At 40.5% G+C, this 245,286-nt stretch overlaps 9 protein-coding genes across 14 annotated transcripts; 2 read left to right on the top strand and 7 right to left on the bottom strand.

The window, feature by feature from the left end:
* Positions 1–13,920: 13,920 nt before the first annotated feature.
* On the bottom strand, positions 13,921–136,903 carry cdh17 (cadherin 17, LI cadherin (liver-intestine)). 2 transcript variants are annotated; one of them, XM_072692036.1, is made up of 19 exons: positions 136,894–136,903; positions 29,381–29,444; positions 28,580–28,675; positions 28,315–28,452; positions 27,186–27,324; positions 26,901–27,059; positions 25,018–25,176; positions 23,039–23,238; positions 22,535–22,666; positions 21,638–21,788; positions 20,642–20,857; positions 19,401–19,477; positions 19,115–19,306; positions 17,343–17,587; positions 17,075–17,205; positions 16,424–16,648; positions 16,161–16,271; positions 15,743–15,859; positions 13,921–15,592 (listed from the first exon to the last, which is right to left on the bottom strand). In XM_072692036.1, exons 2-19 carry the CDS (start codon positions 29,423–29,425, stop codon positions 15,498–15,500), a joined length of 2,628 nt encoding a protein of 875 aa, XP_072548137.1. In that variant the 5' UTR covers positions 29,426–29,444; positions 136,894–136,903; the 3' UTR covers positions 13,921–15,497. The 2 variants fall into 2 exon arrangements, with proteins under 2 accessions (XP_072548137.1, XP_072548127.1); XM_072692026.1 differs by lacking the exon at positions 136,894–136,903 and adding an exon at positions 32,883–32,954 and having other exon boundaries at positions 29,381–29,440.
* Positions 41,248–47,116, bottom strand: gem (GTP binding protein overexpressed in skeletal muscle). The gene is made up of 4 exons (XM_072658914.1): positions 46,595–47,116; positions 45,445–45,521; positions 43,892–44,081; positions 41,248–43,214 (listed from the first exon to the last, which is right to left on the bottom strand). Exons 1-4 carry the CDS (start codon positions 46,890–46,892, stop codon positions 42,937–42,939), a joined length of 843 nt encoding a protein of 280 aa, XP_072515015.1. The 5' UTR covers positions 46,893–47,116; the 3' UTR covers positions 41,248–42,936.
* rad54b (RAD54 homolog B) lies at positions 57,964–84,219 on the bottom strand. Of its 3 annotated transcripts, none has more exons than XM_072691984.1 (16): positions 84,135–84,219; positions 82,675–82,794; positions 81,934–81,981; positions 80,614–80,845; positions 70,248–70,379; positions 69,199–69,486; positions 67,802–67,964; positions 66,286–66,511; positions 64,894–65,101; positions 64,148–64,287; positions 62,975–63,271; positions 62,052–62,200; positions 61,358–61,619; positions 59,671–59,737; positions 58,615–58,815; positions 57,964–58,316 (listed from the first exon to the last, which is right to left on the bottom strand). In XM_072691984.1, exons 2-16 carry the CDS (start codon positions 82,783–82,785, stop codon positions 58,069–58,071), a joined length of 2,772 nt encoding a protein of 923 aa, XP_072548085.1. In that variant the 5' UTR covers positions 82,786–82,794; positions 84,135–84,219; the 3' UTR covers positions 57,964–58,068. The 3 variants fall into 3 exon arrangements, with proteins under 3 accessions (XP_072548085.1, XP_072548095.1, XP_072548104.1); XM_072691994.1 differs by having other exon boundaries at positions 57,964–58,313; XM_072692003.1 differs by lacking the exon at positions 84,135–84,219 and having other exon boundaries at positions 81,930–81,981; positions 82,675–82,777.
* Positions 74,263–77,723, bottom strand: LOC140565845 (fibrinogen silencer-binding protein). The gene is made up of 2 exons (XM_072692015.1): positions 76,962–77,723; positions 74,263–75,099 (listed from the first exon to the last, which is right to left on the bottom strand). Exons 1-2 carry the CDS (start codon positions 77,357–77,359, stop codon positions 74,520–74,522), a joined length of 978 nt encoding a protein of 325 aa, XP_072548116.1. The 5' UTR covers positions 77,360–77,723; the 3' UTR covers positions 74,263–74,519.
* Positions 84,327–96,040, top strand: rnf41l (ring finger protein 41, like). Its single transcript, XM_072691972.1, has 7 exons — positions 84,327–84,429; positions 87,456–87,555; positions 88,701–88,907; positions 91,013–91,152; positions 92,294–92,456; positions 93,781–93,901; positions 95,403–96,040. The coding sequence occupies exons 3-7, from the start codon at positions 88,702–88,704 to the stop codon at positions 95,649–95,651; spliced, it is 879 nt and encodes a 292-aa protein (XP_072548073.1). The 5' UTR covers positions 84,327–84,429; positions 87,456–87,555; position 88,701; the 3' UTR covers positions 95,652–96,040.
* On the bottom strand, positions 96,159–117,835 carry virma (vir like m6A methyltransferase associated). Of its 2 annotated transcripts, none has more exons than XM_072691949.1 (23): positions 117,751–117,835; positions 115,940–116,052; positions 113,048–113,134; positions 112,792–112,840; positions 111,333–111,498; positions 111,030–111,149; positions 109,831–110,061; positions 108,223–109,414; positions 107,510–108,043; positions 106,466–106,620; positions 105,855–105,937; positions 104,720–104,813; positions 104,082–104,626; positions 103,713–103,948; positions 102,532–103,011; positions 102,307–102,439; positions 100,810–100,926; positions 100,314–100,474; positions 100,052–100,148; positions 99,727–99,893; positions 98,377–98,723; positions 98,129–98,272; positions 96,159–96,504 (listed from the first exon to the last, which is right to left on the bottom strand). In XM_072691949.1, exons 1-23 carry the CDS (start codon positions 117,811–117,813, stop codon positions 96,320–96,322), a joined length of 5,499 nt encoding a protein of 1,832 aa, XP_072548050.1. In that variant the 5' UTR covers positions 117,814–117,835; the 3' UTR covers positions 96,159–96,319. The 2 variants fall into 2 exon arrangements, with proteins under 2 accessions (XP_072548050.1, XP_072548060.1); XM_072691959.1 differs by having other exon boundaries at positions 109,861–110,061.
* esrp1 (epithelial splicing regulatory protein 1) lies at positions 121,026–147,029 on the top strand. Of its 2 annotated transcripts, none has more exons than XM_072692058.1 (15): positions 121,026–121,360; positions 121,635–121,763; positions 123,397–123,510; positions 123,692–123,806; positions 125,125–125,223; positions 126,014–126,068; positions 126,165–126,275; positions 126,442–126,574; positions 127,731–127,773; positions 127,881–128,182; positions 132,837–133,079; positions 134,636–134,822; positions 137,146–137,350; positions 141,651–141,822; positions 144,076–147,029. In XM_072692058.1, exons 1-15 carry the CDS (start codon positions 121,229–121,231, stop codon positions 144,199–144,201), a joined length of 2,166 nt encoding a protein of 721 aa, XP_072548159.1. In that variant the 5' UTR covers positions 121,026–121,228; the 3' UTR covers positions 144,202–147,029. The 2 variants fall into 2 exon arrangements, with proteins under 2 accessions (XP_072548159.1, XP_072548150.1); XM_072692049.1 differs by having other exon boundaries at positions 134,636–134,834.
* Positions 147,030–148,324: 1,295 nt separating this feature from the next.
* epb41l4b (erythrocyte membrane protein band 4.1 like 4B) lies at positions 148,325–192,231 on the bottom strand. The gene is made up of 23 exons (XM_072691936.1): positions 191,710–192,231; positions 182,118–182,222; positions 181,860–181,902; positions 177,984–178,062; positions 177,660–177,704; positions 174,405–174,457; positions 174,083–174,203; positions 166,472–166,559; positions 165,088–165,176; positions 164,919–164,988; positions 164,549–164,718; positions 163,140–163,249; positions 161,785–161,815; positions 161,662–161,695; positions 161,232–161,347; positions 157,276–157,415; positions 156,030–156,145; positions 153,482–153,565; positions 152,302–152,369; positions 152,101–152,196; positions 149,462–149,585; positions 149,270–149,367; positions 148,325–149,109 (listed from the first exon to the last, which is right to left on the bottom strand). The coding sequence occupies exons 1-23, from the start codon at positions 191,950–191,952 to the stop codon at positions 149,046–149,048; spliced, it is 2,187 nt and encodes a 728-aa protein (XP_072548037.1). The 5' UTR covers positions 191,953–192,231; the 3' UTR covers positions 148,325–149,045.
* Positions 192,232–195,695: 3,464 nt separating this feature from the next.
* Positions 195,696–235,275, bottom strand: ptpn3 (protein tyrosine phosphatase non-receptor type 3). Its single transcript, XM_072691922.1, has 26 exons — positions 234,867–235,275; positions 221,251–221,416; positions 219,422–219,529; positions 219,264–219,306; positions 217,854–217,932; positions 216,653–216,697; positions 216,222–216,274; positions 213,410–213,527; positions 212,027–212,114; positions 211,730–211,818; positions 211,070–211,133; positions 210,832–210,962; positions 210,622–210,747; positions 210,328–210,441; positions 209,717–209,813; positions 208,642–208,719; positions 208,432–208,488; positions 208,203–208,359; positions 205,747–205,910; positions 205,534–205,624; positions 205,070–205,134; positions 200,765–200,905; positions 200,402–200,530; positions 198,061–198,206; positions 197,410–197,545; positions 195,696–196,644 (listed from the first exon to the last, which is right to left on the bottom strand). The coding sequence occupies exons 2-26, from the start codon at positions 221,392–221,394 to the stop codon at positions 196,564–196,566; spliced, it is 2,544 nt and encodes an 847-aa protein (XP_072548023.1). The 5' UTR covers positions 221,395–221,416; positions 234,867–235,275; the 3' UTR covers positions 195,696–196,563.
* Positions 235,276–245,286: the final 10,011 nt, after the last annotated feature.

Here is a 245,286-nt window from a genome sequence, read left to right as displayed (position 1 = left end):
TATCTGTTCTGCATTATTCGTCAGCTAGCGTTACTCTTCTGACCACAGAGCGTTTTCAGTACAGCCATGGCACTGACAATTTGTGCATGGAAAAAAATATAACTGTCTACAAAGTGGGTGCTTTCTAATAAAGTGGTGTGTGTGTGTTTCTGCGTATTGTGTACACCGCAGTTCTGTGGATGTGTTCAGGGCAGGGTGGAAAGAATGCGGTCAGACTGGCTCTAAGAAGAGCATGTTTTATAGTGGAAGGCTGTAGAACTTCAGTCCGAGGTGCTGTAACTGTTAAGCCCATACAGCTCAGCTGCTGTAAACTCTCGCCAACAGCGGTCTTGGTGCTGGATGAGGGTGGACATGCCCTTTTTACTCTGACCTGCCAAGCTCTGTGCAAGTAGGGCAGCCTCTGATTAGCTTCCTCACTGAAGAGTGTTTATTTTTACAGCAGCACCTTCACGGTTAGCACCGAACCACTAACCATGTGCAGTAATACACCAATCAGCCATAACATTTGGTGAAGTGAAAAACAGTGATTATCTTCACCTATGGTGGCATCTGTCAGGAGGTGGATATATCAGACAGGAAGTGAACAGTTAGTTCTTGTAAGGTGAAGGTGTGTTAAAAGCAGGACAAATGGACAAGCATAAAAGTCTGATCCTGAACTTTGACAAGGGCCTAATTGTGAGTGCTAGATGACTTGGTCAGAGCTTCTCCAAAACATCAGGCAGATCCTTTGGGTGTTTTTCTGGGACACAGTGGCCAGTACTTACCAATAACCGCTCAAGAAAAGAACCACCTCTGAACCAGCAAGGGGGTCATGGGCACCTAAGGCTCACTGATGTGATCCATGGAGGTCCCACCTTACAACGCAGATGGTCAGATCTATTGTGGTGGCAGAAGGGGGACGTACTCAATGTTCGACAGGTGGTAGTAATGTTTTGGCTGACTGGTGTATATAAACTCACATTGACAAAGATGCTTTAAATTTGATAGTGTTCTCTGACACATGTCTGGCTTTCTCACTCTCTCTTTACACTGGCAGAGAGCAGGTTGCATGGCAGACATCTGCTAAGGAATCCAAAGCAGAACATCTTGCCAAATAATCCAGAGTCACTCCAGCCAAAATGGAACGATGGGTGTGTCTGTTGGAAGCATGTCTGCTTGTATCTAACAATGGTACCTCAGTGCTCACCAGATCAGGTATTTTTTTCCAGTTAAAAACTAGAAAACTCCCCTTTCTGATTACACAATTCAAAGGTAGACTACTGAAAGGTTGCTAAGAGGCGTTAAGATGATTCTAAGGATCTGGGACTGACAGGGGCTCTAAAATGTATTACAGTTGATTTTTTATTTCACAATTATACTATAGAATTATTGTAATTTATAGACCTTTTTCAAAAAGACCTTTTTTTGCCTTTCCTCTTGTATTTACATATCCTTGAGGGACTAATGAACTAAAATATCCAGCGGGCCTTTATGATCAATTGGAACAAATAACAGAGAAACAGAGAGAGTGATTTATACAAGATATTTAGCAAATAATTATATGTATAGAACATATCAACTGTATGTGTAGAACGGCTCTTTACAGGACCATTAAAGAATGAATTACATTGCCTGTCGCACAAAATGGATAATAAAATACTGTTTAACATTTATAGAAAGACTCTCAGATATGGAGAGCCGATGAATCCATAGCTACTTAAGGTGTACATGCAGAATGGAGGGTATGAGGGGATAAAAATGAAATATTATTGAACATTACTAAAATGTTATTTTATTTATTTTTTATTATTTTATTAAATGTTTTAATATTATTTTTATAAGTATGCTACTTATCTATGTTCTTATGTGAATGTAGATGCGTATGTATGCATGTGTATGTATGTGTATTTAGGTGTATTTGAGTATATGTATGTGTATGTAGGTGTATGTGTGTATATGTATGTGTGTTTTGCTTTGTTTTTTGAATTGTTTATTGTTATGTTTGTTATGTTTGTTGAACCCCAGGAAGAATAGCTGGTTCTGGGGATCCAAATACAACAACAATGAAAGGTTCAGCCCAAGAAAGAAAGGTAGGTATGAACTTTGAGTAGTGGAAATAAACTAGTTGGCTTAGTCCATAGCGTAATATGCTAACAGCCTAGTTATTTAATATCTTAATAGCTCATATTTAATAAATACAGACAACACGTTTAGTAGCTGTTCAAACTAAATAAGGTGCCCCTGCATTTGTGCCTTGACGGGCAGAAGCAACTTGAGGCTCAGCAGCACTGTCTATACCCATCCCCAGCTCCCAAATGAAGAAGGAGGTGAGCAGCACTGTGTTTGCATAGGTAGTATGACATGTTTGTGAAATGCACATGCTGGGCACTGTAATGAGACATTGATATAAGAAAAACATATACATGAATTATTTTAGTCTAGGAAGCCTCTTTAAAGCTGCTCTATGTAGCATTTCCAGCTTAAATAACTACTGCAATGAGCAGAGCATTCTAGGGCCAGAATTGGGGAAACACTGCTTTAGGAGTGGCTCAAAGCATGAATTAAACTTCCTAACTGTAGGGGGAGCCAAGGAGTAAGAAAATACCAATTCTTGCATTCTCTTCTAGAACAGGCAATTTTACTTACACTTTCACTTTCACTTTCAATGACTGACAGGTGGACTCAACATCAATACCGCAGTGTTAGTGTGCCTGTGTTTTCTTTGCCATCGCAATGTGCTGGCTGCCAGCTTTGCCCAGCATCGCTACCGCTGTGTTAATCACAAGCCATGTTCATGCAGTCATGAGGTCCCTTCACATCTGAAAACTTCTCAGACTGAAGGGAACACATTAAAGCTGTGTATGCACATATGCCTTAGTCAGGGTACATCATTAGGACCACTCACTCACCACTGAAAGGAGAGAATTATCATTTATTGGTCATTTTAAAGCTATTCATGGGGCATGATTTATACATGTACATTATCTGCCTGCAAGAGCATGATTAATGTAAATTACATTCACTATATGGACAAAAGTATTGAGACACCTACAGAAGCTTTTATGACATCCTATTTCATAGGCAGTAATATGGAGTTGGTTTCCCCAGATGTGTAGATCTAACAGCAGGTTAAGTCAGCAGCTATCGGCGACCCTTTGTTCTTAATCGCTTCCACTTTTCAATAATATCATTTACAGTTAGTCGTAATTTCTAGGAGGAAAGAATTTCAGCAACTAACTAGTTGCAACAGTGGCATCCTATTGCAGCTCCACACTGGAAATCAGTGAGCTCTGTAGAACCACCCATGAAATGTAGTATTGATGCAAGTCTTATTTATATACTGTAAAACTTTCATCTATAAAAAAGCAACAACTGGGTGACAGGGTTTTGGGTGTTCAAGGCCCATTGATCCATTAGAGCAACAAAGGCTATCCTGTCTGGTCTGAGCTTGTCAGAGTGCCAACACTGACCCCTACTCATAGTCAAATGCAACTACAATGGACACATAAGCGTTAGAACTGGACCATGGAGCAATGGAAAAAGGTCACTTGGACCTTTGTACAGGTTGAGTCCATGCCTTGGCGAGTTGGAGCAGTTTTGGTGGCCTGTGGCAGACCAGCAGCATATTAGGCAAATCATGTAAGCAATGTTATGGCTCAGCAATGTGCATTCCCAAGTACCCTTGCAAATGAATACTGAACATACTGCAGCTTCTTTGGCCTAAAGGCAAGAGGCAAAGAGCAGCATTGCAGCAGTTCAGTCTAGATGTAATAAAAGTATGGATAAGCATGGATTTTAGAATTATGACTGAAGTAATAGGATACTTTACAAGGACCATAAACTTTAACAGGCTGCAAACATTATTGGGAAGCTGTTCCAGCCATATATATTGTGGGCTAATATGACTGGTTAGGCAGATTATGGAGAATGGTCATTGGTTGCTGTTCACGTGCTATTTGCATGCAGGTGTAGTGCTGAGCTCATGGGCTCTCCGATTTCAGTCTGGTTCAGACACCCTCTAAGCTCCAGGAGGTAGCAGCACATTCCAAATGCCCCCTTGTACCCCCCACACACATAGCTCTGGGCCTGCCAGAGCCTCCCTGAATAACTAGACAGGCTGCTATTCAGTGACACTGCAGCACTAAGCCAGCAACCCTTCAATTCTGACACAGGAGGATAAATGCTCAAATTTAAGAGAGGGGACCTAGACTGTGGTGTGTGGAGCTGTTAGCCGACTGCCATTTGGGGACAGGCTTCTGCTTTTATAGCTTCCTTTTGATCAGCTTCAGCTTCTAATTAAAAAACTGATGGGCCGATAAATAAATGAAGGCTTGAGGCAATGGTGGATTGCAAAGGTCACTGAACAGAGAGTGGACGATTGAGCAAATTGGCTTGGGATTGATCATTGGACTGTAACTTGCACATCCAGTAATTGTCTAATGAGTTTGATTGGTCATAATACAATGACAGCACTGACAGAAAATACATCCAATTTAATTCTCTCAAAACAATTGGTAAAAGAATATTGTTAAAATATTATTAGGCATGTTACCACGTGGCTATGCACCTTCAAAGTTTTATTGCTCAAATGTTAAAAAGGAGAAATAGCACTAGACAAGAATGAGATATGAGATCTTTCTTATCTTGATTTTAAACACTTTAAACACTTGATTTTAAAATGTGATTTTATTCTTCAACCTTTTCTTTTGTTATGCAAATATCTTGCAAAGTAAAAATAATTTGGTTGTTTCTCCAGAATATCCTGTCCTCTATTTGTATCTTCAGCTTTATTAATCGCTTATTCACTTATCCTTTGCTTATATCCTTCCATCTTGTTGCTGGTCATCCTCCTCAATCTTCAGTGTTTTTATATTGGTGTTTATCATTATTACTATTATATTGGCACATTGTAGGACTCTGCACTAAAACTCAAGAGGAGACGTGAGATTACTGAGGTCTTTATCTCAGGAGACACATTTGAGCAGCAGGAGACTTAAGCTAAAGTCTCCTTTGTCTTTCCATCTGATCTCAGGAGAAACTGATGTCTTGGAGAAACTATAGAGACAGTAAAGGAGACTAATTTTCTCACTATTTTGTCTTTAATATGGGCAATATTTCTAGCTCAAATGATATGTTGATAAGATCACTCGTTATTAGTTATAGCTAATACCAGTAAATAAACAGCAGTGCTAAGTTACAATACATTAGTTACAATAGGTTACAGTTACAATACATTAGCCTCTGTATGATCCACAACTTAACTAATTAGTTTGATTTATAATACTGAAAGTTGTAGCAAATTTTTTATTATATATAATTATTTGTATTATATGTAATATAAGGTTACCTAGGTATGTTAGCTAGGTAATTGTAGTGTTTTAAAGAAATACTAGATCTTGACTTAACTGATTGCTTACATTAGCTAGGCAGCTAACTGACAGAAAATGCTCTGTGTCTGTAGCAGAAAGTGAAGTGTGATGTTTAATTTAGCTCTTGTTGTTTTTTTTTTGTGTACTTGCCTAATCCAGCCTGAGTATAATCATGACTGACGATGAGCTCAGTAATTAACTTCATTGACTATAGACCCTGGAATACATTTTAGTTGATTAAGGAGGACCTTTTTGTGTCTATGCATAAATCCCCATAATTCTCTTAAACCTTACCCAACTTAATATAGTGTTCAAGATATAGGATAAATGAAGACCATTTCAGTCATTAAAACAGCAGTCAGTTTCTGAATGTTTATTTTTGAGGTTGTCTCTTAAAAAATCCTACTCTGTGCACAAATCTACTTTATTTCACCCTAAACAAACAGTGATACTGATGGTAAGTGTATTTTAAGGTGTAACATTAACAAGCTCTGGTTCATAATGTAACAGTCTGTGTGTCTTACTTTCATCTGAAATAGTTTTATTTTGATATAAAATCATCTTTGTTCATAAGAGATCTTGGTACTTCCACTTGCACAACTCTGTATATCCACTTGAGGGAGCTGGCATTCCACATAGAGAGCTCTTTTCCCATCAGAGACTGGCATTTGAATAGAAAGCCTGTAGGCCCCGTCAGAATCTTGTGCCAGTTACTACATTACAGTGCAGTTGTGTTATACTGGCATGAATATAAGCACATTGGAAGCTGAGTGTATTCACCAATGTCTGTAGAAAACATGCAGTGGTTCCATTCTCTTCCATTCTATAGAAGGAAAGCCAACATTGTCTGCCATGTTGTCAAATTTGCAGCCTGCGCAGTAGCGACCAGAGAAGGAACCAGATACACCTACTCATTTGGACCCATCCCCTTCTCTCAGACCAAGTGTCTCAGACTGCTTTCATTGAGTTTACAGCACAGCTGTAGAAGCAGAAGCAAAGTAGATTTTCCCACTGGCTATCTAGTTTGTCCAGTAAGTCTAATGTTTCAACAGTAAAAGTGCAGCTCATGTGTTTTATTATTACAGAACCGGAGCTCAGCTCTGTTTACTGCTGAGATACACCGAAGCCACTATGATCCAGTTGAAGCCCTCCCCAGCTGCTGAGAGAAAGTCAGCAAGCAATGGTATTTGGCAAATGTGGCAAGAGTACTGACCGAATCCAGCATGTCTAACTAAATTAGCTGACTGACTAACAACTATTTAGAGTGTCTTTTAATGCGACCAACAACACAACATCACATGATCAGTAAAAATATGATTGACTAGCTAGTTACTATTTGACTGCTAGACTACAACTCAGCTACTCCATGTAATATTCAAAAAGGTCCTGCAGAGGTTCTCTTCCAGCCAAGGCTGTCAACCACTTAATTCCTAAATCTAAGCCCACCTTCTTACGATGTAGCAGAATAAGGTTGATTTCTGGGAGACAATTAAAAAGTGTCAATATTGACACTGCTGGGATTAGACACTGGAGATTGAAAGACAGTTTAGAGGAGGGGAATGAGATGGGAAATGGTGGAGCTACACATCATAATGCAGCCAGCCAGAAGTGCTAGAGGTGCCAGACCTGCAGTGGCATTACTTTTGAGACATTGTGCTGTCCATGTTTTCTGCAGTCATTGGTATACACACACACACACACACACACACACACATCTCTCCCATGTGTTGCCAGTGAGTCTGAGTGAGGAAAGTCCCAAAAATGCAAAACTGTATAGGGGTTTGCGGGTGACATCACTGCTCTCCAACTGGCCTACAGGGGTATGAACACTATGATGGCCAGCACACCACACTACTTGTACTTATGCAATATTGTGTAGCTATTTTTTAAATTGTAAATCACTTGGCATAAGGTTGTATGCTGTAAATATAAACTTATAAATATGCATAACCCAAGTTTTAGTTTCACATCTGCTGAAAATCAGCTAGACCCAAACATACTGGACGAGCCCTGCATAGCACTCAGTCTTGTAGTGCTGTAGGCGTATGGAGGATGCAGTGAGTGTGTCTGCTTGCTCATGTGGTTGTGAGAATGTGGGTGTCTGGTGGCAGATGAAGCGATCAGCTGTTACTGTCCTCTGTAAGCTCTGGCAGCTCATAGGTTAGAGCAGTGTTTCTCTCTCTCTCTCTCTCTTTCTCTCTTCTCTCTAAAATGACACACTCTTTAAATTTGACCACTTAAACACACTCCAGCAACCTTCTTTAGGTTAGTGTGTGTTGGCCTAAATTAAACCTTTTGGTAGGGTTTGTTTGTGTTAACCCAAATAACACTGGTTGTCTAGGGCTATCCTGTATGACACTGTAGTAAACTGGTTAGCCACAACTGGGTTAGTTGATATTCTGTGTGATGGAAGAGTCTGGGTTTTGCGAATGCCAGGAGAATGTTACATGCCTGACTACACTGCGCCAACTGTAAAGGCCTGTAGGCCCCTTAGTTCCTGTGGAGGGAAATCTTAATGCTTCAGCAAACCAATACATTTTGCAAATCTTGTAGAAAGCCTTCTTAGACGAATGCAAGCTGTTATAGCTGCTAAGGCAGGACACCATAATAATGCCTGTGAGAAAGGGATGTCATAAAAGCTACTGTAAGTCTAAGGTGTCGGGGTCCCAATACTTTTGTCCATACAGTGTATGTTCTAAAAAAAATGTATGAACAGACTATACACTGGTGTAATGGCCTGTAATGTGATGTGGGTTTGGAGAAAATGTAGTTTTGTTTTAAACTGCTGATGCCAGCTAGTTAAGTAGCTTTGATTTTTGCGACAAGTGACTTCATTTAGTTTTTCTGTTTAGTTTTGGGTTGTCAGAAGATACCACAGCTTAACCTATGAGATTTACAGCTCTTTTAGCTGTATCACACCAGATACCACAGGGGGACCAAAAGTCAAGATTGGACCATTTTGTTATCCAAACTGTAACAGTGGAATAAGTGTGTTACAGTAGTGCTTAATGAGTTTAAATACAGGTTTGAGGACTCTGTCAAATAAAAATCTAAAATTGACAGATGTGTACTTTTTGAAATCATCAGGCCTTCTCTGGAGGTATAGAATAACTGTGTTTACACACCTTTAAAGTAAATTAGTTGTTAGCTCAGCTGCTTGGCTAAGCTAATTGCTGGAAAAAGGCTCTTTTCACACAGCAGGGAAAAAGATTTGGCCCAAATCTCTTAAACTGACACACATGCACAAGAGCAATGATCCATTTTCTCTTTCTCTGCGCATTTATGCCGAATGTGGAGTTGAACTGACATAAAAGTCTCTTGAATTCTGATCTGGCTGTTCAGACTACGTCGCATTGCTGTGTATCGGATGAATGTCGGATATGGATTTCAATAAAAGTGCACATATTTGTCACTATGTACAGTGAAATGTGTCCTCCGCATTTTACCCATCTGTGGTAGTGAACACACACTAGTGAACTAGGGGCAGAGTGGTGAGCAGAGAGGGTAAAGGGCCTTTTGCTAAACGGCCCAACAGTGGCAGCTTGCCGAGCCCGGGTATCAAACCCACAACCCTGTTATCAATATCCCAGCACTCTAACCGCTGAGCCACCACTGCCCACAATAGCACATATATCAACATTTTGTCGTTCACACTGCCACACATATAACACGTATGTGTCACGTGTGACGAAAAAGAATGCTGTGTGAATTCAGCCATAGAAATGTTTTTGCTAATGTCCATATTTCACTTTAGTCGGTTGTAGCTTTTAATACCAGCATGATGTAACTGCTGTAGATGCTATTGTGGAATGTCTCAAAAATGTTATGAAAAATGTAGGCCTCGCTACTTTTATCCTTAAAATGATATCATGACTCCCAGGAGTGATGTAAATGTGTTTTCGCTTATTTCTTTAAGCTTCTGCCTCTATCTCCGTCATCCATCTGTCCTTGCATCTTTTTTTCTAAAGCCATGAGCAAGGTCGTTCCTCTGTCCATATGTCCATCTGTTTACCCATTCCTCTGCTAGCCTGGGGCAAGCCCGGTTAGAGGGAGAAGAGAAGGCTGTGGAGGAAATGAGGACCATCCTGCCGTTGTTTTATTTAAAGTGTCCTCTGAGCCAGTGACCCAACAAACCGCTTAGCTAAATTTTGAGTTCTGGTAATGAGTGGAGCTCATTAAGCAGGCTAAAAATGACCACAGTTTCAGCAGGAAAGGTACCCTAATGTGTTTTTCATTAACTTAAAAGGAATGGATTGTGATTTATCCACAGAGCCCCTAAAATAATACACATTTCATCATCATTATCGGTGATCATCGCCATGCTCCCGTCCCAAGATGTGAAAGCATCTGGACACATGTTTAGGAACCTCTGAGACTCAGATTCAGACTAACTGGAGTTACTGTAGATTACCCTTGAGATCTGATTCACTGTTAGGCTAAGTTCATATTGCAGGCTGAAGTGGCACTGATCTTTTTATATCAGACCTGAGGCACTTTAGCTTCCGTTCACACATGTTATATGGTTAAATCGTTGATGGTTTACATTAATGTAGGGACCCTTGGCTCAGTAGGCCCAGCGCCATAATCAGTCAACCAACCTTTATTTTTCCTTAAAAACAATTAAGATTTAATTAAGCAAGGGGAACTTTCTAATAAAAGTGAGGAGCACATGGTGTCTTTGAGTATTGTAGCTCCCCCAGCTTTGTATTCCCAATTTCTCCTGTAACACTGTGACCCACCTTGTGTTTATAGGCCGTAGCTAAACATGTAGCATCTGCAGTTGGCTAACCTATTAACTATGCAATGTAGTTGATAAAATTGTGTATTTAAAATTCAGTGGAGATTTTTAGGGCATCAGTGAAGCTCACTTTACATATTCAATGAGACTCTATTGTGGATGGCATAGTGACCATAAACTCACGAGCAGCTGCTCCATAGTGTTCTATTCTACTGATATATTTGGATATATAGTGTAACTTACAGTGTATGCTGTAATAATGCCAGTGCCAAAAGGTTGGCTTGTTGGAGTGTTGTTGGAGTGGTGTCTTAGTTTCCTTTCAGATGTTTCTCTAAAGATGTCCTTGAAGGTGCCCTCAAACTGTATTTTCCTTGGTGTAGTTGAATTTTGAGAGTTCAGTACATGGATGTAACAAACCGTGAACCTAAACACTGTTGTCTCATCATTCAGGGAAAATCTAGCAGAACCAAAACAGAGCTGGAAAATCCCAAATTTGTTCCTCAACAGTCTTGATTCAGTCGATTTAGACCCCCAAACGTTACATACATAGAGCCCACTAGCAAGCTCCTAGTCAAAGTTGGCGAAACAGTAAAACATCACTGCAACTTCAGGAGAATATGATGCTGTTGATACTGAATATGGGAATGTGGGTTGTGGGAATGTGGATTACTATGTAAACCAGGCCTTGTGACCACAGTGTCCTGTGGCATTGTCCACAGAAAGGGAAGCAAAAGCCATGGAAGCAAACAGAGATCCGTACTAACAGAGATCTGTACAAACAATCGTAAAGAAACTGGACTACCTCAGCTGAACCAAACAGGAGCGAAACACACATCTAAAGAGAAAACACTGGCTTATGACTTGAGTAAGCCAAACCTGGGAAAGCAAGTAGGGGTGAGGCTAAAAGCTAACCTGGATACAATCTCTTCAGCTTGCTAACAGCATATAGTGCTGAGAGGACACAATGAGAGGACAGCAACACAGTTCAGTGAGAATTGGGAATATTTACAGTGTATTTGTTACAGTGTTTAAAAGAAAATCATTGTGCTTCTGAGGCAAAATAACATTGTGGTAAGCATTTACCTTACATTCACATTTCCAGAGCAACTTACAAAAATGCTTCACTGTTTACTCAGAAAATACCCTTAGCTAGTTTGTATAGACTAGGATCCAAAACATACCTCTAAGCTTAGATGCTACTAAACACAAAAGCTAGTTTGGAGATCACAATACTCAGCCCTACACTTTGCCCAAGCACTCTTGGAAAAGGTGGGTCTTCAGTCTGTGTTTGAAGACAGTGAGCGACTTTGCAGTTTGGACACCTAGGGGAAGTTCATCCCACCACTTCGTGCCAGGATAGAAACCACGTTTTTGGGTTCTATTGCTGCTAAGAACCTATTTCATGATTGAAATCTAAAAAGAACAAAACAAACCCAAAACACTGACCCATTAGCCTCTCAGTTGTTGTGTTGGGTAATGAATTGATGCTTTTTCAGGGAGGGTAACCTGATTTTCTAGTCACTAATTTCAGAGGGAAAGGATCGTTGTGTACCTGCAGAGCCCCTAAAATAGCATCCATCATCATCATTGGTGTACTCTCTCACTCCTAGATGGCACAGAGTCAGTTATTTCAGCATTAGTCTTTATCCTTCATTGTAACTCAGCATCTGGGCACGTGTTTATGAATGAAGACTCCAAGATTTAGGATAACTCTAGATTACTGAGGATTATAACTATAGATTATGGCAGATTGATGCTGCAGATTACTGATGGGACAGATTATTTGTGCTTTTAGTGCTGGTCTGCTCGCAAAGCAGATGCTCTCCAGACAGAGAAGTGAGACAGCTCTGACACAGAATTCTCGCCAGTCTTAACCAGTCAAAACATATAGCAGGCTTCACAGGGCAGCAGTGTAAGTAGTCGCTTGGGTGATATTTCATAAAAAGTAATTGTTTTTAAAGCATCTTGTTTAATGTTTCTTGCATAAATTATACATTGTATGCCTTATTGTGTGTGTTTGGAGCAAGACCAAATACACACTTTTTTAAATGGCCCAGGGACATCATACAAATCATGCAAGTTCAAAAATGGTGTATTTTGCCGTTATATATTAGGAACACTAAAGTGATATTAGGTAGCCTCAATTCTTCATGAAATGACACACGACTGAACCATTATTTTTGCAAAGGTGAGAGGCTTAAATACAGCAGATCATGAATACAGCTGGTCTTCACAACCTCCCCTCATCTCCTTCATGTTCGTTATGAAGGATAGAGTAGGAAAGGAGTCAGATAACAGATGCAGAAGCGAAAGTGTCTCCACGTGAATACAAATCCTCAGTCCTTATGATTTGTTTTCTAATTTTTTAAATAATTTTCTTTTATAATAATATAGATAAACGTTTAATGACTTTACATAATACAGTATTTTCATTAGAGGTGTGTGTATAGTATGTGCTACTATATTTTAGTGCCACTTTCTCAAACACTTGGTGCCAGCATTTTGTATTTATAATCACCACCTATACCTGTTTGTCTGAGTCTGTTTTGGAACGTGTTGCTGAGAAACGAGTGAAGACATCAGTCAACGTAAACCACAGAGAAGATAGAGGGCTGGTGATAAACGTTAATGACTTATGTGGCTGTACTTTATTGCTTGGGACTCCTATTACCTTAATCAGGGGATCAAAACAGATAGCAAATGTGATGGCAGATCTTAACAGTTCAATGGGGAGTAACACTGCTGGACCATGAACCACTTTATAAACCTTTATTCTAAGCAAAGACAGACCCATGGTGTGTCATGCCTAGGGGCTTGCTTTGGGGAAACAGGGATTCTGTGTCTGGAGGGTCTAAATGTGTCACTGCTATGAGAGACAGATGAATATAAAGATTCACCATTTTTCCCCATACACATATTTCATCTTAACAGTGCAAAGCAATGGTCAACAGATTTATCAAAGGTGATCAAAAGTGGTATCATAGGCTACTAATACTATTTTAACAATTAAATATAAACCTTCCTAAAGGGTTCTAGTCTGGACGTGCACTTGGGTACACTGAGCAGCCTTAACATTACAACCACCTGCCTAATACAGAGTAGGTCCACCTCATTCCACCAAAACAGATCTGACTATTCTAGGCATGAGACCCCTGAAAGTACCCTGTGGTATCTGGAGGCAAGTAGTTAGCAGCGGATCCCTTAAAGCAGCATTATGTGAGAATTGGCATTGGTCCTGGGTTCTCCCTACAGTCAAGAAGTGTAATTCGTGCTTTAAGCCACCCCTAAAGGACACGCTTATCTGATCACTGAAAGTGAAAGAAGCATGCGGACTGAGACAGTAGAGTGTCTGTTACAAATCTTGACAAATGCCACTATAACCAGATAATCAAAGTTTTTTACTTCACATATCAGTGGTTTTATTGTTATGGCGGATCAGTATCACTCAGTGTTATTAATTAAATAAATTCCATTTGGTTGCACATGAATGTAAAGAAATTATTGTAATGGATGTTATGCATTTTGTTAGTGACATCTTTAAATGTTAATACATTGTTTTCTTTTAATGTATTTAAATAGTTATTTCTTTAATATTGTATCTTTAATTGGTATAAAATCTTATGAAAGTCTCGTTTACAAAAGAACCATCCATTACAAGATTCTTGAGGGAAGCAAAAGTGGTTCATGACTCCAAAGAACCCTTCATGGCACCTTTATTGTGCAGAGTTGCTGAGAGTTGTGAATTTCCCCACTGCGGGACTAATAAAGGAATATCTTATCTTATCTTATCTTATCTTAAATGTGATTATCCTAACATACATACCACTGGTACAGTTTATACCTTCTCACATAAATGGAATGTTTTATTAACAGAACAAAAAGGCCCTAATTACAGTCTGTATATTAGAGGAAAACCTTCCATTCTGACGCAAGCATACATGAGCTGAATAAGAGATCCACTGTTCAAACAGGCTAGTTATGCAATGTCATGATTTCAACACTGATTTTACATTATAAGAATAAATATAAGATTTCATCTAGCGTTACAGTAAAGCACTCATCACACTAACAGAGCATGCAGTAGCACAAACCTGCACTGAACACACTCACACTCAGAAAATCAACAGACACAATCATCAGCAGCTAACAGGGCAGGCTCCTCAGCTGGGGAAATACAGATAGACAGGTTATTAGATGGAGAGCAGATGGAGTGTTATTAAAGGTCATTTTTTCAAGGTCTTATTCTACCGTTTTAAAAAAAGGGGTTATACAAGGGTTCTTTAGTGAAAGCAACAGTAATATGTTGTCACTGTCATGCAAAAACCTTTTATCTCCAAAATTGCTTTCAATGGATATCAATATAAAAACACCTCAGGCCTTTTAAAGATTTTAGGCCTTTAAGAGTTTAGACCATGCCACCTCTAAGAACCATGTGAATGCGTGAAAGGGCCTTGGTCTAGTTAAATGGCTGTTATGTTCTCTGCAATGGAGAACGTCTTGTAGATGCTTCTTTAAAGACACTTTGAGATTGAAGGTAGACAGACAGATAGATACTTTATTGATCCCGAAGGAATATAAGAATATACTTTAAAAGGTGCAACAGAGGGTTTTCTGGCTTTGTTCACATTGCAGGACAAATCAGATTGGCTTCTTGAATCTGATTTGTAGCGTCAGAATGGAACCGTTTACATTCACCTTTCACACAGACAAGTGTCCATCCTGTTCAAATGAGATTTGACCTGCCATTCTGAACAAGACCTCTGAGCAATGCTGCAGAAGAACCGCTTTTGATTCCCAAAAGAAACCATGTCTGTAAAAGAGAGACCTTACACACATATGCAAAAAGGTTCCTAGAATTAAGCAGAGGTATATAACTTTTATACCTTTTATAAAATGGTTCTGTAAGGAACCCAAGTAGACAAAGGTGGTTCTTGTTTAGCATTGCTCAAAGAACCATTTGTGGTACCTTAATTTTTTAAAAAGTGTACCATAGTCAGGGTGGACATTTATCATCTAAAACGTAATGAAGGAAGGATTTGATAATTATCAAAATCAGGACATGTTTTGTCCTAAGACTCTTCAATTATTTGACAAAACCAGGCTACAGGGAGAGCTTTTTATGCCCATCAGAAATACAAATGGAAAAAACGTTAAAGCGTTTGCGTTGGAACCGTTTGTATACTTCAGGAGGGAACGTGATCGTACACTCACACAAATAAGTTACAAAGAGAACCTCCTATGTGCGTAACTACACTGTATTACCAGCCAATTCTAAAATACAAAGCCTCCCTCCAAGGTCAAAAGGCACAGTCTCTTCCATGAATTTCAGAGAGAAAGTAAATTGGAATGAAGGCAGAGCTGAATAAACCACCATGTGCGCATGTGACTAAGGGCTCGACTGAACACGGTGTCTAGAGCATGGCGTTGGTTTCCCCATCAGCCACAGCTTTGCCCTTCTTCTTGTTGCTCCTCTTGCTGCGGTAAATGACAATGATCAGGAACAGGACTGCAAAACATCAGGAATGTTCATTACACTGTGTACCTGGTAAATAACACCAGGTTTTGTAAATATTACGTGCATGTTTGTAGAAGCTTTGATAATGCACTACACCAACAGAGTACACATCATATTTACTATAAATCTACTGTGTCTTACTGATAAATCCAAACACTCCTCCCAGGATGCCGACTGTGGTGGCTACATCAAACTTCCAGGCGTGAGTCCCTGGCTCCATGTAACAGTAGCCCAACTCAGTACAGTTACACACTCGCACTGAGAGAGGCAGAGAGAGAGAGAGAGAGAGAGAGAAGTGAGAGTAGGGATAAAACACACATGAGTATATATGGAAGCCCTATATGCCAAATATTATTTTTACAAGATAAAGATATTTCTGTTCTCCTCTATTACAGTGCTATTTGACCTGTGTGTTGCTGTGTGAGCTTGATTTAGGGTGCGTCAGCAACGCCCTATCTATAATATAATAATGCTATCTCACAAAAGTGTATAATAATAGTTTTCATAATGTGTTTGAGAGAGATGATAAAAATGAAAAAGAGAAGTTAAGACTTTTTACCTTCAAACTTTTGTGTAACACCCATGCCAGCATTGTCCTTGATGTTGACAGGGATGTTGAACGTCTGGTCATTGACAGGCTTCTTCTTAAGAACCAGTTTTGCTGATGTGCCTACAAACCACAAAGACACAGTCTTCTTCAGCAATCCAGTTTGACAGCCCAGATTGGGTTCGTTTATTCTGCTCACTGTCACTGTCAACATTACACCAAGGAGGTCAGCCTTCCCATAGAGAGGCCAAAAAAAACCTCCACCGTCTACCCACCGTCCACTGGTATGATCTCCCAGTTGGGCGACTTGCGGGCCATTTGTAGCGAGAAGGAAAAGGGTTCTCCGAAGGGTGGCGCATCAGCATCCACAGCAGTCAGCACCAGTGGGGTCAGCTGTTTCACGCACATGAATCCCTGAGTCTTCTGCAGCTTAGGGATGTTATCGTTCACGTCCATCAGCTGGATGGACACTTCCTTCTCCACTTCCTGCTTCTGATCCTCTGACAGAGCACAAAGATAGTAATGTTCAAAGGAAATGTTGGCAAGCAATGTGGAGCTGCAGTCCAAAATCATGGGATACATGTTTCTGTTCTCTGATAATAGCTATTAAAAATATAGTTATAAGAAACCTCACTTTTTTCACTTTTTAACACAGTGTGAATTTGGTAGTTCTTCTTGACTGTGCTAAAACTGAATGAAAAATGGACCAATAAAAATGCTCCAAATGACATTTTACATTGACTTCCATTGGAAACACCATACATAGAAATGCACTTAAAGACACAGGTAGCGTCTTTAAGTGAACTACTTCTTGAAGAAAACTTTGATTAGTCAGGCCCACAAAAACCTTGACCTTTCATTTATTAGAAGTGCTCTTCAGTAACATGCTGTGGCCTTTTCGTTAGCTTCATTAACAGTGTTCCTACCTGTCTCATAGGCGATGATACGGACTTTTAGCTGGTCCACCACTTCTCTGTCCATCTCTGCTTTGGTCTTCAGCTCTCCAGAGTCAGGATCCACCTCTAACCAGCTGTGCTCATCACCCTCAAGCTTAAACCTGAGACACAGTACCCATAAAAACATAACTAAAGAGGTTCAAGCATCAGGTTTATAATAATAAAATACTTAAGGTCACCTAAAGGCTCTCTAATGTGTGTAGACACTAGTGAATTTTTTTTGACATTGATACATTACATGATCTTCTTTCCCTCTGGATCCTTGGCATCAGCTGTCAAGAGCACGGTCCCCACTGTGAGATTTTCTGGGACGTTGATGTTCAGGATGTCCACAGTAAACACAGGAGGCTCGTCCACGTCCACCAGTTCAATGACCACGACTGCAGTGGAGCTTTCATTGTACTGCACTCCCTTGATCAGGGGCTCGGGATTGCGAGCATCAATCTGAAGCTGATAGGTAGACTGAACCTCATAATCCAAAGGCTACAGAAGGAAAGAGAGAGGACAACAAAGATAAGTCTTAAAAGTTACAGCAGAGGTGTATGGCTATTGTTGTAGTAAAATGTTTATTATACCTTGTGTTTGTTGACAAATTATCCTTAAATAATGATTACTCAACTTAGTATTAACAACTACATAATCATTGTGTGAAACCTTGTATTTTCTATGCATCTATACAAATGATTATCCGATACTTATATCATGTAGGCTTACACACATAGCTAACAATGTATAGTTTGTTTCTAACCCACATAATACCCACTTGTAACACGTATTGGTGTGCGACATATAGAGTCACTTTGCATGGCATATTACTCACCCACTTACTAACTTACATGATATTTACTCATAAGAAGTATTATAACCTTATTACATTGTATGGCCTACTAACTCACATGACATGGCCTCCTGAGACACATTAACATGTAACATATGGAGTTCTATGGTAAAGGCGGGTGATTCACGCTTAAAGACATTTGCGTTACTAAAACTATACATCAGCATGACAAGTGAGGCCACTCCATGTGTCTGAAGTCACTGTCATGGACCATCGTGTTGGCCCCAATTGGGACTGGTGTACTTTGTTTGAACTGAAGTGATATGGAGGGGATGCTGATAGGGTCGGACGAAGCGGCCTTCTCTCTGTGTGGGTAGAGGGGATGCTGATAGGGTCGGACAAAGCGGCCTTCTCTCTGTGTGGGTAACTCCCTAACCTGCAGCTGCCTCGCACACACATAGAGAACGCTGCACTGTCCAGCTTTGAGAAAATACAGAACATAGTCAAGGTCAAGCATGATGGTGGAGTCAGACACGTGAATCTGAGTACTAACATGTGCCATCTTGCATATTCACATAGACTAATCTGTAGAAACGCCTCATCGGCAGGTTTCACGTCATTTGGGGTATAAACATGGAGTCAGATGAGAACGGGGTCAGAACTTTGCTTTGGGATGGTTGATACACTGTCTTTAATGCATTTGTTCTCCTGGATCCAGCATTCTTAAATAAATACTTTGGTTTGCTTCTAACTTCACTCCACTCGTCTGCGACTCTTTCCACAAAACGAACACGCAAGGTGTTGCGCCCCGGAAGAGGGGTGGGGTACGGGCAACACTATGTAGACATTTTTCTACACTATATATACATATATCTACTATGCTGATAAGCCAGTTGGTTAGGCTGGTTCACCGGTTTAGCGCTCACCTAGCATAGCATTTTCCTTTGATTTTGATTGGCTAGCTGGTCTATCAACATGACCAGCATTACCAAGCTGGCCAAACTGATTTGACTAGTTTGGTAAAGGCGGTTGACAAATTTGGTCAAGCTGGCCATGCTAGTGGACAAGCATTGTCAGGCTTGGTCAGCTTGATCATGATGGTCATGTTGGTACTCAACCAGCTTGGTTGGATGGCCTAGTTGGTTATTGCTCTTAGACCAGCTAAACCATCAAACCTTCAAACAGCCTAACCAGCTTGACCAGCTGTGCTTTGTGGTGCTCAGTTTCCTGACCTGTGCAATGTAGACTCTGCCCTCTCCAGTGGTGTCATCAACCTCTATGGCGAATAATTTGTCCGGATCTCCTGAAGTGATATGGTATTCCACCTTGGAGCTGCCTGTGCCTGGATCATCAGCATCTGTAGCTTTAATGGTCAGCAGAGTGGTGCCCACTTCGGCAAGCTCTGGAACACTGTATTTCCCGTACTACACCAGGGTCAACAAGCACAGCCAATCAAAACAGAGACATTTATATAATCTACAGTGAAGCAAAACCAAAGAGGAGGCCAAAGATCCTTACATCATTGTTCTCAAAGATGGGGATCTCATTGTTGATGTCGATGATTTTGATGATAACACTGCACTCGGTGCTGAAAGCTGAACAGAAGCAGGAAATACTGTAAATAAATCGTTTATTTTATTGATTTACACTGCACACACATTCAACACAAGGATTTATCATCCAATTTAGCATATACCTTTTGTTAGCTATAACACACAGGGCCAAGTGAGTTACATTGCTGCATATGTTCTATGCACTGAGGTCACTTTTATATAGTTTTATATAGTGTTCAGCCCTTGGAAGTGGATTTTTACAGCTTTTGGGCGCATAGGGAATGATGAGAGACTACCTGTGTGTGTGTGTGTGTGTCTGTGTGTGTGATGATAGCCTGGAGTCCAATGCTAAGTCCAGTTACCACAAGTGATGGACAGAAAAGTGGTTTGTGTACTTCTCTTTTGATGTGGCATGCAACAAAAGGATGAACATTTACATGATGGAGCATAGGGAAGATGTGGCCTGAAGATTAGAGACTCTGGCTTGGGACAAGAAGGTTGATGGTTCAATCCCTAACACTGGCCTCCATGCCCTTAAATAAAGCACCGGACCCCAAATGGTTTCCTGGGTGCTAAGGTGGCTGTCCACCACTCTGGATGTTTATTCTCACTGCCTGAATCACTTCTCACTGTATTCACAGGGTGGTTAGTTCGATACCTAAAATCTGCTAAGCTGTCACTGTTGGGCCCTTAAGCAAGATACCTAACCCCTCTCTGCTCTGACTCTGGCTTTCTAAGCTGTCATATGTGAAGATCTTTGTTGTGCTGTATGAGCATAATGAAAATAAAGGTACTCAGTAATACTTCAACTGTTGTATGTATAATATGTGAGGCACTCAAAAGGCACACTGTCACTCCAAATATACAATAAAGAGTTTTTTTAAAGGAAAAAAATGTATATTAATTCATTGTTATTGGACTATATAGAAGGTAAATATGTATATACTGTATGTATTCATTTTGAAGGCCTTAAAGAAAAAAAGCTGTTCTGGGAATGCTATTCAACAGAATTACAAAGCAGGTATGTAGTATCTATCGATTCTCGTCATAGCAGTATCCCATCACTGTATCGAGCATGCGTTTTATGTCCATACCATGCAGCCCTGTAGACAACCACTGTTGACGCACTGTGGAAGACTTTTAATTATATCTGTCAATTAATATTTCTGATCCCACCACATAAAGTGTATATAAGTGTGACCACACCTCCATCGGTAACTCCAATCTTGAGCTGGTACTCCGGGACGTCCTTCCTGCGGAAGTTGTGTTTGGCCACCTGGATCTTGCCACGTGTGCCGTCAATGGAGAACATTCCATCAGCAGGGTTGGTGGGGCTCTGGCTCAGAAGTTTGTAGCTCAGCAGTGAATTCAGTGTGTTCTCCTCGTCCGCATCGTGAACCAACAGATCACCAACATGGCTGCCTAAGTAATAAACAATACTAACAGTATCAATATAAATGTACAGCTAGAAGCTGCCTGAATAAAAAAAACAAACAAACAAAAAACAAATATAAAAGAAATAAAGGATCAAAGAATGCAGAACCTTTAATATCAGGATACAAAAGTTATTTTTATGGTTTGCACTTTTGTACTAGAGAAGTTGAATGGTTGCCCAGCTTAAGTAGATTCCACCTCAAGGCAGTTGCCATGGTATTTCAGGTGGTTTCCATGATGCTGCTAGCTGGTTACTATGGTGTTGCTAGGTGGTTACTATGGTCTCCCAGGTAGTTGCTATGGTGTGGCAAAGTGGTTACTAGATGGTTTCTATGGTATCCTTGGTAGTTGCTAAGAAGTTGTTATGTGGTTGCTAGGTGGTTGCTATTGCATCCCAGGTGGTTGCTATGGTGTTTCTAAGTGGTTGTATGTGGTTGCTATGGTATCTCAGGTGGTTGCTGTGTTTTTGGTAAGTGGTTGTTAAGTGGTTGTTTGGGTGTTGCTAGGTGGTTGCTGTGGTGGTTGCACTGGTGGTTGCTAGGAAGTTGTTATGTGGTTGCAAGGTGGTTCCTAAGTGGTGCTATGGTGGCTACGGTGGTTGCTAGGTGGTTGCTGTTGTATCCCAGGTGGTTGCTATGGTGTTGCTAAGTGGGTGCTATAAAATGACAAATTGATTGCTATGGTATTTTAGGCAGTTGCCATGATGTTGCTTAGTGGTTGCTAGGGTGTTGCTAGTTGGTTGCAGTTGATGCTTTCATGCCATCTTACCTACTTTCTCATTCTCCTGCACCTCAAACACACTTTCAGCCTGTGCACACACAGGGGCGTTATCGTTCTCATCCACCACCTTCACATGGATCTCCATAGGAGTCTCCAGCTCCACACCTTGCTCATCCACAGCCAAAACCACCAGTATGTACTAAAACACACACACACACACACACAAAGTTACTATGCACAGATTTGACTTTTACATTACTTGTGTTCTGAATGAATTGTTTGAAACACAGCATAATGTAAAGCAAAATAAAGTAACTTCTGTGTTGACAGTAGATAACAAAGCTAGCCAAGCACTATATCAGAAGTCTATTCTGCATCCATTCGCACTGCTATTAGCTTATTAGCCAATTTCCACCTTAATGCAGTCACAGTAAATTCTGTCTGCCAGCTAGGTGTCTCTCTGTCACACACAAGCTTTCTTAAAATCACTCTAAACCAGTCACCACATCAAACTGCCAATAACACAGAGTCAGTGGACAGCTAAACACGCTTGAAGGAGAATGTTAATTCAATACTGTTATGTTAGCTAACAGGCAGCCAAATTGGCTCACATCACAATGAATGAATGTGGGGAGGACCATAGTACCCTCACAGAAAGAGTGAGGACAATTATGTTCCCTTGAAATCTTGATTTTTCGAGTGAAACACAACATTTCAGATTGGTATTCACATAGGATGACCGTCCATGGTCCATGGTCAATGACCAGTGACAGTGATCTTAATTAGTTTAATAGGGCTGATTTAGCTGCCTCCACAGTGGTGGACCTTCATGGAAGTGTCTGTAATTTTAAAAAGTGGTTCCAACATGGAGTTCACCATAAGTGACCATTTCTACAGCCCAATAGCACTCATAGCATCAGCTCAGCCTATGCAGCTATACTTTACCATGTCTTTCTGCTCTCTGTCCAAGGGCCCAGTGACAAAGATATCTCCCTCTTCATTGATAGTGAAAGGGAAAGGGATCTCTCTCTCCTTCTGCACCAGCCTGTATAGTGCACTGGGGTCATTGGAACGCACCTATGAAAATACACACACACACATACACATTGCAAAACCACCAAATACAGAATATCATTGCTCTCATAGTACAACCAACAAAAATGGTCTGAATATATCACATATGACTGACATTAAGTTCTGAGATACAAGATTTTGCAACAGTGATAAACATGCTAATTCTGCTGACAGGTGATCAATGAAAGGACAAATGGACATAAAGTGTCTTATTAATGTATTGGGCCACCAACAGCAACAATGCACTTTGTCATATATTAGACAAGTCTCTGGACTGTACTGGAAGAATTAGCAGCATTACTCGCAACACATTTACTGCTCATTTCTGACTCAGGCTATGAGAGATAATATTTTTTTCCAAAGAACACAACTGACCGAGGTTATTATCATGGGGTATCCCTCAAGCAAATTTTCCTTGATGGGAATTTGCCCAGGGCTGACCCATAAGTTCTGAGTGATGGCGATGTTGACCCGTGTGGTGCTGCTGAGAGAGTTAGGGGCTCCACCACCTAAATCCTCCACTCGCACAATCAGTGTGTAGTCTGGATCCTCAACAGCATTAAATCTCCTGCTCTCTGTGGGCACAGAAACAAACATGTATAAACACCTTCATTTAAGAAAAAAAGGAAAGTTTGGGCACCTCAAGAGATTTGAGCTCTTAGATAACTTCTACCAAGGTCTCAGACCTTTGCTTGTTAGGGCTATGGCTTGTTTGCAGTCATCATTTGCAAAGGACAGGTGATGCAAAGCTTTAAAGCTTTATGAATACTAAATAATATCATCAGACCTCATTGTCCAAAAAATCAGCAGCCATGGGCTCCTCTAGGCAGCTGCCTAGCACTCTGAAATGTCAAGTAAATGATGCAAACAAAGCAGGAGAAGGCTTTAAGACGATAGCAAACCGAAGAAAGCCTTTCCTACATCCTCAGCACAGAATTAACTTAGTGGTAGAAGGAAGAATAGATAGAATAAAATGCCAGCAAATTTCCCAGTCAAAATGTGTGGCTCACATATGGGTAAAACGTGGGCTAGGTGGGTTCTAGGTGGGTTTTGAGTGGGATTGTACATATGTTGTTACTGGGACCCAGTTGGGCTTCCATAATGGGCCCCCTGTTACAGCCCACTCTAATTTCATGTTTCATGTGTACAACCTAGATTGGGCCTATGTTTAACCCCCGGTCCCATCATTGACCCGTGTGGGCATGTGGGGCCAATATGGAATCCATGGACAACATGTTCTGGTTCCCAGTTGGGGATAATGGATTATATTAAATACCAGTAAATTCTGGAAACAAACATCACAACATCTGTAAATGTTGTAAACGCTTTTACAGCAGGTTATGATCCTAAACACACCTCAGAATCCATAATTCTGGTCTTTGAAAGTTCCTGCTATAGCTCTATAATTGAAGAGTCTCAAAAGAGCAGTGCCTCAATGTGGTGAAAAAATCTTTCAGAACTAGAAGCCTATTGCAAAGAAAGTTGGCTCAAAAAACGTGTACAAGTACTGACCATGCAGGGTGCCCAGACTTTTTTATTTTTATTTTGTATTATAAATAAATATTTGAGCTTTAACATAATGTCTTTTGGAAATCAGGTCATCTTTAACTTTTATTTTGAACAGGGTTGCCCAAACCTTTAAATGCCACTGTATTTTGCCCAGCAATATATCCAAGCCTGGCTGATGTTGTGCTGGTATATATATATATATATATATATATATATATATATATATATATACCATCACTAAACTAGATTTTTTCTAATCATGACTACATGGCATTGTTTTTTTCTCTCGCTCAGACATGTCCAGACTGACGGGTGTGTGAAAGGAGAAAGTTTCAGGTTCTAATCTGGTTGAAGTCTGGTCTAATCTGGCAGGCTGCTGTAATCTGCCCTGATGAAAAGTCAGCTGTACCAGTCCCAACACAATGAGACAAGTGTGTCCTTAATCACAGCTCATGGCCCATACTGCACACAAGCCCTCGGATGGAAGAAAAGGAATACAGACAGCAGATGCACACAAACTAAGACGTATGTCCTTTTATGTCCAGTTTTGTATGTACAATTTATGGACAAGTATTGGGACACCAGCTAATTCATTCATTCATTCTTCTGAAGAACAAGTTCTGTTTTCCATGATAGAGGCCCTTTAATCTAACTGTCCCCCTTTTCACAGTCACATATGGTCACAGTGTTACAGTGTCACTTTCCCAATGTAACACACACAGCACTGGACTTGGACAAACTGGGAGGTCTTAAGGCCTGTTCATAAATTACTAAACACAGGGTGTGTGACGAGCATATGGTGTGTGTGTGTACTTGTGTGTGTATGAGGGAGGATGGGCTCGCACCAGCACGTTGGACACATGTGAAGAAGGGGTTATTTTCAAGAGGCACTTCATTCTTTGGGGTGCAGAATTCACCAAACTTCTTCTTCAGGACATCAGCACTGCCACGGGTCTCGCCGCGACTGTACATCACTCCAGTTCGGGCTCTTAGAAACGCTGCCCCTAAAACAACAGAAAGTGTACAAAATTATACCTCCCACACACACTCAAGCAATTACACACTAAAAACTAAGTCTTTTTTTTCTAATATATCCAGAATTCATCAAAAAAAAAATCTGTACGGCCAAAGTCGATTCTTTTTTAAAGATCTGACATGCAATATTGTCCCATAATGCTATCTAAAGTATAAAGGATGGAAACACTCTGGCAGATACTGAGCTGAGCGCTACTATGAAGTTCTTCAAAAAGAAATTATTGAATCTGTGACCAAATGTTTTAGATCTAGTAGTAGCATATAAAATAGACTACAAGGTAGTGGCATAACGATTCATTCAGTAAATACAAGGAGTTCCAGAAAATGTTTAGAAAATGCTTAATAAATGAATGCCTTATAAAATAAAATAAATGCCTAAATGTTAATACCCATATAACTTTAGTAATGCTATAAGATACATCCACACCAGTATGTTCTTGTGTATATAATATTTACCTGCAGCGAATCATTTACATTCACATTTAAGGCATTAATCAGACGCTAATCTAAAAGATACCTCAAGCTAGATGCTGCCAAACACAAAAGTCAGTATGGATACCTAGATACACAAATCAATGAACACATACAGTAAGTACAATCATCAGCCTCAATATGTGCAAGATAAATGCTGATTTGAGTACTCTTCATCATTCTTTGGCATTTTAAGACAGCAAGCAAGCGCTGTTCATGTAGTAAACTGTAGTACCTGTCTAGATTTACCTGTCTTTTATCAAGCTTGTAAAAATCCCTGTAGTATTACTATAGATCACAGTGACATAAAGTGAAATGACATCTGTTTAACAAACCCCAGTTCCTGACTGAGAGAGGTTATCAATGACCTTTATATCAATGACCTGAATGCAGGCTTATGCACAAACCGTGATCCAAGATGGCTGCACATCAAATCAACAGTACAAGCAGTAGTACTATAAAGTTTGTTAGCACTCCTATCTATTTGTGTGCACACAGTCCCATGTCTATCTGTGGATGTCTTTCCATGGTGTTCGGAAGTGCAAAATACCACTAATACATTATCAACTGGTATCGCTAACAGTGCTAACCTGGGACATATTTTGGTTATATTCACCATAAAACCCAGATAAAGGATCGTCAAACCAGTAGCTCCAAAGTCCGAAGTTAACAGTTTTTTTGGAAAGGTTTTGAAAAATTGTTCAAATATCATAATGTTTAACTGGAATACGGTCAACTAAGGTGTGACATCATTCCCAGCGTTGAGTCCGAGGTAATGTCCAAGGTAATTGGGGCGCAACATAAGGCCTGTGCTCGAGTTAGCGCTCCTATCCATGAGCCAAGGCCCATGTTTGAGCTAGTGTTCCTAACCGTGAGCTAAAACTCAATCCTAAGATAAAGCCCGTGCTCCAGCTAACACTCTTAACTGTAAACTAAGGCTTGGACTCAAGCTAATGCACCTAACTGTGAGTTAAAGCTTGTGTCCAGCAAACACTCCTACCTGTGAGCCTAAGACTGTGCCCGAGCTAGAACACTTAACTTTAAGCTAAAGCCCTAGCCATCTATTACGCTTAACTATTAATAAACTAAATTGTAAACTTTATCACTGTACACAGAACAAAAAAAGGCCCAGTCCTTTCATAACATTTCTTACCATTCTTAACATTTTGTGTAATAACCTGCAACAGTCCTCATGAAGATTAAGCTTGTACAGGTCACTTACCCTCTTCTGTCGTGGAAATTTCTCCGCTGTTTGGGTCGATTGAGAAGAAGAGTTGGCCAGAAGGGTTGGGGATCTGGCTCTCGATGCTGTAGCTCAGCTGAGCATTGGGTGTGTTTGCATCATCCTTATCAATGGCAGACACTTGCACAAATGGCAGCCCTGCATCCACATGTGAAGACAGGGATACAATCACAGAAATGTTTTGGGGGATTCCTCAAGGCTCAGCATTGGGAGCTTTTGTGTTTCACAAAATGAAAGCAGTTGAGTTTTGTGTGTCAGTCTCACCTGCAGGCAAATGTTCTCTAATATGTCCACTGTACTGGCTTTGACTGAAGACAGGAGGATTGTTGTTCACATCTAGGACTTGGAGAACGACTGAGTAAGGTCCATCAAGGGTTTCATCATTAGCCGAGAGAGCCTCTATCTGCAGTGAAGCACATTCAGTGCACGTTAATAAAGACGTGTCTTGGCTACAGTATATTGAATGAATGTAATGGGAGAATTTATAAAAACTGCTGTCCTTGTCCATGTCCTTTATTCATCTTATTCTGCAGCATATTTTCTCTTTCAGAAGATAATAGGCACAAAATCATTTTTCGCCCACTGTGGGACTAATCAAATCAAATCAAAAAGGTTTTTGACCACTTCCACCTACAACAGAGTGAAGGAAGAAATATTATCTACCCCATCAATTAGTTTAGGGCTATTTCCAACCAAACAAAATAAGCATTATAATATACCCTATATGGACAAAAGTATTGGGACACCTGCTCATTCATTGTTTCTTCCAAATTCTTCCAAAAGATTATTTATTCTGCTTTTCTAGGAGTAACTGTCTCTACTTTCCAGGGAAGACTTTCTTCTAGATTTTGGAGCATTGCTGTGAGGATTTGATGATTGCATTCAGTGACAAGAGCGTTAGTGAGGTCAGGATGTTGGACCACAACCAAAAGGTTTACATATATCTGCCCCAGAGAGTCCTATTCTATTGTCAATACTTCTCTACAGGGACTACACAAGCTGTGTGTGTATTTAAACTTTAACTCAACAAAGCTGTGTATGTTTAATATATGACTAGTGAAACAAGGTTGTGTGAAAGGAATTTCTGACTGCAAATTAGAAATATCAACAATAAAATGTAAATATTTTGTATATATAACATCTGTAGCTTATTTATGATATATTTGTGCATAAGAACTACCAAACCTCCAAACTACCAAACAAATATTCATATGTGAAATTGAGTGTTTTCCTTGACTAAATGGTCTGAATTTATATATTTATATATTATATATTGACTAATATTAAATTTAGATTTAATATCCAAAGTCAAAGTGTTCTAAATGGTAATATATTAAATATATAACCATTTTTTAAGTAAAAAAACAAGTTTTTCTATAAAATTACTAATTACAGTTAGAGCGTGTCTTTTTCCTGGACTCCATTCCAGCGGTTCTTCAAGGTACAGCCATCCATCTAAAGATATGCTGATCTTTCCCTCTGTCTCACCACTCACACGGTATGCTGTAACACCTTCTGCTGCAGAGGTAAACTGGACACACACACACATACAATCATAACATGAACCAAACACCTAGAACAATGGACTACAATGTTCAGAAACCATAATTAAAATTAAAAGGAAAGTCAACATCACATCATTTCCTAATCTTCCTTACCTGAAAAATGGCGTATGGCACTGGAGTGGCTTCAGGTACATCTAAGACTGCGTTTTTCAGTGGGCCTTTCTTGTCCTCCAGACCAGCTCCATAAACCTATGTAAGAAAAAAGCAAATCAGCCTTTTAACAAATTAATGTGATAAACTTAAGGGCCTAAATCCTACATTTTTTATGTAACACTGTATTATTAAAGTTACACTTATGATGTTTGTGTTGTTCTTGTGGTTTTAGGTATTATGAAGAGTCATTTTCAACTATTTGTCAAAAGCCTTTTTTAAAATGAATGAATAGAAGTGATGGCCTTTGTTGTGAATGGCTACCCTGTATTTTGCCTTGTTCAGAAATCAGTTAGGCCGGGGAAAAAACTAAAGGACAGTAGAAGTAAAAGGACATGCTACGCTACAGTAGGCTTAATTAGTGGAAACATGTTCAACATTTCATTCAAAATGGGCTGTTTCTGTCCATATGAATAAACAGTGAGCTTTAGAGACCTTAATGAGTAATAATATTATTCATTATGAATTATTAGAATTATGAATGTAATTACATTCTTGATTTAAAAGCTTTTACAGTGAGGTCATTTCCAGTCCATGTTGCGTCTTCTAGAAAATGTCAGTTATGATAGTTGTTAGTATCCCTGAAGGATGAGACAGTCTATAGTGGTTAAACAATAAAATGTACTTTAGTAAAGTTACTGATTTACAGAAAAACAAGCTCAGTTGAGTGAAAGTACGAGTGAACGAGCACACACACACACACACACACACACACACACACACACACACATATGCAACACTTACAGAGCAGATGAGTAGAGGCAAGAGCAGCAGATGTGCAGTTGCCATTATGATGAATAAATTCTGTTGGATATAGAACATAGTGAAAAACATGCATTTGATCTTAACTGATGTAAACATATATATATATAGTTTATAAAAATAAAGTTTACAAGTAAAGTCAAGTTCCTAAGTATTTGGACAGACACAATATTGATATACCAAAAATATCACATTAACTGGCCTTTACTGCAGCCACCTTCAGTTGCTGCTGTTTGTGGGTCTTTCTGCTTCAGTTATGTTTTCAGTAAGTGGGTTGAAGTCAGATGACTGTCATTTAAGAACACTTATTTTTTATTATTATTATTAAGAAGCTCTTGGGTTGCATTTTCCATATGTACTATGTGGGACCATTCTGTCAGTTCTGCAGCAGTTGACTGAATCTGAGCAGACAGTGTAGCTCTACACACTTTACAATCCACCCTGCTGCTTCTATCAGCAGTTACAACCTCAATTAATGCCAGTGATCCAGTTCTATTGACATGTATGCCTGTGACATAAGGTGCCTCCACCATGTTTGACAGATGATGTGGTGTGCTTCAGATCATGAGCCCTCCCTTTCCTTCTCCATCCTCAATAAAATCTCTTCTGTTTCATTTCTTCAAAGAAGAAGACCTGGTACCATGGTTTTAGTTTCATGAAGGTGAAACTTTCCTCCTCAAGAAAGACTACAATTTGTGAAAGGGATTTTTCTTCACCAAATAAAGAATGATTTAGTCATTCTGAGCATTTCTGCTCTCTCGTTTCTCTTCCTCTGATTTTTTGAGTCTACTGATGGCCTCCTTCACTTGCATCAACACCTCATATTAAGGGTTTCCATGAACAGCTACCAAATACAAATTCAACACTGTGTTGAAAACTCTTTTTAGACCTTTTATCTCTTTGATTTGTCATTAACAACGAGTGTCCAGGACCATTAATTGTCCAATTTCTGAGTCTTTGAAATTGGAGGAAATATCTAAAACCTTTCTTCGCTCCAAGGAGTAAAACCAACTTCCCAAACCCACTTCTCAAACTTTAGGCCACAGCTTCCCCACATTACTACATCACAGAAATGATCAATGCCCAAATGCCTGATATTTACATACACTGTATAATGCATACTGAGCATTTATTACATAGAGGCACATGCATATGTAATACATATGGGACATATGTATGACCCCATGTCCTGACATTCTATAAAAAAGTGTGGGTGGGTAGGTAGGTGACCTGGTGTGTGATCTTGGTTGGTAGGAGCTCTGAGGGTATTTCAGGTCCCTCTCTTCCGATATTCCCTTTGTACATTAAAGTGCCTAGGCACCAAAATAGTGGGCGAGAGACATTTGATGACTGTGTGACTCGGCTTTATTCACCATTGTCTGTGCATTTTTCTCTCTGTGTGTATGTGTGTCTGATGTGTGTGTGTGTGTGTGTGTGTGTGTGTGTGTGTGTGTGTGTGTGTGTGCGCGTGTGTGTGCGTGTGTGTGCGGGCATTATGAGTCACCGCCTGGAAAAAGGTCACGGAAAGGTTATTTGAGCATTCTTGAGCTGGTTCTAATGTCAGATAAAACTAAATCTGTGTCTGTGTGACCTTAAACACATGACTGACGTTGAGGCGCTAGTTCGGTACTAGACTGATCATTGTTCTAGCCAGGTATGATCACAAATATTTACTAATATGTAATAATAGACTATAATTAAGTGACCAGTCTTATGCAGAACTTTTGGCACTTTTTGTAATTTTGTAAGCTAATTTTAGACATAATTATGTATTTGCTGAATTTAACCATTTGAAAAATATTTAAAATGTAAAATGTGCAAAGGTTATGTCACATTTAATATGTTTTGTTCTATTTTTTCCAATCTCCTTAATTTAGTTAATAAATAGAAATGGCAAATAACATGAGAAAATACAACAAAACTGATTAAGCATGTTCTCTGTTCTCTAAGGATGTGTTTTTATTAATAGCCAATCACTGCCTTTGATAGTGAGCAACAACTCTGTATGTAATGTTTCCTTAAAGGTGCCCTAACCTTTGCTTAGGATTGTGTGTGTCCAAATATGTACAGTATATGGCCAAGCACTAAGTACTTCTGTACTTTTGTAGTGAGCAAAAAGTCATGGATCAGCTGATTTTGAACCATTTCAGTTGGTCAATTTATCAGGAATTTAACCATTCAAAAAGCTCGCTTTTAGCACCAAACCAAGTTACAGAATTTTTCAACAACCTTTATTGTATGTCCTTTATACATTACTAGGTTAAGCTAGGCTAAGCCTTGTCAAGATTATAGTAGAGATGTCAGGTGTAGGACAGATGTGTAAAACTCATTTATGAGAACCCATTTATGGTGCTAATAAACTGCACAATAACTTCTATTGTTTGTCTATGAGTGTAGATTTGATAGTAAAACCCTACCCTTCCAGTCATTCAGAGACTGCTTTGTGTTTCAAATTCCATATAAAATAAAAGGACCTGTTTTCCAAATGAACCCTGCTTACGGTAAAAGGTCCCTATGAGTCCAGTCCCATGCAGAGCACTGGACTAGTGAGTAATAGCCTAAAGGTACTGTTGAGTTTGATTTGACCGGTGGCAATGAGCTCTACTGAGAAGGTGACACGCCTCGAGAGTGTGGGAAGGTGACTTTGAGACTCTTCCGTCACCTTTCATTCCTTTCACTTCCCTTCTGCACCTCTAAATAACTTCCTCAGCCTCTATTTCTGTATTTACTGTTTTTACTTCTGCTGTGATCAGATCAGTTCTCACGTGTAGAAGTAAGATCTCTGGTAGCTTTCTGGTTTTGGCGCAGCTAAAATCGATGTTCTTTGGCAAGATTAGAGATGACAGTTGATAGCAACAAAGCAGAGTAATAATAATGAAGGACAGCAAATTGTTACCATCCATTTCTCCACAATTATCCACTGCAATTGATACATTTCATGCTTGAAGTAAACGTGCAGCCATCATTTAGATAATGGAAGATCCACAGCACAAGAGGTTAGAAAAGAAAATAAAGAAATACTACTAAACACTAAAACACTGAAGAACTCATTTCTCCACTATAAACTAATTCTGAAGCGTGTAATTGGTATTTCACTGCCGAGGCCTAGATCTTCTCAGGCCACAATCACTCTGCTTCCATGACCTCTGATTCCTCTGATGTGAATCTGACCACTGTAAAACTCCAGCTTCATTGCAAACATATTCTTACAAAAAACTAACGTTGCCCTGGCTGCCCTGCCGTCGTGTTAAATACCCTGCACATGGCAAAAGCCGACCAGCACCCTTGAGGCAAACCTCAACAAAGTCAAACCAAGAGCACCAAGAACATGTCTGCCATCTCAGAGCCTCACACACCCTCTGATATTAAGCCACTTCCTCATGTGTGTTCTCTTACGATACATTAGTCTTCTTACAGAAGCGCTATGAATTAAAAAGACACTAGAAGAAAGACCAAAGGCAGAGTTAAAGAGAGAGCTGGTTACCTGTCAGGAGACCTCCTTGACTGGCCCACGACTAACTAGAAGGAGCTCGCAAAGCCTGGTGTGCTTCCTGCTAGAGTGAAACTTTAACTCATTTTATTGAACCTAATCATTATCTAATGGTCCCAGTGCTCAGGGGAGTGGACTCTCAGCGAGAGTGTGTGTGTGTAAGAGAACATAGGTGTTTCATTTATGAACCAAGGTGACAAATGGAATATCTGAGCAAAGAACAATATGACAAAGCACTAAACTGGAAATAGGACTAGATACACACAGCCTGGACCAAAACCAAGCCAGTTTCTCCAAAAAGTGGTCTGCAGATATCTCAACCCTGTCAAAAAGTAAAAGGTCAATCACTTAACCTTCATTTAGCCATCATGAGTCCAGTCATCTGTTCTGTTTAGCCTATACATGTCTTTGAGTAAGAATATCTGAGTAAGACCTTTTACAAAGTGGCCCCACTTAGGAGATTTTAAAGACAGAGCTCAATGAATGGAATCGTAGACGACCCAAGAGTGGTTGCATGGCTGCTTTTGTCTCTGAGTGTGTGTGTGTGTGTTGGGTAATCCAGACCGAAGGCTGCAGACTTTGCTCTTTGAACTTCATTGTCTCCCAGCATCTCCCTTTTCTCCTTTCTCCTAGATTGTGCAGTTTACTGCATTGCCCAGAATTAAAGGGCAGTTGTGGTTTGGTGCTTGGTTATTGCTTGCAGGGTTGTGGGTTTGATACCCACGTCTGCTAAGCTGCTACTGTTGGCCTCTTAATCCTCCCTGCTGCATGAGTGCCACAGCATGGCTGACCTTGCACTCTGATCATGACTTACCAGGCTGGTATATATATATATATATATATATATATATATATATATATATATAGTCAGTGTATAATAACTTCCATTACCCCACACAAATTGTGTAGGTAAGGTTCCAAACATTAAAGGACAGGATCTGTTCAGAATTCAGAAGTGTTTGGACCTATGTTTAGAAATATAGAAATCAGGGCTCCTCATTTGATACCCCTGTCCACTAAGCTGCTGCTGTTGGGCCTTTGGGCAAGGCCCTTAACCCTCTCTGCTCAAGGAGTGCTGTAGCATGTCTGGCCCTGTGTTCTGACTCCAATGTTCCAAGTTGGGACATGCAAAGAGAACAACTTTGTTGTACTGTACAATTACAATGACAATTACATGTAGTTCATCTTAAAGTGGGTGACCAAAGAACTCCTCCAACCTTGAAGAAAACTGTCAGAAGAGCAACGCTTTCCAGGAATAGGTATAGCTGTGTCAAAGATCATAAAGAGAGGAGTCCCTCTGACCTATGTATAAATGACATTCTTTTGGTCCTTTAACCCTTTTATTTTTACCTTTAAAGCCTCTGGGAACTGAGTTTTCTTTCTTATTAAGTCAATCTGGCTCCTCAGGGCCCCCAGTGTAAATGTGCAAAGCATGTTATCAATATCTTCCTAAAGTCTAATAAATGTCAGCTTACTCTCAATGTGAAATGGGCGGTCCTAAAAATGGATCAGGTTTACGTCATTATACCCCGACCAATAACAATGCTAACATGGCTCCGCCCCCTCTCTTCAAGTCCAAACAACCTGAAAAGCTACAGCTAAAGCTGAAACTAAACCAGCACCCAGACTGCCTGAGAGGTCTGATGAGTGCATTTTGGCGATGCATGAGTGCATAAAGGCAGCAGTCCGATGTAAAACCATGACAACTCAAAGTCCCATATCAGAAAACTGCCCCAATACCTGCCTGATGTTTTGGAGATGTTCTGACCCAGTCGTCTAGCCATCACAAATTAGGCGTTAGCAGTTGGACAAATTCACAAAATGTCAAAATTCTCATGTCACTTATCCTTCACTGAAGGTCTGCTGCCTTCATCTTCATCTGTCTTCAAAGGCATGTTCAGGGCATTGACCTGGCCAGTCAAGAACCATTTACGTTTAGGCCTGAAAAGACCCCACGGTTGCTTTGGCAGTATGTTTGATGCAATTGTTTTGCCACACGGTTTGGGCCGTTAAGATGAGTATTGGTGTCAGTGGAATCACAGGTATGACAGTTTGCTTTGGACCATGAGCAGTTCATTGCCCTTATTGACACTTTTATTATAATACTTTCATCACTAACAGTAAATATTTTTTTAAACCTTTTTAAAAAGGACCTTAAGAGCCTTGCTTGAGGCCCCAACAGCGGCAACACTGCCCCACTTAACACTCCATGTTGAATGTGCTGGAGGACAGAGCCAAACAGTGACACATAAAATGTTGCTCTGATAACGGCCGAGCACACACTTTCAGAAATGATTCATCAACAAGGTTAAAGAAGGGTTTTAAAGAATGGCTTCATATAATCCATCCTAAGCTTTCAGTGTTCTGATGGAGAATCTAAAGCTGGTAAAAGGAACCCATGTGACAATGTGGTAAATGTGAGCGAGCGACTAAAGAACAGATGTGAACATCGTGTATTTCCTGGATTAGGTGTGTAAGAAGATCCTAATGGATGGATATGCACTATGCCAAGGTTACGGTCGAGGCTATATGGTACGTCATATCAGTAGATGGCAGGAATGGCAGGGGTGTATCGCAATAAGTGGTGGTGTTATGCAACAGCTATTCAGTTAGATTTCAACAGCTGTTGCTTTCATTTAGGTCTTTTTATTGAAGCCTGTGATTCGACCTTGTTTCTGATATATTGCTGTTACTGCACATCAAACATGCGAACAGAGAAAGTAAATATACCTGTAATTGGCCAAATTGCATATTGTCACTGTTTCATAGAAACCTTTTACCTCTAATTTTTTGGTGTTTTTACTTTTTGACATAATTTGAATCTGAAAGTTTTTGATGTGTCTGAATTTCAGGATGAATGCACCAATAGAAATGCTCCAAAATGTCTCCAAAATAAAATCTTTTAACTTTGACAGCATCCAGTGAGCACTGACGAAGAACTAGAGGATGTGCAGCAACAGATGAGCTTCTGTCTTTGACTAGACATCTACAAGGTGGACCCACAAGGTAGGGTGAGTGTTTAAAAACTCCAGCAGCACTGCTGTGTCTGATTTACTCTAACCAGGACCACTACAGGACCACCACAGAGCAGGTGTTATTTGGGTGTTGGGTTATTCTTAACACTGCAGTGACATGGAGGTGGTGTTAGTGTGTGCTGTGCTGGTTAGAGTAAATCAGACACAGCAGTGCTGCTGGAGTTTTTAAACACTCACCCTACCTAGTGGGTCCACCTTGTAGATGGGGGGGGGGGGGGGTCCTGAGCATTGAAGACCAGGGTGAAAGTAGGCCAACAAAGTAGGCAGAGAAACAGATGGACTGCAGTCTGAAATTATAGAACTACAAAGTGGTCCTGTACGGGAAGTGGAGCTGATATAATGGACAATGAGTGTAGAAACAAGGATTGAATGGTTTTAATGTTGTGGCTGATTGGTATATGATATGGCAATAAAAAAGCATCTGCAGTACTATTGTCAATGCACAGTTACTTTATATTTGAAAAATTAAATGAAGAAATAGTGGCATGTGCAAAAGTTTGGATCCCCTACTAAACACTAATTTGGCAGAGAATGCAGAAGGCTATGAGCCTTTGTATCTTCTCTGTGTGTGTTACCTTTAGCCTTGTGATTATAGTGTGGCCTGGCAACATTTTCATGTGGCCCCAGTAGATCGGTTGAAGTGACACCCCTTAATCCATTAATCCGTCTACCTGTGCAATGTTTACTGTGCCACTGGCTGCCACACAACCCCAAGGCATTATAGATCCACACCATTGCTTAAAGGGTGGTCAGGATGTTTTGTTCATGCTTCAGATGTTGGATTTTGGGATAAGGTCTTAGGTAAATTGTGTGTACGAGCAAGGCTACACTGTAGAACACCACTCCAATTTCAGCCGAACCTTTCTGCATATGGGAGTGTTGCTTTGCCTTTCTGTCCAGCATATGAGCACATTAGGTTCTCTACAGGAGTTCTAATGGTCCACAATGGTCCTCCAGATCTTGCAATGACTTCCACAGTTCCTGTTAACTGACAGTTTAATCACACTTTGAACAGTGGAAATTGAGAGCCGGGAGCATTTCAATAGCTTTTTATGGCCATCTTTTACATTATAGCATTGTTTAGATGCATTTTTCAGATCAGACAGCAGCTTTATGCAAGGTAAGCAGGGTTCACAAAGTTTTGCATACAACTGTATATCTGAAAATTTTAAAAACAGTAAGTGTGTGCTGTGGTTTGAAATGATTGCCTTGTGATTCCCGTCAAACATATTGGCAGTTTAAGCAAATAGCAATAAAGTGATTAGACACAGGCTGTCTATACCCTGCTGTCTGAGGAAACAGTGTGATTGCCTGCAGATTGCAAACCCATTACGCCGAAGCATGTAAATGGTTGAGAAATGTGTTGATTGAGAATAAATGTTCTTTGCAACATTACTGACAGGGTGGCAGCCAGAGGGGACGATACAAAAACCAGGTCAATGAAAATTAACGAATCTGTCTCTCTTTGTGTACATATATAAAAATAAAGATTCCTTGGATTGGACGTACTGTTCTAAGTAAACCGTCGTATGGTATAGAACCTCTACATTATGTGTTTTGAGTAGAGATTTCCTGATCAGGTTATTTTGCCCCCTGACCCAAGTCCCTTTATGCTGAGTATCAGCCAGTACAGATCCGATCTGATCTTTGTATACAAAAAAACAGCCACACAGTTTAGGTAAGATGTGCTGCTAATATATGTGCCAATCAGATTTTAGGAATAGTTACATTATATTTACATCGAAGCAAACACTCTTCTCCAGAATGACTTACAAAAGTGCTTCACTGTTTACTTAGAAATTATCCTTAGCTTGTTTGTACAGACTAGGATCCAAAAGACACCCCTAAGCTTAGATTCTACTAAACACAAAAGTCAGTATGGAGACCATAATACTCAGCCCTACACTTTGCCCAAGTACTCTTGGAAGAGATGGGTCTTCAGTCAGCGTTTGAAGGCAGTGAGCGACTCTGCTCGCACCGAAGTTTGTTCCACCACTTCGGTGCCAGGACAGACGCTTGTCTTCCGTGGATCTTAAAGGATGGTGGGTCAAGCCGAGCTGGAAGGGCTCTTTGTACAGATTGTACAGACTTTTGACTGCCATCCTATATGGAGGGCCTGGTCCATTCTTGGCTTTGTAGGCCAGCATCAGGGTTTCGAATCCGATGCGGGCAGATACAGGAATATGGTTTGAGAATATCCCACTGCTAGTACGGTCAAACTGTGATGCTTAACAGATGTTGGGTTAATGGCCTTTCTCTATACTGTGATCTATTTGGCACCTCAAATCCCCTGTTATTATTATTTTACCATGACTTCATTTGCATTGCAAGTGTAGATGGATGTGTTATGTCATTGTCACACTACTTAAGCATCCAAGTGACAGGGACACGAGTGCTTGTTGTCAACTGACTGGTATTCAGCTGGGACAGCAGCCATGGCTCTGACTCACTGCATTTTGCATACAAGCTGCTAAAAAGCAAACCTCCAAATGGACGAAGAGACATCTGCTCCCTGTAGTAGTGTCTTTACGTCCTACCATGCTATGCAGCCTTCTGAGTATGTCTATGACCTAAGACATAGTAGATACTAACAGCTGGACTGCTACACATTATAGTTACCTATGAATAGAGTTATAGCTATGCATATTGGATAATTATTGCCATATATTTACTATGAAATTTGGCTATGCATATTAGAAACCTAATCGGCCAATGCAGTGCACCAAAGCATGCATATACAGGTCAGCAGCTTTAGGTAATGTTCATAGCAACCATCATAATCGGCACAAATGTGATTGTTGGTGTCAGAAGAGCTGCTTTTGAGGCTTTTTGGAGCTGCTGATCTTCTGAGATTTTCAGCACAACAGTCTCTAGAGTTTCCCCAGAATGATGTAACAAAAATACATCTGATGAGCGAGAGGTCTTCAGACAGAAACCCCTTGCTTATGTGAGAGGTCAAAAGATAACGGTCAGACTGATCAGAGCAGACAGAAGGCTGGAGTAACTCAGTTGTGATGTGTGCTGGTGTGTAGTGTGTGATGGGCTACGACAGTAGAAGTAGACTGGACTGGAGGTGGTGTAATGGTGTGGGGATCTTTTCTTGGAACTGTTGGACCCATTACCATAATGCTTGAATCCCACAGCCTGTTCAAGTATAGTGGCTGACCATGTGCATCTCTTCATGCACACAATTTACCCAACTTCTAACAGCTATGTCCAGCATGATAATGCATCACGTCCCAAAGCTACAGTCTTCTCAAACTGATTTCATGAAAGCGGCAATGTGTTCATGTCATCATATCAGCATGGACCAGAATACCAAACCCAAACCATATGACAAAGAATTGGAGCTATTTTTAGAGCAATGGGAGGCCCTGCCCAGTACTAGTATAGTGTTGCTATAAGTTGGTTAGTATATGAGTGTTTATGTGTGCGCGTGCATACCTTACCAAAGGCCAGCTGACATAGTTTTTTTTTTCTTTTCAGTTAAATGCTTGGACGAGGCCCTGTTAATGTGTGATGCTTTAGACTTACAGTGTGCAGATCTCTAACATTAAACATTCTTGACAGAGCAAGAGAAAGAAAGCCAGAGAGAGAGAGTGTGCTCTTAAATTACACTGGAGGTATGGTTTTAATACACAAGTCACATAATTTATAATGCTTTACTGCAGGGATCCTCAATTCTGGCGATAAAGGGTCCAGCTCACGTACAGTTTGAAGATTTTCTTGCCCAGAAACAGGTGAAATGACCAAACTATGCCCTCCAGGCAACAGCCTGCCAGGACTGGAACTGAACAACCCTGCTTTACTGCATGGTGCTGCTGCAATATAATAAGAAGTGGATTTAATGATTCCGAGGCAAAAGACAGGAGGGATGGGATGCATACAAATATTTAAATTCATTTATTCAAATCCTCCTTATACCTTGAACTGCCAATCTGACTTTTAAACTGCTGCTTTGCATTTAGGGGCAACAAAAGTATAGATGGCAATAACTAGAACATGATGCTAAATTCTGATTTAATGCAAATTCGAAAGAAAAGAGCTTTGCCTCTTTTTTTTGGGGGGGGGGGGTACTGTTTCACTATTTCTGGCTGGAGGAAAACTGTGACAGTGACAGTGAGTGATGTTGATCAGTCATCTGTGTTTTCTTCATCAATGTCATGGTTGTCATTCTCAGGAGAAATATCATTACTATTTTATGTGTCACAGTTACAGTTGCAAGAAATCATAAGTGAAGCAATTGGATTTACCTGGCTTTTGGCATTGATTACTAATAAAATGTTGATGGTTATCTAGGTCATATAATTTTAGACAAAAACAATCTAAGTGATGTTTTAAAGTGTTCTGTGGACAGTTGACACAATATATGTTTGGATATAAAAGACGCACACCAATACCAAACTGTGAAACATGGTGGAGGGAGCATTATGATTTGGGACGGCTTTACTGCATCAGGCCCTGGATGCCTTACATTGAAGATTCAAAGATGTATCAACACATTTTACAGGAGAATATAAATGCAGCAGACCATGACCTCAAGCTGAACTGTGGATGTTCATACGGTTTTACTTAGATAATGATTAGACCACATTTTATTAGAAATCAAATCAGCAATCCTGGTAAATCCGAAGGCTTCCCTTGCATGGTATTAGTTTATTTCGATTGAGTTTGTCTGTAATTGTGACCACATTTTACTGATAGACAATTAGTAATTCGTTAGAAATCCAAATGTTAGTGGACATACCGTTTAATGAATATATTCAGCTACTTTTCAGTTGCATCCATTGCAAACACAGATCTAGTCCTTGTAGAAAAGTAGTGGCAATAGAAGCATTTCTGGAGCAGATAAACACAAACCATTTGACACCATACCTAATGCCAGGCATAGGCTAGAGGGATACAAAGCCTCCGACACTGAGCTGTGGAACAGTGGGACTGTGTTCTCTGGAATTATGGTTTTTGGATGAGTTGGTGCTGAGATATGGTGGTGATCATCCAACATCTTGACCTCACTAAAGTTCTTGTTTCTGAATGCCATCAAATCCTCACGGCAATGCTCCAAAATCTAGTAGAAATCCTTCCCTGGACAGTAGAGACAATTACTCCAACAAAAGCAGGATAGGCTCTTGATTTCAAAAGAAAGAATGAATGAGCAGGTGTCCCAATAATTTTGTCCATATAGTGCATCTTTCTGTAATCCCAAGCTACATTTATTAATATATATTAATGAATAGGCTATCCATAAACTTCTAATCAGTTTTAATTCAGTACTTCAAGTTAAATCAAGGAATGCAAGGCTTGTTATATGAAAATAGGCTTTATTTTAATATGAAATTACAAATTTGGCTCAAAAACAAACATGGAAAATATATCTTTACTCACTGAGGTACAAGAACACATGTTCAGAATACACAAACTACTGTATACTGATATATTAAGCTGTATTTATGGAAAATAAGTAAAAAAAATGACATAGTAAAGTTGCCACTAGGGAATTAAAAGGCTTATTTTGCTTGGTACGGGGACTCCTGGTGAACTCTGAGCAGCAGGAGGATGTGGGTAGCGAGTTTGATTTCGGTCCATCACAGATGGTGCTGAAAGCTTGAAACTAGCACAGTGAATACAGACTGACCGCTCATCACTATCTCCTACACACCTTGTGAAAATACATTCTCAACGATCGCACTTTCTCAGATGCTGCAAGTGCATTCACCTGCCAATGAACTCCCCCAAGACGTCTTCGACGTGGTCTCCTAATCACTGGTAGCTCTAGGGGGAAATCAGAAGCACTACAATAAGCTCTATTATAGGGAACCGAATCCGTGATCCAGGTCAAAGATTTTCTAAGCTAGCATCACACTGGCTTTAGTAATCATTTCACGGCTGTTGTCACATTCTCTTATATCCACCGATCAGCCGTAACATTAATACCATTAATGCCTAATTTTGAGTAGGTCCCCCTTGTGCCACCACAACATATATGATTGAGTCATTCGAGTCATGGACTTTGCGAGACCTCTGAAGCCGTCCCGTGGTATCTGGCACCAAGACGTTAGCAGCAGGTCCTTTAAGTCCTGTACGTTGTGACTTGGGCCCTCCATGAGCATCAATGAGTCTTAAGTGCCTGTGACCCTGTTGCTGTTCCAACGATTGCCCTTTTAAGGAGCACTTTTGGTAGGTACTGACCACTGCATACCAGAAAAGCCCCATAAGATCTGTCAGATGTTTTGGAGATGTTCTGACCGAGTCGTCAAGCTATCATATTTTGGCCTTAGTCAAGGTGTCTCATATCCCTTATGTTTACTAATTTTTCCTGCTTTTACCACCACCTTCATCACTTTCAAGAACGGACTGTTCACTTGCTGCCTAATATATCTCACCCCTTCGACAGATGCCCACTGTAGATGAAGAAAATCAATATTTTTCACTTTACCTGTCAGTGGTGCTAATGTTCTGGCTGATTGGTGTATGAATTTCAAGTCTGCTAGGGTGTATCAATTAAGATAATAGAGATGCTTCAAAAACTTCTTTGAGCGACTCAATATAAAACCTTCACTTCATATAAAAATCTTTTGCCAGTTGCCTACCAAGTTTCCTCACAAACATGATTCTTCACTGAACAAAGAGTGGTTCATCTATGCCACTGCTTAAAGAACCTTTTGACATACCTCTATTTTCAACAGCAGTACCACAACTCCTGATGTGGACATTAGGATGAATGGGGCCAGGTTTCTCTTTCTACATCTTTGAGGAATATCTCACATTTTTGTGATTTGTTGTGCATCTATAAATACATATAGAAACATAAAAAACACTCCAGTAGTTTTAGTTGAACACTATACTCTATTAATGTGAATATCAGCTATTAACAGAACTTTCAACTATGTTCTCAACTGTCAAAACTCCAAAAACAGGAGAAAAGTATTAAATAATATAAATAACATAAATATTTGGCTTGCTTGGGTCAGTTTTTGTAAATAGCTTCCACACTCCTAGGAGAGGTTAAGAGGTCACAGAACTGATAGATCATGGCAGGATTTGGACCTCAGCTTGAATGCTGCATGCTTGTTGTTTTTGGCCACCAGTTTATCAATGAAGCGCTTGGCTTTCTTGGGGACGCTTTCGGACTGCTGGAACTGAGCTCGCCATCGGCTGATGGCCTCAGCGCTGTCCCTCCGTAGACGGAGCTGGCGGACGATGCCCTCGAACAGAGGCCAGACGTTGTGCTGCATCGCTGCTGACGTTTCAATAAACTTGCAGTCAAAGACCATCGCGCACGCTCGACCCTCTGTGGGATGAAGAAACACAAAAAAGGGTTTCCAAATGAAACCACCACAAAACCTCAAACCTCTCTAAAAGTGCCCTACACTATATGTCCAAATGTTTGTGGACACACCTTCTAATGAATATGTTCAACTACTTTAAGATACACCCATTGCCTACACAGATGTGCAATACACACACACACACTGTTTGTCTAGTCCTTGTAGAGAAGAATTGCCAAAAGATGCCAGGTGTCAGTTATAGGGTGTTCTCTGGAATGACAGATGGTGCTCCATCCAATACTGGGATGAGGTAGGGTGGTGATCATCCAACATCCTGAACTCACTAATGGTCTTGTAACTGAATGCCATCAAAGCCTCACAGCAATGCTTCAAAATCTAGTAAAAAGCCTTCCCTGGACAGGAGAAGCAGTTACTTTGGTTGAAACTCTCTTTTCTAAACTCTCCCGATTTGAGAAGAAATTATGAATGAGCAGGTGTCCCAATACTTCTGTCCATACAGTGTATGTAGGGTGAACCCATTATTAGCACAGCATTGTCAGCACGGTCAGAAGATTGGCTAATCCTGGAGCAGCTCCACATAAGCCAGCTAGAGATCAGCTAGAACACAATGGAACACCTCCCACTATCTGAGGAGCTGGAGAAACGCTCCATGCCACATCACTTAGTGGTCAGAACTTACCATTGACTGACACCTCTCTCCGCCGGACCAAGTCACACTTGTTACCCACGAGGATGATGGGAGTGTGATGAGGCTCGCGTTCACGCCGCAGCTGCACACGCAGTTCAGACGCCTTCAGGAAACTCGCTCTGTCTGTAATGGAGTAGACGATGATGAACGCGTCTCCAGCCTGTGGACAGCTGCCTGCGTTCTGCAAGGGGAAAATACAACAGCAATGACATTTCTGCAGAGGAGATAGGGGTGTAAAACAATTTTCGGTACATTCAGTCTTATGCAAAAGTTTGGGAACCCCTGGTCAAATGATTATTTTGTCACATTCTCTACAGAGACACATTGTTACACATTTTGAACATATTAAAAATATATACATTATACTATATTTATTTGCATAACCTTCTGGGGTCTGCGAATGAGTCAAATTTAATGTTTCTCGATGTTTTTATTAATATCTTTGCAATGAAACGCAGAATTATGGTTCAAACATTTGAACCTGAATCTGAATCTATAGATCCTGCCCTTTCCATTAGATCTCCATTGCCAGATTGTACATGACTCATGATTTGGAGTTATGGCTACGAAGACGAGTCAAGATATAATTTAACATACTGCCAAAACACACTGAGTGTGCAAAAATAACTGCACATTAAATATGCTATTATATAGATAGAATAACAATATAAGAATATTAAATCCCAATTATATCCTGTAATACATTACCTTTTTTTACTCTCACTATAGGTGCCTATAGATGGATGGATGGATACTTTATTGATCCCAAAAGAAATTTAGCCGTTTTTTTTTCTTTTTTCTATTTTTAGGTTAAATCCTAGGAACTTTAACAGACGAGAACTATCCACCATAGTTAGGATGACGTGGCTGGGGGGTTGAAAAAGGCCTAAGTTGTAGGGCTGTGGCAGTGTGGATGTGTGAGGGTGGAAATGCCTCTCAAACCATGCAGCTACAGTTAAGATTAATGTACATAAATACATAAACACTTACTCATTTAGCAAGACCAAGAGATACAGCCTTAATAGCCTGTATGACCAAACCGTCTCCTTTCAGTTCTGCTTACAACTTAGGCCTACATGACATCCTAACTACAGTGGGTCCTGTGTCTCCCCAGTGTCCTCTTTTTTTTTTTTTTATAAAAAATGCGGTCACCCCAGCTTTTGGATCAGATGTTATTAAGCTGATGATCAGCACACATTCAACCAGGTGTGTCCAAATGTTGGATTGATATGTATCTTATATATTAAGAACAGTAAATACTTTTGTAATTCTTAATCAAAATGCATCAGTGAATGTCTACACCATTAAAAGACACTTTCTAAAATTATAATTATAAATATTACAACAAATCTACTCTGTAAAAAGATCTGAGCTAAGCTGAGTAAAACTGCTTGTCTTCATATTGTGAGTGCACTGACACTCGAACACTAATACAACAACAAAACCCTGAATTTGATGACACCTGAACACCCCTGACTTTACAAAAGGGTGAAGTTAGGGTGACAGAGTAATAAGAGTGAAATTGTAAGAGGGTTGCCTGATACCTGGGAATCCCACCGGTCCAATAACGTAACAGTGGCACTTTCCCCGTCCACCAGCATGTGCTGCTCGACTGTCTCTCCTGTAAGGAAAAGCACATTAGAAGGAGACAAAAGCCACGAAACTAAATCTCATTAACTGTTTACTAGAGCAGAAGGCCTGAGCATGTTTAAACTGGTCAGATCACTCTGACCCCATTTAACCCTGTTTTAAAACGGGCGGCTTCAGGTATTCTGGGTCATAACCTAATATGGAACAGGAGCAAGTACTGAAACTACAACACAGACTTTTTGTAAGGCAGCAAATAAAAGGCTCAATAAGCAATAAATAAAAGCCAGGGAAGTAAATGGCTTTATGATTCAGGTCCTACAGCATGAGCTAATGGCCTATAATAGGCAAATCCCTCTGCAGTTAACTAGAATAAGTCAACAGTGTAGCATCAGAAGCCAAAATAAGTTTAAAAGGGGTCAGATAGCACTGACCACTGACTGTTTCAACCAAATCTAACGCTGCAATTATTAGTTACTGCAATAAAGGATATATGTTCTGCACATTTACAATCTTTTTTTACAAGTATATTACATTGCATGTAAACAGCAATGTGTACATTTATATATTCTATAGATTATATATTCAAAACTGGTATATTTGGAACAGTGCTGTATTGTGTATATTAATGTGTGTATATAGTGCCATCCTTTGGGGTCTAGTACTGTAGTATGGATTTAGTTTTATGACACAGGTGGATTCTGGGATTCTGGCTCATTGGGTAATAGGGACAAAGATCAAATACAGTAATTACTACAGTAATTTTAGTAGGGCAGAAAATAAAAGGACTAAACGGTGGGTAAGCTTGAGTCCTATGTCCTAGGCTGATGACCTATAATACACCAATCCCTCTGTAATTAACTGGAATACCTCCACAGCAGAGCACCACAAGCCAAAAGAAGTTTAAATGGGGTGAAGGAGCACTCTGACCAGAGCCTGTTCCAGCTGTTTCTACTGCTGCATTTCTTAGTTCTTGCAAAAAAGAACAAGCGACCTTGCAAACATACACATTTACATTGCAGGCATTCATGCACGTGCACTGCTGCAGCCTTTTTCATTAACTTCCAGAAACTTTAGCGACTGTGTAGTAGGAGCAGTGGGACGTACCGCCATACGACTCGCAGTCGCACTGCATGCTGTCCGCAGCCCCGGCGAAAATGCCCGCGAGCGCGGTTTTGCCCACGCCGTCGTCCCCGAGCAGCACCACGGTGAAGGGGCCGCTGGCGCTCGGGGGCAGGATGGGTGGTTCCTCGGAGCAGCAGGAGCGAGAGCGCGGTGGTCCAGCAGCGGAGGCAGAGGGTCCGTCACTCAGAAGCTGCCCGCCCTCCGTCCCGCAGATGCTCCACCGGTGCAGGCGCTGTTGCACGCGCAGGCTGTGGCGCCGCACGCTCGCGAGGAGAGTCATCCTCCGGCGAGAAAAACGACTCCTGAACAGAAGAACCGAGCAGTGGTGAAACGCAGCGGGCTACGCGCCCCCAAACTCGGCGAAGTCGGTCAAAAGTGCCGCAGGACCGTGGAGAACAGCGAGCGGAAATTCGGAGCTGATCCAAAAACGGAGCTCCGAGTTTAGCTCGTTCAGGTCGGTCGGGACCTGAACTGACTCCTGACTCCTGACGGCTATTCCCAGGCCAAGACTTGTGCTTTTTATGTCTCTAATCTGCGGCGTAACGAGCTTTATAGCAGCGCCCGACCACTGAACTAATCGCTCGTTTCAACGACTCTTTGATTCAGTGAATCAACCGAACCGAATCGAAGCCCAAAGTGAGCAGACCTTTGTATCTCTGCGTTACACGTCTGACTGGGAGAACCTACAGAAGTCAGGTTCACTCTAATCGTTGATAAAAGAGTTTATCGTAAAATCAGGGGTTCGTTCAAACTGACAGATCAAATGAATCGGCTCCTTAAACTGATTTGAACCGAACCGGCGCGCTGTTATAATAAGCTCGGTCACACTACGGTTTCCTTGACGTCACTCCGACCTCTCAGTGAGCTGGCTAATGGGCTGAAGAGAGAGAGAGAGAGAGGGTCTCAATATAAACTTTTTTTGTCAAATAAATGGTTCCATTCATAATTCAATACTCGAGACCATATTAGGAGCTCTAGGGTTCTCTAAGGTTCTCATTCTCTATGAACTGTCATTTTTTATTTAGCATCTGTGGCAGCAAACACACACGAGTGACTTGGGGCAATGAACACAGCCCCCTTAGCATCCAGGCACCAATTGAGTGTGAGGGTTCATTCTTGAGGGCACTCCAGCCATGGGATCCATGCTCCTTCACTCCCTCCACCCCAACTTCCTGCTATTCCTCAGGGAATTGAACTGAAAGCTAATTGTACAACATGTACACTCGACCCGATTCCCTCTAAATTGCTAAAAGAAATTCTCCCAATTATAATCGGACCTCTTTTAACAATTGTAAATTCATCCCTTAGCCTTGGGCATGTACCCCAAACCCTTAAAATAGCAGTTATAAAACCTTTAATCAAAAAACCAAATCTTGATCCTAGCGTATTATCTAATTATAGACCCATCTCAAACTTAACATTCGTATCTAAGATATTAGAAAAAGCTGTGGCCCAACAACTCTGCTTATACCTGAGTAAAAATGACATGTATGAGAAATTCCAGTCTGGATTTAGACTCAATCACAGCACAGAGACAGCCCTAGTGAAGATTACGAATGATCTCCTTCTTGCCTCTGATCAAGGCTACGTATCTTTATTAGTCCTACTAGACCTTAGTGCAGCCTTTGATACAATAGATCATTCTATATTACTAGAAAGATTAGAGAAAATGGTTGGAATCACAGGGACAGCCCTATCATGGTTCCAATCATATCTAACGGGACGCTTCCAATTTGTAAAGATAAATGATTTATCTTCAAACTACACAGAAGTAAGATATGGAGTTCCGCAAGGCTCAATTTTAGGACCACTATTATTTACATTATACATGTTACCACTGGGCTCAGTTATAAGCAGACATGGCGTTAATTTCCACTTCTATGCAGATGACACACAGCTCTATATATCAGCCAAACCTGACGATAAATTTAGACTACAGAAAATGGAGGACTGTGTAAAGGATATAAAACTCTGGATGTCACATAACTTCCTTCTCCTTAACAGTGACAAAACCGAAGTTCTCCTTTTAGGTCCAAAAGACTCTAGAAATAAACTATCAGACTTAATGTTAGACTTGGCAGATTCTCCCATCATTCCTGGTTTAGCAGCTAAAAATCTTGGCGTCACATTCGACTCAGATTTATCATTTGAGCAACATATAGCTAATATTAGTAGAACAGCCTTTATGCAGCTTAGGAACATCTCCAAACTAAGAAACTCCTTATCACTACAAGACGCAGAAAAGCTAGTACATGCTTTTATTACCTCAAGGCTAGATTACTGTAATGCGTTACTGTCAGGTTGTTCCAGCAGGAACCTCAATAAACTTCAGCTGGTGCAAAATGCTGCAGCCAGGGTCCTTACTAAAACTAGAAAATTTGACCATATCAGTCCAGTTCTATCAGCACTTCATTGGCTCCCAGTTAAATTCCGTATTGAATACAAAATTCTTTTATTAACATATAAAGCCCTACATGGCCTCGCTCCTGAGTACCTGCAGGATCTTATAGTATATTACGAACCATCAAGACTACTTAGATCTCAGGGTGCTGGCCTCTTACGCGTTCCCAAAATTCTGAAAACCTCAGCAGGGGGAAGAGCCTTTTCCTATAAAGCCCCCCAGCTCTGGAATAACCTTCCAGATAATGTTCGGGACTCAGACACAGTCTCAATCTTTAAATCTAAACTGAAAACTTATATGTTTAGTTTAGCTTTTGGTAATTAATGTTTCTTAGATAAGGGCTGCAGGTCCAGGGGTTCGCGGACCCAGGGAATTGTAGTACTCTGAGATGCTGGAGCTGTCGTCTCGCTGCTTACACGCGATCACTCAGGTTTGTTGACGGTGGAGCAGATAGATGCTGGTGTTCTCAGGGTACGCCCGTGTCCGTGTTACCTTCTGGCTCTCTCCTTTTAATTATGCTGTGATAATCAGACCTGCCGGAGTCATCAGACATACCCAGATGCTGATGATCAACATTCTCTGCACTCCATAAAATTCCTCTTAGAACTAACTTCTCTCTCTTTACCTTCCCCGAGTAAATGGCCACCCAGCCCGATCTGCAGGAAGATTGCCCGCTGAGGTCCCCTCTACCTGCATCTAACCAGCTGCCACCTACCAGTCCAGCCAGCGGGTCCCCCCCAACCCGCCACCACCCATGGCTCACCCGCCAGCCGCTGCTGCCTGTTTGGTGGCCGTGCTGAAACCTAGATGGACTCGTGCCTGTCTGACACTATTAATATCACAACTATTAACTTTCTGTTGTACCTGGTTTGGTAATTTTTATCATTAATGTTTAAAACAGTCTGGCCAGAGGAGGATGGGTCCCCCTTGTGAGTCTTGGTTCCTCCCAAGGTTTCTTCCTCCAGCTCTGAGGGAGTTTTTCCTTGCCACTGTCGCCGTTGGCTTGCTCACGGGGGTCTTTGACGCTTCATGTTATTTCTTCTTTCTTCTCTGTCTCTGTTCTTTATTAAGTAATAATTATGTAAAGCTGCTTTGTGACGACAACAGTTGTAAAAAGCGCTATACAAATAAATTTGACTTGACTTGACTTGAAAACCTTCTGCTTTCAAGCCCATTTATTCAACCTTTATAACCATAATATGAATTTTAAATATGATTTAATACAATGTGACTTGCTTTTTAATGTACAGTTTGGAAAGTGTATGTTTCCTGAAATCTGAAAGTGTTACATATATGTCGTTAAGGATATCTGATGAATTTCTGAGCTTGTATGGTAAATATGGTGCAAAGCAGCGGCCAAAAAACGTTTTCTTTCAGTGGGCAGCACCATACACCTGCAAAATCACAGAGACGTGTATCCAGATGGGAAAAACATTACCAGACCAGTTTAAAACCTGTCTGTAATTTTCTCAGGGGAGCAGGGAGAAAAACACAGACATTGCCGATCTGGACAGAAATCAGGTATTGTCTCAGAACTCCATGCAAATTCAATCCTGAACAGGGATGTCATGCAAAAGTAAGTCAACTACTAAAGTTTAGCACTGTGACACAACACCACCTGATAATGCCAAAGAACCATACCAGACCTCACTGGACAAAGCTGGCTTGTTTGTTTGGATGTATTGTGTTAAGTGTGGCTGCCTTGTGATTTCAGAGCAACGTGTAGCACTGTTGTCTCACGTATTAAAATATGTATTTGAACGCATTAGTGAGCTCATAATTCAGAAGATCCAAGAAGAAAACTGAGGACAAAAACTACAGGCTGTACTAGAGGCCGTACCATATATGAATCTAGCCGAGACCCCAAGTTTCTAAAATGGTCACGACTTCTGTTCTGTATTAAATTAAATTGAAATCAGTGTAGCACTTTTATCAGACAACATCACAAAGCAGCTTTCCAGCTGTCAGGTGAGGTCAAGACCCCGTAATGTGCAAAGCCGTTCTACAAAGAGCGTGAGCTAGAACTACTGAGAGGAACTAAGGCCCAGAAGAGGAATGATGACAGTATAAATTTACAAGTGCATGAGATGACCAATGACTAATGTAAAAGTCTGGTGGACCTACCGCACTAAAAATAGACTTATAGAAGATATTTAATATGAGGTCAGGGTGTTTTCCCCTTGAGCCCCTGAACATTAGTGTCTGTGCACAGCCTACTCTACTTCTTACTTGTCTTACTGAAGAGTATTCATGAATTACAGAGTGGATTTGCTCAAGTTCATTTTAGTGTTGATCCCAATCCTGATTTTTTTGGGGATTCCACTTCCTTTTTTGACACTTCTCCTATTTGAGCACTCTTTATTTGGGCATTGGGGAGCCGGAGTCAGTTTGTTAATACCCCTGCTCTAACAGACCCACTAAACCTGGCATTTAATAGGGGAGTTGATTTAGGTGTGCTTGAGGAGGAAAAACATAAAGCTGTGCAATAAAATCCATCCCTCCAGGACCAGAATTTAGCTTTAGGGTGACAGAATCCCCCCGATAAGGGCAAAGAGTGCTTCAGCTTCAGTTCACTTCAGTTTTTTTTGCTACTTGAACTTACCATTTTGTGTTGAACACACACAGTCCCACACAGGCCTTGGCAAAGTGTTACTCCACTCACTCACACTAAATCCGTAAAGCATGCACGTGCAAACCCGCGCATGCACCCCAATCCCAAAAGCGTTCACACACCCAGACACAGATTATTCTTCATTCTGTGGATTGGCACAAGAAGCAGAAATGGCGGATTATAATCAGAGCTATTAATGTAATTGCTAGATTATGCTGATTGTGTTTCTATATACAGCACTGATAGGGATAGAGAAACAGGGATGGACGGGGGGAAATCGCTGCAGAGTGCTGGATTAGCTCGTCCCCGCTCGTTCATTCATCCCTTTCTTCCAGAGCACGTTAAAAACAAGGCCAAGCAGATAAGGCGGAGTGAGGGATAGAGTGCACATGATAGATCGAATCTGCCTAAAATAGAATTCAACAAAGATCCCAAAGCCAGCAGGTTTTGGAAAGACCCATGCACATGCACTCCAGCACACATCACACTACGGAGAACCCGGCTTTAGAACTTTGATATTATGATTACATTAACATTAGGAATGGCATTAAGAGTCACTGTTGACGAACCATGAATAGAACTACACCTTCAGTTTGGGACATGAGAAACTCATCCTGCACAGTAATGCTATCTAATGCTCGTACCCTGATTAGAATGAATAGAAATTCTAGTAGCATGTAAGTACTACGCTAAAGTTGGTGCAAATGAACAGGTTTAGCTGAGCAAGATTAAGTGCAGACATCGCATACATCTTATTTAACCGCAACTGACGTTAACAGACATACTTACCTTGTAGGTTGCAGTTTTACGGTGACTCCTTCAGTAAAGAGCCCTGGCATAGCACTGCTGCTAACTGTATTTCCGTCTCCAGTAAATGCTGTGTATATTCACAGCAGCTGATGAAATTAATATTGCTGTCCTATTAGCGAATGCATAGTTTTTCCCCAATACATCGGCTGAACAGCTAAATCCAACTGTTCTGTAGCATCGGTAGCTTTCTACCTCTAAACTGAAAGAGCCAGTCAATCAAGAGCCACGGCAGAGCCAAACCTCATTGTTCTTGACCATGTTAGACTAAACACGACTCGCTCAGTCAAATCAATAAAGTTAGTAGTAAAAGCAATTTAGTGCCAGATTTGACTGAAGATAAGCTGAAGAGTTTGACTGAATAAAACGTCTAAACCCAAATAGCACTACCCTGTACCCTGAGAGAACTTAAAATAAAGCAAAGGCCAGTCCAGACCCAAGTGGCAAGATAACAGATATTTAAACTCTTTAATGTACGTTCAAGTAACCTACATTTACACTTATTAATGGGGAAAAAACAACACAGTCCTGATGAAGAGAGCATGTCAAGTTGCTTTATGTAGCTTTCATCAGCTTTTTTAGACATATGTACGTTTGTGTAGCTTTAGAGCACCCCGAGCCTCTGAACAAAAGACACCTACTGTAAATCAAAACATGATCACTTGATTTTCCAGGTCACATCCTAATATTGTTCATAATTAACATGCACATCTTTCAGTCTTTTCAGTTCGTGATAAAGGTGTTAAATGCAGAACAAATGGTCAAGCATAAGAACCTGAGCCACTTTGACAAGATCCAAACTGTGATGGCTAGACAGGTCTTGTGGGGTTTTTCTGGTATGCAGTGGTCAGTACCTACCAAAACTGGTGTAAGAAATTACAACTGGTGAACCGGGACAGGGTCATGGGCACCTTACAACTTAAAAGGATCTGCTGCTAACGTCTTGGTGCCAGATACCACAGGGTGCATTCAGAGGGTTTGTGGAGTCCATGCCTTGAATGGTCAGATCTGGTGTGCTGGCACAAGGGGGATACATTCAATACTAATAATGTTATGGCTGATCTGTGTATTTTTAGTTTACAGAAAACCTAGAAGGCCCTGAGGATTCCCCACTGGCATTTAGAGACTGCGGCATGCTGCGTTTGTGTGTGTGCTGTATAGAGATTTAAAGCCATGGCCTGTGTGTGGGAGGGTGTTTGTTTTTGGAAAGTTGCCATGAGACTGACTGTATGCGACTGCTGTACGCAGTGCTACTCACAGTATGTACGGATGTGTTGGAGAGTGCTGTTGGGATTTACAGTCTTGATGTTTTTTTGACAGTAAGGGTTTCCTCCATGCACACCTCCCATGCAAATCTAACATGTTCAGTCTCTTTCTGATGGTAGAAGCTATACTTTGATATTAACTCTGGCAGGAGCTACCTGTAGGTCTCATGATGACATTTTAGGATTGTTTGAGACATCTTGTGCTTTGCTCTTGGGCTGAACTTGCCAGGACGGCCTGATCTAGCCATGTTGGCAGTTGTTGGATGTAGTGGACAGTGGAACAGCTGATGTCTGAATGTTCTGAGATCTCTTCATACCCGTTCCCAGACTCTCAGATCTGCTTCTACAGCCTACTGTCTGAAGCCCTAGAGAACTCTTTGGATCTGGCCATGGTGATCTTTAACCACTCACTTCAACAATCAATCAAGACCAAACCAGACTAAAAGTTTGAGGCTTAAATAAGACAGGCTCCTCCAAAATCCTCTCTAACCATGTTCTAAGCATCTGCAGCTGATGTGCTTATCCTTATCCCCCAAAATTATGACTGAAACTCCTTACTGGACAAATCAAGGGCTTATCTGAGAACAGCATGGCTGTTAATAATTTAATAATTTTTTTTACCCAGCCTTTGAACAGTTTATTGGAGGGGGAATATTGAAATACAGATTTTTTTTCTAATTATTATTATTATTGAATTCTTTGCTTTATGTTTTTTTCCTGGCAAAATGTTTGTAAAAAAAACAAACATTGGGTATTATGAACTCGAGGTAGTGAATAGCATCAGGACCTTCAGCTATACATACCACTGTATGTTGACCACTGAGCGAGAGGACAGCCTAAGCAAGACTGCCTTATAACAATACTCAAACTGGAACAAAGACAGTGGAAGACAGCTCTGTGGTTAGAAGCCTGGAATACTGATCGCAGGGTTGTGGGTTTAATATCCGTATGTGCTTAGCTGCCACTGTTGGGCTTTCCAAGCCTGAGTATTCAAAGGAAAAGTCTGTTGTACTATCATTATTGGTATATGCGTCTAATAATAATAACAAAACTGCAAGCACAGAAAAAGAATGCTTGGATCTGGAATTCTGTAAAGCAGCTTTGTAACAATGACAGTTGACAGTAAAAAAAGGGTTGAATAGTGCAGCCATCTTAGCACTGCAGGTTCAATCCCCAGCAATGCTGAGAAACCCAGAGAGCATATTTGACTGAGGTTGCCAAAGAATTGAAAAACATAAAGAAGTCATAGACTGAAAAAAAAACAGACTACAGTCTGTAATCACAAAGGTATAAAATGTGCCCTTTAGAAACTGGCAACTCAGTATATCATCACTGGCATGAAAAATCTATTTTGACACAAATTATCACTGCTTTAGACAAAATTTGAATCTGGCAGTTGTTCTTTACATTGTGTCATGATGAGTGGATGCACTCAGGCGAGCATAGTATAGTTGGTTTACATGTGTTTATTTGGTGCACAATAAATGTCCATGTGCACGTGTTCTGCAGTGCTGCTGGGGGTTAGGCGAGTATGTACACAGAAACCATGACCTGAGCAATCAGTAAAACCCTGTTGCAGTAACTGGAGCTTGACTCAGGAAGTTAAGGATGAGAGAGGGATGAGTTACTTAAAGAGCAAGCATTGTAGACAGTGGGATTAGACAGAAATAGATGGAGTGGGAGAGAGAGAAAGAGAGGGAGAGCGAGGTGGGGCACTCCATTATCTGTGGAGTGGTTAGGTCTGGCTATCCATCTTAATCTTATTTAATCTGTTAAATTAAATTTAAGCATTGGCCTCATCACCCTTTGCTCTCCCCTAGTCTCTCAGCATGATGCTAGGTATAGTGGGTGTCTTGTAACTGATGTGAGAAAAAAAATTAGCAGTTGAAATAGTGGTAGAAAAAGATGGTCGCTGATGCATTATGTGATAGCAGAAGACCCACCTAGTGGGTGGGAACTGGCAATGAAGAAAATTTAGAAGGGGAAAAAAAACATTTCCTCTTATGGGGTAAATGGACCTTTAAGTAACATTAAAATCAACAGTATGCAGCAACTTACTATTAAGTGGCAGCTTCAGAATCATGTTGATGCTCCACTCACTGTAATAGGGAGAACAGAATCCCTGTCATTGTCATGCCAGGACACTGCTACTGCACTATGTAACTTTGGTGGAGCTGCACAAGACCTCTTCCCGGAACCGTTGTGAAGCTGCATAACCCAAGTCATACCCTAAATGTCCAAATGGTTGTGGTCACCCCTTCAAATGAATGCATTCAGTTAGGTTGCACCCATTGCTGACACACACAGCTTGTCTAGTCCCTGTAGAGAAGTAACACTACTGTTGCTGAGTGCAATCAAATCCTCACAGCAATGCACCAAAAAAGCCTTCCCTGGGCAGTTACTCCAACATAAGCAGGATACAGTCTCTTGCTTTCAGAAGAAGCAATGAATGAGCAGGTGTCCCAATACTTTTGTCCATATAGTGTATTGGTGTAAAATCCTATACTATAACTCTACTGCTTTAGTCTTTTACTTCAGATACTGGTTCTGTATCTCACAGCTTGTCCACAAATGCATGTGTACAGCTGTTCATGAGGGGCCGCTCAAGACAAGCTTTGTATTTATGACAGTTGAGTAAAAGTGAATTACACCCCCTGACTGTAGGGGGAGCCCAGGAGCAAAAAACACCAATTCTCACAAAATGCTACTTGAATATAGCTGGCTAACCCAGAAGTACCCCACCCTAAAAGTTTCTCTGCAAGTTTTCCATCCAAATATGACAGAGAAAACAGTCAGACACCACCACCACCACCACCCAGCCTCGACCAGGTTGAACTGACTAACCAACACCGCTAATCACTGTCCCTGAACCTCACAACAGCGAAAGCCTGCTCAAAGACAGCCAAGCCTGAAGAGTGTGACTCAGCCTGTAAAGCACAGACATAGTTGGGGGAACTGATTATGTAAGCAGTTGCAAGTGGTAACTGATGAACATCACCTCTGTTCAGAATGAAACAGTACAGGCACCTGCGTCACTGCACAGAAACAGTTGCTAAGGGTTCACTATTATGGTCTGGATAGTTTTAAACAGTGAAGAGGCCACACATACACACCTGACACCCCCTGAAACAGTCATCCACCCCCTTTCAATTACACAGCTGCCACACACACACAAAATGACAAAGAGACTGTGAGTCACTACTGTCATATCACACTGCTGTCAGTGCATTCTCACAGCAAAGCAATGCCCCAAACAACCAGGCCTACAGACACGAGTTACATATGTGTGTTTTAGGGATGTTCTCTAAAGCCTAAAGTCCATTTTTATGGTAGAAAATAGGAAATTAAATAGCGGTGTTTTGTGATTCTGGCTATCACACTGAATATCAGTCTTATGCTCTTATGGTTGTTGCATCATACTGACCATCTGGACTGTCAGCAAGATTCTGCCATCAAAGCAGCATTCTAGTCAGTTGTAATGATATGTTTGTTATAATATCTAAAGCAATTTCAGGGCCATTACAGGACTGTAGCACTTACACACCAATGCTGGGCTCAGATCACTTTTTAAACGTCAACTTAAAACATGTTTTTATCAAGCTTTAATTAACAATATGCTTTTATTTTTGTTAATTAATTTATTTGATCATTTTTAAATTACTTTAGATTTTTGTCTTTTAAAAGTGAACTCTTGACTTTCTAATTTGCTTTATTTGCCTTTATTTCCTTTATAAATAGTTTAATTTATTTTCCCCAGGGATGGAATGGTCTTATTGTTATTTATTTATTTTATTATTGTTATCAATAATAATAATAATAATAGCAATAAAAAGCTATTATTTGCTGGCTTTTTTTATTTAAGTTTGTATTGCAAGAAACTACTTATTTGATGCATAAAGCTGATATATAAAGAAACCATTTTTATTATTATTATTATTACTTATCTGAACAGTATCTGAACATTTTCCCATGGTAATCCGTTGATGTTAGCGATCACACTGGTAATCTGCTTGTTCTTCATACTGTTCTGATTCATTCCACCAGATGGATTTCTAAATAAATCTGCCGTCTAGGCCACACATTCAAAAATACAATCGCAGTAATTAGCCACAGGCCTAAACATAGATCCATAAACGTCTGAAACGAAAGCAGACCAAACAGTTTTGTCTGGAGGTGTCGAGCACAGATGGTGCAGATCAGTGTCCACGGCCATGACATCAGAAATTTGAGATATTTTAGTGAGTGGACTGCTCAAAAAAAGGTTTATTAACAAGGCAGCACATTTGAATCATGTATTCATCACATGTGTAAATATTTACACTTACAGTAACGTACAGAATCCTCACACAGATTACTCTCATCTATCAAAGTTTTAAGTTGGTGTGAGATTTTGTTCGGCTGTATTTTGGCTTTTAGAAGTGGTGCTCTGGAAGGCATATGTAACATGCTTGTGGGCGTGGTCTAGGTAAACGTCACCATACGACTGGACGGCTCCAGAGAAATGCCTCCAGTGCATGAGCTCAGACATGCTGACCCGTTGTGGAACACTAGAACTGGAACTGTTGGCACAGCGACCCAACTGACACGCTCTACCTTCAGCCACGTCTTCAGACACACCTGCTAAACACACACACATAAAATATACAACCATTCATACAAAACAGGCAACAGCTGCACAGATGCCTCACAGCAAATAAGCAAAGAGCGAAAATGTCTGTTACTGTAAGTAGATACGACATGATGCTAACCAATACCAGTTACATTTATATATATATATATATATATATATATATTTAAAGTGTGCTTGCATGTTGTTGGCTGTCTATGTTTCCCTGTGTATAAGTATGTAAGTATATGTTCATATATACACACACACACTGTGTGTGCTAAAAACTATATATATTTGTGTGTGTACTACCTGGTGTGCTTCCATCCCCCGAGCACTGGCAGTCCAGCAGGTCATGAGTGAGGCAGGCGGTATTAGCGTCAAAGGTAAAAAGGTCACGCAGCTCCTCAGCTGAGAAGTTGATGTGCTCAGCCTTTTTCCTCAGGTCCACTACTGCCCCAGATAGGCCCTGCTTACTCACCTGCCTCTGGTACATCTTTTCTTCTATTGTACCTGAGAAAGGGAAAGTTCACACTGTAACTGAGACTTCCTACTGTTCCTTTGTTTGTAACTCAAGGTGAGAAAAACACTGATACAAAGAGCCCACATCTCTTATTAATTTGCCTGGCCTACAAACATTGCATTATCTATAATGACTTACAGTGCTTGGACCCCAACGATTGCTACTTTATTTGCATTTACATTAATAGCATTTAGCTGACACGCTTATCCAGAGCGACTTACAAGATTACCCATATCACAGAGGTGTGCCAGTGTAGAGCTCAGGGTCTTACCCAATGACTCTAAATGGCGCAGCCTAGTACAGTACTGTGGTTCTATCCACAGTACTAATTACTTGATGTAATTCCAAAACTTCAATTTAATAAGGCACAGTGGTTATTTATCTCATACAGCTTTTCTCATCCACCATTAGAAAGCAACTGAAGCATGAAATCTGAATCTTTCTTTTTACATTTTGGTAATATTACCTAGATCCTTAGCAAACATCCACCCTCCCCACCTGTTTTTGTAGTGCAACCAGCCATTCCCAGTTGAAATACCTAGTCGAAATCTATGGAAACCCTACAGATTCTCCAATTTGTTCATAGTCAAGCAAGGCTGGAGCTAGACGAGTCAAGACTGCAGACCACACTATGACTAAACAGTGACAGCTGGTAATATCTGTGGTGTTATTGGGGCTATAAAAGAGTGATTGTGGCGTTCTAGTAGAGCACAGAGGTAAAGAGTGATAATGGTGTTGCTGTTGTTTTAGAGTGATAATAGTAATCATAATAGTGGGTTGTGGTCAGCAGAGGGTGTAATGGACATTATAGAAGTGGAATTACAGGAGTAATGTCATCATCTAACCTGTAGTTAGAAACCTGTAAATATGAACCGTTTTCTTCTGTCCATCTCTCCACACTCTGGCCATGGCCTGAAACAAATGTAGCACAAAACACATCATCACATTACTCATTTTTTACACCGACGGAAATGCTTGAGCTTGATTTAAGTATATAACAGTGTAATGTTCCTGTTATTGTGTTTTAAATCTGGAAATCTGCACTATTAATGCTTTGTTAGGGAAACTGTTAGGGATAATAATAATCAGAAGAAAAAGAAGAAGAAAAATAATACAATAAACACATGCCCAAAATTTAAATGTAAAAGCTAAAATATGATATTTAAAATGACTTTAAGTTATGTGAAAATATTATTATAAGTTATTAAGTTTTTGTTTTTATAGTCTAAAGTAAGTCATACAGTGTTCTAAACCACACTGATTCATCTGTGAAAACCGATGAAGATCTGATCTCAAAAGCTGATTTGAGAGACATTATCAGATGTTTATTCACAGAGAAGACATTGGTGACAGTGTAAGTCCAGTGTTATTGCTACTTCTGTCCCAATGTGTCCGAAGTGGTTGTGTGGATTGTTATTTAAAGGTATTCAAATAATAGGTATTCATGTACTGCTATTTCCACAAAAATTAAATTAACCATTAACCATAATAAACCAGTGAAGTGGCGGCAGGGTCATGGGCACCCGGGGCTCACTAATGTGATCCACAGAGGTCCCACCTCACAACTTACAGGACTTAAGGATCTGCTTCCAATCTTGATGCAAGATACCACAGCGCCTTGTCTTGAATGGACAGATTTGTGCCGGTACAGGAGGGACCAGCTCATTATTAGGCAGGTGCTTATGTTATGGCAGATCAGTGAATATATTCTCACATAACTATCACCTAATAATTACACTGTGTTCCAACCACATTGTGGATGCATGGCTAATCATAGAAACTATAGACTATATTGGCCCACCCATCCGATGTTCTCTGCACAAGACATTTTCTCATGCATTCAGCACCCCCTAGTGGGCCATGTTAGCGGTGCATAGTGGTCAGCCAAGAGCCTGCAAACTTCAAATACACGCCCCAAAAATTTTGCTAGGATAGCCTGACCTGGCCATTGTGTCAATTTTATTCCCAGTGGAACGACTGATTTCTAAGTGTTCAGAGATCTTTTTAAATCCCTTTCCACCATCATATACATCTACAACCTTCTTTCTGAAGGCCTCAGAGAGCTTATTGGATCGGACCATGGTAATAACACTCACTTTACCAATCCAGAGCAAAACAAACTACATTTCCAAGGTTTAAGTAAGACAGACTCCTCCAAAATCCCCTTTAATGATGTTCTAATGATCTGCAGCTGATGTGCTGCGATTTATTCTAATATTTTGACATTTGATGTAGTAATAAATGTGGAGGTGTTTTAATTTTTATTAATTACATTTTATGATTTAAATTACATTATATCAATATCAATATTGTTCAAATGTCCATATGTGCTAAATAAATAAACAAACAAACAAATAAACAAACAGACAAAGGTTTTGAATGGGGTGTCCTACTTTGCTTGACAAAGTTAAATTAAATTCTATCCAGTGCTTTAAGTATGAATATTAAGTAGTGTTATGTTTTTTGCTGTGGGATGACTGTGCTTTTTATCTGTTTAGCATTACTGTTTAGCATTGTTATGTTTGGACCAACCTGGATGTCATTAGCTGGGTTCCAGTCTATATCATACAAAACAAGATGGGAGGCACCAACAAGGTTAAGGCCCACCCCTCCAGCCTTAGAGCTGAGCAGGAACAGGAAGTGTGAGGAGTATGGACTGTTGAAGGATTCTACAATTCGCTGTCGCTGGCCAACAGGTGTCTGCCCATCAAGCCGACACCAGGTGTAGCCGAGGTGAGAGCACAGGTCTTGCAGTAGATCAAGAGTCTGTGTGTAGTTGGACACCAAAACAACCCTACAAAAAAATTAGGTACAGTATTAAAAGAAATTAGACACAATATTAGATACACAATATGGATAAACGTTTTGGGACACACCTCTTAACTGTATTGAGGTGTTTCATTCAGTTCCGCTGCAACAGGTGTATAAAATCAAGCAACTGTGAGTGATATAACTGAAAAGTGGATAAATGAATCGGGCAGTCCATTGTTTGGCAAATGCCAGGATAACGTTACCTGCATGATTGCACTGCGCCAACTGTAAAGTTTGGTGGAGACAGGGGTTGTTTTCAGGGGGTGGCCAACTCTGCATTAGTACCAATGGATTAAGAATGGTAGGTCATAAAAGCTCCTGTAGGTGTAACGTCTAGGTGTCCCAATACTTTTGTCCATATGGTGTATATATTTGGTAATAGATGATAAGGAAGCATGAGGGTATATGAATGTACTTGTCTGTGCGGTTGACATGCTGTATAGCGTTCAGAAGGTCTGTGAGCACAAGTAGTTTTCCAGAGTCTGCTGTGCAAAAGCTGCCAGTGGAGTAGGCCTCAGGGAAAAGCTCTGCTGAGAGGCCCTCATATAACTCATCAGTGTTCTCCTAAACAAAGACCAGGAGAGCAGAGTAAAGAAGAGAACACCTCCAGGTAAAACATGTTTTAAATAAGACAGGGTCCTCCAAAATCCCCTCATGATTAGAACCATGTTCTAATCATCTGCTGCACTTGATTCTAATTGTGAGATTTCTTAATGATTTTTATGACATCTCTTCAGTTGTATGTGTTTAGTTGTATTATGTCTCTTAACACTGTTCAAAGGAAGATATCCTTATTATATCCATATATTTAAATATGTTAAACATGCTTTTTCACATGACTGTACGTAAGCAAGCCAATTCGAGAGTACTTTAACTCTATGCACTTTGTTTGACGGTAACTGGTGGACTATAACATTTCATTACTTCATAGATACACTATTTGTCCAATGACACCCCTTCTATTTATTACATTTAGCAGTATTAAGGTTCACCAGTTGCTGACACAAGTGCACAATGCGCGCACACACACACACACACACACAGCTTGTATAATCACTATAGACAAGCACTGCCAGTAAAACTGCATACTCTGGAGAAGCCATGCATTAGCCCAAGCTCAACATACCCAATGTCAAGCGACAGCTAGAGGGGTATGTTGGAGTGAGGTTTGTGGTCCAGAACAAATTCCTTCCTGATATGCTTGGTGGAAAAAACACTGATGGGCAGGTGTCCACAAACTTTTGCCAGTATGGTGTATATTAATTGGACACCAATTGTGTTTTGAAGTTGAGTAAACTTGAATTTTTGCCCAAATTAGTTTTCAGCATGATCAGATACCTTTACAGTGTTGTAGAGAAGTCCTGGGTGGTTACAGAGTTTCTTGAGTGCGTTGATGCAGGCGAGGTGTGGGCTGTGTGAGAGTGTGTTGTATCCAGATAGATAGGCCCTGACAGACCTTGTGGAGAGCAGTGCACTGTAGAGCTGCATCTGGAGCTCTGTTGGCCTGCAGAAGACTGTCCATTCCAGTCGCTCTGGTAAGAAGTGGTTAATAATCTCCTGCGTCCGACGTAGAGTGAACACACTAGTCAGTCTCGCAAGTTCCGCTGCTCGCTCTTCACCCATAAACCTCTCTTCCTGAAAAAGATCACACCTTTTGACTTAAGACTTTCTCGAATTATGAATTTTCCCTAATTACCTAGATTATCCTACAAGTTACATGTAGTATGTAATAATGTAATAACTGCAACAAAATAAATGTTCAATAAAAGCAAACAATAACATTCCACATCCAAAGATCTGTGTTTAATGAATGTGATGTGAAATGTAAAAATATGACATAATATGATGATTAATTGAGAAACTATTTTTTTATGTAGCAATAAAGATGGGCTTTAATGAACAATGGAACATGGATATCTTTTTACAATTTGGAATACACAAACAGTCACTGAGCACTTTATTAGAAAGACTATACTAACACTGGCCTCCTTTTACCCTCAAGACCGCCTTTCTTTCACAAGATGTGGCAAGCATTCCTTTGAGATTCTGGTCCATGTTGACATAAATTCCTGCAGGTTTTCCAGCAGCACTTTCATGCTGAAAATCTCCTGTTCTTCCACATCCCTAAGCTGCTCTGTTGGATTCAGATCTGGTGACTGGTAAGGCCACTAAAGTGTACTGAACTCATTGTCACGTTAATGAAATCAGAGACTCTTGCTTTGTGAAATGGTGTATCCTCATGCTGGAAATAGCTATTTGTGGTTGTGAAGGTATAAGCATGGTCAGCAACAATACTCTGTGGCGTTCAAACAATGACTGACTGGTATTAACAAGCCCAAAGTGTGTCAAGAAAGCATCCCCCACACCATTACACCACCTCCTCAATGTGGGTTAATAAAGTGCTCAGTAAGTGTAAATGGGTATCCATCAAACTCTTACTGCAGGACCGTCACCTTCGAATCTGTGTTTTCAAGCGGTGTCTCTGTGTGTGTATATATATGAGTGGGCTACCTCAGTGCATGTGGGCTGTCGAGATCGGATAATTGGTTCTTCATAAATCTTTCTGTAAGCTGCTGAAGTTCCCAAAATGCCCGGATTCACAAACTCTATAATGGAGTAGAACTCTTGAAGATCATTCTGGACAGGAGTGCCTGTAGATTACCAGACAAGCAAGCACACACACACACCTTAATATTAGTACTTTCATATGAGAGTCCCATTACAGGCACCCTACACCAAATAAATATGACCAAATTAAATGAATTATATAACAGATTGATTAAAGATGTGAATAACTAGAACAATACCCACTCAGGAAGCATACATTATATGGACAAAAGTTTTGGGACACCTACACATTACGCCGACGGGAGCTTTTATGACATTCCACTATAAATCTATAGGCATTAATATGGAGTTGGTCCGCCAGTTGCAGCTCTAACAGTAATTTTGGAACTCCTCAGCTCTCTGCAACCCGCTCTGTAATTTTACTTGGTCTGCCACTTCGTAGCTGAGGTTCCTAAACGCTTCCACTTCAAAAAAACTACTCACAGTTGATGGTGGAGTATCTAAGAGGGAAGAAATTTCAGATCTGCATGACTACATTCTTGATTTTATACACCTGTGGCAATGGGACAGAATGAAACACCTCAATTCAATAAATAAGAGGTGTCCCAATACATGTGTCCATATAGTGTCTCTCAGTGAGACTGCAAACGGAAGTGTGAGAAAAAGACAAGTTTACTTGCTTAACTGACCTGTAAGAATGACTTTACGTTCACAAGCCAGAGCAGCGAGAGCACTGGCAGTCTTGATGCTGCTGTTTTTGAGACGATGGCCCTCGTCACAAATGACCAAGCCGAAATCCAGCTTCTTCAGAAGATCTATAGACCGCAGCAGCATCTCATAACTAATTACCATAACTGGAGACAAGGGAGAGGACACAAAGTCCTCCACTCGGTTGTCCTATGAAGACAACCCAAGACATATACAAGACATACATTAACAGCATACATGACAAAAATGCAGACGCATCTTTTCACATACACTTACATTACAGTCTTGTGGGACACATCTTTATATGCCCTTTTTCTAAGATACATAGATATTCCTCAAAAATCCTCAGAAATTTTAACAATTTCTGTTATTTTCTTGACTTATGTCTAAAGAAAGAATCTAAGGACGAAATTAAATATATAACATATAAAATGTTTAAGAAAGCCTCGACTGCAGGAGTTCAGAGGGTAAGAACCCTCTCTAAAATGTATCATTTCAAAGAGTTGAATTATATAATATAATATATATATAATTAGTATAATAATGTACAATTTAACAGGATTACAAGTGGAGACTGTTCTTTAAATACGGTTAGTTTCTACATATGGAAAATAATGGCTTTCTGACATCACACCACAGTGTTTTTAGGAATTGTTTAATTTTGTTTTTCTGTATTGATTTAACTGAATAATGGATACATAAGTAAACAAAAGAAAAGAAAATCTTAAGAAAATAATTCAGACTTCCTCAAAAGGATATATTAGGGCTTACATGCCCCAAGAACTGCATTTAAGAGCATTTTTATGAAGATTTAGATTTTTTTTAAAGCTTTTGTGAATCCTATAATTTTTCTTCTGCCTAGTTTGTTTTTTGTTAGAGCAGTGTGAACAAAAAGTGTGTTCTAGTGTACTATTCAGATCCACAATCTAGTGAAAAGCCTTCCCTGTACAGTAGAAACAGTTACTCCAACAAAGCAGGATAAACCTTTTAACACCCTTAATTTCAGAAGAAACAATGAAGATACAATTTAAGTTCAAAAAAGTTTTTTTGTGTTTTTTGTTGTGAAACTTTTTGTGCTAAATCCTATTTTTTTTTTTTGGAGCAGTGTGAACAGAAAATTAAGATTTGAAGCACTTTTTCTGTGGCCCTAGATGTAATACATGGATATGTGGGTGTAATGAGAATGGTCAAATCAGAATTAATGTGTTTCATGAAGTTGGCTCGCATTAATGACAAATACAGATCGTGAATGTGAGCCAACAAGGCAGCAGCCAATCAAAACAAATGTATTGAGCAATAAAGCTTCTAAAATGAGCCGAGCATAAAAGACATCTAGGCACAAACTCAAAGACACCTCCCCCACACCCACACACCTGGTCAACAGTAAAAACTCTTATCCTCTCTCTGCCAAGCCACTTGTTAAACTCTGCACCCCAGTTTTTCACCAGACTCCCGGGACACACCACCAGACCCCTCTTTAACACAGGCTGGCCACCATACGGGCCCTGTCTCAGCAGAGTCCACAGCACACACACACACTGCAGCGTCTTCCCCAGGCCCATCTCATCTGCTAGAATTGCTCCACAGCGTCCAGCCAACCTGAAAACACATCCTCATCAGACACACGGCTACACAGTACAGCAAATACACTGAACCAAATAATTCATGGTTTGATGAATTGTAACAAACAAAAGAAGATGCGTTAGCGCCTCATTTAAACATACACTATATGGACAAAAGTACTGGGACACCTGCTCATTTACTGTTTCTTGTTTCTTCTGAAATCTAGGGTGTTAAAAAAGTTTATTCCTGCTTTTGTTAAAGTAACAGTCTCTACTGTGCAGGGAAGAAGGCTTTCTAATAGATTTTGGAGCACTGCATTCAGTGACAAGAGTTTTAGTGAGGTCAGGATGTTGGATGATCAGCACCCTACCTCACCTCAACTCCCCAACTCAATTCTGGGATGCCTTATACCCCTCTAGTCCACGCCTGGCATTAGGCATGGTGCCAAGAGATTCATGTCCCTCTTCCCCAAACGTTGTCAGTACTTCTCTACAGGAAGTAGACAAGATGTGTGTGTGCATTTGCACATCTGTGTCAGCAATGGGTGCAACTTAAAGTTGCTGAACACTGCACTGCACTAAGCCCAGTGGAAATATGTACATGGATCAAAAACATTTTTGTAATTCATCACAATAACAACAAACATGGTTATAGTGCACTTGAATACCAAGTTACTGTTGGCCTATCGGAGGAGACGTGATAAGTCCTTGTCCTCCAAGTATCGGGGCATTGCTAGTGCTAGGGGTCAACAATTCAATATAATTCAACAAACAACTTTAAATGAGAAAGGGAATCAAATGTAGTTTATTTAAATCAATTAAACACAGAATTACTAGCAGTGCAACAATACAGTGAAACAGTGCAAAAATGTTATAATGGATAGCTAATGCATCTGTATTGTCTGAACACAGACGTTTCATATTCATGTCATGTTTCAAATTCCTGCCTCCCAGATCTAGTTCCATTACTAAATTCTGCAATAACATGGATGCAGTGAACATTTTTGTTTATTCATATTGTTAAAATATTGTGAGAACTGTGGATCGTGTAATAAAACCCTTAGCATTTCTTGAACAACATACTTTAGAAAAATGTTACTTGTAGGTGTTCACTGTAGGTAAAGTATTTGGCATTTGGCCTGGAGGTGAAGTTATGTGCAGTTGTTACATTTCTGTGCTTAAAAAGTAAATGTAATTATTTAAAAAGGTACATGACAACTGGATACTACCTAGTCTAGTCTATATTGTTCAGTTGGGTCTTTTTCTTACTGCCACCATACACCAAACACCATATTGTACATAGCAAGCAGAAATAAGATATCCCTACCTCATCCCCATGAGGCATTCGTACAGAAAGATCACACCTTCCCTCTGATGTGGCCGCAAATGATTCGTCAGGTGGGGGTCCACAACTACATCAACCAATGGGAGTCCAGTTTTATTACAAAGCCACTGATGATTGGCAGAGGGCCGGGGCATCACAAGGGCTCCTAATTGCAGCGATTGAAAAAGTCAGTCATTATTATAAAGCTGGAGATACTAGTCAAGTCAAGTCAAGTCAAATTTATGTGTATAGCGCTTTTTACAACTGTTGTCGTCACAAAGCAGCTTTACATAATTAGTACTTAATAAAGAACAGAGACAGAGAAGAAAGAAGGAATAACATGAAGCGTCAAAGACCCCCGTGAGCAAGCCAACGGCGACAGTGGCAAGGAAAAACTCCCTCAGAGCTGGAGGAAGAAACCTTGGGAGGAACCAAGACTCACAAGGGGGACCCATCCTCCTCTGGCCAGACTGTTTTAAACATTATTGATAAAAATTACCAAAGCAGATAGAACAGAAAGTTGATAGTGGTGATATTAATAGTGTCAGACAGGCAAGAGTCCATCTAGGACATACTACACTTACTACTAAGGCATTCGTAGGGAATGTTCAATGATAGATGTTAAGAACCTATAACAAACTCACATTAAAACTAAAGAAAAGGTTATATACTGATCAGCCATCGAATTAAAACGGGTGAAGTGAATAACACTGATCCTTAGGCAGCAAGTGAACAGTCAGTATTGAAGGTGATAAATGAGAAATGGGCAAGCATAAGGATTTGAGACACTTTTGAGAAGAGCCTAATTGCGACGGCTAGACAACTGCGTCAGAACATCTCCAAAACACCAGGCAGGTCTTGGGTGTTGCTTGCATGCAATGGTTAGAACCTAAGAAAGGTGCTTAAAGGAGACACAACTGGTTGACCAGCGATAGGTCGGGATGCACAGATCCGATACTAGGATTGGATATCAGTCCCGATACTAACAAAATTAGCCTGATCCAAAGGACCAATCCGTCAATCCTGATGCCTTAAGTCTCCCCGAGATGATCAGGTATATGGTTTATTAATTCTGGGTTATGGGTGCCCCAGAATTATTGATGTGCAAAACCCGTCTGATCTGATCTCATAGAAGAGCTTCTGGTGGCATTAGAGAGACCTTTCGATAATGTTATGGCTGATCAGTAGACGTGACCTGCAGGTTATACAAGAAATCTTAATATACACAGTAATATAATAATAATTATTATTATTATTATTATTATTATTATTATTAATAATAATAATAATAATAAATTGTATTTTTATTTGACTTTTAATTATTAAAAAAAAAAATTAAAAGGGATTTTTGGATGTCTAACCCTTTGGTCTGGCTATTTGGTGTGTGTTTGTATCTCTACCTGGGGCATTCGGGTCATGTCGGGGCTTGGGGACAGGCCTCTCAGGTTCAGGACCTTTAGTGGACCCTCCCTTCAGTGCTGGTCTGGCAAAGGGTTTAGTTAGAGGTCGGCTCACAGGTGCCCTGTTAACTGTTTCCAGTGGAACGTCCACAACGGCGTCCTGAAAACAACGCCCTTTGGCATAGTCTTCATCTGATATCACCCCCATGACCTCGATCTGCTTCCCTCCCACCATCAGAGTCTGGCCCTCACACAGGCTCTCCAGCTCAGACGCTTTATAGCCTGACCCTTGAACACACAAGCACACATTCACACAAGTCAAGTTCTCAGAAATGGGTCACGAGAGAAGTAAATGGATAACTCTGCATGTTTAGCTGAGGAAGGCTTGTAGCTTAGTATATTATCTACAACAGTGGCGGACTGAAGTTCTTTAATATTACACAGATGTTCAATGATCAATCTACAACAGACCGCTCTTGGGTTCCACCTTGAGGTGAGTGTGATTCCAATGCTAGTCTTTCAAAAGTAGCTGATCTCAGTGTAGTCGTACGCTATATGGACAAAAGTATTGGGACACCTGCTCATTTATTGTTTCTTTCATAGCCCAAAAAAATTAAGCTGCTTTTGTTGGAGCAACTGTAAGTGAGGTCAGGATGTTGCATAATCACCACCCCACCTCATACCCAACTTATCCCAAAAGCATTGAATGGAGCACTATCATACCAGAGAACACAGTTTCATTGCTCCATGGCACAATGTTGGGGGGGGCTTTACACCCCTCTTGCCCACGCTTACCATTGGCATAATGTGTATGGTCCCACCAGGTTCTAGGTTCGCTATATTTGTTTATCTGCTCAAGAGAGTCCTATTCTATTGGCAATACCTCTCTACAGGAACTAGACAAGCGTGTGTGTGTGCATTTGCAGATATGTGTAAGCAATGGGTGCAACTTAAAATAGCTGAATGCATTCATTACAAATGAAGGCGCTATCCACCTAGGTGACACATTTTTAGGTGGTGTCCTGGGCCTGTGCCATATTGAGGCTCACCTCGTCCGATATCTCGTCCTTCCATGTCTTTGAGGACGACACTCCGTCCCCTGGCCACAAGTACAGCATCGCCTTCCCAGCGCTTATGCTTCCTTGACGACGCTTTGCACCACACCACGCTGTAGTACTGTGCTGAAACACCAATAGAACAATGGTCATACCTTTGAATTCATTTGAGGATGAGTGTAAACAGGCAGTATTTGAAAGGAGGTGGCCATGCCACACCCCAAATGTATGTTTTCATAGCAGCTGTTGCAACTGAATAAAGTTTTATACAATATTTTGATCCTAAAAATGTATAGAGGCACCAATGCAGGCTTGAGACAACACTGACACACTGAGAAAACCATTTCTTATTATGTACTGATAATGATAACTCAAAATCTTATAAAAAAGCAAATAATGCTAACTTATTATGATGGAAAACTGAGTCAATGGGTGTGAATCTAAGGCCTTTAGGGCTTCTGTGCAAACAGAACTGTGTGAGGATGAGTGAGAAAGTAAAACAGACAGGAAGAGAAACTGAAGAAGCTACTAGGGCAGTTCAGTTACACAAAGGAAAAGAAAGCTTGTTTAGTTGCTCATTGTTTCAGTGATGAAGCTGAGAAGGAATCTAGTATATTGAATTCATTTTCAAGCTCATAAATATTGATAGGATTAATATTAGTCATAATAATGACCAATGTGACTCTGATTATTAGTGTTGTTGTGACCATCATTTAATTAATTATTTGTGCCATGGTGGCTTGTTGGTTACCACATTTGCCTCTCAGGGCTGGGATCTCTAAGTGGATTTGCCATGTTCTTCCTCTGTCCATGTGGTTTTCCTCCCACAGTCCAAAAACATGGGGATCAGGAGAACTGGTTACTTTAAAAATTGCCCATGTATGCATAAATGAGTGTATGCCTGTATGTCCAGTTATAGACTGGCACTCTGTCCTGGGTGAACTCCCTTAATCTCAAAGTAGTTTTTTTAGTTAAAAGTATGCTGTGCACAATTGGCTGACGCTTCTTGCCAGTCTGTGTTGGCTGAGTTTTAAGGATAGTGTAGAGTGTTAACTGTAAAGCATGCTTGGGTATTAACAAGGCGCTGTATTAATGTAACTTTTATTTGGTTCATTCAATTTAAATTATTTTTGGATATCATGATACGTCATTACCATACAAACAGTAGAAAGCCCTTATATCACTCACCCCTAGTCCCCAACTATGCCACAGCTGGATCACAATTACATAATTGTAGCTTGTGATCAATTATCACATAAATACACACATTAACAATCATCTTTTTATTATTAAAGTACAAGCCTTAGGTGTCCAATATGAAGGCTTGTACCACTACGAAATAATGCAAAATTTACTATTTTCCTGTTGCTAACCTAGTGGTAAGAGAGGGAAGCCAGCAACCAGAAAGTCGCTGGTTCAAGTCTCAAGACTGACAGAGTCCTGGTAGTATTCCCAACCATTATGTGACGCATTTGACTACCATGCATTAACACATCTGGCTAAAATCTTATCAGAATACAATCCAGATAAATGCACATGAAGTGACCAGGTGTACACTGGGTCTAAGAGTGCCATTAACCACAGTCTGAACCAAAGTGACTAAATGAGGTGGGCTTGGTCTGGATCAACTAAATCATGGTTTGGTTCATTTGCAGTGTGAAATGGTTCTGATTTTCAGACCAATTACAATAAGTTAAGGCTATCGACACCCTTAAAACAATAAAAGAAGAAAAAGAACATGTGTTCTGCCGAAATCGGACTCCCCTGCGTATGTGCATCTCGCAGCAGTATGGACAACAGATTACACCCTCAAGATTCCTGTATCTATTATAAATGTAGATTAACCCTTAATCATAGGCAGAAGTACCTGTGTGCAATTAAAGGGAGTCTGATTCTGGCAGAATTAGGCACAACACCTGGAGAGGCAACTTGCCGAATTGAGAACATGCCAAAATCCGATGCAGGCCTTTCTAAAACCCAATCAATGTCAAGTATAGGGAGACGCAGCTCACATAGAGATGACAATGGGACGTGGCAAAGTTCTTTAGCGGGTTCCCTAAACTGCAGTGTGGGCAAGACTTCTAAAACTACATTCTCCAATTGTAAGTTGCTCTGGATAAGAGAGAAATACTGTAAATACTGTAAATTTAACTCAGAAAAACAAGCTGTTCAAAACCAAGTGGCTCTCGCAATTTGCGACAATCTCCTTCATACATTGTCTTCACACACATACATGTCAGAAAGTTTGTCTCTTCACACACTGAACGTCACAAATACAGTTGCTACAAAGGTTGCTACGGAACACTTATCTAGCACTTCCTGGGAGACAACTGAGCATGTTTTCACACTCAGCCGTAGTTCCCTGGAGAGTTTGCTACCAAATACCTTTGTACTTCAACATAATTAAAATCATCCATTTCAGGGCATCATTGCTGAGATTCACACCCCTCATAAGCTTGCTTCCAGCAGGCAAAAGCTACTGTATCTTGTCAGAATGCCCTGTACCTGGCACTGGATCTGCATTACTGCAGTGTACAATTCAAAGAGCACCCTTCTCTCATTTCATTTCCAGTCAAAAGAGCCATTCAGTACAAGTTATTAATTTTCAACCCTCCCATTTCTTTTAGGAAAAGTTCATAGAAAGCTTGTCATATAAATCAGTTGGGAGACTTTTCCACATCTCCAAAGTTCAGTCTTAGAAATCAGAGCATTTTCTGTAATTCATCATCCCAGTAATCTCAAGTGGTGGCTCAGAGGACAAAGCACTCTGTTATTGATCACAGACTAGTGAATTCAATCACTGTCAAACTGCAACTGTTGGGCCTTAAAGCAAGGCAAGCCTCAAACCTCTCTTTTCCAAGGGGTGCTGTAGAATGGCTGAGCCTGTGCTTTATACCTGGCTTTCCAAGCCGGTATATGTAAAAACATTAAGTTGCATTAAGTATTACTTAAACTCTGAGTTGTCCACTGGACTAAGGCACCACCACCCTGATCCATGAAGCATCGCTGTTTTGGATCCTGGGTCATGCTGCTTTACATCAGCAGCCGGAGTCCAAGAGAGCACCATTGACCTTACTCTTTCAGGGGTGGGTTGATGGAACTCCCTCCCCACATCACTCCCAGTGTGATGTTATCAGCATAGCACAGGCATCTGCGCTCTCCTCAGAGTGTGCTGACTGCCTAGCGATACTGCACCAGGGGCAGGACAAAAAGAGGCAGCAGCTGGCTTCACATGGGTCAGAGGAGACATGCTAGTCTTCCCTCTCGTAGTGTGGATTGGGTAACTGGCCTTCCAAATTGTGTTGGGAATGGCTAGTGAAAGGGAGAGTTCACACGGAAAATGTGTAGACAATGGGGTAAAATTAGAAATACACCATTCATTAAAAAACTAAAATAAAATAAACCACACACACACACACACACACACACACACACACACACACACACACACACACACACACACACACACAGCATTGAGGTCGGGGGAGGGCAATCTTTGGTTCTGAGAACTTCAGCAGTTTGCAGATTTACTTTTTTTATCGTCTTGACAGCGACATATTTTTTCCAGATCCTTTCAACAACACTGTCGTCGCACATTTTTTTTCAGATCTGAAGCAAGAATAGAGCTTGATTTCCTTTCTTTCTCTCAAAGATGCAATCTTTTAGTCCTTTTATCGCATAGGGAGAATTTTAGACGACTACAATACTAGAGTTTCCACTGTTTCCACTGTTGAGTCCTGTTTTCTCTGGATCCTTTCATAAACCTCACACAGTTTCCTCCTCCTTTATGTCAAAAGTCCCTTAGGAAACATCTTCTGAAAATGAATAGATTGTACTTAATGGCCATTCTGACAGAAATCTAAATCAATGCAGGGTGGTCTCCAACTTGTTGTTGTTAAGGGGGTACCTGACCTGCCTTTAAATATACTATGCATCTTAGAGCTGTTTGAGTCAGGTGACATGCCACATAATGAATCATCCAAAAGAAGGCAATTATGATACACAGAGATTAATAATAAACTGGCCATTTATTACAACAAGTGAAACAGAACTCAACTCTGTTCACTGTAGTATACACAGACACATAAGAACGGACTTAGTTCTGTTATAAACATATTAAGGTATTCATGTAAAAAGGGGGGGGGGGGGGGGAGTCATGAAAAACTGTACAATGACAAAAGTCTGTTCACTGGAGCAGACGACGGTCATTTGATGACACACGCCTGCAGCGTTTGTTTATTCCCTTTATGCCATGTTCTGTGTGCGTCACATTAGCGGAAGTCCGTGCCGCAGTCGAGCCGCCTTTAGTTTCTCCACTTTGACCTTCGACCTCAGGAGCTCCTCCTCTAACTGTTGCTTTCTTTTCAGGCCCTCCCTCTTCTCCTCTAGATACAGCCCGAGCTTCCTGTGATTGGCCAGGAGAAGCTCATGTTCTTCCCGCATCATCTGCAATGACTCCGCTTCCATAATCTGGTTTCTGAATGCAACCCCTGCCCTCTGGTAGAGGTTTCGCCTCGGGGCAGCTGCCGAAGGTGACAGCGGCAAGTGAACGGAGGAGGGGCAGGGTGAAAGGGAGGCTGCGTAAACGTGCGAGACCAGTTCTTCTTCTTCTTCATCCTCTTCCTCCCCAACGTCATTCTCCGTATGTCCTGTAGCGTCTTGACTGCGTGGGGTCGTTATTGTAACAGGCGAACTGTGCGACATGTGCATCTGGAGATCGGGCGGTGGTTTGACATCTTCGGACTCCACCCTGATGGCCATGGCAATCGGTGTGTAGTCCAACATGGCGGGAAGAGACGAACTGCTGCCAGGTTGCTCTATTGGAGAACTCATCTTGTACTGCAACCTAAGACACGGAACAAAGTTAATACACGTATGATATGACAGTCCTTGCAGTAAATCTTTTTTTTGTCATGCAAAAACCTTGTATCTCCAAAATATATAAAATAGCAGCAAAAGTTGATGATTTACTGGTCCTGTATGACCAACAGTGATTGAAGGTATGCAGGACTGAAGGGAGTGAAAATGAGTGTGAGAGCGAGTGTGGCATCGGTCTTCTATCCCATACCATCTAAATATTGATTTTAAAGCTGATGGAAAAATAAAACTGTCAATTGTGTGTGTGTGGGGGGGGGGAGGGGGGGGGGGGGGGGGGCTAGACATGTATGTAAACTAAACCCAACTAATTTACATATATCCACCTATTCCATATACAGCCTTGCCAATAGGGCTTCAGCCAGGACCAATCCAATCAGAACAAAAGTCCATTCCATACAATAGCATGTAAACATTTGAGGCACCTCATCTGGGCAGTAAGTGTTTATTCACTCAGTAAAACACTAATATAAGACAAATAATATTAAAAATAATGTACATTAAACCATCTCCAAAGCTTTCCTCAGGAGAGTCTTGTATCATTTCTATAGTTATCAGACAAAACCTGGTTTGGTAGATTAATTCCTAATGATGTTAAATCAAGTGAGCTGGTGATGGAATTGTACACATTACTTATAAAGTAATTATAAATAATAACAGCACATTCTGTACTCTGGGGTCTATCACTATTGTCAGCATAGTAATTAACACTGCGATATACTGTCAAGTTCCAGGTCACACACCTGTACTTAAACCCTAACATCATATAATCTCAACAGAGACCCCACATCTTGTCAACTAATTCTGTTCAATTTCAATTAAATTGCAAAAATCTAATTTCCAAATCATTCAAAAAATATGTACATAAATACTTTAATTAATTAATAAATAAATTAATTAATTAATCCTTTTCTATTCTATACGTAAGCAGTCTACTCAAAAGCAATGGCCACCAGCCTGAGCTGGAGTAACCTCGTAAGTGACGGTGGAAAGTAACACTCTCTGGCACGGAGCAGACAGCCCTGGCGTTAGCTGTGCTGCGGAAATACGGTTAACGACATCCCAATCTCATCAGTGCTGCAGCTTACTACTGGCACAGAACGAAAGGAGAGTGTGTGACTTTCTAAACCCAAACGAAGCCGGACCACGGTAATGGAAACGGATTAGTTCAGAACACACTGTGCAACAGGAGTGGATGGGACTTTGACTGTCAGACAGCTGAGCATTACAATAAATGTGTTAGACTTCAATTAGACTAAAACTGGTCACTTTGTAAAGTAGAGGCCAATTTAGTGAGAAATATCTTAGTTACGAACACACAAATTTAACAGTCCTGAAGGGAGAGCATGTTTCACTGGCTTACTCAAATCATCACTGGGAGCACCAGCATGTATTTAATTACTTAAAAGGTTGATCAGTTTTAGTGGTCCTGTATGACCAACAGTGATTGAAAGTATACAGGACTGGAAGGTGTCAAAGTCATGAGCATGAGAGCGAGTATGGCATTGGCCTTCTGAGTAAACTGGGGTGTGTGTGTGTGTGCGTGTGTTTGAGTGAAGACCAATGAGGGCAAGTCTTTCTAAGAGGTCATTATCTGAAACGGGTATATTGCCCCTGTCAAGCAAAAACCTTGCATCTCCATTTCTGATCTAATGTGAACCAACGAATGGACCAATAGAAACGCTCCAAAATCACTTTTCATTTTCCCTTCTCCAGTACGGAAAAATGTTTTTTGGAGATACAATGTTTTTGCATGATGCCAACCTGTGCATATATTTTGTATATATGCAATTACATCTGGAGTGTGTGTGTGTGTGGGTGTTCAGTTCTAACCTGTGGAGGGTGTTGTGCTCTTTGTCCGTTGCATGAAACAGATGTGGGATCATCTCCATGATGCGCTTGGTGGGCTCAGAGATGCTGCCCCGGTATTCAGGTTGGGCGTGGCTTCGCTGAACCACTTCCTGCTTGGCGCTCTCCTTGAGTCGTTTGTAGAGGGTCCGAAGCCCCTGGGCCGTCCTGGGCGGCCTCTCTCCCCCCAGGCTGTTGTAGCGCTCGGCTATGCTCTCCCAGCACCGGTTCTTGTCCACGATCACGGCGTGCTTGTTGGTGTGCTCCTCCAAAATGCGGATGTGGGGCTGGACCAGGCGTAGCAGGTCCAGCTTCTCGGACAGGGTGAAGTTTGAGGAGCGCGCCTTGCCAACCATGCTGCTCGTCATGAACAAAGCAGACATCTTGGCTCTAGTTTGGTCTTGGCTTGCTTTAGGCTCTGCTTCTGTCCCCCCCAGCCTTCTTCTTTCCCCTCTTTCTTCTGACAAACCTGGCTGTCTTTCTCTCTTGAAAACACTCACACATGTGCAAGCAGCCCTGCGCTGCACTGCTTGGTTCTGTTACACAATACACACACATACACACACACACACACTCCACTCACTCACTCACTCACTCACACACAGAGGGACGTTAAGAAAAAGAATCAGGCTTAACTAGGCCAGCCTCGATTAGGCCCACGCCTACCGGGGAGGGCTTTGCTGAAATTCCTTTCAGCTTAAGCTGACGCAGGTTCAGTAAAGCTGCTTAAGCCTGGCCTGACCTACATAACAAACCCGACTGCATTAGGCTAGAAAAAACACAGGGAGACTCTCCTACAGCTCGGAGAGCATCGATGGGCATTCATTGGGTTTGAAGGGAACGACTGAGAAGGTGCTTACACGTAAACAGCCACCCGTGTCGGCGGTTAGACTCAAAACAAGGGCTTAAAAAGGCTTCGTGGTTAAAATGGGCCACTTTAACTGGGATATTTTACTGGTTAACTTTAATATGTTTCATAATTGAACGACTATAACGACCGAAACACCAGTTGCTCTCAGTTCCAGCCGCAGACAAAAGGCGCTTCGGGCAGTCCGCGCTGCGAGCTTGAGCTCTGCTCGGGATCTGCCTAGTGGCCGCTGGCGACCGTTGCCAGGGAGAGCCTGTCGGTCATCTCGAAACACGCGTCCGGATTGGTCGATATCGCAGGGAGGGCGGGGCTAACGCCGGAGTTTAATCCGCAGCCAGACCGAAGCCAAGTTCAGCACGGCGCTCATGCTGCACTACACCCGCTCGTCTGACACTGGAGTGAATAAACCCCACTGGCTCGTCTGTTTTCTCTCTGTTTTACTGAACTTAGGGACGGTTTAACGCGACCAAACGATCGGTAAGAGGAGGACTTTGGTTTGTTTTGGATGATGGGACAGAAGCACGCTTCCTAATCATTAACAAAGGGCACCTGATCTCCACGAGTGAACGAAGGGCTGCTTTAGGTGCGAGCTACCCAGTTTAAAACCAGCCTTTCCAGCATCCCTGCTTACCATCATCACTCCGGTTGATATGCCTGATATCACCGTTTCACACTCGAGATAAGAGACAGAGCTGATCATTAACTGTAAGGTGCTGAATACAATAGCCAATACCTTGGGGGTCAGCCCCAGAACAGGCATTGTGGGGACACCACATGGAAATTTGACATATATGGACATTTCATCTTTATGTGAACAATAGTAAGGGATGGAGGTAATATAAACGAATCAATTAAACTAAAGAACAGCTTTAAAAATGCAGAAATGTAATAGCATGCCCATATTTATTACGATTTAAAGCGTCTAAAATTAGAATCAGTCTTATTTAAACCCCAGAAATGAAGTCTTGTGGTTGATGTGGATTTTTGCACAAAGCATTTGCACTAATAACTTTACTACCTCACTGGACTCAATATTTATTACACACTGCATAATTTGCACACTACCCCCACTTATTTATTATCCTCTGTCTGTACTGTGTTGTGTTGTCTGTCCGCACTTGTTTGTGTTGCACTTGTGTTCTGTATGCACTGTGTCCTGGAGGAACGTTGTTTCGTTTCACTGTGTACTCTGTATGTAGTTGAAATGACAATAAAACCCACTTGACTTGACTTGGCACAGCAGATAACACCACTACTGGCCACTGAGCTACCACACCACGTGGGAGACTGGGGTTCAATTCCCGGTCTGGGTGACTATGCAGCGCTACATTAATAAGAGTTCTTGGGCAAGACTCCTAACACTACACTGGCCCACCTCTGTAACAGAAGTAACCTTGTGAGTGGCTCTGGATAAGAGCGTCAGCTTAAAAAAACAAAACAAAAAAAACAAACAAAAAAAAACACAGTAACAAGTCTGGTTTGCTCATGCATGCGTGGCATCAATAAGATGAGATTGGAAGCGCTCTCCAAAGAGCCATCAGAAAGAAGTTTGTAGATGCATAGGAGTCTGGGGTCCCGTCCACACATATACAGCTTTTTTTAAAAACTAAGATTTCTAAATATTTCTGTAAACACAGGAGACAAAAGACAAAAACTCATGTCTCCCCATATAGGGCGATAGTACCTTATAAATTGAGAGATCACCCAGAAGGAAGAAAACCCAGAGGTGTAATTCCAAATCACACATCATTCCCTATGTAGTGTACAATGCAAGTCACAGAATGACCAATCCTAAATCTAAACAGAGCACTATATGTCCGTAACAGAATAGTATTCACATTCATCCATATGTGGAAATCTGATATCTAGTGCTAACTGCTGTAGTTCCATGACTTAAGTAGTTCACTATTTAATAGGGTGTAAGGAGGTATTGGAGATTCAGTCAGAAACATGTATGGAGTATTTTCAGTTAACAAAAAGCATGTGTGTGGATGGGAAGCACAACACAGACAAAAACACTCTCCAATGAGGAGATTTTTTAAATAAACAACTAACTAATAACTAGATTTTTGAAAACTCTGTTTTCAGGGTGGGCGGGTCCTCTGCGTTTTTGCCTCCGTGTGGACTGAAATATTTTCCAAAACCAATGAAGGGAAATCTCTATTAAAAACAATATAGATCAGGATACGTGTGGACGGAGCCTGGGAGGGGATTTAAACATCTCATAACAATTAGAAATCAGCCGTTTCACCAGCCACAAAATAATTTACAAGTGCAGATCCTTTAAAACATCCAAAACATGGCTAGGTCCGGATGTTCTAGGAAGTTCAGCCCAAGAGCAGACCACATAATGCTAAGATGTCTCAAACACTCAATGCCAAAAGTGATTTCATCTACCATCAGAAAGAAACTGCACAGGTTTGATTTTAATAGGAGGTGTGCAAGGAGGAAACCCTTACTGTCAAAAAGCACCAGCTTCTGGGTTTGGCTCAGAGAAAATAGACATTTTCCTTAAAACTTTTTTTAAATTTTTTTTTTTAATGTTCAGTTTGATTTAACGGATAAATGAACTGATCACAGAACAGAGACTTCCTCAAAAGAAACACTCAAGTTTTTTCAATACTGCCGTTTCAATACTACGACATTTAACTCATTCGATATGTCCCAAACACACACTTCGATTCTCAGCCACATACGGAACTCCTAATTCAGCACAAGCACTTTCTGGGTCTTTGCACTTAATTAAAAAATAAACATACTGCAACTTACCAGCTGGAGAGGAGATGGGCGCAGCATGCTTTCTGAGCTGATCCGGGTGGTTTGACGTGGTTGACTCCAGGTGTACTTCTGAATTCATGGGGATACTTTGTAATTCCGGGGCATTTTCTTTACTCTCGGCCGGGGTAACAGCATTCAGAACCTTTACTAAAGCTTTACATACCCCAGAGGTTTGGGGCACAGCTGGAACGTCAACAGTCTTCTCAACCAAGTTAATCCGGACCTGCAGAGAAAACACCTTTATTGTTTGTTTTGGAGAATCAACCTTTAAATCTCTTGAAATGATCTCTTGAAACAGTAAACTGACCATTGTGTCTCTATTAAATTAAATGTCTTTAATTAGAGCAAACAAGACAAAAATGTACTCCCTGTTCTTTTTTAAATCATCAATAATTTACAAGTAGTCTAGATTGGAAGAGGATGGGTTCCCCTTGTGAGTCTTGGTTCCTCCCAAGGTTTCTTCCTGTGCTTGGAGAAAGTTTTGGCTTGCTAACCGGGGTTTGTATGTTGTTCTCCTGTCCTATTACTGGATTCCTGTAAAGCTTCTTTGTGATAACATCAGATGTAAAAAGCACTATACAAATAAAATTCATTTTATTTCAGTTCTTTTGTTCTTCTAATACACCCAAGCACAGACAGCCACATGGATGCTCTATAATGGTGTATCATGTTAAGTCCTTTCACTAAGTGGCAGTTATTACTGTTAAAGTGGGCTAAAGTTAAAGAAATGAACTGCATTTCACCAACTTCTATTTGTACAGTCTTAATGACAAAGTTCAATAATATGAATGAACCCAAGTATATTTGTATTCATATATACACACATCAAAATAATTGTTCTTGAGGTTGGGATTGATGTACCTAATGTCGAATAAAATCAGTAAATTTCTCCACCTGAGGTGGTAATTATTTTATTTTGAACTGACAATCCATGTAAACAGGGTTAAGTTTTTTTTTTTATTTTAATCAATAGTACATGTTTCACTAGTGCTGCAATGACAAAAATCCCCCCCCCCCCCCAACATGTGAAATTAAGGGAAAAAATACAAGAGTATGTGTGCAGAATGTGCAGAAGCATGTTCTCTGTAGGAAAGGTGCTCAATTATTTTACTTTGAGACAAACAAAACATGTAACTTGACCAGGAGTCTCCAAACCTATGCAAACTTAGATGTGCTAAAGTGAAATTAGGCCCATTCTCAGTGCGTGAGGATGGTTAGACCATTGTTAGACCAAATGATAACAGCCATTAACAAATCTGATCAGTGTTTGTTGATTGAGATGTTAGTTTATTTAAAAACACACTCACTGACCTCAGATGAAGGCTGATGACTCTCCACTCTCTGAGACTGGTGATGATGCTGTTGAAAGCAGACATTAAAATGTTTATTATGCAATTATTATTATTAATAATAACAAACAACGTTTATACATTCTTTATTCTAAAAATATTTTTTCTCCACATTATGCTGTTTAGATTAGGCTGCATAATCCACACACTGTCCTAGCTTGCTGTATCCATTTCACTGACACGTTCACGTGACGTTCTTGTTAGTCACGTACCACCTGAGCTACATTGGTGGAAATACTAACACCTTTAGCCTACATATTAGTCCACCATGGCAAATTCCACATGCATGCAAAATGTACATGACCAGTAGTGATTCTAAGTAATTCTGTCCGTTTAAACCGGGCTAAAAAGCATAAACTTCAACTTTATATAAACGATACACTTTTCTATCACTTTCGAGGCATTATTGGATATTTCAGTTGAGAGTCCTGCCAAATCAGATGGTCAGAAAATGCTATCTAAATTTGAAGAGAAATGTGTGAATCTGTGTCTGTTGCACACATTGGGACTCAATGCAAAGTAAAAAAGTAACCTGATCTAGAATCAGCTCTCATTAGCTGCCTAACAGGATTCAGTGAAAGGCAATAACTCATCCCAGATCAGTCTTCATACTCTGAGACATTTGAGAAATGTGCGACAGTGTTGTCACGACTGGGTTCGGATCAGCTTCACCAAAATTCACTAAAATGTTCAGTTAGCTTACCTTATGAATGCCATTTCCCAGTACTCCAGTCTGCGAGGGGGCAGGGGGCACAAACTTCGGCCTCTTTGCTGCGTTGCCCTGAAGCTGACTGGGGGCTGCAGACCGACGCATTCTTCTGTGCTGAAGAACAACAAACGCACAAGAGAAAAGCCATTAGATGTATAAAACACAAACTATAAAAATAATAATGGACTAATATTTGAGGTCACACTAATTGGAGATTTAACTACCAGCATGACCAACCTGACCACGTTAGTCAACCAGTTTGCTCAAGCTGATAGACCAGCTAAACCATGGGACTCATGGCTTACCAGCATAGGGCATGTTATCTCCTGGATGACCAGCTTTAATCACCTAGAACGTCAAGAACCAGCTTGTGTTGGCTGGTGTTGAGCTGCATTTTTAAGTGTAAAGAAATATGTAGCCATTGATATACACTGATATAGCGCTTTAGAACCGGTTGAAGACATGAGGACAGAAGAAAACAGATTTTGTAAGGCTGGATTGAGCAGAGACAGAGAGTTTGACTGCTGAATCCAGCCTTACAACACATCTGTTTTCTTCTGTCCTCATGTCTTCAACCGGTTCTAAAGCGCTATATCAGTGTATATCAATGGCTACATATTTCTTTACACTGATGTAGCGCTTTAGAACCGGTTGAAGACAGAGGACAGCTTGTGTTGGCTGGTGTTGAGCTGCATTTTTAAGTGTAAAGAAATATGTAGCCATTGATATACACTGATATAGCGCTTTAGAACCGGTTGAAGACATGAGGACAGAAGAAAACAGATGTGTTGTAAGGCTGGATTGAGCAGAGACAGAGAGTTTGACTGCTGAATTTGTGATCAGACATGGCACAAGTCCCTCACTACTCTTATAGTGGTACTGATGAGAAAGATGAGGCCAGTTAGGAGCTGCACTATACTCTCTAATGTTTGTGGACACCCCTTCTAATGAATGCATTCAGCTACCCAGTGGAGGAGTACTGCCAACAGAATAGGTGACCTCTGAATTGACGGAGCTCCATCCAACACTTCTGGGTTGAGTTGGAGAAGTGGGGATTAGGCAGGATAGGGTGGGGAGTCCTTGTCGACAAAAGCAATCAACTCCTCACAGCAGTGATCTAGAAGGAAGCCTTCCCTGGACAGCAGAGACAGGACAGTTCCTCCAGCAAAAGCAGGATCAACTCGTTTTGTGTTTTTCTTTTAGCTAATTCCCTTGATTTCAGAATTAACGACGAATGAGCAGGCGTCCCAATACTTTTGTCCATATAGCGTACTTCTATACATGTCGATTAGGCGGCCTAAGCGGAACTGACGTCATGTTGTTGTCAGATAGAGCTAGGGGAGCTAATGCTAGCTAGCCTAACTAGCTAACTAACTAACTAGCTGCAGAGCGTAAACCAGCCAACCACTACAAACAGACAGCTAAAGGAGTCGTTTTTAAGGTCGGTCACTTGCCTTTTCGTGAGGTCCTCTCCCTCAAACGCTAACGTTACGTCTTTCTTCCCTAAACTCAACCACTGCCGTTGCAGAGGAAACCTCCATGGAGTTTCGCGCCGGAATTACGTAGCCGACGCTGATTGGCCGAGCGCTGACACGTCATGAGAGGGGTGGGGCGAACACGCTGCGTGTTGGTGGAGGGCGGATAAACAACGCATGTGAGTGGAGACCACAGCACTGGAGAATGGCTATGGCTCAGAGTTCAGTGGCACTGGGAGAACTGCATACTGAGGAGTACTACACTCTAGTGCTGGTAAGTGATGCCTCTTTGCCATAGCTTTGCAACATGTAGTGCTACTGAAGTAGTAGTAGTTAATGTAGTAACGTTTTGGACTGTTGCATATTATTGCATTAATATTGCAATTGAAATGGCAAAAGCCCCCAAATGCATTTATGTTATGTGGCATAATTCGTGTTTGTTATGTGCACTGACAATATAGCAGTTGCATGCATTGCCTACTATGAGTATAAGATATGTGGATAACTGTATAGGTGACAATACCATGCACTCCCTATGTTAATTTAGCCCTCCCTGCAACGCTGGACCACTTTCTGAGAGGACCCAGTTGACCTGTGCAGGTTTAGAAATGCATACATAACTCTGCTGCTGCTGCTGATGTCTGCTGCTGTGGCAATGTTGCCATTGAGATTATAATCCAATCACAGATCTGGAAGCTGTAATCCTTCGTAATCCCACCGCAGCCATGAGGAGCAGAGATCATTCAGGAGATTGCAGTGAGAGTAGTGGCACGGCCAGACACACACAAACACACACACACAAACTAATGTCCTTAATAAACATGTCCTTATCTGTTACCCTTTCAACAGCATGCCCACTGTTGTTCAGCTTTAATTAATCACAATAAATGGATGCCTACAAAGGTTGCAGGTAGTTTAGCGGTGACCTTTGAGCTGCAGGCTGACTTCGCATGAGGATGACCTGGTGGTAAGTAATGGTCACCTGAGTGGACACGTGCAGGATTAAATGTACAGCATGTATACCTTAAGATCCCACTAACGAGGAAGGGCTGTAGGAGAAGATCCATTGAGTATATTTCAGCTATATATATTTATATTTGAGCTATGAATGATTGCGCTAAGAACACAAGCTAGACAGCACCTCATCCTTCTCTCTGATGGACAAAGGCTGTTGACTGAAACCTGGGATTGGTAGGGTTTTAGTGTCTGAACGTGTGTTTGAGGTGACAGTCATCGTGGAGACAGCAGAGATCTTTACAAACTGTCTTGGTCATATTATAAAGCAAGGTTCGCAAAAGGCCAACCAATAAAAGACTTCACAGAGCAGTAGTGAACCATGCATAACATAGCATTTTAAAGGTTCTTAGAGATTTTACAGTACAAAGAAAAATATATGATGATGATATGATATTCTTTAACATATAAATTAGGCTTAGCTGAATTTAACCACCTATTTCAGGACTGCTTTTTAACAATATATACACTCACACATTATATATATTTAGTGTGTGTATGTACATACAGTATATAAGTGTGTGTGTGTGTGTGTGTGTGTGTATGTGTGTATATAAAATCTTGTATCTCCATTCTTGCAATCTGACAGACATTTTGGCTGGTACTGAAATCCCCTTGGGGTTTTCAGGGAGTTGACTCTGTCCCCTGTGTGTGTTGGTGTGTGTTTGTGTCTTCCTCCCTGTGTGCTGTGCAGGTAGTGGGTGTATGGGGTTACCAGGACTACAGGAGCTATACACTCTTACGTGGTTATATGAGGAGAGAGTTTCCCAGAGCATCTCAGTGGCGTGTCTCTGAGGATGTGTGAGCCTATTCAAATAACATTAAGTTTAAGGATATTAAACACACACATACACAAAAAAAAAACACTCACAGGATTTATACATAGATTAGATAGGCTTTGTTGTCCATTAAGAATTAGCTTTGGACATATCTCATTGCTGCTGTGATTCAGAGATCAATACACAGTCAGTTTCAGGCAAAATATACATTAGGCTGTAGTTAAATACAGTACACACACAGGGTTGTAGGTACACAATTTTACTTGCGTAAGAGAATTGGCACTGCAGCAGACTTTTAGTAAACCTGGATGTATGTCGGCAAAAATATCCATATACATAATAAATATAATACATAAAATATTATATAATACATAAAATATTCATATATATATATATATATATATATATATATATATATATATATATATATATATATATATATATATATATATGTGTGTATGTATGTAAGGCTATGTAAAAAGGAGCATTTCTATAGGTCCTGATAAAATTTGGATACTATGTAAAGAACTGCTAGATTCAAACTTTGTCAAAACAAGCTAAAATGACAAAATGGAGATACAAGGTTTTGCACATATGTATTTGTATATAAAATGTACAGATAGATGTTTTCAGCAAATTTGGTGGTGTTGTCCTGACACAAAGATAAATGAACATAATTTTATGCAGTTCATTTTTACATTAATGTAATGAATCTGGATGGATGTTTTATGAAAAATCATACATTTACATTTACACTTACAGCATTTAGCAGACACTCTTATCCAGAACGACTTACAGAGGTGCTTCTCTGTTTACTCAAGAATAACCTTAGCTAGTTTCGATTGACTAAAATTCAAAGATCTCTTTAAGCGTACATTTAAATGGAGGAAATCTTAATGGTCTAATGCTCTCCCAATGCCAGTGAAAGTGATAAGTGATTTTTAAATGGTTTTGTGCATATCATGAGATCGCTGACCACCTGTAGGAAGAGTCCTATCAGTCCTATGTAACTGAATGTTCTGCACTGCAGTGTGTGAAACTGAGCAGAATTATTGTCCTTATTGTTTTGGATTATTTCATATAGTTTTTATGTTGGACTTTGTTTATATTCTAACATCAATTTTCAGAAAAATAAAACTGATACTGTAGCTACCATGTGCTGTGACCTTAAAGTTTTTACCACACAGGAGTACAAAATGCTCGCATGGTGTTTTTCTGGTGGCGGTTTTAATGTAAAGTAAGATGCAAACACAGTTGCACAGTAAGTCAGTAAGATTTATTTGTGCAACACTGATGTGTTTGTACAGCTGGCATGTTCAGCTTAATGGAAATGATGACTCACAGATGTATGCAGGTTTCAGACACATTAGGTTTTACAGGTCAGGAATGGCCTCCTCTGAGAATATGTTGATGCATTAAAAGGTAAGCTGACCTCACTTTCTACAGGCTCCTCCTCCACTGAATTTTAACCCAGATAACCCTGTCTCCCTGCCTCTCCATTCAACAGCTGGTGGCCCTGTAGTTCCTACGGCAACCACCAAGCGCACCCTCTTTGGCCACAACTGAAGAACAGCGAGAGAGAGAAAGGCGATCAGAAATTCTGGCAGGTAGGAAGGGGTTTCTTCATCATTTAAAAAACATCTAAATAACATTTTATATAGATTTGTATTCTTACTTATATGAATTATTGTCTGTTTTTAATGCCATGTTTGCAGTGTAGCTTTTGTAGTGAAGTGGACTGAAGTCTTTGAATGATCAATTAGTATTTTTTAGTTGGGGTGCAACTGCATCAATTTTGGAGTGTAGAAATCAATTATAATAATGTTTTAGATGGGAACCTTATTTATTTGAGATTGAAATTAGGTCCAGAAAGTCAAAATCTTTTTACTAATTACAATTATTTGGCATTTTCTATTGATAATATTACTACTACTGCATAAACAGCCTCTCCACTACAATGGTTGAGTTGCATTTTAAAGCTGTTGAAGCCCTTTGACATATGTTTGATATAATCTATAGTATATGTGAACACCTGGGCACCACCAGCCCAAATTGTGTAGTTTGTTGATTTTTGCAGTAAAAACATAAGAAAAAATTGTTGTAAACAAAACATAAAATAGTAAGCATGTGAGTGGATCAGCAGCCGGAGCCTGAGGGAGCACAGCTGGCCATGCTCTCTCTGGGTGGTGCTCTTCCCTCATCACTTTGTGACACTGGCTGGCACTGATGTATCAGAGCTGGGGATCTGACACTTTCCTGGCGGTAGTTTGAAAAAAAGAGGTGACTGACTTCGTGTGTATCGGAGGAGGCATGTGCTCGCCCCCACTCTTCTAGTGTTGGTAGCATTGCCAGTGATCTGGGGAATGGGCTAATAAACTCAACTACATTGGGGAGAAAATTGGGAAAGCACATATAAAAAAATAAACGATAAAGTGGATTGAAGTGGATTTTTTTTTTTGCATAAAACTGTAAACAAATAAATAATGCACCACTGTTAAAAGTATACGCTCCGTAAGTAACTTTTGGAGGTTCTTCAATTTGAAACTTTGGATGAACCTCTTAAAATGCTTTGAGGTACCATTAAGAAAAAAAGTTTTTAAAAGAAAAAGGTTTCTCGAAGGTTCCTCAAGGCACTTCAAAAGGTTCCTTTACAACTTCCAAAAGTTCCTCAAGGATATTCTGCTTTTAACTTTATATATTTATATAACATTGATCATTTTCACATGTATTTGTCTGGGGCTGTGTCTGACAGGATGGGTTATGATGTGGAGCGCTTTGTGGGCTACGTGAATGAGGGTCTGCTATGCTGTGTGTGTCGGGACGTGTTGGAGGACCCTCTCCAGGCTCCATGTGAGCACGCTTTCTGCAGCAGTTGCATTCATGCTTGGCTCGTCCACCACCACAACTGCCCAGAGGACCGGCTGCCACTGGACATTACAAACCTCCGGCCGCTATACAGGTATTTCTATTCATGTGACAGAATTACCTGTAAAGCGTAGCTACATGTTGTTGCTGTCTTAAAAAAACAAGTATCGATAAGATTTCATCTTTTAAAGCAGAAGTTTAGCTGCAGGGTGGTACAGCAGATAGTGTGTGCTGTTGGGCCTGAGGCTGTGGTTTCGATTGGTGGATTCCTTGCTCCAGTATCTGTCTAAAAGGAGTTTGCAGAGTTCTCCCTGTGTCTGAGTGGGTTTGCTCCAGGTATTCTGGTTTCCTCCCACCTCCCAAAAGCACACATTATAGATGAATTGGCCATGCTAAACCATTGTAGGTGTGAATGAATGAGTGTGTGTTACCCTGTGACAGACTGCTGCCTTGTCAAAGGGTGTTCTTGCCTTGAGCGCAGTGATTATGACTAGGGTCCAGACGCACCATGACCATGCCCAGTGCATGAGAAGATGAATGAAGGAAAGAGTAAAAAAAAATAACGGGAAAACATTTTTTGGAGCGTTTCTACTGGCTGTCATGCTCAAGTGATGTCAAAAAAAGGGAAATAATATTTTTATGCATCAACAATTTGTTTCAGCACTGATTAAAAAGATATACAGATTCATTAGACCCCCCCCCCAAACACACACACACACACACAGGTGGGGTTAGTTCTAATGCAGTGTTACATCTAAGCCACAAGATTATTATCATAACAGAAGTTCACCCCCCCATCATAAGTTCAGAGTTCAGCAGTTAATTTATCAGCTCTTCCAGTTTGTGTTTAATACATAAATAAAAATGCTTTTGACACTAATCATTTATTGTAATGAAGATTTGTTAATATATTTATGTTAAAAAGCTTTCCTACAGTATATCGAACAAAATAGAAATATATTTAATTTGCCACTTTTATATAAACTAAATTAATAATATGCTTAATAAAGTGCTTTATTGTCAGTATACTTACACAGCACAAATAAATTTACATTTCACATATCCTAGCTTAGAAAGCAGAGGTCAGAGCACATGCTACAGCACTCCATGAGCACAACAGCAGCAGCTTTGTGCAGCTGTCTGTTGTAGTAAATGTTAATGCATATGATGGTATGTACACTATATATTATATTATATTCCTGTAAAGCTATATTGTATAAATATTATTTATTATTTATACTTTATATTTATATTTAGTCATATTTAGTTATATTTATATTTAGTAGCAGTGTCTATAATGAGACCTTCTGGACTGATTGATTTAAGTTTAGTAGAGACTTTTCTTAAAATTTTAATATCTCATAATGTGTTTAATGTGTTTAATATCTCTCAGCTCCTTTAAAACACTGCAGTCTAAGTGTAGTATTGCACACTCTGGACTGATATCTGTGTTCTGTCTTGTTTGTTGACTACTGATGTGTAACAACTGGTTTATAGTGGGCTAATGTGCTTCTGATAAAGCCACTCAGTGCTGCCGACTGGGCAACAATATCCTATACTAGACAGTGCTTTGAGGCCACCAGATGGTGCTCTGAACACCGTGGTTAAAACAAAGACTCGGAACTGAACTCGAATAAATTAGCCGATGGCCCCAATCCCGAACCCTCTTAAAACATACAAGGCTTCTACAAAGGGTTGATTGAGTGATGCCGTGCATCACTTTTCATCTTGTATAGCTTGACGCCACATTTACTATTTTTTTCTTAATTCAAGTTTTATTTTACTGTTGTTTTTATTCCTGTTTTGTTTTTTATTGTTATTATTCAGTGCCGATCAGAGGAGGATGGGTTCCCCTTTTGAGTCTTGGTTCCTCTCAAGGTTTTTCCTTGCCACTGTTGCCACTAGCTTACTGTAAAGAGGCTCGGACCCAGATCTCTGTAAAGCTGCTTTATGACAGCATTCGTTGTCAATGTCATTTTTGTAAAAGGATGTGTGTGAAAAACCTTTCAAGAATTTAAAGTAAAGTGTCTGTACCACTTTAACTGTTCGTCATGCTCACATTTCTTCTACAAAATGGGTTCGTCATGGAACCAAAATGGTCCTTCTATGGCACCACTCGAAGAACCCTTTGTAGCACCTTTATTTTAAGTGAACGTTAAGTTGGACTGTTTATTAGCTAGTATGATGTTTGTGTTACAGATACATGCGGAATGACTTGGCGAGGCTCCAGATGAGGTGTGCGTATCGCCCACAGGGTTGTGAGGTCATCTGTGCCCTGGAGTCCATGCATCGGCATGAGCAGGAGTGTGACTTTGCTCTGCTGAACTGTAGCAATGCTGGTATGTATGACTGTGAGGCCTTAATGCGGACATGTGCGTACACAGCATCAGGCAAACAAGTCTGCAACATACACTTACTGCTGCGATATTGGTATCAGGTTTCAGGTGGCAGATAATAGGTGTATATGTCTGTCACATACACAAACATACACACAATAGTGAGAGCAGCTGATCGTGTGTCAAAGTGACCGCAATGTAAAGGGTGGAACTACTGGAGTAACCTTTCTTTTAATGATTAATGAAGAGACCCCCCTTGGCCAGCAAGTGAAGCATAACATTTACCTCAGCCAATGATCTTACAAGGGCACACCAGTCCTTCAGACAGCTTTCTAAGCTTTTTTAGTTTTATGTCCAAATGTTTGTGGACACCCCCTGAAATGAATGTATTCAGTTACTTTAAGTTGCATGTATTGCTGACACAGATGTTCAAAGGCACACACACAGCTTGTCTAGTATCTGTAGAGAAGTATTGCCAATAGAATAGGACTCTCTGGAGCAGATAAACCTGAACCTATTGGCACTATGTCTAATGCCAGTCATGGGTTAGAGGGTGTAAAGCCCCCCAGCATTGAGCTTGAACGTTGGGTTTTCTAGAATGACGGTGCTCTGTCCAGTACTTATGGGATTACTTTGGGAGTTGGGGATGAGGTGGAGCGGTGATCATCCAAAATCCTAAGCTCACTAATGCTTTGTCGCTAAATGCAATCAAATCCTCCCAGCAATGCACCTCCAAAATCTAGTAGAAAGACTTTCCTGGACATTAGAGACAGTTATTCCAACAAAATATATATTTTTTAAATACTTTAGATTTCAGAAGAAACTATAAATTAGCAGGTGTCCCAATACTTTTGTCCATTAGACTGTATACGTATATGTACATACATCTAGAACAAACAACTCTAACCAAGTGAATATCTGTGTGTGTATGTGCAGGTGAGGAGTACTTGTGTTACCGCTGTGGTAGGTTTACATGTGTGTATCTGTGTGTTTTCTATATCTTGCATGTCCAGTTAGTTTAGATGGTGTGTGTGTGTGTGTGTGAGTAAAGCAGTGGCTCTACCTTGTGTGCACTCACACGACATTTTCAGCAAAAGCTCTTGCCTATTGATTTTCTCAGTTTGTTCGTTGTTGCTTTCTCCAGGTTGTCCGGTGCAGGTGTCTCGGCGTTCTCTAGAAGCCCACCTGTGTGTGTGTGAGTACCGCCATAGAGTGTGCACAAGTGGCTGCGGATGCACGCTAACCAACACAGAAGAGGCTCAGCACAACTGCATCTCAGAGCTGCGGGCTGAGCTGGACTTGTTGAGGTAGGGACTTGAGGATGTAGTTGATATGTTGAAATATATATATATATATATATATATATATATATATATATATATATATATATATATATATATATATATATATATAGAGAGAGAGAGAGAGAGAGGAACATCCCCAATTTTTCTAGTGTTCCACTGGCAGGGCTGCATGGCCTAGGCAAGCCTGCTTTCCAGTTGTACCCTTAGTACTGACTTTCTCACTGCCGCTCCATCTGAAACTGAGACATGCTCCAGTGTTATGCTGAGCCTCAAGGTGTTATCATGTGAGCTGTGCTGTAGCCCAAGAAAACTCTTCTGATTTGAGTCTGTCAGAGCTCCTCCAGTTTCCAAGTTTTCTGATGGTGTAGGAAACTGTACTGACCACACTCTGGCTTTGTGTGTAATTTCTCTAAAGTAAAGATCTACACTTCTAAGTGTTAGAATAGTCCATCCGTGTTTCTTTATTGTCCTTTTTCTAGTCATTCTGAAAGCAGTCCAGACGTGCATTGTTGTGTAAATACTGTGGTAGAGAATACAGTAAAAGCTTTTGTACAGACAAACTGGGTTCGATTCCCGGGCTCGGCAAGCTGCCACTGTTGGGCCCTTGAGCAAGGCCCTTTACCCTCTCTGCTCCCCGGGCGCTGGAGTTGGCTGCCCACCGCTCTGGGTGTGTGTGTGTGTGTGTGTACTCACTGCCCCTAACACATGTGTTTGTGTGAGTGTGTGGTCACTACCAGATGTGTTAAATGCGGAGGACACATTTCGCTGTACAGTGTACACTGTACAGTGACAAATACGTGCACCTTTACCTTTAAACTGTGGACAGTGATGGCACTACAGTTTGAGCACCGGGCTATTGATGACGGGGTTAACCTTCTCTGCTCCCTGCTGCCCACCGCTCCGGGCACGTGTGCTCACTATCACTGTGTGTGTTCACTGCACAGATGGGTTAAAGGTGGAGGCCAAATTCCATTAGTGTCCAACACAAATGGTGAATATGGTTGTCCTGTCTTGTCAGTTGTTTGGGTCAGTTTTCAAAGCTTAATATCCTTCCAGTGCTACACACCAGCTGTAAGACCTTAAACCCTAAAAAGACCCTTTTTTGTCAGTTGTTTGTTCTTTTTGTCTTCAAAAAAATCTCTGGCAGTTCTTAGACCTTTGTATTGTTTGAGGTCACTGGACTTTGTACCATTACAGATTACTCACTGGACATGAACCTGCTTAAATGTCAATATAAACTTGGGGAAATCGTGAGTGTTCTAAAACTTTTGACCCATAGTGTGAGATTACAGTCAGATGAGAAGTGAGGTTAAATGTGTGTTTGCAGGGCAGAGTTAGACTGTAAGGTTGAAGAGGTGAGACGAGAGATGGAATCACGGCTGGATTCTCAGAGGAGACACATGGTGCAAAAAGAGAGTCTACTGAAGAACGAGGTGGACGAACTCAAGGTGGTTACACACAGAAACACACACACACACACATCTAGCATAGTCCAGCAGTGCACATTTTAGGGTCTTCCTGTCTCAAACACACTCAGTTGTAATAAAGGGCCTGTTTTCAGTAACGTCTGTAACTTACAGTAAAAGCTAAAGTTTGTCCAACAGGAATGTTCAGTATCTTTCTTCATCGTGGGCGGTCCAGGGGATGGATTCATAACGGTGTCTTTAGAAATAAATTCTTAAATGTGCTTATTTTTTTTTACTTTAAACTTAAGACAAAAGATTTGTTTATTTATTCTTCAATAATAAAAAAAAAAAAAAGTTTTTGGATGGATCCCATTAATAATGACAGGGTTGTGAGTTCAATACTGGGCTCAGCAAGTTGCCACAGTTGGGCCCTTCAGCAAGGCCCCGCTCCAGGCACATGTGCTCACTGTCCACTGCACAGATGGGATAAAAGCGGAATTCCATCTGTATCCATCACAATATATATATATATATATATATGAGTGGAGGAAAATGCCACCAGAAAAAAATGCTTGGTAACTGATAGCTTTCCCTGAGAAACATCCTAAGGAAAACTTTCATTAAGAAACATTTCTCAAATATTTTTTAGGAAAGTCTTAAACTCCTCTTTGTTTTCTTCTGTTGTCATTCAGAACAGCCTTCTGTGTTGTAGTTTTACAGCTCAATGAACAGACACATTTGTCTTAAATTTTTGTTCAGTTAAATCTGTGCACAGAAACAGAATCAATCAAATGGTTTAAAACATTTTAGTAAGAAGATCTAGAAGTGACAGCCAACGAGGAAAAATCCTTGAGAAATGTGAGGACTGTAATGAGACACTGCAACACTACATCTAGTGTGAAGTGTGAAGCTATTGTAAGGATTTTTACCAAAACCAAAGATTACCAGTTGTTCTTAGAACATTTCTAAAAAAAGTGAAAAGTTTTCTTAAACATTAAATTAACTAATGTTAATAATAATAAATTCTTCAACAGTTTTGTGAGCCAGAAAAACATTATTTTGGAATACTTTAAAAACAATATCCACTTTTGTTCTTGTTTAATCAGACATTATTCTAGTAATTCAACTATTTTATCTGGCTGAATTTCTAACCGTCTAAAGTCTAAACCAGTGTGAGCTGATTGTAAGGTAAAGAAAATATTGAAAGAACATGTTTTTAGAATACTAGTTATTCTTAGGATTTTAATTCAAGAAGAAATGAGAATTCAAAAGATGATTTTGGAGAATCAGAAAAGGCTGTGGAGCAGTGTTCTCTGGAATGGTGGTGCTCCAGTCAATACTTTTAGGATAAGCTGGGGATGTCACTGGACAGCAGAGACGGTTACTCTTGCAAAAGCAGGCTAAATATCATACCCTTGATTTTGGAAGAAACAGTAAATGAGCAGGTGTCCCTATACATTTGTCCATATAGAGTATACATCACCTATATTTACCATTTCAGAATGCAAAGTGCTTTGCATGACTAACCAACAACTGTGTTCAGGGCCAGCTGTCCCGTGTGATGTCAGACGTCCGTGTGTTATTGGGTGCAGAGCGAGCACGCCGGCAGGAGCTGGAGAGGGCAGAGCTTGAGAAAGCAGAGCTGCTGGAGCTTCTGAAAAAGGAGGGACTAAGGCCAGCTACACCCACTCAGGCAGCAACACCCCCAGCTGAAGGACCTCGTAAAACAAGCCCACGCAGCCTAGCGTTGGACTGCATCAAGAGGAAGAGCAGAGAGGTCACGGTCATCTGAAGAGCTTTACACAACACACAACCCACACACACACGACTGAATAACCTGCGAGACGAGCTGATGTAACATGAGGGCTAACCTGCTGTTACCCACAAATCCTGTTCATGCAGACACACACACACACCACTGAACACTAACGATACTGCTAATCCTCAGTGACAGACTCAAAAGGGCTTCAGAGTACATTATACAGCAATGAGTCTAACACATTAGACTGACCAGAAGTGGGATGTAATTACTACAGAACTTCGTAGAGGACATCTGACCGCTCATATTGTGTTTGGAACATTTTTATATATTTCAGAGAATTTTACAAAATTATTTTACAATCGTGGACCTCCCTCACATTACTGTCCTTCAACAGGCCTACAATAAAGTACTCTACTCTACTCTGAATCTCTTTGGTCTTTCTGTGAAAGCAGCTCTTCATACTAAACAATAAAACAAGCAATTAAAATGCAAACTAACACTAAACTAACATTTCAGAAGAACGAGGTCCATCTGCAGTAAGTATTCACAAGATTTTAATCAGTTTTCAACACAAAGAAAAAAAGAGCAACAAACACAAAACATCACAATGACTCAACATTTCCATGGATACTGCAAATCCACATCCTGATTGGTCCTTTAGAGCCACACGGCTGAGTGTTCTTGGCCTACTGACAGTTTCAGCGGGTAAACGAACGGACATGTCGGCCACGCCCGCCTCCACTCCCACTGCTGCTGAACTTTCCTTGGCCACGCCCACTACTTACTCCACCTCCTCCCACACTAAGTCCACCTCCACTTAGCCAGGACAGGCCAGTGCCTCTCCCTCTGGGCGCTCGATCCCGAGGAGCCAATCGGTACGCACCTGACAGAATAGTAGAGTAAATGGTCAGATGCATCAAGAAAACTAAATAAATAAATAAATAAATACATACATAAATACATACATACATACATACATAACATCAGAACTGTAACACAAAAAATATATTTTACATTGACTTCCACTTTTTTCCTTCCCCTGTACAGCTCCTATTTTTTAGATCCAAGGTCTCTGAGGACATGATATACTGTACTGTATAATGTTTCATAATACAGAAACACTATGTTATGGTTAAAGTCTACAAAGTCTTTAACTGAAACTGTCTTTAAGCCACTGAAGCAGATATATGTATATCCTCACTGTCAGAGCAAAGCCTTGCATGACCAAAAAAATAAAAACTTGGAGAAGGAAAAAACCTTAACTTTCAATGGACGTCATTTCAGAGCATATATATATATATATATATATATATATATATATTGATACTAAAGCAATATAAAGAACTGCCAGATTCTAATTAAGTCAAAAAGTGAAGAACAGCAACAGTTAATATTTGCTGTGACACAAAAACCTTGCATCTCCCTTTTTTGCTGATTTTCACTTTTTGACATAATGCTGACTTATTTCACACTCACAAATGTCATAAATAGACCAAAAGAAATCCAAAATAACTTGAAATGAAATATATTAAAATATGTTTATTTATAAATACTTTTTTTCTATTTCTTGTAAAGTTGGCCTTTTCAATGCCTTTTGTTGGCCTTTTTTGTCTAAACTTAGATAAGATAAGATAGTCCTTTATTAGTCCCGCAGTGGGGAAATTCCCAGTGTAACAGCAGAAAGGGATAGCAAGACACTCAGTTACAAAAATTGGGATAAATAATTTACATTATATACACAATATAAATAAGAATTAAAAGAGCAATAACAATACTATTTACAGCAAAAGACTCTTAATTGCACATGGGGGGGGGGTAAACTTAGAGGTATCTTTGAATTATTAGTCTATTCAAACTAGCTGAGGGTTTTTCTTGGGTAAATAGCAAAGCCCTTTTGTAAGTCACTCTGGATAAGAGCGTCTGCTAAATGCCTTAAATGTAAATGTTTTGTGCAAGTTCTCTTGCAGCATACTTTAGTCTCTGGAGTAAATGCATAATCCAGCAGAGGGCACCCTTCCTTCAGTGATTAAAATATGCTTTAAGAGAACTAGACCCTCAGACATAATGTGCTCAGCATTGCTAGTTCATCACTTCAGGTGAATATAAGCTAATTAAAACCAACAGGTCAGCCCTGTGGAAACGTTCAGGCAGCTGTGTGCCCCAGCTGAGTGTTTCGTCTCCGCTAATTAGTGTGATTTGAGAGGAGGCTCAAACTGTGCTGGAAATAATCATTCAAGGGAAAGTGTCAGGACAAAGGTAAAACACACAGAACAAGCTAATAGAGAGCTGTGTATTAGATAAAGTTTAACTTATATAGATGCTTTGATCAGGCAGTAACGGTTGTTAATTTCATCCAAAGTTTCTCTGCAAATGAAGATCTGTACATTATGTACATAACATATCGTAGTTGTCATGCAAAAAACCTTCCATTGAAAAGGTGGCATTTTGGAGATACAAGGTTGTTGCAAGACAGGGTTAATATGCACAAGAACAGTGTAAGAAAGTACCTGTCGGTGGCTGTCTTGATGGCAGCGGTCGTGCAAAGTTGCTTTGTCCTCCTCGAGGTTCGCTGTAAGTTCCCCTGTGAGTGACTGCTGTGACTGGAGCACTCCAGGTAGACCCACGGCCACCTTCACGACGAGGGTAATTACCTAACGTAGACAAAAAAAAAGGAAAGAGTGTGCTTCATTAAATCCTTTTCATATTACAACAGAAAGATTGCTGATTGCTTATTAACATTTATAACCGCCCATACCTGCAAGCAGTGCACTCTTGGGGGCAGGTGGAGTGAAGAAACGGGTGTGGCTCTGGAAGCCCCTTCCTCTGGTTCCTCCAGTAAATAAGCCTCTAGCAGGTGGCTTGGCTCCTCCTCCTTTGGGAGGGCGTTTGGGCAGGGTCAGGCCAGTAGGCAAGCTGACCTCCTTGAACTCTGCTGCTAGGAAGTCATCCACGTGCATGGAGGGCGGTCGGCTGGTGTTCTGTTTACGCTGTCGGAAGATGTCGTGCGGCCGGTTGAGCTGCCCAAAAGCACCGCGGCCTCGACCACGAGGGGCAGCCATAATGTGAGCACGCTTGGCTGGCTCCACATACTCTGACTTACCACTGTAGAGATTCAGATAGAGAATTAATGCTTAATTTACTTAATTACGTTAAGTTATGCTACACATACTAATGTAAATGCCTAAATGATCACCTACATGCCTCAAATAATTTTAACTCCTTAGACCCTGTTTTTAAGCTCACACATAAATACATCACTTAATCATAATTAACAACAGTTCCACGGACCCCCAAAACAGAACCCTCTGGTACTCCACCAGACATGCTATTCTAAATGGATACCAACAAATTCATAATAGTTTCTTTATTAGGATTAATAACTGTATAATAAACTGAGGTTGCAGGGGGGAGGGGGTAATGCGAAACAGACATGCTTATGTGGTTACTTCCAAAATCTATAACCATGATTAATAAATTTTCCTCAGTACGTCTAACTTTGATGACTGATTCACACTTAGAAATGAGAAATCCAGGTATAAATGGAGAGATGGGAGTGGCTCCCTAATTTTCACATCACCAGCACAACACAACAATCCATGTGACAGTTTAATCATTTTTCTTCCCCTGAGAGTTCAGGGGACTACACTCTGATCAAATCTGCCAGAATTATTGCAAGACTTGAATGTTGCTTGAGGTTTTCCACATTTGCCCCATAAAAATACCTTTTCCACCAGTTGTGATTGAATACTTGCCTCCATGCCAATTCAGATAGGATTAATATAACCTGGAGTTTTACAGGCTGTTTTATAGAAGGTAAAAAAAAAGCTCAAAATGTCCTTAAAAATGACAGACATGGCAGGATTGGACAGGGCTAAAATCCTTAAGATACACCAGCAATAATTGTACTGGCCTTCGAATAGGGCTTTTGGTGAAGTTGATTATGTTGCCATGCAGCTTTCTAAGCTTTCTCAGAGCTCAGGTGCTATACTAAAGAAACTTCAGACACCAAACAAAACTGGGCTGATCACCTACATGTAAAGCACCATACAAGTTGTGTGTACTTTGTTTCATGTCTATGCTCGTTAGTTACTGGTTGTGTGTGTACCTGGAGGTGATGAAGGTCTCATGTTTGTGCTTGCCCAGTCTGAAGCCCTTGGCTGGTTTGCTGTGTCCTGGGGAGCTAGGCTCACTAAGGAATGAGCGTTCCAACTCTGCCTTCAGATCCAGATCAGGACAGCACTGCTGTGCCAGTGCCACCAGGTCTACTTTCACCTAAAAGGCAAGCAAACAAACCAACATGGTATAATCTTTTAAAATACAAATACAGGAGCACAGCACTTTACTGATCTTCAAAATAGCTGAACCCATTTCTGTTTCTTCTCCAGTAAAACAGATTTTTCTTTTGCTTACATCCAAACACAGCCACTCACCATATCCTGGTCTGTCTCCATGTCCTCTGACTGGAATGGGGAAAACCAGAGAGCCCTCAGGTGCTCATCCAACATATCAGATAGAACATACACTGTCCTGTAATGGGAATGAAAGAGAATATGCACACATGCCATTAGATAACTCAGACAACTGAACAATCAACACTGAGCATTACTTTTGAAATGACAATTTCATTTCATTTTAATTCAATCTGCCATTAAAGAAAAGCAGGTCAACCAAAAAGAAAGACCATAACCTAACCTGTTGTTAAACTGTGTCTGTAGCGGATCTGCAGAAGGAAGGGTGGGCTCAGTTTCAGGTTCTGTATGGCCTGGAGCATCTCCAGAACTCTCCAGGATCTGCCGGAGTCCCACCACATTTTCCATCAGAGCCTCTAACGTGTCATCGTCTTTAAAGAGCTCCTACAAAAGGTTGGGTCCAACATGTGTATCAGATGAAGGAGAGAAAACACCTCATGGAACTACCCTCAGCCAGCAAGAGAACCAAGGCCTTGGTGTAGTTCAGTTGTTTGAAACATTTCACAGGGTACTCATAAATGAATGGCTGGCACAACCACATTTGCATAACAACCAGAACGGCTCAGGAAACGTTACACACTAAAGGTACGTGCCTGGATTATGTTTTTATGCAAATGGGACAGTAGTAATTTTACTGTAGATGGTTCTACTGAAAAACTTTAATATTCTCTTTCAGCCTTAACAATGAAGCCTCTCGCGCTGGTGTTTGCAGTTTTTACCGTGACATGTTTCTCCAGCTCAGGCAGTGGATGCTCCGCTGAGTCATCTTTCCATTGCAGTAGCTGTTTCATATCACTCACGTTCAATACCAGGGAGCGTGAGTCTATATCTTCATCCTGTTACAGAACAAACAGGCTCAAGTGAACATATTGATTAGGCGTAAAAATGCACTGACGCATGATAATGAGGATTCATTTAAAGGTGGTGAGTAAACTGAATAAAAAAATATTATGTATTATTATAATGATTAATAATGACCTACAAAAATATTCATTAATGTATACATTCGTGTTTTGGGGGCAAGGTCTCAGCATATCTTAAATATATATTTTAATTTTCTTTACAAATAATAAAGAATGCTATTATCATTATCATCATCATCATCAACACACCAGAACTGTGTAAGATACCCCATTACTTATTCATGTATTCAATATCTTACACAGAGACATTCTCCCTCTCACATACATGCTCTCAAATTACTCCTGTTTTATCAGCATCATTCTTTCATTTCACATTCAATTAGGAATTCGATTTTGATATTTCATTTGTTTGGTTTATGTAACCCAGAAGTCACATACTCTTGCTAGCTTGACAGTTTTCTAGCCGTAAAGAAAGCATTCAGCAACTTAAAGTTACACCCACTTACACCCATTGCTTACACAGACATGCAATTAGCACACAACTTAGTCTAGCTCCTGTGGAAAAGTACTGCCAATAGAATATGACTCCCTGCAGCAGATAAACACGACCCGAAACGGCATCATGTCTAATACCAGTTCTGGGCTGGGCTGGCACTGATCTGAGTTCTCTAGACTGACAGTGAATACTTTTGGGAGGAGTTGGACATGAGATGGTGTGGTAATAACACAAAGTCCTGACCTCACTAACACTTTGGTAACTGAGTGCATTTAAATTCTCACTGCAACGCTCCACAATCTAGTAGAAAGCCTTCCCAGTACACTAGTTACTCCAGTAAAATCAGGTGTCCACATAGTTTAAGTGACATTCAACATTATTTTGTAAAATGGAGTTTTTTATAACCACTACATTTGCTATGGCTGACAGCCACTATAGCCCTTTAGAGCTCATAGTAAGAAGGCACTATGAGCTGCACAGCCCTGGCGTTGATACCAAATTACTCAAAACAATACCCATCCAGTTTAAGACATGAGGATCACAGAAACTGAACCAATTAAAGAAACAATACATAGAATTTTGAGCTTAAAATAACAGCTTTAAAATCATGTGGGGCATCTCAGCGTCTCTATCACTACCACCCTGGAGTCTGTCTGTGGGCCTGCAACTGCACTGTGTTACTTTGGTGAAGCAGACAGGACAACATTCGCAAGAACTGCGTCACGTGTGTAAAATCCTGAATGTAGGGGGAGCCCAGGAGCAAAACATTCTTCCGGTTTTAGATTCATGGTTGAATGATACACTAATTCTGTTTCACTGGAATAATTTCTATTTAATAAGCAAGTTTCTACATTTACCATAGACTCATTGTTGAGGATCTGCCGTAGGAAATCCAACAGAGCAGAGAGAAGCTCAGCCGATTCTTTGTTAAACGATGCAGATTCCTTACGGAGTAGTGACGACACGGCCGTACTGTGCTTCTTCAGTGAGCTGCAACACACACACACACAATCATACCATACAGCCATACTAAGTATGGAAAACATTTTTTCTACTGACACAAACAAGCAAACTTCTCTTACCTCTTCAAATGATAGAGACCATAGTCATGCTCCGTCAGGAATATCATTGTTCTAAGGCAGGTGAGTTGGAGTGTGTAGGTGCTGTGTGTGTGCCCAAGTACTTCTAGCATTCCGTCACATATACCTGGCATCATGTCCCGTGAAGGCAAGGCATTGGCCAACTGTTCTGCCTCTGACACACACACTTCCCCTGAGCCACTCACTATCAGGGAAATGTCCTGGTCACACAATGACTGGATAACGGAAGCTACCAACTCAGCATTCTGCTGCACTGAAAGGCTGGCATCGGCTGGCAGGAGGAGCATGGCGAGCAGAGAAGGGAGCATCTCGGTCAGTTTGTCTTCGGCCCGGCCCTCGCCCCGGCTCTCGCTGCGTACAGATCCACCCAGAAGAGCCAGCATGCCTGCCTTGCAGGAGCGCTGAGATGCCAATGAGTCCAGCAGGGCGAGAAGCCTTGTCAACTGCGAAGTCACTACTTCCCTACAAATGACCAAAAAAAAATGACAATGTGAGCATCCTGATCCACATTAAACAATGGGGGTGGGCCTTGTTGTTTACTTTGTGCAGAACGTCCAGTCCTAAAGCAGATCCATTGATTTGGAGTACAACCACAGTGATGATTCCAAAAGACCAAAAACAACTCATTTTAAGGCGGAATTGCTACATAATGCATCAGATGTTAGACTGATTGGTAATAGGGAGAGCCTCTATTATTTCCAATCTGTGCCAGAATGCTGTTTCTGAACTTTGTAACTTTGGTGGAGCTTTATGACACCGCTCACAAAATCGGCATAGCACTGCTACACAGTCATATTTGTGTAAAATCCTGCAACACTGCTCTGCCGCCTCAGTTCACATGCTTCTATCACTTTCAGTGCATGTGTACGGCTGATCAAAGTGTAATTTGCATTTACCACAGTGGAGCAGAGGTGAATTACACTTCCAAAGTGTATAGGATCCTGATCCCAAAATACCAATTCTAGCCTATGCAGATTTAAACTCTAGACTTGGCTGGCTGGTGTCCACAGTTTGGAGATTTCTCCCTCTCAAACATACCTATTTTATCTGATCATTTTCAGGTTAAGTGAATGTGCTTAAGTAGGAAAACTACCAAATTGTGCCAAACAGAACGGAAGTTGTGCACCTCTGTTTTAAACATTCAAGTCGACTGTAACACTTACTGTTGCATTTCCTCCTGTAGCTGCTCCAGCAAGGTCCTCATGACGAGTGTGGCAGTGGGTGCCGCCAAGTCACAGAGCTGCACACACACCCTTCGGAGCATGGAGAGGAGAGGTGGACAGTTGCTTACACATACACACCGGAGGACGTCCTGCAAGACGCGAGCCTGAGCGTGCAGGTGCATACTCCATAGCTTGCGCGTGTTCATTGCAACTCCAACGTCTTGGACGGACAATGCCTGGTGGACAGAGCAAAAAAACATGAGGTTTAAGGTTAATTCAAGAATTACACTGAAGCAATCTATGAGAAAAAGGTTACAAAGCTGCTAAAACAAAAAAACATTTCTTTTACAATAAACACATGTGTCTTACCTGTGTGGTCTGCATGGGCAGGGGTAGGGGCAGCAGTTCAGACAGCAGATTGAGACTGCTGTATATGTTCTCTGGAGCAGCCAGGATAGAGTTCAACACCTCCTTCAACATGAGAGACCAGCTGTTTCCTGCGACTGTCTCCTCCGAGCCGGTCTCCTGCTCGCTCACTGCATGCGTAAAGGTTAGCAACACCTCTGCAATGTCACCCTGGATACGTAGCTCCTCCGTGTCCAGGCGACCAGTCGCCGGGGTGGAGCAGATGATCATGTGCAGGGTCACGCAGACGGAAGGTACACGAACGTCACGGAACTCACAAGCCCCGCCGCACAGCAGCTCAGTCAGCATGGCTCTGATGAGCCTCAGTGCACAAGAAGCCACCGACAGCATTGTCAGGCGCAGTGCTGTGGGGCCCATGGGTCCGTGCAGCCTCCAGGGAAGCAGCAGCACGGAGGTCAGTTTCTGGAGGATCTTTATGAACGTGTCCATTCCCTCAGCACTGAACAACGCTATCACCGCCTGGTTCCACTTCAGATCCTTCTGCTGGCCTAGAGAAAACCAGAACACAAACAGACAAGATTTTAGCACTCTATACAGTTTTCCTAACTGTAAGAGGGGTTTGAGTGTGTTTAAGAACATACCTGGTGCCGTAGGTGGAGGACAGGCAATGTGACAAAGCACTCTTAGAGCAGTGACCAGGCCCACCCCTTCTGGGGTCATTAAATTTTCCAGATTCTGGCAAAGAGACATCAGCTCAGTTATGCGTGGTAAACATCACAGTTCATTCATACACTGTTTTCATACTGTTCAAGTGTGACTACAGAAGTGTGTTTAGGTACATCATGAAAAATGCTTTATGCACAACAGGTACACCATGTCCAACGGTTTGTGGAACCCCTTCTAATGAAAGCATTCAGTTACTTTAAGTTGCACCCATTGCTAACACAGATGTGCAAATGCACACACACACAGTTTGTCTAGTCCCTGTAAAGAAGTACTGCCAATAGAATAGGACTCTCTGGAGCAAACCTGAACCTATTAGCACCATGCCTAATGCCAGACATGGGGTAAAAAGACCCCAGCATTGACCTGTGGAACAGTGGAACTGTGTTCTATGAAATGATGGTGCTCTATCTGTTATTTTTGGGATAAGATGGAGTGGTGATCACCCAACATGCTGACCTCACTAAAGCTCTTATCCCCGAGTGCAGTAAAAAGCTTTTCCTTGACAGGATATACTTATTAGAAAGGGTTTTTTAAAAAACCCTCAATTTTAGAAGAAACAATTAATGAGCAGTCATTACAATACCTGTCCATATGGTTTATCTGCTACCCACATAAAGACAAACTGGACTTTTTAAGATTGAAGCCCGGTTTTTAGCATAGTTTGATGACTATGTATGATGACTCTCTGTATTTTATTTTCATTTTTACATATATTTTTATATATTTATGTATATTTTATTTATTTAAGTACTGCTGTCTGGGTAAAACTGGGTCCTTGGGTACCACAATTTCGTTCCACCCCATGTACCACATGTGATGCGAATGACAATAAAGTCTCCTTGAATCCTTGAATCCTTGAATCCTTTCTTGCTCAAACACATCTGATTCAACTCCTGTTATCTACCAAGCCTAGTATGCGTATTTGAGAGGGGAACTGGAATTGAAGAATCCTTGAATCATGTTCTATTGATCTGTTTTCGTTCAGTGAATAATTATGATGTCTTAACGGATCTAACTATTAATTCTATTAAACACAGTTGTTAAACCTACCTGTTTGATATAGTCAATAAGGGCTGGGATGCCACTTATATCAAAGCGCAGCTTCTCAAGGGGCTCCAACCACTTACTAAGCTCTGAAACAGAAACACACATACTGCACTGTTAAAGATCTGAATTAGAGACACATTAAATATTTAGATTTTGTTTATTTCTACAAAATGAATAAGTACAGTATCAGCATTATATAATTCATCACGGTCACGCTAAAACCTTGCATCTCCATTTTTCACTTTGACAGCATTTAAATCAGGCCATTGCCTTTTGTATGTGCGAAGTATGTGCAACTTCCATTTAGAGCTAGGAAGACATTTTCCCCCTCTTCTTGTAAAGTTAGCTTTTTGGAGGTTTTTGCGTCAGTGATGATATACACTGATACAGTCCACCGAAATTCCTCTCTTCACATATCCCAGCTTAGAAAACTGGGGTCAGAGTTTAGAGTAAGCCATGCAGTGGTGCCCATGGAGCAGAGTTGCTCAAAGACCCAACAGTGGCAGCTTTGTTGACATGGGTTTTGATCCCACAACCCTGCATTCTACGTAGCTAGGGACCTTAACCCAAAGTGGGGCAAATTAACTGAGACTGAAAGCAACATCTGGACTCACCCTGAAGTTTTGCATTGTTTTCATCAGATTTGCAAATAGCAAGCAGTGGAGCAGCATAATGTTCCATCATCCTCAGCTCAGCAGACGTCTGAACCACCAGCAGCACAAGCATGCAGGCATAGTTGTACGTCACAGATTTCCTAGCTTTTCCTTCCCTAAAAAGAATGAATATTGATTGTTGTATTATAAATTGTCTATTGTTATTAGACTAGTATTGAACATTAATAATAATGGGAAAATAGCTTACTGAGGAGTTCTTCAGGGATACAGTCATGTGAAAAATGTAGGACAACCCATGAAAACATTTGGCTTTTTGAGTACATTTAAACATAGAGGTAATATAACTTAACACAAAACTGTAATTTAATTGAAAATTAAATAAATTAAATCCTTTGTAAAATATAATTCATAGAAATGCGCTTTTCCAGTGAGGAAAATGATAGAACACCCCCAAATTTATTTGCTACTTAAAATGTCTACTACTACTTAAAATGTCTAAAACTAGAAAATAAGAAAATAAATACATACATAGAAAAATAAACTAAATAATAAATAAGAATAATAAAAAAAAATCTGTTGTCCACAAAATCATGTACAAGTGCAATATTTGACAACATAGCCCAGTCAGGCTATCCTAGCAGGTTTAGTCCAACAGCAGACCAAAAATTTTATCAGAGCATCTTCAGATAGTTACATCTTTCACATGGACGCTTGTAAACACACCTTTTGCATTTCCATGTTAAATGTCATGTTAAAGTCTAAAGATGCACTTTCATTTTAAGTCATTGTACAAACTCTAATCACATAACCTTTAGGTGAATGTTTTTTTTTCAGTTAATGCTTACTTAATTACTACACTTAGTATTTTCAAAGACCAAATATCAGCTAGGCTAGTACTGGCTAGTGCTCCAAATGTCAATACTATACCTAGAAATGAAAAGGGGTATAGCATCATGTCTACCATCCTATCGATTAAGATCAGATAGCTTGAAACAGTCTACATAAAGAATGAATAAATATAATGTTCTGCATGCATGTGCTCACCCTTGTCCTTCTTTAGCATGGTGCTCCAGCAGGTTGACCAGACAGCCGAGGTTAGTGTCCAGGCTGAGTGCGTGCGAGACTGCACTTCGGCCTGTACTACTAAAACTGATCAGGTAGAGGTTGTGAAGTGTTGACAGGACCTCAGGGTTGTCGCCTTCCTCGAGCTCTGGCACATTAAGCTCTGCCACTGCTTGAAGGGCATGCAGGGCCTGCATTAACCACACCCAAAATCCATCATCCAAAGAGCCCTCAGCTCCTGGGGCAGTCTCTTCACCCTCACTCTCCAACAGAGGGGTCAGAGGACCTAAGTGGGCCAAGTGAGAGATGGGAGCAAGGTGTGTGAGTGGTGTGAGCAGGCGCAGTAGGAGGTTGGTGGGCTCATGTTGGCTCAGGAGGAAAAGGAGACCCTGCTGGGTCTGCGACATCAAGCGCATTAGCTCCCGGACTGCCTGTAGGACTCCAACGTGGGCACAAGTTGCTGGAGAAGTCAAGACCACTGCCAAAGACTCCAGGAAGTGAGTAGCATGCATGTACCTGTAATAATAGATGCATAAAATATTATAAATACAAAATAATAATGTAATTTAATTTAATAAATCATTTGCAATAATGAAAAACAGATGAGACTTTTTAATCCCAAAAATGATTAACAATTAAAACACTGGTTTTATTAAACACTAATAAAGGTAAACACAAATATATGTATGAATCACCGATAGAGTGTTGGAAAGGGGTCATCACGCTCTGGGGGTCCAGTGATGCGAGCTGTGGTGGGGAAGGCCTTGCTCGGTGGCTGCACCATGCAGTGTGGTGCCGTCTCCAGCAGGTGGAGCAATTCTTCCAGCAGACCCTGCAGCTTCTCCAGGTCAGCCTCTGACAGAGAGGCAGACTCCAGAAGAGTGTCCATGTCCATTGGGCTCTCTGGTGCCTCAAGGGTTTCCCGCTCTCCCTCTTCTCCCTCTCTCTCAGTGCTTTCCCTTTCTCTCTCCCTCTCGCCTCCTTCTCTTTCCCTGTCTCCAGCCTCGCCTTCTGTAGGCTGGCGCTCTGCCCATGTGCCTGCTGTTTTCTGAAGGTCAGTCAGCACTTCATAAAAATGCCCCTTCTGTAAGATGGCGGCACCCGCTGTGGCCACTCGGACTGTCTGGTCCAGGAGGAACAGTTCAAGCAGGCGCTGATACCCGCTGGTCCCTGCGTTGCCATGGTGACCCTCTCTGAGAAGTGCCTCCATGCCCTGTGGTTCGCTTACGATGCTGTCAAGGGAGCGCAGCACACTGAGCTTCAGCGTGGAGGACACGTGATCCGCAAACAGGAGCTCCAGCAAGCGGCTTACAATGCCCTTCTCCAGCAGGACTTGCACAGCCTGGGTTCCACAATCTGCAAGAGACGAGGCCAGCTTGGCTCCAGCTTTCAGCTGCCGAAGGTTGAGGGCGATAGGCTGTGCTAGAGCAGAGTCCAAATGAAGCGCCTCAGACGTCCATTCAACTAGCAGCCTCAGTTGGCCCTTCTGGCCCTCCTTGTCCTTAACTGACAGCAAGCTCAAGCCTTTCACCAGCAAGGCTGGAACTTCCTCTAACGCCGTTACCCATCCTGCTCCACGTTCTGCTTCGGGCCCCTCTCCCCAGGTCTCCAACAGTTCTGACAGCTTAGTTGCAGACTCCGCCCATGAGCAGGTCTGGTCCTGAAGATCCATTCTCTTCAAGCGGTTCACTTCTGCCTCGTAACGTGTGACATGGGGCGGAGTGAAGTGCTGGAGGGCGCGGAGCTCCCGTTCAAAGGGATCGTACTGGACAGTTGGCAGTGAGGCAAGGTCTTCGGGTGTGTAGTCCAGGTCAAAGGCCGGCAGCTTGAATGCCCCGCTCTCGAGATCCTCCTCATCGCTGGATATTTGTTCATAGCCATCATCACCTAGAATAAGAAGTAACAAGTTAAGCAAGCACACATCACAAGCTACTTTGTCAACTCGTCCAGTGTCCTACCTCTTGATTTTACACTCGTATTGCAGCTCTACTGTATTCCATCTACGTTAGAGACTCGGGCACTGGCTCTGCAACCATCCAAAGATTATATAATAGACAGAACAAGCATCTACTCTGGAGCTAAGAAAAGCAGGTTGCATGCGCGACTGTGATTGCGATACACTATAGCCCATAGAAATAGCATTATCTATTTCTATGCCACACCACCAGCAGGGGGAGGCCTTTTGACATGCAGTGTGTGACGGAAGTTAGATCCTCACTCGTCTCAGGTTAGTGTGTGAGCATGCTGGAGGAAACACACACACACATGCCTGAGGAACGCACACCACGGTGCGCCTCCCCTACCTTCGCCATCATCCTCCATCTCCTCCTCACCCTCTTCTTCATCCTCCTCTTCTTCCTCTTCTGCCTCACTTCCCTCCGAGCGGGCTTCGTCATCTTCATCCTCCGCTGGTCCCTCATCTTCCTCTTGTTCTGGGTCTGAGTAGGCATCGTCGGGAGGCAGGGAGCCACGCTCTGGAGAGACGGGCTCCAGGTAATCGTCCCCACGCTCCACACTCTCTTCCTTTACTGGGCCTACAAAAAAGTGAGTTATGAATAATTGACCAATGTGATTATGACAAAATATGCAGGTAGGTATCACCAGTACGTCTGGAACCCTGGTCATACATTTTTTTGACAGAGGACCCTACAAACAATTGTATTTTTAAAGAGATATATACCCAATCCAGGTATATTTTAATGGACTAGGTGTTGGTTATTTTAATCCTGATTCAGTCCTGATGATTGACCCTGCATCCTCAAGGCACTATTAATAGAAATTATTCACAGCCGGCAGATGGGCTTCAAGGAATGTTCGTAGAACTTACAAAAAAAGCTCACAGCCTGTTTAGTGTGAGATCAACAATACACTATAAGGGATTTGACTGCAGTGTTTTAAAGTAACTGGGAGATAAATCATCAGGGACGTCAGACAGACTGGATTATTAGATATTAAAAAATAAGGCTACTAAATTAAATAAATCAGTCCAGAAACTAACACTAAATAAATTGTTTTCTAAAAATAAAAACTGATACTCAGCATTAAGAGACTGGTCTTTTCGGATCTGGAGCAAAATAACTGGATCGAAACATCTTTAGTGTCCTTATTAGTTCCTAAATCAGGTTTTTTATAACCACAAATTTACTGGTTCATTGCTCAATCCAGTGATATGTCAAAGCACCTCCATTTAAACAATCAATATTATCTCCAGAGGCAATCTGGCATGGGCTTTCACACAAGCCCTTACACATACAATTGTAAATACCTTTTTAATGGGGTAACTGCATTGCTGTGCCACTGTAGCCATGCCACTGCATGGCTACACCTAACCTCAACTCAAATGCTGTTGCTCAAATTAGCTTCTCACATAAGTCTTGCACTTTGCAGTAAAAGGTATATTTCACTTAGCAAAACTAGCAAACTCCCAGGACACGTATCATTTTCACAGTGTACACTTATTACACACATCTACTTCTCTACTGCGGGAACACATTACACGTACCTGGCACAGGCAGAGCGTCCTCCTCATCGTCATCTGGAGGAGGCGGTCCTGGTGGAGTACGAGGGCCTCTCGGTTGTGGTCTTGGTGGACTCCCATTAAACTGCTCCTCATTTTCCCACTCTGTAAAGCAAGCACACACACACACACACACACACACACACACACACACACACACACACACACACACACACACACACACACACACACACACACACACACACACACACTCAGCTTTTAATAGCTGTGATAGAGGTCCTTAAAAAATGCATGCTCTGATTTGGGGTCTAAGACAGTTTTACTGACCATGCTTGATGTTCCTTTTGGAGGCAGGTGGCTGTTGTTGTGGCGGAGGGGGTGGAGGTGGGGGTGGAGAATCACGCTCATGGCTGTGGGGGCGTTCAGCTGTGCCATACACCGCCAACGTTAGACAAGTGTACCACCCACGCAGCACCAGACCATCTGTATTTATCTGGAGGCAGAAATTTGGCTTAGGCGCACTGTAACACGGGTGTTAGAAATTAGAAGTATTATATCTGGGATCACTTCTGCAAAATGTTAATATTAATTCAGTGTTTCTTAGTATGCACACGCACCTTTACATTAACTTCCCATACTATATAGACAAAAGTATTGGGATAACTGCTCATTTATTGTTTCGTACTTTTAAATATAAAATAATAGTGCATGTATATATAAATATTTATAATTAAATATATTCATATGAAATATTTAAGTAAAAAAAGGTTTTCAAGTTTTTGTTGGAGTAACTATCTCTTCTGTCCAAGGAAGGCGTTCTACTAAATTCAGGAGAACTGCTGTGAGGATTTGAGTGCATTCAGCAAAAAAAGCATTAATGAGGTCAGGATGTTGGCTGAGCACCACCCTACCACACCCCGAAAGTACTGGATGGAGCACCATCAGCTCCACAGTTCAATTCTGGGGTTTTTATACTCCTTTATCTCACGCCTGGCATTAATAATGGTGCCAACAGGTTCATGTTTATGCTCTTGCTCCAGGGAGTCCTATTCTATGGGCAAACTTCTCGACAGGGGGTAGACAAACTGTGTGCGCATCTGCGTCAGCAATGGGTGCAACATCAAGCAGCTGAATGCATTCATTAGAAGGGGTGTCCACAAACATTTGGACATATTGAACTTTATTGGGCACCAAACTTAGAACATCTCATTTTACGTAACACTTTCAGGATCATTTCTCTCTTCTAAAGCCATAGGACTACATTCCCTAAAGTAGAGAGAGTTAAGTTTAATATTTCAGGGTGGCTCTGCTTATCTGGAGGGGAGTGGCAAAGGGAATTCTGTCTAACATGCAAATATGAGATCATTTGCATAAAAGGCCTGGAGCACTTGGCTGAGTAGTTCAGTCAGAACAGAACATGTTGAAATGGCCAGGATAAAAACTACGTTGGGTAAAATGCCCTGAAACCATGAAATATACTGAAATCTAAACTGCACACCTTCATGAATATGAATGTGTGTGATTATTCAGAAGCATATTGTCGCTGTCCCACCAAAAAAAACTGTCTCTCAATTGTTGCCATTTTTCCTTTTTAACGTAATGTGAATCTGAAAGTTCTTTACACTGACAACGGGCTGACAGAATAATGTATGAATAACAAAATCTTTTAACACTTCCTTCCTGTAAAGTTGCCATTTGAGAGATACCTGACTGCCTGACTGTTTAAGATATGCCACAAGACACACACCCGAAAATAAGGACACAAAGTAATCTATACGGTCCTCACCTTGCCATTGGGCCTGAACACAATTGATTTGTTTTCATCGTACTCCAGGCTGGGAAAGACAAAAATGACATGAATACATAATGTTTTATGAATATATAAACACATGTGCAGGTAAAGAAAGGCTTTTCTCAGTGTCATGTCTATCAGTATTTACTGCTAAGCACGTAAAACTAAGTGTGAAGCACATATGTCAAGGTAAGTGTCAAGTAAAGCAAGTAGAGCTATTCAGAAGTGTGTACAAACATGTGTGTCATACCTGCCCAGCCGGTCAAACACTGGGGCGCTGGGTTTGGAGACGTTGTTGAAGAACAGGTCCAGCTGGAATGCGTGAGGGGCCGTTTCTCTGAAGAAACACATACAAGGGTATCAGAATTCAAATCCCGGCCTGATGTCCCCTTCATCCATATCCACCCACACAGAGCCACACAAGATACTGAAAAGTCAATAGCTAAACAAGCCAGGTCCAATCATTGCTTTGTACTAGCACACATACATATCTTATTTATTTCAATATAATATAATATATTCAGAATTAACATAATGATAATAATGGCGGTTTTTCTAATGTTTATATATATATATATATATATATATATATATATATATATTATATATATATATATATATATATATATATATATATAAAAAAAAACATTTTTTTTGCTTGATGTAACAATTTATTACTCTATTTAACATGATACCAATGAAGACTTTAGAACATACAGCATGTCACCACATACAACACTATTTTACAGAATCAATGCTATTTAAAAATTATATCCATTCAGGCATAAATAAAACCCATCACTAATGTCTACCGCCTTACAGACAGTGAAACGTCTTCATTTTTTAATTAGGATTTTGTTAATATTGCATCACTACTAGATCTACACAACATATGAGAGGAAAAGCAGATACTGCAAGACCAGAGAGAGGGACATCGAGAACAGAAACACACAAGTGGGTTAGTCATAACTGAAAGTAGTAGAATAAGGGGTGTGGTACATCTGATACTTAAGAAGAGTGAGAACGGGAGAAACCAAGACACAAAACCCCATTCCTGTTCCTTCACTAGATCATTCAGCTCTCTCTCATGAGTTTCCCAATGGAGTTTCAATGGAGGGTAATCCACTTTCTTTCCAAATTCATGACCAGTTAAACCATTAAGACAAAAGGTTAATGATCTTTTGTAATATCTTCGTTTCTTTGTTTCCAAAGAAAGCAGATCTCTATACTGCATAATGAAAACATGAGCTTTTTTATTGCAAGACATTCTGGAGATAAGCATGGGGTCTCGTTTTGCTTTTAACACATCCCAGATCAAAGCTAGAAGATGGTGAGATCTTCAGACAAAACTGCTGAAGAAACAGATTTGAAACATAACTTCTAATCGATTAGACATGAGAATATTTCTTTCCCTGTTCACAAAGGTGGTGATAGGAACCAGATGTCTGAGGCTCATAAAGAGACATTGTTTTATGATTTGATAATGTTTTGGCCAAATATGTGTATGTAATATGTAATATGAGAAGTACATGCAAGGCAAGACAGTATTTCACCATAATCAACAATACATACAGAAACTCAGACATTTACTGTTCACTCTGCATAGTAAATAAAATGGCTGAAGACATTATTTTGATACGTCTTTCTATAATGCACCCTTTCATCTCAGTAGTGATACTTTGAACCATCTGAGGAATTGTCCTTCATTATTATGAACGTCAGAAACATCATGTTTGGCTTCTTTTACGTAACTTATGTTTCGATATGAAGAAGGCAGAAATATAAGAGTTAAGAATCAGAAGCTTTGCTGGTTTAATTCTGTTCTTAGTTAGTGAAGAATTCAGCATGCATTTTGGGAACATACTAAGGTCATCACACTGGTCAAAGTTATTAAGTAAAAAAAAAAATAAATAAATAAATTTAAAAAAAGACACGATACAATAACAACAATATTTACGTAAAGCTTTTTTGCGATACACGATATTTGTTGCGAAATCTGTAGACAAAATTCACCACCAGCAGCAGCAAATTTTTAAAAAGTCTACCCAAATACTTTCCCATACTCAGTACAATGACTTTCATGCAACTTCAACTTTTAGGCACTCCAACCAATTAAACAGGATTAATGCTGCATTCACATGCTAGTTAGAAGTTCCTACTTCCACCTTGTGAAGTTGGAATTACGAGCACATCATGTTCAAGCGCTTTGTTGTCTGACATAAAAAAATGGCGGCTAAGGTCACTTTAATAACTGCCTAAGTAGAGCATGTCTGTTTGCTATGGTTAGAATGATAATTAATGCTGTTGTATATCAAGGTAAATGCACATATATTACAGATGATTCAAATGATTTGCACAAATAACCATTAACTGCAGTAATAATAATTTACCATCCAACACTGATTCTGTCTTCTCTGCCATGTTAAAAGTTTGAGAGTCACCTCAACTCAGTGGGAAAAGAAATTCTGATTTGAGGGGGTGTTCATGTGCAATTTCTAAGTTGGGAACTCGTATTTACCATAATTTCGTTAGCATGTGACCGCAGCATAATTACACTCTTTCTAAGGAAATGCATAGTTGATCAGATGAACTCTGAAAGCTTGTTGAGTTTGAAAATCATCAGATCAGGATGCATCAACAAATGCTACACAACATAGACCCCGTTTACACCTGGTCACTTCATGTGACTAGTATCTGGATTGTATCAAGATTTTAGCCACAAGCATTCACACTTGGTCAAATGCGTCTCCAGTTGAAATCTGACTGCTGTGTGTGCAAATTCGCGCAGACATTATTACTGGTGTTTCAGTAGTACTGGGATGGGTTTTGGTTGCCGAATGTGTCTAGGGCAGACGGGTGTGTTTACATTGCTATAACGTGGCTCAAATGCATCTCAGACCAGCTCCTGATATGGTTTGAGTGATCGGACTTGAATCTATGCGTCTTGGGTGCATTTCCACTTCTATTTCTAATGCGATTCAGCCTTATCCAGATGTAATCCTGATACTCACAACGGATGAAGTGACCAGGTGTAAACAGGGTCAGAGTGTGAATGATATGTGAATGACATACCCCATTACGGAGTCAAGGAGTGAGACCATCTAATGTATACGATCAGGTTTGTTTATGGTGATGTTCTTACCCGAAAGCTCTGCTGTCTGGGAGGTTGCTGTGGGCTTTGATACCAGGGGGGATGACTCGGACTTCTGTGATCAACACACCATACGGAAACCTCACCACATCCACATTTGTAAGCTAGAGAGAAAAACAGCTCCGTTATCTGAAGTACAGCACAGCATGCACAATAGCTGGTAAAAACTGTAAAAATAATATGATATTTAAGGACAGTTTTAAGACACAATATTACAATATTTTCACACATCGGCAAAATGCACCAGAAGCAGCAGATTTTTTAAAAACTGTCATCCAAATACTATCCCACACCTACGGTCCACTAAATTTGGAGAACTGTGTTCAAGAGTTGCACCAAAGTAACAACAGCGCATCCAGATGTTCAGTCAGTTTATTGACCAAGATCTCCTTGTTCTCTCCCTAAAAATGTTCTACTGTGGCCATGGACTGATCTGACTGGTTTCTACAGGCTCGTCTAGGGAAAAATACAGCAGAAATGCTCCAGTTCTGCATAAAACACATATACAGCAAACGCACATATACAGATACCAGGGTCTTCACACACAGACGGACAGACAGACTCCACTGAGGACGGCTCATCTTTTCAAACCTCTTTTAAAAACAATAGAGAGGTCAGGATGTTGGACGGTCACCACCCTACCTCATCCCAAAAGCACTGGATAGTCCATCACCATAATTTCTGAGTACACTGTTCCACAGCTCAAAGCTGGGGGGCTTTATACCCCTCTAGCCCACATCTGGCATTAGGCATGGTGCCAACATGTCCATGTTTACCTGCTCCAGAGAGTCCTAAGCTATTAGCAATAGGACTAGACAAGCTGTGTGTGTGCATTTGCACATCTTTATCAGCAACGGATGTAACTAAAAGTAGCTAAAAGATGCCTTCATTAGTAGGGGTGTTTGCAAACATGAGGACATATATGTTTTAAGGTGTTTGAGCCTTGGCTTAATATATTAGGCGAAATATTAGTTCCGCTCCACCTTAAATAGTGGACTGTAGTGAATGAGAAGAGCGGCCCTGCAACAGCGCCTTAACGGAGCAGCCGCCTCATTTAAGGTGGAACGGGACAATTGAACCAAAAAGCCAAGTTTAGCCTTATTTGAAGCAAGACTAACTTAAATGCTTGGGCTTAATGATATTTTACTATCTACTAATAAATGCGCCAATAATGGAGTATATTTAGTACAGCAGCTACTAAGCTACACGTTTTCGGGCGCAGTCGAGCTGTTTCCCGATATTTCATCACTGCTTCAAAGATGTGGCCATGGATGATCCTCCCAACAAGCGATTCCTAATCAATCAATCCGTACAGTTTTAAGGCAGTTTTTTGCACTGAATAATATACAGTTACAGCTAAATACCTCCCTATAACAGCTTTAAAAACAGTCACTAAGGTCAGAATCAGCCCTCAATGGATCAGCCCAGCTCAAACGTACACATGTACCCTAGCCACACTGGCTAGCCCGGGTCAGCTCTCTCTCTCTCTGCTTGCTCCAAAAGGCGATCTGGCTTACTTTTCTACAACCAAGAGCTTTCCAGCACAAATCACAAACAACTACAGACCGTGTTTGTAACCTCACGCCCCGATGAAGCAGTTTAATCACGCCTGGGTTTGTGTAAAGGCTGGTCTGGAGAAGGAGCTGCAGGCTAACTCCGCCGGCTCGCTAGCTGTGGTTTGTTTACGGCGCGCCACGCCGAGAGGAAGCGCGTGCACATTTCTGCAGCAAGCACTGCAGTTTAGACATAGAGGCACTGCCTTGGCCAAGCGGCCTTAAACGGAGACACACTGTAAAAGTTACCTCTGCGCTCTGGTGTTTAAACGTTTCTAAAAACAGAAGCTCCATTGAGGAATCCCCCGCCATCTTTCTCGGTCACATTTGAACTTCCGGCGGAGAAAAGTCAGCTCCGGGGTTCACGAACAACAAAGGGCTGTGTCTCAAATGGCACCCTGTGCCCTATGTAGTGCACTGTGTAGGCCATGAAATCCCGACTCTCAAGCGTAAGTAGTGAGTTCGTAATTGGATAACTGGCTGAGATACTCCCGTGTTTTAGACTTAGTGTATTATTTGGGTGACGATGTCAAACTTTCATGATCTGCGTAGTGCACTTTATAGGGAATGGAGAGGTATTTGAGATTTAGACAAAAGGTCCGGGTAGGTACTAGAGATAGATACTGTATAATACTGTACAGTGTGAAATCCAACTTCTACATACATTTACACACATTTACATTTGATCAAGAAGGTTGATTGGTGTAGCATGATGGGTAACAATACCATCTTTCTCATGGCGGACTGGGCTTTACATCCCGGGCCAGGCAAGCCCACCACTAGACTGCTAATGCTGCTTTGGCCTACATGTATACCATTATTTAAAACTTAAGCTTTTTAAAGTTTTTTTTTTTTCTAAAGCCTCTCTCAATACATGTGTTAAATCTAAAAAAATTAATTATGCATTATAAATAACTACTTAGTTTTAACCATTGCACCACACGGATGTGTTATATGACTAGGTAATCTGGGAACTCTGAACTCTGGGTAAAAGCATCGGTCAAAAGCCATAATTGCAAATTAATACAATGTTGGGGTGGGGGATGTTCAGTGGGTGGGCAGTTTTAGGAACTAGCTGGGATGTAAGTAGTTAATGTCTTATATGTCTGTAAATTAACAACAGCTGTTTTATATTTACAGTTTATTGAACAGTCTTTTTCTGCAGTCCCTATCACTGTATTTTCCTTTTAACATCGTGTGTTAAACTGTAGTAATAAGAATCAGGGCTCCGAGTGGTTCAGCGGACTAAGACTCTGGGATTTCTGGTTCAAACCCTGGGTCATGCTGCCTGCCATCAGCAGTCGGAACCCAAGAGAGCACAATGGGCGGGCCCACATCAGTTCAGTCAGATACTGGTCCGCCCTGGTGTAAGCTAGCTGATGAGTACGTTGGCAGCACATTGGTTGGTCAGGACGTTTTATCGACGCAGTTCAAAAAGAAGCAGTGGCTGGTGTCAGAGGAGGCATGTCATGTGTCAGTCCTTACCCTCCCAGTGTCAGGGGCATTACATGATAGGGGACAGTACTAATGAGTGGGTTGGGTAATCTGGTATAGATGTAGATATGATCTGAATTTCTGCATATTTCTGAATTGTATAAATATTCTTTATCTCTAGTACATATTGCTGTATATGTACTAGAGATTGTGATCAACAGAAATTGAAAAATTAAACATTGTTTCTGAAAAGCTCTGAATGATCCTGGGAGTTATCTTTTACTATTTTCCCTTTATGTTGTTTTTGTTTCTTTCTTCAGAGTCTGCTGGAACTTTAACCCAGATTAGCTGCTGCCACTATTCAGCATGACAGGCCGTTCTTCTGGAAGAATGGCTAAATTTGCCTCTCGAAATTGTTCAAAACGAGTATAACTACATTCCAAGAAAGGCTGAAGCTCTGCTGAGGACAAAAGACAACCCAAACTCTGCATTATTAATACAGTGGTCCTTTTACCCATTCATGCACTTTACATCTTTCCCAATTATTTTACACCTCTTTTACCGTCACAATTTTTATAAATTTTGCCAAATTTATCACCAGTGAATAATTTACCTGGATGGCATTACTGTGAGATGATGAGAGGGGTATTAAAATACATTCTTGAAGCTGTAACTATTAAATTGGGCCGTCCCAATTATGCAGTAACCCCGGAAAATACAATATAAGCCATCTGCCTAATGCTGAGTGGGTCCCCCATTGTGCCACCATAACACATCTGACCATTCGAGCCATGGATTCCTCAAGACCTCTGAAGGCATCCTGTGGTATCTGGCACCAAGACGTTACCAGCTGACCAACAGTTGCCCATAACCTGTTGTAATAACCACTGAATACCAGAAAACCCCCCAAAAGACCTGCCTGGTGTTTTGGAGATGTTCTGACCCAGTCATCTACCCGTCACAGTTTGGATCTTGTCGAAGTGGCTCAGATTCTTCTGCTCTTAACATCTTCATCACCTTCAAGAATTGACTGTTCACTTGCTGCCTGATATATCCACTCGCTGAGAGATGCAACTGTAGATGAAGAGTTATGTAACTGTGTTTTTCAGAGTTATGGCTGACTGGCCTACACTGGGTGCTTTTATTAAAAGTATGGGGGAATTATTACAATATTAATTGCTACATCCCGCCTCCCTCCCTCCCAGCTTCATTGACTAGTGTATGTCAGGAATAAAGTAGGCCTGTATCACATCGTCTCTGTTTAGATTAAAAGACAAGCATGTGGTGATGTTTTTATTAGTGGGTTGGGGGTAGATTTGTAATGGATAGATGGGGGGTAGATAGTGTGATGTTGACTTATTACACTGAAATAATACTGAGGTTGTGTATTTAAATGGTAGCTTATTTTTCTCAACATTTTCACATAGTCAAAGAAAGAACGCTAGTAACTGTTATTACATTATTTATTATATTTCACATCATATATTTCATTATATTCCATTATTTATATTATATTATTATATTTAATTAGCATATAGGCAGTGGTGGGCAGTGGTGGCTCAGTGGTTAGAGTGCCGGGATATCGATAACAGGGTTGTGGGTTCGATTCCTGGGCTCGGCAAGCTGCCACTGTTGGGCCCTTGAGCAAGGCCCATTACCCTCTCTGCTCCCTGGGTGCTGGAGTTGGCTGCCCACCGCTCTCTCTCTGTGTGTGTGTGTGTGTGTGTGTGTGTTCACTACCACAGATGGGTTAAATGCGGAGGATACATTTCACTGTACAGTGACAAATACATGCACCTTTTTACCTTAATTATATTATTATTATATTCAATAAGTCTAAAAATGAGTTCAGGGCTCTGGGTCACTCCCCCCCCCCCCCCTCTATTGGGCAGTAGTGGACTTCCATAGGATTTCCCTTCCCTCTCATTCAGGTGAACCCGCTGTTATGGGAGGGTTTATGTGTTTTCCAGTGCTGTGCCACGTCCCTGTTTCCAAGCACCAATAAGAGGGCGCTCGCGCCGGCCAGGTGTTTTTCACCTGTGTCACGTGGGCGGTGGCCAGGTAGGGCAGCACACAAAAAACGAGCACAAGCGAGCAGCCATTACTCTCGGACTCGCGGACACTTCAGCATCGGTTCAGCAGCGGAAAAGGGAGCGAAACCGCGGTGTTTACCTGTCCATAGGTGTGGGGTGTCTGGGGCCCTCACTTCTGTCACCTGGAGGCTGTGGCTGGGGATTTCTTCCCTATTCTGGCGTTTAGAGCTTTTGCATTTTTCCTCTTTTTTCCCTGAAAAATGACGGTTAATCCAGATTATCTGGTGCTGTTCTTCACCACGACGTGTGGGGCGAGCGGGGAGCTGCTGGGGTCAGACGAGACGGAGACGGTCCAGCTAGTCTGGCAGGTCTTGAATTTGGCCACTAAAAAGGTGAGTAAACGTTTGTCGGTTCTCGGTTGTGTGAGTGTGTGGAGACAGGTCGAGAACACAGAGAATAGAAATGCGGTTTTACACCAAAACACGACGAGACCAGACTAAACCTCTAGCCTGCTGGGTTTTAGCGTCTCCACAAACAAAAACACTGGCAGAAACCAGAACGGGTGGTCATCATGGACCCTCAAACGCCCAGCTACTCCGTCAAGTTACTCAGTGTCCTCTACTGCTGCTGGTTTGAGTGTATTAACCGCACCCTCTCACTGCCCAGACCGGACCGCTGAGTGAAGTGCTGGTGAAGCCGGAGAGTGTCTGTGTGTCTGAGGAGTGTGTGGAGGTCAGTGGGGTCAGCGCCGAGGCCCTCAGTTCTGCAGCCCCTCTGGAGGAGGCAATCAGCCAGGTAGGAGAAAGCAGCACACACAGCCGCCGAGACCCTGTGTATGTTCATTTTTTTGTGCGTCCTTGTTTATCATGTCCTACTCTAGCATAGTAACTAATATCACCATATCAGAAAATGATCCCCGCAGAGGTATTTTGATAGCCTGCATGGCTTATAACACAAGACGTCCAGTTCTAAAACAGTAGATGGGATAGTTGGATAGCCTAGGTCACTTATCAGAAAATGCTCCCAGTTTTTTTGATAGCCTAAATCACCATATCAGACACTCAAGCAGACAGTAACAGTAAGCTGAGTTGGTGTGATATACTGTAATACAGTTCTAAAATACAAAATAATATACAGTAATAAAGCAAGCTTAGCATAACCAATACGAGGAAATATTGTAAAAACACAGTTGTTACTCTATATAAGTGCTGTGCATGTGCAGCAACCATTGGTTGGTCGACTCGATGGGTAGGACATGTTGTTAGAACACGGGTTTACAGGCATATACAGGCATTTACTCTCAAGTCATTTACTGATGTGGCCGCAAACCACATGCTTAAGTGAAAGTAGTGCTTACAACAAAAAAAAAAACACTCCAGAAGAAGCAAAAATAACCACCATGAAATCAGAATAAAAACTACAGTGAGATTGAATAGGTCCATCAGAGTCTATCGGAGTAGCATTTAAAGATTATTAGAGGTGCCAGTTATCTCTTTTTGGGAGGCTTTTAATAAAAATAAAATAATGCTAAAGTATGAGGGGCAAGAAAGCATTTAGGTGCCGAACCTTTAGAACAAAATTAACGCAACCATAAAAAAAAGTCAGGAACTAAAAGTAAATGACTAAAATGAGTGTAAATAGGTTGCTTTACTCATAATGCATTGCATATATGGAATTTAACTATGGTAACTACTTCCTTACTACTCACTTGTGTGATTACTGTCAAATAGATTTTATAGTAGTTTGTTTAAAGCTATTCTAGAATTGCACATTTATTAGTAAAAATGCCATTTTAGTGTCAGGTTCTGCAGCTGTCACGCTCAGATTGGGCTCATATAATATGTTGTTTTTGATTTTGGACACATGACTCAGGTTGAGGTGAATGTGGACAGCCTCCTTGTCAGTAATGGCCTTCAGGGCCAGCAGTAATGGTTTTACAGTGTGAGAAGAAAAATTCATTAACTTTGTATTACATACTCACTAGTCATAGACTAGGTGTCTTTTAGTAAATGTAAAAGTAATATCTACCATATAACTGTTGAAAGAGTTTGTGTAACCCCTTAAACTCCATGCTTATTAAATATTTTATTAATCTTTAAAGCTTTTTTTCAGTATCTATGAAATATGAAATACGCAGTAGCTATAATATTCAGTTCCTAGTATGAAGTATTCAGTGTCTACTATGAAGTATTCAGTACCAACTAGAAATTATTTAGTATCTACTATGAAGTATTGAGTATCTACTGTGAATTATCCAGTATACACTATAAATAATTGAATATCTACAATGAAACTAAGTTTGTAAGTCAGTTGTAAGTTGTGTGGGTCCTTAGTAGTTTAAAGCGCTCTCAGGTGATATATATATTTTTATCACTCATTTTTTTCATTTACTGTGTGTGTGTGTGTGTGTGTGTGTGTGTGTGTGCAGTTCAGCGAAAGGTTGTGTTCAGAAATAAACACAGATGAAGGCAACTCCTTCTGTCTCTGTACGGATGGTCAGCTGCACCTGCGCCAGGTCCTGCATCCAGAGGCTTCCAACAAGGTACAGAGGGCCAGACCTGTCAAACCTGTATTTCACTGCACTACAACAGTGGCATTAATTTCATTACATTAGACTTAGTAATTAAGAATTAGTAATTAGTTAGCTATTAATTCTGACTGTTTGCAGGACGCTGTTTTTAACTGTGCTCTACTGTGATTGAAAGTGTGCTTTTCCATTGCAGAACGTTCTGTTGCCCGAATGTTTCTTCTCTTTTTTTGACCTTCGGAAAGAGTTCAAGAAATGTTTTCCATCTGAAGCTGATCAGAAGGACCTGGATCTGAAATCCATGGTGGATTGTATCCTTCAGCATCATTATTGCCTTTGTTTTTTTTTTTTTGTTGTTTTTTCAGGGGTTATTATAATGACGAAACACCAGGACGGTCTGCTGTCTCATTTAAATAACTGAGCTGTAGAGATACAATCTCAAGCCAAGATATGTCGACGCTAGCCTAAGTGAAACCTCTATGCAAAGCACAGAAATGTTCAGAGAAGGTGTCAATGACATATCCTCTGTTCCAGCACACAGCGGTGTCCTGTTCCTTCAGTGTGGTCCTGTAGGGTCACAACAGTTCACAGTTTAAAGTAAGGAAAACACTAAACTGTGTAGTGCCCTCTTTCAAACTAGAGAAACTGAGCAATATGTGTGTTTACTGGAGTAATGCAACCTACACCATGTTTTTGGCTATCCGGCAGACTCTTGTGGTTTTTTGTAATTCTTGTGGTTTAAAGTAAAATGGTTTGCACCACAAATACTACCGTTTTATTTACTATCCAGAATTGCCAGTGTATCTACACTGTTCCCTGAGCTTTTATACATAATGTTTACAGTAAAATAGTGAGGAATGTATTAAAATACATTTCAAACAGATCATAAAACAAGGTCTCAGATATTAGGGAGCTTATTTGTACCACTTTTAATGAAGTGATTAACATTCTACGTTGTACCTTTAGAGGTCTTAATCTTTGCAGACGTCTGTCTTTGCAGACGTTCCCTTCGCCACCACCACCGTGAACAATTCTGACCACTCTGAATGACTTAAAAATTGTGGATTGTCTCTTTAACTTAGGCAAAGTGACAGCCTAAGTGAGAGGTGGCATGGCTACAGGGTGTGTGTGTGTGTGTGTGTGTGTGTGTGTGTGTGTGTGTGTGTGTGTGTGTGTGTGTGTGTGTGTGTGTGTGTGTGTGTGTGTGTGTGTGCTGCTGCAGGGTGTTGGCTGCAGAAGCCTAAAGTTTTGAAATGCAAATAGAGAGACAATTGAGCGGGCCCATTGAGCCTGCACGAGAAAGCAAAAGAATGTTTAGTCAACAAGCTTAACCTGCCACACCTACCTAATGACATCTTACACATACACACACACACACACATCTATATATACAAATACACACACATAGCATAGGAAACTGGCCATATGCATGGGCAGAAGAACCGTAAACTTTCCTCTTTTGTGGGCAATGTTTACATTATACTCTGCTGAGGTTGTACAGGTTTAGTGGTTTTAATGTGTGTTTAAGCTGTTTTACTGGTCTTTTTGCCGTATTAATAAGAGCAATTACAGTGCCTAAGGTGCTGGTGAAAACGTTAAGTAGCATTTCTTAACTGCCACTGTGGTCAGACCTGAATTTGAGCGAAGATTCTTCTGATCATGTCTTCACTGCACTCAAGGTTTTCCAGATGTCCAGCATCGCCCAAGCACTTATCTCTGAGCCTACCTGTAAGTGACATACTTTAGATAAAAAAACAAACATATACACACTCTTTCTCACACACACACACAGATTAAATGTAAATTTACTGAGATTAATGTTTAAAGAGTAATTAGAGGAATAACTTGATGCATATTTGGAATTCATTGTTCCATTTACGGTGGTTTGTTGTTACTGCACATTTCAGCCTAGGGCAAGAAAGTGAAATAACCTTATTAAAGGTGCAATGGCCTGCATTTTAATGTCATAGACTAAATATTTTATTAGTTCTTGTATGTATACATATTTACATTTATAGTAATGGCATTTAGCTGACGCTGTTGTCCAGAGCGACTTGCAAGGCATTACAGAGGTGGGCCAATGTAGTGTTAGGAGACTTGCCCAAGGACTCGTTTTGGTGTTACTCACAAGTAGTGGTGTTATCCATTGTGCCACACCAACCATACTGAAATAAGTATGAGACTTTGAGGTTGAGGTGAGGTGAAAAAAACAATGTTATTTTGCCTCAGAATGAAACACACTGATTTTCCTTTTATAGAGGGCTTGTGGAAAAATTGAGCTCTGCCTTTATTGGCTTGTTTATGGCACTGCAGCGGCTCACAGGAACCACAAAGCAAAACATTGCATCCAATGGCGAAGCTTTGTTTTTACCACTGTGACAAGAATATTGAAATTATTTTATTTTCCTGATACTTTGTGGTTCATGGACTTCCATCTACTTCCATTCACTAATGCCAAGGATGCATAATGGAGAGGGAATTATGACTGTAATAATTTGAAGTGTTAATGTCCTTTCAGGTCATACATTCTCTTGCCCGGAGAAAGTGAATGAGAAGTTTGAAACCGGGACCTGGTAAGGGTTTGTTTGAATCAGGCTTGCTGTTCATTTATGTGCGTTTCAGTGTCGATTGCTGTATTGATGTAGTACACTTTGTACTTGTGTGTGCAGCAGCAAAATGGAGCGGATAGATGACAATACTGTGATCAGGGCACGAGGTCTTCCCTGGCAGTCCTCAGACCAGGACGTTGCACGCTTCTTCAGAGGTCTCAACATTGCAAAGTATGTACACTTGGTCTAGAGAAAACAGCAAATAAATGGGCACACATACACCACCATTAATGTTTGCTGCTTTGACCATTGTGCCATTGTTAAAAGCACTATACAATCAAACTTGACAATTCTGATCAAAAATTGTGAAAATATTTTTGTGTGTTTTTGGGTGTAGGGGCGGTGCTGCTCTGTGTCTAAATGCTCAAGGCAGGAGGAATGGCGAGGCTCTAGTACGGTTTGAGAGTGAAGAGCATCGAGACTTGGCTCTGCAGAGACATAAACATCACATGGGCTCCAGATACATTGAGGTACATTCTCACTAATTCCAATAATACATAAATCTTAATTACCCTGGCTACAGAGGCATGTTAACTTTACATGTTTAAGATGTGTTTTGAGCCAATCTGTTACGCTTTTAAATGATGTCAAGCAATTACCTCACCTAAATTGAGTTGAGATGTACTCACATCAGCCATAACATTAACATCAATAACAGGTGAAGTGTGTAATATTGATAATTTGGTTACAATGGAACCACATTGTCAAGGTGTGGATATATTAGGCAGCAAGTGAACAGTCAGTTTTTAAAGGTGATGTGTGAAAAGCAGGAAAGATTAAGAAGCTTAAGAACTGTGTGAAATTGTGATGGCTAGATGACTGGGTCAGAGCATCTCTAAAACATCAGGCAGGTCTTATGGGTTTTCTAGTGTGCAGTGGTGAGTACCAACCAAAAGTGGTCCAAAAAAGGGTAACCGGTGACCAGGTCATGGGCACTTAAGGCTCATTAATGTTCATGGAGGCCCAATCTCACAACCCACAGGATACCACAGGGCACCTTCAGAGGTCTTGTGGAATCCATGCTTCAGTGGGTTAGAGCTGTGAGGGGAGCATGGGGGGACCCACACAATATTAGGCCATGGATAATATTGTTATGGCTGATCGGTATATATTTTGAGGGCTTGCATGTGTAAAACCCTTATTCGTTACTTTCATAACTTACATTTAAATTTCATAGTATTTTGTCGCGGCCCAATGAAAAACATGTATCCCCAAAATGGTGACTTTACAGCAACAGGCAAAAATGTTCTTAACTTTGAATGGATTTCAATGTAAGATAAGAGTTTGTTTCAATATATTTAGAGCATTTCTGTTGGTCTGTCCATACAGAATTATGTACACAATGTAAAGAGCAGCTACAGCTACAAAATGGAGAAAACTAAGAACGGACAAATATGGACATATTTTTCATTGGGCAGCAGCGATATACATAATAATTAGTGATGTTTATTAAATAATACGTTTTAAGATTAACATTAACAATTAACAGAATTATTGAATGATAAGCCTCCGGTACGAGTGTGTGTGTGTTATCCATGTGATTAGAAAACATCATTTCTAGATGCTCATGGACCTTAGAAGCAATCTAATACAGAAAGAAAAGAAACATTGTATTTTGTGTTGCAGGTTTATAAAGCAACTGGTGAAGACTTCTTAAAGATAGCAGGAGGTAAAGAAACGAGTCTCTTCACAGCTTGTTATTTTTGTCATATGTAATACATGAACATGTAGTACATGAATATTAGAAATGAACAATAATGTGTGTCTAATCAACAGGCACATCTAATGAAGTAGCTAACTTCTTGTCACGGGAGAATCAGGTGATTGTGCGTATGCGTGGGCTGCCGTTTACTGCCACGGCAGAGCAGGTGCTGCAGTTCTTCTCTCCGTCATGTCCGGTGACGGATGACTGCGAGGGCATTTTGTTTGTGCGCTTCCCCGATGGCAGGCCCACTGGGGATGCCTTTGTTTTGTTCTCCTGTGAGGAGTATGCTGAGAATGCGCTGAAGAAGCACAAGGAGATCCTGGGCAAGAGATACATCGAGCTGTTCAGAAGCACTGCAGCAGAGGTTCAACAGGTTAGTAGAAACAGCAACACTGATTATAGTGCAGGGCGAGGAAGTCTTTGTTTTATGATTAGTCTTTAATTACATAATGACACAGTCAGCTAAATAAAAAAAAGACTTGCATTGGTACATTCTGTATGTATCAGGTATAGATGATTATATCCGAATCGTATCTGCCTGCAGATAATTGCTTAGAAATGATCAACATCAGACAGATTTTTAGATTTGACTGAACAACTTGAAATGAGAGAGTTCAAATCAACATTTGATGATTTTATTGTATTCATTTAGGTGATGCTGAGCTACCATATGCATTTTATTTATTTTCTTTCATGTGTAACATTGACAAATTTGCATTCATGAAAAATGTTAGATATTAAAATCAGGTCAGAATTGCCATATTAACAAATCCCTAGTATATTGTTTCTGTCACACAAGAGCAAAGAAGTGTCTCTTTATGTTGAATTTGCCAGTTGTTTTTTACAATGTAATGATGAATAGATCAATAGAAATGCTCCATAATAGAAAAAAAATATTTTAAATTGATTACCATTGAAAATTTATTTTTTATTGCACCTGAAAAGATGTAGATTCCAGGTTTTTGTGTGACAGTAACGGCATATAGGTTCAGGTCTATGCTTTGACTCTTTTGACTCTTTGTTTCAAAGGAAACAATGTGACCAAATATTTTGACTGCAAAACAACACAATGAACAGAACAGTAACAATATTGATAATAGTAATAATAATAATAATACATTTCATTTATTGGCACCTTTCATGACTCTAAACGTCTCTTGACATCCAAAAGATCAATAAAACATACAGTGTACAAATTAGAAAACATAATCAAATAACTGCTTTTTACAAACACAAATACATTATAATTAGGCAAATACTTTACATCTGGCACAATTTCAAAGAACTGTCAATTACAAATAGTATTTCATAGTAATAACTTTGGCCTAGTACTGGTATTGCTAGTGATGATGGTGACCTTGAAGGGTTAAATATATATCAATAAATCAATATTCAGTTGTTAATATTAAAGCTTTTTATGCACTATGACGCTAAAGTTAACTTTCGTTGTAGGATTGTTAAGCAACTTTAGATTAAGTATCTGTCTGTGATTATAACAGTGGTCAGGAAAAGGCCAAATGATTTGACTTTAGATGTTATTAGACATTAATGTTCCATAATCTTGCACATTTGGAGTGTTTTTCCTTCTCGGGCACACCTGCTCTGATTAATCAGCTTATATCCATCCTATTCATGCTGAATCCAGTGTACTGGAACAGGAAAGTGACTGCTGTGTATAGCTATGGCACTTCAGGACTGGATTTTGACATCCATGTATTAAGTCAACATCCTTACTGGCATACGTGTAAATAGACTTTCTCAGGTAACCCAGGATTTGAATAAAAACCCATCCTGGTGTAGATGCCGTTGAATTTGTGACATGTACACTTAGACTGAGTAAACTTAAACAACCTCCATTCTTCCTGATAGTACCTAGATAGTGCTGTCCAGCTGTTCAGGTGCTGTTCAGAACTGTCCTAGTACATTTAGGTCAGTGATTTCCATCAACATGTTTAATCACAACCAGACACATTGACATTCTGCAGTATTCATGAGGTGTTTGAGACGTTGGATATAGTAGCTCAAGAAAAGTTAGATCACATCACATCACATTAAAATGCTTATACATATAATGTATATAGAAACATTGTATATGCCAGAATCTATGTTTTCTCATTCAGTAATACAGCATGGGAGTTATATTGGTTTCAGTGTGTGCTTGAGAGAGAGAGAGAGAAACCAGGGAAAAAAGAAGAGAACCTTGTGTTTGGCAGTTTGTGAGCCTTCTAAATGATGCACAAGTTCTTCGTCTGAAAATGTGTGTTTGTCTTTGCTCTTCAACTGAATGGTTTGACTTGCTGAGCAAACATGCTCCACTGCAATCTGTAAAAGATTAGCTGCCCATACACTCATAAAACCCTTCAGTCAAACCATGTCTGACATGTCCAACGTCTAGGGAGAGTGAAAGCCCCAAGTGGTCTTAGATCTTCAAGTTGAAGCATTGATCACCATGTCTCTGAAATCATGACCGTGTACTCTCTAAGCAAAACAGGGTTTTTGACTCAGACCAGTTGTGAAACCCTTTTTGGTGCTAAATGGAACTCCTTGTAAAAGGTTGTTGGATGGTTGTTGGATGGTCCAGCCATGGTTCTATATACATAAAGGTGCTATAAGGTGGTCATTAAACAATGCCATTGATGAACCAATTTTTGTTCCATAAATAACAATTTTTGTTAAAAACTTGTATGCATGAAGAACTTTTTTTAATGTCTAAAGAAATCGATGTAAAGGTTCCTTACCATTTTACACTCACTCTTACAGAAATGGTTATTCCATGGCATCACTTGAAGAACCCTTTATAACACCTTTATTTTTTACAGTGTAGGACAATTGCACGTACTAAAGAACCCTTAAAGAACCATTTTTAAGATTGCAAGCATTACACAATATAATTTCTGTCAGGCGACTTTGAAAAGACAGCTGGAAAGCTTTTGGGGAATAGTTTCCCGACTTGGAAATTTCTCATTTTACAGTTTGTGGGTTAGTAGCCACTCCAGATATCAAAATGTAGTCTATGTGCACATGCAATGAAAACGTAAAATTACAATGAAAACGTAAGATTTTAATAATGACTGGAGAATTTTCTTTTCCTACTGTTACCACTGTTAAAATCTATGTGTTTTTGCCCCACTGTTTTATGTAACTAGCATACGTTATTTAACCACTACAAGTACATTAATATGCAGTTTTTGTGGTTAACTATGGTAAGTAATTCCAAACAGGCAAAGAAAACAATGCTCACTTGTTTTAAAACACCCTAAACAGCTAGGTGTTCCTTAACTTTTGACAGGCAACAGGGGTGGCATAGCTCGACAGAGCTTTGCACACTCTGTAGTTATGGCCTGGGGCCAATAGGATACTCCTGTTTGCTCTGTACGGAGTGGTAATAAAATAACTCCACTGTCTCTGTGCCTTTTACACAATCTGATGCACACCCTGTGTGTGGGTACAGTGTTTGGTGAACTCTAGCTCAGTCCCACTCTATAAAATGAGCAAAAATGCTATTGGAAGTAAGTGCAAATGTTCTTCCTGTTTAAAAAGAACTCATATCATGGTTTACGGCTTTCTAACAAAGTTACTACCCACTTCTAGATGTTTTTTTCCATTCCCCAAAAGCTTTCCACCTGTCTTTTCAAAGTCGCCTGACAGAAATTATATTGTGTAATGCTTGCAATCTTAAAAATGGTTCTTTAAGGGTTCTTTAGTACGTGCAATTGTCCTACACTGTAAAAAATAAAGGTGTTATAAAGGGTTCTTCAAGTGATGCCATGGAATAACCATTTCTGTAAGAGTGAGTGTAAAATGGTAAGGAACCTTTACATCGATTTCTTTAGACATTAAAAAAAGTTCTTCATGCATACAAGTTTTTAACAAAAATTGTTATTTATGGAACAAAAATTGGTTCATCAATGGCATTGTTTAATGACCACCTTATAGCACCTTTATGTATATAGAACCATGGCTGGACCATCCAACAACCACTTAAGGACTTTATTGATTCTTGATGGTGAAATGGTTATTCAGACACGAGGAAACTTGCGGAAACTTATAGAAAAGAAAATTCTCCAGTCATTATTAAAATCTTACGTTTTCATTGTAATTTTACGTTTTCATTGCATGTGCACATAGACTACATTTTGATATCTGGAGTGGCTACTAACCCACAAACTGTAAAATGAGAAATTTCCAAGTCGGGAAACACTCCATTCAAATTTGGCTTGGCTTCCTATGTCCCGAGCTGTCTCATTAGAATTATACTGCCCTTTAATTGAGTAACTCCACCCACCTTTGCAAGTTTGAAAAAGCAGCCTCAGTCACAATTGTCTGATCTTAATGATTTTTTTAGGGTTTACTTTGGCCACAAACAACAAAAAAAGTGTATGTGTATATATATATATATATATATATATATATATATATATATATATATATATATATATATATCCATCCTGGTTTGAGTATCTGGATACCTAAGGACAGAATGGCAAATACAACAGATGGAAGAAAGAGAAAAAGAGAGATATGAACTCAAGGCGAAGTAAGCATTAGGTTGTTAGTGCGAACATGGTCAAATAAAGTAAAGAATTTCTGTAGCATAATGAATAATGAGGGTGGGGGTGGCTAGCTGGGTAAGCAGTAGCTCATTATCACTTAAAGGAACAGGCACTCAAGACTGGGCTGGGTGAAACTGTCTTAAACAAAGTAAAAAAAATGTACTGTTTGTGCTTAATCTTGGAGGTATTTTGACCCAAGCAGGCCAGGGAACTTTATTAAGCAATGTAAAATGTTCTACCAGTATTAGTGGACAATTGTTTAATATTATTTTATTATTTCATATATAGTAGACCAGTAACCGTGAGAACTTCAAATTTAGACAGGAAGCATCACTAGTTCTCTGACAGGCAGTGTATACGTGAGGCCAAAGGCACCACCCGATACACTTCAGTAAATTCTGTAATGTGTAGGCATGAATGTCTTGTACATATTTGTTCTAAAGGTTTTTTTATTGTGTGTTATCTCTGCATCAGGTGTTAAACAAGTACTCCTCGGCTCCGCTGATTCCGATTGCCCCCTCCCCCATCCTGCCGGTTGTGCCACAGCCCACTTTTGTGCCATCAGCAGCCACGATTGCTGCAGTAGTTGGGACGAGGGACTGTTTGAGACTAAGGGGTCTGCCGTACGACGCGTCTGTTCAAGACATACTTCTCTTTCTGGGAGAATACACTGCTGACATCAGACCACATGGAGTACACATGGTGCTCAACCAACAGGTAACACTCACCACACACTCACTCACCCTCACAGTCACCCTAAGTCACTCATATATGGTGATTGGCTTTGCCTAATGAATCTTCTCAAATTGTATTTATGCTTTTAAAGATAATTTAGTCTTCAGACAAGTGAAGTGTACTGAAATAGAACTCAAGGAAAAGGATTACACTTTTCCATAAAATCAGAAAGTCCCAAATTTGAAAGAAACCAACACTGATGTCTCATATAACATGGCCCACCTATGACATTTATTTTGAGCGTTGTGTTTTGTAAATAAAATGCATCTGGGGTTTTTCTTACCGAGAACTGTTTAGTGTCCAGATTCTCTTCTTGTTTCAGGGAGCTTATAAAGAAACCTTTTTGAGAACAATTTACTGCAATTCTTGGCTTTTTGCTTTTGAAATTGATGGTGGTGTTATTCTTTGAGTTTAGAGAGCGTATTCTGTTTGTTTCACTCTTCTTTTGAGGCCCAACTGCAACTTTCACAGCAAAACACTGAAGCTATAGTTAGGTGTAGCTGTAGTAGTTAGGTGTATGCCTGTTTTTTTTATACAAAATTGTATACAAAATTATTTTATTAAAAAATAATTATTGTAATATTTAATATAATTCAGAAATTCCTTACTACACATTTTTGTTTTTGCGGGATTTGATACTTTTTGTTAAATGAAGTACAACAGACTGTACAACAAACAAATATTTATTATACATTTATATTATATTATTTATTATAAATATATGTATTTCAAAAATGAAATAAGCTAGGGTACTGTGAGTAAATTCCCACAGCAGATTAATTTATTTCAAGTATTTGAGTTAACTTAACTCTTTTGCTTGCATTCATACCCAGTTAATATTTCAGCCCAGTTCAGTCATTCCATAATTAGTTAAACTGAAGTTTTAGGAAAATCATAACTAAAAATTGATAAAAATGTTACACAGTAGCTGCATTAAAATCCCTGACCTGCCCAACCATAGGTACATTATCATTATATCATTTAACAAGTTATTGCTTATAATAAATCATGCTACATATTTTATTTAAATATTTACTTTTTTGTATTAATGTAGGTTTTATTGGATATGATAGTTTTAACTATTTTTACTAACTAGCTTTTGGCCAATCTTTGATGTTATGAAATATTGCAATAATTTAAGTGCCATGTTTATGCCCTTCATTTTCTTTTAATGTGTCGTGATTTATTTGTCTTTATTTTGCTTTGCTTTATTTATTAATTTCTTTATACAATCTTTTTAATCTCTCTCTCTCTGTATTTATATATACATTTATTTAGGCGCATGATTATAGGCAATACAAACATATTAAAGTTAGTAACACAGTTGAGTTAAAGACTGAGAGTAAAATGGATAAGCTTATGCAGGCCTAGTTTGTAACCAACTACCAGTACACTGGTACTCCACCATTAGGGAAGCATGTTAGCATTGTCTACATTTATCAGATGCAAAGTGAGATTCCAGGGTGGTAGTGTTGCATTGAAAATGTACATAAGGGCAGTACTCTAGAATGTGTGTGTTTGTGTATGTGTGTGCTCAGGGCCGTCCTTCAGGGGATGCGTTTATCCAGATGCGGTCAGCGGAGAGGGCGTACCTGGCAGCACAGCGCTGTCACAAGCGAAGCATGAAGGAGCGCTACGTGGAGGTATTCCCCTGCTCGGCGCAGGAGATGAACATCGTGCTGATGGGAGGCTCACTCTCCAGGAGTGGCCTCTCGCCGCCGCCATGTAAGTTACGACGTAAGTGCCTCTGGGATGCGGGGCTGCTTCTCTCAGCTGTGTGCGCGGGTAAGGTGGCGCTTCACACCCTCCTATTCCTCCTTTCCTCTTTCCCTCTCCCTCGCCCAACTCATTCGGAGGTCTCCCGTCCACGTGTTGACGGAAGAGAAGCAGAGTGGGCCGCAGGAGCGGTAGGAATTCTCTGGGTGAATGTTTGAATGTTTTGTGTCCCTCTGATGATTGTGGTGACCGATTCCACGTTACTTGGACGCTTTCCATTGGTGGGGGCCCAGGTGGGCGCTTTAACTTGGGATTATTTGGAGTGAAACTTGTGATTAAGGTTCACTGTTAATTTTACACAAACTGTCAAAACTGTGACAATGTCAGCTTAATACACAATCCCTCAAGCACCAGGTGTGATATAGAGAAACGTGGGAGGTGTGACTTCTGTTTGGCACAGCATAGGTTTTTCGCTTTCTCGTTCTAATCTGGAATACTGTAGATTCTGAAGTTGCTCACCTTTCGACCTCAAACAACCAACAGACAACACTCAAAGGACCCAGAGAGGTCAGGAAATTGATAGGCCCCTCAGGCATCACCAGGTCTTTTAAGCACCTTTGGGGCCGGATTCACAAAAGTGTCTAAAGAAAGGAATTCTTCTTTGATTACACACCTAAGAAAAATAATTATTCTTTTAAAAACATCCTAAGAATGTGCCTTTTTTGTCTTTTCTCATTTTACTTTCGTTTAAGAACAATTCTAAGAACAATTTCTTCCTTGTTCAAGAAGTTCTCATTAATTCCCAGAATTAATTCATGTCTAATTTAACAAGATTGTTCTTAAAGTACAGGTAGTTCTACTCTAGGAAAATAATTGCTTTCTGATGTCCCGCCACAGTTATTATATTTTAATAACAATGAGGATTTTTAGGCTTTTTCTTCTTCAAGTACTTCTAATTGGGCAGGACTCTGGAAAATGACTAAATGACTTGTTAGAAGAGCTGGGCAATATGAGAATATTTTATTGTATTGTGATAAATTTGGTTTTGTGATACACAATATGCTTTTCTAAGCATATCGAGAATTTAGTCAATGTTTAAATAAAACTGATTAGCTGCACATTTCATTACAAACTGTGTATCTTTAAAAAAGTCTTAAAATAGTATTTTTACCATACAGTTTTCTTCATACTTCAAACTCCGTACTGAAGAAACAGTTGAGAATTTGTTGTTTTAAAAAATTGTCTTTACAAATGTTCTGAAATGATCAGTAGATAAGGAAACATACATAAAGAAATTATTTTCTTTATTTCACACCAGTTTTCATATTTTAAAATATTATTTTCTGGTTCAATTACCTCCGCTTACCTCCACTTCTAGTTTTTGCATTACTGAAGTTTTTTGAACACTTTTTTTTCTTTTGATTTTGATTTAACTGAATAATGGATAATTAGAAATCTGTGTTGCACCGTTTATGATCATCTCTAAAATGCAGAATAATAGGCTACTTTATTATTAAGACGTTCTTAATAAATGTTTTTTAGTTTTTCTGAGAATTGCTTTTAAAACATTCTTAAGAATGTCTCAGTTGTTTATTGTGAGATTCTTCGTAAGTTTTTTTTTCTTAGGAAAGCTTTTGTGAATCCGGTCACTGGTCTTGTAGAGGTTGTTGTTGGGGAGGCTTGGGAAAGCGAGTTCACACCTCAGTAGTAACAGTGGTTGAGGTACTGTATATTTTAGTTTAGGCTGCATGCTTCTATACGTGTCATAGTTTGTAGAGGAGAGAAGGGGCTAGCTTAAAGTGTGATGGTGGTAGATAGTTTAGCAGATTTACAACAAGATCATAAATGTGTTTATGATTAACACTGACCAGTTTAATAGATCAGGCATTGAGCAGTAGTGCAGTAGTGCTTTGCAGTGAGTAGTTCATTGTTTGTGTGCATGAGTGACTGCATGTTCTGATAACAAACAATGAACAGGGGAGTGTAGGGAGGCTATGACCTACAGTGGAAGACGTAAGCAAGAAGTACAGATTGTTAAGACAGTGAACACAGGGTGGTCAGGCTGGTCAGATGTGTCAGACAGGAGACCATTATAAAGCCCTAGCACATTCCTCTGTGCTGCTGCCCTCTGAAGAATCATTGCTCTAGACAGTACAGCTTTTCTAGGGGTATTTATAATTATCCATACAAAACCCAGTACCATTTTTAAAATGGGAGGCTAGGGAGGCTAATGTGATGGGGTCCAATCAGCCACTCTATGATGGGAGATCTGAGGTATGAGTTTTAGCTTGACCTTAATCCCATTTTCCCCTTCTTCTCCGTCCCATCGCAGGTCTCACGCCTGCATCTTACTCTTTCCCTCCTGGAGGAGCTGTACTTCCCACTGGAGCATTACTTCCTGCTGGGGCAGTACTTCCAGTGGAAGCAGCACCGGTCTACCCTTCCCAGTTTTTGTTGAGTCCTCGTCCCCTAGCACCAACTGCTTTCTACCCAGCAACTAACCAAATGTATATGAACTACACTGCCTACTATCCAAGGTAAGATCAATCACTTAAGCAATCTTTGACCCTTATATCCTTTAACTAGAGCTGTAAGTCTGCAAGAACCTGGTGATACGATACGTATCCCGATACTGGGGTTACGATTCAATATACAGCGCTACTGTAAGCAAGGCAATATATTGTTAAATATTTTATGTGATATATATATATTTTTTACACCCGTATCTTTAATCATAATTACAGTCACAAAGAAACATTCGTGCTGTCACAAGTGGTAGTAGTGGTTGACCCTAGGTTGACCTGGGTCTGCTGTGACACTGTTTTATTCAGATTTGGGCTTTAAGATAAGATAAGATAAGGTAAAATGATCCTTTATTAGTCCCACAGGGGGGAATTCACAATGTCACAGCAGCAAAGGGGTAGCAAGACACTCTGTTACAAAGAGAAGATAAATTAACAGTATATAAACAACATATATAATAAAAGCAAAAACTCTGAAGAACAGTATTATTTACAGATAATTGCACTTTGGCTCTTAATTGCACATGTGGAAATGGAAAAATATTGCACATTGTGATGTTTCATTGAAGGAACTCTAACATTTTTAAGTTGAGGTAATGCCAGGTAAAGCATTTGAATATTATAATTCCTAAGATGAGCTGAACTGACATCAGATACGCTCATACACATAACTAATTTCAGGGTGAATCCAAAGATTTTTGTTCTTTCTTTGCTGCTGGTTTAAGGGTGAATCTGTTACAAGAACAATTCTAAATGTTTGGATGTGTTTTAAAAGAGAGCGTCCATATGCAGAGTGCTGCTGAAAGTGCTGGTGTCCGCGTCACATCATTTCCTTACTCTGTATTCTATAATTCTCTTAGTGACCCATTCTTCACTTCTAAAATACAATTGGTTGTTTTTGTCTGGGTGCTATCATTTATAAATGAGTACAGTTCTATTGTGTGAGGTGTGTCTTAGGCTGAGATGCACAAAGATATCAACGTCATATCAGTATTCTGTAGCTAATTGCTTAAAAAATACCAGCATCTGTTAAAAGTTTACATTTTAACAATATTTCAAATCAATATTTGATGGTGTATTAATTATTGAAAAGTGCAGGGCATTTAGGTGAAGCAGGGCTTTGTTGAAATCTCTTCATTTTATTAATTTTAGAAAAATAATATGTTTAGAAGAATACAGAGAATAGAATTTAGAATAAATTGAATCTAATCAGATCATAATTTACTAAATAATTTACCAACACTACCTTCCTCATTTACTATTACTGTTGTGTTTAATTGGATACTAAAAAACTGCACAATTTTTAGTATTGTCTTATATCAATGCTGGATATTGTACTAGAGATGGGTCATATGGCAACTGGTAGATGAGATGCAGATGTGTAGCTAGTTTCCCTAAGCTATGTCCAGACATGCTAGTACAGTTGTTTGAATACAAATAGAATGGATTTGTCAGAAAATCAAACTGGGAAAATAAACAGTGTGCTGAGAATGTTTTATGGTTTTTAGGTAAAGGCTAGGGGATTTATTTTTTTTTTTTTGGTTCTCCACCCACCACCCATAGTCATTACACGCACCTGTTTTCATTGCAGATTTTGGTTGGCAGGTACTGCTTCTTCCAGATATTTGCCCTAAAACAACTTACCTGACCTCACCTAAGGTCTCAGCACTAGGTTACCAAACCTAGTGCTGAAAGTCATGTGGTTGTAGGGTGGAGCAGCGTTTACGGTTGGAATGGGTGTAGTCAGGCTTTTGGTGGCACATAAACAGTGCTCAGAAATATTTGTGCAATAGTCAGTGTCTCTCTCTCTGCCTTCTTCACTGAATAAGTGAGTGGTTTTTAAAAAAGGAGACTGTACTGTATATGTTTTCTATATAGCACCTGAATACACTGGCATCTTTTAAGCTACAATGGGCAGCCACAAACTGTCTGGACTGCTTAGGCAAGGCATGATCCTTAGATACTCCGAGAAGCCATAGCCAGGGACTAAGCATGTGCTGCTGTATAATTTAGTACTGTGGATTGCGGCCAATAATTTACATTCAACTTACAGTTCAGTTACATTTAAGAGACATTCAGTTGAATGTGAGTTGAAATGTAAGGTGAGCATCTACAAGGCATCTAGAATGCACCATCCAAATGAAGTGTTACCGAATGCTCAGGTGCAGTTTTACAAGCCTGATTACAAGCCCTGTTATTTTGCCTCAGAAGGAAACACACACTAATAACTTTTTGTAGTTATTCCTGAATCTTACTGGAAAGTGTTACTGTCCTCTCTGTGTTCTCTCGGTGCAGCTAGATGACTAGTGAGGCTAGCACAGAGACCTTCCTTGTGGGCTTGGTGTATGTATATTTGGGGGCATAAACGTTTATGCAACAGTTTGGGGGGTTTTAAGTCAGCATTTTAAAATTCTCGGTTATGCTGAATTTCTTGAAGAGACAACAGTGTTTGAGCTTACAGCGTTTGTCACCTTCTATGTCCTGAACTCTCATTTTTCAACTACACCAAATTATACATAAATTTTCCATTCAGGGTCCCTTTAAAACAAAGAATTCTCTTATGAAGACTCATTACAGAAATACTAGGTTCTGTTATGACAGTGACAAACGGGCCTCATAAGTTAAGAGTTAGGCAGGATGTTTGAATCTGATGCCTAAGGCGGACTCCTTATCTCCATAACTTTCCCATGGCATAAGTTCTTTTTATTTGCACTTTTTGTGTGTAACTCCTACTGGTTTAACATGAAAACCTACATTTCTTTTTACAGTTTTAGTGCCAGTTGGAGCTTTTGGCTATAATTGGTGGTTACAGACATGATGAGACAAGTGCCTTTATCAAACTTTCATGTTCCATTTCATTCTTATACATAGCCTCTCTTAACTTGACTATGCCCAACCTAACATTAGCAAGCTAAAAAAATAACACACTACAGCGTCTAATGTACTGGATACAGTTCTGCAGTGGTTATAGACTAATGCACATGCACTGATCAGTTATATTAATAATATAACTAATATTATATTGATAATATAATATTGAGTAGGCCCTCTTGTGCCACCACAACAGATCAGCGCATTCGTGGCATGGACTCCACAAGACCTCTGAAGGTGTTCTGTGGTATCTGGCACCAAGATGTTAGCAGCAAGTCCTGTAAGTTAGGAGGTGGGACCTGCATGGATCACATCAATGAGCCTTAGGTGCCCATGATCCTGTCACCGCGTCACTGATCGTCCTTTCTTGGAGCACTTTTGGTAGGTACTGACCCCTGCATATCAAAACATGCCATGTTTTGAAAATGTTCTGACCCAGTTGTCTAGCCATCACAATTTGGCTCTTCTCAAAAGTGGCTCAGACCCTAATGATAGCCTATTTTTCCTCTTATTTAACACATCACCTTCAAGAACTGACTAATATACCCCCCATTGACAAATGCCACTGCTGATTAAGATAATAATCAGTGGTTTTCACTTCACCTGTGGTGATAACATTGTGGTTGACCGGTGTGTAAAGCAATGTATTCAGATTTACAGACTTGATGCTAATTTTATATTGTTTAGTTTTTGGTCCTTCTTGTTCCCCATGTTCTACATTTGGATATCATTTTTACACACAAAATCAACTGTAGCAGCCTGGACTGTACATTATGCCTGATTTACAGGGTAAACTCATTTAAATGCATTTGAAATAAATAAATATACTTATTATATACATGTTTGACTTTGCAATATTAGTTCTATTTGCAATTTTTGAAATTCTTTGAGCAGAAGGTTGGAGGGTCGCTTGCACTTTTATTTCACCAATTCTCCTCTAATCAGCTTAAGGACTTCAAGCACTTTCTTCTGATTGTAAGTGAGGCTTTGCCCGAGGCAGCTTCACGGTGCTGCTTAAATGGAACTCTGAAAGGTCTGAACATAATGACTCTTCAAGAAAGACTTACGCAACCAGAACAGCATGCATTAGCTGGGTGTGTTGTGCTCTTTTTAGTGTGTGTGTGTGTGCGTGTGTGTGTGAGAGCATGTGTTTCACACCCAGATCGTATAATATACACCTGTACCTACATCTGTGTGGGAGAACTGGACAGTTTAGCTGCTGTGTGTTTGTAGAAATGAACCACAGATTCAGAAAATGACCTGCCATGTTTAAAGTAGTTACAATACTAACAGTAAATTATGGGTAAGTTGTGAGTACCGGGTGTTGAATATGACTTAAAAAGATTTGAGTTAATTCATGTCACAAAGGCATGAAAAATTAAGCATGATAGAACTTGCTGACCTGACTGCCATCTTGCATTAAAAGCTGTCATGTTGACTTCAGCCCCCCAGGCTCCCCACCCAACATGAACTACTTCCCTACAAGCCACGCCCCTTCAGCAGGATCGGTTCTCTCCAGTCCGCCCCCAACAATGATCAGGATGCACAGCCACACCTCTGCTCATGCCTACGCCAGCGGAGTTAAAGAGATCCTCAGCATGGTACAGGGTTATCAGGTGGGTGTAACACTAGATTACCAATCAGTTATAATAATAAATATTAGAATTATTATTATTAGTAGTAGTAGTAGTAGTGGTAATATTATATTAAGGGTCATGTGTAAGTGTGTTTCAGCTCTTGGCGACCATAAGGGTAGTGTTTTTTTGGAATGTCCAGGCTTCTGTTTGGGTCTTTATGCTTCTTAATATCTAATTATATCATCAATCATTCATCCATGCCTTCCTTTTTTACCACCCAAACGTAATTGTATTTTCCAGTGAACAGATTCACCCCTGGGTATGTCCAGAATAATGACTTGAGTTTGATTGTTGCTAAAATCATGAGCTTAGATCCCAAAAACTAGTGCATTGGCACTTATGGCTCCATATGTATGACAGTAAAGTTGAGAAGAAGACTCTGCTGCTGCTGTTGCCTCCAGCTATTGCAGAGTTCACAGAAAACAAAGAAGGTGTGTGTATGTGGGTGTGGTTTGTTTAGGGCTGGGTTTTAGAGGACGTTTGGGTGTGTTTTATGTCCTGTGGTGTTGAGCATTAGAGATTTAGACGCTCCAGTGGGTCTAAAGTAACAGTTGCACAGTTCTCCTGTGCATTGTCACACTCCTACACTAAGCTAAACGGGTTCCTCTGGTCTGGTGTGCAGGGTGTGGTGCACTGGCTTGCTGTAACATGATTCTCCTGCTTTATTATCTGTGTTGCTCCTCAGGATTCTCTCATATTTTGGTTGAGGATCAGTGAATGTGTTTGTAAATGTATTAGGTAACACATATTAAGATGTTTTCAGTACTGGGATGTTCTCAATATGTGAAGTACTCTTTTAGCCGTAGTGCTGATGTGATTGGAATTTGTGCAGTGTTTTGTCTGTTGAAAGGGATGAAGGATTGAGGGTGTTAAAACATTATGTGCCAGTGCATACGCAGTGTGCTTTCACAGTTTATAAGGTTACACTATTGACATTTATGCTTTTTGGTGCTGTGCAATGATGTAGTCTTGTTGTTAATCACAGTGTCTATACCCCCCACTTTCTTCTAGGACGGTCATTGCGCATTTTACTAATTGCTTATAATTGTATGTTTTGCAAAAGTGTAACATGCAAAGGCATGAGGGAATGGTTCCATATTTGGATGTTTTGTAGAAAGTAGGCTAATGAATTTCAGTCTTATGCAAACTCAAACAAGTAAAAGTGGCACTCCACCAAAGTCTGTGTCTGTGGTGCTCCTCAATTTTGGATTTGGATTGCTCTGCATGTAACTGCAATTAGGAGATTAGAAATCAGAGATTTTTAATAGTTCATGAAGAATGGAGGAATAACTGCTGAAATAGCAGCATTTCAGTGGACCCATGAGACGCTTATTGTTTGTTTTTTTAATGTTTTTAAAGCTAACCCATGTTGGGCTGCAGTACTAGCAGTAGTAAACGTGGAAGTGGAAAGACATATACAATACTATTCACTTGAATCCTGAAATTCTATAAACCACCATTCATAAGTCCCAAATAACAATACAAGTCTAATCTAGTTTAAAATACTTAAATATTCAGTCTACACATTGACTGTGTATCAAACAAATATATATATATATATACATATAATTTCCTATTTTTTAGGATTTTTTAAGTTAATATTGGCAAAAATTGCATTTAAAGGATTGAATTTATGGTTTTAGAGGCTATTGCACTACACAGCATCCAGAAGAACCTTATAGAGAACTATATGTGCACTATATGGACAAAAGTATTGGGGCACCTGCTCATTCATGGTTTCTTCCAAAATCAAGTTTCTAGTTTAACCTGCTTTTATTGTATTAACTGGCTCTGCTGCCAAGAAAAGGCTTTCAACTACATTTTGGAGCATTGCTGTGAGAATTTGATTGCATTCAGCGATGAGTGTGGTCAGGATGTTGGATGATCACCACCCCACCTCATCCCCAACTCATCCTAAAAGTTCTAGATGTAGCATCAACATTTCAGAGAAGCTGTGTGTGTGGCTTTTTACATATGTGTCAGTAATAAGTGCAACCTATTAAGTATATAAAGTAGCTTATAAAGTAACGTCTTAGGTAGCTGATTGCATTCATTAAAAGGAGTGTCCACAAACATTTGGCTACATTTATTAAAGGTGTTTTCAGGGCCTTGCCATTCTGTGTTGCTCAAGAAAAACCAGCTGTGTAAGTTGCGTTAATCTCTCTCTCTCTCTCTCTCTCTCTCTCTCTCTCTCTCTCTCTCTCTCTCTCTCTCTCTCTCTCTCTCCCTCAGCCCAGCAACAGTGATGCCTTGGTTACCCTCCCCTCCCTGCTGTCTGCCAAACAGCCCATTGGAGACCAGAGCCTGGGAGGTGGAGCTTATCTGGACTTGCAGCTGCTACACACCACTTCACTGTAAAATTACAGTCTGGCCCCCAGAACCGCAGCAAGTTATATATCACTCTAGCTATTTATGTGAGACATCTAAAAAGAATATGTATGTATTTGAAATTAGATTTTTTAAAATGTATTGCACACTGTTTATTTTTGCATTAGTATATGCATTAGATAATGTTCTCCTCATAGGCAAGTACTGGAGATGTGTGTGTCTGTTATGTATGTGTGTGTGAGAATGTGCACAAGTGTGGTAGAAAGATGAACTCAATCACTCAGGAAATCCATCGATGAAAATCAGCAGACCCCTTCTTCACTTCTGCCTCCTGTATCTAAAAGGACCCTTTTTCTTAGAATCGCTCATTGTTGTTATCATTTTAAGCCAAAGGATTAGATAAATAGCATGTGTCTGTACACATCTCTAGGAGTGTATAAGCAAGTGTGTGTGTGCATGTGTGTATAAGCGTATGTGTCCGTTCCTCCAAACATGCTGGTCTGCGTGTGTGTGTATGCCTGCATGTAAGAGTGTTTGTACCTTTATCCCAACTGATGTGACTGTACTATGAGTATGTGTGTGTTTATGTACAGGACTGTGCAAAAGTCAAAGCCCTTCATTAAAAATATCTGCAAGTTATTCATTTTTCATAAAACACATTTAATAGAAACTTACACAAAGGTTTCAAGGACTAAATCAAATCTCAGATGTTTGAGTATTCATTGAGTCCACCTTTACCCTCATTACAGCTTCTGTTCCTTTCAGGAGACTTACTTTCAGTTTCTCTTCAGGGAGATTTTTCCACACCTCCAAAAATTCAGTCTTAGAAGATAGAAGAGCATTTTCGGCTTCTCAATTGGTTTCTCCTCTTTCTCACTAAGAGCTTCTTCATCAGCTCCATATCCTTTCAGACCCACAGCATTGAGTCGTCTTCTCCGAGTGGAAGGATTCTTCAAATCTGAACTGAGTGGAGCTTGGTTGCCCCCCCCCCTCTCTCAAAGATTAAAAAAATGTAAAGTACAGTTTATCTGACTGAGGCAGTTTTGCTGGTTTACCAGGTCTTACATAGTTGGTAGCAGTCCCGTTTTCTCCTATTTTCCTCGTTTGTCAAGAACGTCTGCTTTGGAAACTTGTTTTCCTTTGATAAGTCCTCTTCCTTATGCAAGTAAATCATACCTTACATCTAATCTCTTCAGAAATAACCCCTTAAAGGGAATAACTTTTACTTAATGGCCATTTTAACTGCAAATGAAATCCATGAGGGCGATCCTGAACTTCTGCACGGTCCTGTATATACGTATGTGCTAAAGATGCTTGACTTTCCTATTTTTGAAGCTTCCACGATGAAGTTCAAAGAGCTAACTGACACAAAATGTTTACAAGGTTCGCCAAATCATCTCACACAGCGTGGTGTAGGTGCCAGCGTCCTCTCTTGTAGAAGTCAAAAACCATTACTGTCTGCAGTAATCATTTCGCCAAAAACCTTTCAGGGCCAGAATCAGGAACAACAGGTACTTTCTGTACTCAGTGTGTGTATGTGAGTGTGTGTGCAGCTGTCAATGTGCCTTATGATTGTGTGTGTGTGCTTGTCACACTCAACCAGATTGGATGGGTGAAAAGTCTTCTCTTTTTTTTTTTTTTTTTTTTTTTTTTTGTCTTTAACAGATGGAAACCTACTGATGTGTATGTTTTTGTATGTGTTTGTGTGTGCGGGCAAACACTCCATAATCAGTACATGTACTGAATAAGTGAGTACTGCACTCAGCAGGTTGAGCTGGGCCTGCTGTGACACTCACATATTTGTATTTCAAATTGATGTCTGTGTATGTACGAGTTTGTGTGAGCGTATAATGTTGATTAATGTAATGTGATCTGATATACCACCCTGTTGCAGCTGTATTCAATGCACAGGACTACCCTCATGGCTTTTTATGCCCATGTTCCTGATTTCGTATACTCATTGCTTTTTAGTGATGATTTTTGTGCATGCCTAAGCTTTTATAAGATGTAGGATTAAAATGTTTTTCAGTAAGATCACGCGCCATTTTATCGTCATGTTTAGTTCCCGTACCTGATGTGCCAACTGGAAGTAGTACACAAAGCACTACTCATACACTTAACCTGATAATTCAGAGTTAAGTTGTACACTACAGCTCAAACATTTGCAATTACTGGGCCTCATTCACCAGTGCCTTTCTAAGAATTTTATCATTTTGAATTAAATTAGTTCTTGAGAAAAGTCCAGAAAGTTTACGTCAGATGGATGTTTTTAAATTGTCAACAGCTCTGCTCCTAAAAAGATAGAACCAATTGTACAAAATGGTAAAAAAACAAGTTTTAAGAAGACATTTCTTCTTAAGAACACCTGGTGAATAAGGCCCAATGTCGTCAATGATCTAAAAAAAGAATATAAGGTGTTGCTAATATCTTGTAGTTCTGCGCAACTTCACAGGTTCATAAGTGGTCAAATTTCTAAAAATGATAAGTTTTATCACACTTTTAAAAATAAAGGTACTACAAAATGGTTTTCTAAGCGATATCATAGAAGAACCACTATTAGTAATACCATGAAGAACCCTGTTGTGACAGATTTGAGAGTGAGAAACCTTTTAAATGGCTAAAGAAATTTTCCCTTGATCTAAAGGTTCTTCACACTCTCACTCTCTATTCTAAACATGCTTCTTCATGGACTCAAAAGTGGTTCTTATGGCATTTCTCAAGAAACCGTTTGTAGCAATTAATGGTACATTTTAATGTACAAGTTATTATTGTATGAAAATATAAACTACATGACCAAATTTGGGCGTTAGTGGACCACTGGAAAAGTAACTGAGAGCTCATGTGTTTGGCTGTTATACTGTGGAGAAAGTGTTATTTTATTTTGATATTTTGTGTTAACTTAAAAAGCAAATAAAAGTTAACACCTTCATGAAGCTGCATGGCTGAATGTCATGTTATTTCCATTTCTTTCCATTTCTGCACACTCAAAATACTTCTTTTAAGTATAGTTTTATGTCCACATTTTGCTCACTCAAACATCGATTACATTATTGAATCATAATTTTCTCACAACCAAGCATGTGTGTGATGTCTTTCATTTTAGCCTGTCAACACAAGTGCATAATTGATGCCATCTAGTGGGCCATAGAAACTACTCCCAGCTCACCGCATATTCCTGAGCCATTCAACAAGTAAGCTCTCTGAGAGAAGACACCTGAATTTGTGAGAATGTGAACCACAGACTAATGAAAGAGTTTGAAAAGATGAACTTGCATGGCTTTAATCGTAAAGATGTTTCCTCACTGCTATGTCACAGAATTCTCACTAATATGATTTTATGGGCCCTCCAGGTGTTTGTATAATGTCGTTTGACGCATATAAATAAGAGTGAGAGGTAACCAAACTGAAGTACAGCCCCACATGGTGGAGATAAAAACCAGTAAAACAATAAGGGCATGCATGTATTAAAACAGTTACATTTTTGTTTTATGCACAGATTCATCAAAACTATAGTCTAAAATCATGAATAGAAAGTATATTTAAATTGTATAACTGATACAGCCTCTGATTACTAATCGTACTCATTTTGATGCAGATCCTTTTGTTTAGGTTGAATATTAGATCTGGTTTAAACAACACAGAACTACATTGAGGGTCATTGTGTTTGTGCTGATTTATCAGACTCTTTAGTGACTTACAACTATCCTTTCAGCCTGTTACAACTACCCCTCAGCCCCCCAATCTGTTACTACTTGCCCTTCAGTCTGTCTGTTACAACTATACCTTCAGCCTGTTACAGCTAGCCCTTCAGTCCGTTACAGCTAGCCCTTCAGTCCGTTACAGCTAGCCCCTCAGCCCCCCAGTCTGTTCAGTCTGTTCAACCTTCAGTCTGTCTTTTACAACTATACCTTCAGTCTGTTACAGCTAGCCCTTCAGCCCCCCAATCTGTTACTACTTGCCCTTCAGTCTGTCTGTTACAACTATACCTTCAGCCTGTTACAGCTAGCCCTTCAGCCTGTTACAGCTAGCCCTTCAGCCTGTTACAGCTAGCCCTTCAGCCCCCTAATCTGTTACTACTTGCCCTTTAGTCTGTCTGGTACAGCTAGCCCCTCAATCTAATTAATACATGGTATGTGCTGTAAACAAACTACTCTTTCATTTGTAGTGGAGATAATTCATAATAGAATTATTTTATTAATAATAAATATGACTTTTTGAAACAGTGAATCACAGGACATTTTCACACATTTTCATGAGCCTGTGGTTATAGCTACTGTATTATCACTACTATCATATCTTGTGCTACACAAGCTCTCACTGTTAACCTTTGCGAAACACATGCCAACAAAACTAAAATTCATATGATCAGAAATACCTGGAAATAATCTGGATCATCTAGTTCAGATTACCAGGAGAGCAGATTTATTCAGTAAGTGTTTATGTCGGGAGCGGAAATGCACGTTTGCAAAAAGTTCCCTTTAAAATGCTAGAAAGCTTCCATGAAAACACATGACAGTGTTTACTTTTTACATGGTATTTACAATCTGTATGTACAGGGTATTACATCAGGTGTAGCTCAAACAAGTGGCTCCCATGAGATTTAACACAATGTGCTCCAATGAAAAGAACATAGTATATGTATAGACTTTGAGGCACAATTCCAAAGCCATAAGGACAAATAAACAGGGTCTGAAATGACGTAGAGTATCAGTGGGTTCTTTATAAACATAATGAAATTGCAGATGTGGTTTATAAGGGCAATAAGCTCCATCATTAAAAAATAGTCTTAGGTTTGTGTGAATGTATAAAAAGTACAGTGCAATGAATTTAAGGTGTTTTCTTCAATTGCTATGTATCTGGATGCTCATATGGTTTCAGAGCTCTGTCATTAGTAAGGCTCTCAGCAGTTTCTCTCTATCCATTTTCAGCTCTTCGTTGCTATACACAGACACACACACAAAATACAACAGATGGAGAGACGATCAAAAGTGCACACACACCCAGACGGAGAAAAACAGAATAACAAGAGGATAGGCACAAGTTTAGTGTATCATAAAAACACACTGCAGAACAGAATGTGTGTGAGTGTGTGTGTTACCTGTCTGAATGTGGACTGAATGGCAGTAGGTGAGGGACTGGGCTCGGATAGAACACAGGGGACTTCTCACAGTGCTCCAACGGTGGCACGCTTTTCTGCTAAAGAATGGGAAAAAAAACCCCAGAATTTCTTCAATTACACTGAGTGAACTGCGGGTCACTTCACCCAAAGGCGTTTTGAGCAGACCATTACCGGTGGATAGATGGGCGGCTGGACCTGTTTGTCCAGTGAGCTGTTGGACGTGGATTTTCCCATGCTGCTCTCAGAAGAAATGGCCGCAAGTGCTTCTGGGAGGTCATCTTCATCACTGTGGTTGCTATTGAACACAAACGCAGTGGGTTTGTTGACGTGTGGCATTTTAATGCTCTTATTCAGAGTAACAGCTTCATCTTTTTACAGAAATGGGCAGATGTGGCGAGAGGTGTTGTCAAAGACTCTTAGTGTTATAGCAGTATGGTTTTCTTACTTGGGTGGAGAATCGAACCCCAGTCTGCCACATAGAGGGCAGTGGTGTTTCTGTGCCAAGCCAAGAAATGCCTTATACATGCTTTTATTAGCTCGAGGCTATTGCAATGCACTATTGTCAGGATGTTCCAACAGGAACCTCAGTACACACAAAAAATCAGTCTGGTTCTATTAGCACTGCACTGGCTTCCAGATAAATTCAATACTGATTATAAAATTCTGCTATTGACGTATCAATCCCTACATGGCCTTGCTCCTGAGTACCTGCAAAACAGTTTAATTATGAACCATCACGATTGCTTCGATCACAGGGTGCTGGCTTCTTACTAGTTCCCAGTTTCCAGAAGTCTTGAAGAGCCTTTTCCTATAAACCCCCTAGCTCTTGAATAACCTTCCAGATAATGTTCGGAACTCAGACAAAGTCTCAATCTTCAAATCTAGGCTGAAAACTCATTTGTTTAGTTTAGCTTTTGGTAATTAAGTTCTCCTCTAGATAAAAGTTGCAGATCCAGGGGACTCATGGACACATAGAAGAATTGTGGTAAATTGAGATGCTGGAGCTGACAGTTTTTCTGAGTGCGCCATGTCCATGTTACCTTCTGGCTCTCTCCTTTTAAGTAGGCTGTTATAGTCAGTCGTTATCCACACTCTGACCATGTTTACATCCTCTGTTTCCATGAATCCATTTAGAAATAATTTCATCTCTTCGCCTTCTCCGTGACAGCCCACTTGTCCAGCCTGACTCCAGCAGAAGACTGACCGCTGGGCTCCCCTGTTCCCCGCATCAGACCTGCTGCCCACTCACCAGACTGACTGCCTGGCTCTCCTGCTACCGCGTCAAACCAGCTGTCCACCCTCCTGCTACTGCTATCTGCCTATCAGAAGTTTACATGGACTATGTTGGTTACTAATACGGTCATTACCACTATTAACCATCATTACTGTCATTAATCTTACCGTTCTTCATCATAATTATATTCATTTACTAATAGCATGTAACAGTATTTCAGGTGTGCTGAAATGTTTATATTTTGATGATTTGTTGATCTCCTGTCCTGTTACTGGATCTCTGTAAAGCTACTTTGTGACTACAGCAGTTACAAAACACAAATTTAGTGTTACCCGCTGTTATGCCAGAGGTCATTAAGTAGATTTGACTTGAGGCCAAATTCTTGCAGAGCAAAATCTTTTGGCCAGGCCCCTGAGAATGCACCCTTCCAAACTTCACTAACAGACTTTTGCATATGCAGGACACCCTAATCCTGCTACTTTTTCACCCATTCATTCTCATTGTCATGAACTAAATGAATCCTCGATCTCATACACTGAGAAAAAGGATTATATATAGTATTGTAAAGGGGTTCTTGGCAAAATAGTGAAACCCTTTTTGGTGTTACATAGAACCATACTTTGAAAAGAACTGTTTATAAAACCCTGCTGAAAAAAGTTTTATGGTTTGATAAGTTGGTGGTTTAGCTGGTCTACAGGCATGATAAACCTGACCAAGCTAAACAACCAGTATGACCAAGCTGGTCGACCAGCATGACAAGGAAGACCATGCTGGTCAGTCAACATGACCAGCAAGAACATGAACGTTCACCAGCATGACCAGCATCATCAAGGTGGTCGACCAGTATGACCAAACTGTTTGACCAACATGACCAGCAAGACCATGCTGGTCAACCAGTATGACCAAGCATGACCACAATCAAATGCACCATAAATCATGGAAACTCTGGCTTGCAATGAATCAGTTGCACTGAATCACTCTGCGCTGCCTCAAGAAAACATGTATTTTTCAATGTTGATTTGGAATAATGTTAATAGAACTGACAAACTGGTTTGTAAGGATGCGTTGGAGCAGGAGAAAACTTGCTCATGGGCTGGATCTGGCCCACAGGCCACAACTTGCTGGTCTCAGTATATGCTGTACCAGCTGATCTGTTACTCGGAGCAATAATCAATAGGGGACAATACAATATTATCATAATATCTGGGCAAAAGTATTATAACTACAGTTTCTTTTTACATTATCCCATTACAGCCCCACACAGGACATCAGTGAGCTCTTTAGAACCACCCATTCTTTCACCAATGTGTGTAAAGGCAGACTGCATGGCTAGGTACTTGATCTACACATGTGGCAGCCGAACTAAATAATACACCTAAATTGAAGGAATAAGAGGCGTGTCCCAATACTTTTGTCCACATGGTATATTTAGAGGGATGGTCAAACTGAACAGTCCCGTCAGGAGTGTATATATTCTGATTGCTGGCGTTAGGTTTAGCATCAGTGCTGTAGCTACTGCTCTTGTGTGTTTCTATTAGACAGTGAGTATAGTGGGTTTCCTGTGTGAGAGACTTACAAGCTGTACTGTCTGACCAGACGTTTGCGCCGCTCCACTCTCGGCCTCTCCGTGTTCATACTGCTAGAGGCTGAATCCTGAGAGGAACTGGGATGTCTGGGAGAATGAGTCCAGATAAAAAGCATTAAACAGTGAACCACACACAGTTCAAGGGAAGGACAGAAACTAGCCACACACACACACACACACACACACACATACCTGTTGCTCTGGTCACCACTAGAGGAGTTCCCCTTTGAACTTCCACCACTCTCACTCTGCCTCACATGCTGCAGAAGAAAAAGGTGGCGTTTTAACCGGACACATCTACTGTTCATTAAGGAATGGGCAGTGCTAGGTTTAAGCCACATTTAGCAAACAGAATATTGTCTCATCTGACCACAAAACCTTAGTTAAGTCCAGGGGCAGGCTAGGCTTTCTACTTGCAGATGCCAACTCTATGTCTTCCACGGCACAGTGGAACATTATTTATGCAAACAGCATTTTCCAGCAGTTCATCTGTTTCTCTGCATACTTCGTTAGCCTCATTTTATCCTATTATTCAATGGTCAGGACCCCAAAGGACCACCTAAAAGCAGGTATTATTTGGGTGGTGGGTCATTCTCAGCACTGCAGTGACACCGACATGGTGGTGGTGAGTTAAATAGGGTGTTGCGCTGGACACAGCAGTGCTGCTGGAGTTTTTAAACCCCTCAGTGTGCTGAGAACAGTCCACCAACCAGAAATATCCAGCCAGCAGCGTCCTGTGGGCTGCATCCTGTGACCACTGATAAAGGACTAGAGGATGACCAACACAAACTGGGCAGCAACAGATGAGCTTCTGTCTCTTCTGACTTTTTCAAAGTGAACCATCTAAGTAGGGGTGTCTAATAGAGTGGACAATGAGTGGACATGGTGTTGAAAAATTATGAACTACAAAGTGTTCCTATATGGTAAGTGGAGCTGATAAATGACTGCATGTATGTATTTATGTATATATATGACCCATCCAGGCATGATCTCCACAAGACCTCTGAAGGTGTCCTGTGATATCAGGTACCAAGATGTTAGCAGCAGATGCCTTAATAAACATACACACACAGACAGAGCCACCATATTCACTGACTTACTCAGCTTGTCAAAATAAACAAAATAATTGTACACAAAATCACATATTTATCTCTTTTGACAGATGCAATATGGGTTAATTATGGTGCTGTGAACAGTCAAATCTCAGCTGTCTCATAATAAAGAGCAAGACCCATGAATGAATAATGTTAAATGATCAATAGAGCTACAAATGAAATGCAAAACAAATTTCCCAGATGTATGTATGTATGTATCGATCCATTAGCACATCGTATGCAGAGTGTAAGTGAAGCTGGGGGTGAAGGTCACTTACTCTCAGAATATTGCTTTTGAGTTGATCTTGTAAGCCAGAGGGAGATGAAGGAAGGCTTTTCTCTGATAACGGCTTCTCCTCTGCCTGTGTGCAGCAAAACAGGGAGCAAAACAGAACGCAGTTTAAAGACACATGGACAGGCACGACCCTCGAACGGGTTTTAAACTTTTTAAAATACGCTTTTAATACTAACAAGGAACGAGCTGGACTCATTTGAGGAACACCATCACGTCTTTATGGCTTACATTTACATTTATGGCATTAGGCGGATACTCATACTCTCTTAAAAAGTGCTTTATTGTCCTCTCAGAAAATACACTATGTGGACAAAAGTATTGGGACACCTGCTCATTTATTGTTGTTTTCTGAAATCACTGGCATTAAAAAAAGAGACTATCATGCTTGGTCAGGTAAGGCTTTCTAGCAGATTTTGGAGCATTGCTGTGAGAATTTGATTGCATTCAGCAACAAGAACATTAGTGAGGTCAGGATTTTGGATAATCACCACCCCACCTTATCTATCCCCTACTCATCCCAATGCTGGGGGGCTTTTTACACCTTCAGCTCATGTCTGGCATAAACAATGGTGTAAATAGATTCATGTTTATCTATAGAGAGTCCTGTTTGCACATCTGTGTCAGTAATAGGTGCAGCTTAAAGTAACTGAAGGCATTCATTAGAAGAGGTGTCCACAAACATTTGGACATATGTGTATCTGTGGCTAGTGTAAACAGACTAGAGTCTAAAGATGCCCCTGAGGCTAAGACACTGCCAGGAGCCAGTACTGATAGCAAATATACACCATGCATATACACTAAGTATTTTGACACCTGAACGGATCTAGACATTGTTTGTGAACACCTCCTTCCACAACTATGCTATAATGCTCGCCTCACTCTTTTGAGAAGACCTTCTAGTCTAGATGATGGAACATCAGGCATGGATTTGCTTCCATTCAGCCAAAAGAGCAGGTGCAAGGTCAGGCACTGTTGGGGGAGGCCTGGATTGCAGTCAGAGTTCCAATTCATTCCAAAGGTGGGGTTGAGGTCAGGTCTCTTTGGTGTCAGGTCACACCAAAAACAGCAAACCAATAGTTTTTGCATGGGGGTTTTGCCATCATGAAACAGGAAAGTGCCTTTCCTAGACTGTTGTGACAAATTGGAAAGTTGGAAGTGAGATTCTCTAGAAGAATGATTCTTCAAAACACATAGGGATTAAGCACAGCTCTGGATCATCAGAAGGTCCCTGAAGACCAGCATTGCTGTACAATATAATTGTATACTGTAACATTAAGATTTCCTATTACTGGAACTAAAGGGCCCAATCCACTCTTTCTCTTTTTCCTCTTTTACCAATCATACAGTACTCAAGCAGGTCACTTTCTTTTCCTAGCATCCATCAAAACCCAGATTCGTCTGTCAGGCTGCCAGATGGTAACGAGTTTCATCGCTTCAGAAAACGCATTTGCACTGCTCTAGAGTCCAATGGCAATGTGCTGTATACCACTCCAGCTGACAGTCAGCATTGTGAATGGTGATCTTAGGCTTGTGTGCGACCGATTGACCATGGAAACTCAATCCATGAAGCTCTGTTTGGAACTCAGTAGTGAGAGTTGCAACCAAGGACAAGTGATTTATACACCCTTTGTCCTTCAGCACTCAGCACAGTGGCCCTGTTCTGGGAGCTTGTTTGGCGCACCACTTCAATTCTGAGCTGTTGCTCCTAGACAATTCCACTTCACAGTAACAGTACTTGCAGTTGACCGGATTAGCTCTAGAAGGGGGGAAATCTGACCAACTGACTTGTTGAAAAGGTTGGTCCTATGACACTGCCACAATGAAAGTCACCAAGCACTCCAGTAGAGTATATTCTACTGCTGCTGTTTATACAGACTGCATGACAGTAGTGTATTGCTTTATGCACCTGTTAACAAAGTGAGTCAATGCAAAAGCCAAACCCATTCATAAGAAGGTGTGTCCACATATTTGTGGCCATTAAAATCACCTGTTTAATATTGTGTAGGCCCTCGATTTTATCAAGCTGTTAAGGCATAGACTGAAAAAGAAGTTTGAAGACTTTTCCTGTGACACCACAAAGTTAGCAGCAGATCCTTTAAGTCATGTAAGTTGTGAGCTGGGACCTCATCTCATCAATGAACCCTGTCCCTAGTTCACCATTTGTCCTTCCTTGGACCACCTTTGGTCAGTACCGACCACTGCATACCACAAAACCCCCACAAGACCTGCCTGATGTTCTGGAGAGATTCTGACCCAGCTGTCTTACACATCTAACAATCTGGCTCTCAACAAAGTTGTTTGGATGCTTCCAGCACATCAGCTTTAAGAATTGACTGTGCTGTTGATGGCTAATATGTAAATCCCACTTCTTGACATCTTAAAACGTATTCAATATTGTGGCAGATTCCTAAATTCAACATAGAAAAAACTGGGTGGTTTTCAACATCACTTGGAGAAAGACAAATCTGTTCCACAATCGTGGTCAAAGCTCCCTCTGTCTCCAACATGAATACAACCTGTCCATCACTGACCGTGTTGATATTGATGTGAAGGGCTGGCCAGGGTGTAGAATCTGGGTCCAAATGATTTGGGCTCAGCAAAGGGCGGTCAAACTCTTCTGGGTGCCCAGCAGAAATAACCCAAGGCTCTGTAACATCACAAAAGCAACAAACACAACTTATTAGACTACAGTAAAATTTTAAGCATGACTGTGTTTGAGATCCAAGAGGACAGAACTGCTGGACTTTGTTGTCTTTTGCAGTGTGGCAACAGATACTGTACTCTGTCTCCCGTATACATCATATACAGTTGTGTCGGGAAGTTTACAAACACTCCGATATTTTTTGTTATGCACCTACAAAAAGGTGCATTTATTTGGCTTTTCTGAAATCAGCATGGTCAAAAAATACATTTACACATATAGATTATTAATCCAGTGGTGCTACAAGTTGTTTAACTTGCCAAAGCCAAGGCCTCTTAACTTCCAGTTAGTGATCATTATGGACCACAACTGGCAGCTCCTCTGAATCCACATACGAAAGACCTCATTGGATTGATTAACTCACTGACCTACTAACTAACTCGGTTTTATGCAAAGATGCAAAGATGCTGGTGCAGCACCATGTTCTGTGGCTGTTTTGCTGCCAGTGGAACTGGTACATTACACAAAGTAAGGAGGAGGACCACCTCAGAATTTTTCAGTGTGGCCTCAAACCATAAGACTGACTGTTGAAACCTGGACACAACTGGGTGTTTCAACAGGACAATAAACGGACAGTGCTTGCAGAATGAATAAAGTCCTGACCTCAATCCTATCAAAAACATGTGGCTTGTGCCAGAAAACCATACAAATCTGAACACTAATTAAACTTAAAGAAATATCTAACCAGTCCATTCAGTCGGGTCTGACAGAAGCTTGTTATTGTCTACCAACCCAAATCATATTTCTGACTTAGTATGTAGAACTTTGATCTTGTATTTATTTTCCCTGTGTTCTATTAAATATGTATGTTGTCACTCTTTTCTTCCACCATACATGTATTATTCTGCAGACCACCAGTTAGAGGACCCGGACACTTCAAACAAAGCTATTAACGCTCCTTTTTTTGGTGGATGAAACGGCTAACATTAACAGCATAGGTAAAACTGTTGTTTAAAGCAGTTGATCATTGTGAATAAAATCAGTCACACATGCTGCCTGTCATGTTCTGTGGCTTAAGCTTATGGGTTGAATGAAGAAGGTGAACCATGTCAATGCTGCTTTGTTAGAAGACTCACTGGGTTTGGTTAAAGACAGACATGGGGCTTCTTGTTTCTCATATCCGTGGCGATGGTAGCAGCGATGGACTTTCCCAGAATGTGGGGCTTCGTTCTCCTCCATACTGAACCTCTGTGTATCTGCACTGCTCAGGGGGAAACTACACAAGGACATCACACATTTTACAGATAACTATACACTTACTGTTCATGCTAGAATTACAGAACAGCACTGAGCAGTAAGAGCGGAATTGCTTTTGAGAACACAAATACTAGAATTTAACACTAAAATCCATTTTCATTATATCGTCACTGTCAAGCAGTAACCTTGTATCTCCAACATGGCAATATGGAGGGAAGAAGGAAACTTTTAACATTCTGTTATTTTCAAGCTTCTCACAATAGGAAAGAATGACTGACTGAGATTTAAATTATGGAAAGAAACAAAACATACAACTTCCAAGGTTACTGTGTGACAGTGACTGTGTTCCTACCATTCCTACCTGGAGCAGGTAGTTCAAACCCATACAAAACCAGTTATTGATAATAAATCAGTCAATAAGAGAATCAATAGCATTTTGAGACCTCTAGAATCTATATGTAATATTCTATATTAATCCATATTAATAAATAAATAATAATGAATGACAAATGGTAAAATCAGAGATACATTATTTCTGCTCCCTGGAGGAGGAGGATTCATGCCCTGCACACACCAGAAAAATATATACTGTTTTCTAAGTATATCAGATAAATCAGATGTATCAAACACAAAATAAAAGTCACATGTTGTGTTGTTTTTATACATACATATATACACACATACATACATATACAGACACACGCATATACACACACACACACCACAAATATTATATTTTATAATAATTATTATAATATTTTTTCTGAGCATATTGTGGCTACTGTCTGATTGCAGAACACTGACCCTCTGCAGTTACAAAGGCTGTTATTAGCCCTGTTTAACTGGATGAAGTTTTAAATACATTTAGAGTAAAATAAAAACCATCACTGTACTGAACATGGGAGAGTAATTGGATATTTTGGAGAGGTTTAAAAATCTGCTTCTGTTTTTTTGTTTGTCTACATGGCAAAATATCAAATATTGTGTAGAAATATATCATACTGCCCAACCCAGTCCACAGGCAGAGTTTTAACAAGGTTCATGAATATTTATTGGCGCAGAGGTTACCCCTTGTTTCTCTTCTCATCACAAATCTGTGTGTTTATTCTGTCTGCCCTCAGAGAATGTGCCCTAAAGACTTGTTTACTAATGAGTGGCTAACATGATGCCATCTGTCTCTAACAATGCAGATGCCCCCTTGTGGATATATGTTGATTAATACACTCATCCCAATCACATTAAATTCCATGTCCATTTTGTTAGAGATTTGTGGGGAACCATTTTTTGTGTGTACCATTACACTCCTACATGCCACAGTCTCTGCTGAAAAATGATATCCATTCAGCAGTGGTCCTGTGGTCAGAAAATAATCGATAATGTATTGAATCGGGCAGAGGGCCGATGAATTGCATCTCAAGACAGGTGGGCAAAGACCTCACGCACTACCCTGATAAACTGATGGAAACATTTTTCTAGGCTACAGCATAGGTGCAGAGTCACTCCTGGAATGACACACGCGCACACACGCACACACACTCATACAGTGAGAGCATGCAAATGTACGTCATGTCACATAGTCAGCACCACTGCTACCCAGACCAATTTACCTAATTCAGTCTAAAAGCCTTTCCTCTAGGGCAGGTCAATCATGGATGTGTTCAGAGCACTGTTCACTTAACACTCTTAGAAGTGCTGGAAGGCACTGGGAGAATAATTTGCAAAGCTTTCTACAGAAATGAAGCACCAATGGTCAGCATAAAAAATAAATAAATGAATAAAATACAACCAGCAAGTCAGTCACTGTAAACCGTGCATTTATTCATTAAGGCAGTTTCCATTGCAACAATTCCTAATCATCGGCAGCTATACGCATCTTGCCTGTTAAGAGATTTGCTGTCAAGAAAAAGGCACTAAAGGAGTGTGCAGCAGCAGAAAGAGTCACTATTGCATCTGTCTGTTTAGGCAACATCGAAAGACACATTTGCCAAAAACTCAGCAAAGTTAAGAGAGAACCTTGAATTAAGACACCTATGGAAGTCTTGGCATGCAGTATATGTAAACAATATAGAGTACACCTCCTGTATCACGTCATATTGATGATCCCAACGCTGAGTAAACTTTGGTGCGCAGGTCATTCAGACAGACCTACGGTTCATTCCACAAGACCCAAACAACATACCAAATAAATGCACTTAAAACATTAAAAAACTGCTTCATGGAGCCAAAGAAGCTGAAACTGACACACACTTAAGGTCCACACGACTCCAATGACGATTCCTAACAATCATTGATAAGAAATCTTAAGTTAATCATCAAAAAAACAAGCAAAACGCTAAAATCTAGGACAAACACAAGCTTCCCATCATGTCCACAGCTAAGTAAGTAAGCTTTTGTGCAATCCGAGTAAATACAGGGTGCTATTCGAGGAGTCCAGTCACATGATGCATGGATGAGGGTGGCATACGCGGTGGGTTCCAGTGGGTAGGGCGTGTTTGCATGATGATGAATGGAGGATGGTGCAGCAGGTGTGATGGGATGAGGTGGGCTCTGAGAGATGTTTAGTGCTGTTCCTCTCATTGGGGCGTGCGACATTCATCCTCAAACACACTCAGAGTACGGTCATGAGTTTGTCTCTGTACTTCACAGACACGCTCCGGCTGGAGTGTTCGGACACAGGCCCGGTGTCCAACACTACCTCGCTCATGGAGGGTCTGTCTCCATGGGGTGGTCTAGACCAGATAAACATGCATAAGACTCACTGTATACACACATGACATGGACCACAAACATGCAAAGACACAAACTAAGACACTAAGCCTTGATGTTCAAACAGCATTCTTAAAGAGATACTTTAGAAAGCCATAAAATAAACACGCTAACACTGAAAAGTTTGGAACCACTATACTAGTTCTACAGGTTTGCATAATTAGATCAGAATTCAAATTCTTAAATAAGGACAGTAGTTTATATACATTCATCCCGAAGTTTAAAGTAGTGATACATTTTCCCACAGATTTGCCACCCCCCTTTTCTCCCTAATTTGGATCGTTAATTGCCAGTTAGAATCCCTGCAACATAGTGGTCACAGTAACTGCTCCTTATTTGGCTGGACCGCTCAGTTCCCCTGCCATCAATTTTGATATTCAAGAAAATCTGTTATCTTTGGAGTAAAGAAGGAATATATATTTTTGTCCAGAAGCTTAAATAGGGTTGTAGATGATTCCAATGTAACTAGAAAAGTGCATTTACTGAAGAAAACACATTTGCTAAGCTGCTGCTACGTGGTCACTAGGGAGAAACCGCTTTGCAAAGTGGCTCTACGTAGGTGCTATGGTGTTGCTTAGGTGCTTCTAGTAGGTTGCTACAGTATTTCAGGTAGTTGATAAGGTGGCTCTAAGTAGGTGCTGTTCTAGAAATACTAGGAAACATTAGGGGCGAAAATGCTAAAGATAGAAATTGGATAACTATATATATATATATATATATATATATATATATATATATATATATATATATATATATATATATATATATATATATATCTCAACAATATATAGATACATATGCAAACAATATATAGATGATAAATCAAAAATAATATGACAAGTGATTCCAAAATTTTGAACAGTAGTATATATCCCTGACTGTATATGCCTAAATCATCACACACTCCCCTCAGTTAGTGATGGGATATAGACACACTTTTAAAGGGTTTCTAACACTGTATGATGCTTACAAAACTGAACACAAGTAAACATATGTATTTCCAGACAACAAGCAGCTGATGACTATTTTTAAAAAAAGCACATGAGAACTGGTGGGTGAGCATATTTACCTGTGAGGTGGTGGCGGGTGTCCTAGTTCCGTGGGCTGTATGTAGAGGGGTGGGGTGAAACTAGGGGGGTGTGTCCTGACCCAGGGATCCTGGCCAATTGGAATGTTGTGTTGATACTATATTGAGGGGATAAACAAATAAATAAACGAAATCACTCTTATCATAATGCACATATAAATATGTATTCTCTGACTAAAGCCAGGACTTTCCCACAAAAACATTTAATTCATTCCTGCAATCGTCCAACTCTACATTCATTAATCATTCTAATGGTGAAGTGCTTCTCTTGGTGAAGTGCCCTGGTTCTGGAGCACTGCTTCCCTGCACATTTTAGAGTGTCTGGAGCAATGGAAACAGCAAAACTATTCAGTGCAGGTGTATTCCAGCACCAGGATTGGAAATCAGGGTAACGGAGGAATCTGAAGTGTACCGGTTTTAGGCTGGGGTCAGGGCTGGGCTGGGCACTGGAAGAGAGAGATTAAAAATGCTCAACAATGGTCTGTTAAAATGGTAATATATGAAAGCATCTGTAAGCAAACATCTGCATGCTCACCTGAGATGTTGATGTTTTGCAGGAGTAATGGCTGTAAGAAACAGACACACAGTAAGATGCACTGTATTTGACGACCCTGTTGGGAATTTTAAAAACGAACCCCCTGGGGTAAATGGTCTATGACATAGGCCTATGTTTTTATTGCTATTTTTTATTTTATATATATAGCTATGGTGTGATAATCACAATATAGCAAAGAAACAAAATCACACTGTGATCGTCGTGCAGGTTATAATCACGCAGCGCCGGCCTGCGCAGTGCGCACACTTGACTCCTCCACTTGTCCGCATTCCACTTGACCTGCAGCGCTGTGTGTAGCCAGCGGGACGTGCCTGGCGTCAACCTGTCCTGGAATCTTTCAGCCAGCTAAACCTTGCCTCATTTTTTATTGATTTTTATCTTATGTTGTAACCTAAATGCAGAATTAGTGTGTGCAATAGTGTTATTCGCTTGCAGCAACCAGAGCATTTGAGCCAGCCTGTAGCCTATTTAATTGGTTTTGATTAGGGTTTGTTTGATAGGCTTTTTATTTAAAGAATATTCAATTTAAATCAGGGTTTATTTTGCATGTAAATTATGATATTGTCGTTGGCCTATTGCAGTTTAATGATTATAGCAGGTTTTTTGCGGGCTGGATGGGCCCGATCTAAGCTCAACTAGTTTCTTGTTTTTGATGCATACATTTTGACTGATGTTTTCTTTGATGGTTCCTAATACCCAAACACATGAAAAACATCTGAAGAAAAAGTAAGTATATTAATGACTGTATTCTTATGGGAACAATGCCAAACCCCTACACCCTACACAAACCCACACACACTTATATCCTCTTGTTGTCCATCAACACTCAAAGCTCTCAGCTATTCGGAGTAATTGTGTTTCAGTGTGTACTTTTAACAACAGTTTGGGAAGAGATTCTTAGCATTTTTAACAAACAATGAAACATTTCCAGAGAAGACAAGGTTCTCCCTAAAAGCTGTGGGGCCCAGTGTAATATCTTTACATAGGGCACAAAATCCCTGGCAGCGCCCCTGTGTACAGGCCTTACCACCACTGGACACCTCTGGTCAAAATTTCTGTTAATGAATTAATGAGTCGAAGATGCACTGGCCTAGATCTCAGTTTGACTCCCACTATTGAACCCTTCCCCCTCTTAATTATCATTTCTTAATTACAACATGAAGTAGAAATGAAATCGGAAACTGTATAAATGAAAAACAAACAAATGTTTGATCCTTAACTTTATGCATTTTGGAAATAAGATTATCTTCTACTCACTTTCTTAAGCAGGTTTTATGGATGGAGGTGTGTTATATATACACACTGTGCAAAGCTAACAGGATGTGTGGACTCACCCTTGCCAAGTGACTGTGTTCTGGAGGGGTATCTTTTGCTTGGTCGTCTCTCGAATGTGCTGGCCCTCCTCACTCTGCCGGAGTGAGTGGCCTGATACTCCGTCCTTCCACTAAAAGCATGTAGGAATAAATTCTTGGTATTTTTGGCACAAGTTAAAAACATCTGACTAAGGCTGCACAAAACTGACAAAAATACCCAACCCTGATTACAGTGGTACATACTGCAATTGAGATACAGTGGGGGCCAAGAATCTGAGAGCACTACTGAAAACGCTTCCTGTTTCCATTCTGTTCTGATTAACTACAAACATTTTTCATTACAAATCACATCCACAGAGCACTTTATTAGGAACACCTAGATTTGCAGCACAACAGTCTCTAGAGTTTCCTCAGAACGGTGTAATATAGAAATCACATTTAGTGAGTGGCAGCTCTGCAGACAGAAAATTCTTGGTCAACAGAAATTGGCCAGACTGGTTGGAGCTGACCAAAAGGCTACAGTAACCCAGATAACCACTCTGTACAATTGTGGTAAGCAGCAAAAAGCAACTCAGAAAACTGATAATTTGTACAGGAGCTCGAAGGAAACATGCTGAGAGTGTGTAGCATGGATTACACAAATATGTGCTAAAAAGGTAGGTAGGGCCCAGGGGTCGCAAGTTTGAATCCTGAGCCATGCCACTTTGCCATCAGCGGCCGCAGTCTGAGAGAGCACAATTGGCTGAGATTGGGTAGACGGGAAGAATGAGTAGATGGTGTTCTCTCCCCTAATCACTCTTAAGCGATGTCGTCCAGCTTAAGCATCTGTTAGCTGGTGTGGTGGAGCTGGGGAACTGGCTCTTTCCTCAGAGTGTGCCACATTGGAAAAGAGGTGGTAGCTGACTTCACATGAATCGGATGAATACTGTTCCTAGTCTTGGGAGCAAAGTTACTGCTAGGGGGAGCTATGAATAGACAGGTGAATTGGCAGTACTTAATTGGGAGAAAAAGGGAAAAATCCAAAAAGAAAGACAAAAAAAAAAAAGTGCACAATATTAAATCTGATCAAAACACCAGATTTTCAATGTAGTCTCAGACTGGGCTTACTGTATGCCTTACAATATACTAAACACACACTGCTGACCTCTTCATGCTCATGAAAAGGGAATTACATTTTGAGTAAAGTGACTCATATTTCTTAGATCATGTGCTTGTCCTATTATAATAACTTCTGTGATTTGTCATGATACTCACAGAACACAATACAATGTTCAGTGACTGGTGACTGGTTAGAGGTTGGTAATTTGCCTTCTGACACGGTCTTTTAAAAAGCCAACAGCCAGATAACTCTTCACAAACATATTGTGCAGCCATAATCCGCAGTGGTGACGCTGAGGTTTGGTATTGTCTATGGGTGTGTGTGTGTGTACCTGAAGCGGAAGCGGGAGCCCAGGCGTGTGAAGTCATTGCGGTTGGTCTTGCTCTGGGTGGGCTGTCTAAGGCGGAAAAACGCGTGGCTCTCTACAGCACATTTCCACAGCTGTTTACACACCCGCGAGCTGGAGAGCTGGAACATGAATGTGTGCTCTTGCTCGTGACCCTGCGTGAACACACACACACCAAAATCAATAAATACATAAAATTATATAGAAAACGTATTTAGCTCTTTGTGGGGACCAAGTGCCTCTAAGAGAGACTGACCGTGGCAGAGTGAGAGAGTGAGCAAGAGGTGTGCAAAAGTAAGAGTGTGCAAGAGAAAGAACGAAAAGGAGCCTTATAGGGGAGGAATGCAAAATTTACCTGCTCATCATCTTCCACCACCACAAGTGTCAGTCTGTTCTTCTTAAAATCAAGGCGTGTGATTTTAGGCCTTAAAAATACACCAATAAAAACATACTAATTACTAATAAATCTTTAAACCCAAACTTCATAAATAATTCACCAAAACTCTACAGTTCTGTGTTCTTACCAAAAGAAGAGGCCAATTTTGCTGGACCTTTCAAACACCAGAATTCCAGTTGGAGTAAGACCTAGAGCGTAATCTCCTCCGTCACGACCCTACAAACACAGCACATGAGTGACGCGAACACACACACACACACACACACACACACACACACACACACACACACACACACACACACACACACACACACAGCTACTAAGAACTGTTAACCGCTAATAGCATAATGGCCACATTTGAAAGCATTTTCAGAACAGGTACACGATACAACAATGAGTCACTCACAGATAAATAAAGGTTAGAAAAAAAAGGAAAAAAAAAGGAAAGAGGTCCATTAATGCATTAATGACTATATAGGAGCACGCAGCAGGTGCATTAGTGTTTGACATACAAGCAGGCTCAATAATAACTAAATTCATTAACAACAGATACTTGAATATTCTTGTTATGTATAAATTGGACAATGTAACAGTAATCATGATCAATGAGACATGCAGTATATTCTATCTAACACTGTATATATAAATTGCTGTATCTTTATTTTAGCTGTTTTTTAGTCTGTTGAGATTATGTGAATCTGGCAGTTGTTTATATGGTGTTAAAACTGATGGCAAATGGGCTGATAGAAATGCTCCAAATTAGTAGTACTTTGGTATTATAGTACTATGCAGAGGTTTTAGGCACCTAGGCACAATATTGGATGGTAACTATAAATAACACCAGACTCTCATGAGAAGAGCTTTGGAGAAGTTTTATCGAACACAGTGACATCTCCCACTTTCTGTGTGAATGTTATTAGTGTTTACTCTGATAGTGTTTAACTGAGTGAATATACACTTACTGCTCAGATACTGTACTTATGATAACTGTAGTACTGTATATAAACATTGAATATGTGTGTAAATGCACAGACTCCTGACATTTAGCTCAAGAATTATATTTCTAATAACTGACTTAAACCTACTTAAGGCTACTACTGATATTCACAGGCAGTAAAAGTATTTAGGACTTATAGAAGGACTGGTGGCATTTGTCTCCAGAAAATGCTTCCCATTAATAAATGAAAGCTTGAATGGTTGATACCATTGCCACTATCTAATTACGCTGACAGATAATATAATGGGCAAAGTCTTCCGCTCATGTTCTTAAAGCCCAACTAACTGATAAGCCTAATTGGTGAATTAATTGGTGAACTAATTAGTGACTGTAAAAGAACAGTACAAATACAACATTTCCAGGGTACAAGCAAGATATTCCCATTAAAGAAGAAGAAACAAATCAATATAGAAATGTATTTGCAATGCCTAGAAATGATTAGGAGACCAAGGGCCTGAAGAATTTATTCCATTCATAATTCATGTTAGGGATTAGCAGGTCCATGCTCTCTTACCTTCACAAAGTGCATATCCACTCCGTACATCTCCAGCCACTTACACTTATTCAGAAAATTTAGCTCTGCCTGCGATGGACTTATTCCCCTGAACAAAACACACACACACACACACACACACACACACACACACACACACACACACACACACACACACACACGGGTGTGAACATGCAATTTCAGGTTAAGCGCAGCACTTAAAACAGTTCCTTGCAGTTGGATAAAAGATGAACTCTGGTATTTAAAACTGAAAAGGTATTTCCCCACTTACTGTCAAAACCATTAAGTGCTCTGGAGAATAGCACAGTATTAGCACAGAATTAATGACTTTTTATGCAGTCCTACCAATCTTTCATTTTAAACAGTACATATATTGCATATATTGTATAAAATGTAGTATATTTATTATGTAATCATGTAAAACAATCATGACAAAATGCATCTCTACCTCACACAACCTCAACTATGGGAACTGTATGCCTGTGATGTGCCTATTCCCTTAACTTCAAAATAATATTCTGCTAAATCTTCTTTAGAGTTTAGGTATCACTTGGATGGTGAATTGTAGATGCCTCATATGTGCTCAACTGACATTCAACTAATATTCAACTGAACGTCTCTGAACTGAACTCGTAAATGATTGTCTATTGAATGTAACCCTACACCCTAATCCTAACCCCAAAGAGTTATGGTCAGGAATTAGTGTTGGTTCAAGGGTAAAGACATTTCACCGCTTGTTCTTTCTTAAACCACTTTTAGTAGGTACACACCACTGCACACCTGAAAAACCTTACACGACCTGTCTGATGTTTTGGAGATGCTCTGATCCGGTCATCCAGCCATCACATTTGGCTCTCATGCTCCTTCTGCTTTTAATCCCTTCACCTTTAATAAGTGACTGTTGACTTACTGCCTGGCATAGCCACCCCTTGACAGATGCAACTGTAAATGAAGATAATCAATGTTTTCACTTCACCCATCTACTATTGTACTAATGTTATGGCTAATCAGTGTATTTTCTTAACCTTACAATAGCCTCACACTAGTGTCAGACTTCAAGAGTTCAGAAGGTAAGCCTCTGAAATCAGTATAAAGAGTTGAATTAATAGAATTTGTTAAATGTAACACCATTAAAAGTGGAGATTGGAGTACTTGGATGATTGATGTCACATCACAGTTCTCATATTTTCCAAGGAGGTTTGTTACTGTTTGTCTTTCATTTTGTTATTCACTGCTTAAATTTAACTGAATAATATACAATTAAAAAGTGTGTCTCTGATTATTTGTGTAAAGCTGTAAATTTCACCATGAAAGATCATGCTACAAATGTTCATAAATCTAGTTCTCAAAAAAGTGATATCTAAAATTCTAAAGAAGATTTTGCATAATATTATTTTGAAGTTAGGGAAATAAGCACATCTAAGAAGACTTCTTTAAGACACTTTTGTGAAATCAGCCCAAGGTCAGAGAACAGCAAAATACAAAATAATAAATAACTCATTACTTAAAATAAACCATCTGACATCAACAGATGATCATTTTTTAAACTTGTTCTGTAAAATATGAGTAAAAGGAAATTGCATTTAGTTACAATTTTGTTAAATGTTAAAGAGCTTTATTCTGCAGTTGTGATTGTTTGTGAATTGGTCTGACCTTTCACAGTCACATTTAGCTGAAAGCCGCCTATGAACACAAGAAAGCTGACTTAGTTGACCTACTGTGTGCAGTTCTTTTTAGATTGTAAATCCAGTCATTTGGCTTTACAGAGCAAACTGCAACATGTACATCTTGTACACAGGCCCAGTGCCTCAATTCAATATGGAAAACCAGGCTCATCTCTGTGTGGCTTGATCAAAGAAGTGATCATCATAACTCTAGACATACAGCAGCTGATAATGTACCCTTGTACTGAATACCTGTATGTATACTAGTGGAGCTATAAAACAGGCAGAGCTTATGAAGGAGCAGTGAATGTATATGAAAGGTGTTTCTAATAAAGTGATCTGCTTTAGATTGCATTAACTTTCCTTTTGCTCATTTCCCACTAAAGTCTTTTATAAGGCATTTTTACCACTAAAACATCTTTACACACTTGGGTCTGCAATCGTCTGGTGGTTGTGAACAACAAAGCACAGATATTTTGTTCCCAGTCCTGGTCTACGAATACCCGCCCTGTATTGTAGTGCTTTCATTGCTCTTAAAACACTGGAGCCTAATTAGCTATTTGTGGACATGCCAAATCATGAGCTGTAAGAAAGGGATTCAATACAAAAAACAAGCAACGTCTGCAAGAATTACCCCTGAGGAGAATATTTTAGTGATTTCAACATAAAAAAACAAGCATTCTGGTGTTATTTGAGACTACAATACAGAAAAAGTAGCAACTGTTGGTGAATTATTTTCAGAGCCACAAAAGCAGAACTGCCAGTTGCCAACCATACCCATGGTAAAAGAGCCACAGTTCTGTATTGGCTGAGAGAGTGCAAACACCTCAAAAGGGAACTCTGAACCAGTTTAGTAAGTATTGATCCACCTTATTCACCTTAAACCTCACAATGGCTGTTACAAAGCCGTTAAAAAGTAATAGCCAAGCCACAGAAAACGGTTTACAGGTAACAAACTGTAACACAGGTAACAAGAATAAACGTACAATGAACTAAGACAGTGTCCCAACAACAAGCAACGTCAGTGAGCAGAAACGACAAACCCAAATACTCCAATTACCAACAAACGCAGATGTGTAGTCTTTTTGCACCTCGACAAACACAGGGCAGTTAAGGCAGACGTCTTTCACTTGAACACTGTTAAGCAAACACAGGAAACTAACCCATGAGGTGGAGAAGAGAAAGCAGGCCGTGTTTAAATTTAGATCAGAACTATTTTTCTTTCCGTGTAAACTTTCTTGCTACTCCTTTTTTTGTTGAAAATTGTCCCCACTTCAATAAATTTCTTTAACCACTATGTAGGTCCTAGAGAAGTCCCAATCCGATCCATTGACTTCAGGAGCGCACTTCTGAGCCTTAGGTTTGCAGTAGCAGAGTGCAGTAGTCACACTGCAGGACGGGCAATGTTGTGTCAGGAAATTTAAATCATACAACACCATGCTACAACTTGCTTGATACAAAAGTTCATAAAAGTTCACACTGTTCTCATTTTCCATGACAGATCTACCAGAGGCAGATTATATCTACCCAATATCATTTATTTTATTCCGGTCTTTGATGCATTTTTAATATCGTGACATGTTGGATCATTGACTTTTGAAAAAATCTGGTAAAAATTCTGTATTTATTTAATATTGAAATATTTATCACAGAAAACAAAATAATCGCAAGATGTTGTGGAGCTGTATTATTTATAGAAACACAAACACATCAACAATCCTTGCAATAACACTGTACTTTTCTGTTACAGATGGATTACAGTGGTACATCTTAAGAGATTACACAAGTGTGCAAGATCTAACTCCTTGTGATAGGAATAACATAATACAGGAAGATGACAAAACCCTGCCCCTAACAACAAGGGTTACACATAGGCCCTGTATGCTCTACTTACCCACGACCTACTCAAGCTCTGTCCGGTAGGAACCTCCCTTCCTATGTTTCTATGTGGCCTTTATTTTCTAATCAGCAACACTTTCACCTAATGTTACACATTTAACTACACAAACATCAGAAAATCCTACACCAATTAAGGTTTCTGGGGCCGTTTATTTTCTGATCAGCAACATATTTCATTTGAGACAAGAATAATAACAAGATCCTACATCTAAGAGTTGAGGTCACACATAACCCTACCTTCACCCACTACATCTCAAGCTCTTCACAGGGGTCATCAGGTTGGCATCTCCCTTCGTCAGTGCTTCACTGAAACAACCCCTTAATGCAGAAAGGCTTATTACACACTAAGGTGTACTATTCAGTAACTACAGGGACTTCTGTACAAACTGGTGGGGCTATTCTTTGGTAATAGAAGCTCGTAATAACACTTTCGGCCCGCTGGCGGGCAATAGGTGTTTTAAGGGGTTAAGCCCATGACACCTCTTGAAGGCTCAACAGTGTGGACCACGTCCCCGCCATGGTCACTTCAGTAATTTAAATGCACTTAATTACTCTCACTCTATTACACATATATAATAACATAAAAGAATGATACTCTATTAAAACTACTGAGATACACTTACATAATTACAGTCGATACTAATGGTATGGTATGAGGATTATGCAGCTATTAAGACAATTAATATGAAGTGGGACCTGAAAATCTAACAAGATCAGAACTGTGGTATATTTGCAACAATACACTCATGTGGACATTTTCAATGTCCCCACGATTGCCACTGTTTGGCATTTAGCTCCCATATGACAGGCCATATAAATCAGTGTTCATCAATTTACAAATAGAATGAAAGTCCTGACTGCGAAAAGATAATTTACACATATTAACCTCCCTCACCCCGTAGTCCTTACCTACTGAGCACAAAATATGAACCAACTTCACCCCAATTACACCTTGCTCTTTTTTCACCATGCCACACAGTTCCAGATTACATAGCTTCATCCCACTTTTGTTGGAGTAACTGTCTCTACTGGCCAGGAAAGACTTTCTACTATATTTTGAAGCACTGCTGATTTGACTGCACTTAGCAACAAGCGTGTTGGTGAGGTCAGGATATCGGATGATCACTAACCTACCTTATCCCAGACTCCCCAGCTCATCCCAAAAGTACTGGATGGAGCACCATCATTCCAGAGAACACCGCTCCACAGCTCAATGCTGCGGGGCTTTATACAATCTCTAGCCCACGTATGGCATTAGGCACGGTGCCAATAGGTTCATGTTCATCTGCACCAGAGAGTCCTATTCTATTGGCAGTACTTCTCTACAGGTACTAGGCAAGCTGTGTGTGCATCTGCACATCTGTGTTAGCAACAGGTGCAACTTAAAGTAGCTGAATGTATTCATTAGCAGGGGTGTCCACAAACATTTGGACGTATAGTGTACCTTTGGAAAGATGCGCTTTGCTCAGAATGCCTCAAATATCTAATCTAGTAAATCTATGAATTGGCCGAATACATTACTGAATTGCTGATGTTTGGGTTTGGGGGATGATTCCCCTTCTCTTCGATCACAGCAGGAACTCCCTCCACTTCCCAAAATTGAAAACTCACTTAAATCTATGTGATTCAAGTGAATGGAACGTAAAATGATTATTTTCACAGAAAGCCAACAGGTTTGCATGCATGAATTTTAACAAGCTCTTCCTGAGCTGCAATGGGTGTATCAGACCTTGAAAGACACATAGGGTAGAGTTATTCCAGGACCAGGACTGGAAAACATTGAAAAGCATAGTGCTAAAAGGGATGTCTTCATAAATTGTTCTTTTATATATATATATATATATATATATATATATATATATATATATATATATATATATATATATATATTATTTATTTATTTATTTTTTTTAAAGAAGCATCTAATATGGTATTTATTTGTATTTCATCAATTTTATTTATCTCGCTGCTGTCTACTGAAATAAAATTGTATTTCCATTTATGTGCATTTTTAGTTTTCTCCATGGTTTGAACCCTGTAGTTGCTCTATAAACACAGTCACATATTCATTCATAAAGTTCACTGTGAACATTTTTGCCTTCCCCTTTGAAAAAAAGCCATCAATCTGCAGATACATATCTTTCATTGGACAGCATATTTATTGTGGAAATAGTGAAAACAGAACTGGTCAGTATGTAGATAAGCCTATGGCATGTACACACAAGCAGGCAGCAGCTTTTGTTGAGCCTGGCAAAAACATATGGTAATTGTCAATGTCATTAGCTTCCTAAATGTTTCCCCTTACACTCCCATACATCTACTATGAGACATACTGTTATTTGGTAAATACTGCAAGTCATTCACGCTATCAGCAGCAGCTGAAAGGCAGAGACTCGGCTGAAGCTGAATTTCGTGCAGGGGTGCAGGAAAGGTGATTTCTGCTGATGTCATGGAGGTCACATTTGTACAGGTGTCGCTGCACAGTAGAACAGGGCCACAGCGCTTCAGAGTCTGCTAGTCACAGGGGTTTTAAAGTGCATTTCTAACAATCCTACGGGTCGTTTTCTTGGTGTTTCACACCTTAACGTGACCTTTGTCATTCCTATTAAACAATTACTAAATTAATTAATTAAATGCAATAAATTAATTACAGCTCAAACTGAGGAAACGGCTCCCTGAACACAATCTTCTATCTTTGTACAGCATTCCCCTGCTTTGTGTTTTAATTTTCAGAGTGGTTGTTGGGAAAAGGTTTGAGGAGTCAGTATTTGTAAAGCTTTGAAATTTGCATCACCTCTTCTTTCCTAACAATGACTGAACAAGCCATTGCCATAAGTGAAATAAGGTCCGAGACTTTGGTTACATGCTATCTAGCAGCTCAATCCCTTTGGGTTCCCATTTATATGGTGTCCATTTCCTTTTTTAATTTTAATTATTGTACAGAACAACAATTTTACACTAATCAAACGATTTTTTTAAGTTTAAGAATGTCTGAACTTTAACTTCATGCCTTTTGGAGATCAGTGCATCTTCTACTCCCTGGAATTTCACAGCAACAGAAAATTTGACCAGGGTGCCCAAAATTTTGCATGCCACTTAATCCCACCGAAACAATTAAAAAACAAGCATGACAATATTTCTGGTGCTGGGGGTGAAGCTTTCCAGCATTCTTAGCAGGTTCAGTTAATTAGCTCTTATTTTTCTGATCTGTTCGCTTAGAGCAGCTGGTGCCTACCCATGTAACAGTCTCTGTACAGTTCCCAATCCCAGTCCTGGCAACACCACACTAGGCACATTTTTGTGCTTTGTCTCCCCCAGCACACTTGATCGAACTCATTAACTAATTAACAAGCTCCTTGTGGGCTAGGTCAGGTGCAAGGAAAAGGAAAAATGCCTAGGTGGCCAGGATTAGGATTGGGCACCCCTGCTGTAAAGAATAGTATAAGAACATGAGACACTTAAAAATCTCAGCCACACACGTTGCTAACAGGCGCATGGAATCAAGCATACGGTCACGTGATCTCCTTAGATAAACAGCGGTCTTAGAATGAGCTCTGTGACTTTCAGCATCTAAAGACGGCAAATTTTCAAACCTTTGCCCTGCTAGAATACATGTCATCTTCCTGGTGCTTTATAGGCGTGTGTTCTCTTGTGCCGAATGTCTCAACTCAAGAGTCACACATGTAATCAAATCCTGGTCAGGATTTGAATCAAAACAACACAGAAAAAGTGGGGTAATCTTTCAGTGTGTGTGTGTGTGTGTGTGTGTGTGTGTGTGTGTGTGTGTGTGTGTGTGTGTGAGAGAGAGAGAGTGTGTCAGTAGGATTATCACTGGTCAATGAGGGTGTTCTAATCTGACGCAGTGAGAATGACTCTGTAAAGCTGTAATCAGTGCCAGGGGCGCCCACGCACACACAGATGGAGACAAACACACACACACACACACACACACGTTGTAAAGACACTGTCCAGCTTCCCCGTGGTTCTGACGATATAGCGGCTGATAATGATAATGTAACGGCTGGTGGACTCTCACACTTCAGCTTACCTGCACTCTGCCCACTTGCGGTAAATATCGGCCTCCATTATCTCCGTCTGCTTAGGCGAAAAACGAAACTCTGACACCAACAATGGAGTGTGTTCCAACGGGTCACAGTCACCCAGCTCACCTACACACACACACACACACACACACACACACACACACACACACACACACACACACACACACACACACACACACAGGAAAAGGATGCAATGATAACATCAGAAAACACTGCTGTAAATGCACAATGTTGTAAATACTTACTTACAGAGAAAACACACAGAGAAATATTCACACACACACATACACATGTATAAGAACTCACTCTGTAGGCAATAAGCCCCAAGCTCCACAGATACATCATATGGACACTTTAACCTGCTCAGGGAAAAGGAAAGGCTTATTGATGCATTAAATCATTTTATAAATGTGTTATTAAACCAAATCAAATAGTTTATAAATGTGTTAAGCTTATTTCTGGTGACGTTTAAACAAGGAGCAAATTAAATGCATCTTTGTTTGTGCGTGTGCGAAAGAACATAAGAGTATAGAAGAGGAGAGGAATAGAGAAGAGCAGAGACGAGACGAGCAAATAAGAGAACAGAGTAAAGAAGAGCAGAGTAAAGAAAAGAACAGCAGAAGAGCAAAGAAGTGAAGAGCATAGAAGAAAAAACAGGCAAAAGAGAACAGCAGAGAAGGGCAAATATAAAAGGAGTAATGAGAACAGCAGACAAGAGAAAATGAGAGGAGAGAAGAAAAGCAGACAAGAAAAATTGAGAAGAGCAAAGAAGAGCAGAAGAGATTACAAACGGGAGAAAAGAGAAGACAGAAGCAGAGAACAGCAAAAAACAGAAGAGAAGAGCAAAGAAGAAAAGCACAGAGCAGAGAAGAAGAGCCGAGAAATGCAGAAAAGTGAAGACAATAATAAAGAAAAGAAGAGAAGGAAAGACAAAAGAAGAGCAGAGCAGCGGTTATTAGTAGGAAAGCAGACACAGCATTAGTATGAAAGAAGAGAGAGAAACACTATTAGCATAAAAATGAGAGAGAAACATTATTAGTGACGACAGAGAGAGCGATAGAGAAAAACGAGTGTGTCAAAGAAAGAGTGTAGGAAAGAGTGCATACCCCTGTGTGGTAAAGTGTGTCGATGCTCTTAAATTAGAAGCTATGCGTTGGTTTCATCAGAGTTTCTTTTATTAAAAGAGCAGAGCAGCCCCCCGGGGAGCAGACCCACATTAGACACAGAAACAGAGATTATACTGGACTCTCAGAAAGCAAGGCCTTAGGGGTGTGTGTGTGTGTGCGTGCGGCTGAGTGAGAGAGAGGGCGAGCGAGCGCGCACTGTAAAACAAAGGAAAAACCTTTTGGGCTTTTTCAGGCTTGTTCTCTGGGGAACTGTTTTTGATGCCCTAACTGTTTTAGAATCGTGCCCTAAAAGATCTGTAAAGAACCACAAAGGCACTGTTGAACTGCTGAACAGTTGCTGAGTTCCCAGTTTGTTAGGTACATCTATTTAGGAGTGTGTAGCACCTCCTTTAGCCTCCAGGAACATAAATACACCTGGCCATGGACTGTACACTGGAAATTGGGGTATAGTTACACTACATGTCCAAATGTTTGAGGACACACGTTCTAATGTTTGCATTCATCCACTTTAAGTTGCACCCTTTGCTGGCCCAGATGTACAAAGGCATACACACAGCTTGTTTAGTCCCTGTAAACAAGTACTGCCAAAAGGCGTAGGCTAAGAGGAGCCCATAAGCATTGAGCTGTGGAGAGGAGGAATGGTGCTCTCTAGAATGATGGCTGGTGCTCCATCCAATACTTCTGAGATTAACTGGGGAGTTGGTGATGAGGTGGGGTGGTGATCATCTAACATCCTGACCTCACTAACGCTCGTCACTGTTTGTGTACACTAAACTATTTAAATGGTGCCACACAATCATAATGGTACCACCTCCATCCCCAGTTATCAGTGACAACACAAAACAGCTCAGGAATTTGCTGTGAAATGGGACTGAGCAGAGGATGTCGTCAGCATCACCTGCAGGCGCTTAAATAAACCATCGTTCTCTCTGCTTACTTTTTCACTACACCCAGCGAAGCCTTTTTTTTCTGGTGCACCTTCTCTGCACCGGCTGTGGTTTTCTCTTTCTATGTTTCTAGACACTTTTCTAGCACTGGCTAGAAACACACTGCCTGAGTGCTATATATATATATATATATATATATATATATATATATATATATATATATATATATATATATATATATATATATATATAACACCGATACCTACAGTAAGATTGCACCTACTGTGTCGCTGCAGCTCAGTCGACCTATTGAATATCTGTTTATACAGTACATGAGCTATATAATGCCAGGGTTGAAAGAAATGACTGTCCCTCAAAGGACTGGTCCAACAGGAAAATTCCTGAACTTCAAAACTTCACCCAAGCTAATTTCTCACAAGCTAAATTCAGACGTGGTTTTGTGACCCAACTGTTTGTTGGAAAAGCTCATTGACAGGAAATCAATAAGTTAGTGATAAGTTAGGTCTTTTTTTTTTATTACAGTTAAGTAAATGAAAAACACTTTCAGAATATTTTGTTGTACACACAATTTACACACCCGATAAAAACACGACCTTGTTTAACTGATTAACCACTGCTGGGATAATGCAAGGTCCTATATGATTTACTCTCTCTATGTTATTTTAGAACCAAGCTAATGTGGTGTACATTCACATTCCCCACCTTGCCAGTAGTATTTTGAGCCAAACTTAAAAGATCACTGGAGGAGCCTGTCAAGCCTGAAGCTGGGCCCTATTGGGCAAGGTGGTCAATCTAGATCTACTTGAACCTAAAGGACTTCATTTGCTTATATCCTAAGAATATCCTAAGAGTTCTTGGGAAAAGTCCTAACAAAAAGTCAGATTCATGACGTTTCTAAACGCTAGAATTGTTCTTCGCAGCTCTGGTCTTACAACGATGGATCCCATTGTTCTCATTAACTGAATATCAGAACCTTTGTAAAAAAATGTGTATGTGGGTTTTAATGAGAACTTTCTTCTTAAGTACAGTCGGTGAATATAGCCCAATGCCCCAACTTATGTTTAACACGATTTAAGGCTGTAAATTCATATACATTTCTCACAGCAAAAACATGTATTCCTAAGATCTTGCTGATAGCAGATGCCAGTTTCCACCCTGGCAGTGTTGCACACCAAAGTAACTCGAGCTTCCCCTTGTGGATATTTCTCAGCCTGACATTTAATTAGAATCAGAACACATTAATTATAACTGTCAACTAATCAGTGACAGTTCACTGAAAAGAAAAATTGCATCTGATGTTTTTTCTATTGTTATTAAATAAATTGTGTCATTTTATGTTGTAAATTTTTAATCAAGTTTAACTGAGATAAATGGCTGTATTTAGAGCCAGCTATTTCAAAAACAGTGGAGAGGTAGAGGTGAGCGAGAGTGAGAAGTCACCACAAAGAAAAAAAAATAAAAGCAGTTGTGTATAGCTCTTTGTGTGCATGTGTGCGTTTTTGCTGTGTGTGAAGGTGGTTTCTTACTTGCCGGACAGAATGTCTTGTCTAAGCTGCAGCACAAAGAGGTACCTAACAGAAAAAAAATTATACAGCAAATCACATTACATTACAAACACACACTTGCTTGTGTTTTAGTTAGTTTTACACTCAAACCACTGATAGTTACAGGGAGTCTCTGAGTGTCAGTGCAACTGTGTACTGATTCAGATCTATATGAGAGCTGATCAAGTGGCAAGTGATATAAGAGCAAAAAAGTAAAGTATCATTAAAACCATGAGATAAAGAGTCAAAACTAAACCGACAACATAGCTTCCTTGCTATATTTATTAGTCATGCTTCGATCCTTACCTGGTGAACTCCTCATGAAGGTTGTTGGGTTCAGAAGAATAGAACTTCACCCTGAAAAACAACCTGTATGGAGGGCCGTCTGAGAGACAGACAGAAAGAGAGAGAAAGAAAGAGAGAAAGAGAGAGAGAGAGAGAGAGAGAAAGAGAAAGAGAGAGAGAGAGAGAGAGAGAGAGAGAGAGAGAGAGAGAGAGAGAAAAAAATAGGTCTCAAAAGTAAAAAGGCAATAAGTCTTTGGCATTATCAATATTTGGAAATATCGGTATACTGAAGTATTGTAATATTTTGTTTGACAACACAGTATCGATTCTCAAAAACACAGTACAGTGCAGACACACAGTGGTTCACATGGCGTTGTGTTTAAACACCAGCTGCTAGATAGCCACTGTCCTGATTGGGTAAAAAGTCTACTTTTCTTTCATTCAGATTTTCTTCATATGATTTTTTTTCTTTCTTTTTTGTTTTTTAAACGACAGTTTTCCTAAAATATTGTAAAAAAGTGCAATATATCGCCTTGCTTCCAGAGCAAGTGACTCAGCGGTTAGACCTCCAGGCTATTAATAACAGGGTTGTGGGTTCGATACTTGGGATCGGCAAGCCGACACTGTTGGGCTCTTGAGCAAGGCCCTTCACCCTCTATGCACCCCGGGCACTGGAGTTGGCTGCCCACTGCTGTGGGTGTGTGTGTGCTCACTGCCCCTTTTTCATTAGCGTGTGTTCCGTACCACAGATGGGTCAAATGCGGAGGACACATTTCGCTGTACAGTGTACAGTGACAAATACTTGCACCTAAAAGAATTACTCACAATATACTGATATAGCATCTCACCTGTCTCATGATACAGATTGTATCACCAAGTTCTTGCAAATTAATATTCAGCACCTAATATTATGTATGTGGAGAGATATAATACAAAGCATGAAGGTAGAACTTCATGAAGGAAACTAGCTGTGGTCAGTGCTGCTGTGTACAAGCATGGGAGCGGTCTAGAGAACAGATTGGTGGTCTGGGCTTCAGTTCAAGAGGACTCTGGTGCTCTTAAGAGGTCTGCTGTGCACAAGGAAGCTATCCTTTCTCAACGCTGAGTATGGGGTTGCATGATTGGTTTCTTTTTGTCACATGACTGCTTCAACTTATCACCTGCACGACTGAAAAGCTTCTCCTACGAGAAAGGCTCCTTGTTTGCGGGGGTTTCTGCATGCTGTACTTTGCTGCTTGAACGTTTGTATCCAAGGAAGAAAATAAAAAAGTTAAACAGATGAATGTAGGTCCAACATTTTACAAAAATGCGCTTAGAAAAGTGCTGCTCAAGGTTGCGCAATTGGTCCACGGTTTGTACGGAATTCTTGTGAAAGTAAACCAGTGAAAATAAGCCCCTCTTCTAAACGAGCCTAGACTCAGTGCTAGTTGCGGAGTGAATAGGGAAAATGTGGCTTAATGCTGACTGTCCACCATGATCAAGATCTTCACACCTCTCTGTGCACCTCTGGATAAAATACTCCTGACATTTACATTCAATAATTCTCCAGCAAATCGCTTTGCTGAGATATACGAATGTATGCAGAGACTGAAGGACAGAAAAGATACAAAAAGGTGGTGGGGGGAAAAAAGCCCTTAACAACCAAGGTCATACTAAGTTGTCATAGAGACAGGCGTCAGTCCGCTGACACATTTCCAGTGTGACTCAGAAGCTGAGAGCTGTATAGAACATTGTGAGAAGTATGACGTGGACTACCCAGTAAGAAAGTATGTATATGAAAGAAACCACATGAGTGGGTTGGGGGGGAGGGGGGGTGCACTTAGGAGCAATTATTATGAGCAGGCTAGAGCCCACAAGCAGCCCAGCATCAAAAGGAAATGCCTGATAGCCTCACTCTCTAATCTGGTGATAAAGTTATGTGTAACCGGCCGCCTCTGATCTATTTTACTGACAGACGTGCACCAGCAAGTTTAGTAGATATTCCTGGGTTTCTAACCATTTTACAGGGTGGTTTTACAGTAAGATGTTCTCTCTTGATTAGTATGTAATGGTTGTAATGGTACAGAGGCAGTGGTGGCTCAACGGTTAGAGCACCGGGCTACTGATGACAGGGTTGTGGCAGGTTTAGAAAGCTGCCACTGTTGGGCCCTTGAGCTCCTTGCTCCTCAGCTTCTTACAGTCACTGGGTGTGTTCACTAGTGTGCATGTGTGGAGGGGTTAAAGGCGGAGGCCAAATTCCACCTGTGTCCATCTGTGTCTTGTCTTGTATTCGTACTGAACAATACTCTGTGGACGCATTCAACAGGAAATACAGGGTTAACTAAATGAAGGTAAATACAGTAATTTTTACAAGCATGTGTGTCACCCGGAAACCTTAAGCTGTAAACCATTGGATTTGTATGGTACAGCAGGATTTAGGTGTATTGTTATGGTACCTGTTGTCTTTGGTGTCTATAGACAATCAGCTATTTCCGACATTCTGGCCTTTCCATCTAATTTCAACTCATGAAGTCATAACACAAATCACTGAGGGTGGTGTGCCCGTGTTGTTGGACATTTGTGGGGTATGTGTGCTAAAACACATTATATAACAGTAAGTTCCAGCCACACAAGCAGACTGGTTGAGAAGTGCTCTAACTGTGCTGTTATTTCATCAACACTGTATCACTCTGCTGAAAGTCCTTAAACCAAGAAGTAACGTACATTCCCTGAGCAAAAGAAAATAAGAAAACAAGAATGACCAAAACCGAAATGAAGTAGTTATCCAACCGATTGAAAGAAATAGTGCAATAAAAAATTGAGTTCATATGACCCTCAGCAACACCACTGTGCCTTCTATGTGAGTGTCCATACACTACCGCTAGAAGTGGTAGAATGATCCCACACCTAAATAATACCTTGTCAGTGGGAAGTCCTCTTTGATTGGTGGAGAGGCAGAAGGTGACTAATCATTTGTGCAGCAACATGTGGGCTACAGGCCAGCAAAGGTTTATCTCTATAGTGGAACTAGACGAGAGAAGCTCACGAAGCAGACAGCGAGTTTCTAATAAAATTGACGGTGGGAGTATAAATTACAACTGAAGTAATTCATTAATTAATTAATAATTCTGGCCTGCATGTTGGTCATTCCGAACAATCAGATCAAAGGAATAGGGATGGTTTGTGTGGGAAAGTTCCTGCAGCACCTTTTGCTTGGTTAATCAAAAGTGCCTTTGCTAACAGGGAGAGTCGAGGAGTGTAATTAGCGCTTTGAGCTACCCCTAAAGGACACGCTTTTCCACATACATTTCTGGACAAGCTGAGAGATACAGAATCGTCACTGAAAGTGAAAGAACGATGTGGGCTGAGGCTGTAGAGTAATATTACAGGATTTTACACAAATGGGATTCGGGTTATGCAGCATTATGCAATACTCGTAAGCGCCGTCCTGCCCACATCACCAAAAGTCTATAGTGCCGTTAGAAGCGTGCTGAGCCCGGAGTAGGAACAATCGATATGCTATTCTCCCTATTACACGGCAGCAGAGCATCTCACTGATTTTCAAGCTGCTACTTTGAGGTAAAAACGTTGCATAGTGTTGCTTTAAGCAGCCCCCCCAAAAAAGTCACCTGTAGCTAAAACCTGCTGTCTGAGGTGCCTCTTTGAGGGTTACAGAGACTCACTTTCCACTGAGGTATTTAAGTGGGTCACCTGCTGTGGGCGTGTCTTTCTAAGGTGTGCTAGGATTGGCTCTTTCTGCACACACACACTGAGTAAATACTCTTAGACACTTGTAACACAGATCGTCATAGCAACAGCAGATAACAAGCACAAGGTCATCAGCCACCTGCTATGACCCAACCATACAACTCCACAACTGTGTGCGTGTGTATATGTGTTTGTGTGTTGAGTACTTACATGTAATCTGCTTCTTTATGGGTTTGGTTGCATCCAGCCAGTGCTGATGAAAAAAATGAGAGTCAGAGAGAGAGAGAGAGAGAGAGAGAGAGAGAGAGAGAGAGAGAGAGAGAGAGAGAGAGGAGAGAGAGAGAGAGAGAGAGAGAGAGAGAGAGAGAGAGAGAGAGAGAGAGAGAGAGAGAGAGAGAGACTATTAGTATGAGAGTGGTGAGGAAATTAAAGTGCAGTTGGTCTGACTGATTGTGAAAGTCTACTCACAATGACCTGCTCCGGGTCCATGAACTGGAGGCCGAAATAATCCGCCTCCACCAAGTCCAGATGATACATGATCTGATCAAACAGGTCCTGTCCTTTCGAATGTTTCTGCACACCACACACGCACAGACACAGCAGGAGATTAAAACACAAGCACAGGTAGCAGAGCATATTTACTGGTCTGGCCTATCCTGACTCCAGCACACACTTGTGAAGCTTCGCATAAACAGCAGGCGAAACCCACCACAGCTGCCACATCCATTTACATGAGCACATGGAAGTCATCCTCCCGATGTTCTACTGAGAGTGACTAACAAATGACGCAGTGCTCAAATGAATAAGGTGCTTCATTTTATCTCCAATCTACACAGTGCTGTGAACAAGTATACGATATGGACAAAAGTATTTGGACACCTGCTCATTGACTGTTTCTTCTGAAATAAAGACGTTTATCCTGCTTTTGTTGGAGCAACTGTCTCTGCTGTCCAGAAAAGGCTTTCTACTCAATTTTGGAGCACTGCTGTAAAGATTTGATTGCATTCAGTGGCTACAGGTCAGGATGCTGCATGATCACCATCCCACCTCATCCCTAACTCTCAACTCATCCCAAATACCTCATTGATGAAGCACAACCATTCAGTTCACACAGTTCCACTGCTCCACAGCTCATTGGTGAGGGGCTTTATACCCCTCTAGCCCACGCCTCACAACAGGTTCATGTCTGCTCCAGCGCATCCTATTGTATTGGTAGTACTTCTCTTCTGGAATTAGACAAGCTGCATGTGTGTGTGTGTGTGTGTGTGTGTATGTTCAGCCATGTCACTCCACTACTGCATTCTCTTCACTGGCTTCCTGTAGCTACTGCCTGCATCAGATTCAAAACCTTGACGCTGGCCTACAAAGGCAAGAAAGGACCAGCCCCTCCATACTTCATGGCAATGGTCAAAAGGTGATCTGCACCAAGAGCCCTTCGAGCTTTAAGTACAGCAAGGAAGACAAGTGTCCAGACTTTTTTCACTCCTGGCACCAAAGTGGTGGAACGCGCTTCCCCTGGGTTTCTGAACAGCAGAGTCGCTCACTGTCTTCAAACACAGACTGAAGACCCACCTCTTCAGAGAATACTTTGGCGAATAGCAGAGTGCTCCTCTTACTGACTTGTGTTTAGTAATGTCTAAACTTAGAGGTATCTTTAAATTATTAGCCTATTCCAACTAGCTGAGGTTTTTCTTGGGTAAATAGCAAAGCACTTTTGTAAGTCGCTCTGGATAAGAGCGTCTGCTAAATGCCTTAAATGTAAATGTGTGTGTGTGTGTGTGTGTGTGTGTGTGTGTGTGTGTGTGTGTACGTTTGAACATCTGTGTCAGCAATGGGTGCAACTTTCAAGTAGTTGAAGGCATCCTTTAGAAGGGGTGTCCACAATCTTTAGGCCATAAAGTGTATGTTTAGATTGAACAGGTCTGGCACTAATCATGTCTGGGTGTGGATAGTGAACTTGAACCAAACTGTTAATTGAATTGGTCTGTCTGTCCACTTGTGTGTTTGTCTTACACTGAAATTAAGCTGGATGACCTCAAGCATTGATGTGACAAATATGCAAAATATTCTTTTACAGAATTGTAAAGTACTACACTTTATACATGCTATTTTACTAAATACAAAAAAAGTATCATATTTGTAATATTAAATATCTACAAATTAATTATATATGAATATATAATTAATGTATAATATAAATGAATATATTTCTGAAGCAAATAAACTGCGTTGGTGACAATCTAAGATCAGTGTTTGTTAGCAACATTAGCATAGCATCACACTTTGCAAATTAAAGAACCCACACAGCAGACAGCAAACATTTTTTGACTGATCAATTGCTTTTGGGGTCAGTGATCTGTTGGTCAGTGTTATTTGTGGACCGAACGTTTCTTTTAAATGTGACCTTGGTTGGTTTGCTTTTTATTTGAAATGGTCTTTTATGGTGCTCCTTTATGACTAAGCAGATACAGCCATAAAATTATCTAATAAAACTTGTCACAAACGTCCTCTAGGGACCAACAAAGTTATATCTTGTAGCTACATCCTGCTTCCTACAGGAACAACTCCACAATCTACCTTTCACTCAGGTCATGTCGCATACCAAGTGCCAGTGCTTGAAATGTGATGGCTTCTGGGATGTGAATGACCTCACCACATTCATAAGAAAGGGATTACTCTGTGACTTAGTTTAAGACTGGCTATTTCTTGCGATGAGACAATGTCAACGGAAGCCTGTTTGCAGGGATTAGAAGCATAAATAAAGAGCAGACAATGTAGTCGAATATTGATCCATGTTGTTTGCCATGTTGTTTGATTGAGGATGTGTCGATCTGGAGGCAGAGGGCAGGCGAGAGATGGGCATGTAATGCTGATGACGAGGGTTTCCTGTTATGACTGGTGTAAACAGCTTGAGCATAGTCAGAGGACATACAGAGAAGATAGAAATATAGAACAAGGGGTAAAAAGAGAAAAAGTCACAAATCTATTGTGTATACATCTATAAAAGAGACTGTTTACACCAACAGCAGACGAAAGCCTGCATCGAGAGTGCTCAAAAGATTACTTTGCAGTCCCTGCCCAGCAGTTTAACAAAATGTAACCTCCAGATTCAGCCCATCCATGGTGCGAACACACATATTCACACTAGTGAATACAGTAATAATGCGCAGAGAGCAACTTGAGGTTAGGTGAATTGCTCTAAGGGCACGCCGGCCTTGGATGCTGGTCATAGGGATGGACCTAGCGACCTCCCGGTCCCAAGTCCTGTTTCTCTAAACTGTAGGCCATGGTTGCCCCTAAAACAAATCGGTGACCAAAGGAGACAGCCCATCTAGCACCTTAGAGCTAAATCTTAAATCAGGGTGGTGGTGTGCGCAGGAGGAGGTTGATGGCACTATCGAACCCCACCCAGAAGGAGGCTAGATCTAGGCCTTAAGTTCAATTAATGCTTCTGTGTTGGAACGAAGCAGAGTCTACACCATGCAGGTGACAGCATTTATACTTTATGTTGATGTGTCTGCATCGCTCTGCAATTACACCTAGCCACAACACTAGGTGGCGATAGGGTTTCTATGCTTCTGTTTTCACTTCCTGCATACTACAAACAACGGTGGCTGAAACTGAGCGGATTATGTTGGAGTTGGAGCTAATAGCTGTGGAATATCAGTTACGTTTGCTGAATTTTTGCAATAGATAAAAGGAGAGACGACACTGGAAGAGATGGTCTGATTCAGTTTTTTCAACTAAATTAAAAATTGGCGACAAAGGCAGAAATACGATGCTATTAAATGTGAACCAACTGCAATGTAGTTACGTTTCCAGGAATATGAGCGTCAGTCTACGGCATAAGATACAACGTAGGATACGTGGCTATGCAGTACGTACGCTGTGCTTATGGTGTAGATTTGACACAGAAGCATAAAATGGTCTTTAGCCTTACTGAAGACCTCTTGGAGGCCCCAGTATTCCTAAAATGGGATGAGTGATGGGATGAGTGATGGAATGAGTGAGGCTCACAGTATTCCTAAACTGGGATGAATGATATTAGATTTAGATTAGATTAGATTTTTGAGTGAGTGAAAGTTCTTTATTCAGTTCCAGACTATGATAAACTCTGTAGGGAATTAGCGGTACACACATTTGTATTGAAAAGGGAGCCAAACCAATCTGCAAGAGCCTTACACATGCTATATGTAGGCTGCTCTAAAAATAGTTCCAGTGACAGTGTAGCAAGGCTGGATTTGGGACACGCCCTGGGGGAGTGGCTATTATTCCCTGCTTTGTGCCCAGCCGCTGCTTCGTTTAACCTTCAACCCCTGACACAGCACGTTACCGCACATGTACTCCCCAACAGATTAACACAAACACTCCCCACATTACTCTGAGTTTTCCTGTTAAACAAACAGACTACTACAGCTTTTTGGTAGAAATCTTCTTTGTTGGCAAAATAATGGAAAACTGACAATTCACTTCCTCTTACTCAAGGGGTCACAAGACTTCTCAGAAGGCTCATAATTAGTCCATGTCAGCTAGATTTATGCCAACGATCCTAAGGCCCACGGTTGTAATGAGAAACATGACACCGATACTACAACATTCCAGATATGCATGTCTTTGAAGCACCTTGATCTTCAGTCTTCAATGGAGGCTACCAAGTATGAAGTGATGCTCATCATAATAGGAGTCGCTACGACTGGAGATGCATGCTAATGCTTTTGACATAGCCTTTGTACTTTCGTAGCAAAAGCTGACAACTGCGAACGTCTATCCATGTTTGCCGCCCTTGCTAAAGCCAGGCAATATCGTTCAAGCAGCCATAAGTACCTTACCAAATTGAATTATGCTTTCAGCAAACCTTAAGAGTCAATCTAATGAAAGGCAGCCCTAAACAAAGTCAAATATGGCCCCAGAGGACTATTTACATGGAGCAATTTATTTTTTTTTACCCTTGGGCCAACATAAACCTTAAACATCAGTCCCCAAAACAGGGTCATCTCTGATCTGATGCAAGCACCTCATCACTGAGTTAAGAAGAACCATAGAATTGGATGTCTGACGAGGGTCAAGGGCTTTATTAGTGATAAACCAATGAATTCACCCAGTCTCTGGAGGTCTATGTTTCTGCTTTAATACTCAGTACCCTAACAAACTGATCCACCCCAGACTTTCTGAATTAGGTGTGTTAGCTTTGGCTTGGAGGCGAAACCTGCAAGAAGGTAAAGCCCCAGCAGGAAGGTTGTCGAAGCTTTACATACACTCATCTTACACTCACACACTCATCATTATGCCCATGAATATCACAATAATACTGGGCTATTAATGATTTTTATGAACTGCTCTTATTCTGGAGCAGAATGAGTGAACAAAACACACAAGCTCCTTGGACTTTCCATTTGTGCTGTGTGGTGGTCAATCCAATGAGTGCCGTCAAACATCCCCTTCTTATGTGAGCACAGAGAAGAGAAGCAACCCGCTGCAGTCAATCATGATCACTAACAGGAAGTAAGGATGCCTTGGGTCTGACAAATTAAGACATTTAGCCGTCACTAAATTAACAGGGTAAGCTCAACACTGCCATAACATTCACGCCCATGAGGATAATGAAAACGTCTGACCACAGCTGCACACTAACAGACTGAGATTATCAATGGAAATGAAAGATACGAAAGATACGAAGTCACATTTTGACAATGTGACCTCTACCGGTCAGCTGAATGGTCCATTTTTGGAACTGTTGGCAATACTAGATCTGCCATGCTTCACAATAAACCTGCTCACAATAGCATAAACAATGGAAAAAGCACACATCGCAGCTGCAAGCATAAGCTGCAGATATATACTATTTATAGGTGGTGTAATCACTTGTGTATATGTGAATCTAGGCCCTGTATCGACAGGCAAATTTATTCAGCCGTATTAGCATAAGACTAAATTTAACTGAATTGTATTTGCATGCATGTACAGTCCTGTGCAAAAGTCTTAAGAGTCTAAGAAAACTCAGAAACACATACTCACATCCGTAAGAGTGTGACTGACTTTCTGTAAAACCACTAAACAACATTAGTATGGATACAAATAAGCATAACCACAGTAAAAAGTAGTCAGACTGTGCTGTTTTTCACTACAGTTATTGGTATTGTTAGTTAGAAGAACACAGGTCTGGTTGCTGACTTCTCAGTCAACTTCAGCCACTGTATGGATTTGATCAGTTCCACCAGCAACTCACCTGATATACCTTAATGAAGGACTGATTAGCTAAAACTAGGTACTGGATAGTAGCTGTAATACAGTACTGAGCTCCCTCAAGGAGAGGTTAGGAAATGGTTAGCTAAATGCATCCACACACATAACATCACCATATATTGGTTATTATTGGTTATTAATTCTTATATACTTGTTTTTATTACATAAACAAATGCATAATGGCCACACAAATATCTTCACAGATGCCTTTTGTACAGTACTGAACACATATTAACAATCTGTTAACACACTGGCTGACTGACATTGTGGTAAACAGCAAATGGCTTGGTGACCTTTAGTTGCTGTGCGATGGCCACATCTTAATCATGCTTGAGTTGCATTACTAAACAAATCGATTCCTCATGTTCTGCAGCTTCAGTGCACACTGGCTTATGATCTGAGCGTTTGCACACAGTGATACAGGTGCGTAAACTGTCACCACCTCCACTGTTGGTCGAGAGGAATAACTAACAGCACATTAACAAACTGACTGCTCAAACTGCATTTGGATTTCATCTCCCCTACCAACGCTGTGGGAATCCATGTCCTCCTTCTGGAATGAGTGCCTGTTTAGACATCTGACAACTGTTGAATTGATTGGTTTAGAGCAGCCTGTTGTGTAAGAAGTGGGTGAGCCATTCCTCAGGCAGTAAAACTGAACTCCCACACAGGTGAGGTGCAAAGGTTTGGCTTTTCAACAATGCGACACAGTCTTCATTGATGATTTAATGATGGTTTAATAGGAGACAATAAGGAGAGTTTTGTCAGCACCTACCAACATTGCAAACATGAATAAAATGGTATCTGTTTTGTCAGAAACTGAAACTAATAATAACAAATAAATTAAAAATACTTTTTTAAAGCAAATGGACATACGGGTTTATTCACATTGATGGGCTCTCCTCGCTAAGTAAACACAATGGTCAATATCGAGGACAGAATTACTGAGGTCATGTCCATATGTTGTACAAATTCTCATGAGAGACCTACTTCACACACAGTGGAAAAAAAAAACCTTACCTCAAACCCAACACTGGGATTAAGATCAGTCTAACCTGCTCCTAACTACAAGATAACATTCACCTCAAGACAAAAACCTAACCCTCTAACTCTTAATCTCTTAAATCCTAATCTCAACACTAAACCTACAACTAATTCCAGGCTTAACAGTCATTCCAAGTGTGATCTTAACTCAAAGCTAGCACTGGTTCTAATCTTAATCCTGCCCCAAACGTACAAAATGGGTTCCACTATTTTTGCAGGTAAAAACACTAGAGTATTGGAGGATTATGTAGAATAATTTGAGTTTAGAATGCCAATCTAAAAAAAAGACTATCTGTTTACATGTCAGCAAAAAGAAAGCATTGCCTCTGTGGCATTTGTGACAAACGTAAGACGAAAGAGCAATACCACACAGAAACAAGACGCCTGATTCACATGATTATTCATTCAAGGTTCACAATCAGAATTGGGCAATTTTTGCTACAGACAAGAAACTGACAATCTTCCAATGTATTAAAGTATTTACTATTTTAGTAAATGTGTGTTGCAGTTGTCTCTTACCTTCACTGCAGGTCTTAAATTCGATTTTATGTTACGTTAAATGGGTAACTGCTTTTCCATTTAAGAATTTAAAGCGTCAGTTTTAATTGTTGCAAATAATCATTTTTGTTACCTTGGCTAACTGCAGTACAGTAAATGTGTCTACTACATTCATTTAAGCCACACAGTGGTCTAAATATCCACCAATATTGCTATAAAGAACAGGAACCTGTATCAGCCATAAAGTAAATCCTTATTGGTGCATTCCAATTATCCAGAACAGCCAGAGCTAATGAAATATCTTCTATCCCTCAACCAAATCCAGATTCAAACAGCAGAAAAGGACAGAAAATGAAGGCAATGGAATTTAAAATGCCATTTTTGTAAATAGGTAGCCCTAGTTCATGATGAAAGCTTGGGGCGACTGACTCACAGACTAATTCTGGTGTAACTGTAACAAGGTGAAGTTCAAAGGTAAAGCATTTTACTAAGCTACACGCTCACTGACCTTTCTGGACAAATCATTCCCTCTATAAAATCCCAACAGGCTCATTTTTGATCTAACCTATTCCCACTACTATTTTATAAAACAGATTTTCCTCATCCCCTGTGGAGCCTAAACGTGATGGGCTGGGGGATTGTTGGGAAGGAATCACAAGCACCATCTGTCAGCCTGGGACGGGACCCAAGCAGGACCAACATGCACACAGGAAATCCATCCAGGCACAGGAGAACACTTATTTGAACAGCACACTAGCTTACTATGCTCGCCTTATTGCTAAGATCCATTTTTACTAAATATCTACTAACTATTAGCTTACCTTTAAATAACCCGAGACCCAACACTTCTCCAATCCAGAATTTAATCTCAGATCTAACCATTAATATGTTCAACCTCTAAGCCGAACACCAACTCTGACTTATCTAATCTTAAACTCAATTAAAGCTAAATGTAAGTCCAACCAGAACTGTAGTTCTAATCTTAACTTAACACTAAGACTAAGCCCAAGTATAACCCTATAATTCCAACCTTACCCTAAACCCTAATTAAATTAAACCTAAATTAAACCTAATTTAATTAAACCTAATCTCTGGTCTTAACCTTAACCCTACCTTAACTCTATTACTTTAGGCTTAACTTCAACCCTAAACCAGAGTTTAATCTTAACTTTAATCCAAACCTAACAGTGGCATTAATCTCTATCCTGCCCCAACCCGAAACATCATAAACACTCTGATCTGTGTCTTAACCCGACCCTAACGTTTGTATGTAGGCCTAGCCGTAACACTCACTTCAAGATTTCGGCTTTAACTCTAAACCTGCTCTAATGCTGGTCTTGATCTTAAACCATTATTATGTTCTACCTCTAAACCGAACACCAACTCCGAATTTAATCTTAACCGCATTTGTAGTCCAACCAGAACTGTAGTTCTAATCTTTAATCCAAACCAGTGGCATTAATCTAAACAGCAATTCTAGTTTAACTCATAAGCCTAAGGATAAGCCTAACTTTAGCACTCAGCTCAACCTTCACCCAAAACATAACCTTTAGTTTTATCTATGGTTTTGATCTTAATCCTAAACTAAAAACTAACCCGAAACATCATAAAACACTCTGATCTGTATCTGGCTTGTAGGCCTAGCCGTAACGCTCACTTCAAGATTTCGGCTTTAACTCTAAACCTGCTCTAATGCTGGTCTTGATCTTAAACCTAAACTTTAAACTCACTTTGACTTTGGGCTTAACGCCAACCGAACTCCACTCCACTCCACCTGCGGTTCGACTGTGGTTGTGGCCTGACTTTAAGACTTACCTCAACCCTAACCAGAAGCCCAGTACCAGCCCAGTACCAGCCCAGTACCAGCCCAGTACCTGATCTTAATCTCAGGTTAACCCTCTCTTAAACCAGAACTGCCTCTAAATCTCAACAGAAACTTCCACTACAACAGTCTCCCCCTGATTTCTTCACGGCTGAGACTGAACTGAGTTTCTCCACATCATGTAACGCAGTGATATTTATAGAGGACTGTTCTCCTCGACCCTGTCCGGGCACCCAGCTCTGCCCAGCAGGCTTATCTCTCAGACAGCAGCCGAAACTTTGTAGTTCAACCAGCAGAAATCAGGGCAGTGAGAACAACCCTCGACTCTTTCACTCTCTGTTTCTAATCCTCCTCCTGCTGCTGCTCTCTGTCCCCACACACACACACACACACACACACACACATCTGTACCAGTGCCCCCCATGCCCTCAACCCGCCACAACAGTTGCTCACCGGCAACTCCACGCTGACATCGGAGCCGTCGAGCAGCAGTACCCTGCAGGTGATGGCCGCCTTGCTGTTGCCCGCGGCTGGGATGTGCACCACGGTTCCTCCGGCCACCACAGCCGCGGCTCCTCCGGCGGTGTGGACCACCTGCTGCTGCTGCGGTGTCCCGCTGCTGCCGTCCAGCTCATCCGAGTGTCGAAAGCGCCTCCGTGAACGGAGACTGAACGTCCTGCGCAGGAAGCCCATCATCCTTTCTCCTTCTCCTTCTCCTTACCCCCCACAGCCACGACAACCGCCACCTACCGCGGGGCACGACAGCGGAGCGACGCGGGAGCTCGAACGCGTTGCTCCGGCGACACGGTCAGCGAGGACGCCGACCTCCACGGGCCGGTCAGTCGGTCGGCCGGTCGTTTCGTGCCCAGAAACAAAACAACAACAACCACCAGCAGCACACCTGCCGGAGCCCCTGGCAGCTTTTAGAGCTTTTTGCTGATTTTTCTTTTTCCTTTTCCTTCTTCTCCGCCTTGCCCCCCCACACACACACCAGCCCCTGCCCCTGCCCCTGCCCCTGCCCCTGCCTCTACCTCTACCTCTACCTCTCACTCTATCGTAATCTTCGTTTCACTAAAGAGGATTAAGAGCCGCAGGCGGGGGGCTCTAACTCCCGGTTGTCGAAGCTCGAGCTCTCCGCGCAGGCTGGGATGGTGTCCGGGCACCCCCTGCTTCTCTGCTCCGATTTCCCCCTTCCTTTCTCTCCTGACCGAAACTGATGCACCTTTCAGGTAAAGTAATCCAGAGGAACTGGCCAGGCGGGCTCCTCCGCGCATGCGCCAAATCACAGCAGCACTCAAACTTTTTTTCGCTCTCTGTGGGTCAGAGTGCGCCGGACAGCGCCACCTGCTGGACACTCGAGAGTCACGACCGCCTTCATACGTGCCTCAGGCCCACAGGATGCACTTAATGTAACCCTCAGGGCTTCGTCAAGGACATTTAGAGAAATGCTTAAAGGGGAATTCATTAATTCTAGGCGTTAAACTCAGCAGACTGCTCTAGAGAGCACTATTTCACACCAGAGCACTGAATTATGTGCTTTTACTTTCCAGTTTTCTGTTTTCTCTCAGGCATCAGGTCTTTTCACATGGATGTCTCATCATTAGCTCCACCTGTCTTTTGTCTGTTACTGACTTCTGGCGCTGCCAGGGATTCTGGGGCCCACAGCTCTAACAATTCTACCCAAACCTTTAATTAACACATTTGTTGGGCCCCTGTCAATCATAGGCCCTTAGAGTCATCCTAACCTTCCCCTCTATACAGCACCCCTGATTGACTGTATGTCATTTTCCTATGTTGAATATATAGTGCAGCTCTGTCTGCTCACTGGCCTTTGTTGTGTCTAGCCTCTTCTTTCATTCACAGCGAAATGTTCTTGTAGTTCCATCCTTTAAAAATTTAAACTCCCAAATCACTATTACAAATATTGTTATTTCTAGAGCCAAACACAGTTCTTCTACCACAAAAGAACCTTTAAAGAACTGTTTAAAGCTCAAAGAACCTTTGAAAGCACCTTCAGTTTCAAGACTGTACTTCTTTAAAAGTTTTATTTTACTGGATTTTATTACAATCATTTTCTTCAAACTTGCTTCATTCACTATATGTTCAAATGTTTGTGGACACCCTTTCTAATGAACGCATTCAGCTATACTTTAAATTGCAACTATTGCTGACACAGATGTGCAAATGCGCATACACACACACACACACACACACACACACACACACACACACACACACACACACACACACATCTTGTCCAGTGCCTGCAGAGAAGTACTACCAACAGAACTGGACTCTCTGAAGCAGATAAACATGAACCTACTGGTACCATGCCTAAAGCCAGATGTTGTCTAGAAGGGTATAAAGTAGAAAGCCTTCCCTGGAAAGTAGAGACAGTTACTCCAACAAAAGCAGAATGCATTTTTAATACCCCCGATTTCAGAGGAAATGAATGTCCCAATACTTTTGTCCATTTTGTTTAAATAAAGGTGCCTTAACACCCTTCAACCACCGATTTATTAAAATGTATGCATAACTGAAGAACTGAAAAACTGTTGCATTGTGCACGCATTGTAGCCAAACAGTGATTTCTACTGCGCAAACACTTTACTTACTCTCCAAAACGTCCAATTAACCCACATGTGTTCCGAATTTACATTTACAATTTTTCAGAGCAGAGCAGCCTTTACATTTGAATGATGCTACACATGTAGGAGAACGGAGAGTTGGAAGAGCTCAAGGACTTATTGGTAGAGTGGTGTGATGGCCCAACCTGGGTATCAAACCCCGATCTTCCACAGGGTGGGCAGCCTTGTTACCTCCCACACTAAATCAAATGCAGCTTTTAATAAAAAATCTTAATGATGGTGGTAAACCTGAATTAAGTTTGCCTTGGGGACTATTTTGCCCTATAAAACCCTGCCTGTGTCCCTTCACCATTAATGCATTCAAAGGTTTTTTTAACACCAATTTCTCTCCAGTTTAGTAATAATCAAGGCCAATTCCACCCACTAACCCAGTCTTCCTTTACCACACACTGTGCCACCAAGCTGCTATCATGCAACATACCACACTCTTCCACAAGGCTCTTTAAGACAGCCTTTGTATCTTTTTGAGCTGGCAGTAATGCAACAACACCAGTCAGTTTAACACACTTGGAGGAGAACTCTACAACCATTTCTGTTCTGTCCATTGTGCTTATCGATATGGGGTGATGGAAGCCCATCCTACCCTCCTAGAGACAGTGAGGTCATTTGTTCCTTCTTAGAATCCCAGACAAGGATGACTGTAACATCTCCAGGGATCAAACCTGCAACCCCCTGACAATGGGGTCAAAAGTTTGTAGATGCAAATGTGTAATAACCTTTTGTAAGGTAGGTTTTATTGGCATTAAACTCATGTGTGGTTCCATTCACCACCACCATTTTTAGTTTTCCCCATGGTTCTGTACACTGGGTGAATAATTCTGAATGAACAGACCAATAGGAACTTTTTAAATAACATGAAATAAACTCTTATTTGCATTGACTTCCAGTTAAGGACATTTCTGCCTTCTCCTCTAAAGTAATCATTTTGGAGATAGATGTTTTCCATTGGACAGCAATGAAACGAAAATGGCCTTTTCTGTTTTCTGTATTCTCTCAGGCTTTAAGTCCACTTTAAGACAATGCATTCAGTCATCTTTTGGTTTATTCTTGATTTAGTCTCATTATTAATCGCTCCCGTCTCTGGTCTTTTACTGGGTTTTTTATTTAATTCGTTTATCTACCTGTTATTTTCCTCTATTAAATGTGTTGCATAGTTCTGTCCACTCATGGACAGTGCTTGTTTTGAGTCAGTGCGGTCAAATCGGTAGCTAGTTCATTTTTAACCTTAGTTCAATTCGCTTGGGCAGGTGTGAACAAAGAAATTGCACTCCGATGCGGACCAAAACAACCACAAGACCCTTGGGAGGAGGTGGGCTTGGTCTCAAACTAACTATGGAGTGGTTTCTTTGTGGTGAGAACATGATAAATATCAGGTGTACTCCACAAGTTTGAGAGAAACGGTAGTTTAACCTGGTATAGCACCCAGACAATCAATGCCGTCGTGGCAAGTTAAACTGCACAGAAATATACACTCGTCCAGAACATAGGACCTTCTTCCTGGATTTACTTCCAGCTCCAGGTCTGACCAATAAGTGGTGAGAATGTTTTCATGTGGTTTGTTGTGAGGCATTTTGGTGAGCTTGGATTTTTCTGTACCAAACCAAATCAAACCAAACAGAAAAAGTTCCAAGTTTTCTTAAATTCAAATAGTGTAAATGGGGAGCTTTTATTGTGCAACACTTGTTGTGATTAACCTTTATGAATAGTGCCTTAAACCCCCTTCCCCAAATCCAATAAGGATTAAAGACCCTGTTTGTAAGTCACATCTCTCAGAAATAAGGCAACACCACCTGCATCAACAATTCCATAACTTTATTATTAGCACAGTTGATGGTCGATTGTTTTAGTTTGTAGCATCCCAGTGTTGAACAGGCCTACAGTCTGTCTGTCTCTGTGTGTGTGTGTGTGTGTGTGTGTGTAAGCTGTATGAATCAAAAAACAAAAAAAGTGACAAAGTGCTTTATGTCCCCTCCCATGATCCATGCAGATGTGAAGGCGCTGCCGGTCTTGATTGCAGTGATCGCGACATCCTCAAAGTCATCTGGATCAGCTGCAGCTGTGGGATTTGGTGTCTGATTCGGAGCAGCAGGGCAGTGCGGCTGAACCCAAACATGCTTGAATGAGCCCTTGTTAAGTACCTCGGCATATTCATCTCTGACTACAAGAGCTGTTAGCTCAAGTGTTTGACACAGTGAGGGGAACGACGGCTATGTTATGTGATACGTTCAGCAATTGCTTGTCAGTTTTGTTGAGGCACCCTAGGAAAGCGACCTGACATATATTCGAACAATCCTTCCTTTTTGAAAAAAAGAGAGAGAAACGATGCTAGCTCAGTGATGCGACAGATCCAGGTGATACTGTGACCTGGAATTCAAAGCTAGGGCACTACGGTTAAAGGAGAAGAGACTGCATATCCATTCTAGGAACTATTCTCCCCTTTTCTCCCTTTCTCAACTCGTCTTTAACGAATATGCTCATTTCTACGTGTCCTTCTTTCTACTTCTTTTACAGCCATCTTTATTTTAATCAGTGCAGAGGAAGGTGTCTATATATCTCTCACTCTCTTTCTCTCTCTTAGTGTATCCATCATCCCTACCACCACTTTTGTTTTTCTCCCTCCATTTCTGTATTCCTGTCCATCCCGCCTGTTCTCCTCTTGTCAGCTGCTGGGTGTCTGGCTGGGTTTGAATCTCTCTCGGTACACACGCAGGATGGCCTCACACACAAAGCTGAATTGGCACTGAAAAATGAGTACACACACACACACACACACACACACACACACACACACACACACACACACACACACACACACACACACACACACACACACACACACACACACGAAAAGCAACAATGAAAAACGCCCTGCAGTGCTGCATGGAGTGTCAGTGTGTAAATCTTACCCAACAATTTGATGTGTTAAAAATGACAACACTGTACACCTAATCCTTCTACACTCTATGTCCAATTGTTTGCTAATAGATGTGCACACACATAGCTTGACTAGTCCCTGTAGAGAAATATTGCCAATAGAATAGGCAATAGGCTGTTGTAAGACTCTCTGGAGCAGATAAACATGAGCTTATTGGCACAATGTCAAATGCCAGGTATGGGCTAGATGGGTGTAAAGCCCTTCCCAGCATTTGTTTGTTTTTGCAACTATGTTTTCTGGAATGATGGTTGGTGCTCTATCCAAAACTTTTGGGATAAGTTAGGAAGCTGGGGATGAGGTCGGGCGGTGAACATCCAACATTCTGACCTTACTAAAGCTCTTGTCGCTGAATGCATGAATCAAATCCTCACATCAGTGCTCCTAAAACTAAATAAATCTAGTAGAAAGCCTTCCCTGGACAGTGGAGACAGTCACTCCAACAAAAGCAGGTAAACTGTTTTTAATACCATTGATTTCACAAGAAAATACATGAGCAGCTGTCCCAATACTTTTGTCCATGTAGTTTATATAGGCATAGGTGTGTGCATGTGCATGTGTTTGTGTGTGTACCGAGGTTTGGACCATCATGGCTCTTTGCTCCCTCAGTGAAGTGACAATCTCAAGAGGATACACAGGCTTTGTGCTCTCCATCAGGATCAGGGCCGTCTCCATGGTGATGAGCACACCTGTCCGCCCAATCCCAGCGCTGCAGGGAACACGTTTTCAGTTACTTAAGTGCGTAACTCACTGTGAACAACAGGTCAAAACACCCCCCACGTTTTCCAGTAGTCCAATGGCAGTGCTACATGGCCCAGACAAGCACACTTTCCTTGTTTCACTGCCCTAGTAATGACTTTCTAACTGCCACTCCACCTGTCAAACCTGTAGCTCCCAGTCTTCTCTTTACAGCTAAAACTTTAAACTTGAGAGATCATGTGAGCTGCCTATCACACAAGCTGTTGACTCTCAGTAACCTGTCCTTTGATGCTGTTGTAGATTTAAATAATTTTATAATAATTATAATCATTTATAATCATTTTAGTTTTAGTTCATTTTCGTCCTTAAAAGCTCTGTCAGTTTACTGCTTACTTTTGTACAGCTTGAACGGTGGACTCTGTACTATTTTAGATTACACACTGCTTAAATAGCAATATAAAAACTGGGAGAATGGGGGGGGGGGGGGGGGGGGTGTATGTTCAGTAAGTGTGTCTACATGCATACCTGCAATGGACCACAAGTGGTTCGTTGTCTCTTCGTTTGCTTCTCATTGCCTGGACCAAGTCCAGAAAGTCTGAAGAATCGTCTGGTACACCATGATCGGGCCAGGCAACATACTGTAGATGTGTGATTGAGCGCTGCTGTCCCAGCTGAGAGACAGAGAGAGAGAAAAGAAGAGAGAAAAGGAAAGGTTGTTTGTGTGTGAACGCATGTTTGCTGAGAGGAAAGACAGACGTGCCTGGGCATGCTCCTTTTTCCTTGCTAGGTTGCAGAGATACTGAAGTGGAAAACAGGAACACAAAAACAGGTACACATGTATGCCCACACATGAGCACAGTTGGTCACATGACATTCAGAGCCGTTCAGGACTTCCACTCAGCAGCTGAGTGAGGGCGGTAGGAATGAGTGGCACATTTACTCAGTTGGGGAAAATGTGAATGAAGTCTACTACTGTTTAAAAGCCTGGAATAACTTAATAATTAATAATTGTTTATTTCAACAAATTATCAAACAAATTATTATGAATAATAATCCATTGATTAAAATATATATCATTCAGCCATAACATTACCACAACTGACCGGAGAAGCAAAAAGCACCCAGTAATGTTTGTAACCAGGAAACTAATTTATTAGGCAGTAAGTGAACAGTGATGTGATAAAAGCAAGAAAATGGGAAATATGTGCAAGGATAAGGATAAGGACAAGAGTCAAACTGTGATGGCCAGACAACTGGGTCACAACATCTTCAAAACATCAGGCAGGTCTTGTGTTTTTTTCCAGGTATGCAGTGGTCAGTACCTGAAGCAAAAGTGCTCCAAAAAAAGGATAACTGCTGAACCAGCGACAGGGTCGTGGGCACCTAAGGCTCATTAATGCAATCCATAAAGGTCCCACCTCATAACTTACAGGACCTTAAAGGATCTGCTGCCAACGTCTCAGCGCCAGATACCACAGAACGCCTTTAGAGGTCTTGTGGAGTCTGTGCCTCAAATGGTCAGGCCTGTGGTGGCAGCACGAGCAGGAACTAGTCAATATTAGTCACTGTGGTACTAATGTAATGTCTGATAGGTGTATACTTTAATTTTATCCCTTCTACAATTCTTCTATTTTTTTTACAGCCTTCTCTGGAGTAACTACAACTAATGATGTTGCAGTTCTGGCATTGTTTTCTACTATTGAAAACATGGAAGCCAAACTTTTGAATGGTTCTGTATGCTTTCATCAACTATGACGAGATAAATGCATTTTTTTCATTAAAAAAACCTAAAATGTTATAAAATTCTCATTTCAGTCATGAAACATCATCAATCATGCTCCAGCATATTACATCCCTTCACACAGAATGGGAGCAGCCTAGAGAATGATAAATGTTAGACCAACGTAGTTCACCACTACTGCTTAAAATGTGTCAGAGGCTGTAAGTACAGTGAAGATGTGGGGGGTGGGGGGTTGGGGTGCTGTGCTGCGCTCGCCTCACCTTGGTGTGAGGTCCTGAGTAAAAGCGGCATCAAGGTCAGAGAAGCAGACTAATTCATCTACTGTGACAAATCAATTTAAAGAGCAGCACATCGTGAGTGGCCTTGCTCCCTGATGCACGAATCCACTTCTCTTTTGTTTCCTTTCTTCCTTTCATGCACGCGTGCAGGCGCACATACAGACAAAACGTGAGCAGTGTATGGCCGACGAACGTGTGATATAACCTCCGTCTGCTGTCCGTGCTGAGATTAACTCCCACCAACTGAGACAACAGATGGGTCTCTGTTCTCCAGCAATGATATTGAGTGTGTGTGTATGTATGCGAGTGTGTATCTATGTGCATGCATGTGTGCATGGACCTGTGGTGTTGGCTGTGAAATGATGTGGCCTGTGTGCCCACACATGAACAGAGATGCTAATGTAAATGTGTACAAACAGGTGTACATGTTTACACATTCATTTTTTTTCTTTTCTTGAAGGCGGTCCAATTCAACCTACTGTAAAAATGCTGTTTTAGAGGAATTTGTGTTCATAAGAACTACATTCACATTAAAATTAATTAAAATATGAGAAAGTCATGATCCAGTCAGCTACTTGTTTCTATTGCCACTTTACAATTGGTCTAAATATGGAAATACAAATCTCACAATCTACTGTAATTTATTGGGGTTTTTTAAACTGTGGAAAATTACACCCATTTTCTATCTGTAACTACACTATATATTAGTCATATGCAAAATTTGGGCAACCCTATTCAACAAATCCTCATTTTAGAGCACTATTCTTTTTTATTTTCTACATTTAACATAACATCTTATATACCTCCATAGTTCCAAGCATGTAGTATGTGTGTGTCTATGTCATACCTGAGTGTGTGTGAGCGTTAGCTCTCTGGTCACATAAGCCAGGTTGCACTCTTCTGAATGGCAGCACACTTGAAGATACCCATAGTCCTTCACTTCAGGGGGATGAGGCCAGTACTGGTGGCATTTGGTCTAAAATGGTGCAGAGATTATTAAGCAAAGCGCACACACACAAAGACACACACACAAACACAATATCAAATCACCCTTAGGAAAGAATTCAGACCACATGGTTACCAAGCAACAGTCAAGCAGGGCTTAAGAATACAGCAGTCACAATAAGCTGTGTGTTCGTGATGGGTATCCAAGTGAGTTGTGAGTATATTTGTGTGTGTGTGTGTGTGTGTGTGTATATATGTGTCCCACCCGTCCTCTCTCAGTCAATGTGGTCAACATGATTATGACAGTCGCTCCCTGCTCCCACACACTCCTCCAGAAGTGGGTACAAGTGTGAGGCAATGGCCCCTGTGCTGCCACATACTGCAATACGCCACCCGCTGGCTCAGTCTAAAACACACACACACACACACACACACACACACACACACACACACACACACACACACACACACACACACACACACACACACACTTCAGATTAATTTCAGAATTACGGTTAGTCTGATTTTATTTACATCTGTCTGATCTGTTTATTAGAACACTTAGAACCAGGGACTACATAACATGCACTATATGGAATTTCCCCACTGCGGGACTAATAAAGGACTATCTTATCTTATGGACATAAGTATTGTGACACCTGCTCATTCATGGTTTCTTCCGTGATCAGGGGTATTATAGAAGAGTTCATTCTGCTTTTGTTGGAGTAGCTATCTCTACTGTCCAAGGAAGGCTTTCTTACAGACTTTGGAGCACTGTTGTGAAAATTTGATTGCATTTAACAACAAGAGCATTAGTAAGGTCAGGATGTTGGATGATCACCACCTCACCTCATTCCAAAAGTATTGGACGGAGTACTTTTTTCCGAGAACTCGGTTCCACTGATTTATACCCCTCTAATCAAATCCTGGCATTAGGCATCATGCCAGTAGATTAATGTTTTTTTTTACACCAAATAGTCCTGTTCTACTGGCAGTGCTTCTTTACAGGGACTAGACAAGCTGCATGTGTGTATGTGTGCATTTGCACATCTGTGTCAGCAATGAATGCAACCCATTATATTTGATAAATGCATTAAAATAGTTCAGCTTGCTTGTATATGCTTGTGGATCAACTTCAGTGTAATGCAGTGTAGTGTAGTGTAGGTCATACAAACACAACTGCCCTCATCCTATTACACATGCAGAACACATAATAGAGAACATACTGTTGTAGAAATGTGAAGCTAGTTTGCGACTGTTATAAATATCATGCTGAGTCTTGCGTGAATCTTCGCTTTTTAGATCAGCACAAATACTGGAGCCAAGTTGATGCAAATTACATAAATTGCATACAATAACTCCACAGTATCTGCAAAGTACTGACATCATCTCATACAAGCCCTTTCAGTTCTTGTTTTTCTGTGAGGAACTTCTAACTTCAGCAGATGAAATGAATGCCTGGATGAATATGAGCTTGTTTGTCTAATGAACGACGTTGCACTTTCGCTTAATGAACTCCTTGGTTGCCTTTGCTATGCTCCCCCCCTCTCAGTAAATGGCCAATGAGTCTGGTGGGAATTAATAGTAAGTGGTCATGTCAAAGGTTTACTGTACACACGTCAGGGTTCTGCCTAGATTTTTCATCATTGGAGATAAATTAACCAGTTATACATCCCATCTTACGTAGTGTGCCAGCCCACTGAAATGTATGCAGACTACATATACACAGTCATATCAGAATATAATGACCACGCCTGGTTTGCAATGAACTCGGCCCATTCTATCAGCTCCACTTATCAATAGAAGCACTTTGCTTTATAGTTACAGACTGTAGTTCATCTGTTTCTCTGCATACTTCGGTAGCCTCCTTTCACCCTGTTGCTGTTCAGGACCCCACAGGACCACCACAGAGCAGGTGTTATTTAGGTGGTGGGTCATTCGCAGCACTGCAGTGACACGAACATGGTGGTGGTGTTGCCCTGTTAGAGAGGATCAGACACAGCAGTGCTGCTGGAGTTTTTAAACACTATGTCCACTCACTGTCCACTCACCCTACCTAGTAGTTTCACCTTGTAGATGTAAAGTCAGAGACAGAAGCTCATCTGATGCTGCACAGCTTGTTTGGTCCTTTATCAGTGGTCACAGGGTGCTGCCTACAGGATGCTGTTGACTGGATATTTCACATACGAACAAACTAACACACCACAATCATAGCAGTGTCACTGCAGTGCGCACACAAACACACACAGACCTTTACAATATATTATGTTTAGATTAAAATTTCTTTAACATTGTAAACAAGATTGCTTTTTAATTTACATCTTTTATTTAAAAAAATCAAAAAGGTAGAAATCCTGCATGGTCAGTACTTAGAAACGCTCCCTTTGGCCATTTTCACAGCTTGTAAACAGTTTTTGTAGTAGGTCTGAGTCTTTCTATTCTTGTTTGGGGGGTTTCTATGTCTGTGAGATTCTTATAGTTACCTCTTTTATAATAGATTATATATAATTTCGATTATAATAATGGCCTCTTTTCATGTTCAGCTTGTTTACAGATGTGAGATGCATGGATTTAATAAATACCAGCAAGTTGCAACTTCTTCCACTTACCAGTGAAATATTCTCTGTGCCACTGGCTGCAACATAAGCCCAAGCATGATCGATCCACCCCTGTACTTCACAGCAAGGTGGTTTTGCACTCTATTTTCTCCAAACATAGCTTCTCTCACTGCAGCTAAAAATAAAAGTACTATTTTAACTTCATCTGTACGCTGAACTTGTTTCCAAAATGCATCAGGCTTGTTTATCTGTCAATTAATTTTGTGGTGAGGACAGAAGACATTTTGTCTGAGAACTCGTCAATACCTGTCACATTTGTGCAGGTGTTGCTGCACAGTAGAACAGTGCATCACCACTCTAGAGTCTGCAAAAGCTTTGTGAAGGTCTTATGCAGTCACATGGGGGTTTAAATTTGCCTTTCTAGCAACCCTACAAGATCTCTCTGAAAGTGTTCTTGGTTTTCCAGACCTAAACATGCCCTGTACTGTTCCTGTTAAATGCATTGCGTAATTACAATACAGACTAAGGAAAGGCTACCTGAATATTTATAGAGCTTTGAAATTAGCATCACCTGGCCTTTCCTAACAATATCTGTGAACAAGCCACAGCCATAACAAGCTAATTTAGATCTGAGACCTTGGTAAAAGTTATCTGAGAGCTTAAATCTCCTGTATGGAGCTCCTTTCATTTTTTCATACTCTAAAACTGTACAAAACAAAGCTAAACTTATTAATCTTGCATGCTGAAAACTACTGAAACAAATGTTACATCTTAAATGTCATACTTTTAGGAGATCAGTCAGGATATCTTCTACTCACTACAATTCACAGTAACAGACATTTGAACCAGGGGTCCCAAACGTTTGAATGCCAATGTATATGCACATAAAAAAAAAATAATAATAATAAAAAAAAAACAGCTTGAGCTAAACTTTCTGACTTATTTCTAGCCTTTTGATTAATTAGCTATTATGCAGATCAGGGGTATAAATGCACAATATATCATTTGCAAACTGCTTTCGCAATGTTTGTTTTTGCAATAATGATATGCTAAAATGCAGCAATATGCAGATAACCCTTCTATCCAATCGCAGTGTTCTACATTGTGTGCAACCAGTAGGCATCTTGATCATTCACTGTTGCAGATAAGCATTTCTGTGATGTCTTGGTGAACCAACGCATCATAGTGTTAGAACTTCAGATGTAACACCATTTCTAAATGGACGTCATCTTAAGGTAGAATGAATGTAAGGTCTTTGGCCACTGTTCAGATACCCTATGTTTATGGACACCACTTCTAATGAAGGTATTCAGTTGCTTCAAGTTACACCCATTGCTGACACAGACATCCAGATGAACAGACACAGCGCTTGTCTAGTCCTGCCAATAGAATAGGACTCTCTTGAGCAGATAAACATGAAACTACTGGCACCATGACCAATGCCAGCATTGAGCTATGGAGATGTGAAACTGTGTTCTCTGGAATGATCGTGGTGCTCCATCCAATGCTTTTGGGATGAGTTGGGCATGAGGTGGGGTGGTGATCATCCAACATCCTGACCTCACTAACACTCTAAATGCAATCAAATCCAACCAAAGCCTTCCCTGGAGAGTCGAGACAGCTACTCTAACAAAAGCAGGATAAACTCTTTCAAACTTTTTTTAATACCCTTGTGTTTGGAAGATACAATGAATCAGCAGGTGTTTAAATACACTTGTCGATATAGTGTATTGACAAGAGTCTGAGCAGCAAAAAAAGCACTGGAAAATAAACACACTAAACATTGATCCATCGTCTGAGACATCATTTTAAACAGCTGTACCAGAGAGTGACTAACTACCCAGAGAGCCACACTTAAAGCAGTTCATCTATTCATAAGTGCACAAGTTGCAACACTGTATTCACAGCTTTAAAGACTCTCAAAAAAGGCTTGGAAATACGTATGAACCTCAAGACAAATATGAGTCACCAACAAGGACGTGTGTGAGAGAGAGAAAGGGTTGACTACTAGCCTTCACATGACTGGCATTGATGTAATTATCCTCCTCAGCCTGCAACACCACCCTGGTGAGGTCATCTGAAGGGAGCAGAGGGAGAAACCCAGCAAAGAATGAGGAAGTGAGGATTTAGGGATTATCCGCAAATGCTTCTTCTAACTAGTTTCTACAGAGAATTATATCTGACCCTCAAATCAAATAAAATCATACATTCAACCTTAGCCCTAATCCACTCATGTCTGGTGATGACTGAAGCAAGGCTATGCAACAGCTGTCTTATAAATCAACCAGCACTGAATGCATCCAGGTTCAGAAAAACCAAACACTTTCTCATGCTGAAACAAAAGCAATGTAAAAGTGCAATACCAGCAAACAGTAACCAGCAGTGACATGTTTCACATGACCTAAATGCTCACAGTGTCAGTTGTCACAGGGAGGAACAGCTCAGTCATCAATGACCTCAGTAGAAAGCAACTTACACGGCAATACGTCTTTGTATCGATTCTTGTCCAGGTTCTCAGACTGCTTTGCGCAAGACATTAACAATCCGGGTTTCTTCCTGTACAACTTCTGTGAGTAGTAAAACACACACGCACACACACATGCGAGGATCATCGTTATCAAACATATCATTCACATGCTTCAGACACACATGCATCCACACACATGCAGACACACTTGCACATCCCAACCTCAAACTGCATGAGCAAGGTGCCAGAGGTCAGTCCTCTGTCCAGACGGGCCATGGACTCTTCCAAAGTCTCTCCAGATGGGTGACTGGGAGGCGGGGGCATTTCTTCTTGAAGGCTGAGGCCACCACCAAACTGCAGAGAGGTTTCAGCTCGCAAAGAGATGCCTGTAATGACGATATAGGAGTGAAGTAGTCCAGTTACGGAGTGGATATACACAGTAGTCTTGTACATCTAGCATACGGGTGCCTATGCATGTATACAATTACTGAATGTAGCCCTTCTGTTGCTATTCCGTCAGCCACTCCCTGTATGTACTCAGCCACCTTCGAACCATGTCAATCAATAAAAAAAAAAAAACACCAACAAATAAATGTGCAACAAGGAGTGATGGCACAGACAAACCATTGATATTTTCATAAAGATTCTTTGTAAAGAATCTGTTAGTAAACAGAACATTTACAGCAACATCTTTAACTCTTTAGCAGTTGGTTGATAATGATTGGTAAAACTGTGTTCCTGAAACCTCATTTAGCAATTTTTAGATTTGTTTTTGAAATGCGGATACGCTAGTCAGCCAGCTGGTTGACTTGCCCAGTTAGGGTAATTCTAGGTATGAACTTACAAGTACAATCACTGTAATACAACAGAACTAGAATATAATCACTTTTATAGTGCTAAAGAAATATATGTCGGTCCCTTTAATTACAGCATGAAATACATGTTGGAGACAAATGCGATGATATAGATGGCTGTCGCTATAGCTAGTATGCACAGTGTTATTTAATGAGACTTAGCTATGTGGACTAATGGCAGAAACAATTAGCACTACTAGATTATATCTTATTATGTAAAGAGTAATTTGCTTTGAAGATCTGCCAATCTGAAGATCAAATGCATACAATTCAGCCTAGCAAGGAAATTGGTTATCTGATCTTGTGCAAGGTTTGTGCTGAGCTAATGTTAGTGTAAAATTCTGTAAGCCTTAACTGGGCCACTCAACCGAGTCGTCACGCACACTTTTCACATACAGAAACGTGACAATAAAATGTGTCTGTTTCAACAGAAATAGAATTATTAGGTTTTTTTATACCTTAATTTTTTTGTGTAGCTTAAAGGAAATAGAGCCCTATCATGCCAACAATTTCTTGTTTCTCAGCTTTTAGACAATGATATCCTTTTACCACACTGCAAAAAAGTATATATATATATATATATATATATATATATATATATATATATATACATAAAATATAATCAGCATTATACATTTTACTCAATGAGAGGAATAATTTAAACAGCCGAAGATGGGTTTTGCTGAGGTTTTAGTATACTAAATCAACCATAAAAAATTGGCTGCACTGTTACAATGTCTGTTAAAGGGTTAAATGTGTCAAATGTTCTTCACATTTGCATCTCTTTTACAGAAGTGGTTCTTTATGGAACCAAAAGTGGTTCTTCTATTGCATCACTCAAAGAACCCCTTTAAAAAAAAAAGACTACTGCAGACCTTCTCAGCATAGCAGTGGCATCAACATAGTAGTGGAACATTAGTGTGTGGTGCATTGGTGTGAGTGTATTATCTGCAGATGTGTTGCTGGGATATTAAACACGGTGTACACTTACTAACACACCTAACTTGTTGGTACATCTTGTATGTGTACAATTGGGGACTAATGCAAATTATACAGGGCAGAATGAGCTTCAGTTACCTTCTAGTCCTTCATCAGTAGTCTGTTTCTGACCACAGGACCACTGTTGGCTGGATATTAACACCATGGTTTACTATTCTCAACCCAGGAGTGACACTGAAATGCTTACAAAAAACTAAAAAGCTGCACATGCACTAACAAACCACCACCATGCTGGTGTTACTGTTGTGCTCAGCAGTGGTCATATGGAGACATAAGGTGACTGGCAGGCTGTCCATCATCAGTCAATAATTCTATATATCTACACTGTTGTTTATAAAAAAAAATAATAAAAAAGGAAAAAAGGAAAGCCATAGAAAAAACACTTTGGTTCCATGAAAAATTGTGTTTCTAATGGAGATCTGAGAATGGAGTTGTTTTACATCCCCCATCTCTCTAGAAAGATAGATAGACAATAGATACTTTATTAATTCCAAAGGAAATTTAGCAATTACAAACATGGTTCCTTATGAAAACAAAAGCGGTTATTCTATGGCATCACTCATAATGTAGAGAACCATGTGTAGCACCTTTATTTTTAAGAGTGTATATGGTAGATTTCTAATGCAATAGGCAATAACTGTAGGTACAAGGGTGTAATACACCAGCAATTTAGTGGGTACCAAGGCCTCCAAGCTACATGGGCCAAGGTAAGGTCTGATCATACAAAATACATGGTGACTGAACTACCTGACATCCCGCAGGCCTACAGTTAAGTCGCCCGGACAATCAAGCAGTGTGAAGGGAAGCAAAAAGTAAGATTCTTACCTTTTCTCCGTACAAGCAGAGCAAGTTCCTTGCTGTGAGACTCTCTGCTGGCTTTGATGAACATAACCACCTGCTGATGTGTGTGTTCTGAAATGTCTCGCCCATTGATCAGCAACACTTGATCTCCTTCCAACAATGCCGGCACACAGCGACCAGCCTGCAACAAAGACGCTGTGTTACACATGCAAACACGCGCAAAACACAAACATGACCTGTTAGTGCTGCTTACCGGAGAGTTAGGGTTTACATGAGAAATGGCCAAAGGCATCTTCTGATCCACACCTCCCTATAAGAAACAAGCAATTAACATGACACATAATAATTATATATATATAAAAAACAAAAAAAAAAACCCTCAATTAATCTCAACTCAACATACTCAGCCCACTCAGGCAGATAGAGACAGCCTCAAACCACACATACACACACAAGCGCTTACTTTAACATTGAATCCAAACTTGCCATCTTGGTCCGGACTGATTCTTACTAGCAGCAGCTCTCCATCAGCTTCTGTATTCTGAGACAAAAAACAGAGACAAGAGAGCTGACCAGCATATATTTTTTATTTATTTTATTTAAAGAGATTACTAATAACAAGAACTGATGGTAAGACCTAGTGAATATCATCTTCATAACAAATTCCCACCAATATGAAAACTCTAAGTGGCTCATCTGTCTAATGTGCTTCCACTATGGCCGGGGGGGTCGCAACTTCAATCCCCAAGCCATGCCGCTTTGCCATCAGCAGCTGAAGTCAATTTTGGTTGTTGAATGTTTCTTAGAGAGATGGCTGTGTAGATGAACTGCTATAACATTAGGCTCGAATGCGTCTCGGTGGATTTTGAGGTATGTTTTGGATCGTTATCATCCTGTAGAAGCCAGCCTCTTTATAGCTTCAGCCTTTTAACAGCTTGATATTTGCAACCATTGTTGATTTGCTTGTCTCACCAGCATACAAGTATGTCTCTCAGTTTTTTTATTGGTATTCCAGATGTCATCGTGACCTCCACAGCTCCCCTGAACTGTTATTTATTAATAATATTTCACAAAGAAGAAACCACAAGATAAAAACCTTTGACCATATTCATATCGTCTTCCCCTGCCTTGTGGGCATCAATTACTTTGGTTTATAAGACATAATAGCTGTTTAGAATCCACTGGTTTTCATTTAAAACACTGTTCAACACAAACAATGACGTAACAAGCTAAGCCTCTTACTGTAGGCACTGTTCAGGGCAGAAACAATGCTAGTGTGCAACATTAAATCCAATTTCAAAGACTTCTTACCACACCTAATGTATGTCTGTCAGGCTACACCTAATTCTGCCATTAGTCAACCCACTGTGGTTGCATTCAAGGTTGAAAAAGGTTGAAATCTCACAAGCTCTGCGATTCACTCCCAAAAGTGTCCAGCTTTCTTGTGAATGTGCTGCAAAATTCCTGGTCCGAATTTAGTCTGAATACAGCCAACAACACTCTCTCTCTATTTCACACCATGTCCCACTATTACTCACCTTTTCCCAGAGACACTGCCAGTCTTCTTCGTCCCCTGTGGCAAGTTCATCAGGCTGACACGTAACACTGCTGGTCTTCTCATCTTCTTGAGCTTTCCTTCATTAATTAGATTTGAGTGTTTGAGTATGCATGCACAGTGCTGTGAAAAAGTGGTTGCCCCCTGCTTGACTTTCTGAATTTGAGTTGGAACGAGTGAATCAGATACAGCAGTGCTGCTGTATCACTGTCCCAGCATCATTATTGGTCTGAGAATTGTCCACCAACCAGAAATATCCCGCAAATAGCATCCTGTGGGCAGCATCCTGTGACCACGGATAAAGGACTAGAGGACGACAACACAAGCTCTCCAACAACAGATGAGCTTCTGTCTCTGACTACATCTACATCTACAAGGTAGGACTGCTAGATAGAGTGGACAATAAGCAGACATAGTGTTTAAAAACACCAGCAGCACTGCTGTGTCTGGTCCACTTCAGCCAGCACATATATGGTATATGGTAAGTGGAGCTGATATAATAGGCAGAGTACCATTCCAAACCAGGGGTGTTCATAATATGCTGAAATGTGTATATGAGTGTAGTGAAATACACAAATATGGGGCCTTGTTTACCTGTAAGTATAGAAAACATCTTCACTCTCTGTCACATAACTTATCTCGTTGGTAAGGTTGTCCACAGAGGATGGACGCGGGGTACGGAAATCATGTCGCAAACGAGGACTACGCCTTAAAACAAGAGAAAGATCCAAATAATCATTTTACCTTCAAACCTTTCCTGAAGGTCAACTAGACCCCATTATTATTGTAAACTATTAAGAATCCATACAGCAATCTTAAACCATGTTCAGTAAAAACAGAAACAAAAAAGAGCTTCTTTTGTTATGTCAATGTGTATAGAAGTAATACCAGTTAGGTGTGCTGGGAGGGGATCTTGAGGGGAGACTCTTGGTTTCAAGATGTTCAGTGGAAAGAGACTTTATTATAGGGTTCCACATCACGTCGCCAATTATTTTCCGATACAGAGGGACAGACCTTCAAAACAAACATACACATGTTGGTGGAACATAAAGGCATGGTGAATTGAATGGGGATGTACCCAGCATGTTGGTGGTGTACCTAGGTTTTGAGACCGCGTGAGGGCTTTTTCTGTTGTAAAAGGTATGATGGTCCACACAGGATTTCCAAAGGTTCTTACAGGCGCGAGAGCTGGGCATGGAGACTGACACCACTTGCTGCCCAACCTCCCCCTTCATGACATCAAATGCACATTAACAATTTTTCCTGTACTTAGATGATAACTTTCAGGCATGGCACTATGGTACCGTGTTCTTCGCCAATTGTAGTAGAAACTTACATGTTTCCGTCGAAGGTGTATGAAGAATCTTTTCCTTTTGAACGAAATCTTGATAATGTTGATCCTGAAAGTAATAAAACATAACACTTTATTACATTATAAGATAATAATTACATAAAAACGTTAAACACAGCATCTGGATTGTTCATAAGGCTTGGTTACATAAGAATATGTAACCAATCTATAAGAAAGCCCTTAGGATTATTAATGCATTTCAATGTTTATCCTATTTATTATAGATAAAAGATATACGACCAAAACCAGCACCAGAGATCTAGGGATTATAATAAGTCTTGTTGCCATGTGGAAATCAGGGGCAAAGCAGGTGCATGTAGCATTTTCACATTTTTTATGCTGTCACAGTATTAAAAATGCCAGCACAACACCATAACCATGTGTCCACATCAAGTTATACATTTAATATGTGAAAACTCTCTTAATGAAAACAATACAAAATCAGTGGAATTATACTGATATTATGACTCTTCAGGACAAACTATGACTCAAACAGAGTCAGAACTGACTGAGGTCTAATGTTACATTTTTTTATGATATTAATTTTGAAAATCATTGCTAATGTGTCCCTTTTCAAATATATGGATGCTGTAAAACACTGACGACTGGTCACAGAAGAGCCGGACTGATTACACAACAACTCACCAGGGGAAGAAACTGGAGCAAACCAAATTGCAAAACATGGCCACACCTCCAGATGCAATTCCAACCCACAGAGAAGGGTTATTAGCATCCTGAGGAGTGCAAGTCATTAAAATTATATTAGAGAAATGATTAGTCGTGTGTACACATCACTACTCCATGAACATATGCTACACAGAGATAAGCAGAAGCCCTAGAACACCGAAAGGATTACAGTCCTTAGTTTTCTCTTGTCCTGGGACTAAAACTCTGAAATGAAAGAGCACAGAAAGCGCTTCTAACGCATTTTGGAAATGTTACCCGTGCGCTGTGAAGCTCCACTCCATAAAGGTCTAACGTTCTTGCTGTGTTCAGGTAACACAGCTCTGCCTCACTCTGAGAGAGACCTCTGAAATACAAACATGGACACATGAGTTATTAAAAGAGTATATAACAACAACAGTAATATTAGAATAAATACTTAACATTCATACAAAAAGTAGTGATCACTTTTGATCTCAGTAGTGATCACAGTTACATCTCTGTGTTAATTAAAACATCGCCAAATCTCTCCTCATGGGAGTATAGTATTATTTATAGTTATCATCCAACACCTGGTTTGATAAATCAGTGATGTACAGGTAATGATGTTAAATTATATGATGGGTGGATCAACAGAAATGAAATGTTCCACATTTACTTGGGTGGGACAGATGGGATAAAATGGACGTTATCTCAATAGACTGGTGTAAATATTAACCCGTCAGGATGGATGCTAACTTTAAGGCAAAATGGACCAAGTATTTGAGAAGAATCGATGCATGGGACTATTGTTCACAAGGAGCTATGTGCATGTGAATAAACACTTATACATACATGTATTACAGATTCCCACAAATGGAGTTTAAATAAACCACCACATTAAAAATGCATTTGCTTAAATCTGACTGTTTCACCATTAGCTTTGCTCTTTATTAGTTTTATCTTGTGATTAACAGAGGAGACAACTTATAAACTGCTTGCATGGCTGTTAATTTAACATAATTTCCAGTATTGTAAGTGATAGTGAAAATATCTGTGATAACAACAATAAATAAGCGATAATATTAGGTATGTAGGTATGATTTGATATGGGGTGCATTCCAATTGTGTACTACACACTAATACTATGAGGTAAACACTACATGCTAATCTTAGCGTGAGTTAGGCAGGTTAGTTGTCGCCACAGAAGTTCTGGAGTGTCTGCATGTCTGGAGTAGCTCCTCCATGTTTATTTTGCAATAGTGTCCATTGATCATACTCACAAACCAACTGGTTCCAAGTATGCATCCTGGATTTCTGAGTATCCTCAACTTTAGCAATTTTATCTATACTACATAGTGCACAATCAAAAGCTAGTTAGTATTTTGTACTCGCAAGTAATTAGGTTGCTCTCATTGTCTGTTTACACCAGGATGTTTTAAATGTCATATAAGGTAGAAGCGTGAAAAATAAATTGCGTGTGTAAACATGGTGACTAGTACAGGGCTCCTTGTTTCCAAGCAGCAGCAACTGATTCATCAACTACACTCATATCACAACTCATTTCAATGACGTATGACAGTTTCATGACTCAGACATCAAGTACATTTCAAGTCAGGTGCTGCAGCCCAACCTGTGCTAGTTTATATGCAACGTTGATGCACAAGGTCCACTTGTACTCACTTATGCTGAGGATGCAATGACTCCACTTTGAAAAGGAAGTCCTTGTCCTGATCAGGAATAAAATGGATCTGGGCCAGATATCCAGCAGGAGTCTCTGCAACATGGTCTCCAAATTGAGCTGTCTCAAAGAAGAAAAAGTGACGGTTATGAATGGGCAGTTTCCCTGTGACTAAAGCTCAGGGTTAACATTCTCAAAACTCTTAGGACCATCGTAACTAATTAGGCCCATCATATATTCCCTGCTGCCATAACTGGTTGCTTCAGCAATCCTCTTAACATTCTCAGCACATCATCAGTCACATGTGTGGGTGTGACTGTAGTAAAATTTCAGACCACTGCAGAGCAAACAAAGCCAAACAATGTTCACGACTGCTCAACAGAGTAATATGAGATACACTCACACACCCTGAAATCAAGTCATTAGTTTATGACACTGAATAATCGCCTCACAGCAGTGAGAGCAACATCAGTAAGTTTTTTTTAAAGAGCATAATTAACAAAGTTACTTCCAGAATAGGTATTTAAAGTTAATGAAAGGAGATTATGATAAACAATAATATACAATAAAAGCCTTTAATTACACACACAACTTGACTATACCACCTAGTTCTTCATGTTTTTTGTTCCTTTATTTGTGCACATACATCAATGAGCCAAAATATGCTATGCAAAACATATGCTTTTGGACTCTGGATTTACCAGGACAATGTCCTTCCACAGGCTTGTCTTCCTGCCACAGTGGACCCTGGTACCATCACTTTTCCCAGGTTCATTATACAGTGGGGGAAAAAAGTATTTAGTCAGTCACCAATTGTGCAAGTTCTCCTACTTAAAAAGATGAGAGAGGCCTGTAATTGACATCATAGGTAGACCTCAACTATGAGAGACAAAATGAGAAAAAACATTCAGAAAATCACATTGTCTGAATTTATTTGCAAAAAATGGTGGAAAATAAGTATTTGTTCAATAACAAAAGTTAATCTCAATAGGTCAAACGTTTTCTGTAAGTGTTCACAAGGTTGGCACACACCGTTGCTGGTATGTTGGCCCATTCCTCCATGCAGATCTCCTCTAGAGCAGTGATGTTTTGGGGCCGTCGGCGGGCAATACGGACTTTCAACTCCCTCCAAAGGTTTTCTATGGGGTTGAGATCTGGAGACTGGCTAGGCCACTCCAGGACCTTGAAATGCTTCTTACGAAGCCACTCCTTTGTTGCCCTGGCAGTGTGCTTGGGATCATTGTCATGCTGAAAGACCCAGCCACGTTTCATCTTCAATGCCCTTGCTGATGGAAGGAGGTTTGCACTCAAAATCTCACAATACATGGCCCCATTCATTCTTTCATGTACACGGACCAGTCGTCCTAGTCCCTTTGCAGAGAAACAGCCCCAAAGCATGATGTTGCCACCCCCATGCTTCACAGTTGGTATGGTGTTCTTTGGATGCAACTCAGCATTCACTCTCCTCCAAACACAACGAGTTGTGTTTGTACCAAACAGTTCTACTTTGATTTCATCTGACCATAAGACATTCTCCCAATACTCTTCCGGAACATCCAAATGCTCTCTAGCAAACTTCAGACGCGCCCGGATATGTACTGGCTTAAGCAGGGGAACACGTCTGGTCCTGCAAGATCCATGGCGGCGTAGTGTGTTACTGACGTAGCCTTTGTAACATTGGTCCCAGCTTTCTGCAGGTCATTCACTAGGTCCCCCCGTGTGGTTTTGGGATTTTTGCTCACCGTTCCTGTGATCATTTTGACCCCACGGGCTGAGATCTTGCGTGGAGCCCCTGATCGAGGGAGATTAGCAGTGGTCTTGTAGGTCTCCCATTTTCTGATTATTGCTCCCACAGTAAATTTCTTCACACCAAGCTGCTTGCCTATTGCAGATTCAGTCTTCCCAGCCTGGTGCAGGTCTACAATTTTGTTTCTGGTGTCCTTCGACAGCTCTTTGGTCTTCACCATAGTGGAGTTTGGAGTGTGACTGTTTGAGGTTGTGGGCAGGTGTCTTTTATACTATTAATGAGTTCAAACAGGCTATTAATACAGGTAATGAGTGGAGGACAGAGAAGCCTCTTAAAGAAGTTACAGGTCTGTGACAGCCAGAAATCTTGCTTGTTTGTAGGTGACCAAATACTTATTTTCCACCATTATTTGTAAATAAATTCTTGAAAAATCAGACAATGTGATTTTCTGAATTTTTTTCTCATTCTGTCTCTCATAGTTGAGGTCTACCTATGATGTCAATTACAGGCCTCTCTCATCTTTTTAAATGGGAGAACTTGCACAATTGATGACTGACTAAATAGTTTTTTTCCCCACTGTAGGTGACAATGGACAGTTGGGCTACTGTGACTGAACTTGACGACGTTTCAATGATGGTTAAAAGAGGACTGTGTCACCACACACAGTGCATTCATCAGACCCTGCTATGTAAATGGTAGGCCTGAACCAGTTTGCACCTGGTCACTTCATCAGTCTTGAGTATCAGGATTATATCTGGATAAGGCCAAGCCACATAAAAGTGTAAACGCACCCCAGAAGCAGGGCCAAGCCTAATATTTTGCTAGCCCAGGGCATAACACTGCTCAGAGCCTCACACTGCCTCCATAGGCTTGTCTCCATTCTACCGTGCATTCTGGTGCCCTTGCATCTCCACACAAATGAAAACGACACACTAGAAAGGTGTCCAACCCACAGTCACCGAGCAAGCTTTCGTTAAAAAGCTATGAGAAGCTTTGAGGCCCTAGAGGTATAGCAAGAGTTAATATGTTTATGAATACTTCGACAAAATATGAAATATCAGACTTACACTGAACAGCATACGAGGCCAGAACCACAGCTGAGCTTAGTGGACACTTTAACCTGCACATAGAAGACTTCAAATTAAAAGTGAAATAACATGTACACGTCAAGTCTACCAAGAGACACGCCGGTAATAACATGCTCTGCCTACTAAGCAGAAATGCAAAGTAAGAGACATGAACTATATACAAAACAAATACTAAAACATAGCAACACTGTACGAATAGTGGATGGCTTATTTACAGACCAGAAATATGATTAAGAAGAATATTCTGCAAATTAAAACACCCACAAATTACATGCACACAGCCAGATGTGCCTGCTCACACAAAAGAAGCTGGCTTAATTAGATCAGGTAGAATGAGTCAGATTATTTGGGCTTTATAGGATGAGTCAGATTAATTGACGTGACAGCAGGATTACACTCGTAGGTCTTACCTGCCCTCGTGGATGTCTTTCTTAATTTGCAAAAAATAAAAGTGCCTGCAGAGTAAAAATAAAAAAGTTAGAGTTTCTAAAGTTAGAGTTTCTCACAACAGACCTCAACAAACAATCACACATGCGTATAAGGGAGCACAGAACAATAATAATATAAAAAAAAAACACCACTCAAAATACTCACATTTTATCAGGGACATATAGACATGTATGTATATATGCCGTATGTTCAGTGTGTAGACAGCTGACCATCATGTATTTTTATATTTATTATAATAATAATAATAATAATAATTAGAAAAACAGTTTATCTTGCTTTTTAGGAGTAACTGTCTTTACTGGCTACATTTTAGATCATTGCTGTAAGGATTTGATTGCATTCAGCAACAAGAGTGTTAGTGAGAGGTCTGTCCCACCTTACCCACAGATCCCCAGCTTATCTCACAAGAATTGAATGGAGCACCATCATCCCAGAGAACACAGCTCAATTCTTGTGGGCTTTATACCACTCTAGCCCACATCTAGCATGGAGCCAACTGGTTAATTTTTACCTCCTCCAGAGAATCCTATTTTATTGGCAATACTTTTTACAGAGACTAGACAAGCTGCATGTGTGCATGCATTTGCACAGCTGTGTCAGCAATGGGTGCAACTTAAAGTAGCTGAATGGATTAATTCGAAAGGGGTGTCCACAAACATTTGGACAAACAGTGTATGAGCTCACTAGATATTTTACTCCAAACCCATGGAAAAGTGTTTCACAAGATTTAGATTATTCAGTTAAAAGGGCAATTGTGAAGTCAGGCCATGTCACCAGTTAAAGATAGAAGTTGGAAGCATGTCACTCTAAGTCCACAGTGCCTTTAAACTTACTGAGCTCTGCCCATGTTTGTCTATGGAGACTACATGGCAATCTGTGTGGTTGAAACACCTGAACTCAGTGATTAGGAGGGTTGTCCACAGACATTTGTCCATATTGTAGCAATGCACTTCTGGTGAGACTTCCATGAGTGACTAGATATTAGGGCTGGGCCGTATGACTGCATTCGATATACCGTTTAAAATTTGTTTAGTGGTGGTCCTGTGGTAGTGTGCATCAGTCAACCAATGTGGCAGGTGTAGCTGCTAGCTAATGAGTATCAGAGTTTCATGTGGTGTATCTGTTACTTCCTACACATCCTGAACTCGCACATTAACACACCTGGTCTGTTCATGCTGAAGAGAGTTCGGATCAGAGATGAAGAACCGCACTCTGAATATTAAATAGAATGGACTGGTACCTGAGAGACAGAGGAAGTAAGAAAGAGAGGAAAGAGAATAATTAACCTGTCAGAACATTTGTAATACCCTGTAATACACAAGCCTAAATAACACATTAAACACATCGTGATCAGAGTGATTCATCAGGCCCACGAAGGAAAAACGCAGTACTATACAACAGCAGCAAATTAAACTGATTAAGAGCAGGAAAAACAACCCTGCTCTGAAAAACACAGGCAAATATCACCCTCGCTGAATGCTAATCACGTTTGATGACTCAGGCCAATTCAGTAATTAAACTGGTCTCATGAGGACAGACAACAGGGGTGGTCTTGATGTGCTTTTAAGGGGCAAGAAATCAGTCACCATTCCATGAATACAAATACTAGCACACTAGTTTGGCATGACGACATGTCAGCTGCCTTTATGAGACAGAAGAAGCAGTTTCTTGTCTACCATGACTTGAAAGGACTTCCACCTTAAAATACTTTATTAAATCTGTACTTTTGTCTGTGGGATGCTGAGTGTCTGTCTCGCCAGGTAACACCCATCCTGCTTCTGCTGTTATTGTCATACAGAGTCATTTCCAATGTTACATAAAAGACATGATGAACAAGGTACCTGGAATGTTTTATGTTCTTGCACAGGCAAGCTCACATTCCTGTTGAATGTGCGCGTTTTCTGTTATGCCCACTTGACATCCGCTTTTAGCGAGAAAGTGATTTAGTGTGTCATGGCCAGTCTGTGGTCAAGACTTTTGACCTTTAGAGCTATGTATTATCATTTGCATTGGAAAGAAAAGTTTGCACAGTTTCTTTTGTGTCTGTGTATACCTTTTTAAAAATTGTATATGTCTATAAATACTACAAAGTGAGCCACAATCACCACTAACAAGCCAATGAGAATATGCACGTTCATGATACCACAGCAAAAACTGTGCATGGTCATATAAAATACGGGCAGCGATTGGTCATGTAAGAAATTTGCTACTATAAAAGTTTGTGTTATATATTATTATATAGAATGGCAACAGGACTTCATTACAACATTTTCCATGACCTATTAAGTACTTTTTTAATTTTGTTATTTTTCAGTAGTGGATTTTAGCATGTCTATTTTCCATGACTTTCCAGGACCCGTATGAACCCTGTATTTATAGAGAAAAAGAGCATGTATATGAAAACATGCCATAATATTAAAATAATATACAAAGGAAATAAAAGGATGTGTTAATCGTGTCAAGCATTCTTCTTATGAAGCTTGTAAATGTGAATCAGAAAGCTTTAAAGGCCTTTGCTAAGTGTTAACAGTAAATCTGTATTCTGTCTGTTTGGGTGTTTTTACTTCTCACCTTTGAGCTGCTTTTTGAAAGGTTTGTTGGGGTCCAGCCACCTCTAAAATAAAAGACATTAACTTCACCACAATTCATTACATCATAAACTTGAGTCTCTCAATGTCAAAGTTCAATGGCTGTCAGATTCAGGAGGATTTAGACACATGTATACTCACTGGTGAACTAGAGGTATCTTCGCTGATCTGAAGGCTGAAGTAGTGCTGCTCCACTATGCCAAGATGCTCACAAGCCAGGTCAAACAACAGATGCCCAGCATCATGTTTCTGTACAGAGAAGGAAACTCATAGTTCTGCTGTGTTTCTTTTCTAGAAAACCATCTGACAAATTTTGGCAGCACACTTTACGTTAGACATAAAGCTAAAGCGCAATTAAAGCTAAGGATCAGTGTTAGCTTTCTGCTTTTCTAAACAGTTTTTTAATATTTCCCTAGAATTATCACCATTGTATTGGTTGATCTGGATTCCTTTACAGTCAAACCAGCTGATGCCTAATTTTAACTACTTAATAATTTAAAGAACATATAAAGAGACAATAGTAATGCTCTTCACCCACAAAACCACACTTTCAAGGTTAAATGAACATTATTATATACATGTACATGTAAAGTAAATACATAAACATATAAATATATGTTTATTTCTCACCATTTTGGTGCCTTTATCATATTATTATTTCGCAAACATGTACATACCTACTGTCTATTTAAGTAATTACTGGCAATTTAATTTTGGCATCAATGTAGTGCACGGAAAACAATTATAACGCTTACAGGCTGTGGCAACAGGCTACAGCAACACTTATGCTGCCGTCTTAAGACAGCAATTGACAAAGATAAGCCATTTGCTCAGGGCAATTCATTCTTAGCCACAGCTTGCGCTCCGGAGAAATCCATGTTTTATAGGCGCGGGCATCTTTGTTATGAAAATTTACATATTTCTGTAACCAACGACGTCAATTACGTTGCCACACTAGCACTAGTTGTAACAGGGTGTTACGACTAAGAGTTTCATTGCAGACAATGGGAGACGTTCCTACATTTAAATCATGCTATACACAGATTTACCAAAGACAAATACTGTAGCGGTCACGTAAATGACCAATAGTAAAATGCACACTCAAAAATAAATTATGCTCTTCCCTATTTAGATTCATTTTGATGCAGATATTTCTTGTGTGTTTAGGCTGAAATTATTGCTTCAAACAGCAGAAAATACTGATACCATTTCAGGTAAAGGGTTGCTATGATCAAAGACCTGTATTTGCATCACTTTACCACACCTAACTTAGTGACTGTAACAACTGGCCCCCTAGTCTGGTATACTTACCTGCTCCTAATGGGTCGGTGGCAACACTGACAGGTGTTTTAAACAAAGTTCGTATTGTCATTTGTGGCAGAGAATGAATGCTTGTGTTGAAATATTCCGATCTTCCTTATTTGGCTGGCTCAAGCTATTTGTAAAAAAAATAATAATAGTAATGCACTGGTGATTTAAAGTTGAAATAAATTGGCCCATTCAGATCCTGAAAATTCCAATCATGCACTCTTAAAAGCAAGTGGGTGTAATTGCTGCACAGGTCTGTGTACATGTGCGCCCTTCAGACAATCAAGTCAAGGTTATGGCAGTGTACTGAGGAATATTACAGAGTAGTTTTAACATAATCAATCTCCATACCACCCACCCCACACACACACCTCACCCAAAACGCTAATGTCCCTCTTGCTTGCGCTCTTCCAAGTACTGTCCTCACACACTCAATTGCTCTCTCTTTTTGCATAGTGTGGATAAAAAAAAAAAAAAAACAACCTTCCTAACTTTTCATGGACATGTCAGTGTGAGAAGACTTAACAAGTTGTTGTGAAGCATTTCTATTGGCCCATTAATCATGAGTTTTGGTCTGATGTAATAGAACACCTCCCAGATTCACATTATGTCACTCATCTCTCAGTGGACTGAACCCAACAATGACACACGTTTGTACTCACGCCGACAGTGAAAGTGTGCGTTGTGCCGTCCGGGAAGAGCACCACACACATCACGCTGGAGCGTGACATGTGTGTGTGCTTGGAAAGATCCGGCAAACCCAGAGAGCTGATTTTGTTTCCAAGTGCGCACCATGGGGACGTCATCTTCTGTGCTCAAAACACAGACCTGCCAGAACAGGGAACAGAACAGGTTCAACGTTTACAAGATGTACATAATGACATACCACACATTTCTGCACCACCTGCAGTAAATAGGAAACAGACTCTTGTTCACAGGAATAAATAGGCTACATTTCAATATCAACTTTACCTAGTTTATTATAAATACAGTTATACCACTATAAATAGTTAATTATTTTCGGAATACTTCTTCATACATATGTCCAAATGTTTGCAGGCATTCGGTGTAATAAACGAATAGAGCCACTTAAAGTGTGTATTCACACATATGTGCAAACACACACACACACAGCTTGTCTAGTCCCTGTAAATAGACTGCCAAAGAATAAGACTTTCTAGAGAAGATAAACATGAACCTATTGGCACCATGCCTAATGCTAGACGTGGGCTAGAGAGGTATAAAACCCCCAGAATTGAGCTGTGGAGCAGTGCAACTATGTTCTCTGAAATGATGGTTGGTGCTCCATCCAATACTTTTGGGATGGGTTTGGGAGGGGGATAAGCAGGATAAATGAGCAAATGTCCCAATATTTTTGTCCATATAGTGTACTTCCCAAACACAGTGTAACAAACTGTTCCTTTTTATTCTATTGTCATGTGTTTTAATATAGTTTTTCATGTCATTTTTGAATATGTAGCAGGAAGTGAAGGGTAGGGAATAATGGATGATGAATGAGGAAAAACAAAAAAAACAGAAAATAACATTACATGACAACAACACAACTAAGAGTTTCATTGCAGACAATGGGAGAAGTTCCTACATTTAAATCATGCTTTACACAGATTTACCAAAACTAATGTTGTAGCGGTCACGTACATGACCAATAGTAAAATGCACACTCAAAAATAAATTATGCTCTTCCCTATTTAGATTCATTTTGATGCAGATATTTGTGTGGTTAGGCTGAAATTATTGCTTCAAACAGCAGAAAATACTGATACCATTTCAGGTAAAGAGTTGCTATGATCAAATACCTGTATTTGCCGTTTCAGACGATCCAGGCATTTTTAATAGAGCGGTACTGACTTTTAAGGTTCTGATCAACTTCTGATCTAGGTTTACTGTGGTAGAGTGCAATTTGGCATTCTCTAATATTTTCAAAAAATACTCTAGACATATGTGACATTATTTCTGTGAGCAAAAACAAAAGAGCTTTAATTTAGCTGATAAGTGCTGACAAGAGCTAAAGTTGTTTTTGTAATTCTAACTCTCCACTCCACCTTAAATAGTGCCGCAGTTACAGCGTGTACATTTCAACAGCAGAACTGCTGCCTTATTTAAGGTGGAACGGAAAGTTTGGAGAAGAATTATTCCTTAGCTGGGATAGTCCCTAGACCTTCCAGTCCCAAGTCCGCTTCCCTCACGTTTAGGCCAGGGCTGCTCCTAAAATGTCCCACAGGTATTGTCAGAAATACTAAAATACTGATACATCATTTTGATACAAATTTTAAAAATTACTTGAATACTTATTTTACACAGTATTATCATTACATGGATCATGTATCACAGAGAATTTCTACATTAAGGTGTGTACATTAATTATCGCTGTGTAAAGATTGCATGGACCTTGTATATAATTATAATTTTATGACTTATGACTGGCTCTCATTGTGAACACAAACTGATAAGCCATCTTGAACTTTATTTCAGTCTCTTTTACAGCCCTGTTGCTTGTGTGCTATCTATTGTTGACTGTTGTAAATAATTGTACTTGGGGAGTTCAGCGATTGTTTAAGCTTGGCATGAGACTGGCCATTACTGGAGATTTCCCCGTTTTATTGAACATGGCATCAAATGTAGATGTACAGCATTTTGAAAGTACTGTATAGCAGTTGTTAATTCTAGTATTTAGAGAGCAGGAGAAGCTATAATGTGCAGAAGAGGGGTAATGCAAAATCAGGACGGAGACCCATGGCACTGAGATCGTCTGCCTGCTTCCTGATTTTCTCTAGTATTGTATGTCACAGTGAATGCTTTTAGAGCTTTAGAATTTCACAATTAGACACAGAGACCCTTGCCAGCCACAAAACACATGGTTTATGTTAGCACTGAATAATGCATGGAAAAAAAAAAAACTTACAAAAGCAACACATAAACCAAACGTAGTTGATCATAGGGGTTGGTGATACGGTAAAAATGATCATCACGCAATATTTACACAACAATTTCATGAGGCAATATGCATCGCAATATTTTTAACAAGCAGACAAAAAGAATCAGAATCTGCTGCACATCATCTAATTGAACAGCACTAATGACACTCTCTGTAATGAAACATGCAGTTGGTCTTACAGTTGGCCTTATTGTTCTTTAAGCACTGACGACAACCACACTATGCTCACTTGCTTTGCAATTAACTAAATTTATCACATTTTTGATAAATGAATGTTATGTTGCCCAACCCAACACAGCCAGGCTTAAACTGAATGCAGCCAGTCTAGCTTGTACTAAGGTTTACCATTAAAGTGGTGCTGAACAGAATAGAATAGGTGACATTGTCATTAAATATCTCTTTTTAAAATATCTCATTTCAAGCTAGTATGATTTAATTTGCAAGTTGTTATTACAAATAATCAATAACATCAAATAAAATTCTCCTATTAAACTTTAGTCCCTGTGATTTAACTGTAACCAACTAAAGTTCTTTAGCTTCATTTATGCTTACACGGAAATATAATCAATCAGGTATTAGAGTTCATATATGCATGGAAAAAAACAAAAAATACTTATGATGTATGCATGTCAAATACAAGGTACGTAATTGCCCTCAGACTCGTGTAAGAGAAATAATACAGGATACGATAAGAGGCAATCCTATTAGGGGCAGGATTTCATTCTTATCCTGTATTATGTAACCTAGAAGTATTCAAGTTAGAGAGCAATGACATGCCATGTGAACAGGCTTCTCCACTCACTTCCTATTAGCAGTGTGCATACCGGAGTACTGTCTGCCACTGGCAGAGAGCAAACAGCTGGTGTTGATTTTAAGTTTTAGCCCAGTGTTTTACCATGACTATGCTATGAAGCCATATCCCTCCTATCCTGGAGTTATGCACTAGGAAAGATCTTCAAATGATCAAAAAGTAGTTTGACCCCTGGTGTTCGGGACCTAAGCTCTGAGCTTTAAAACACTACTACTACTCCAGCTGCATATGTACAGTGATTCCACACACTTCAGAAACAAAGCATTAGTATACTGGATGCACATTTCCATTACTCTATTAGAGGATAATCACGAGGTGTCCTACAACAGACTAATTACATAACACATGCAATACAGTTACTCTACAGTTCATCTGTTACAAGAATCCTACAGCACATACAAGCACCAGGCAAACCTGGGTCACAGAGCCAATATAACTAATAACCAATATAAAGCGTAACTTAGACAATGCATTTTGTCCATAAAATGCGGCCCTAACGCACACTAACACATCCTTTTCAGTCTTAACATGCCTCTACGCTGTTTTTCTATGTTCTCCCCTCCCCACCCAGCACAGCTCAGGAATGTGAAACATTTTGCCATCCAGAAAGATGGGAACAAGGTCAGTGAAGAACTAAAACAAGCAAACAGACCTCCTGTAGTATACGACACAGCCAGAGAGACAACAGCTTTGATGTTCACTCAGAAAACAACCCTAGCTAGTGTGAAGTGGCTAGAATCCAGAGATGGACTAAATGGACAAAAGAATTAGGTCTTTTGTACACCTGCTCGTTCACGGTTTGGAAATCCAGGGTATTATAAAAAGAGCACTGATAGATATAACGTTACTCCCATCCCGTCTTTACTCCTGCATTACGCCTGGTTAGAAACAAAACTATGGTGGAAACTCAGCTCCGAAATGTGCATTCATAAGTGATTTGACTGCAGATTTCTAAAGGAACTGGGAGCTGAACGATCAGACAGAGCAAATCAGGTTAGATCGTCTGATTAAAGAAACTGTTACTAAAACAGTGTTGTGGGGCTGCATTATTTATAGAAACACTAAAGATGGACCTGTATTGGCTAATTGGAACAGGGCTAAAAACCTTGATCAGGACATCCCTACTCATCCCTACTCATATTGGCTAGAGCACCATCACAACAGCTTCTCTGCTGCACAGCTCAGTGCTGGGGGGCTAAAACCCAACAAGTTTACATTTTCCTGCTCCAGAGAGGCCTATTCTATTGCCAATATGCATTAGCACATTTGGTTTTTTTCTACAACCTTGATGGACAGAGTCTGGACAAAGAAAAATCTAGATGCTTGTCTTCCAAACGTCTTCAATACAGAACCACTTTCTTCACTAAGGAACCACCGAACAACTTTTTTGTTTGTACAGAGCGTCCTCACATAAGCAATTACAAGTGTGCAAAAGTAAGTGTGTGCGCACATTTTTATTTGCACAGCAGTGGAGCTCATGGTGGACTGGGAAACAAGCCTTCAATCTTCATTTCATTTCAGTGACTGGTCCATTTGTGAAGCAATTTTTGAAAATAACTAAAATGTCCATTCCCTATTGGTTCTAGGGGTTCTACGTTATCACATGTAACATGAAAGCAGTACTGTATTTTGCAGCACATAGCTAAAGCCTATTTTGGTAGAGTTTTGCTTCAGAACAGAGAGAAAAGAGTAACCTGTTGTTGTACTCTTACTCTTTACTCTTCTTACACAAACATCTTAGGCTAATAAATACCTGTCTGTCAACTGAGACTGCCCAGTGCTCAGCTGAAAAAAATGATAAACACAGCAGAGCAAAGCCATATATCGGTTTCCTTCAGATATTACTGACATTAAATGTATTATATACATTCATATATGCCCATAATGTTCAATGCTTAGATTTAAATAAATACCCTGCCTTGGACTAGTTGCCCATCCTCCACTACCCACTACACTGAAGTTTACATGGACTCTAAGAATTAACCTTCCAATTGTTGCTATAATTATTATCATTTTATAACTATTATTAACCATATTACTTTCATTGTTCTTACCACCACTCTTGTGACCATATCAATACAACAGTCAAAAATGTATTTGTAGTTCTGACCAGAGGTTGATTCCTCCGCCTTTTGAGTATTGGTTCTTCACTAGGTTTCTTCATCCAGCCCTGAGGGAGTTTTTCCTTGCCACAGTCATGTTTGATTTGCTCACTGGGGGTTTTATATTTTGCTAATCTTTTGTCTTATCAGCAGATTTCTAATTACTATAAAGCGTTTTTTTGACATCAGCTGTAAAAGATGATTTTTTTTTTTATTTAATAAAGCTGTCGCCAAAGTGTGCCTCACCTCAATATCGTATCAAGCTCCAAACAGCATACATGTTGCTGGTACAATAACGATCCCGTACTCATTCCATAAGAAACAATCCCTAAAACAGTGCTCAACTATCTTCCTGCAGGTTTCAACTACAACCCAAACGTTACACACCTGAATCAGCCAATCAAAGACCTCTCAAGGCAGTGATTAGTTGGATCAGGTTGGATTTCCTCAAAACCTGTGGGAAGATCTCCAGGAACAGCCCTAAAGTGTATATACTCGTAACAGGCATGTGCATATTTAAAAAGCTAGAACAAAAAGGTACACTATTAAACCGTTTCCCTGGCTCTAAGCCCTCGCGGTAATCAGTTTCCACATAAGTTTATATTCCTGAAACTTTTTCCCTTTTATGCTCATCACTTTTTGTGTTTTTATCTCTCAATTGGATGGTTTTTGGTCATTATAGTCTGAGGATGAAGTAACTGACTAAAACTTAATGAAGTGAAACCTGCTCACAAGAGCTGCCCCAGTCACATTCTGCAAAGTAGAAACAAAACTCAGAATTAAGCAGCAGGCCACACAAGCTTACAGAACCATGAATCGCCCATCTTTGGTTTCAAATCTCACTGCTGATTACCACTAGAAGTGACGTCAGAACAAAAACTCTTTGTTCTTCATGGATCGGTTTTCATTGGCCAAGCAGCAGCACACAAGTCTAAGATTGCAATGTGCAATTCCAAACTTGTCTAGAGTGTAAAGCACATCGCCATTGGAGAAGTGAAAACATGTCCTTCTCTAGTGACAAAACATGCGTCACCATTTGGTTTAGGACAAATTGGAGTCCAGCGGATGTGAATAGAAGGCTACCAGTTTCAATACATAGTGACAACTGTAAGGTTTGTGGGCATTAAAGCCCATAAATAAATGATTTGCAAATGAAGTTTAGCAGGGAGGGACTAGACTGGCCTGCATGGTTCGGCATTATTGCCCCCTTGCTAATGCTCCTGTGGCTGAACACAAGCAAATACCTGCAATCAATGTTTTTCAATTCAGCTGAGTTTTCAGTCAGTGTAGCTAATATTATGGCTGGTCGGCGTACAGATGGGTGTCCACATTCTTCTGGTGCAACCAGTACAAGTAGCCTAGAAAGACAATTAGAAGTCACATTTCCAGAGCTCAGATTGCGTTTCATGCAATTTTGACCGGTCCACATCCAAGTTCTGCAAAGACTCATTGAGACAGCAAGAAACTGCACTGAGCACCGGATGCAACTGTGCTTTGCATATCTGTTTGGATGAGTCTTACTCTAGAAACTCACTGTGAGGACGGAGCACATAATGCAAATTATCCTAATCTCTTTTTGCACATTTACTGCTATCAAACTCAAACTGCGGTGGACTGTCTCAACAGAACATTCATAGAACGCACCACTAATTCATAATTCATACATACATCATCAAACTTTGCATACCACGCTAGCTGGGTGATTGGTTAAAAGTCTACCACAACCCACTACAGTGGAGGATACAAGTAGACAGGCCACTGTCCAGAAGCGGTCCGAAATATACCTGGACATTTAACCAATAAACTACTGAGAACTACAATACTGTCAAAGTGTTTATTTAAACTGGCATTACTTTTCTCTAACGGGCCTTTATTGAATTCTCATGAAAAAAAAAAAAAAAACTGCACCACAGTCTTGCTAACTACACACTGTGTCAACTGGACAGAGAAAGTGCACCAATAATATCCAGTAAGATTAGGAATAATTACAAAAAGTTCATGTTACAAGCGAAAAGCTTTAAAAGCTATGCTTGACTATAAGAGGCTAAGCTAGGTTAAGATATGCAGTCACGGTGACGTAGATCCGAACCAATAAAAGCAGAGCTTATTAATTGTTTTCTTCAAGCCCACCATAAAAAATGCTAAATAACAGGGTGGTAAACATTTTTTAAAACTGCATCTGCATTTTTTTTAACCCCAACCAAAATCACATACTAATAACAACGTAAACCACTGAATGTTTGCATTCTATGGCAACTTTAAAACACTGGGATTATGAATGGTCAGTTTGTTGCTGCGATTGTTGAACTGAGATGAGTGGAGATTTTTTTTTCTCTCTCACAATACAACATCTTATATCTTAACACACATATATATCACAATCTGCACTTTTTTTCACAAGCATTCCAGAAGTATTAACAAAAAGGCATACCGTTGTGTAATTTATCACATAATGGATCTTGTACTGTGATCTTTGACATTAGACAGACCTCATGTTCTCATGTCCTGTTGAGTTTGATTTCCACTGAATTTTGTCACCTTCAATCTTGCTTCTAGAGAAGTGATATCAAGCACGCCTGTCCAAGTATCAGCGGCACACGAGTGGCTGTTAAAAATAGCTGCATTCAAAACAGCTTGTCCTGGAGGAATAGGGAATCCTCTTGAATGACACCTCATGTGTCATACATACTGATAGTAACCTACTGCCCCACTATGATTAGGGTCAAAAATACCCGATGGACATTAGGAGTTGCAGCCCAGGGCACTACTTCACAGAATTTCAGTCTGTGACATACAAATGGGTTTGACATAGTTCATTAGGTCTCAATCTTTAACTAAACTAGATTATTGCACTTGTTTTTCCCCCCCAGCTGTGACATTACATCCGTAGATGCTAGCCTAGTTTGCACAGCAACACTAATCAGTCACCACTGAGGTATCTACATCTAACTTCTCAGGATTATTTCATGGAATGAACTTCAAATATATTTCACAACGACAAACAAGAAGGCCTGACCACCCGATTGTATTTAAAGTGGAAGTACAAGTAGTTGGATGTGAAAGGGTAAACTGTAGTGAAAACTTCGGTGACCAGGTTTAACAAAGTCTACGATTTGCGCAATGCTAGTAATTGTAAACAGTGACAAACATACCAAAATTTTTAGGTACAGTTTTGTTTATATGTACTTCTCCACCAGGAATGGATTTTACACATTACGTTTGAGCTAAAACATGACAGATTATCAGGCATAAGGCATATTTGACCCATCTCATGGTTTTATAATTGGCTTTCTGTGAGGCATTAAATACCATGGGCGTATAGGCCCAATTACCTCTACTGTGAAAGGGTACTGAGACAGAAAAAGGTCATATAGTTCTTTAATATCTATGCTGGATACTGTTAACATAGACTAAACTGAACACTACTGTTCCTACTTCTGCTCAACTTGCACATTAATCACACCTCTGGTTAGCAGCTAATGACATTTCATTGGCTCGACCTTGTACTTTCTTAAAACAGTACAGCAAAATCGGATCTACATCTAAAACAAAATGCTAAAGATCTATAAGAGTAAGTGAGGCTCCAGACTTACTAAATTTCAGTACATCTTAATCACTTAATGAGCATGTTACACTGACTTACGGACAGTGCAGAAATAGCAAGCTAACCACTGTCAATTTCAGAATGTTCAAAGCAGCATTATGCTTTGTTAAAGATGTTAAAGAAGCATAACATCAGCATTGGGTTTTGTTTTTTTGTTGCTCCCCTACAGTTGGGGAGTGTAATTCACTTTTACACCACTGCCATACACAGAAATCTCGCCTCGAGTCCCCCCTCAAGAACAGCTGATCACGTGCATTTGTTGAAAGCTGAGAGACACAGAACCAGCAGCTTAAAGTTGGGGAAAAAAAACAACAACAACAAAAAAAAACATTTATAGCTGGTCACATTATGTGACTAGTATCTGAATTGTATCCTTGTATGATTTTATCTGCATGCATTTATACTTGGTAATCAAATGTATGTCCAGTTAGTCAGACTGAAATCTGATCGCTATGTAGGATGCCACATGCAAATTCTCTCTTCACACAGCCATTATCACTGGTTGTCGAACGGTCTTGGAGGGACGCATGCGCCAACACTGCTATAACGTGACACTAATGTGTTTCCGGCCACCTCCTGAACTGGTAGGATCAGACTTGTATCTGTTTTAAACACCTGCATTTTTATGTGGCTTGGCCTTATGCAGATATAATCCTGATACATAAGATAATGAAGTGACCAGGTGTAAACATGGTCAAAAAAGCATGCAGCTTACACAGCAAAGTAGTAGTAAAGGATTTTACACAAACATGCAGCATTATGCAGTTCTCGCGAGAGGTCTAACGCAGCTCCAACCAAGTTACATAGTGAAGTAGCAGCGATCTGGCCCAGACTGGCAATGAGAGAGCCGCAAATCTAAACTACACATTTACATGACTCTGAAACTGGTATTTTAAGATTCAGGAAAAGAGACAGCCCAGGGTCTCAGAATGCCTTAATATGACCCACTGTGTTAACACGCCCACCAAGCTGAGGCAGTATTTCCTCTTATTTGTGGGAGATGACAAATTAGCTTAGTTGGCTGCCCATGATACCCAGGGAAACCAATATTTCCCTTTCTGCCCCCACTACAATGCAAAACTCCACTCATTCAACTCAGCTGCAAATCATGGTCAACACTACCCTGTAAACGGCATTAGTGGTTCACCAGGGAATCATGAGGAAAGACTCAAGTTCACACCCACCACGGACAATGTGCATCCGTATTCCCTAGAACAAAGGGACATAGTACATTTTCCTATAAAGTAATTTATGAAGTAAAATTATTCACACAGTTTTAACCAAATACACCAAACGTTTAAGCTGGATGCTCCCATAACTTGTTGTTCACATTAGACTTTCAGTTCCCAGGAAACGCAATCTACTCACAACAAACATGGCTTGAGTGACCGGCTAAAAGGTAAACTGTGTAAAAATTCTTTTGCTGAACTAATCATACAGCAGTCCTCCCCACTCTCCTCCTCATGTCTCATTGCTCTCTCCTCCAAGACAAACATAACTGTATCATCATTAAATCCCTATTTAATCAGCAAGCAGTTAAACACTCACAGTGAAAGTAAGACAGGCTGTGCTGAGGCTAGTCAAGACCATACTTTTACATCCATGACTGGTTTCAAACTCTGAATGTGAAATGAATCATACATTACTGTAGTTAGTTCAATTCCTTGTGACTGTGTAATACTGCATCCATCAATGAGCCATAACATTAACACCACTGACAGGTGAAGTGAAAATCATGATTATTTCATCTACAGTGGCCTCTGTCAATGGGTGGCTATATTAGGCAGCAGGTGAACAGTCAGTTCTTGAAGGTGAGGTCTCAAAAACAGGTTAAATGGACAAACATGAGAAACTAAGCCACTTTGACAAGGACCATATTGTGATGGCTAGATGACTGGGTCAGAACACAAGGACATCAGGCAGGACATCACCAGAAAGGTCAACCTGTGAACCAGCAACAGGATCATGGGCATCTAAGACTCAATGCTGCATATTCATCAAGGCCCCACCTCACAACTTACAAGACTGAATCCGTTGCTCAGTTTCAGAGGTCTTGTTGAGTCCATACCTTGGATGGTTAGATCTGTTGTGGCGGGGGACTTACTTAATATTAGTCAGGTAGCCATAACCAAAGTTATGGCTGACTGCTGTATCTATTATTTATGTACTTACTGACTAACCAGCCAACACACCCCCAAAACCTCAAACCATCAGCTAGATGATTCAAACTTCAATAACACACATCAAAGGTGGTTGCGGAAGGGATAAAGGGTAACAGTAAGATTTTTGGAATGGCCGTCCCAACCCACCTCAACCCATATTAAATATGTGAACTGTGCTTAAAGGTTGGGTTTGTACCAACTAATTTAACTGAACTTTAGTTTAACCAGTTCTGCCAAGAACAGTGGTCAAATATCCAAATTAACAGAAAAAAAAAACTCAACAGCTCTAATTGTTGGAACATCACCATGGTCCCATTTGGAGGAAATTTCCAAAAACCAAAAGCCAAGAACTACCCAACAGGGTAAAATTCCAGCTAGACACCTCTAAGAAGACGATTTCCAGCTCTAGGTTAACAGAGACAGTGTATATGTGGTCATGTAATTTTCCCTGGTCTTACCAGATAGTGTTGCTGTCCTTTTGGTGCAGAGTGTGATTAGCTAGCTAAAGAAACTCTAGCTGGGTTAGCTTTTAATCTAACGCCCATCTAGCACCCGCCTTGCACCCACTCACTTAACTGAGTTTGGCTTCCCCATGCAGCACTTCTGAGTTCCTCTTCTGATGTGCGGTCAGCTTTAAGCTGTAGTCAGAGGTAGTCCAGTTTGTTTTTGAGGGATGGGATGCTGAAGAGACAGTAAAAGCCGGTCAGCTAAGGCTAGCTTTTAGCCTAAAATGGACACGTGTTTGCTTCTACAGGCCTTACATTCTCACTCGCTGAGTCTGAGATACTGGCACAGGAAAAACAGTGCCAGCAAGGCCTGGTTCGCAAAGACACTGGTGGTCTAGTGGTGATTTGCTGCATGTCTCAGAAAACCGTTGTATCAAACACATCACATTCTCTTGAGGTGGCCAATACGTTTTACAGGATTGCTGCTTTAGGTTTCAAAACGCCAATTTAGGGGGCATAAATGTAACATGACTGTTATATAACAGTAATTGGTATGTTTTACAATAGGGCTGTCGCAATGTGTGCATGCGCAATAGTCACACTTGGATACACTTGGAGTGTATTATGAATCTCATGACATGATCATTGACATCTGGTGACTTTGGGTGAAATCTGGTTAAATCTGGTGAAATCTAATCTGTGTATTTAATAAAGATCACAATATACAATGCATGAAAAACAATACTGTAATGATATTTTTACAATATCATGTAGCCCTATTTGACAACTCTGTTTAAGTTTGACTTGTCTTTCAACTACGAGACAACAGTTCTATATTTTTACGGTACGTCACTTCTCCAACGCTCATTACTCAACTACGACAAGGTAAATATGATGTAAATATGACCGCCTACCTCTTGGGAGACTGGAACATTTGGACATAATGTAAATCCAGCAAGTTTAAACAGGGCATTTAACAGACTGTACTCACTGAGGTTGGTGGTTAGTAGAGCATAGTGGGATCCACAGTGCCTTCCTTTATAAGGTAAAGGTAAAGGTGCACGTATTTGTCACGGATGGCAAATCCGTGCCATCCGCATTTAACCCATCTGTGGTAGTGAACACACACTCACACACTAGTGAACTAGGGGCAGTGAGTACACACACCCAGAGCGGTGGGCAGCCAACTCCAGCGCCCGGGGAGCAGAGAGGGTAAAGGGCCTTGCTCAAGGGCCCAACAGTGGCAGCTTGCCAAGTCCGGGAATCGAACCCACAACCCTGTTATCGATAGCCCAGCGCCCTAACCGCTGAGCCACCACTGCTCCATTGTTGTAGACTACGGTTCGATTCCCTGGCTGGGAAATCCCACCACACTGCACTGCGCAGCACTACAACCATGAGAATCCCTGGGCAAGACTCCGAACACTGCATTCACCTACCTGTGGAACCTGGAAGTCGCTGTGGATAACATCATCAGACAAATCCCATAAATTTCATAGGGCTGAATGTTTAAGACCTCAGGATGATCAACAATAGATGATTTTAAGGATTATGGTGACCCATGCTGTTTAAAATCACACCTAAAAACAGCTAGTGAAGTTAAAAGTGGAACATGTACAGTAGATTTGAGGTTTCACAATACATTACAGAGTAAGAGTCTAAGCCTAAGCTATCCCAGGACAGAGAGGAGTACAGTAGACTGGAAGCCCTGCAGACAGCTTTCGTTTTCAGAGAGCTCAAATCCAGTCTGATAGATATAGCTATCCTAGCTAACTTGCCACTGAAGTTCACATTGGGCTCTGTAAAGTTTGTAAAAAGCTGTCAAACGTTCAGGATCCAACAGCAGCCCAGGGCTGGACACTTCTCCTAGGCTAGCATTTCACGGCTAGGGTAATACGTGTGCGCGCTGGCTGCGTGTACCCGCGGGGGTAAACACACGGGCTTAGCTCCTCGTGTCCGTTAAAAACGTCCCGACCAGAACAGTCCAACTTAACTCGGTCCGACAGACGCCATTATTTGTATATAGCTATCTATCAGCCTTCAAGGAGAGGACCAAGCTAGGGCTCGGCTGTGAAGTTGAAGAGTTCAAGGCTACAGTGGGCGTACGGGGGTCGGGGCGGTCTGGTTTGGCTCGGTTCGGTTTGGACTGGGGGGAACGAAGATATCTAGTTATCTAGTTAGCCAGCTAGCTCGTTACCTGAGGCTGAAGTCCACCGTTGGCTTCACTCTTGATGTTATTGCGGCGTTGAAAGCTGAACCAGCTCCATGTTACAGCAACCACGGCCGCAGGTGTCGGTAAACTTCCGGGAAAACTTTCGGGCTCCTTCGGGCTTCTTCGGGAGTTCGGGAGTTCAGCTTCGTCGTCGCGACGGACCAGGCGCGCTCCCGCTCGCTCAGTTCATTGATGTCGCTCGCGTTTGCAGCCGTTCACCTCTCGACACCGCGCGTGTGGTCTGTAGCTACAGCTTTCCCCGCAGTCCGCTAACCTACTGACACCTCTGCTACACGTGGGAACTCTGTCTGCCTCGACGTTTCACGCAGTTTTGGTCCTTTCTCGCTACGACAAACGGGGAGTGTCGGCGGGGACGCGCACAGGTGCGTGTGCCCGAGCAGTCAGGGCGCTGCCGCCCTTGAGTCAATAAAAATACACCCCCGCGTTCCTGAAGATAACACGGGCAGCAGTAACTACAGTGAGATGTCCTGCTTTGTGTTGAAATACCAGCAAGGAATTTGTTTTCCCAATCTTCATGGCTTAACTGGTGGCTTAAGTGACAGTCCTCAGCACAAATGTTCAAGCTAAATCTTAAAGCTATTTACTATGAGGCTATTTGTTTTAGCCATGAATGGATTTATCTTTCTTTATGTTATTTGTATGTTTAAAATGTGACAAGTTTTATATTCAACTTTAGTTACTGTGCTGTCGTTAGGTCTTAAGACGTAGATTAATGGCGCCCCTGTAGGCCAGAGGTGGTACTGCAGCGCCACTCATGCTAAGTGCAAAACCTCACCTCACGTTTCCTATTGGTTCTTCATATTGTCTTACCAAGAAATTTGTACAGAATAATAAATTAAGTGTGTAAGATAACCTATAAGGTTTGCATACACTCTTAATCGACCTGAATGTCATGATAGTATTGAACTTTAGTCATTTTTTGTGCTGTTTTTCTGGAACAGAATGAGTGCATACATACATATTTATGAATAATAATAATAATAATAATAAATTGGTGTATTATCTTTCATTTTTGGGCTTTTCTAAAATCAACATATGCCCACATAGATTATTATTATAGTGATGCTGAAACATATTTATTTGCCATTGCCAAGGCTGATTGACTACAGCTGCTAGCTTCTTTTTGCCCACCTAAAACAGGTTTGATTGACAGCACTCACTGTATTGACCGACACACAGTATTGTTTTGAACAACACAGTGAAAAAGTCCAAGAAGCTCAGTGCAGGTCTCTTGGAGCCATTTCCAAGAATATCAGTTCAAGTGATTGTCAATGAGTACTAGTTAGCAACCACTTTGCCAAGGCCTGGAAGAAAGATCCAAACTGTCACCCTCAGCTTAGAGAAAATTGGTTCAAATGGTCAAGAACAACCCAATATCCACCAAGGTACAGGCCTGCAATTAACTGGAAACCGCTGGAATTCCAGGGTCACTGTGGAACCGTGTTCTCTGAAATGATAGCGCTCCATCCCAGTACTTTTGGGATGAGGTGGGGTGGTGACCTCACTAATACTCTTGTTGTTGAATGTGATCAGATCTTCACAGCAGTGCTCCTAAATCTAGCAGAAAGCCTTCCTTGGACAATAGAGACAATTATTCCAAAAAATGCAGGATACACTTTTTATAATACCCTTGATTTTGTAAGAAACAATCAATAAGCAGGTGTCCCAATACTTTTGTCCATATAGTGTATTAGGAGAAAACCCAGTAATTCCAGTTTTTCTTTTTTACTAAAAATGATTGTTGCTGTGCAGTATTGCTATGATGAGTGAATGTAAACTTCCAGCCACAACTGTATGTAGGCCAATGAGGCCAAAGGGCTCTGTAAGGGGCAAGCCCAGTATGGGTACGGAAAAAAGGGTGGGGCCAAATGACCATGCTTGTATTTTATGTAACTTTGATTGGTTGCAAAGTCATCCAATGAGAAAGGCATAGTGTAATTTGATAGATTTGAATGCAAGTGTGTGAGTATAACTGGGTATCGTCTTTCTGATTTAGACACAAATCTGCGCTGACTGTACTTTAACCTCCAGTCAAATATAGACTCTTGTCACCTTGTATCTCTCTCTGTCTCTCTGGCATGGGGACAGGTCAGTGTAATGGTTTTCTTGGAAGGTGTAAATAGGGTGTCATAAGTGTTATAAGGCTCGGTATCCATCATAAAACAAGTATGGCACATTCAGATAGGTCAGTGAACCTGAATATTACTGAAATTGACATCAAATGATTTATACGGCGTTATGTAATGACTAATGCACAACAATCTCCCCTCTCCCGCCCCTTGTTGATAACAGAAAGCATGTCAACAGCAGGAGTTCTTTGCTTCAGAGGGAAAAAGTCTCTTCACATTGCTCATACCCTGGCCCTGCTTTAACTAGTGTGTCTAGTTTAGTAACCTGTCTTGTCTTGTAATCCCCTAATCTTGTACTTTTGCGGTATTTGGTTCCTCACTGGTCCACACAGGCTGCAGACGTTCCACCTTGGTCCATCTCTGCGCTCCTGTGCGATTGTTTGTGCGTTATTTACAGATAGAAATGTGACAGTTCAGCATGTTCTCTACAGAAACTGTGGGTGTCTGCATGTATGTAGCAGAAGGTGAGTCTGCGTGTTTGTGTGTGTGTGGGGGGGGTGGGCTATGTTGAAAGGCAAGCATGCATGTTATGTAACTTGTAAGTCAGCAGGAAGGTTACCGTATGAATGCGTCAGAGAGTTTAGTCTTGCAGTGTAGGAGAAGGTACACCGGTTTCACACATTATCGCTGTTCTATAATAAAACTGTTAGCACATTTGAACAGGTTAGATTTGAGACGTACCTTATCTCTCTGAGGCAGTCCTGCCATCATTCACTGGCACCCTTCATAAGGATTGACACAACTGCTGTGAAAGTAACAGTCACTGTTGTTTACTATCTTGGTGTTAGACTCAGACCGAGGGAGCAATATCAGCATTCATTCAAACTAAAAGAAAGGGCTCTGAGTGGTCCAGTGGACTGAGGCGTTTCAAATCACGGGTCATGCAGCCACAGTTCGAGACAGAACTTGCTCTCTGAGGCAGGGGCGTAGCACCAAATTCAGGGCCCTAGCATAAGCAGTGCCAATGGGCCCCCTCGGCCACCTGTAAGCAGCTGGTTCACCAGGCTAAGCAGTTAACGACGCTGAAAGTATCCAACAACAAGGGCTTACTACCAGTCCAGTTATTCCAATCATGGTGGTATTGAAGCGTTTTATAACCACAGGAATTAATTTAATGTAGGCTATTTACATATGGACTCGCCTTGCTTAGGAAAGAAGTTTGCTAGCAGTTACTTTTCTTTTCTGAAAACTGAATTTAGCCTTGATGGGCATCATCTTCCATAGCACAGATACAATGCGCACTGTCGCTTCAGCAGAAGGGGTGAGGGTGGCTGTCCTCAGGCACTATATGTGGGCTAGGACACACATTTAAACCCATCAATCAACTGATGTATGTAGCCAAAACATTACATTTACATTCTTTAGCAACATTTATTATGATTTTTAAATGATATTAATATTTGAAGGGAAATAAAATTCAAGATTCCTTCCACTTGGAGCCCTGGTAACTCAGTCCCACTTTTCACCCCACTATGACACCCCTGCTCTCAGGGGTGGGTTGATGGCACTTCCTCCCCACATCCTAGTATTATGGCACTTTCTTTTTAAATGAATATATCTAGTCACAAAGCAGATCTCCAGAAATCCAGATCCAGACCCATAAAGAGCATGTCAATGGTTTAATCAAGGCTCAAAAGAGGAGCCCATTCCCATGTGGTCGACACAGAGGACAGAAGTATAATACATTCCACAAAAAAGGGCCACCAAAGGTTCTTGGAGTGATGCCACAAGAGAACCACCTTTGGTTTCCTAAAGATATGTATCTGGTTTAAAGAACCTGCACATCATATAAAAGTGAATTGGTTTGATACCAATTCAAGGCTTCTGTCTGGAGCTTTTATATTAGTTGTAAGGTTCTTCACAATAATTTCACAGAGGTTCTCAAAAGAGCCCACCTGAAAGCCTTTTTTTAAAGGGCATCTGAAATGATGCCTACAACACATCAAGCAAAGAACCTTTTCTGGCACCTTTATTATACCAAATTAAGGATGCTCTTGCTGTTAAAATATTTTTTTTTTGGTGGTGGATATGATGCTGAGGAGATCTCAACCACTTTCTTCAGAATGAGAAATCCTTGCTACTTTTTTGTATATTTTTACAGTGAAAACTCTTTTTGTATATATTATATATGTGTGTGTGTGCGCGCGCGTATGGAAACAATAAAAATAATAACACACATAATAATTTTAAACATTTGAATTGTCTTTAAACTCCACATTTGGATATTCTGGAACATGAACGAGGTTTGTATTCAGCACACTTGAAAAGGTGCCTTGATTGATTGTCCAGACTGTTCAGCTTCCTAGACTGTCCTACACAGACATGAGAAGATACGTGTAGTATGAAACAAGCCAAAATATAATTAGTAATTAGTAATACTGACCATTGTAAGATGCACCATCTTCAATGTCCAGCTAGTTAAAGATGGTTGGAGATGGAGTTCTAGTTCAAAATGTTGAAATGTGCAAATAGCTTTCCATTTTTAATATTATTATTTTTTGCAACACTACACATCTACAAACAAATTTGCATTAAGACATTTTAGTTACTTATGTGGAATTATAAGGACTTTTTTTTTATCAGTCACAGAGAGGTCGAGTGTCTTTGTCAGCAGCCAAAATCTCAGGGACTTTTTAACAAGCTAATAAAGAAATTAAGTCCTTGACCAGTCAATGAAAGGCAGAGTCGACAGAGAATGTGAGTGTGATGATGTACAAATTCCTGTCTGTATACTGGATGAAGACTGAACAGGGTTAAATCTGTTACTCTGAGTACCTACTGTTGGTAGGTGTCCTTCTAACTTGATGAAACTCTTTGTGATCAATAAAGTAAAAATGGAACTTTAAATAAAATAGAACTGTATTGAATGAATTCACCTGACTTTTTAGCATCTGATTCAACTATTATGCAAGAGGGGTATATAAAAAAGATTCTTTTATAAGTAATTCCAAACATATTTAGCAAGAAACAAATGTTGGTTGTTTGAGAATCCCAGAACAACAAAACACATAAAAATACACAAAATTAAGAGTCCATGCTTTGTTCTTGCACTTCATGTTTTTGACACTCTTAATAATATTTTACCTCTCTGTAATTTTTGTAAATCTTTGATGCTTGAGCACAAAGCTGTCATTTCACTCTGCCAGTCTGAATTGTGTTGTAATCATATTATAGCATCAGAACATTGTATCCCGAGTATTTTTTTTTAAGCCAACATAATTTTGAAAATAGCAGCTTAGTGGTTTGTAATTTCAACAGCTACACATGAGCTATAAGCTTCACAATCCCTTGATGATTTATGTGAAAAATTGTAACCATGTTGTCTGACCTTATCTTCTCATGGTGGCATCTCAGAACTGGCAAGAAGTGACTCAGTGGCAGCGAGAAGTGAGTAAGTACAGCTGATTGATGTCTCTTAAGGCCACAGGGTTGGGCCAGTTACCACTCATTCCTTGTGGTGCCAAACTATGTCCCATCTGACAGTGAAGGACTGGTCGTTATCACCTTCTTGCTCGAGGGAATCAACTCCGGAGGCATGCCATATAATATGATCATGCCCTGGGTACTTTCCTTGGGGGGGAGACATCTCAGAGCACTCATATACAGGCCTGAGGGAGAGGAGACTCAGCTAGTCGTTCTTGGCAATGGCCATGAAACCGAGAAGCTAAAAGCTTGCCACAGTCTTGAGAAATATACAATAATGCCTCAGTGTGAACAGCGAATGAAAGCAGGAGCTCAAAGTGTGCCCCTACTTTAGCTGTTATAGGTCTAGGATATCATCTGTGTATTTGCACCACCAGGCAGTGCCGATTAGAAGCGAGTGCCTTCTTAGGGGCCCTCCAGGCACTAACAATGCAATTCTGTGTATGCTGTCTGCTCTGCCTGAAAGGATGAGCTTCTTCACATAATCCTTGCAAGATGGGATAACTTCCGAGGTCTTAAAATCCTGGTGGGAGAATATAGTAGAGGCAATCATCGAAGCATATGACAGTCAATCACATGCACCAGAAACTTCCCTAAAAAGCGAGCATGTTGCAGCCAAGGAGAAAGCATCACTCTCAGGGGGATTGCTTCAGTAGGTCTTTCTAGTCAGGGTGATATCAGAAGAGCCAGAACCCAAATGCAGTAAATTATTGGACCTTGCTTGATGACAAATCTTACACAGAAATGAGCCTATTTTTAGATCTAGATATAGTAGTTGTTGCTGATGCATTTCTAGACTCAAGGCCTGTGGAATTTATGTGCAAGGTCTGCGTTACATAAGCCATACCAAGTCAGGAAACACATTCGAGGGGCATGCTTGCAGCTATGCTTGATGGCATGGGAGTTCTTCTGAAAAAAAATGAGCCTCTGCTCTATGGCTTGGGAGCTAGAAGAAAAACCAAGCCTTGGAGCTCATGGCTGTCATAAAGGTAAACTGCAGCTGGCTGACTTAAACACAGCATAGGCCATAAGCCAGTTAGGTAGCCTTTGAGCCTCTGTCTTGAGTTGAGCTCCATTACACATATACTAGCCAGGGGTAGCAATTAGATGCCTAGTTAGAATGCAAGGGCTGTGTAGTTCCAGTCAAGTCAGATGCTGCATCAGATTAGTTACCTTCTGCCAAGGCTCCAGAGTCACAAGGCCCTGGAGACTTGCAGGTAGCTCTGTAATAACAGCCTTAGTACTCACCTCACACCTAGGGTTACCACCTTTCAGAAATGAAAATAAGGGATGCCCACCACGGCTCCTCTGGGCCATGACCACCACGGGCCCGACTACAAACATTTTTAATCTAGGGAATGTGTATATAAATCTATATTACAGAATAAACATGTTCTCTTAACTAATGTATTTATTTAATAACTAAAATTTAAAATAAAATAGTTAACCATTAGTATGATTTGATCTTTAAATGGCCATATATAATATTTATATTGGCTAGTACTACTGAATATGAAAGAAATGATCATTCATTCGACAATAGTCTACTAAAATAAGCTATGCCTATTTTACAATTTGCCTTATAATCATCGCCACTGATGCTGTCCAGCCAAGGTGCCTCCTCCCACTCACGTCTGTATTGGACATTAATGGAACAAAAATACAGGACATACAGAATACATAGGAATACAGAACGAAATTGGTTCAATACAGGACGCAACATTTAAGTGCCAAATAAAGGATGATTCTGTACTTTACAGGATGGGTGGCAATCTACTCACACCAGTAGTTCTATTTTAAGTGCAATCTGGCGTTCAAACTGGCAAGGGAGGAAGCCATAATACAGACTAAATGAATGAAAGTATTTGGACACCTGCTTATTGATTGTTTCTTCTGAAATCAAGGGTATTAAAAAAGAGGTTTTCCTGTTTTTGTTGAAGTAACTGTCTCTACTGTTCAGGGAGATTTCTACTAGATTTTGTCTCACTGCTGTGAGGGTCTGATTGCATTCAGTGCCAAGAACGTTAAAGAGGTCAGGATGTTGGATGATGGATCTCATCCCCAACTCCCCAACTCATCTCTGAAGTATTGGATATAGCACCATGATTCCAGAGAATGTAGTTTCCACTGCTCTATAGCTCAATGCTGGAACCTCATACCCCTCTGGCCCCCTGTCTGGCATTAGGAATGGGGTCAGTAGGTTCATGTTTATCTGCTCCAGAGAATCCTGTTCTATTGGCAATACTTCTCTACAGGTACTAGACAAGCTGTGTGTGTGCATTTGCACATCTACGTCAACTTAAAGTAGCTAAATGCATTTATTAGAAGGGGTGTCCACAGACATTTGGACATATAGTGTTGGTGCTATGTGTGAAACTGGTAGAACAATCCAAGCAGAAACAAATATTACTAAGAAGGAAGACAGCTGGACAGCTCAAAGTAGGTTAATCTAACCTAGTAGTCACCGATTAGCAAAGGCACCACTCTGCAACTGGCACTCACAGAGGAACCCAAGACAATGAGTTGCTGCTCTCACCACTTGTGGGGACAAGGTCCAGGACCCTGGCTATCACGATGCTGTAAACAGGATGGCTTCTATGTGAGAGGCTTCAGTGTATTACACTTGCTCAGTTGAAATATCCAGTTTTACTTGGAATTGCAGACATGTGGGCATAAAGGAGCGGCCCACAATTCTCTCTATACCAGGATGGTAAACACCAGTCCTGGAAGGTCGGATTTCTGCACAGTTTGGTGATTTCTTACTTGAACACACACTTAGTTCAACTCTTGGTTTAATTGGTGTGTTAGGAGCAAGTTAATTGAGAATGTCAAGCCAGACTCTATTGAGGAAAGAAAACCCACCAGACTGTGCTGAACAGTATCCTTCAGAGTGACCTGGTGTGAAATGCTATTGTTTGCATTGTAGACACTGTAACTCCTGGTTCCTACGGCCATCCCTGTAAAATCAAATCTGTACACTTCTTTACAGGAGTGTTTCTCAACCCTGGTCCTCGAGGCACCCTGTCCTGCACATTTTAGTGCTTTCCCTGCTCCCAACACACCTGATTCAACCAATCAGCTCCTTAACAAGCCCCTTCAGAGTTGCAGGTGTTAAAGCAGGGAACTCACTAAAATGTGCAGGGCAGGGTGCCACCAGGACCAGGGTTGAGAAACACTGCTCCAATTCACACCAAGCTACTCTGAATGACATCTCATCCAGTTATATAGAGCAAGTCTGGTATATAACAATCCTGGGAAAAACTCCCCAAATTGCTGAACACTGCAAAAATGCCATTCACCAGGCCTGCTCTACATTACTCCACTATTATAGTGGATGTAAACCAAATCATTCAGAGTAGCTTGGTGTGAAATGGAGCCTTATAGAGAAGCCTAATGACTTGTGATAGAAAGCAGATAATATTGAAATGGCTAAAGCAGTGGTGGATGTTCTTAGGGATTGTTTTTAAAAAATCTGTGGAACATGCATGTTATTGAGAAAGTCCTTGGGGCTGCAGGGTTGTCTAATTCTACCATGTATCCAATCCATACGGCATCAGCCATGGAAGTGAGTAAGCACTTCACTTCAGTGAAAGCCATGGAAAGTAGATCCTCTGAGTCTATTCCAAAGGTCATGCTTGCAGTTTGTGGTTGAATGGTTTGTTAGTTAAAAAAAAAAGTAAATAAATAATAACAAAAATATATAAATAAAATACAATATAAATAAAGCCGCCCAAAATTAACTTTCTCAAGTTCCCATTTCCTGTCTCTACACTAACATGACATATTTCAGATTTGATTGGACCTCTCACTAAGACTGCATATGTATCATATCTTTAAGGTACAGTTTACAGTTAAGGTAAATGTTTCCCCTAGAATTTAATAGCAAACCAGGAGCTTGGATGAGATATGAGATGAGATAGAAACACAGACATCAGAGGGTTAAAGTTGACGTATTGCCCCTTTCCCACAAGTCAACACTGTTGTTCCCTGTGGTCTGTGACTTGCTTTGGTCATAGTATAAGTGACAAACATCACAGTAGTGTATTCTGTACACTGTCTTGAAAGAGAAAGAAAGAGCCTCTGGCTGTTCATGCTGAAGATGTCATGTTCTGTTTAGCGGGACTTTCATGGCTGATGTGAATGTGTGCATGGCGTTATAATACAGTGTGTTCCAGCAGTGTGTGGAAGACTTTCCCGTCATAGACGTGAAACTCAAGCACAGTGTTGACATATTGGACGTAACACACTTGCTTGTGGACAGTGGCACATTTCAGATAACAAGCACAATGCAGCCAGATAAGAAGTGCCATTTACGTCCACAACATTTGAAGAGATGCATTAAGCATAAAAGAATGTGCCAAAGTGTTTCCAGAGCTTAAAGCTGTTGTACTGTAGGGGAAGTGACATCATTAGGCCTGCTGGAGTAGTCTGGAACAAACAAGCAAGCTCTGATTTTCTACATATGAAACTCCAGATCACTGTATAGGGCACTATAATAGAAAACTGAGTCTGACAAGGAAGTGAATGATTTTGTAAATGTGCAGGAGTGCGTCGCATAGAGGGTTGCCAGATTTCTACAGTGGTTTTCTCCCAAAACTTTTTTGAATTTTAGAATCCGCCAACATGCATGAAAAAACACAAAAAGTACACTTAAAGTAAACTGTCATCTTTAAAAAAATTACAAATCAATCATAAAGTAAAAAGTATAAAGCCATTGGAAGTAAATCCTCTGCCTGAGTCTATTCCAAATGGCATGCTTGCAGTTTGTGGTTGAATGGTTTGTTAGTTCAATAAAAAAAGAAAAAAAGAAATTATAAAGAAATTATAATAAA

Source organism: Salminus brasiliensis, chromosome 1 (assembly GCF_030463535.1).
Source record: "Salminus brasiliensis chromosome 1, fSalBra1.hap2, whole genome shotgun sequence".
Lineage (NCBI taxonomy): Eukaryota > Metazoa > Chordata > Actinopteri > Characiformes > Bryconidae > Salminus > Salminus brasiliensis.
Note: the sequence above shows the minus strand (reverse complement) of the source record. Positions and strands in the feature narration are given on the sequence as shown.

Coding starts and splice junctions, on each gene's coding strand:
- ptpn3 (XM_072691922.1), bottom strand. CDS start 221,394: ATGACGTCCCCATGGTGCGCACTTGGAAACAAAATCAGCTCTCTGGGT. Junction 216,275..216,652: donor AAAGACATCCACGAGGGCAG/GTAAGACCTACG, acceptor TTCTATGTGCAG/GTTAAAGTGTCCACTAAGCT. Junction 210,442..210,621: donor CCTCCCAGCACACCTAACTG/GTATTACTTCTA, acceptor TCTTGTTTTAAG/GCGTAGTCCTCGTTTGCGAC.
- epb41l4b (XM_072691936.1), bottom strand. CDS start 191,952: ATGATGGGCTTCCTGCGCAGGACGTTCAGTCTCCGTTCACGGAGGCGC. Junction 163,250..164,548: donor GGCTCCCGCTTCCGCTTCAG/GTACACACACAC, acceptor ACATGCTTTTAG/TGGAAGGACGGAGTATCAGG. Junction 149,368..149,461: donor AGCCGCCCATCTATCCACCG/GTAATGGTCTGC, acceptor CCCATTCTTTAG/CAGAAAAGCGTGCCACCGTT.
- gem (XM_072658914.1), bottom strand. CDS start 46,892: ATGACTCTCCTCGCGAGCGTGCGGCGCCACAGCCTGCGCGTGCAACAG. Junction 45,522..46,594: donor CGACTGCGAGTCGTATGGCG/GTACGTCCCACT, acceptor TTTTCCTTACAG/GAGAGACAGTCGAGCAGCAC. Junction 43,215..43,891: donor GAGAGAGGTGTCAGTCAATG/GTAAGTTCTGAC, acceptor TTCATCCCACAG/AGGGTCGAGCGTGCGCGATG.
- virma (XM_072691949.1), bottom strand. CDS start 117,813: ATGGCGGGGGATTCCTCAATGGAGCTTCTGTTTTTAGAAACGTTTAAA. Junction 116,053..117,750: donor TTAAACACCAGAGCGCAGAG/GTAACTTTTACA, acceptor TTTTCTCTCTAG/CTTACAAATGTGGATGTGGT. Junction 105,938..106,465: donor AAACAATGCAAAACTTCAGG/GTGAGTCCAGAT, acceptor TTTCTGTTTCAG/AGCTTAGTAAGTGGTTGGAG.
- rad54b (XM_072691984.1), bottom strand. CDS start 82,785: ATGCGTCGGTCTGCAGCCCCCAGTCAGCTTCAGGGCAACGCAGCAAAG. Junction 81,982..82,674: donor TGGGAAATGGCATTCATAAG/GTAAGCTAACTG, acceptor TGCTTTCAACAG/CATCATCACCAGTCTCAGAG. Junction 62,201..62,974: donor TTCTCTACAACACTGTAAAG/GTATCTGATCAT, acceptor GTCTTTGTTTAG/GAGAACACTGATGAGTTATA.
- rnf41l (XM_072691972.1), top strand. CDS start 88,702: ATGGGTTATGATGTGGAGCGCTTTGTGGGCTACGTGAATGAGGGTCTG. Junction 88,908..91,012: donor AACCTCCGGCCGCTATACAG/GTATTTCTATTC, acceptor TTTGTGTTACAG/ATACATGCGGAATGACTTGG. Junction 93,902..95,402: donor ACGAGGTGGACGAACTCAAG/GTGGTTACACAC, acceptor AACTGTGTTCAG/GGCCAGCTGTCCCGTGTGAT.
- LOC140565845 (XM_072692015.1), bottom strand. CDS start 77,359: ATGTCTGCTTTGTTCATGACGAGCAGCATGGTTGGCAAGGCGCGCTCC. Junction 75,100..76,961: donor GAGCACAACACCCTCCACAG/GTTAGAACTGAA, acceptor TCCGTGTCTTAG/GTTGCAGTACAAGATGAGTT.
- cdh17 (XM_072692036.1), bottom strand. CDS start 29,425: ATGGCAACTGCACATCTGCTGCTCTTGCCTCTACTCATCTGCTCT. Junction 25,177..26,900: donor AATTTCCACGACAGAAGAGG/GTAAGTGACCTG, acceptor CTGTTGTTTTAG/GGGCAGCGTTTCTAAGAGCC. Junction 16,272..16,423: donor GGAGATCATACCAGTGGACG/GTGGGTAGACGG, acceptor TGTGGTTTGTAG/GCACATCAGCAAAACTGGTT.
- esrp1 (XM_072692049.1), top strand. CDS start 121,229: ATGACGGTTAATCCAGATTATCTGGTGCTGTTCTTCACCACGACGTGT. Junction 121,764..123,396: donor TGGAGGAGGCAATCAGCCAG/GTAGGAGAAAGC, acceptor GTGTGTGTGCAG/TTCAGCGAAAGGTTGTGTTC. Junction 123,511..123,691: donor ATCCAGAGGCTTCCAACAAG/GTACAGAGGGCC, acceptor TTTCCATTGCAG/AACGTTCTGTTGCCCGAATG.